Here is a 253,646-nt window from a genome sequence, read left to right on the forward strand (position 1 = left end):
GGTGGAATCTATCCAAGCTTCACCGGAACCTCTGTCTAATGGATGAGCTTTTGACTTCAGAGGGCCCAAAACTCCACCCGCTGAACCTGCTGACACTGCCATTCTCTGAAGAGTCCTGAAGTGCTTGATTGCACATGTGCAGACCGCTGACTGCTTCACTCTGTCTCACCCCCGGTTGTCTTCCCCATACCTCAGACCACTCTCTACTGTACCTTCTAATTCCTCTCAACTCTAGCTTGAGAAAGGCAGGCTTCAGGTTTGGAGAGCCTATTTCCTTACAGTTTGCCACTGCGGTTTTGTTGTTTTAAGTTTGTATTTTTTATTATTTTTAATTATGTGTGTGTCTGTGTCTCTGTGTGGGTATATGCAAATGGAGGCCAGAGATATCAGAACTTGCTAGAGCAGCTGGAGTTACAGGTGATTGGGCGTCCTGACATGACTGCTGGGAGCCAAACTCTGGTCCTTTTGCCCTTCAACTACTAAGCTGTCTCTCAAGCCCCCGTTGCTTTGTTTTATTTGAGATAGAGACTCAGTGTGTAGTCCTGGCTAGCTCAAACCCACAATCTTCTTGCCTCAAACTGTAGAGTGATGTAACTATAGGTCTCTCTCTGCTTCCTTCCCTCCCTCCTTTCTTTCTTTCTCTTTTTGGTTCATTGCTTAATTAATTTGAGCCAGGGTCTTATGTAGCCTAGGCTGGTCTAGAGCTCTTAATCCTCCTGCCTCTACCTCTCCAGTGCTGGGATTACAGGTAGGCATGTGCCACTAAGGCTGGCTTCAGGCTCCCACTTTTTGTTTTGCAAAACCTGTTGCTTTTTATTGTGATCCAGTAGAACGGTCCTGACTTAATAACATTTCCATTAGCCAACCGCCAGTCTGAAGCAAGAATCTTTAGAAGTCAGCTTCCAGGAACACAGAGCAGGGTGGGAGGGTAGGGGACGGAAGACACCTGTGTGAGGAATCCAGTTTTCATGGAAGTTTGGGTTTTCTTCAGGAAGGCTGTCCTATCAATTATACCCATGGATATGTGCTCTAATGGCCAAATTGTTCATGCTAGAGTCCAGCATATCATGTCCTCAGTTTCAAGGCTCAGAGCTCAAGTCTCTTTAATCTTAATACACGGGTGAGGGAGAGGCAGGTTTCTCCTTTGTGATATCTCTTAAGTTACATAAATCCTGGCTTCTCCTGGCAGTGGGCATTCTTATGTCTTTGTGTAACTATGTGATGGCGTGATGTGTGCTTAGATATGTGAGCGTGGGTATGCATGCATGTATGCCCATGTCAGAGAACAACCTTGGATGTCAATCACTGCTTTCCACCTTGTTTGAAGGGTCTTGCCTGTTCTCTCTTCCTTGTTCTCTGCTGCATGTTCTAATTGGCTGAAGCTTCCAGGGCTTCTTCTGTCTCTACCAGCCACCTCTCCTGTAGAAGTATGAGATTACAGAATTTTGCTAGAGCATCCAGCTTTTTTGGGAACTCAAATTCCCACTTACATAGATAGTGATTGCCTTAGCCACTGAGCCACCTTCCCAGCCTTAGCACCAGCCATTGTTAGTCAGGGATGGAGGCACCACCTTGTGTCTTTGGAATCCATATTTGACTCCTACCACTGGCACCCAAGGCCCTAACACATACTATCTCAATGTGAAGCTCTAGGCATAATTGGGTGCCTTCTCCTCTTATCCCATTGGGCTGAGCACCCACAAACACACATCTGTTCAGGTAGCATGCGGTCTTGCGCAGAGGCCTCGGAGCCACCCTCCAGCAACAGTTGCAACTCCAGGAAATCCTGTCTCTGAGGCTGAGGCCCAGAGAGGAGGGAACAGGGACCCAAATCAGCCCAGAATAACTGCCCCTTCTACCTCACCTCTTCCTGAAAAAACTCTCGTTGCTTAATAAATCACATGTCCTTCAAACTGAACTAAATGGCAGTTTCCAGCTGGGGGACACGTAAGGAAGTTTGGGGGTTTCCTGACACGCATCCCCCGTGTCTGGTTTTCCCTGCCTGTTTTTAGCAATTCCCATTTCTGCTATCAGCACCCTGGTTTCCTTTGGGAAACTGCCCTGCCCCCACTCTCAGCTCAAGGAGTTCCTGTATCGTTGACACCACTCTGTCAGCTCCAGCACTGGGGAAATAACCCAGTCATGAGACTGTGGGCTGCATTCCTCAGAACTATTGGGAAGGCACACTCTTTCCAAGAAGGCTGATGACATCAAAATGGAACTCTTGGGAGACATCTTGTTAGCACATGAGAAGAGTGAATGAGAGAGGGAGCAACCCAGAAAAGGCAGAGTGGTGAGGTGGGAGCAGAGACTGGATACACACACATGGATCTAGCCACTCTCCATGCCAGCCTCCTCCTGAGTCTCACACTGATGGTAATTAACAAGTCTATCCCACCTGCTTAGGCCTCCGGATTTTGTTTGTTTGGCAGGTTTCTTAGTTAGGTTTTTAATGCTGTGAACAGACACCATGACCAAGTCAAGTCTTATAAGTGATAACATTTAATTAAGGCTGGCTTATAGGTTCAGAGGTTCAGTCCATTATCCTCAAGGCGGGAACATGGCAGCATCCAGGCAGGCATGGTGCAAGAGTGGCTGAGAGTTGTTCTACATCTTCATCTGAAGGCTGCTAGCAGAATACTGACCTCTAGGCAGCTAGGACGAGGGTCTTAAAGCCCACACCCACAGTGACACACCTACTCCAACACACCTACTTAATAATGCCACTCCCTGAGCCAAACATATACAAACCATCACAGTGGGCTTAACCCACTGAAGATGAACTTCCATCCATTGCAGTCAAAGAAGTCCTAATTAGGAACTAGGATGAAGCTCGGTTGGTAGAGTGCTCACCTAGCTAGAATTCACAAGGCCATCATTGAATCCCTAGCACTGCATACAACCAGTGTTGGGAAAGTAGAAGCAGAAGGATCTAAAGTCCAAGGTTATCCTCAGCTGCACAGTGAGTCTGAGGCCAGCCTGCTACATGAAACCCTGTGACAACAATAATAATGGAATTCCAGTTAGACCAGAAAGTGGACCTCAGAGTTGAACCTTCTCCTAGCTTTATGATAAGGCTGCAAAGACATCACATTTGAAGGACACTTCACAGGAGAGAAGAGGAAGGTCCACATTCGGTTCTATATTTAGGATGTGATTGAATGCCAGACTCAGCTGAGAATTGAACTTTCCAGGTGGGCATGGTGGCACAAACCTTTGATCCCAGCACTTGGAAAATGGAGGCAGGAGGATCAGGCACTCTATCAAAATTCCTGGGTAAAGATCCCATGTGAAAGGACCTGGGTTCCATGCCTGATACTAGATCTGTGGGGGAACTGTTTTCCACAATAAATATCCTTCGAGCTGCCTAGCTTTGCCTTCCTTAAAAGGCTTGATAGATGTTGTTATATATGATCATATTTTCTTGATTTTTAAATCATTGAACATGACTAGAATATAAAGTTATGCTATGAATAATTATTTATGTACCACAAAAGAAAAAAACTGCCAACTTGAAGCTCTCTGAAGCAAAGGCCATGGAATGCTGCTTACTGGCTTGTTCCCTCCCCATGGCCCTTTCAGCTTCTTTTTTATATAGCCCCAGATTATTACCCAAGGGTGGTACTGTCTATAATGGTCTAGGTTCTCCCACATCCATCATCAATCAAGAAGATGCTCCATAGACTTATCTATAGGCCAATTTGACAGATGCATTTTCTTAACTGAGGTTTCTCCTTCCTAGATAACCTTAGCTTTTGTCAATTTGACAAAAAGAAAAACCATCCAAAAAAGAAATCCTAACCAGCACAGTGTTCACTGTGATGTTACACACACACACACATACATACATACATACATACATACACACACACACACACTACAGTGTTTACTATAGTCAAGCTAATTATCTGCCACCTACATAGTTACTTAAATTCTTGGAAACAAAAATTCTTGCCATGCATTGTATTTCTGGAGACTCAAACAGATAGCCAACTGGCAAATCATACTCTTGACTGAAGACTGCCAGTTCTCAAGTTCTTTTCTTTTCCTTCCTTCTTTCCTTCCTTCCTTCCTTCTTTTTCTTTTTTATAAGATTTAAATTTTTTATGTATATGTGTGCTTTGTCTGTATGATATATGTGTACCACATGTGTGTCTAGCGCTCTTGGAGACCAGAAGATAGTGTCAGGTCTCATGCAACTGGTGTTACAGTTGCTTGGGAGTTTCCTGTATAGGAGTTGGGAAGCAAACCTGAGTCCTCTGCAAAAGAATGCAGCAAGTCCTCTCACTGCTGAGCCACCGCTCTAGCTCCTCCCCATGGCCTTTTTACATTCAGTCTCACTCTGTAGCCAGAGTGGCTTGTTACTTTTTCTGTAGACCAGGATGGCCTTGATACATTTTATGTAGCCCAGGCTGGTCTTGATACATTTTATGTAGCCAAGGCTGGCCTGATACATTTTATATAGGCAAGGCTGGTCTTTCACTTGTAGCAATCTTCCTCAGCCTCCCTAGTGCTGTGCTTACAGGCCTGAGCCATGGTGCCTTACTGTTGAATCCTCTTAATAAATGATTTTTCTGTTTATATTGGTCAGTTTACTCTTAAATGACTTGTTCTCTCAATGCTGCTGACATAGATGGTCACCCTGTTCCTTGTCCCAGCCCAGGCTCTGCTTTCATATGGCCTCTATCAACTAACTAGTGGTAATTATATTAAGAAAAGAGTCTCCCTCCATGCTCTTTTCTAAGTTTTGTTTGGTTGTTTATTTGTTGTTTTGGTTTGATACAGAGTCCTGACTGTGTAACCTTGGTTGGCCTCAAACTCACAATACAGACCAGGCTGACCTCAAACTTGAAATTATTCTGCTTCTGCCTTTCAAGTGGTATAATTATAAACATGAAACATTTTGTCCAGCTAATATTCAAATGTTCTAAGTAACTGAACACCTGCATTTAACTTTAAATAAAGCCTGATCTGAGGGTCAGGAGATAGGTCAAGTTGGTAAAGTGTTTGCTATGCATGTATGAAGACCTGGGTTTGATCCTCAGAACCCACCTAAAGTGAAAACGAGAACCAATTCCACAAAATTGTCCTGTGACCACCACATAAATGATGAGAAAGAGAAAACAAACAGCTAGTCATCATGTCACATGCCTGTAAACCAACACTTCAGAAGTAAAGGCAGGAGGATCGAGAGTTCAAAACCAGCCTTGCCTTCAGAATGAGTTCAAGGTCACTCTGTTCCTGGATACCATCCCTACCCCCATTATACCCAGCTTCCTGTGTAATTTATTTATTTATGTTTTTCAAGATACACACACACACACACACACACACACACACATCTCCTTGGCTGTCCTAGAACTTACTCTGTAGACCAGGCTGGCCAGGAGTATTCAGAGATACTCCTCCTTCTGCCTCCTGTACGATGGGATAAAAGGTGTGTGCCACCACTACCACTGCCCAGTTCTGGATATCAGTTTTTTTTTTTTTAAAGCAAATGATTGAACAAATGAAGAAATCAGTTGCTCCATTAGATACACAGATATTACAGGAAGATGAGTGCATTTGCCGATTTGTTGCATGGTTGCATGGAGGCTGAGAGCAAGAAGGAATTGGTACATAGAAATGAGCATGCTGGCTGACTGAAGCTGTGATGGATAAGACTCAGACCCTGTTTCTGCTCTAGTCTCTTTTTCTACTCTTTTTTTCTTGTTTCTTTTCCTGTGTGTAGTCAAGGTTTTGTTTTTCAATACAAGGTCTTCTCACATAACCTAAGCTAGCCTGGAACTCCCAATTCAAACATTACTTTCTGCCTCAGCCTCCTGAGAAACTAAGTATGTGCACCACCATATTCCAACTTAACAATTTTTTGTGTGTGATGGTTATGGAAAAGACTGTAGGTTAAAGATTTTTTTGTTTACATAATTGAGCTTTTATTTTAAATGACCTGAATACCAGGCATGTGCTCACAGGGACAGTGGGAGAACCAGAACAGATGGGATACCTGAATTTAGCACCTTGGCCCAGGGAGTAGGACTTATGGTCACAGCCAGCACTGGGTTTGTCTGGCCCAGAGCCCACACCTATCTGAGCTCTGTCCTGGGTGGTGAGTAAGAAGAAGTAACTTAAAAAACTCCCTCTTCTCCCCAAAGTATCTTCTCAAGCATCTTTCTAAATTTCCCAAGTTCTACTAATAGAATCATGCTTTTTACACGCAGCTGAAAAACTCTTGAGCTGGGGAATTCCAACTTCTTCAGATTGTCTTGCATTTAAAGCAAGCACATTTCCTGGAAGAAGGCAACAGAAGTCAGAGGAGGTGCACCTATGCCACTCCAAGTAGACAGATTCATCACTGTCAGGCTATTGGCTCTGGGAGATACGAATTACAGAAGATGGCCAGGCAGTGGTGGCACATGCCTTTAATCCCAGCACCTGGGAGGCAGAGGCAGGCGGATTTCTGAGTTCCAGGCGAGCCTGGTCTACAGAGTGAGTTCTAGGACAGCCAGGGCTACACAGAGAAACCCTGTCTCGAACAACAACAACAACAACAACAACAAAAAAAAAAAAAAAAAAAAAAAGAATTACAGAAGACTTTGAAAATATTTTCATATTATTATTTTACGTGTGTGTGTGTGTGTGTGTGTGTGTGTGTGTGTGTGCATGTGAATGCAGTTCCCGTAGAGATCAGAAGAGGGTGTTGGATCCTGCAAAACAGGAGGTACAGGCAGCTTTGAGTCCTGAAGCAAGAGTTAGGAGCAGTTGTAAGTTGCCTGACAAGAATGTGTTTGATGGGGGGGGGGGGGGGGGGGCTGTTCAAACTCTGGTCCTCTGGAAAAGTAGGACAAGCTCTTAACAGATGAGCCATCTCTCTAGCCTCTCTCTGCCTTAAGAATGATTTGGATTTAGATTTTAGATTTTGGGTTCTTGCACCAGGCCAAAAAACAGGTTGTATATTTTCATGACTGTTCCAATCTACGTTTTCCTGAATTGCATTCCTAATTAGTCTCAAATAAGTGTAATTTTCTTTTTCAGTAGTTGGGATCATATTCAGAGCAGTGTGTGAAAATGCTAGGCATGTGCCCCACCACTGAGCTATACCAACAAACACTGATTTTCTTTGTTCTAGAGTAGGTTGATAAAAGCAAAACCTTCCAGGTGAATACTTTTAAACTCAGCACTTGTGAGGCAAAGGCAGGCAGATCTCTGTGAGTTCAAGGCCAACCTATCTACATAGAAAGTTCCAAGCCAGCCGGGACTACATAAAACACAAACAACAAACACCCAAACAAAACAAAAGGCCCTAAGCAGAGTGCAGTGGTTTTGAGCCTGCAATGCCAACACTTTTTCAGAAGCAGGAGGCTAGAGTCAGTGAGTACTGGCTATAAAAGGAGAACCTATGTCAAGAAAACAAAATACAAAACGTTTACAAAAATGGGGTGGTACTAAAAGTAAAACAAAACTAACTTGTAATCTGATCTGAGATGGAAGATAGCAGACTTACCGAGTTTGCCAATAGCAACTGAGCTTTCTGTATTTAACCCTAAACAAAAGAGGTAACTTAAAATAACTAACCAGTTATTTTTCTATTTGTTTCCTGTACCTACTTCAGAAGGAAAGTAACTTTGTATGTTTTCTTTCTGCTTATTTCAAGCCATTTCCTCTCTATAAAACTAGGCTAGGGCTGGGGCTGTAGCTCAGTGATAGTGCGCTTGCCTGGCACTTGGTTCAGCACTACTGAAAAACTAGACTAGACCGCTAACCTTTTCTATTAGGCTTATTGTATTTCTTGATTCTAAAATTTTAAAAAAAAATTAATATGTGTAAAAGTTGTTGTCATTAAAATTATTTGTACATTGTTTATTGTATGTGTGTGGGTCACATGTGAATTGGTCAGAGAAGAACTTGTAGTCAGTTCTCTCCTTCCACCTTCTTGTAAACTCAGGCCATCAGTCCTGGGAACAAACATCCTTACTGGGAGTGGCTTGGGCTTTTGAAACCTCAAAGTTTACCCCATCACCTCCTAATCCTTCCCAAACAATTCCATCAACTGGGGCTGGAGAAATGGCTCAGTGGTTAAGAGCACTTGTTCTTGCAGAGGTCCCAGGTTTGATTTCAGCACCCACCTGGCAGCTGACATCAATATATAATGGGATCCAATGCCCTCTTCTGGTGTGCAGACATATTTGTAGGCAACAAATAAATCTTAACAAAAAGGAATAAATACATGAGCCGATGGAGGCCATTCACATTCAAACCACCAGAGTCCCAGAGATGAACTCACTTTACCCACTTTGTCCTCTGGCTGGCCCCCACCGGATGGAGTTCTTTCGTGCTATCTTGTGCTGTGGCCATGGGGCCACATGTGGTTATGGTGGGATTCTGAAGAAGACAAGCAGAAGGAGACCTTGACAAATAGCTGAGGATTGCTGGGGACCTGGACTCCTTCCCTCTTTCCTCATGTTACCTTCCTGAGGACAGAAAGGGTAACAGACTCTGGTCTCCCTTGCTCACTTCCAGGAGCCACAGAAATGATGTATTTGAGAATTATAAGTTACAAGTATAGTCACTTCACTAGCTTAAGGTACAAATTATGGTCACATTCTCCACCCCTCCATTAATTGCTTGAGGTTCCAGAGATCTTATCAGCAGGTCAATCTGGCCCTCGGGAGGCTTTCTCTTCTACCCCAGAGGAATGTTCAAACCACCCAGGGGCTCTGCCATGCACCAGGTCTCCTCTTCAGGGCTCAGAGCACTAGTGGTCAGAACACATGATCTCCAAAATCCAAGTTCACAGGCTTATTTGTTTATTTGAGACAGATTCACCATGTAGCCTTGCTGGCATGGAACTAAATATTGTGGACTAAGCTGGTCTTGAATTTGTGGGACTCCTCTCGCCTAGCCTTCCCAAGTGAAGGGATCAGCAGGTGAGGCTCTCCACTGCCCACTTACTCACTTTCTTGAGCTCTAACAACTTGTTTTTGTGTTTTGCTTGTTTGTTTTATTTTTCAAGACAGAATGTTTCTCTGTGTAGCCCTGGCTGTCCTGATTCTCACTCTATAGAACAGGCTGGTCTCAAACTCAGAGATCTGCCTTCCAAGCACTGGGATTAAAGGTGTGAGCCTCCACTACCCTGTTGGCTTTGAGTCTTCAATCTAAAACGCATTCCTACCAGTGAGTTCTCCTTAGGTAACCAGGGACAATCTTTTCCTCTTGTCCTTCTTTTAGATTTGTTTATTCTATTTCATGTGCTTTGTCTGCATGTATGTAAGTGTATCATGTACATGCCTAGTGCCCATGGAAGCCAGAAAAGGTCACTGGATTGCCTGGAACTGGAGTTAAGAATTGTTTTGAATCACAGCATGGATGCTGGGAACCAAAACCTGGGTCCTCTTCAAGAGCAACAAGTGCTCTTAATGGCTGAGCCATCTCTCCAACCCCCAGGGACTCTTTTAAAAAAATATATTATTTATTTATTTTTATTTATATAAGTACACTGTAGCTATCTTCAGACACACCAGAAGAGGGCATTAGATTCCACTACAGATGGTTGTGAGCCACCATGTGGTTGCTGGGAATTGAACTCAGGACCTTTGGAAGAGCAGTCAGTGCTCTTAACAGCTGAGCCCATCTCTCCAGCCCCCAGGGACTCTTTCTTGGTGACCATTTAGGAAGGGGTCATCTTCTGATGGAGTCTAATAACTTGGAGGCTCCCAGGGATGAGGCTAGGCCTCTCTCACAAGCAGGAGAGGCGTCTGTGTCTCCTGCAAACACAGCACTAACCTTCCTCCATAGTTTCAGGGTTCCATCAGATGGTGGAGAGGCAACCTTTGCCAGGCCCATAGTGCTCTGTTTTGTTCTCTCGGGGCCTGTTTACACTTGATAATCTCAAGCAATTGCCAAAGCAGAGATTGCCTCCTCCAAGGTGACTTGTGTCCCCAAGGACAAAGGACAAGAAACTTTTTGCCCCTGTTATGGTTACCTTGCTCCAGGTTAATTATTCAGAAAAGAAGGGGCTTCAGAAACCATTTGAGGGGTTTCTACCTTGTGCCAAATTGCTTCAGAGGGTTTCAGGGACTTCTGTGTGATACAGGGAAAGGGAGGCCTAGCAAGTGTCCTTACAGATACATGTACTCCCTACTTGCACACCCCAGCCTCCAGACACCTTTCCAAGTTCCTTTGCCTGCAGTCAGCAGGAGGTTTTGGGTAGCATTGCCTCTGATAAAAAGATTTGGGTGCTAGCAAAATATATTTAAAAGCAAATCAAAACACACCTCAAAACAGACCAGGATATCTGTTATTTCAGGGCGGGGCAGGCTAAGGCAGGAGGGTTAAAACAAGTTTGAAGCCGGCCTGAGCTACACAGTAAGCTCCAGACTTGCTTGGACTACAGAAGAATAAGACCCTGTTTCAAACAAAACAAAACAAAAGGGACCAGCAAAATGGCTCTGTGAGTAAAAGTGCTTGCTGTCAAACTTGGCAATCTGAGTTCAATCTCTACAGCTAACACAGTGGAAGGAGAGAACTAGCTCCCTCCAGCAGTCTTCTGACCTCCACACTCTACACTCATGGTACTCCGTAGCAGGTACTTTACCCTGCCCCACCCACCCATACATAAAACAAAACAAAACCCTAAAACATAGTGAGGATAAACACAATGAGAAACTGCTTCCCACCCACTAAGATAACTTTTTTGTTTTATGGCGTGAAGTAACAAACACTGCCAAGACTTGAGAAATTAGACATTGTACCATTGGTGGGGAAGTGGAAGCGGGGCAGCCCCTGTGCAAAGCAACTCCGTGGCTCCTGGAAAAGCTGTACTTAGTCCACATCACCTGACGATTTCATCTCTAGGGATAAAGCCAAAAGAACTGCGGTTCAAAAGGACACTGGGACACCATTTGTAGCACTGCTACTCAGTAGCTGAAAGGTGTGAATACTTCCCTCCAGCTGCCAGCAGATGAATGGGTAAGCCACGTGATGTACAGACAAAGAGTAGAGGGCTTTCTAATTACTAACAGTGAATGAGACGGCTGACCAGACGGCTCAGCTGAGAAAGGTACTTGCCTCACAAGCCTAACAACCTGAGTTCACACACACACACACACACACACACACACACACACACACACACGCTCACTCTAAATGTAAAAGGATTAGTTTCTGATCAGTGCTACAGCACAAAAGACCCTTGAAAACACTACAGTAAGTGAAACAAACAAGGCATGAAAGGAAAATATGCTATGATCCCATTTATATGATGATAAATAAAAAATTACAGGGAACCATTGTTTAAATCTAAGTTTCTGTGCTAGGCCCCAAAAGACTGGAATGGAGCCACTTACTTATACTGAAGTCTTTGTCGCCAAAGCTCAGCTAAAGTCTTAAGTCACCGAAGCTGAAACTAAGCTGTTTATGTGACTTTCTGTTTATACAACAAATAAGGAACTTGAACTAACCAGATGGTAAACAATTTCTGCAAGGAAAGTTAACAGTCTCTTCTTGGTTTTGCCTCTACTCAACCTTTTTCTGTCTATAAAACCAACCTCATTTGCTTGACTGATTGGAACATTTTTTTTAAAGTGCTGCCTGATTCTAGAATCAACAAGAATCAACTAGTATTTTTATTTTCAATTAATTAATTAATTAATTAATTAACTCATGTATCCCAGGTTGGCCTCAAACTTCTGATCCCCTTGCTTCCGTGTCTTGAGTGCTGGGTCCCTTGGTATGAGTCATCATGCCTCTCTCTGTGTGGGTTACTTGGCCTTATTAAACTTCAGATGGAAGGTCTGCATTTTCTAGGGAAGTGTTCCAGCATTATGTCACATCTTAGTCTTAGTCTTACTTTTTATTTTGAGAAGAGTCTCACTAAGTTACCCAAGGTTGGTTTTTAACTAACTCTGTAGCCCTTGCAGATCATAAATTTATGATCTGCATTTCTAGAGTAGCTGGGATTACAGGCTGGCTCTATGAGGCACTATTTATTTATTTATTTATTTATTTATTTATATAAGGTCTCTCACACTGTAGCTAGGCTAGCCTGGAATTTTATTCTGTAGCTTAGACTGGCCTTGAACTCACAGCAATCTTCTTGCTTCCGCTTTTTAAGTACTGGGATTATAGGCATGTCTTAATAGGATCTTTAAATTAAATGTTGATTTCCTCCTTCGACAATGAGGTACTTAGAACAGGCAAATCACCAAAATAAAAAAATACAATAAGAGGATAGCAGGGACTAGGAAAGGAGACAGGGAGTTTGTAGTTAATGATTACAGAGTCTCTGTTTGGAAGTGGATCACAGTGACAGTTATATAACATTGCCAATATACTCAGTGCCCATAAATTCTGTATTTAAAATGTTCAGTTTTATGTCACATGTATTTTATCACATGCTTACAAAACACTGAGGCACTTCTCTTGGCAGAGATTTGGCAGCTGGATGGGGTGGGCAGGGGGAGCCTGTTCTATCAGCTTCTGTGGGCAGAGGGTTTACTTTTGATCTATGGCTATGAGATAAGACAGTGTGGGAAGTGTGTCGTATGCAGTCCCCACACACAGGGACAGCCTCTCCCATTTCATCCTGCCAGAGGCTTCCAGGGATTAGCGTCTTCACTTTACTCTAGTGTACAAATGGAGAAACTGAGGCCACTTCTTGCCCTGGAAGCAGGCCATATTAGACTGGGCAGAGTATCTCTAGGAGGAAGTGACCTATAAGTTCTTTGTTTTGAAGCTTCTTCAACTGGTTAAGGTGGAGACAGGTCACTGAAAGCTAGGATGGTTCCACACATATATAGATGAAATTGAAGCCACCTCCTCCTAGATTTGGTGGGGACAGTCACCTAACCCAAAGCATTTCCCTATACTCCATGCACATCCTAGCTTGTCCTTGTACTCAATATTATGATCACTGCCCCAGCCTGTGTCCTCGGGAGACTTTTAGGGACAGGATAATAAGATAACTGACAGGCCAGAACATAAGGTTCCCAGATTAGCTTATCTGGCCAGCAAACTGTCACATGGAGGCAAAGCTTTCAGCAGGCTCTGGTGAATATTGAGGTCGCGGGATCCAAAGTCTGGGGGCTCTGGGAAGAGAGAAACTTCCTCCTATCTCAGATAGGAGGCTTGAAATCCCCTGACCAAGCAACAGAGCTTCAAACTTTCCCAGAGAAAAGAGAGAAAGAGAGAGTTAATAGAACTCCATATCTAACCCCAAAGGCAAATAGCAAGTTTCCTCTCTGGCAGGTCATATGAAAAAGGCCCGAGGGCCAGAGTTAATGCTGGCAAACCTGACTTGAGGCTGTGCTCAGAACAGGACCGATTTCAAGGATTTGTTCAATCAAAGTCCAAGCATATCCTCTCTACACACTCTAAACTAGCAAGGGCATTAAGGAATCCAGGGAAAGAGCAGGAGGCCATGAAACAGTGACAATGGCTCAGTGGAAGGACAGACCAAGCTCATGAAAGGGTGGGTGGGTGGGGGAGCACTCTCATAGAAGCAGGGGGGGGGGGGGATTGGGATGGGGAGTTGTGGAAGGGAAACCAGGAAGGAGGAACAACATTTGAAATGTAAATAAATAAAATAACCAATAAAAAGAAAGAAAGAAACAAAGAAAGAAGGAAAGAAAGGCTGTCAATTGAGTAAAGGGCCTCTCCCTGCTTAGGATGGGAGATCTGGGAGAGCTTCTCAACAGAGGCACTCTTAATTTGAAGTCTAGGCCACCTTTGGGCATCAGGTAGGCCCCAGGGTGGGAGTGAAGAATGATGGGAATGAGGATGATGGCACTGCCAAAGTCTCCTGAGCTGTGAGCAACCAGCAATAACCAGGATAGAGACAGGAAGTGTAGCTTTGAGTCCTTGCCAGGGTTGAGTTGGTGTTGAATGTTTCATCAGTATACTTCATGCCGGGCGGTGGTGGCGCACGCCTTTAATCCCAGCACTTGGGAGGCAGAGGCAGGCGGATTTCTGAGTTCGAGGCTAGCCTGGTCTACAGAGTGAGTTCCAGGACAGCCAGAGCTACACAGAGAAACCCTGTCTCGAAAAACAAAAAACAAAAACAAAAACAACAACAACAAAAAACAAAACATCAGTATACTTCAGAGGGCAATGCTGGGCTTTGTCCTCCCAGGAGCTTAGGATGCTGAGTTGCATCAGCCCTGGAAGTGATCCTGAGCAGCTGGGGCTGGGTCTCTACTCACGATGGACAGCTCGGCAGCTTTCTTCCTGATGATCCTAACCTTCGAGCGGTTTCCTTCACACCTGACAAGCACCCTCTCCTGGAGACACCACTTTTCTGCCTTTAGTACCCACGACAGCACCCAGGTCAGCCAGGGGATCCAAGGAGCATGTGGATTACAATTTGTAATTCTAGTGTATTGGAACCAGAAGGGGCTATAGGTTTTGTCTAACTCATTTTCTATTTTACAGTGAAGAATCTCAGACCCAGACTGAGAGACTCAAAGGTTGTTCAGTGAGTTGGGAACAGACGTCATAGCAGGTCCTTGTAGGGAAAAAGCAATCAGTTTGGCTACAGCAGGAAGGCTCAAACTTGATAAGTTTCAATGTGAAATGCTGCTAGGCACTCACCTTAGGAGATGGCCCCAGCTTGCTGATAAGGCTGGACATGGGTGTTGACAAAGAAGAACCTTCTTGGTAAGACACTCTGCATTTAGCCAGAATGTTTTATTCATTTGCTTAGATCTTCATTATAGTACAAGTAGCACATTTAATAATTTAGGTAGAAAAGTCAAGATATCACAAATAAGGCAGGAAACTTCCGATAGTGAGACATTTAAAAGGTTCTAGGTAGGAAGGAGAGAGGAGACCCAGGCACGGTCCAGGTCTAAACTGAAGATGCAGTTGTGCTACAGAACTGTGGCAGGAGTGGGGTGGGGGATGTGCCCCTGCCCTTTGCCCACCCAACACCCCAGTCCTACCCCTTTGATACACAAGCCTGGAAGTATCCTTCCTGTACTTTTGATCACATAGGAACCTGCAGATTCCAGATAGCTCAGAGTCTGCCTGGGCTAGAGAAGCCCCTTATAGGACTTGGGTTCTTGTTTGTAGTATGATGGAGTGGACTTACCTGGAGGAGTTTGAGGGGATAAAATTAGGGGAAGGGTACAGGGACAACCATTCTTTCCAGTTACCACTGCAACCTTGTTGAGAACCTCACTAGTCCCACGTTCGGGCACCAAAAATGTCTCGGCCCGAGCAAAATGTTGAGGCCTGGGCTGCCCCGCGTTTGGGCGGCCACTGTATTCCGGCCCAAGCTGCCGCTCCAGTCCACTGGTCGGGGTTCAGCAAGAGAGAGAGTGAGGACAGACTCGAAGAATGGAGACCAGACAGAGTGCGTATCAGTCCCGTTTATTCTTCAGTCTCTCTTCTTAGTCCAACTCCCAAGTCTTGAGTTCCTAGTTCCTAGTTCCTTGTGCCTCCAAGTTCCAAGTTACTTCTTCCAAGTTCTCTCCCAAGTGCCTGCTACCTAATGCCTAATTCCTACTCCAAGTTGTACTCTCTGAAGTGTCTCCTAAAAGTGTATATTTCCTCTAAGTATCTGATTCTCTCCGTCTGCCTCTGCCTTTTATATGTCTCACTTCTAAGCCATGCCTTTTGGTCACACCTTTAATCATGCCCTTAGGTCTTGTCTCTAAATCTGATCTCTACACTTCTAAGTCACACTCTTAAATTACACACCTTTAATCTCACACACCTTTAATCTCACACACTCAAGGTATCTAAACCAAGATTATCAGAGTGTGCTCAGCTGTTGTAGGCTATTGTAATCCAAGTCTCATGTCAGGGTATATGGCTCAAGATGGCTGCAAAGCTGATAGCTGCTTTCTGCTAAAAGTCGTCCCCCAACACAACCTAGGCATGTTTTCTGGTAGATAAATGTGGAAAGGGGCCATGCTACCCTTAATTTCACTATTCGCTCCCCCTTCTCTTGATGCCTTCTTGAGACAGGGTCTCATTACGTTGCTTAGGTTTACCTTCAACTAACTCTGTAGCTCAGGCTAGCCTCGAACTTGATGTTCCTGCTTCAGCCTCCCAGGTGCTTAGATTACAGGCAAGTACTACCACTCTTGGCTACCCCACCTCTGAAATGTCCAGTTTCAGAAACAATACAAGAGAAAAAGGCTTGGGTCTGAAAAGGACTGAAAAGGACTCCACAGTTTTAGCCCAGGGGTTGCCCCTCAGCTGGAAGTCGGTATTTTCCCCTCTAGATTATTATCTGATTCTTGTGGAAGTCCTGAGAGTTCCTCCAAGTACAACTTCCTTCTCTAACACACTGACCTCAGGACATTGGCATTTTCATTTCACTATTACCCACAAATGATTGGAAGATAACTCCTTTCATTTATATGTCCCTGGGGTCTAGCAGTTCATCTGAACCAGAGAAGGTACCAAACAGCTGCCCAAGCAAATCAGTGAAGAGTAAGAACTGTGGACAGTCATAGTCTACACTTGAATACTCCCCAAAAAGCAGATCCAGTGAAAATCAAGGAGACAAGCTTACATACAGCAGGCCTGAGCCGGGGGCTTGGGAAAGGTTGGGCCAGCTGATCTCAGCGAAGAAAGCAGGTCTCGGGACACTTCTTTTGGTTTGCTTTCTGCTGTCCTCCTTGCCTTTCTGGCTCAGCAACGCCCAGGATTCTGGGCATGTCTGGCCTTCTAAAAATACCCAGGCTGCCCAGAGCCTCCCAGATGTCTGAGCGCTGAGTCTGTGATTTCCCTGCCTGTAATGGGTCAGCCTAGACAGACATGGGCAGCCTAGGGTGGCTCAAGCCACTTCCTCTGCCTCTCACCCACAAGCCCACCAGGAACTCAGCCCCACCTCCCTACCCTTGCAAAGCAAAGGAGGCCAGATCCCATATACTGCTGACTCCAGGTCTTCCTTGGGAAAGATGAGAAAACTAATGTCCAAAGACCTGTCCAAGGCCCTCCCTACCCACTCCCCAGCACCCAGGCCACACCTGCTGGTGCCTCTCTCTTGTATGGTGCCTGGAGACCTGGGTTTTGAGTCCAGTCTGATTGCCTAGTTTGCCAGTTGGAAGCTTCTAACGGCAGAGACCAGAGGAACCCTGAGTCTCCAAAGGCACTTGAAACCAGCCAGAGGTCACATCAGTGAGTGGAGATTAGTAGATAGGGCTCCACTGGGAGACAGAAGCTTTGCATTCCAGCCCTGGGTCAGCTGCCATGACACTGTACCTTTATCAATTCTTGCCATCCTGAATCAATGAGCTGGCACCCACTTTGCTGGGAGTTCTGTCCTCTTCTGCTCCATGGTGTGGGAGAAGGGCACACCCTCCTGATTGCATCCTGCTCTACGGTCTTACCTTTTCTTTCCTTTTTTGATTCTAAACATCCCTCTCCAGCAACATCCCTTTCCCAGTGTAGTTCTACAAATGATATCAGTTTTGCCTCTGGCTCCAGATGCCGGGGTGAACAACTGCTCCTAATTCACTACATGACCTTGAGTAAGGAAGGCATTGGCTTTTGGGGAGTTGCAGTTTCATTACCTCTAAATTGGAGAAATGAACCAGGCATTGTAGTACACATTTATGATGGCAGCACTGGGAAGGCTGAGGAAGGAGGTATGTGGTGAGTTTGAGGTTACCCTGGGCTACACAGCAGGTAACAGGTCAGCCAGTGTTATAGAACAAGACCCTGTTTCAAAAAAACAAGAATAAAAAAGCTGGGTATGGTGGCTCATGCCCTGAGCTCCAGCACTAAGGAGACAGAGGCAGGCAGATCTCTACAAGTTTGGGGACAGACTGGTTTACATTGTGATTGACAGGCCCACCAGGACTAAATAGTGAGACTCTGTCTCAAAACATAATTAATAAATCAATTAATTTTAAAGAGTGAATAATTGGTCTGGGGATGTAGCCCTGTGGTAGGACACTTGCCTAGCATGTTTGAGAGTTCCTAGGTTTAAGCTGCAATCCAAAAGCAACATTGTAAGGCAGAACAAAACAATAAAGTGTTAAAAATACAATGGCTCAGTGGTAGGACACTTGCCTAGCATGTGAAAGCCCTAGCATTTGCTACCCAACATGGCCAATAAATGAGTTAGTTGATGTAGTTGAAAGAAGATGTTGTATCTTAGGTCATGGACATCGCCTACAGAAAGACCTCCACAAAGCTGGTATGATGGCTCAGCCAGTAAAAGGCACTTGCTGTATAAAACTGAGGACCCAAGTTCAATCCCTTGAACCCACAAGAAAGTGGAAGAACAGAACCAACTCCTCGAAGCTGTTTCCTGAGCTGCACATGGGTGCCACAGTCGACACTGGATAGTCACTGTCTTTCTATGCATCCATCCTCTATCAGGAGAAAAGACGAAAGCCAAATAGCTTCAGGACCAACCTCAGGCTCTTCATAGAATACCCAGGAGAGTTTGTTGACTAACAAAGTTAGCCAAAGTTAGCTGGTAAAACCTGAGGGAAAGGCAAAGAATTGTGTAGAAATCAGGCTGCCTGAATCAAAACAGGTTGCATTAACTGGCAAGTTGGGATACTTCTTGCCCCTCCCCCACTTATCCACTTGGTGACTTAATGTTCCAAGATCCCAGGCATGGGTCTCATCTGCTTCCCCCAGAAATCTCACTTATCATATACACCTCTGTAGGTTTTATTTATTTTATTTATTTATTTTTATTCATTTATTTATTTTTTTTTTTGAGACAGGGTCTTACTTTGTAGTCCTGGCTGTCTTGAAACTCACTATGTAGACCAGGTTGGCCTGGAACTCACAGAGATAAGCCTGCACTACCTCCCAAGTGCTGGGAGGTGCCACTTAATTCTTTTGACAGGGTCTTACCCTGTAGTCAAAACTAGTTTAGAACTCATTATGTAGCTCTGGCTAGCTTTGAGCTCATGGAAATCCTAACCTCTTACAGGCACAACCTTGAGAGTACTGGGGTTATAAGCATGAACCACCATATCTGTCTCTGTAGGGTACTTTACAAATCTCTTTCTCTCCTTTGATGATGAGTTTTCCAAAGCTAAGAGCCGTTGGATTTCAGAAAGTAAATAAAGGATCTAGAGGAGGTGGGGCTGTACCCCCCACCCCGTGTGTGTGTGTGTGTGTGTGTGTGTGTGTGTGTACATATTGTATTTTGACAGGATCTTGAGCTGGTCCATCCAATTTGGTAGGTAGCCAAGGGATGAACTTGGACTTCTGATCCCCCTGATTCCATCTCCAGAGTACTGAGATTACAAAGTGCCTGTCCATGCCGGGAGGTGGTGGCACATGCCTTTAATCCCAGCACTTGGGAGGCAGAGGCAGGCAGATTTCTGAGTTCGAGGCCAGCCTGGTCTACACAGTGAGTTCCAGGACAGCCAGGGCTATACAGAGAAACCTTGTCTTGAAAAACCAAAAAAACAAAAATAAAAACAAAAACAAAAAACAAAACAAAACAAAACAAAAACCCAAAGTGCCTGTCCTTTCCTCATTTGTGCTGTGTTGGGGATTGAACCCAGAGCTTTGTGCATGTTAAGCAAGCATTCTGTCAACTGAGCCACATCCACTGTCGAGACTGCTTGATCTTTAATGCTTTCCCTATCCTTGGGGATGATAAGTTAGAAAGAAAAATGAGCTAGAGAAATGGATAAGTCAGCCACCATCCTCCTTCCAGAGGCACCTCACAGGTGTGTGTGTGTGTGTGTATTAACTGTGTGCTGGTGAAGAGAACTGGTCAAAAGTAATCCTTGTGTCTAGACTTTTCTGCTGAAGAACCCAGTCCCCAAGCACAAAAGGCTTCTAGATAACCCAGTCCCCAAGCACAAAAGGCTTCTAGATATCCCAACGATGTTCCTCAGCCTAGGTGGGAACCCACTCATGCTATGTTACATTTTCGTCTACTGTGGCAAAGCCTTGGTAATTAGTTTCAGAACATTTTAAAGGTTAATTGGTTTAACTGGCAGCCAGTGTCATGGGGCTGCTGCAGGGAGGCAGGTAGGTGTGCATCAGGGCAGCAGAGAAAAAGCTTCTGCCTCCCTGGTAAAAGGGAAATAGAAAAACAAAACAATTATGCTGTGTATGGGCCCATGAGTTTGAGACCAGTCTGTAAAAATAGTGAAACCCTGTCCAAAAACAATAAAAAATGTAGGCTGGTGCATCTTGGTGGTAGAGAGTTACTTTAACATTGCTGAGCATCTGTGAGAGCCCAGGTTTAACTCTAGCACTATAAAGACAACGAGAACACACACATCTTCTCTCTGAGTCTCTCTCTGTGTGTCTTAACATATGCAAAAGCACTTTCAGAGGATCGTTGTTTGAGATCATGTATTTAAGATCAGGCTTCCCTATAAATGTCCAGGGAACAACACTGCCTTTCCACCTGAGTCAACCCCTTTCTAAGCCAGGATCACTCCATCTTTAAAATAAACAGGTTCCATCAGGACTAGGGGGCTCATGATTTTCTGGGTGTTTCTTCTGTCCCCAACCATACAGGTGAACCAAAGTTTCATCAAGGTCAAGACCCTATTCTCCAGAGATCGAGGCAAATAGGCTTCCTGCCTCAAGCACACAAGGTTTTCTCTTGTCCTTAGGGAGTCCAAAACTGATGTTGACTGGCCCGAGCCTCCAGGAGGAACCAGACCATCTGGGAGCTGGCACACGCAGAGGCCCACAGCTTGCTTGCTGCCTAGAGAAGAGATGGAAAGGAAGCCTGGTTCAGAGTGCAATGGAAGTGCCTGAGCTCTGACAATTGCTCGTTCGTAGTCTCTGCAGCCAGGAGGGAAGTAAAACTGTCCCATCTGCAGCTTCGGCTCTGAATGTTCATGGGGCAGCAACAGGTGAGGTGAAGGCCTAGTGCAGGCTTGCTGTCTGCTCTCAGTCCTGGCCAGCGGCTATCTTTGGAAAGTAGGTTGGCTCAAGGATTCAGGAGGATGATAAAGGAAAAAGCTATGAAATAGGTTCATGACGGGCAAATCTCAATGCTTTGCTGAGCTCAGGCACTTCTATTTTAAGAAATGGGGCTTGGCTAAGTTCACCCCTGCAGTAAGGATTTCTGGAATTCGGGGGGAATGGGGATTCAAGAAGCAATTTGTTTATAAGGAGTCTGGTCCCTGTAACCTTGCTGGCAGTGGACTCAGCTCTGTGGAGGATCATTAGGAGGAGATGGGATAATCATGGTTTTTGATGTGAACTGGGAAGGGGTCCTTGCGGGGGTAGGTCCAGGGATGGTGCAGTGACTTGCCTAAGGTCACATAGTCTCTGAGTTTAAGGCCAGCCAGAGCTACATAGTAAAACTGCCTCAGAAACTAAAATAATAAGACTTTGTTAGCTTTTGTTTTTGTTGTATCTTGTTCTGTTTTGAGACAAATTCTCATTCTGAGGGTCACACTAACCTGGAACTCATACTGCAGCCCAGGCTGGCTTCCTAATCAGTTGCTCAGGTGGGACCTGAGTTTGAAAAGAAAGAGAAATTGAGAAGAGGATGCAGCCAAAGAGAAGCATATGCTTGGTGTTGCCACCAAGATCTGAATAAAGTTAGACCTGGGAGGACAAATTCTGAGTTAGGGAAAGGAAGACACTCTCACAGAAGCAGTGGCTTTGACAAGCCTGGTGGTGCACACCTGTAACCCAGCACCCACAGGGTTCAGGCAAAGGGTAGGTTGTGAGTGTGAAGTCAGCCTGGGCTGCAGTGTGAGTTCCAGGTTACTGTGCTCCTCAGAATGAGATCTTATCTCAAAAAAGAACAAAACACAACAAAAACAAAAAATTAACAAAGAAGTCTTATTATTTTAGTTTCTGAAAGTTTTACTATGTAGCTCTGGCTGGCCTTAAACTCAGAGATCTGCCTGCTTCTGTATTAGTGCTGGGATCTAAAGGTGGGCAACAGCACCTAGCTTTGAGCAAACTGTTCATTAATAAGGATGACTTTGAACTGGCATTTAAAGGGGAAATGGGAGCTTAGCCTACAGAGAAAAGGGGGAAAGGTGCTGAAGGCAAGGGGAACAGCATATGCAGAAGTCATTAAAAAGTGTAAAGTTGCTAAGGCAGCCTAGTGGGTTGTTGGACAATGGGTGCATATGGTGTGATCGGCGCAACAAATGTACTTGAGAGGTAAGGATGCCTAGGCTGGCTAGTGCCAGCCAGTAAGCTTGCCCTTAGCTGCCACTCTGGCACCCATGACAAAGCTTACAGTGAAGAGTGGTAGTAGAGTGGGCAGGCAGGAACACTCTAAAATTTATCCTTGACTGCATCTCTTCCTGTAGATGAGGGAATTATCTATCAATTTCAAGCCAATCCTTTAAGAGAGAATCAAAATAAATGGAAAATCCTGGCTCTTAGGTGGAAGCTTTTGCAGCCTTTGAAAAGTTGTAGCTAGATCATAGCAGGTGCCTTATTCTAAAAGACACTTGAAATATGCCACCAAAAACTATTTGAAGAATAGACTTCAAATATTCAAGGAAGGTTCAAAGTATAGGTGTGATGATCCCATACACACTTGGGAGGTGGAGGCAGGAGGATTAGGAGTTCAAAGTCATTTTTGGTTACATAGTGAGTTGGAAGCCAACCTGGGCTACATGAGTTCTTCTTGTAAAAAACCACAAAACAAATCCAAAACAAAATGAAAAAAAGAATAATCAGATTGGCTGCATATAGTTGATAATTATAGACAGTTACATGTTAATATTGCTTTCAAATAAATCAGGATAAATAAAAAAAAGATGAGAATTAACAGTTATTTATCTGGGATATTTTGAATGAGTTCTTGAAAAAAAAGTGGACAATAACAAAAAACAAAATCCCCAAAATGTTGGGCTTAATTTGGAAAAAATGGGGTGTATTTAAGCTGAGGAGCCCAAGCGTAGACAGTTTAATCTAAGCAGCTAGGAAGACAGAGGACAGAGTATGTGGTTGAGGTCAGGCAGAAGTAACTAACTGCAAAGAGGCCCTGACAAGAGAGCGAGGGTGTCAAGTCGCACCCCTGTAGAGAAAATGAAACACTGTAGAGAAAATGAAACACAAAGGTTCGGAGGAAATGAAAATTGAAATGTAGGCGCTCCCATGGCTTTGGTCTGGGCAGGTGTGGTTAGCAAGGGAAGTGAAAGGGGCTGAGTGACTGGCAGCCCAGCTTTGAGGGAGGATAGCTTGTGAGAGTGAAGGATAGCTTGTGAGGGTGTTAGAGGCCTGTCTCTGTCCCACAGCGGGGATATAGTGAGGGGCTATACTTTGAGGAAAGCCAGGGGGCAATGGGAAGCATCGTATCCTTGCCCTCAGTGTCCCGTTTCCTTCTGCCAAGCCTTTGCTCTTTCTTCTGATATGAGTGTCCCTTGCCACATTTCCAGCACCCTAGTGTTTCTGCCAGGCCCTACCAGGCCCTGGAGAGACTGCCTGAAGCTCCTGGTCCTTGGTTTCCTGCTGCTTCCTGCTCAGTTGCTTGAGCAGGTGAATGACGAGCTCTGCCTGGAGGCACACTTTGTTCTGTGCCTTGTGTCCCATCAGCAGCTGTCCCCTTGCCACAGTGCTTCAACTCATTGACTCTGCCCACAAGAGGTTTTTCAAGTGACAGATAAATCAGAATCAGACCCTGCGGTTCCCTAGAAATGCCAGCCCTTTGTATGATTGTCCCAAAGTAGGAATGGTGGCGGGCTGCTCACTTGGCTTAGCATTCTGAGGAAAATCTTGACATGGCTGATCTAAATGGCAGACTCAGGTGGAGACTCTTGGGTCTGCTAGCAAGAGACTTCAGTGAAGAAATAAGCATACTGAAGTGTGCATAGGCTAAAGGGATAGTCAAATGGGTAGCAAGTCATCCTCTAGAGACTGGCAACTGTAGAAAAAAAAAAAAATATATATATATATATATCACAGTCCAGTTGTTACCTCCCTCCTGGTCACTCCTCCCACAGTTCCACATCTCATTCCTCCTCCCCTCTGTCTCCAAGAAGATGCCCCTCCCCACCCCACACCCACCCTGGCCAGGCCTTCCTACTCCCTGGGGCCTCAAGTCTCTTCAGGGCTAGGTGAGTCTTCTTCTCTCACTGAGGCCAGACCAGGAAGTCCTCTGCTGTGTGTATGTGTGTGTGTGTGTGTGTGTGTGTGTGTGTGTGTGTGTGTGTGGTGGGGGAGGGGTTGTACCCGATAGTGTATGCTGCCTGGTTGGTGGCTCAGTGTTTGAGAAATCTCAGGGGTTCAGGTTAGCTGAGACTGCTGGTCTTCCTATGGGGTCACTCTCCTCCTCAGCTTCTTCTAGCCTTTCCTTAATTCAACCATAGTGGTCCCCAACTTCAGTCCATTGGTTGGGTCTAAGTATCTGCGGCTGTCACAGTCAGCTGCTTGTTGGGCCTCTCGGAGGACAGCCATGCTAGGCTCCTGTCTATAAGCACACCATAGCATCAGTAGTAGTGTCAGGCCTTGGAGCTTCCCTTTAAGCAACTGTGGAAACTCTTGCCTCAGCCTGGAAGGCCTCAGTAATCCTATTACTGGAACCTAGGAAGAGGCAGTTATGCCTAGTGGGATGGTGATCCAACAGGGAGCAGTGGGAAAACATGACAACCCCTCTCTGCTCTGATCCTCAAGCCCACTCATTGTTCCAACCAACCCAAATGGAAGCTGGCAAAGAGGCCTGGAGGCACGGCCTCCAGGGGGTGGCCTCCTGAGACATAGGATAGGGATAGACAGGAGTGTTGAGTAGAGAGAGTTACCTCCAAATATACCTGAAAGATTGTTGCTCAGGTGGAGTGCCCTGGGACCTTGACACAGTCACTTTCCTGGGATCAGCACCAACTTAGAGAAGATTTTTCTGCTGTCCCAGAGAAGAAAGTCTTAGGAAGCACAGTGGTCCTTGATGCCAAAGAACTCAAGACTAAGACTGGAGACACAGTTCAGTTATAGAGCACTTGCCTAACAAGCACAAGGCTCTGGGTTTGATCCCCAGCAATGAAAACAAAACAAACAAACAAACAAACAAACTAGAGTCTTGCAACAGCTATTTAGTTCTCTTGTCTATACCAACATCTACAGACACTGAGCTCTGAGGGCCAAACTCACACCAAGGGCCAGTCGGGTACAATAAACACGTTGGAGAAAGGGGCTGTGAGAGGGTGAAGAGGTTCCAGTATCTTGTGTGTATACTTACAGCCACAAAGCAAAAGAAGCAGGGGTCAAAAGTCAGACCAGCCAATCCGAAAACTCAGTTGACTTAAGCTCTAGCTAAGACCCCAAACAAAAATGCTCAGTGTGCAGACAGGAAGGGCATGGGTGTCAGTGTGACCCAGCCCCAGGTGTCTTGTGCTTTATCTTCTGTTTTAAAATAAAAGGACATTGTTTCTTTTTTTTTTTTTAACTGAAAATATATTTTTTCATATAATATATTCTAATCAAGGTTTACCTTCTCCCAACTCATTTCATAACCTCCCCATTTACCCAAATTCACACCCTTTCTTTCTCTCCATTAGAAAATAAACAGGTACCCAAAAAATAATAACGGCCAGGCAGTGGTGGCGCATGACTTTAATCCTAGCACTCAGGAGGCAGAGGCAGGCAGATCTCTGTGAGTTTGAGGTCAGCCTGATCTACAGAGGGAGTTTTAGACCAGCCAAGCCTACACAGAGAAATCCTGTTTTGAACCCATCCCTCAAAATAACAAACAAACAAACCAGAATAGGACAAAATAAAAATTCAAAGAAAAAGCACACGGAACACACATAGACTCAGGGATCCACATAGTTGCACACACAGCAATCCCAGAAAGTCATGAAGTTGGAAACCATGATATACAAACAAAAGACCTATAAGGTAAAAAAAATTGCCCAAAATATTATGAGCCAAAAACTTCCAAAAACACTATTGAGTATTTTGTGTTGGCCACCTACTGCTGGGCATGGGGCCGGCTATTAAGTGTGGCTTGTATACCTATGGAGAATCCATTGGAGAAAACTAATTTTTCTTTAGTGAGTGGTTATCACTCAGAGAGAATTTCTGGGTTATGGATGGAAACTGTGTTGATTTTCCCCTCTCAATTCTAGGACCCCATCCAGCTTAGATCTGTGCAGACCCTGTGCAGTTTATGAAAATATTTTATGTATGGGTGTTTTGCCTGCATGTGTGTTTGTACACTACTTGTGTGCTTAGTGTATGAGGTGGCCAGAAGAGGAAGTGGAGTTACAGATGGTTGTGAGCCACCATATGGATCTGGGAATTGAACCTAAGTCCTCTGGAAAAACAGCCAGTGCTCTTAATCACTGAGCCAACTCTCCAGCCCAGTGTCTTATCCTTCTGACCCACTCACAAGCTACTTCTGAGAGGAGTTATTGAAGGTCACAGTCCCTGTGCAGCAGACAAGGAGAAAAGGCTACATAGGAGTAAAGGACCTGGCTGTGTAGTCCGGCCACCAGGCACACCCTCCCTTTAGCCTGTTGAACTGGGCCTGTTTCTATGACTTGGGTGCCCATGTTTAGTGTTCTATCTGTTCCACCCTTGGTCAACTTCCAAGTGTCAGACTTTCTAATCTATCCATCCGGCATGCCTTCTAGGTACACTGTCATTGGTTTTATGGATAGAGACAAATGTTATAGAGGCTCCTGGGTTTGGGGAGGGGGACACACTGATAACACAGGGAAGGCAGCCAGAACATGTTCCTATAACATAGTGAATTAAGTACCATAAAGAGTCATTGCTTGTTCTGTTCTGTTTTGTTTGAGTTGGGTCTCCCTGTGTATCTCAGAATGGCTTTGACTTCAAGATCTGGAACCCACTATGTAGGTTAGACTGGCCTTGAACTTATGGTGAACCTCTTGCCCCTGCCTCTTGATGGCTGGAGTTACAGGCTTGTGCTATTACACAAGCCTGTAACAAATCCTGACAGAATCTTAATTAATTCAGGCTGGCCTCAAATTCACTACATAGCTGAGGATGACTTTGATTTCCTGATCTGTAGTGAGAATTCTGGAATTTGGTTTCCTTAAAAAGTACAAAAATATTATAAGAACATGTTTTTGTTTTAATCCCAGGTGTGGGATATGGGGCTGCTTCAGACTGTCCACAGCAGCTGACTATGATATGCCTAATGCTCTAGCCGAGGTGTGGTTTTGCCAGCTGCAGATAGTTTCTGTGATTGTGTGACACTTGTAATTATGGGCACTTTTTGGAGGGTATATAAATGCTAGCGCCCCAATAGCCAAGGGGGTTGGTTGTAGTTTTGTTAGTAGTTATGCTCAAAGAAGAAACAAAAGAAAGAAATTAGGTTCAGGAGCCCCCTCTTCTCTATCTTTTTTTCTCTACTATCTAGTGAATGGGGAGGGGGAGGATTGGCAGTGTGAATAAAGGGTGGGAAAAAAGCAGAACCCAAAGGTAGCAAAGATTAGCTATACTGGTCCTCTTCATTCACCTCCTAAGCCCTAGACAGGTATCTACTCCCATGTCTGGTTTCAAGAGGCAGTGCTTTTTAAGTTTTAGGCCAAACAGCCAAGAAGGAGACCTGTAAAGAGTTTACTAGTTAGGACTGTCCTACTGGCTCAGGCCCATCCAGCCTAGCATTTTGCTTCCACCACTCCTCTGTTTTGAGTACCAGGTTCTCAGGCATCAAGGCCTACTTTCAATGCAGCCTCTTGAGTCCCTTTCTTTACACAGTTAGTCTTTCCTCACTGGGAACTCACATAGCACTGTGCTTTGGAATTTCTCAGATTCAGACCTTGCCTGTCTGTCTACATTGGGACACTGGGGGCTCCTGAACACTACAGGTACAGTCCCCATTTGCTCAATTAAACTCTGTGCCTAGTTTCCATGAGGAGGAAGCTGGGTGCATCTAGCAACTCAGATGGAGTAGTTAACCCCAGAATATAGGAGCAGGGCCATCTGGCATCCCCACTTCTTACTAATTCTATGATCTCAGTCAAGTTACTTAACTCCATCCTTAACATCAAGATAATGGAAGTTGAGAGAATCAGTGGGTGAACACATCAAAGCCTTCAGAGTTGTGTCTGGTGCCCCCTAAGCATCCAGAAAACGTTAGCTATTATTATGACAGCTGTTGTTAGGAGCCAGCTGGGTGTGCTTATAAACAACTTCTTACACCCCAGCAAACTAGTACCGACACACACTGACCCAACACAGCCACATTTTTATATGGAGGAGGGTGGGTAACTGTAACCTATTTTAGAGATGGAAAGGACCCTAAGGGAGTCGTCAAGGGCATTCATTCACATAACAAGAGTTTTTTTTTTTTTTTTTTTTCCAGTGTCAGCCACTGCCTCTCTTCCCAAGTCAAATTACTGCACTGGATTGGAATGTAACTCATTATAGTAGGTAGGGTGCTTGCTTAGCATGCAGGAGATCCTGGGCTCAATCCCTATTATGGAATAAATTATGTATGCTGGTACGTGCATGTAATCCCAACAGCTGGGAAGTAGAGGTACAAGTACCAGAAGTTCAAGGTTATCTTTGGCTGAACATCGAGCTTGAGGATAGCCTGGAATACAGGAGACTTGTGTTTCAAAGGAAAAAAAAATTACTCCATCCTATGAGAGGGTTAAACAGTATTTCCTACATGGTTCTCATCCTCAGCAAATTTGTCTAAGTGTTTGGATTATGAGATACTAGATGTATTTTTGCCAGGTTCCAAGTGCAGATATGATGTTTTAGGGGGATACTATCATCCAGTGGCAGATTAACATAGCACACAATGGCCTTATTAACTGAGGACACATCCCAGTATGTCACTGAGGGACTGAGCCCTTAGGCAAATTACTTATCAATGCCTCATCTATAAAATGGGGCTAATGACAGTACCTACCTCAGAAATGTTGTGAGAATTAAATTAGGTATCTGGGTGAAGTGTTTGGAATAGAGTCTGCCACATGGTAGCTATTATGAGGCATGGGCTAGTATTAATATGCCTAGTGTAGACAAGCATCAGACAGAAGGTACGTGTGTGTGTATGTGTGTGTGTGTGATCAGATTCGATGCTTCTCATCCCAGGATTGGCTCTGCTTACATTGTGGGCGGCATCTGTCTTGTGGGGAGACTGCCACCTGCTCTTTCCCTCTGGAAGAGTTTTCCTCAGCTAGGGAATTCCCTCCCATGGCAACCGACAGCCACTCCAAGCATTCTGATGCCAGATGTTCTGCCCACAACAGCACAGCGAGAATTGAACCTGGACTTAGTGGCTCGAGCTGGCCTAGGAAGTCAGGCAGGCTAAGATATTGGGGGTATCTACCTAGAAAGGGTAGAAGTGGCGGGGAGCGTGGGCGTGGAGGGGCTTCGAAGGCTGAGGGTGGTGCTGTAGACAGGGGAAGGGCGGGTGCCCAGGGAGCATAGGCAGGATGCCAGGGTGTTTGCCAGCCTCCAGGACGCTCATTTTGGATCCCCACCCTCCAGCAGGCAGCAGGGAGCAGGAAAGCTTGTTTTGTTTAGGCGTTAACTGGGCAGGCTGTGGGAAAATAGGCAGGCAGTCAGGCTTCCTAAGCTGAAAGGGATCTACTTCCTTCACAAGGCAGCGCATATAGTTGAAAATGCTGCTGCTTGTCCATCTTGTTGCCCTTATCCCACAATTCCATCTTTCTCCTTAGGTCCCTGCCTGACTCTTCTCTTCAAGTTTCAAGTTCAGCCTGAGGGCTGCCCTCTTCACACAAGGGTCATATACTGGTACCATTCTACGCTTCTCAGGCTGGGCCTTGGAAAAGCTTCTTAGTGGAACCCTAGTGTAAGAGATGAAATTAGCTGAGGAAGAATCAGAGATTTCCCAGGGGCCCACAGTAAGAAAGAGGCAGGTCTACGCCTCTAGTGAGGCTTAACCTTCCCTCATGGGAATTTAAAAAAAAAAAAAAACCCTTAAAAAAAATTTGTTTCTTATTATTTTTAAGACTGGCTGTCCTGGAACTCATTCTGTAGACCAGGCTGGCCTCAAACTCAGAAATCCGCCTGCCTCTACCCACCAAGTGGTGGAATTAAAGGCGTGCACCACCACTGCCCGGCCGTTTGTTTGCTTTTGAGACAGGGTCTCTCTATATAGTCCTGGCTGTCCTGGAGCTCGATAAGGAGAACAGGCTGACTTCGAACTCACAGAGGTTCTCCTGTCTCTCACTCCCTAGTGCTGGGATTAAAGACACAAAGCACTAAACTGGTCTTAATTTTTTTTTTTTAACATGTTTTGATTATTTTGTATGCATGGCATGCATGTGGAAGTCAGAGGATAACTTGTAGAAGCTGGTTCTCTCCTTCTATTATCTGGGTTCTGGGGATCAACAGGCTCCTTCATTCACTGACCTATCTTGCCAGCCTGGCCTCTTCTGTTTCTCTGTTTTTTTGTCTGTCTCTATCTCTCGACAATATTACTAGAACACTTAGAAGCACTTGCATAAACAGTCCATTTAATTTTCACCACAACTCTAACATCCATTCTGCCTTCTGACAGAATAAGGGAAGCCATTAGAAAAGTGTCTTTAAGATTGTCAAGAAGCCAGAGCAAGGTGGAAGAGGGAAATGCACCACCTAACTCAAACGTTTTGCTGGATCATTGAACTAGCATGCTTCTACCCACCTGACTGTTCCACTCCTTGATACCTGGTTGTCAGAGCTGTAATCACAGAGCAGCTAGTGGTGGAAGCTCCATTCAGCATCCCACATAGACAGTTGCTCAGCCTTCTCAGTTGCATCCAGACTGGCAGTCCTTGGCTTACATGCCTACTCAGCCCTTTATATAGTCCATACACCTGACAGTTCATTTAGCCTGCACAGCAGTCCCCCTAAGAGGGAGACAGGAAAAAATTCTGTTATTATCATTCTGCAGAAATGGAAAACAGGCTGAAGTGACATGTCTGGAAGCAAGTACCTAACAAAGATAGGGTTAGGACATTAGTTCACCTGTCTGCCAGCTCTAACCATATCTCCGGGATTTATACCTCTGTCCTTATGCCCTAAGCTGTAATACTCATGGGCAGGAGCCCCAAATGACCAGGAAATTCCTTCTTCTATTGCCTGTACCTTAAGGACTTGCCTCTGGGCTTAAATCTCTGCTACTATGTGATAGGATCAGGCCTCTGACTTTCCTGGCCTTACATGTCCCAGTGTTGTGACTTGCACTGAGATTGGGAGCTCTTTGGGACAGAGCCCTGGTATCACCCCAGAGACCTACTTGTGACTAAGCCCAGAATAAAGACCTTTGTTGAGGAACAGTTGATGGAATCCAAGGCTTGGTTCTGCTACCATAGGGAAAGCCCCTGTCCTATTCTGGTGGCTGGATTGGGAGTCTGTCTTGAGAGCTCACTAGTGAAGACAGGCATAATCCCCTGGAGGGTTGTGGTGAGGGAATCCACTGAGAGAAGAACAAAAGGCAGTAGAGGAAAGGAAAGGTGACCAGAGTAGTGATGAGGTGAATGAGAGCCGGGTCCTCAAATCCAATCATCTTCAGCAGTGCCTGGATAGTTCATGAGTCTCTGGATTGTTTATGTTTGAGTTTCAGTCTGTAAAAATGGGGTCGTATGTACGATAAGAGGATGTTGTAAGAGTGAAAAACAATGTAAAAAGCATGCCTATTTCAACGTCGGAAGCATGGAGGCATAACAAATGCTTGCTCTTGATATCTTTCCAGAGTAAGAATTCCACAAGTGGTCTCTTTGATGGAAAGGAGCCAGTACCTGTTTCACAGCCTCAGGATGGAAATACTCCTTTCCTCCATGGACTGGTCTGCCTTGAAAACCTGCCTGAGACTGAAAAAAAATTTGCTAATTCTGTCTCTGAGGGCACAGAGCATGCCGCTCTGCCAATTTCCCTTCAATAATCTAAGAGATCTTTCTGGTAGCATTGTGCTTACTAATATTACAGAAGCAAAACTCTTCAAGTCCCCATACTTGTTGGGAGAGGGACATTTAAGTGAACTTTCTATAGATCACAGAAATCCCTTGCTCCATCCTGTATTTTATGGTTCCAAGTCTGCTTTATTCCTAGAGACATTAGTCACCATTTTGGTTTTGTGATGTAATATCTGATAGCAGCAACTTGAGCAAAGAAGGGTTTATTTTGGTTTATGATTTAAGGGGCTACAGATCATCATGGAAGTCATGTCAGTGGGAGCATAAGATGGTCAGTCACATTGTACCTTCAGTCAGTAAATGGAGAGATTAAAGATAGCCTCAGCCTGTTTCCTCCCTTTCCCCCTTTTCATTCACCCTGGGGCCCCAGTCCATGGGTCAGTGCTGATGACATGCAGGGTGAACTTGGAAGCATAAGAAGGGCAAGTAACTTATCTCTTGTGAGTCTTAGGGTTCTTACTGTAGAAATGAAGAAAATAATATGTCATAGGGTTATTATAAACATTAGTTCAAAGAAACCATAAGAAAGTTTAGGATTTGAAAATGTGCATTGCAAATTTAAAAATATTTATTAGTTTATGTGTACAAGTGTTTTGCTTCCATGTATGTGTGTGTACTAGATGCCTGCCTGGGGGCTTGCAGAGACCAGAAAATGGCATTGGATCCTCTAGGCCTAGAGTTACAGTCAGTTGTGAGTGGCTATGCTGGGAATTGAGTCTTAGTCCTTTGTAAGAGCATCAAGTGATCTTAACTACTGAGCCATTTCTCCAGCCCCACTTTCTTTCTGTTCTATCTATCTATCTATCTATCTATCTATCTATCGGGTCATTGTAGACAGACTGGGCTGCCTGAAACTCATGATCTTTCTGCTTCATCCTCCCAAGAGCTAGGATTACATTAATAGATGTTTGAGGCCATACACAGTATCATTTACCTCATGTTCTAGATGAACTCCAATATCCATTGAAATGCACAGCAGATCAGTGGTCTAGGCAAGATCCCAAATCTTCCAACATCCAGAAACTTTATATCCTCAGTGTTCACTTCCAAGGACATGAAGCAGGATAATCCCTGAGCCAGAGCAGCTGTGCCCAGGAGTAGAACTTGGAAGACCTTGGTCAGGCACCTGCTGCACGCAGGACATCTGGGCAGGTGCTGTTACCGTATCCTAAATAGTTAGGCTGGAACTCAGGGTGATTCTGTCTTGCTCACTTCCACATCCTAGTGTTTGGTGTAAGCTTCACATAAAGTAGGGTGGCAGCAAATATTTTATCAATGACCTAACCAATGAATGTTTATTGAGTATTGACCATGTGCCAGGTCTGGAGTAGGAGAAATTCCAATTTGTACAACACATCTGTAAAGATACTTTAAACCCCCATTTTGTAAGGAAGGAAACAAAAGCTGGAGGAGTATGACACTGCCCAGTGGTGAGGCTGAGACTGGGGCGAGCTCCCTACCTCTAGTGCTCCTGCCTCAGTGGAGGTCAGGACTCTGGGTTCCCATCCACTGTTCCCTTGCCCCAGGCCTTCCCTGATCTGAATGAGGACACAGGTGGCAAAAGGCTTCAAGGAAACCAGAACAAGTAAAGTAGGCTTTCTAGTTTATACATAGCTCCCAACTCTGACTCCGCTGTTAGGATGTGGGTTAACTCAGTGTAAAACACCTGGGTCTGAGTTCATCTTCTGGTCACAGAGCCAGTAGGTTATCTGGTAAGTCATCCTGGTCTAGTCTGGTCTCATTGACCTTCCTTTTTTGCCTCAACTGAGTTTCTGAGACCGGCTATCTGGGACTGCAAGTTCTGAATTAAGTGGGGGAGGGGAGAGATCCAGCTCACACTGTGGCTCAAAGCTAGTGCTGAGGAACGAGGAAGAGGGTTTTCTACTCTTCCAAGCAACCCAAAGAGAGCCTGATACTCCTTGGGTGGTCTGGACAGAGAAGAGGTGCCTGCTGAGAATGAGCATTGTCATTGTCAGATGAGGTAGTTTATCCAACTAGTTTAGGACAGGCAAAGTGGTTTGACCTAGAAGCCCTCCCTTCTAGACAAGTGCTTCCTTCAGAGGTTTCCTCCATGGCCCTTGTTGTCTCCCTACGGTTCTTAATCTCCACCTATTCCTTCTTCTCTGATGCTAGTGATGAACCCAGGGCCTCCCTGGCTGCTAGGCATGCGCTCTAACACCTAGCAAAGTACCCCTCCTCACACACAGCCCTTGCTTGTTTCTTATAACCCACATAACCCTTCCTGACTCAAGGATTCTAGTCATGCCATGTGACCTTGAGAACGTCTCCAATTCTCTGCGGATACTAGCCTTCCTATCTGTGATAAGGGAGTGACCGACTCAAGAGATTTTAATTTTTTTATCAGTCGACTCCACGTGGTCTGGCTAAGTACTCTGGACTAGAGGACCATTCATTCCTTTGCCTGGCAATTTTAGGTTATTTCCACCTGTCCTCCTCCAACGGCATAGGTCTGGCACCTGCGGCCAGTTGTATAAGGACTTATTCATGCTAAATTTCTCACTGCTCTTTTAGCTGACTAGGAGGGAGGGTACACTGAGGGATTGAGAGGAAGCAAACTCCCGAATTCTCTTAGCTACCTCCTTTCTTATTGCAAACAATCCCACTATGAACCTAGCCCCCTTCTACTCGTGCCAAATTCCCACACAAACTGTGCAGCCGCAGCCGCAGGCAGGAGGCGGGGGCGGCCTGTGCGCGTGCGTCGGAGCAGAGCCCTCTCCCTCCCACGTGCGCGCTCCCGGGAGGAGTCGCGCGCCTCAGCGGGCTGGCGGGAAGGCGCGCGGGAAGCCCCCAGCTGCCTTCTTGGCGTTGGGGGAGGGAGGACGGGAAGCGTCTGGAACGTTCCATCGTCTTAGAAAACTGGGGTATTTCTCAAGTCCCGTTCCCGTTCCCACCCTTCCCCTCTGCCGAACAATCCATTAAGTTCCCCCTTTCTCACACCAAGATCCGGAGCCCCGTGGCGCGGCCTGGCTACCCGCCCCCCACTCCCCGAAGCAGGCGGTGGCCAGAAGCGCGTCCCTCTGCAGCCGGAGCGGGGCGCTGTGGTGCGCGCCCGGGCCGGAAATTCCCGCGGCCTGAGTGGTTGGCGGAGCTCTAGCGGGGAGCGCGGCGCCGCCTTCCTCCTTCCCGGGCCGGGCGGGGGCGTTGGGCACCGCGAGGGCCGGGCTGCCCGAGTGGGTGGGGGGCCGCCGCGTCAGCCAGCTGCAGCCGGGCCGCGGCAGGCGGCGAGCGCGGACGACGCGGCTGCTCCTCCTCAGCCGCCCGGCAAGCCGCGAGCCCCCCAGCGCCCCCGCTCGCGGCCCCCGCCCCCTGGCCGTCTCCGCCTCCTTCCCTCACACACCCCCCGGGCTGCCCGGGCCGCAGGCCTTCCCGGCGCTCCTCCTTCTCTCCACACTCGCTGCGACCCGGGTGCTCCTGCCGCTCGCCTGCCTCGCAGCCTCCGGGCTGATTCCTCTTCCTTCTCCTCCTCAGGCTCTCCTTTCACACATACACACACGCGCGCGCGCCCTGGCTTGCTGGGCCGACCCCTGTTCTTCAACCTTCCTCACCCTCACAGTCCTTTAAACGCCGCCGTCGGGGTGGGCGGAGGATTGATGTCCCTTCAGCATCATGCAGCCGCCGCCGAGGAAGGTAAGGACGCAGCTGGCGGGGGACTTTGGAGGTTTGGGGGGTGGTGGTGCGTACAAAGAACGCGGCTGGGGCGACCGCTGCGCCCCCTCCCCCTTCCCGCAAGGGGCCGTGACCACGCTCGCCTGTTGGCTTGTCAGAGTTGCCGCCCGCTCCAGGCAGGGGGTCGCGTGTATGGGGTGTCTTTCTGATGGAGGGGCGGCCAGTGCTTCTCTGTGCTAGAGAAGACACCTCCCACCCCCCTAGACATTCGCTGGAGTTTTTTTCGGGCATGCATGTGTGTGTCTGTCTGCATGGCAGTGCTGCCCAGAGCAAAGTGCATTCTCAGAGCTGCACGGAGGAGAGGCGGGGGAGCCCCTGCAAATTTGCAGAGCCTTGTGCGTGACGGATTGTTTAGTCTGCGCCAGGTTCGAGCCCTCTAGTCTCTTGTCGGCACTCCACCCATTGGCAGATTCGCGAGGGGGGCCATTTATTTCAAAGTCTAGCCCCAAGATTTGGCCTGTTTTTTTTTTTTTTTTTTCCCACGGGGCTGCGGAAAAGAAGTTGGAACAGTCTCCACCCTCCCACCCCAAGGGAAAGCAAATTAAAGATTGACGGGTCCTGCTAAACAACCCCCCCCCCCCCCCCCGCGCACACATCCTTTTTGCCCCGCCTCGGGCTAGGGGGCCAGGGAAGCAGCAGAGCTTCCAGTAGGAAAACCAGAACCTGGCGATGCATGGCTTGAGCACTAAGGTTGGGGTTTGGATGGCCTGGGTGGCAGTGACGGTGCGCTGGGGCTTGCCAGCAGCTCCCCGGCTGCTCCGTTCTACACCTTTCCACACTGCTAAGGCTGTGTTTTGTCTTTTTAAATCTTTCAGATGGATACTAGGTATCTACTCTGAGCAGTGGGAAGAGACAGTTATATCCTTCCCTTGTGGGCAAACATTTGCCTTATGAGTAACTCATCATCTATGTTTCCTTTCTTTTCCCTTCTTAATCTGATTTTTTTCTAGTCACTGATCCTCCCCCTTTTCCCTGCACGTGTACCCTACCTCTCCATGTAGCTTTGCACTGGTGGTCAGGATTCCACCAGGATCACAAACCAATAGCAATCCCAGGGTCCGGCCTGTTCAGGATGGCTCCAGCCAGCTGGCTTTGGCGGTTCTCTCTGAAGTGGCCTGCCACCCGGCCTGCCTTACTGGGTTAGTTTAAAAGCCCTGCATATGCTGGAAGGTCACTTTTGCGTTCTCCTTTGTGAGAAAGAGATTGTGATATGATGCTCTGTCAGAATGGAGGGCATCATTCTGAGACTGTGTGCTTCTTGCAGCCATTATGGAATATTTTATGTAGCTTATTCAGGCATATTATTTCATGAATGTGTACATTTCAGTCGCTAGGTATTAGGTATAGGCTTTCATCTGAGCTTCCTCTTCCTCGTGGTTTATATCTGTATCTTTGGGAAGAAAGAGAAAGCAGAATCACAGTTTGCACCCCCTTTAAACTGCAATGTTTTTGTTTTTGTGAATTTTTATTCAGCCCCTGTTTTACTAAATTCTTTTCATTGAACTTAGTTAAGTAATAAAACTGGATGGCAAATATGAACTTTTTGATCTTTAGAGATAGGAAAACTAGAAGTATACATTCTAACAACTATTGTCTTCTTTAAGTAATTTTTTCTTTTTCCAATTTTAGTAAAAGCCTTCATAAATACATGCTGTGTTTTAGGTGAAAGTTACACAAGAGTTGAGAAACATTCAAGGTGAGCAGATGACAAAACTTCAAGCCAAACATCAGGCAGAATGTGATTTACTTGAAGATATGAGGTAAGATTACAGTAAAGAGTTGGAGAACTTCTGTATCTGCTGCCCAAAACTTTTAAGTTGCCAAGCTGATGTGGAATTTCCTTTTGGATTTCCTGCTTTCAGGCTGTAGAATTTTGACTCAGCTGGAAGTTAGAACTAGAACTAACAAGGTTTAAATAAAATGTACACACACTGTTGAAAAATGAGGGCCTTAAGAGTTTATCAGTCAGTTTTTAATCACTGGAAATTCTTACATCTTTTCACTGAGTTGTAAGTTATTTAGTGGCTTTAACAATTCTAACATTTTTAAGCTGACACTTGTGGTTAGTGGCTAATACCTGAGATGAGCCAGTCACCCCAGATGAACTTATACTAGCACTGTTTGTTAAAACCTGGCAAGTATTACTTTGTGTTTGAGTGTGCAATTTCATGAGAATGATCTGTCATGTTTCATTAAAGCTACTTATATTCATAACAAGGGAAACTCTGAATTTTAATAGATAAGACATTGCACTAACATTGTGAAAATGAATGTTGTAACTGAGAATAGTAAGGTGGACATTTTGGCATGTATCTGGTGGAATCCCAGTAATTCCAGCATTCTGGAGGCTGAGATAGGAGGAGGTTAAGTTCTGGGACAGCCTGGGCTACACAAGGAAACCCTGTTTCAGAAAACAAAACAAAACCAAAACCAAAAAAAAAAAAACCCTGTAAAAATGAGTAGAAAGTGGGAATTTCTTTGTGTGTGTGTGTGTGTGTGTGTATGTATGTATGTATGTATGTATGTATGCATTTTTTTTTTTGAGACAGTTTCTCTGTGTAGCCTTGATTGTCCTGGAACACAATCTGTAGACCATGTTGACCTTCAACTCTTATCTACCTGCCTCTGCCTCACAAGCTCACTGGGACTAAAAACATGAGTTGCCACTGCTCAGTTGGGATTATTTTCTTAAAGGAAGTGCCCTTTTCTTCCTTCCTCCCTCCTTTCCTTCCTCCTTCCTTCTCTCTCCTTTCTTCTTTTTCTCCCTTCTTTCTTTCCTTCCTTTCTTTTTTCTTTTTCTTTTTTTAATGGGACAGGGTCTCTCTGTTGTAGTCCTGGCTGTCCTGGAACTCACTGAGATTCTTCTCCCTCTACCTCCAAGTGTTGGGACTGAAGGTGAGCACCACCACACTTGGCCTGCCACTTATTTAACAATCCTGTAGAACAAACTGACAGTTCAACAAATATTTTTGTACAGGATAAAAGATGATTTGCATATTCAAATAGAGCAGGTCCACCCAATTCTTATTTTCATAATAGTTATCAAATTGGAATTAAATCTGTAAACCATCGGTTGGCTTTTTTCCCCCAGAGTGTTCCAGCATCATGTTTTATGAAAAACATTATTATATAGTGTTAGGGTAAAATTATGTATGTTTTGGATGACTAGGCATTTTAAAGAGTCCTCCCATACTTACTTACTTAGAGCCTCTTGTATTGAGCATCTCTTCCATGCATCTGTCTTTGTAGGATTTCTAAGGCATAGAAGTAAGTTCTCATTATTTTTGAATATACAAAGATTGCTTTTCTGACTAGAAAGTGTTCAATTTCAATTCTGATTCTGTTTCTCTTTTAAAATACTAATTTAGATTTTACGTGTGTGTGTGTGTGTGTGTGTGTGTGTGTGTATGTGTGTGTGTATCTTTGTGTGTGTATGCCATGTGTGTGTAGATACGTATGGAGACAAGAGAGGGTGTTGAGTTTTCTGGAGCTAGACTTGCAGGCAGTTGTAAGACTCTGGATATTTGTGCTGAGAACTGAGCTCGGGTCTTCTAGAAGATCAGGAAGTGTACTTAACCACGGAGCCATCTTTCTAGCTTCTTGTTTCTCCTGTGCCTTCCTTTTGTTTTCTTCCTATGGCCTCATGGTGAGGGTAGAGGTATTTGTTTTAAGTGGCACTTTACGTGGGGCATTGATCCCCAAGGCCTTGTATACACTAAGCATATGCTATGTCACTGGGATCCATTCATAGATGTCACAAGCAAGTTTTTGGATTAAAAAAAAAATTCTTCTGTCAGATACTAAAACTTGATTTGGGTAAAAATTCAGCTTTGGACATTTGTTAAGCCTACCTAGATATTTTAGAAGACATCTCTAGATGAAGGAAATAATAATTTTCAGAAGAATTTCAGGAAGGAAAAGTTAGTGGGTAGGTAAAGATCTTGCCTGGGGCTTATGGTCCTGAAGTTCCATTGATAGTGTGTTCTAAGGATTTTTTTTATTACAGCCTTTTCTCCTATTGTTTGAATATATAGTTGGAGATATAGTGGAAGAGTGTATGGTCAAGGGTCTGGACATTGGAGTCATTTAGTCTTGGATTTCTGTCCAAACTCTTTTACTTATTAGCCATACTCACTTTTGAAAACTGACTTAATCTTTCTAAACTTCAGTTTTCTCATTTATAAATTGGGTCAATAATGTCTTTCATTCATAAAGGTTATGCAGATCAGATGACAGTACATACAGATGTGACATACATTAAGCTAAGTTGATATTGATTGCTACTCCTGCTGTTGCTACTGCTTGAATTCTCCCTGATTCATCCATTCTGATTTGCATTATTATGGCAACATCTCATTATCACAGCAGTGTCTTCATGATTTCCTTTCTTCAATCTCTCTTTAGTAGTCTGTCTTCCATATTGTTATCAGTTCCTCTTTCTGTGGCCTTCTAGATAGTAGTATAATGGCTACAGACTTCTTTTCCTAGCTTAAATATTGCCATTTAATGAATTCATCTTTTCTCTTTGGCTACTTGGGAATCTGGTTATCTACAGTTACAGTTTTCCTCCTCTTCCTCTTCCATTTTGGCATTTTCATTCAGGTTTTTGCTGTGGAACCTGGGCTGGCCTTGGACTTACTCTGTAGACTAGTTTGGCCTTGAATTTGTGACCAATCCACCTGTTTCTGCTTCCTGAGGACTGGGGGTACAGGTGTGTTCCATTCCCTACTTTTTTTTTTTTTTTTTAACTTGCCAGTTCTAGTTCTGGTTACGATTACTGCTGCAAGTTAATTATTCTCTGAGCTCACAAAGAATTTTGATTTGCATGTTTTTGGTTACTTTATGCATGTGAATGCTTTTAAGTTAGAGGCTAAGTCTTTATTTGTATGTACACAATTTATATTATTTTTCATTCCTGCTTATACATATATGTATGTATATATGTGTGTGTTCTATTGCTGTGAAGAGACACCATAACCATGGGAACTCTTACTAAGGAAAGCATTTAACTTGGGCTTTCATAGTTTCAGAGGTTTAGTCCATTGTTGATCATGGTAGGGGATATGATGGGATGTAGGTAGACATGGTTCTGGATAAGTAACTCTCTCTCTTCTATATCTGGATCTATAGGCAGCAGGAAAAGAGAGACACTGAGCCTGGCTTAGTCTTTTGAAACCTCAAAGCCCACCTCCAGTGACACACTTACTCCATCAAGGCCAGACCTATTAATCTCTTCCAAGTAGTGCCATTCCCTGATGACCAAGCATTCAGATATGTGAACCTATAGGGGTCCATTCTTATTCAAATCACCACAATGTGCATGTATGTATGCACATGCATGTATATGGCTGTGCAGGTGAGAGATTGATGTTGGGTATTTTTCCATCTTATTTTGTATGATGTGTGGTGTGTGTATGTGTGTGTCTGTGGGTATGAGTATTGAAGGCTACAGGTTGTTGTCAGGTGTTATTCCCATTTTATTGACTGAGAAGTATGTTCTCTTGCTGAGCCTCAAGATTACCAGTTAGGGTAGCTAACATCATCTTGCCACAGGGATCTTCTGTCTCTAGAATTACAAACTGCCATGTCTGCTTGGCTTTTTTATGTGGGTTCTGGGGAACCTGAATTCTAGTCCTTATGCCTGGCAAGCACTTTATCCACAAAATCATCTCGTTAGCCCCTCTCTATCTTATTGCTTTATACAGGGTCTCTTAATTGAACCAGGAGCCCATTGATTTTTGCTAGACAGGCTGACCAACAACTCCCAGTGATCCTCTTGTCTGTCATTTTCTGGGCAAGCACTACCACATCCTGCTTTTACATATGTGCTGGAGATCTGAACTCTGATCCTCATCTTGTACAGCCCCATTATGCTATTTGACATAAATTATATCTCTATTATATTTAAGATGTATCTGGACATGGTGGTTTATGCCTGTAGTCTCAGCACTTGGGAGGCTGATGCAGGAGAATTGCCATGAGTTTGAGGCTACCCTAGGCTCATAGTGAGTATCAGACCAGATCAGGTTACTGATGATACCCTGTCTCAAAAAACCAAAACCTGAACCAACCAAATAAGTAAAAATATGTTGAAGAGTAGTATACCTGGCATTAGCAGAATATTTTAAAGAAATCAGTAGTCTTTTTCACACTCATATAACTGTAAGTAGCATATACTATTACCAAATAAAACATGCTTTTAGGCCTCTCTGTCTGTTATCTGTCTTGGTTCAAAGATGCCTTTGGTTTGACACATTTTATGAAAATAGATGATTATGTCATGTGTCATCAGATATTGCTACATAATTTATTATGAACTTCCTCCTACTTACACAGAATAAACAAGAATTTTCTATAGTTTAATACAATAGGAAAAGTTCTATATTCCCTCTGTGGAAACATTATGCCCTATCTAGTATGATAGCTCTGTCCATGAGAGTTCTTTTTTTTTTTTTTTTTTTTGGTTTTTCGAGACAGGGTTTCTCTGTGTAGCCCTGGCTGTCCTGGAATTCACTCTGTAGACCAGGCTGGCCTCGAACTCAGAAATCTGCCTGCCTCTGCCTCCCAAGTGCTGGGATCAAAGGTGTGTGCCACCACCACCCAGCTCATGAGAGTTCTTAAGAATACATTTTAAGCTGGGCATGGTAGTGCATTCCTTTAATCCAAGCACTTAGAGACAGAAAGGAGGCAGATCTCCATGAGCATGAGGCTGGCCTGGTAATATAGTGAGTTATAGGATAGCCAGGGCTATGTAGAGAGACCTTGTCTCAAAAACAAACAAGACTACATTTTATACATTTTAAGCCAGGCATGGTATATATCATGCCTCTAATCCTAGTACTTGAGAGGCAGAGACAGGAGGATTTCTGAATTTCAGGCCAGCTTGTCTACAGAGTAGTTCCAAGTCAGCTAGGACTACATAGTGAGGCGCTGTTTCAAATAAAATCAAACAAGAAAACTTAAACATTTTTAAGAGCTGGGCATGGTAGCACATATCTGTAATCTAAGCACTTGGGAGATTGAGGCAGGATTGCAGAAGTTTGAAGTCATCCTAGGCTACTTACTGTGTAGTTCAAAGCAAAAGCAAAAAAAAAAAAAAAAAAAAAAAAAAAAAAACCCAAGAGCTTTAAAATCCCAAACAAATTCACTTAGATGCTGCCTGGGCTACACTGTTAAAAAACTTTCAAAAAAGCAGAACCAGGGGCTGGAGATAGGGCTTAGTGGTTAAGAGCACTTGTTGTTCTTGCAGAGGACCTGTGTTCCATTCTCAGCACCAGCATGGTAGATTATAACCTTTGGTGGCTGTAGTTCCAGTGGATCTGATACTCTCTTTGGCCATTGTGGGCACTGCATGCATGTAATGTCCATATATTCAAGCAAAACACATACACACACACACACACATGTGTGCGTGTGTGTGTGTGTGTGTGTGTGTATATAAGTATACTTATATTTATATATATGTATATATAAGTATATATATATGTGTGTGTATGTGTGTATATATATTTATATATATGATTGTTTATATACATATTATATATGTGATTGTTTTTATGTTGCTCATAAACTCAGTAAATCCTATAAAACACTAAGATAAATGAGACAAGTTGTTTAGAAAAACAAATCAAGAGCTGGAGAGTAGACTCAGCTATTAAGAGTACTTGGCACTCTCCAGAGGATCTGGCGTTGGTTTCCAGCACCCACACAATGGCTTACAACAATCTGGGTCACAGGTTCAGGGAATCCAGTGAACTCTTCTGACCTCCATGGGCACTGCATACATGTTGTAAACATATATACAAGCAGGTAAAACACTTAATACATAAAGTAAATAAATCTCAAGGGAGAAAAAAGAAAATCCCACTTCACTATAGAGTTGTCAGTTGGCTTAGCAGGTAGAGTCACTTGCAGCTAAGCTTAACAGCCTGAGTTTGATTCCTAGGACCCATGCGGTGGAAATAACTGACTCCTGCAAGCTTTCCTGACTTCCACACATGCCTGCTGAGGCACATACAGGTGAAAGTAGATTGACTTCTAAGTTTATTTAGCATAAACAAGTAGCTATTTATGGGTTTAGAAATTATAGAAGTCAAGGTTTGTCTTGTGAGCTGGGCATGGTGGCTCATACCTTTAAACCCAGCACTTGGGAGTCTGAGGCAGGCAGATCTCTCTGAGTTCGATGCCAGCCTGGTTTATGGTCTACTAGGATGTTCTAGGCCATCTAGACAAGGCTACATAGTAAGATTCTGTCTCAAAAACCAAAATGAAACAAACAAAAATTTGTTTTGGGTAGAATTATGTTATACAGGGTCCTTTAAACTTGGTCTAACTAGGAGAGATGGCTTAGTCATTAAGAACACAGGCTACTCTCATAGAAGACCCACGTTTTATTCCCTGCACTCACATGGAGGCTCCTAACCATTTGTAACTTCTGTTCTAGGGTATCTGATGTCCTCTTAAGGCCTTTCCAGGCACAGCAAGAATGTGGCACACAGTCTTAACATTTTGGCGAAATATTCAAACACACAAATAAAATAAATATTTATAAAAACAAAACCTCGGTCTAACATATAACACATCTATCTCCATTCAAGCAGTGTTAGACTTGAAAATCTCTCAGTGCCGGGTGGTGGTGGCGCACGCCTTTAATCCCAGCACTTGGGAGGCAGAGACAGGCGGATTTCTGAGTTCGAGGCCAGCCTGGTCTACAGAGTGAGTTCCAGGACAGCCAGGGCTACACAGAGAAACCCTGTCTCGAAAAACCAAAAAAAAAAAAAAAATCTCTCAGAGCTCTATTTTTAAAAAAAACCTGTCTTTTGGGACTTCACTGTAGCAAAATTAGCGCATATATATATATATAAATTTAGTGACAATAACAAAGGCCAAATAACAAATAACAAAATATTTAGTGACAAATAACTAAATATGGAAGATATTTAAATGCCAACTGAACAGGTTTTTCTGCTTGCTTGCTTTTGCATCTTTGAGGCATGCTTTTTTACTGTGAAGCATAAAAAAGAAGTACATGATAAAGAGTTAAGATCTGTATTCCTATTATTGTATCCTTATTTTTGATTTGTTGGCAGGAAGTTGTATGAGTAACCAACCAGTAGTTACAAAGAAAGACCGTAAATATCAATTTACAAAGCATCATTTTTTTAAGCAAACAATACATAAAATCCAAACTTCTATAAATTCAGAATTGTGAGAACCCATTTAAAAGCATGGGCCTTTTCACTTTAAACCTTTAGAAAGTGTAAGATTATATATGGGCTTTTAATATGTCATGTTAGATGTACTATAGTCAATACATCAGTAGATATATATTATGTACTTCAGGTGTTGCATATCTATGAATTTATTTGGAGAAATTTCATTTGATTTTTCTTTTAATCTTGACTTACAGCTGTCATGATAACTGTATTTTTTTAGTGTGTCTACCTAAGCTAATAAAGAAGTAGCTTTGCATTAGTAGAAGGTGACTTTTGGTACATTGAAAGAGGGATTTCAAAGTAGTTACTTTACTCTCTATTAGTAGAATGAAATATTTCTTGCTAAAACACCAATTTAGGTTTCTGGTTACTTTCCTCCCTATTTCCCTCCAATGCAGCTTGAGTATTTAAGAACTTGTCTGCTTAACAGTTTTTGGATTTTGGAACATTTCAGTTTATTCAGATATTATAAAATTCCCAACTGGAAAAAAATTAAAATTGTTTTTGAAATAGGATCTTATTCTATAGCCCAGGCTGGTCTTGAACTCCTGGTAATCCTCCTGATTTTCCTCCCAATTGCTGGGATTCTGGGTATGTGTTATCATGTCTGGTGGCTTTTTTTTTTTTTTAATATAAAGTGAATGAATAGTAAGAATACTTGTTTTTTGAAAGGACCTTATTGAGCCTTTGAAGTAGCTCAGTGGGTAAAGGTGCTTCTTGTTGAGCCTAATGATTTGAGTTCCACTTAATTTTTTTTTTTTTTTTTTTTTTTTTTTTTTGGTTTTTCGAGACAGGGTTTCTCTGTGTAGCCCTGGCTGTCCTGGAACTCACTCTGTAGACCAGGCTGGCCTCGAACTCAGAAATCTGCCTGCCTCTGCCTCCCAAGTGCTGGGATTAAAGGCGAGGCCCACTTAATATTTAGAAGGAAAGACCAACTCCCAAGCCAGATTAGCCTAGGTACTCCTGTGGCAGAAGATGACCTTGATCTTCTCCTCCTGCTCTCTGCCTCGATAGTACTAATAGGCCGGCACACCATGCCCCATATATACAGATGAAGTTTTTATGATTCTAAAAGAAGCTAAAGGGCAAGCCTAAGATATAATGAGATGTAAACAGGAGGGTTTTATGCTACAAGCAGCGGGTCCCACCCTACTCCCTTCTTATCTTCTGGAATTTGAGAGGAGGAGGCAGTTAGTCCATCTTCCTCTGCTGTCCTCCCTCTTCTGCTCATTTCTTTCAGAGGTGGATTTGGAAACTCATGCGTTGGGAGTGAATTAAGAGAAGGAAAGAGAACTCACTGGTTGTTAATCAAGGACATTCCATTCTTTGGGGAGATTTCATACTGATGCATTTCCTGTTGAAATTTACTGTCAGCAGTGAACAAGCATACTTGACTTTTTGTTGTTGTTTTAAGACAGAGTCTCCCTACACAGTGCTGGCTGGCTTGGTACTTGGTATGTATGTTAGACCAGACCTGAAGTGATCTCCCACTTTTACCTCATGAATGCTGATACTACAGACATTTGCCACCATTCATAGACTGCTTTATTTATTTATTTGTTTTTGGTTCTTTGAAACAGGGTTTCTCTGTGTGACAGGTTTGGCTTTGTAGACCAGGCTGGCCTCAAACTCAGAGCCACAGAGATCTGCTTGCCTCTGCCTACCGGTGCTGGGATTAAGGACTTGTACCACTGCCCCGTGCCTATTTCACTTTTTAAAAGTTTATTGTTAGCTGGGCAGTGGTGGCGCACAGCTTTAATCCAGCACTTGGGAGGCAGAGGCAGGTGGATTTCTGAGTTCAAGGCCAGCCCGGTCTACAGAGTGAGTTCCAGGACAGCCAGGGCTACACAGAGAAACCCTGTCTCGAAAGTTTATTATTTACTTATTTTCCTCCCTATTCTCCAAGGCCTCAGACCAAGCAAATTTCTAAATACTAGAGACTATTGTTCTTTTTTTTAAAGAATGGTTTATCCATATGATGTTAGAGTAGACAGGGGTCCAAAATAAAAACTATTTATTTTTTAAAATAAATGTTCTTAGGAGGTCATCCTTATATGGAAAATGATTTTGGAATCATACTTGTTTCTTAATTAATTAATTGATTAATTACATGTTCCTTTTTCTTTTTTTTTTTTTAGTTTTTCGAGACAGGGTTTCTCTGTGCAGCTCTGGCTGTCTTTTTTTTTTTTTTTTTTTTTAAACAAACAAACAAAAAAACAGAGTTTCTCTGTGTATCCCTGGCTGTCCTGGAACTTAGTATGTAGACTAGACTGGCCTTAAACTCACAGAGATCCTCCTGCCTCTTGTCTCCTGAGTTCTGGGATTAAAAGTGCACACCACTACTGCCCAGCTGTTTACACTCATTTTACTTTTCAAAACTTTTATGTTTTAAGTTTATTTTTTTATTACTGTATGTGTGAGTATTTTGTTGACATGTATGTCTCTGTAACACATTTGTGCATGTGAAGATCAGAAGAGGGCTTTAGCTCCTCTGGAACTAGAATTACACATAGTTGCTAGACATTATGTGGGTTGGGGTTGAATCTGGGTCCTCTGAAAGAGTACCAAGTGCTCTTAACCACCAAGCCACATTTCCAGCCCTGCATTGTCTTTTTGTTTGTGTGTTTGTTTTTAGAGACTAAGGTTTGTCTGTATAGTCCTGACTGACTGCTCTGTAGACCCAGGCTGGCCTAAAGGTGTGCCTCTACTACCCAGCTCTGCATTGTCTTTTTTTTATCTGTGTTTCTCTTTTTTTTTTTTTTTTCTTTTGTTTTTTTTTTGAGACAGGGTTTCTCTGTGTAGTCCTGGCTGTCCTGGAACTCACTCTGTAGACCAGGTTGGCCTCGAACTCAGAAATCTTCGTATCTCTGCCTCCCAAGTGCTGGGATTAAAGGCATGCGCTACCACCTCCCCGCTCTGTGTTTCTCAAGCTTTAATGCAAGAAACTCTTCAGGTGTCCTCTCTGTTGAAGTACTTCTCTTGTCAGTTGTGCATTATTAACCCGGTTTCTTTCTTTCTTTTTTTTTTTTTTTTTTTCATCCACTGAGCTGTTTTGTTTTCCCCTGGAGATTGAATATGCTAGGCAAGTGCACTATGATAGGGCTATAAACCCCAGTGAGATTGTTTTTTGTGTATGTTACATTTTGTGAATGGCTGAAGTAATGCAAAGAATAAGCACATTGAAGGTAGAACAGAGTTTGTAGCTTAGCTCTGTCTCTTAATTGACTGGGTTATCTTGGACAAGTTTCAAAGCTTTCCCCAGCCTGTGCTTTATATATGTAAGGAAAGATCAACGTTTACCTTTTTTTTGCTGTAAATTAAATGAGATGTGAAACACCAAACAGATAATTCAGTTTTGGTAGCTCCCTTTGCAGGTGAAATTGAAGTCTGGGAAGAAAGTCTTAGGAGACAAAGGAAGTTGTATTTCATCAACTATAAGAAACACTTTTTGTTACATCTTCTTAAGATGTGTCCTTGTTGTAATATGGTTGTCTGTGCTGTAGTTGTCATTGTTAGTGTACATAATGGCATAACAGGTATCTATTGGTTTGAATGGAAATCCCAGATAATGCTCGGAATTGAAATGTTGGATCCAGTGGGCTTTTGATGGTGCATAATATCCGCGATGTGGGAAAATTTGAGATCATTAATATATAAGAAAGTGATTCAGATCTGGGTGTAGTGGCTTATGTCTTTAATCTCAGCGTTCAGGAGGCTGAGGCAAGAGGATCTTTGAGAGTTTAATCTCCAGAATCTAAAAAGCTAGGTGAGGTAGTATGTGCTTGTAATCTTAGCACTGAGCAATATAGGTAAATCAGACATAGGTAAATCTCTGGGGCTTCCTGACCAGCCAGTCTAGCCAAATTGGTAAGCCCCCAGGCCAGTGAGAGACCCTGTTCAAAAAGATAAAGTGGATAGGACCATTTTTTTTTCTTAATGGGAAATAAAATAACATGTTATACAAAGGATCCTCTAGAAGAACAGAACTTACAGAATGAATATGTATGTCTCTCTCTGTGTGTATAAATAAATAAAAGGGGTTTATTAAAATAGCTTACAGGCTGTGTCTAGCTACTCTAACATGGCTGTCTACTAATGGAAGGTTCAAGAATCCAGTAGTCTCTGATGCCAGTAAAGGAATATTTTTGCCAGAGAGGTTGGGTGGCATACACACAGTGGACTAAAGGCAAAGAGCTTTCTTCTTTCATGTCCTGTCACCAGGAAGCCCAGGTTAAAGGTGAATCTTCCCACCTCAAGTAATCTGGATAAAAGTAGGTTTTCCTACCTCAAATGATTATGAAAAATTATGAAAAATCCCTCATAGATTTACCTATTACTGCTTGGGTTTTAGTTGGTCCCAGATATACTGAAGTTGACAGCCAAGAATAGCCATCACATTAAATAAATTTAAATACATGCTTTCAAATTATGGTTAGTCATTTAGGGAGGAGACAGGTTCTTCCTATGCACTTGTTGTCTCCCCTGTCCTCCTTCCCATCCCAGGTCTTCCTTTTTTCTTGCCACTCAGGAAAACAGTTTTAACTAAAATATTCTATTGTTTGCATATCTCATTGGCCAAATTTGTTTCACATGCCCATTCTTGAGCTGTTGAAGTGGTGGCTGAGAATGTGATCCTCTTAGATTGGATTTCACCAAGAAATGAGTGATGGATGCAGTGACAGTGGTATCATTATATAACTGTTTGCCCTGATTACTGCTGGGCAGAATGGGTGACAGGGATCCATTTGCAATTTACAGTTACTGATTTCCTATGAAAGTATTAATGTATTGGGGTTAGAATATCAGGGGCATTGCTGGAATTCTAGTTGCCTCAAATAGGTTGGGAATCATGGATTCCATTATAAACTATTTGTATCTTTAACTCTTTGAATTCGGTATCTTAAGTTTGAGAAGGGTTTATGTTTGTCTTACATAGAATCTAGTGGGCTTGTACTGGCTGGTTTTGTGTCAACTTGACACAAGCTGGAGCTATCGCAGAGGAAGGAGCTTCAAGTGAGGAAATACATTCATGAGGTCCAACTGTAAGGCATTTTCTCAATTAGTGATCAAGGGGGGAGGGCCCCTTGTGGGTGGTACCATCCCTGGGCTGGTAGTCTTGGGTTCTATAAGAAAGCAAGCTGAGCAAGCCAGGGGAAGCAAGCCAGTAGGTAACATCCCTCCATGGCCTCTGCATCAGCTCCTGCTTCCTGACCTGCTTGAGTTTCAGTCCTGACTTCCTTTGGTCATCAGCAGCAATGTGGAAAGTATAAGCTAAATAAACCCTTTCCTCCCCAGCTTGCTTCTTGGTTATGATGTTTGTGCAGAAATAGAAACCCTAAGACAGGGCTCTTAGGAATTTCCTTTTAGGATTATAGGAGTGGTTAAAATTTTTGTCACTTCTGGACCTTTGATGGTTTACGGAAGTGTCGATCTAAGAGTCCTTTAGGCAAGTTTGTTTTTCTCACTTCCTTTTACTTCTTAGGTGAGAGGTTAGTGAAGTGGCTGGACAGAAAGTCAAGAAAGACAAATAACTAGACAGATCCCTGTCTGGATCATTTCCCCTTCATTAACAGGATTGGCAGTTCAATCTTGAAGGATGAATTGTGAGGGAGTATTTTACCTGAGGAGTTTTCCTTTGTAAATCCTTGAAGTAACCATTAGAGTTCCACAGTTGTCAGTCTTCAGGATGACTTGATGCATCAACAGCTGTGTGTTTTCAGCTAATGTATTGTTCTACTGCTGCAGACTGCCTGTCATAGGTAGGACAGGACTAACTTAGGCACTAATAGCTGATATTTTATTTTGCTTCAGTGTATTGTTTGAGCGTGCTTTATTTTAATGTCCATTTGATCTTCTTTTTGGTGTTCATGTATGAATCTCATTATCCAAATGTATTTTTGTTTTGTTTGTTTTGAAATAAGGAAATCAAAAGGAAATGCTATATTTGGTATTATGAAAAAGTACTACTATGTCTGTGGTCCCAAGGAACCAATTGGAGTATGTGTGTTGTCTGAATTATATTTTAGTGAGATTTGTTTTTCCTCTCTGGTGGCTAGATGAGGGCAATTGGCTGAGACACTTTTATATATCCTTTCTGTATATTTTGAATTTTGAACTGTGTGAATGTTACTTACTATCCAAATTAAAATTGAATGACCTAGTAAATGTTTTACTACAAATCTATTAAACATAATGTGCTTTAAATGTTTGTAGCAATTATTGCTGAAATTTAACTTTTGTCATCTAACTAGTATTAGTGAAGTTATTCTTCCTTTCTAGTGAACTAGCTCCTGTCCTTCCTTCTGTTCGTCCTTCCTTCCTTGATCCAACTGGCTTTGAATTCGTGGCAATCGTGAGCCTGCATCTCAAGTGTGGGGATTTCAATGTGTGTCACCATGCTGGGCTAATGGTTATCATTTACTTAATTCATTAAAATTTAAATTATATTTACTCATTTATTTTTTCCATTCTTTGTGTGCGGTATGTGTGTGTATGTATGTATATTTTTTGCATGTATATGAATTCATGTGTATTTAAGTATGAGTATGAGGATGCATGTACATGCACATGTGTGAGGATGCATGTGGAGGCCCAATGTTAATGATGGGAAGCATCCTTGGTTGCTTTGCCTTATTCTTTGAGGCAGAGTTTCTAAGTCAAACACAGAGCTGCCTGATGTGGCTTGTCCTGTAAGCCAGCATGCTTCAGGGATCCCTTCTCTCTGCATTTTGAATCTAGATTTCCAGTCCTCTTCTGTTTATGTGGTTTTCTGGAGATCTGAACTCTGGTTCTTACAGTTGCTCAGCAAGCACTGTAACTGCTGAACCATTGTCCAAGTTTCCGAATCTGTTTATTTATTTATCTATCTATTTATTTTGTGTGTGTCTGTGTGTGTGTTCATGAGGAAACACATGATGCATATAGAGGTCAGATGACAACTCATGGGAGTCAGTTCTTCATCTTAACCATGTGGAACTAGAGGATGCCAACTCTGCTTGTGAGGCATGGCTGCAAGTGCTCTATACTAGGTTATCTTGCTGGCCCCAAACTAATTTTTTGATGAAAAATAAATCAGAGCCATTTGTATTGGTACATATCTGTAATCCTAATTAGTAATACTCAGACTGAGGCAGAATTGTTGATTTGAGCCTAGCTTTCCATATTTGTGAAATCTTGCTCAAAAAGAATGTACTGTAGCTTTCTTTTTTCTTTTTTCTTTTTTCTTTTTTTTCTTTTTCTTTTTTTTTTTTTTCTTTTTTTTGATTTTTCAAGACAGGTTTTCTCTGTGTAGTCCTGGCTGTCCTGGAATTCACTTTGTAGACCACCACTGCCCGCTCTAGTGCTGCAGTCTTGAAGGAGAATTCCTTCTAGAAGTGTTCAGTTTTGCTCTAAGGCCTTTCAAGTGACTGAATAAGGCATACTTCATTAAGGGTAATCTCTTTACCTTAAGTAAACTGACTGTAAATGTCAACCACATCCACAAAATTTCTTCCTAGCAACACAGAGACTGATAATTGAAAAGTAACTGAGTACTTGCTATAGCCTTGCCAAGCAAAAACATAATCTAACCGCCACAGGGGGTTATATTTGTCTTTTCATGACCTTGATGAAAGGTCTTTTACACATCACCAATACATAAACATGTATCAACAGGCTTTTGTCTTCAGTACCCCGACTTATAATAATTATTCTCTTCCCATTACTTTTTTTGGTAAGCTGAGTTTTGTGTGTTTATTTTTGTTTTTTTGTTTTTTTTTTTTTTTTTGTTTTGTTTTTTTTAAATACAGTCTCCCTACATATCACAGTTGACCTGGAAATTTCAGTCTTCCTGCCTTAGTCTCCTACATGCTGAAACTGAAGACATGTGCTACCTCACCAGCTCTTATAACTTTTTTTTTAACACATATTCTGTTATGTTGGGTTTTTTTTCCTAATTTGTTGAGATGAACACTAAAGTCAACAAATTTTTAGTGTTTATCTCTTTTCTGACAAATTCATTAAGTCAGATAATGGTGAACACTTGTAATCCCAGAACTCAAAAAGCAGAAATCGTAGGGAGATAGTGAGTTTGAGGTCAGCTGAGTTGCAGTGACCTACAGCCTACAGTGGCTGTTTAGGCTATAAAGCAAGAGACTCAACCAGGCATGATGGTGCACATACACCTTTGATCCCAGCACTGGGGAGGCAGAGGCAGGTGGATCTCTATGAGTTCAAAGCAGCTTGGTCTACAGAGTAAGTTCCAGGATAGCTAGAGTTGTTACATAGAGAAACTGTCTCAAAAAATCAAAAACCAAAAACCTAAAACAAACAAATTTTAAAAAGCAAGAAACCCTGTCTCAAACAACAAGAACTCTACCATACATTGATATGGGGAAGTAGAAGGGAGGGGTGTGCACATTAGGATGTGAACTCAGGGTCTCATACACATTAGGTGTGTGTTGTAAGAGTGAGCTACACCTAGCTCTACTCCCCTTGTTACATACATATTTAGTAACTGTCAGTACTAATTTACTTTAATGTTTTACAGGTGATTTTGCTTCACTTTAGTTCCCAAACATAGCAGGATGGTAGAAGAAAGTCCCAGTAGTTAACTGTGAAAATTTTCAAACACAAAATAATTTTGCAGTTGACAACCATATTAGCTACTACCTAAGTTCTGCCATAACATTTCATAATATCTGCTTTAACATATATCTGTATCTCTCTAACCATCCATGCATACATTTTACTTTTGGTACAAACTGTTTATAACAAACTAGTGCAGCTGGCGCACGCCTTTAATCCCAGCACTTGGGAGGCAGAGGCAGGCGGATTTCTGAGTTCGAGGCCAGCCTGGTCTACACAGTGAGTTCCAGGACAGCCAGGGCTACACAGAGAAACCCTGTCTCGAAAAAAAAAAAACAAAACAAACAAACAAAAAAAGAAACTAATATTTTTCTATCTTGAATTTCACTACAGATTATTCTAGTTCTTGTGTTTTAAATTAATGATTTGTTTTTGAGACAGGGTTGAGACTGTCCTTGAACTTCCTTTGAAGCCAAGACTGGCTTTCCCCTCCCGATTCTCATGCCTCTGCCTCTGTAGCACTGGGATTATAGGCGTGTGCCACTATGCCTGACTGTTTTTGCCCTCTCCACCCTATCTTTTTCTTTTCAGTAGAAGCAAAGTAATATTATCTTGTGTGCTATTTAATTGCACCAGGTGTAAAGTGTACATGGTGTTTCTCACTAATGCCAAGCATTGAGCCAGGTGAGCTGGGCTGGAATTACACGGATAGCTACTAGCTTCTTTATTTCAACCTGTATTTAAGATGAATTCTCTGCGTGGTTGCAAAGTGTGACTATCAGATCTTTAGGAGCTGCTGTTTCTTGGTTTTGTATTTTTCACTTTTCAGTTTGCAGAAGTAGTATTTACTAGGACTGTAGTTATTTTGTTTTAGACACTGTAAAAAGGAAGGTTACATGGGTGCTTTTAAAAAATTAAAAGGCTAGCCAGTCATCGTGGTGCATACCTTTGTTCCTACAGGATGCAGAGGCAGATCTATGACTTCATGCCTACTCTGGTCTACATAGTGAGCTGCAGGGCAGTCAGGAAGACATAGACCCTGTCTCAAAAAACAAAATTCTGAACAAACAAAAAGGCCATCACAACCCTTTTCTGGAGAAGGATTTGCTTAGCTTGGGAACAGTTAGGAGAAGAACATGTCATGTAGCTTTTTATAATTAGATTTAGATTGAATGAATATCCCAAATAAATTTGTACAAATATAAAATGACATAAAAAGGGGCTAGAAAGATGACTCAGTGGTTAAGAGTGCCTGTTGCTCTTCCAATGGATTTTAATTACCTTCTCAGTATTCATGTAGGGCAGCTTACTTCCAGATGCAGGGGTAGTAATGTCCTTTTGGAGGGAGTTTGCACTTTTATGGCATACACACAGTTACTCATATGTATACATCAGTAAAAATGAGTCAACAATATGAAGGCTGTTGGTAATCCCTCTTTTAATATTTTGATACTTTTTAAAAAATGAAGTACAGTTTTTTCACTTGAAAGGGATAGTTTACGTTCCTTATGTACATTAATTTTAATTTAATTGAAAATTTTGTGTCAGTATAAAGCTTAATGCTCATGGATATAAAAACTGTATAAGAGAGATAAGTACTGAGTGTGGTGGTGTACACCTTTTAATCCCAGGATACAGGAAGCAGAGGCAGGCAGATCTCTGTGAGTTTGAGCCTGGTCTACATAATAAATTCTCTGACATCTAGGGGAGAGATGGGGAGAAGAAAAAGAATGGGGAGGCAGAAATGCAAGCATTTTCAGTGTAGTGTAGTAAGATGAACGGGAATTTTGGGAGTATAGAAACCAATACTTAGTCTAGACTTGTAGCAGTTCTCCATCCTCAGCCTCCCAAGTGCTAGGAATATAGGCATAAAGCCTTGTGTGGCTTTATTCTGTTTAAAATGAAACTATAACATTTTTCTATTTTGAATTTCACTACTGAGTATTCTAGTTTCTGAGCATTCCATTCTGGTTTCAGTTAGTTATTTCTGTAAGAGATGATACCAAAATTTAAACTGACTGGATCTCATAAAAATGAAGCTGGTCAAGAAATGATAACCTCTAGCTTTTGTGTGTATATTTTTAGTATTTGTGTGTATGTAGGTGGTTGTGTGTTTTCTCTCCCCCTCCCGTCTCCTTCCCCCTTCCCCTCCCCTCCCCTCCCCCTACTTCCCCTCTCCCCTCCCCCCTTCCCCTCTCCCCCTTTCCCTCTCCCTCTCCCCCTTCCCCTCCCTCTCTCTCTGTCCTGTCCTCTGCAGTACTTGTTACTTTTGAGACAGTATCTCTCATTTAATTTAGAGCTTACTGATTCAGCTAGACTAGCTGTTTAGCAAGACCCAGTGATTCTGTTTCCATCTCCCCAGCACTTGGATTTTTACAGGAATACTGGGAATCTGAGTTCAGTTCCTCATGTTTGTTTGGCAAGTTGAACCATCTCCCCACTCCCAACACATTAAGAAAAAGTTAGTGTTTTGGGGTTTTAGGTAGCAGGGACATTATTGAAAATTTTGTGTACACACAGTAAAATTCATCTCCCCACCCTTTTGTTTTTCAGACAATGACTCACTGCAGCCCTGGCTGGCTTTGAACTTGATATGTAGATCATGTTGACCTTGCACTTTCAGAGCTCTGTCTGCCTGTGCCTCCCAAGTGCTGGGAATAAAAGCATGTGTTTTAATTAACTGATTAATTAACTGATGAATTTTATGGTGCTGGGAGTTGGACCCAGGGGCTTGGATTTACTAGGCAATTGCTCTACCACTGGGTTCATGTATGCGGTTTGTTTGGTGTCCTGCTTGGTTTCTCAGTTGAAAAAATATCTTCATCAGATTACCTGTGAGAAAATCTGTGGGGCACTTTCCTGATTAATGATTTATGTGGGAGGGCCTGGTTCACTGTTGGTAGTGCCACTTCTAAGCCAGTGGTCTTGGGTGATATAAGAAAGCAGGCTCAGCAGATCCGGAGGAGCAGGCTAGTAATTAGTGTTGGGATTACAGATGTGCACCACTATGCAAAGCATTGAGCGTGTTTTCTGGTTCGCCCCTCTCCCTTTTTATTTAAAATGTTATATTTATTTTCCTTCCTCCTTTTTTGTTGTTTTTTTGAATATGGTGGTTTTTCTCCCAAAGCATTTCTTAAGATATCAGATATAGGTAGCCCACAGTGGTTACTGTTGTCCAATTGTATAGTAGTATTTTTTATGAGCAGGGTTGCATATATGAGTTTGAAAAAACATTTATTTCAGTGGGCATGCATGCATATCTTTAATCCTAGTTCTGGGAGGCCGAGTTAGGAAGATTGTGATTTCAAGGCCCACTAAGTAAGTTTCAGGATACCCCCACCCCCACCCCACCCCAAACACCCTTTCTCAGCCTGTCTGTCTCATAAGGCTGTTTGCAGTGCAGATTTGCATTCCTGTACTAGCAAGCCACTTGCTGCTAGCTTGCTTGTATAATTCCTAATTCAGTTCTGCCTCTGCTTCTTCAAAACACGGGAAAACCCTCTGCCAGCCTGTAGTCCCAGTTTTTCTTGTTGCAAATGGTGATTTTAAGTTTTATGGCTTAGGAACTGCTGTGAAGAAATGCAGTCCCTCCTTCTTCCCTCGGAGACTTGAAGCCCATGTCCTAACTTTTCCTATGTTATCCAGGCATTTTTCCTTTTAGCACATTTGTTTTTCTGTTTCTATGTTGTATATCTTTTGGTTTTTGCTGGAGATCATGTTGACATCTTTCTTTTTTAAAGACAGTATCTCACCATGTAGCCTGGGTTGGCCTTAAAATTGTCGAAGTGCTCTGTCTAAGGCTCCTGAGATCTGGGATTAGTATGAAACTACATGTCTGGCTTTACATTCATGATTTGCTTGTTTATTTTAAAATTTTTCTGTTATTTGGTGGTTTCTGAGAAGGGTAGTATTCTGACTTTTTTCTGTCATTTAAGACCATATATAGTACTAAAATACACATTTTTTTTTTAGCATTTTCTATATTCCACTAGTCAAAATGTTGAAACTAGATTATTTAATAGATAAATTTATAGTATTTACCATGTACTTTAAAAACATATACTAATTTAATTCTTATAATTCTATGAGGTACATTTCTCTCACAGTAGTGTACATTTGCCCTACTCCCCGACCCCCAATACCCAGTCTCTTTATATAACCTAGACAGACCTGGAAATCTCTTTGTAACATAGGTTAGCTTTAAACTTAAGATACTTTTGTAGTCTCCTCAATGCTGGGATTAAAGACATGAACCAACACACAGCTTTTTCTTCTCAATTTATTGATAAGAAACTGAAATATAGTCAGGAAAACTAAGGGGATCTCAGGCTAGTACCTCCTACTTGTCTGTACCATTTGTATTTGTAGGCCTTATGTTGGTGAATCCTTTCAAAGCAAGGTTCATAGCTCATTCTTTATGCTGGCATACATTATTGTTTTTCAGAGTATGTTGTTGTTTTTGTTTTGTTTATTTTACAAATTAAAACTTTGAGGTTCAATATAGTAATATATATCTATAGTCCCATCTACTTTGGGAAAGGCTGAGCCTATGAGTTTAATCCCAGTCTTGGCAGTGTAGTGAGAATTCATCCCTGCAAATAAAATAAGATACAATAAAGTAAATGTAAGTTAAATTTAATGAAAGGTTTTTGATAGCCTGCTATAAATAAATCAGTTGGTGCTATTTTTCCAGAGGCTTGTTACTTTGTGTCTCAAGGTCAGATTTTGATAATTCTTGAAATAATTAAAAGTTGCCTTAAAAGTTGTCAAATATTCTTGACAACTTTTCCATTATTGCTTGTATATTGCTCTGAAGTCAGTGACCCCCCTCATGTTACTATTATATTTGTTTTGAGATACCATGAACTGTACTCACATCAAATGGAGAATTTAATAACTATTATATTTGTTCTGACTGCTCTGCTGATCAGCTGATGCTGTACCTTTTCATTTTCTGGACCTTCCTACTCTGGACTATATGGAAACCAGCCAATTGAAGAGAGAGGTGCATTTGTTTCCCTTGAGGGCAAAAGCTAGAAATGATTAAGATTAGTGGAGAAGGCCTTTTGTGCCATATAGTTAACCAAGTTGTGACTACAAAGAAAAGGTTGAAAAAGAAATTTTAAATTGTTACTCTAGAGGACACAAATGATAGGACACAGGGAAAGCACAAAAAGCCTTTTGCTTTAGAGAAAGTTTCTGTTGTTTGCATAGATCACACCAGCCACTGCATTATTCAAAGCCTTATCCAGAGCCTACCCTACTTACTCCCTTCATGTCTATGAACACTGGGAGAGATGAAAAAACTGCAGAGGAAAGTTTGAAGCCAGCTAGTTGGCTGTTTTCATGACATTTAAGAAAAAAAAAAAAAAGCCATCTTTATGCTAGTAAAAGAAAAGCATCCAAGGAAATAGCAAATTCTCATGAAGAAGCTATTGTGTGTTATTCAGAAGCTAGAGCTAAGACCATTGAAGAAGGTAGTCACACTGAATGACAGATTTTTGAGGTGAACAAAAAGCCTTATATTAGAGGGAGCCTAGTACCTCCATAGCTATGTCTTTAAAGCTTCAGAGGAGGTTAGGCCGACTGCTGTGTAGGAGCTATTGCAGATGGTGACTTTAAGTTGGAGTGAATAATCACTTAACCATTCTAAAAGGCCTGGGGGCCTTTAAGAATTACATTATATCTGTTCTGCCTTTTGTGGAGAGCTATAAGTAGACCAACAAAAAGCATGTTTCATTGAGTATTTTAAGCTTCTGTTGGGGTACATTGCTTAGAAAAAAAAGTATTTCTTTGAAAACATTACTGCTCAGACCTAGGTGCGGGTGCCTATATGTATTTACAGCACTTGGCAGGTAGAGGCAGGAGTTGGAATTGGGGGTAGGGATGTTTGAGGTCAGTCTGGGCTACTTGACAAGACTTTAACAAACAAGCAAAAACCTGTATCTCTATCTAAACGCACATGTATGTGGATGGATAGATAAGTAGGTAGGATAGATAAGTAGGTAGGTAGGTTTGCTCTGCTTGTTCACAGTATTCCTGGTCATCCAAGAGCTCTGAGGAGTATAAACAACATTATACTTTTTCATAATGCTAACATAGCATTCACTCTGCAGCTTATGCACTATGCAATTTTTATTTTCAGGACTTCTGATTTAAGAAATGCATTTTGTAAGACCATATCTGTTATACCGCTGATAAATTTGAACAAGATAAAAGGAATACCTTCTGTGAAGGATTCATAATTCTAGGCTTTCATTTTTTCCATTTTTAAATGTATTTTTCCTCTCATATTATATGCCAATCACAGTTTCCCCTTTCTTCTCTCTTTCAGGTTCCCCCAATCCCCTAATCCACTCCCCCATTTCCCTTCAGAAAAGGGTAGGCCTACCAGGAATATCAACTAAACATGGCATATCAGATTGCAGTAAAACTAGGTAACTCCCCTCGTATTATGGTTGGACAAGGCAATCTAGTGGGAAGAAAAGGGTCCCAGAAGCAGATAAAAGAGTCAGAGACAGACCTTGCTTTCACTGTTAGGAGTCCTACCAGAAGGCTAAGCTATACAACCATAACATGCAGAGTTAGTTCAGTCCCATGAAAGCGCCCTAATTGTCAGTTCAGTCTCTGTGAGTCCCTATAAGTCTACATTAGTTGATTCTATGGGTTTTCTAATGATTAGAGATAATGCTGATGTGACGAATTCATTTTTTTAAAAGGAATTTTCAGTCAGCAACCACTACCCTGATCATACCTTCTCATGTGCTAAGTAAAGCTTCTACCTCTGAGCTATATGCCATTAAGAACATCTGTATGAGGCTGGAGAAGGCCCAGAGGTTAAGAGTGTTGATTTTTTTTTTTTTTGAGAACAGTGGTTCTCAATATGTGTGTTGTGACCCCTTTGAGGGTCACAGGAGTTGCCAAAGAACCTCAGAAAACTTGGAAAACACAAATGTTTACGTTATAATTCATAACAGTAGCAAAATTACTGTTATGAAGTAACAAACATAATTTTATGGTTGGGGGTCACCAAAACATGAGGAATTGTATTAAAGGGTCACAGCATTAAGGAAGGTTGAGAACCACTGTTTTAGAGGATTTAAATTCAATTCTCAGCACCCATATCAGGTGGCTCACAGCCTCCTGTAACTCCATCTCCATGGGGATTCAACACCTCTTTCCTCTAGGGGCAAGTGCATGTCTGCATGCTTATATGCCTCTCTCTCTCTCTCTCTCTCTCTCTCTCTCTCTCTCTCTCTCTCTTTCTCTCATAAATAAAAAGAAGATTTGTATCTGGGTATGGTGGCACATGCTTATAATCCTAACATTCAGGAAATTGAGGTAGGGAGGTTGGGAGTTTAAAGCCAGCATGGGCTACCCAGGGAGCCTCCATTCAAAACAAAAAAGCTTGAAGAACATTCGTGATGTAGGGAGGTCAACTCTCAGGGCATTGTAGAGTCTAGGCAAGCACTCTACTACTGTACTACATACATCCCTAGTCGTTTTCATTTTATTTTGAAACAAGGTCTTGCTAACCTGGCCAGGCTAAGCTCCTATTTGTGATCGTCCTTCCTCACCCTCCTAGGTAGCTGAGATTATAGGTATGTACTACCATACCCAGCTTATTTTGAAAGGTTGGGTTTTTTTAGTATTTAACTATTAAATTAAAAATATGCATGAGTACAGGATAGTATACTTGTTATTGAGATCATTCCAATAGTTCCTCAAAAGTTAAAGCAAAATTACCATATGATCTAGCTATTCTACTCATACATACACAAGATAATTTAAAATACACATCTCAGGCCAGCAGATGATTCAGTTGATAGATCTTGATGAACTGAGTCTAATAATCAGAATTTATGTGAAGATGGAAGTAGGGAGCCATGAGTGAATACAATGAAGTTGTTCTCTGACCGTTACGTTATATAGCATGTATGCAGCCATACATACACATTATGTACATAAAATAGTATGCCTGCATAATGTGTATGGATGTTATGGCAACATTGTTTTCAATAGCTAACGTGGGAATGAGTTAAATGCCTATCACTAGATCAAGGGATTAAAACATGTGGTATAATATGGTGGGATATTATTCAGCAGTTAGATAAAATTGATAACATGTTACTCTAATGAATCTTGTTTGTTTTTTTTTTTGTTTTTTTGTTTTTTTTTTGAGACAGGGTTTCTCTGTGTAGCCCTGGCTATCCTGAAACTCACTCTGTAGACCAGGCTGGCCTTGAACTCAGAAATCCACCTGCCTCTGCCTCTCAAGTGCTGGGATTAAAGGTGTGTGCCACCACTGCCCGACTTGAATGAATCTTAAATGTAAGCTAAATGTGGTTGGGAGGATGGCTCAGTAAAGTGCTCACAAGCATGAGGACCTGAGTTCCATCTCTAGAACTCTCTAGAACACATGTAAAATTGCTAGGTGTAGTGGTGCGTGTAATTCCAGCACTGGGGAAGTAGAGGCAGGAGGATCCCTGGGTCTTGCTGGCCAGCTATCATAATGAAATGGGTGAACTTCAGGTAAATGAGAGATCCTATGTCGAAATAGGTGGATACCTCAGTTTCCATTACTGTTTTAGTGTGTTCATATTATGTAATTATATATCCATATGTAATTTATGTTTTCTCACATATTTAAAGAATTTTATAAAGGTCTGGATCTCAGATGCTTAATAGTAATGGACAATATCACTGAGAATAAAGGTCTGCCTTACATACCACCCCCTACTTTTTTTCTGGTGGGGGAAATTGAATTTCATCATTTTTGATACTTTTCTTTTTTTTTCTTCTTTATTGAATATTTTATTTACATTTCAGATGTCATCCCCTTACCCCATTTCCCCCCACCCAGAAACCCCCTATCTCATCCCCTTCTCTTCCTGCTTCTATGAGGATGTGCCCCCACCCACCCTCCCACTCCCACTCCCACCCCCACTCCCACCCCCACCTCCCCACCCTCAAATTCCCCCACACTGGGGCATCCAACCTTCACAGGACCAAGGACCTCCTCTCCCACCTATGCCCGACAAGGCCATCCTCCCCTACATATACAGATGGAGCCATGGGTTCCTCCCTATGTGCTCCCAGGCTGATGGTTTAGACCCTGGGAGCTCTAGTTGGTTGTTATTGTTGCTCTCCCCATGGGGCCACAAACCCTTTCAGCTCCTTCAGTCTTCTCTCTAACTCCTTCTTTGGGAACCCCATGATCAGTTCAATGGTGAGCTGTGAGCATCCACCTCTGTATATATCAGGCTCTGGCAGACCTCTAAGGAGACAGCTATATCAGGCTCCTGTCAGCATGCACTTTCTGGCATCCACATCAGCATCTACCTTTGGTGACTGCACATGGGATGGATACCCAGGTGGACCAGTCTCTGGATGGCCCCTCCTTCAGTTTCTGTCCCATACTTTATCTCCATATTTGTTCCCATGAGTATTTTGTTACTCCTTCTAAGAAGGACCGAAGCACCCACACTTTGGTCTTCCTTCTTCATGAGCTTCATGTGGTCTGAGAGTTGTATCTTGTGTATTGTGAGCTTTTGGGCTAATATCTACTTAACAGTGAGTGCATACCATGTGTGTTCTTTTATGATTGGGTTAGCTCACTCAGGATGGTATTTTCTAGTTCCATCCATTTACCTAAGAATTTCATTGTTTTTAATAGCTGTACCACATTTTCTGTATCCATTTCTCTGTTGAAGGACATTTGGGTTCTTTCCAGCTACTGGCTATTATAAATAAGGCTGCTATGAACATAGTGGAACGTACGTCCTTGTTATATGTTGGAGCATCTTCTGGGTATATGCCTAGGAGTGGTATAGCTGGGTCCTCAGGTAATGTTATGTTCAATTTTCTGAGGAACTGCCAGACTGATTTCCAGAGTGGTTGTACCAGCAATCCCACCAACAATGGAGGAATGTTACTCTTTTTCCACATCCTTGCCAGCATCTACTATCACCTGAGTTTTTGATCTTAGCCATTCTGACTGGTGTGAGGTGGAATCTCAGGGTTGTTTTGATTTGCATTTCCCTGATGACTAAGGATGTTGACCATTTCTTTTTTCTTTCTTTCTTTCTTTCTTTTTTTTTTTTTTCTTCCGAGACAGGGTTTCGCTGTATAGCCTTGGCTGTCCTGGAACTCACTTGGTAGACCAGGCTGTCCTGGAACTCAGAAATCTGCCTGCCTCTGCCTCCCAAGTGCTGGGATTAAAGGCGTGCGCCACCACTGCCCGGTATCAAGTTGACCATTTCTTTAGGTGTTTCTCGGCCATTTGAGTTTCCTCAATTGAGAATTCTTTGTTTAGCTCTGTACCCCATTTTTAAATAAGGATATTTGATTGTCTGGATTCTAATTTCTTGAGTTCTTTGTATATATTGGATATTAGCCGTCTATCAGATGTAGAATTGGTAAAGATCTTTTCCCAATCTGTTGGTTGCCATTTTGTCCTGTCGACAGTGTCCTTTGCCTTATACAAGTTTTGCAATTTTAGTGGTCTTTGTGTTGATTTCCTTTGTGTTCATCGATCATGGTATGTAGAAATGTAACTGAATTTGTTTGTTAACTTTGTATTTCACTGTTTCCCTGAATTCATATTTTAGTTCTAGTAGATATTTTGTGTAATTGTTCAGACTTTCTCCATGTAAGATTATACTCCCTGGGCTGGAGAATTAGCTCCGTGGTTAACAGCATTGGTTCTCTTATTAGGGAACCAAATTTGATGCCCAGCACCCACATGCAGCTCACAGTCATCTATAACTTTAGTTCCAGTTGTTCCAAAACCCTCTTCTGACCTCCGCAAGTACCAGGTACAAATGGGGTACCCACATATACATGCAGGCAAAACACTCATACAAATAAAATAATCTAAAAAGTTTTTTCTTTTTTCATCTAACACTGCTAATCATGAAAGTATATAGAATTTTGTTAAATTGTCGAATATATTTTATGCATTAGTCTGTGTGTGCATGTGTGTGTGCGTGTGTGTGCGTGCGTGTGTGTGTGTGTGTCTGTGTGTGTGTTTAGGTACTTGCTAGGTATACTCCATTGTTTTTCCACCTTAATTTTTGTTATAGTGATTATTTTTATGTGCTAAAACAATTGGTGTTCTGCGAATTCTACTTGATCTTGATGAGAATTTTTATTTTACATTTATTTATGTGTATGGGTATTTTTGCCTGAATGTATGTATGTATACTACATACATGCCTGGTTCTCAAGGTTAGAAGAGGGTGTTGGATTCATTGGAATTGGTGGGAGTTACTGAAGGTTGTGAGCTACCACATGTGTGATGGGAATGGAATCCTCAGTCCTCTGCAAGAGGTACTCTGAACTGCTGAGCCATCTCTCCAGCCCCCTGTATATTTTATAATATGGTGCTGAACTTGGTTTGCTAGTTTTGTATTGAGAACATTTTTTATTTATGTTTATAAGGAAGAATTATTATTTTTTAACCCACAGAACCATATTTCTGACTGTCTTGTTTTAGCCTTGGTAGGCTTTATTTTTTTTCATTAATGTTACCTAATTTGTTGGCATATAATTTCTTAAAAAAGGTTTTGGTGTGTGTTGGGGGGGGGGGGGAGGGAGGGAGGGAGGAGGGAGGAGCGACAGAGACTGACAGACTGACTACAGAAGTTGGTTCTCTCCTACCATGTTGTCCCCAGGGACCAAACTCGGGTCATCAGGCTTGGTGAGAAGTGCCTTTATTCATTGAACCATCTTGCTAGTCCATTAATTTCTACAGAATTGTTCTTAGTATTTACTATCTTTTTTGTTTTGAATTTCTTTTTCTCTTTTTTGCATTGGTGAGGACTCACAGGTGTCCCCACTGCTTATAAATAACATGCCTTCAATTGACTCTATAGTTTCAAAGTTGTTGCATGAGACAGATTCTGCCAGTGTCATTGTTGTCTAGTTTGGTGACAAATTCCTGGCTGTTTCTAATATACCATCTTCTAGAATCATTCCCAGTTGTTTAAGTTTTGGATGTGTGTGTGTGGTATGTGTGTCTGTACTTTCCATCCATCCATCCATCCATCCATCCATTCATCCATTCATTCATCCATCCATCCATCCAGCCTTTTTATGGTGTGTATGTGTGTGTATCTCTGTCTGTCTGTCTGTCTGTCTGTCTGTCTCTGGCTGGATACATATGTGCCATTGTGTTTGTGTGAAAGTCAAATGACAACTTCAGGTCTTGGTTCACGTTTTCTACCTTACTTGACAATCTCTGGTTTGTTCACTGTTGTGTATACTAGGCTAGCTAGCCTTAAAACTTCCTGTGATTCTATTGTTTCTGCCTCTCATTTCCCAGTGTGGGTGTGCTCTGATTATAGATGCACATGTGTTATTGCACCCAGGTTATGTGTGTGGGTTCTAGGGATCTGAACTCAGGTCATTAGACAGAATGTTAAGTACTTTACCATTGAGCTGTCTTCTTAGCCTTTGAACTATTTATCACATAAATTTTTTTTCATTGTTATTGGCCATTTAGTTATAGTTTGTGTACTTCTTTGCTTTATAATAATAATAGTACATTATATATAAATTATATATAATATACATACTGTATAAATTAAACATATATTATATTTATATAATAATATATATATTAGTATAATAGAGACTGGGATTTTGCTATATTACTTAAGCTAATTCTAAACTTGTGGGCAGTTCTACTGCCTCTGTCTCTTGATTGGTTGTGACTGTGTGCATACACTTTTGTGCCCAGCCATAAGTATTAAAATATGAGCACATGAGCCATAGAATCTGAAATAATGCATGTACAGAAAGTATATTCTTACATCACAACTTCCAGTGGCCTTGGACTTGTTACTGTAACTGCTATGGAAAACTGCAGAGAATGTGCAGGTGTGGTTTCCTGAGCTCATAAAGAGGAATACATCCTCTCCCCCCCACCCCCCAATATATCTTACTAGGCAATATTTAAAGCTGTGTTGATAAACTTACATGAGGTTTTAAAGTTGTACTTTTGATGATTAATATTTGTTTGTATTTCTAGGACTTTCAGTCAGAAGAAGGCTGCTATTGAGAGAGAGTATGCACAGGTGAGTGTGGGATTGCAGTCTTTGTCTTAGTTATGTCTCTTCTTGGCTCAAGATCATATCTCCTGTCAAAGAGAACCTTGGAGTCTTCTTCAGCTGCCTGCCCACTTAAGACCATCTTCCTTTGGTTTCCTTTGAAAAAAAATTTTTTGGTTGTTCAGTACAATGTTTCTCTATGGCTTTGCTGCTCTGAAATTTGCTCTGTAGTCCAGGCTGGCCTAGAACTCAGAGATCTGTCTGCCTCTGCTTTCAGGGTTCTGGGATCAAAGATGTATGCTACCATACTGTCTGGTTCCTTTTTTAAAAAAGACAAAAAGACAAGCTGTAACTGAGTCATTCTGGCTGACCCTAAACTGTCTGTGTGGAACAGGCTGGCTTCAAACTCACAGAGATCTATCTGCTTGCCTCTGCCTTTTGAGTGCTGGTATTAAAGTTGTGTGCCATTAGCCTCTGCCAAAATTAGTTTTGTTTTATTTTATTTTTGAGACAAGGTCTCATTGTGTAGTTCTAGCTAATTTCCCTTTTTTGATCCATTTAAAATTTAAAGTAAGTTCCATTGCTACTTAAAATAAAGGAGATCGTAGGTGAGGTTTCTCCCTTGACCCAGGGCTGGCAGTTAGTTTAGCTAGACAGTTTGTTTAGGGATCCTCTGCAATCTCAGAGTGCTAAGACAGGTGGACACCATGCTGCTCCCATACTTATATGGGCACCAGGGATCTGAACTCTAGTACTCAGGATTATGCAGTGATAATAGATACATACATACATAGATGATGTTGAGCTTAATAAGATTTTATGATTTGTTTGGTGGCTGTGGTAGGTTAGAAATTTCCATAGGTATGGTTCAGTTTTTATGCTTGAATCTCCAATAATGATAATAGATTCTTACATTTTCCAAAATCATTTTCTCTACTATTTGTTATGACATATTTTGCTACTGTTCTGGAAATATGAAATTTTATGACACTGAAATATTTGGCAAAGCTTAGACAAATATCAAATAGAATTTGTCTTAATTTTAGCATTTATTTTTGGTTTACGCTATTAGATATTTTAAAAAGGCATATATGTTTATCTATTACATATATACATGTAAAAATTTAAATTATTTTTATTTTGTGCACTAGTGTTTTGCTATATCATAATTCTGTGTACTGTGTGTGTGCCTGGTGTCTATGGAAGCTGAGAGAGTATCAGATCCCCTAGGACTTGAGTTATAGACAGTTATAAACTGGAGTTATAGACAGTTATGGGTGCTGGAAATCAAACCTGGGTTCTCTGTAGGAGCATCCAGTGCTCTTAACCACTGAGCTATCTCTCCAGTGCCTACATGTAAACATTTAAAAATTAGTTGAAAATTTCAGCATTTGCCATTATTGTGGGACTTTCCTGTGATAATACCTCTTTCTGTCATTGTATTTCTAATGGTCTGTTTTGGGAGCTCCACGGTTTCAGATATTATTATTGGTATGTCCTCTAAATAGGAATATTGGGTTGAAAAGATGGTGCAGGGAGTAATTTCTTGTTGTATGAAAGTGATGATCTGAATTTGGATTCTCAGAACCAACATACAAGCCAGATGTGGTAGCATGCATCTGTAATTCCCAGTGGGATTGGAGTTGGATAAGAGAATTGCCAGACATACACTGCCAGCAATCCTAGCATACATGGTCACAACTAAGAAGAGACTGACAGTTGAGATAGTCCTCCGATCTCCATAGACACTCATACACACATGCACACCTACCTCCTTACAAACAAAAGATCAGTGAATAATTAAGCAAGCAAGACTGTCTTATATCCCCCCATGAAACAGTGGCTGCTAACATAGCTCAGAGTATTTGGCCAGTATGTGCAAGACTTTGATTTTGATCTGCACTGAAAGAAAAAGAAAAGATAGAAAAGAAGGAAAGAAAAAGGAAAAAGAGGAATTCTAATTTATGTTTTGAACTTTTTCTTTTTTATTACTTTACCTGTTCTTTACAAATTTATTTAAAAATTTTAGTTTAACATACAAAGTAAAGGGTTTCATGTTCATACATATTTGTTCCCTTTCCCCAATATATCAATTTTAATTTCTTTTCGTTCTTTCTTTGTGACAGAGTCTCCCAGTATATTCCTGGTTGGCTTGGACTTCTCATGTAGAATAGACTGGCTTTTGTTTAGAGATCTTTCTGCCTCTGCCTCCCAAATGCTGGGATTAAAGACACATGCTTGGCCCATTTCATTGTTTTTGGTATTATTCTGTTTCATTTTATTTAAGTTGTGGTACTGGAGATTGAACCCAGGGCCTAATACATGCTACGCAAATTCCATCACTTTGCTACATTCTTACGCTAATGATATACTATTTTAAAATTACATGTTTATTTAAAAATCTTTTCATATATTGACAAAACACCAAATACATTTCTAGATACTATGGATATAACAATGTTCACAAAGGGAGTTGGGTGGATATAGTTCTTGCACTTCTTTCTATGGGTATATGTAGTCTTCCAGTCAACTGTGCTAAATTTTTTTCTATTCAAAATCACTGACATGGCATCCTGGTTGAATGACCATTCTTTAATGTCACTTAGGGATTTTAAATAGTAATATTGGCATTCTCTATACAAAAGATGAGTGCCCAAAAGATTGAACATTTATGAGATTCAGAGGATATATAGAAGAGTCACTTTAACACTATAATATTTTAAAAAGCCAAGTTCTGCCTGGGAGAACAGGTGGGGTCTTTGGGCTTCACTGCTATTTGACTAATCTTTTGTGAAAATTATTTTATTTTTGCCTTATATTTTCAAGTGAAATGTAAATTTTTCATTAAGAGAAGAAGCAGCAGACAGTATGGCTCATGCTTGTAATTTCAGTACTTTGGAGGCTTGTGATGAGTTTCAGGGGAACATGTACTACAGAATGAGAATCTTTCCAATATCTGTTTGTGTGAATGTGAGTGTGAAATCATTTGAACTTGAGATAGATTGTTTGACAGCAACTTGAAAGATGTTCCTTCAAGCACATGCAATACTTGTAATATATCTTTAGAGCAGTGTTAGGAATTTAAAAAAAACAAAAAAGAAGAAGAAAAAGAGAAATGTTGCTGACTCCTGACTCTCATTTAATTTACACTTAATGGAATTTGGGAATTTGCATGATGAACTCTTTTGGGTTGTACATCAGTTTTGGCTTTCTACAGGAGTATTAATGTTTTATTTTTATTTTTGTTTGTTTATTTATTTATTTATTTATTTATTTTTGGTTTTGCGAGACATGGTTTCTAACGTTTTATTTTTAAGCATGGTTTGTGAAGTTCACTTTGTAATTCTTCAGAAATAATAGATGACTCGCATGTGTGTTTATACTAACATAACAAATTGATCTCTGCAAATGAAGTAGCCCTAGAAGATGGCCAACTAGCACTAAATCTTAAGGTAAAATCAAGTCTGGCTTGAAGATGGCTAGTCACTAAAGTGTTTGTAAATTTATTTGCAGCACTCTAGCTGAAATTGCTGCAGGCAACTTCTGTGTATTAATGTACTTCCTGTAGTCTTTGGCAGAATGTTGCTAGTGAAGGAAGGATACAAAAGGTTATTGTGGTTGGAGAGAAAGAACAGGAAAAGATTGTGGACTTTTAAGGGCGGCTCCTTACTGAAGGACAAGCAGAATAAACATACTCATGCTGGCAGTTACCCTGTAATATCACCCTCCGACACCTAGAGCTTTTTTTTTTTTTTTTTTTTTTTTTTAAACTGTTTTTATTTTTTTAAGAAATAAATTTACAACAATTGAGCATGGTACTTGAGAATTAGGATTTTGTGTGTGTGTGTGTGTGTGTGTGTGTGTGTGTGTGTGTATGGCAAAGTCCATCTGTAGAGAGGCTTAAAGTGTAATCAGTTCGGCTTTATTGAGTTAGCTTTTCTGTGCTATTAGAGAAACTATACTTGAAGCCTTTTTTTCTTCCATCTCATTTTGTGAATAAGGAGACAGGGCAACTACTATGATAGAAAACCCATCAGAACAAAATTGAGGAAGTTACTTTTATATTCATGTTGATGCTTTTAAAATGACTATCGTATTATCCTTTTTTTTTTTTTTTTGGCTTAAATAGGTGTTAGAAAATACAATTGGAAGGAACAGGCTAACTTTGTCTAAGTAAGATTGTCTAATTTTATATAGTTTAATTTTTAAAGTTGTAATCTGTGTTAAAAGAAGAAATTGTAGATGTGAGTAAATTTGCTCTTTCTGGGTAAATAGATTTGCTAGTCTTTCATCTTTCCATGGCTGTTCTATAGCACATTTTTAAAAGAAATGAGTAAAAAATAATTGCTTATTCTGCTCCTATTCCTTTTTTTCCCCAGAATCTGTTTCTAATAATGAATTTAGTGGTTAGTCGGGCATAACATAGGAGTAGAAAAAGGGAAGCACTTAGGCCAGAACTCTTGTAGATAGTGTTCCCTCCCTCCTCTGTTCCCTCCCCTCCTATTTGTTTTAAATATAGGCTCTCGATATGTAGACCAGGCTAACTCATACTCCTCCTGCCTTAACCTCTGACTGTTAGGACTAACAGTGTGTGCGATGTTTATTTTAATTTTTATGCTTTTAATTTCTTGCTCCTTTTTCCCCCAGAAAAATCTAATAGGTTTATTTATAATTGTCATAAATTGAAACTGTTGAAATGCCTTCACTGAAACATTTTGACTTGCATTACTATGTTGCATTTACATCTCGCATTTGTATTAAAAAAAATCACACACAAATGAGAACAGAAAAACTGTCATTACTTGATTTTTGTCCCGTTTTTTTCCATTTACAGTCATATAGTTAGGTACTTTTAATCCCATGAAAAAAGTAACTAACATTCAGAACTACTGAAAACAGAAAGAAGAGGAAAAACTTTTTTTTTTGAGAATGAAATGTTTCCTTTCATAGTGGGACTCTTATGTAAGTTCTCTGTGTATGCAGCCTGCTAGCTGGATATACATATTATTGTATACAATTTTGGCATATTAGGTTGGTATCTTTAAAAAGTCCAGCTAGGTAGGCTTCACTTGCCTCCTTACAAAGGACTGATAGCTGTACTCTGGAAGCACAGATTTGTTTTGAAGTCCTGAGCAATTTCTCACAGCAGATGTTGGAAGGGAGCTTATGACTCAAGCTCAGTGGGCTTCTGATAGCACTGAATCCAGGGAGTGCCACAGTACTCGGGCTGTGGTGATGAGGTTTCTTCACCCTGCAGTAGAGGGGGCACTCCTGTGAATGTTTTTTATAGCCAGTTTGTGTGTGTGTGTGTGTGTGTGTTTTATCACCAGTGGATTTGCTGGCAATACACTTTATACAAGCCAGGCTATGAGCACCTCGTTACTGGTCGCCCTTCTTGGGCTGGAGCTTGGTGAGAGGCAGCATGGTGTCAGCGGCTCTCTTCTTTTTTATTAGGTATATTAGTCTACCTATGTTTTCATTCATTTGTTATTTGATTCTATGAATTGAGTTTGAGTCTTTTTCTCTAATTGATCAAAACTTCTTTCTTTGTTTTAATTTCTTTAATCTCACCTCTGTACATAGACTTCAGTTGTGTAATTGTCTCTCTAATATAATTAACTAAGATAGATTAAGGCTGGCATCCAACTCACTGTATAGCCAAGGATGACCTTGAACTTCTGAGCCTCCTCCCTCCATCTTAGACTGGGATTGCAGGTGTGTACCACCATACCTGTCTTAAGCCCTGTTGAGGATTGTAGCCACAGGGCTTGGTGCATGTTAGCCAAGCACTCTACCAACTCAACTACACCCGTAGCCCTACAAACCTTTTTTTTCTGGTATATTTTTATACTCTTGGTTTTAATTTTTTGGAAATGACAAAGGATGTCTTAGCTAAATTATAAGTTCTTAGGAAATCAGGTTTGAATTTACTAGAGACAGACAAGTCACCAGAAAATACTACAATGGTGAGAAAAAAGCAGAAATGACAATATGAATAGTATTATCAGTTAGGTGGTATAATTAAACACATTTAAAACCACTTCCTCGAATGGTATTATTTTTATTCAGGCTAGCCTTTGAACCAGTGGTAACATTTGCATTCATTTAAAAAAAAAAAAAAAAACCTATGAATGACTCTTGTAGGAACACAGAACAGGAGCTTGGCCTCTAGAGGTATTTGATCTTGGTGGAAATGAGGTAGAATTGACTTTAGGATAGGATTTCTGATAATATAAGCAAGGTTTAATATAATAGCTGGTTAATATATTAAGCATTCTGTTAGTCAGGATTATTTGGGAGAGAAGTAAACATATCTGTTCTGTATTCATGAGTTTTTGTCATTGTGGACAAATCGTCATTGTTTTTAGATTGCCAGAATTTTTAAAGTGTTAACAGTTAACAACAGTTAATTAAAAAAAAAAAAGAGTACAACCAGGAAACTTCACTTATTTTATTTATTTTTGAGACAGGACCTCTTAGTGTAGCTCAGGCTGGCCCAATTCACTGTGTACCCCAGCCTGTCCTCTTATTCCCAGTAAGTAGTCTGTCTGTTTCCTCAAAAGTGGGATAATAGGTCTGAGTCATCAGACCTATCAACCCTAGTGATGGATAGTGTAAGGTCTATGGAAATGGAGTAGAAATTACTCTTCTGGCTGGTAGGTAATCTGAAAAATAAGATATAAGTGATTATTCTACTTGAAAATGAGACAAGAACAGCTGTTATCATGGAAGAATTATGTAACTAACAAATTTTGTTAAAAATATTTTTTCTAAGATTTATTTATTTTTATTTTATGTGTATGGATGTTTTTCCTGTGTACCATATATGTGCCCTGTGCCTGATGCCTGTGTACGCCACAAAGGGGTATCAGATCCTCTGGATATGGAGCTAATGATAGTTGTAGGCTGCTTTGTGGGTTTAGGGTACCAAATCCAAGTTCTCTCTGGAAAAGCAACAAATGTTCTTAACCACTGAGCTGTGTCTCCAGCTCCTTAAATACAAATCTTGAAGGCTACTGAAGCTATCCCCCAATTTTTCTGCTGGAAAACATTTTTATTAGATATTCTACTAGTTATGTTCACACATTTTTAGTTAATGTGTTTTATATATATTTTAAGAATACTTATATTGAGGTATGGTGGTACACACCTTTAATCATTGCACTTGGGAGGCATAGGTAGGAGGATCTCTTGAGTTACAAGCTGGCCTGGTCTATGTGTTGACTTGCAGTATGGCCAGGACTATTTAGTAAGACCCTGTCTCTATTTTTTAGTTATGTTCATTTGTTTTGTGTGTGTGTGTGTGTGTGTGTGTGTGTGTGTGTGTGTGTGTTACAAAGACCATTCTGCATTTCCCTGAGTGGTTTCATTGTGCCATTCAAGATGCAGATCCAATGTCATCCTACCTTAGGATGTCCTCTGCTGCTCTGGATTTGAGAATTCTCTAATGTGTCCCTGTCATAGCTTACTGTATATATCATCTCATTTACTGTTCTATTACACTGTTAAATGTTTGCTGAATGTTTATTCAGTGAATGAAAATATAGTTTCAGGTTTTAAAAATTATTAATTTCTAGTAATGGCAATAAAATAGGGTAAAACTAAATTGTTTTATCATGTTATAATTAGCACTCTGAGCTCTAAAGTGCTAAATTGGTTCATTCAAACAAAGTTGAAGAAACAAATTTGCCATAGTCATGTTTTTTTTCCCCTTTCATTATTGATTATAGATGAACTTGAGAATCTTGGGAGACACAAAATAATTTTTGAAAAGATTACATTTAGGGATATAGAGACAGAGAGAGACAGAGATAGACACACCAGTTATAAAATTTCTGTCTGTCCCTGTGTCTCTGTCTGTCTGTCTGTCTCTCTCTCTCTCTGAGATATGCCTGCCTCTGCCTTCCAAGTGTTGGGATTAAAGACTTTTGCCACCATGTCCAGCAGGAATCCATCTCTTTATGTAATGTCTGAGAGTACTGATATTTAAGATTTTGAGTCCAGAAACTCAAATTTATCATTTTATTTGGAGGAGATGTCTCAGTAAAATGAAGGGACACACAATCTATTCATGTAACTTGGTAATATAATAATTAGCTGCCTCAAGTTACTCTGTAAACATGCTCATGAATCAGACTGTTTAAAAGGCATATAATATGAATTGACAAGTGAATTTGATGAGGGTTATTTGGGAAGGAAGATCTTATGACCTAAATTTTAAAATAATGGTGAAATGAATATGTGACAAAATTTCCTATTTGGGCCATTTTAAGTGCATTGTTCAGTAAATTGTACAGTGTTGTAAAACCACCATTATCATTTTCAGAATATCAATATTACTTCAAACAGAATCTATATGTGTTAGATAATTCCCCACTGTTTCTTTTCCTTGCCCTTGATATATCTCATCATACTTTATGCCTATAAAATATCCCCACTCTGGATATTTTACATAAGTTGAATCACAGTATTTGCCCTTTATGTGTTCAGAGTTCATTGTTTTTAATAGATATTTCTTCCTGTCTTGTAGGATTATCTGAGTAAGGATTGACTTCTCCCCACTTTGTTCCCCCCCCATCACCCATCAACTCCTTTTTCTTCTTCCTCCTCTTCATTCTCTTTCTCTTCCTCTTTCTCCTCTTCCTCCTCTTCCTTTTGTTGGTTTTGGGAATTAAACTCAGCCTTGCATGTGCAGGGCAATTACTGTGCTTCGGAGCTGTATACTTCCAATACCCATATTTTGATTGTATATTTTGTCAGTGAAGATTTTAAAATGATAGAAACATTTTTATTTCTAAGTTATATATATTTCCTATATACTAATATATTGTAAATATTATAATCTATATATGAAGCTTAAGAAAAAAATCTTTATAAAGAATGAAATATATTTTCTCCATCTTTTAATGGCTTCCTGTTATAATCCTTTTATATTTTAAATATGAATACTTAGTTTTCTTTGTCAGATTTTATCAGATGTCATTAGGTCTACTTTATGTTGCTGCTGTAAGCTGTTTGTAGCAAAGTAACAGATTTGCTATTTGCTTTTATTTGGATTATTAATATTTACTTTAGTCAGTGTTTCTTTTGGACTCTTTTAAAGCCACTTATCTATCTTGTCAGGGTTCAATTAAAGTGCTATTTAATCCACAAATGAGCCAACAGATCCATTAAAAAGCTACTGTATAACTGAACTGAACACTTGGAAAGTGAATGCGTAAATGAGAATGCCCTGTGTCCCGAGCCCAGCCTATGCTCTTGAGCACCTCTTCTTCCTCAGAATACCATGTGAGTGCAGGAGTGATTACAGTGGCGGGGCTGTGCTTCAGTAGTTTAACTGCGTTCTTATACAGCTAGTTCAGATGGGGTTTTCGGGTTTTGCCCTTTTAAAAATTATTTCTTTACACTCCAGATTTTTATCCCCCCCCCCCCGCCCACCCTCCAACTGTTCCACATCCCATACCTCCAACCCACCCCTTGTCTCCAAGAGGCTATCCCCACTCCTCCTCCCCACCCCCAATCAGACCTCTAAACTCTCTGGGGCCTCCAGTCTCTTGAGGGTTAGGTGCACCATCTCTGATTGAACACAGACCCTGCAGTCCTCTGCTGTGTGTGTGTTGGGGGCCTCATATCAGCTGGTGTATGTTGTCTTTTTGGTGGTCCAGTGTTTGAGAGATCTCGGGGGTCCAGATTAACTGAGACTGCTGGTCCACCTACAGGGTTGACCCCTCCTCAGCTTCTTCCAGCTTTCCCCCAATTCAACCACAGGGGTCAGTAGCTTCTGTCCATTGGTTGGGTGCAAATATCTGCATCTGACTCTTTCAGCTGCTTGTTGGGTCTTTTGGAGGACAGTCATGATAGGTCCCTTTTTGTGATTGCTCCATAGCCTCAGTAATAGTGTTTGGCCTTGGAACCTCCCTTTGAGCTGGATCCCACTTTGGGCCTGTCCCTGGACCTTCTTTTCCTCAGGCCTCTCTCCATTTCCATCCCTGTAGTTCTTTCAAACAGGAACAATTATGGGTCAGTTTTGACTGTGGGATGGCAACGCCACCCCTCATTTGATGCCCCTGTCTTCCTGCTGGAGGTGGGCTCTAAGTTCCCTCTCCCTACTGTCTAGCATTTTATTTAAGGTCCCTTCCTTTGAGTCCTTAAACAACTTCAGCAAAGTGGCCGAATATAAAATTAACTCAAATAAATCAGTAGCCTTCCTTTATACAAGTGATAAACAGGCTAAGAAAGAAATTAGGGAAACAACTCCCTTCACAATAGCCACAAATAATATAAAATATCTTGGGGTAACTCTAACCAAACAAGTGAAAGACCTGTATGACAGTAACTTCAAGTCTCTCAAGAAAGAAATTGAAGAATATCTCAGAAAATGGAGAGATCGCCCATGCTCATGGATTGGCAGAATTAATATAGTAAAAATGGCCATCCTACCAAAGGTAATCTACAGATTCAATGCAATCCCCATCAAAATCCCAACACAATTTTTCAAAGACATGGAAAGACAATTGTCAAATTCATCTGGAAAGACAAAAAACCCAGACTAGTGAAAACAATTCCTAATAATAAAAGAATGGCTGGGAGAATCACCATCCCTGACCTCAAGCTTTACTACAGAGCAATAGTGATAAAAACTGCATGGTATTGGTACAGAGACAGACAGGTTAATCAATGGAATAGAATTGAAGACCCAGAAATAAAACCACACACTTATGGACACTTGATCTTTGACAAAGACGCCACGAATATACAATGGAAAAAAAAACATCTTCAATAAATGGTGCTGGTCTAACTGGCTGTCTATATGTAGAAAAATGAAAATAGACCCATATTTGTCACCTTGCACAAAGCTCAAGTCTATGTGCATCAAGGACCTCAACATAAAATCAGATACACTGAATCTAATAGAAGAGAATGTGGGACAGAGCCTTGAACTCATTGGCACAGAGGGAAATTCCTAAACAGAACTCCAATGGCTCATGCTCTAAAATCAAGAATTGATAAATGAGACCTCATTAAACTGGAAAACGTCTGTAAGGCAAAGGACATGGTCAATAAGACAAATTGGCAACCTACAGATTGGGAAAAAAATCTTCACTAACCCTGATTCACTAATCTGATAGAGGGCTAATATCTAAAATATATAAAGAACTCAGATTTTTTTTTTCGCTTCTTTGCTTATGTTTTTTTTTTTTTGTTATTTTTTTCTTTTTTTATTCAGATGTTTTCTATTGTTTTGTTTTTTCAAGACGGAGCATCTCTGTAATAGTCCAGGTTGTCATATAATTCTATTTGTAGATCAGGCTGGCCTTGAACTCTTAGAGCCTATGTGCTGGGATTTAAGACATGCGCCACCATGCTGGGCTTCAGATGTTTTCTTAATCAATTATTTTCTTTGTATATTTGCCTATGGATTTCTATGGAACAGTGTATCTCAGTCACATTGTCCTAAGGTCATGCTCTGATAGGCTAACACCTTTTTTACTTACAGCGTCTTTCTTAATCATTTTGATTATTTTATAATTTCATTTAAGACATAGAAGCAATTCAGCTTTAGCATAGTAAGTAGTAATCAGTATCTTTATGTGTACACTTCATGTTTTCTTGCTATAGTTACAAGTTAGACAACTTATTGTACAGTAGCTTCAGTAATAGGAATCAAAGTGTACAGTGAGATAAGTAAAGACCTCAAGTCATATAGTCATTTTAAAATGCTTTAGTTTAGGGGTGACTTAATTTTAAATTATTTTATGCATTCTTGAAAGCAAGTTAAGTTTTGTAGTGGGTTGGTAGTGGGACTCTAAACTCTGTCTAGCAGAACATGTGAATGTGACCTTATCTGGAAGGATAACTTTACAGATGGGTGAGAGTAGGCTGACCATAATCCAGTGACTGGTGTCCTAAGTGGGGACATTCATACATAGAGAATCACAGAATGAAGAAAGGCATGTGAAGATAGAGACAGAAGCTGGAGTGAGGAGTCTTGTGAATCAGGAATGTCAAGGGCAACTGGCTATCCCCATGTAACAATAAAGATGCCCAAACAGATTCTCTCATTCTGCAAAGAATGCTGCAGTTTCAGACTTCTAACTTCTGGAACTAGGAAAGCACACATTTTTCTTGTCTTGAAAACACCCGTTATTGGAGTTTTCTTTTAGCAGCTCTGTGGAACCATATATATAGCTCAGTATGATTTTCCTAGCAGTTTGAACTTCTTAGTGTAACTACCTGTACAATGTAATTGAAAACATGCTAACTACTAAGTTAATAGTGATGATCCAGTTATTGGAGTAGATGAACATACCACTATTTTATCTATTTTTGTTCATTTTTATTATTTTGTATTTTTTTTTAATTTAGGGTTTTTTATATCTCTGTTACAGTTTACCCTTTCTATTCTCCTTCTAGTCCCTCTCCTAAATATTTGTTTTTAAAAGATTTATATTATTTTATTTTTTGAGATGGAGTCTCGCTACATATCTCTGACTGCACTGAAGCTATGTAGATTAGATTGGCCTTAAACTCACAGAGATCTGCCTGTCTCTGTTTCCTGAATGCTGGGATTAAAGGCGTGTGCACCATACCCAGCAAGATTTATTTTGTTTTATGTATAAGAGTGTTTTGCCTGCACATACGTTTGTGCACCACGTGTTTGCCTGGTAACCAAGGAGGTTCCAGTGCCCTGGAACTGGAGTTACAGATGATTGTGGGCAACTGTATAGATGCTGAAAATCAAACCTGAGACCTTTATAAGAGCACCAAGTGTTTTTAACCTCTGAATACACTCTCCAGCCCCAAGACTATTTTTTATGTTTTAGTTTTAATTATGTGTGTAGGTGTCCCTGGGTGCAATTGAGTTCACTGGAGCTGAAGTTACAGGCAGTTATGAATTCTCTGATACAGGTGTTGGGAACGGAACTCATGTCTTCTATAAGAGGAGTATGTATTCTTAACCTCAGAGGCAGCTTTTCACCATTATTGTATTTAAAATCATTACACTGTCACTATTAGATCTGGAATATTATCTCACTTAAAAATTGAAGATGTAGGTTCAGAAAAGTGGCCCTGGTACAGTTTGAGCCTTAGTTTCTGGTTAAAAACATACATTCTGGTGGTGCACGCCTTTAATCCCAGCACTTGGGAGGCAGAGGCAGGTGGATTTCTGAGTTAGAGGCCAGCCTGGTCTACAGACTGAGTTCCAGGACAGCCAGGACTACACAGAGGAACTCTGCCTCGAAAAACCAACCAACCAACCAAACAAACAAACAAAAACAATGTACACTCTTTTTTTCTCTGTCACTGTCTGTAGACTACAGGAGTCAGTTTCTAATGAGTCAATCTTTCATATTCATAGTTTTTCTTTTTCCTTTCACAGTTTAACTTTGTAAATTCTGAGTAAGTAAAAACTAGTTAAACCTTAAGTATCTATCTACCTTTTCTAAATCCTAAATTCTATATAATTTTGATGTTTGTTTGTATTTCTTATTTTAATCAGAGATTGGAATCTAAACTAAACTGTGTCATTTATTCCTCTGAGATTGCTTAATAGCTGAAAGCACCAGGAAGCACCAGAAATTTCTCATGGATGTTTCAGGGACTTTAGAATTTTATCTAGAGATTCAGAATGATGAGAACACCCATTCCTGTCTATTAATAGCTTCAAGCAGATTAAACAAACAAAGCCACTAAATTATTACAACTTTAAAGCCCTCCCAGTAAATAAGATTATTGCCAATAGAGACTAGCATCCTATTTATCCTATTTGTCCATCTATCCATTTATTGGTTTGCTGCTGCTGCTGCTGCTGCTGCTGCTGCTGCTGCTGCTGCTGCTGCTGCTGCTGCTGCTGCTGCTACTACTACTACTACTACTAATGACAGGACCAGGAGCTGTAGAGATGTCCCAGTGATTAAGAGGACCTAGATTTGTTTCCCAGCACCCACACGGCAGCTTATAACCATCTGTAAAGCCAGTCCCAGGTGATCTGATGCCCTCTTCTGACTGTCACATGGTACACATACATGCAGACAAAACATCTATACATAAAATAAAAATAATTCCTCAGCAATAGAATGTGACCTGAGAGTTATAAGTAGAAATAAACCCTATCCTCTCCAAATTGTTTTTGGTCACAGTGTTTTGTCACAGCAGTAGAAACTCTAACTCGGGCACATGGGCTCTATGGATCAAACTCAGGTTGTCAGGTTTGTGCAGCCAAATGCTTTTACCTGGTAAACCATCTTGATTTAAGTAGTTTGTAAATCTTTTTTGTTTTAGGATCCAGTTTTCTTATCCATATAATGGCTTACCTTTCATCATTTAAAAAAATATTTCATACAATTTAATAGAATTATGCTCTTAATTTTTATAAAACTAATAAAAATTCATCAAACATTGACTCAAGACACTTGTTTTTAATTAAGTATTAACAAATGTTATTTATCCAAGCAAATGGTGAACATTACAATTCAGTGAGTGTTTAATAAATATGAGCACATGGTTTCTTAAGTTAATATTTAAGTAGATAAAAATTTATCTTCAAAGGGCTTGTAATCAAGTAGTATCTCTAAATGACTATAGTATGAGAGAAAATACAGTTGCTTGTTCATAAATTTATGCTGGCAACCTGACAAGTCATGAGGAACAATTTGTACTAGTAATGATGAGGGCAGAAAGACCCTGTGCCTGTGACACTCAGGGTTCATTACTGTGGAACATGATTGTACACTTGATCATATACATTGAAGTCCTCTGGGCTGTTTGGTTCAATTCCTTACCTGAAACTTATCTTAGATATTTTTAGATTTTATGCATTAGAAAATTTAGCTGTTAAAGTGGAATTCTGGATGGGCAATGATGGCATATCTCTTTAATCTCAGCACTAGGAGGCAGAGGCAGAGGCAGAGGCAGAGGCAGAGGCAGGTGGGTCTCTGAGGTCAAGGCCAGTCATGGTTACACAGAGACTTGCTGTCTCAAAAAACCAAAAAGAACAAAAAGTGGAATTCTGAAGAATAAAAGTTTTCTAAGTTGAGAATATAGCCTGATAAAGACTATGGGGTTTGATTATTAGCTGTGTTAGTGGCTTTGTAACCTCAGGCCTTAACTACCTTATGCTTCATGTTACCAGCCTATTTTTTTTAATGCTTTTTAAAAAAATTGGATATTTTATTTACATTTCAGATTTTATCCTCTTACCCCATTCCCCCTCTGCCCAGGAACCCCTTATCTCATCCCCCTCCTCCTGCTTCTATGAGGATGTGCCCCCACCCACCTCCCACTTTCACCTCCCCACCTTCAAATTCCCCAACACTGGGTGTCCAGCCTTCATGGGACCAAGGATTTCCTCTCCCACCTATGCTCTACAAGGCCATCCTCCTCTACATATACAGCTGGAGCCATGGGTCCCTCCCTATGTGCTCCCAGGCTGGTGATTTAGACCCTGGGAGCTCTGTTTGGTTGGTATTGTTGCTTTCCCCATGGGGCCACAAACCCTTTCAGCTCCTTCAGTCTTCTCTCTAACTCCTTCTTTGGGAACTCAGTGATCAGTTCAATGGCATGAAGAAGGCAGACCAAAGTGTGGGTACTTCAGTCCTTCTTAGAAGGAGTAACAAAATACTCATGGGAGCAAATATGGAGACAAAGTGTGGTACAGAAACTGAAGGAGGAGCCGTCTGGAGACCATTCCACCTGGGTATCCATCCCATGTGCAGTCACCAAAGGTAGATGCTGATGTGGATGTCAGGAAGTGCATGCTGACAGGAGCCTGATACAGCTGTCTCCTTAGAGGTCTGCCAGAGCCTCATATATACAGAGGCAGATGCTCACAGATCACCATTGAACTGATCATGTTACCAGTCTATAAGATAGGATAATAGGGAGATGGAGAGATGGCTTAGCAGTCAGTTAAGAGCACTGACTGCTCTAACAGAGGTCCTGAGTTCAATTCCCAGCAACCACATGATGGTTCACAACCATCTGTAATGGGATCCAATGCCCTCTTCTAGCATGTAGGCTCTATATGCGGATAGAACACTCCTGATTAAAATTAAAAAAAATAAAATCTTTAAAAAAATAGGGTATTAGTAAATGCTTGGAAACTCTTAAGATGTACCAAGACATTGCTATGCCTGTGGGTGTATATATAAAAACTTAGTTTGTGGAGAAATGAACAGAATGATTTTGTAAACGGTAGCAGGGATGACTGGGAATTTTTTTTTAACTCAGCCCTTCCCCGCTCCCCTCAGGGAACTTTTTTAAAAGTAGGTTTAAATTTATTTTATTATCTTTTAAAATTTAATTTAATTTTTTATTTATTCACTTTACATCCTGCTCACTGCCCTCCCCTTTGGTCACCCCCTCCCACATTCCTTCTCCTATTCTTTTTTTTTTTTTTTGAGACAAGATTTTACTTATATCTCAGGCTGGCCTTGAACTCAGGATTCTCAACACCTTAGCCCCTTGTGTACTGGAATTACAGTTGTACATCTACCTAGGTAGAACAGATTTTAAATTGGGGATTTAAATCTGTGTTCAGGGTTCTAGATAACTGGGTCTTTGCTTTCAAAGCCCCCCAACTCCACCCCAAGAATACTGTGTTTCTTTGTTTTTATTTTGTATTATTCTTTGCTGTTGGTGACTTCTTTGTATCTTTGTGTTGATAATTCAGAGCATTTGAATATTCTGAATTAAATTTGGCACATTTCAGATTTTTTTTTATATATTTAAGTATTTTGTATTCTATTCTTCAACTGATATACTGTAGATGATAAAGTGTAAATATGCTTTGTTGTTTTTTGAATATTTTTATCTAGCAAAGTTGGAAGAATATTACAATTACAATTAATGCTCTGATACCCTTCATTTGAATCCTGACATTTAGTATGTTTGCTTTATTCTGCATTTAGCCATCTGTTAATTCTTCTACCATCAATTAACTCACCTTGCTTTTGGTCAATGTCAAACTAAATTTTGGAGATCTGGACACGTATGTCCAGGTATGCTCCTTGCCCATTCCTATCTCACTGTGTTGCTCAGGCTGGCCATCATCGATTCCTGGACTCAAGGAATTCTCATCTGTCAGCCTCCCAGGTAATTGGGACTAGAGGCTCATCCCACTGTGCCAAGCCACCTTTTTTATTTCATCCATTTGGTGTTCCAGTACTTTTTCTTTCTCTTTGAATATTTTTTTAAATTTCAAGCTGAGTCTGCCAGGACTAGTTCTATGACTATACCTTCTCATTACTTAGATTTGTGTTTTTCTCTGGGTTTATTTTATTTTTTTGAAAGGTGCTTTGTCATGGGATGGGAGATGGGTCAGCTAGTAAAGGCACCCACTGTCACCATACCTGGTAACCTATTTTATCCCTGTACTCCACATCGTAGGAGAGAACTCTCACTTCACATGTGTGTCATGGTGCACACGCATGCACATATAATTAAAAAAATAATTTGGACTGGAGAGATGGCTCAGTGGTTAAGGACTCTTGCTCTTTGTTTTTTTCAGAGGACCCAGGTTCAATCCCCAGCATTTGCATAGAGGCTAACAACTATCTACAACTCCAGTTCCAGGAGATCTGACATCACCTTCTGGTCTCTATAAGGCACCAGGCACATACATGGTACACAGACAAACATGCAGGCAAAGCACTCATATGTAAAAGAATAAAAAGTATTTAAAAAGAGTGATTAAAGATACTTTAGCTAGGGTAGAAACTCACTGTGGAGAGATGTCATGTTTCCCTTCTTACAGATCATAGTTTGTGAAGAGCAGAACACAAGTACTTGTTAATACATCAATAAGTGCTTAAAATATTTTAGCACTATTGTCCTACAGTTGAAAACTTAAAAACAAATTGCAGCTTATGCTTGTTAACAATTTTTAAGAATTTGTATTCATTCTGTATATTGCAAAGGAATTTTAAAAAATCATAGGAAATTATTTAAGAGGTATTTAACAGTAAGGGATTGTTCTCAGAATGGCAGGATATCCTTCTATTTTCTAGGTTTTGCATTTATAATTCATAAAGGACTATAATGACATACTCTGATATACTTTTTCAGAAAAGGATTTTATTTTAAAATAATTGAATTAGGTAACAATGGATGAATTTAATGTATTAAGATTAGATTATGAGTAACAAGTAAAATCCAAAGTATAACAGTATTTTCTGTACCATTCTATTGTTGATGCTTTTCCTTCTTTTGTGAAGGAGTCAGTTTTATTCAGGAGCTTGAGATTGGGGAGGGGCTGAAGAGGGCCATATGATCTGATGTCCTCAGTAAGATAGATCATCCTGACTTCTTCATTACTCTTTTGTTTCTATGGTTTTTTTTTTTGGGGGGGGTGGGGTGGGGACTGTCCACATTTGTTACGTATATTAGCCCACATTTTGAAGCAGTTTGTGATCAGCATTGTGCTTTGGGTTTTTTGTCTTATTTTTGGTTTCCAGTAAATGAAAGCATTTCTTTAAAAGGCACATTTTTGTTAAATAGGCAGGAAAGTTCCCCAGCTGCCTCTTTTTGTCCTTGGAAATAGAGCAGCCCCATTGCAGACCTGTAATGTACCCTAGAAGCATTCCGCAAAACAGCCCTCAGCCTAACCCCTCTCCCTCCTCCCCAGCAGTTGAGATGAGGGCTGCACTCCTCACAGCTTATTTGATCTTCAGGTCCTTCAAGGCTGACTCCAAGCTCTTCACATCCCAGATGCTCATGCTACCATCCATACCTGTAGTGCAGAACTGTGAGCACTTGGCCTTGCCTCTGCTTAGCACTGAGATTTGACTGACACTGTTCTTGTGCAGTGAATCCAGGCTGGCCCCTGTGGCTGCACCCACCTCAGAGCTGGCCTTCTTCTCAAGGTTCTGGAAGCGCTCTCGGGCTGTCATGCCACGCTGGGAGCTCTGCTTGGGCACATCTAGCTGGCCACCAAAGCTCAATGTCCCTGAAGCATTGTCATAGGTAAACAGCACCGGGAAGCAGCCGTGGCCCACTGCTACTAGACTATTTTCTTCAATGAAGGTGATAGCCAGAAGTGGTAAGGTCTCAGAGGCCAGAGTTGCCATGGCCATCTTGTCAGCATCTGCCAGGCACAGAGTGCTGTCATTGCTGACCCAAGCTACTCGGCTCCCACTGGCCGAGAAGCAGACACCATGCACCCAGCCACAGCTGCTGCTCGATTCAAACATCAGCTCCCCAAAGGGCATCTTGTAGCCCCACAGTGTAGGGGCTGGTCATTCCTCCACCTCCTTGATATAGGCAGAGAAGATCCTGCACTTGAAGTCACAGGAGCCTGCAGCCAGGAGCACGTTGTTGGGATGCCAGTCCAGGCTGAGGACAGTGGAGCAGATGGGCTTTTTGATGTTTGCACACCCACCAGTCATTTTCCTGCTCAAAATAACAGATGGAAATGACATGGGAGCCACTGCCCACAGTGAACTTGTCTCATTGGGGGCCCAGTACACACAGTGGGCAGCTCGATTGATCCGAAGGATGACCATTGTGGGCTTCCACATGCGGCCCTTCAGTGTCCATACATAGGTATTGCTGTCTGTGCTGCAGGTCACAGTTTCGTTGCTCTCAGGGGCCTAGTTGATGCCTGTCACCTGCTCGTTGTGCTCCTTGAGCCTATGCACCTTGTTTTACTTGGAGCTGCTCTTCTCATAGATGTGCACCTCATGGTGGTTGGGGCAGATGGGCCCATCTGTGTTCGGTCCTTGTTCCAGGCATGGCAGCTGATGGGTTCCACCAGGAAGCTGTGTAGTCACTTGTCTCCTGGACCTCCCCAGAGTCAGGATGTTTCGAGAATATGGAGAGACATCATGGCACTGTCTGCCAGTTGTGTGCGCCAAAGCATCACCTGTTGTCTCTCTATGGGGATGTTTATTTGTGATTTTATGAGAATAGAGTCTTGCTGTGGAGCCCTGGTTGACACTGAACTTACTCTGTAGCCCAAGCTGCCCTCATAGGCACTATAATCACGAGCTTCTAGACTGCTAAGACTGCAGGTATGTGTCACCACACCCAGCTAATTATTGTGTCTTAATATAAATGTATCATTTTAAAAACTGTTGAATAAAGATGGTGTGGTGGATCATACATGTAATCCCAGCCCTCAGCAGGCTGAGTCAGGAGTGTGAGGCAGCAGTGTGAGGGCAGAGTATTTAAATTACCTCTGTCTTAACTTCAATGAGTAATTGGAGGAAGGAAAAGAATGAGAGGTCATTCGGATGGGCTATGTTTTAGCCATCCAGAGCAGAGCTTGGCCAACTCCCTCTCTCACCCCCAAAAGACAAAACAGTAAATATTTCATACTTTGAGTAACATATGATCTCTGCCAAATTAACTGTCTTCCCTAATGGAGAATGAAAACAGCCATAGGCAGTTGGGAAACAAATGCCTGTAACAGTACTTCAAACTTTCCTTAATAAAATAGTCAAAGGCTGTACTTTGTTACCCTGTGTGCATTACAGCTGTTTGTTTTAAAGGACTATTCTCCTTCTCTGTGTCTCTCTGTGTGTCTATGTATCTGTCTGTCTGTCTGACTATCTGTACCTCTCTCTCTCTCTTTCTCTCTGGGTGTGTCTCTGTCTCTGTGTCACTAATTTATGAATGGATAATTTAGAAAACCTGGTAAGATGAATTATTGGGAAGTTGCATTAAAAGTTGTAACTATGATCTTAAAAAATTTTTAATTTATAGACAAGTTATATTTCAATAAATAAATGTAGGGAAAAAAGACAAGAATTGGGCAAAATGTTTAATGTTGTTACTGAAACTGTCTTCTTGCCTGTTGTATTAGTTTTCTTGCTCCTGTAATAAATGTTTGACAAAAGCAACTTAAGGAAGAAAGACTGTATTTGGGCTCATGGTTTGTTGCAGGGAAGGCTGGTGATGGGAATTTAAGGCATCTTGTCACATTGTGTCTTGTTGGCAACATAAAGATGAATACTGATGCCCAGCCTTCTTTTATTGAGTCCAGGATCCAGTTGGATAGGATGGTGCTGCCCTCATTTAGAGTTGGTTTTCTTGCCTCAGTTAAACTTCTCTAGAAATACTCTCAAGCACAGACCCAAAAGATTGTCTTCGGGGTAACTGTAACTCCAAGATGTTGGTAATCGGGGCTAACCAGAACACCTGATAATATGGGAAGTCAAAGGACTTCTACAGTTGCTATTTTATAGTATTAAACAGAAAGCAAATGAAATTGCAGCTTTTTATTTAGAAATGCTTCTAAACCACACTAAAGTGAAACTGTATACATCAGTATTTAAAATTTTTAACACCATAAATTAGTTCTTGATACTAATTTAATCTAGGTTAGATTGATAACAGTGCTACCCTCAGAGGTGATGTGTACTTTTGTTCTAATTTCTGGTTTTGTTGTTGTTTATTTTGCTTTTTTCAGACAGGATTTCTGATAGTGTAACACCATCTGTGTAGCCCTGGCTGTCCTGGAACTTACTTTGTAGGCCAGGCTGACCTCGATTTAGAGATCTGCCTACCTCTGTATTGCTGGGATTGAAGGTGTGTGCTACCACCACCTGGCTTCTAGTTCTGTTTTTCAGTCATTCCTGTTTTTCCCTGAAAGAGGCCTGTTTAAGAGCATTCTGTATTTAATAGTAATCTCAAGTCTATTTTAATGAGAGTGACCTATTCCATATATGCTTACAGAAACTTTATTTTTGTATTTTTAAAAAATGTGTGTGTGTGTCTGTGTGTATGCACACATGTGCGTGTGTGCCAATGACAGAATCAGGATGAAGAAACTTAAAGAACTGTCATAATGAATTAAGCTTAATACAATGGAATCTCACAGGAGTAAATGTCTTGCAGTAGGCTCAGGATAAAATGAGGTGACTTAAGAGCAAGATAGGTGAGAGGCATAGTGGTTTCAGTTTGATCTCAATAAGAGCTGCTAATGTAAAAATGCCTGATAGTGTAACACCATTTGTATTACCAATAATAACATAGCTGAGTGCCTAGTCTACATGAAAGCCAAAGTAAAATTTGAAAGGAAAAAATAACATGAATTTTATTTGAAGAATTTAAACCAATCACCCACAAGAAAACATTGGCTCTGACCTATGTATCAGTATCTGAGGAATAATGACTGGAAACAAAATATGTAAAAGGTTTTAAACTAGTTTTCATAGGAGAGTGATAATGAATAATATGTAAAAAGTTTTAAACTAGTTTTCATAGGAGAGTGATATGAATAAACTACTGATTCTGGGGATTGGGGAGAATAGGGTATAGATCAGAAAAAAGAAAAGACAAACATAATAGTCTTCAAATTCCCTAAAATGCCTTGATAGTTGCTAAATTTTTTTTTTTTTTTTTTTTTTTTTTTTGAGACAGGGTTTCTCTGTGTAGCCCTGGCTGTCCTGGAACTCACTCTGTAGACCAGGCTGGCCTCTAACTCAGAAATCCACCTGCCTCTGCCTCCCAAGTGCTGGGATTAAAGGCGTGCGCCACCACCGCCCGGCAATAGTTGCTAAAATATTAAATGAATTGTGTTAGATATTACCATACCTCTATTTGGCTGTTGGTAACTTTTCTGCAGAGCTAGACAGTAAAGATTTTTGGCTTTACAGGTCATAGGGTCTCTGTAGCAACTACTCCATAAACAAACAAACAAATAACTATAAATAACATGTAGGTAAATGGGTGTGGTTGACATACAATAAAATTTTATTCACAAAAGCAGGTGTTATGCCAGATGTCGATAGCTTGTCAAAATCTTTTCTGTGGTGAAAAAGAGAATGGATGCAAACAAGGTTAGACTATATCATCTTTGTACCATTTCTTGCTCCAGTGTAGCCCAGGATGCCCTTCAGTGGGCTGTCTGATGCCTGCTTCACCACCTTCTTGATGTCATTATACTTGGCAGGTTTCTCCAGGCAGCATGTCAGATCTACAACTGATACATTGGGGGTAGGAACACAGAAGGCCATGCCAGTGAGCTTCCTGTCCAGTTCTGGAATGACCTTGCCCACAGCTTTGGCAGCACCAGTGGATGCAGGGATGATGTTCTGGGTAGCCCCATGGCCATCACGCCACAGCTTTCCAGAGGGGCTATCCACAGTTTTCTGAGTTGCAGTGATGGCATGGACCATGGTCATGAGCCCTTCCACGATGCTAAACTTGTTATGGATGACCTTGGTGCGGAGTGCGGGGGGGGGGGGGGTGCTAAGCAATTGGTGATGAAGGATGCATTGCTGACAATCTTGAGTGAGTCATATTTCTCATGGTTTACACCCATCACAAACATGGGGGCATCAGCAGAGGGGGCAGAGATGATGACCCATTTGACCCCACCCTTCAATTGGGCCCCGACCTTCTCCATGGTTGTGAAGACACCAGTAGACTCCATAACATACTCAGCACCAGCATCACCCCATTTGATGTTAGCAAGATCTTGCTTCTGGAAGATGGTGATGGGCTTCCTGTTGATGACAAGCTTCCCATTCTCAGCCTTGACTGTGCCATTGAATTTGCCATGTGTGGAGTCATACTGGAACATGTAGATCATGCATGAGGTCAGTAAAGGGGCTGTTGATGGCAAGCATCTCCACTTTGCCAAGTGCAGAGCTGAAGAGGCAGCCCTGCTAACCAGGTGCCCAATATGGCCAAATCCTTTCACACCGACATTCACCATTTTGTCTACGGGACGAGGCTGTCACTGCACAAGAAGGTGCAGCTGTCTCTAGAACTGGGAGGAGCAGAGAGCCCATGTACAAGTTTTTAAATGGACATATGTTTTTAGTTTTCTTGGGTTTATAGCTAACTTAATTCCTGGTATTTTCAGGATCTTCCTAAACTGAAGTAGTTCCACCATTTTGCATATTCAGTAGTAACATAAAAGGCTTCAAGTTTCTCTGCATCTTTGTTCTTTTAAATTTTTAGCCATCTTTTGTATGTTAAAAAAATATTTTTGAACAGGAAATAGAATGTAATACTATGTTAGAATATACCAACCCTCCCTTTTTTAAAAATCAAAACAAAACAAAACAAAAAAAGCCCTAAATACTTTTCTTACCAGGGTGTGTACTCTTTTTAAACTGTGATTGTGACTCACACATTTGTTTGCATTTAGGACTAACAAATGAATGTATGAATAACATTAAACACACTGTAGTGCAATAAGAGACACAATTAAAGTTCTTTGTTCCCATAAGGAACAATCATTTCAAAGCAGGCGAACTTTCAAGTTATAATGTCTTGTTTTAAAGTAATATATTTATATATTATATGAATTAAATATGTTTAAGATTATATCTATGATGAATATCATACTTTCAGCTTATAAATATTTAATTAAGATCCTTCCTTAAATATACTTTAGCAGAACTTTGTAACATTTTGCAGCATAAGAGTTGTGGAAACCTTTGAGTTCCATCACAGTAACAAAAGAAATTACATCTTAGTAACCTAGTCAAAATAAGCAGTGTCCCTGTCTAATACAGAAGAGAGAGCTGAGGGTTGAGTAGGATGGGGTAGGAAATAAATGCATGTTATATGCTTTTTGAATGTTGTATAATCAGAAATCACACCATAAGAAAATGTGATGCTCGCGCCTCCCTCCCTCCCCCCCCCTCTCTCTCTCTCTCTCTCTGTCTCTGTCTCTGTCTCTGTCTCTCTCTCTGTCTCTCCTCTGTAGTCTCAGGATGGAAGTCTTCCTTCTACCAAGTGAGTTCTGGAGTTGAAACTCAGGTTGTTGGTCTAGAGCTGTCTTTGTAGATTAGGCTGGCCTTCAACTCACAGAGATCTACTATCTCTGCCTTCCCACCCCTGAGATTAAAGGCATATGCTACCAAGCCCAGTCCTTTTAATTCTAGAGAGAATCATAAAACGAGATGTTAGAAGCTTGAAAACTATGCCATTTAGAAACTGATGACTTTACATCAAAATATTAATAGCATGCAGTTAAGCAATAGTGTTGGCTTGTCAGTGTTATATTTCTTATGGGTTTCACCTGTTACATTGTGTCCCTAATGAGAAAGGAAATGAAGTCTTAAAAGTAAAACAAGGTGTAAAGCAAAGTGTTAAAAGTTTGTTTCCAAATTTCTGTTTGTCTTATTAGCAAGGGAACAGGTACCTAACAGATGAGTGAGTGCTGGCATTGAAAAGAAGGGAGAATGTTCAGCCTAGGGACCTTGGGATGAGAGTGGGATAAACTGCTCATGGTTTTTGAGAAACATACATCTAATAAATACACATGTGTGTATGTGTAAGTGTTTATATATCTCATACATTCTGAAGTAGTTCCCTTAATGAAAACACTTTGCCTCCAGCAATTAAGGGAGAGAGAAAAAAAATCCCCAACACAACTCTGCTTGTTTTTCCACATGATTGCTGAACAATTGCTGCTTCTACTAGGAACCCTTCTCCTGTTCCTGGGAAAATACTCAGTAGCTGGCATTTGCATAATCATCTTTAGGGCTATTGTGGGTGGGTTTTGGCTGCTAACACAGAGCTCTAGACTAGCCACCTGTCTGAATCAAATGAACTCAGCTTTGTTTACCATTATCTGGTTCTTCGAAGTGTTATTTCTGAGTAATAAATGATTTGGTCAAAATACTATGAAATTGTGATTTAGGAAACATTTTCACTGAACCTATTTTCTCCTTTTTAAGAAAAGAGAAATTTCCTTTTTCTTCCACTGGCATAACTATATATAGCCATGTTCCTCTGCCTTCGTTTTGTAACTGCTTTTGTGAAATTATCCTCATAAATATTAACTAGGGATGTGATAATTTAAAAAGAAACTTTGAAAATTATTTATGTCCATCCTCTAAATTGTAAGTGTTGATTAATGTTTTCTAACAGCCTATTGCACTTATGTGAGAAACTTAAACACCTAAGTAAGGAAGGAGGGAAGAAATGTCTAAGGTTTTGAAATGGCAACCTGTTCATTTACCTTGGTAAAATATAAGAATTTTGGAGGTTTTTGACTTACATATTACTATTAAGAAGTTTCTGTTACTCATCTACATTTAGTTTGTGATAATTATAAACATGCACACAGAGTTTTGCTTTACTTTTGTGTCTGTGATCCTATGTATGCAGTATAAATACATGTATATGAAGGCCATATACATGGTATCTTCTCAAGTGTTTGCCACTGTACTGTTTGATGTAATCTATTTGACCCAAGATCTCACTGACTGACTAGACTGGTGATAAGGTCCATAGATACACCTGTACAGCCTCTTCCCTTCCCATTGCTGGGGTTATAGATGTTTACCACCATGCCCTGCTTTTATACGGGTGCCCGGGATCTGTGTGGGTACAAGTCATCATTCTTATGTGATAGGTACTTTATAGACTTCACATCTTCCCAGCCTCCCATTCATTTTATTAGTATATGTGACAAACTCTTGTGTTTGTTTTATATAATGAACACTGAATTTAATTTATTGTTAAAATCAACTTGTAATTGATAGACTCTTTAATCATATATGACAAGTCTCATTTTGAAATAAACAATGGTTAATAACGTTTTAAAAACCACTTACCAAGTATTTTGCCTGGTCAGGTTAGTAATCATTTCTCCTATTTTTTATTAAGTATTTATTGGATGAATGAAAGATTGGATACTTCTCTGACATTATCAGTCTTTAGTAGAATGTACATTAGTCACTTTCACTTGAGAATTAATATAGCTTTTGAACATGTATAATTTTTTAAGATTTATTTTTCTTTTTCTTATGTGTATGTCTGTCATGTGTATGTAAATACCCAAGGAGGCCAGAAGAGGGTGTCACATATTTCAGAGCTGGAGTCATGGTCCATTGTGATCCACCAGGTGAACTCCAGTCTTTTGGAAGAGCAGCAAGTGTTTCTAGCCACTGAGCTGTCTCTCCAGCTCCATTTTATTTATTTTTCTAGTAGACTTAAGTTGTTGAGAAATTTAGGATCATAGTCAAATGGAGCAGATGTATAGAAGTGTTCTCATATATCCCTTGTCTCACCTGTACAGCTCTTCCTCCTGTTAATGTCCTGCCCCTGAGTGGTACATTTGCCACCTACATGAAGCTGTCACATCATTACTGCTCAGTTTGTGATACACTAGGGTTTACTCTTGGTATTGTATATTCTGTGGATTTTGATAAATGTATAAAGGCATGCATCTTACAGTATAGTGATAATATGTATAATCATAACAATACTTTTGCTGTTCTTAAAATATTCCATACTATTTGTCATTTTCTACTCCCTTTCATTATTGAACATTTTATTGTCACTATAGTTTCCCATTTTCCAGAATGTCATATGGTTGGAATAATATAATATATATAGCCATTTCTTCATTTTGCATTTAATGATCTTCTGTCTCATTTAATGACTTGTTAGCACATTTCTTTTTCATACCAGATATTTTATATACCATAGCTTACCCATCAGCCAACTGAAAATATTATCCTTATTTTGTGTGTGTGTGTAATCATTTATGAATGAGTTTTAGTGGCACCCATGCTTTTGTATGTTGCAATGTACAGCTGTTTTCTTGTGACCAAGTTAAGTGGATTTACAAATGATACTAAGTTCTCTTGCAAACTTAACAATTTAAAATTATAATTGGGAATATAATTCATATTGAAAGTAATTCTAATAATGCATGCTCAGTGAATACAAAGAAGTAATTGATTTTTTAAAAAGTTGTTCATCACCTTAATTTTCATGTGAAGATGATGATTTCTGATGTGTTTTTCCCTCTTCTCTCTCTTCTTCATTCCCCTCTTTCCCTTTCTGGAACTCACTGTTTGGTCTACATTGGGTTTGAAATGGTTATCCTGCCCACATAATAGGCAGATCTTCCACCACTAAGGAATATTTTTGGCTTTGATACGGGGTCTTGCTTTTTTTAAGCTCATGCTACCCTTCAGCTAGCTCTGTAGTCCACACTGGCCTTGAATTTGGGATGCTGTTGCTTCAGCCTCCAAATGCTGGGATTACAAATGTGCACAGAATATGCTGAGCATGTTTCTGAATTGCTGATGGAGGCTTAGGTAATGTTGGAAAGAAGTAAGGAAGTGCTTTGGGGTTTGGTAAATTAACATTACTTGATAGAAATTATGTATGCTGGGCTAGTCAGAGAAATTCACACACACACACACACACACACACACACACACGAAACACTAAAGAAGACTTGCACACTGCCATTGTATGAAGGATCTTTTTTTTTTTTACTTAAGGGAGTTAAACTAGTTAAATTCTGAAGCTTCTTAGAATTTGTTAATGGTTGGTGGTATTTCGTATATATATGTATGTCAGCTAGAAAGCATTTTTTTTTTAATTTAGCAGATTTGTGTGAAAAATATTAGTTTGGTGAATCTTTGTTAGAGTAATTTCTATTTTTGGAATGGCCATTTTACATTAAAATAGAATAAATTATATTTCTTACTCTTTAGTATAAAATTTGGTGAAGAATTGGATACAAATTCTATATTGAAAAAAAAATGCTGTATTGTGGTGCTCCAGAGAGCTCTTATTGTCTGAATTATAAAAAGCTATTCCTTTTATAGAAGGAAATAAGAACTTATGTATGGAATGCAAAATCTAATTGACAAAATGAAACAGCTATGCATAAAAAGTTATAAGATACATAGTACAGCTACAACTAAGTCAGATTTACGTGATTACATGTCAACTCATGGGCTGGAAAGCGTTTCTTATGAAATTTGCAAGAACATAAGTTTGATACCTAGGATTCACATTTTAATAAAGGCATGGTATATGCTGTATTTTGAAATTTGCCATTGTGGTGGTTTGAATAAGAATGACCCCCATAGGCTTACGTATTTCACTTGGGAGTGAAACTGTTTGAAAAAATGATAAAGATGAGAAGGTGTGGCCTTGTTGAGTAGATGTGGCCAGTTGGAGGAAATGTTGAAGTTTCAAAAGTCCATACCAGGCGGAGTCTCTTTCTCTCTATCTATGGATCATGATGTAGAATTCTCAGCTGCTTCTCCAGTGCCATGTCTGCTTGAGTGCTGCCATACTTCTCGCCTTGATGATAATGGACTAAGCCTCAGAAACTGTAAACCAGCCCCAATTAAATATTTTCTTTTATGAGAGTTAACCTTGATCATGGTGTCTATTCATAGCAACAAAATAGTGACTAATGCAGCATTTCAGAGTGTGGGGTTTTCTGTTTTGTTTTGCTTTTTATCTTTTAAAAATGTTTTATTCTTTTGAAATTACAGTATCATTTTCTTTCCTTTTTTCCTTCTAACACTTCCCATTTACCTTCATACTTTCCTGTCTCTCAAATTCATGGCGTTTATTTCTTTTTTATTTTGTATTTAATAATAATACCGAGTTTTCAGTCACATTAATTATAATCACCACTTGTTAGGCAATTTTCTGTATTCTAGGAATTGTTCTGATGATTAGACTTAGGCTTCTTTATTGTACACATTTTCCAATTGTGTAAACTGAGGCTTAGAGTTGTCAATTACATTATCTTGTCATTTATAAGTAGTAGGGCTGAAATTTGACCCCACATTTGTTTAACTTTACATCATAAATACCTGGGCTAGCAAGACATTTCATTAGGTATAGGTACTCTTTGTTCCAATCTGTCATCCTAAATTTGATTCCCATACCCATGTGAAGTTGGAAGGAGAGAATTGATTCTACAAAATTGTCCCCTGATTGCAATATGTGCCCCTTCCCCCACATTCTGTGTGTGTGTCTACATACTTACTTGTATGCACTAATAAAAACTTAAAAGACCATGTACAACATTGGGAAATACTGTTAGTTTCTGTTACAAGTTATCATTATCTGAGAAGGAACCACAATTGAAAATATGCTTCCATAAGATTGGCTTGTAGACAAGACTCGGGGATATTTTCACAATTATTGATGGATGTGGGAGAGCCCAGCCTGTTGTAGGTGGTGCCACCCCTGAGCTGGTGGTCCTGGATTGTATAAGAAAGCAAGTTGAGCAAGACACGGAGAGCTAGCCAGTAAGCAGCACTCTTCTGCATCAGTTCCCTTCCTCCAGGTTTCTGCCCTGACTTCTAAAATAAGTCCTTTCCTCCTCAAGTTGCTGTTGGTCCTGGTTTTTTATCACGCTAATAAAAACCATAACTAAGACATATTAGGGTAGACATTACAATGTCTGCTCTTTAAGAGATTTTACTGTTTTTTTATGTTTGTTGTTTCTTGCCTTTAAAACAACTCAAAATTATTATTTTGGCTCTAATACTGTGTCTGTAGTTGCGTTAATTTCTCCTTTAAATCCTTCTCTTCCAGGAAGCTTTGATGACCCTGTGATTTCATTTCTAGCACTGGCTGCCTTTCCTCAAGCTGGTTTACTGTTAGTTTTTAGTCTCTTTATCTAAACGTGAATATTAGTTTAAATATTTGACTCTTCTCATTTTAACAAAGTCTTTTTTTTAAAGAATAGCAATCATTTCAACTGTGTCCAGTACTTGGAGTAACATTAGCATAGAGTTGAAAATGCCCAGGCAATACTTAAGTGAAAGCCTTGAGCACGTACATGCCTGCTATGCTTTGCCTCCCTCCCTCACAAAAACTCATTTAATTATCTCATCATCATTGAAGTTGATCTATTACTGCTTTTATTTTTGAAATAAGAAAATGCAAGGTCAAGACAAGTAGATGATAGCTATTCAAGGAAACCACTTGTGAACTTTGTAAATTGTTAGTATCTTATCCCTATTGCAATAGTCTAATCAACTTGTAACAGTTATTCTATAGTACTTCAGGTGCTATGGAAGAATCTTGTATATTTTGCTTTAAAATTTTTGGTGGTACTTTGCACCCAGCACTGGTTCTGTGGCAACAGAAGGATCTTAAGTTTGAGGCCTCCTTGTCTCTAAAATTTAAGGGTTGTTCAGGCGAGATGGCTTAGAGGCTAAGGGCATTTTGCTACTAAGCCCAACAACCTGAGTATGATCCTTAGGACCCACACAATAGGAGGAGAGAACCAATTATTTATTATACCTCCATATCTGCACTGTGGTGTGCACACACACATGCAAACATACTCCCATACCAAGCTAATAATACATTTTTAAAAACTAAAAAAGAGTTAGTAATGATGCAATTACAACTTAAAAAAAAGAGTGACTTTCATTTGTTATTCAGTACTACCTAGTTTATGTCAGAATCTACCTGATCGTCAATAAATAAAATACATGTTTTCTAATTCATTCTATTGAAGTTGAAAAGCAATCAAAAGCTTGAGTGTTATAGGGTATACAGTTTGAGTAGAGTTGATGCTTTGGTAACTTTCTCCACTCCGAGGTTTGAGATGTTTTGCTTTATTGATGTGATTATTTTTGTAAATACATTCTATTGCTGATGTAAATTATTTGTTAACTTGAGATATTTTTATGAAAATAGAAACTGTCTTTGTTCGTATAAGCTTAGGCTTTGGCACCTGCTTTTAGTATTAGAGACATCTTTTGTGAGTAATTATTTATGTTGTATGTTGCAAGCTTAAACAGCTAGAAATTGCAGAATAATCCAATTAGATATTCTACTTGACAGTTTTAGTATCTCTGGATGGCTTGGAACATGATATTTAGACTAGGTTGGCTGCACAGAGATTCACCTGCCTCTGCTTATTGAGTGCTGGGATTTAAAGTAGTTAGTTTGTTTGAATTTTGTTTTTGAGACAAGAGTCTGTACATAGCCATGGCCATCCTAGAACTCACTATGTGGACTAGACTGGCCCTGAAATCACAGAGACCCACCTGCATCTGCCTCTAAGCTCTGGGACTTAAAAGTCATGTGCCATCATGCCTGGCTAAAGTATTTTTATCAGAAAGATTTAAAAAATTCAGCTTTTACTCTTAAGTTTAAATTTTGTGCGAAAAATGGAATTTTAAAAAGGGATTTTAAATTTTATTTACTAATTTGTCTCAGAAACTCCCATTTCTAGTTGCAGTAGTTACATGATAATTTTTTTTTTTTTAAAAAGTAATACTAAAGTGTTTCTGTGTCATATAACATTTTTATTATCTTAGATTAATTTGATTTTGGGGTGTGTGTGTTTCAGGAATCTGATTCCTAAAGACCCCTTCACTAGTTAGTAAGAACTCAGTGTTAAAAATAGACAGTATGTGACAGCTGTTCTGCAAGTGACATTGTTAAAAGAAAAACCATAGAACTGGGAGAAAATAATTGCCAAGAAATTATTCGTGTCAATAATATAGGAAGAACTCTTAAAAGTGACTAATAAATGCCAAAAATTTGCAAAACTATGTAGATAGTACAGATCAGTGATTGGAAGAGATTATGGGGGTGAGGTGGGAAGGGAGGCATCAGAAGGGTATGAAACTATAGATACACAATATTGTTAATTTGTCAAAATTGATAAATAGTAAACAGTAATACAAGCCATGAACTTTAGTTAATATGGTAATAATTTTATTAATTGTAAGAAATGCATTATACTAAGAAAGATTTTAATAATAACTGGTATAGACAACTAAGTAGTAACCCTGTACTTCCTATTCAATTTCTTTCCTAGGAAAAATAAAGGTTGTTATTTTTACAGTGTATGTGTATAATCATTCACCGAAGTGAGGGATGATTTAGTTAAACAGTTATTTACTGAACAAAGTTTGTGAACTATGCTAGGTTTTTATAGTTCTATTCTCTAAAGAACTTATTTACAACTGTCAGTTAAAATGTATAGTGATTTGAAATAGTATGCATGATTTTATCTGAATTGAGTAGTCCAGAAGTATTTTTTTTTTTTTTTTTTTTTTTTTTTTGGTTTTTTGAGACAGGGTTTCTCTGTGTAGCCCTGGCTGTCCTGGAACTCACTCTGTAGACCAGGCTGGCCTCGAACTCAGAAATCCGCCTGCCTCTGCCTCCCGAGTGCTGGGATTAAAGGCGTGCGCCACCACCGCCCGGCTGTCCAGAAGTATTTTTAATTTTGAAAAATGATCTGGATCTGAGACTCCGCTTAACTAGCTGGGTTATCTTATGTAAATTACTTAACTTTTAAAATCTTTCTGTTGTTTGTCTACTGCATATGATGATGGTTATAAAAGTTCACAGAGGGGCTGGAAAGATGGCTCAGCATTTAAGAGCACTCACCGCTCTCCCAGAGGTCCTGAGTTCAATTCCCAGCAACCACATGGTGGCTCACAACCATCTGTAATGGGATCCAATGCCCTCTTCTGGTGTGTCTGAGGACAGCTAGAGTATACTCATATACATTAAACAAACAAACAAACAAATAAATCTTTAAAAAATAAGTAAAAGCAAAAAAAAAAAAACAAAGGCAAATGAAAAGTTCACAGAGAAGTTGGACATCTTGTACACAGTAAACTCTCAGATACTAGCTTGAGTTATTAGTTGTGCATTTGTCCATTTACTAAGGAAAATGAAAGAAGAGTGTCTCTCCTCTGCTTTGAATGTTCAGATACATTTGAGCTATTTCTCCTGAATTTCCACCTCTGTGCCCAGATGGTTGTTGTCAAGCACGAGATACCATTTACTTGCTGATTAAATACATTCCAGCTTCTGCTTTTGAGAAAGAACTGCTTTTACAGCTGTCTTTGACATCAGTGGGTAGCCCAGTCATGCTGACTAGTGTAACACTTTTTAAGGTTGAAAACAACAGAAACCAAATTATTCCTACCTAGTAAAAATCTTGTGATGAAGGCTTTCAAATAGGTACTAGCTACTTTTCACCCTGAAAACAGGACCTAAAATTTGGAAGACATTTTAGATGGTATAGTGTTAAGAATGTTTGCTGACTTATTAATATTTTGACAAAGCTAAAATTTTAGACATTCTTTTCTAAAAGTCCAGAAGCTATAATTTGTGTTTTTCCAGATGCCAAGAACAGAACCTAGGATTTAAAGCATTCTAGGCAAGGGATATTCCCAGTCTTGGAAATGCTTTAATAAACTGGGCCAAATTTAAATTTTAACCAATTACCAAATTAAGTCATTATTGGGAGGTGACAACAACTATAAAAATATTGCAAACCCCTTTCCTGACATCCACAGTGCTTTGGGGAAAAAAATATTTACCAAATATAAGAAGAGGGAGGCAAAAACCAAAATACTCAGAGAACCATGACTATATAGATATCATCCTTAGATAAGAATTCTATTGAAAAATGGAAGACAGAGTAAAAGCTAATGAAATTTTATGTTTATTTATTTGAGTCATGATCTCACTATGTAACCCTAACTAGCTTGGAACTCACTTTGTAGATCATGCTAGCCTAGAATTTACAGAGACTTTGCTTTTGCCTCTAAGTGCTAAGATTGAAATTCTCCACTACCATGCCATGAAGCCATTGGAATTTTAGAAGAAAGCTAAATTAGAGTGTTCTGTTCTATAGACTTTTTCCTAATTAAAGTTTGAATAGTATTTCTGTTGCAGTTTTTTTTTTTTTCCTTACAGGAAAAAAAATCAAAGGACAAGGTTGAAGAAAATTTAAATAATTAAATAACTGGTACTTAATATTCACCATTGGGTAGATTTAGCTATGTGCCTCTTTTCAAAAGAGGATGCCTTTTATTAAATAGCTGCTAAGTTATATACTCATGTTGTCAGTAGCATTGTATAAACCAGATACCTAGCACATTCTAAGTACTTATGTATGTGCTTTCTGTTGTAGAATTGACGCAATACCAGTATTCAGTGGAGAACTAAATATATTTTAGACAGATAAGCTGTCTGTCCTAAGGTAGTACTGAATTTTGTATAAACAGGGTGATTTAAAGATAACACATCTCAGTTACTAGACCTTCTAAGAAAACATCTAAAAAATGTTTTTATACAATTCTGTTTTAAGCATTGTAATAGTAATGTTGCTTTTACTCAGAATTAAATAAGAGATAGGAGAGGGGCTTTTGCTATTGTTTGGGTTTGATTTGTGGGCATTTTACTACGTGTAGCCTATACTAGCCTCAGATTTGCAGTGTAGTTGGCTGACCTCATCCTTCCAAATGCAGTAATTACAGGTGTGAATACCAACCATGTTATGTTGTGGATTGCCCTGGCCTTGTATTTTGATACTAATTACCCTTTCCTGTGAAGGGCTGAAGAGGAGGTGTGAATCATTACACAGGTGAATTCTAGTGAACCTTCTGCCCATCTTAATTTGTAAAATAAAGGCTGGAGCCAGTGATTGGACAGAAGAAGGGAAGGTGGAGAAATAAAGGTTGGTAGAAGAGAGCTGAGGGGAGGACTGGAGGAAGACAATGGAAGAGGAAGACTGGGAAGCCTGGGAAGCCGGAAGTAGAAGGACAGATGCAGGGTCTGGAAAATCCTCAAGTTATAAGGGTCTCATAGCTGGGGAACAGAGTAGGGGTATCTGCCCAATCTAGGCTTACAGAATATATTCATAATTACTGAGTTGTGTTTTCATTGACTGGTCATACTTGGTTGAAGATTTAAATATCTCCCACTACAATGTTAGAATATATTTATCTGTATAATTTTTTAGTCAAAAATGATATATCAAGTGTGTGTGTGTTAGGCTTCTTCCCCTTTGCTATTCTCTACTTTGTGGAAACAGATCACTCTCTTAGTACAGCCCACTTTTAAGTAGTGGAAACTTTATATATATATATATATATATATATATATATATTCCTTTTTATTGGTTATTTTATTTATTTACATTTCAAATGTTATCCTCCATTTTTCCTTCACTCCATCACATTCCCTTCCCCCCCCTGCTTCCGAGGGTGCTCCCCCACTCACCCACTCCCACCTCACTGTCCTAGTATTCCCTTACACTAGGGCATCAAGCCTCCACAGGACCAAGAGCATTTCCTTTAGATAGGAGCAATTCTGGGTTAATATTTTTGAGATGAGATATATTTGGCCCCATCCCTCAACCAGATACTGTGCCTAACCACTGCATATGGTCTCTACAGGTTCTGTCTCCCGTTTGTTGGATATTTCAGCTAATGTCATCCCCATTGGGTCCTGGGAACCTCCTGCTTCCCTGACATCTGGGACTTTCTAGTGTGTACCTCCAGTTTTCCATCCCCCACTTCTACACACCTCTGTTCAATTTCCTGACCCTCTGTATTTCTCCTGTCTCCTCCCACACTTGATCCTGCCCCTCCCCGTTTTTCCTCTCCCTCCTTTCTCCCTCCGAGGTCTCTAGCTCCAACTTTTTCAGTGTCCCAGTAGCTGTGTAAGTTAGTTGAAACTCCTTGTGGAAGATTTGTGTCATTTATTTATTTATTTATTTATTTATTTATTTATTTATTTATTTATTTTGACCATGTTGATCCAAAATTCACAGAGATCCATCTGCCTTTGCTTCCTGAGTGCTGGGATTAAAATGTGTGCCATCATTCCAGACTCTGCTCTTTATTTATATCAGAGTAGATTATATGTCTTCGACTACTATCTTGTTTTGTAACTGAAATTATTTTTATTCTTTTTCATTTTACTTTATTTTATTTATTTTAAACTCAAATTTCCCTCCCAGTCACCCTCCAACTGTTCCACATCCCATACCTCCTCCCTGAGCCCATCTCCACGAGGATGTCCCCACCCCCACCCAACCAGACCTCTAAACTCCCTGGGACCTCTAGTCTCTTGAGAGTTAGGTGCATCTTCTCTGACTAAACTCATCCCTGGCAGTCCTCGGCTGTATATGTGTTGTGGGGGAAGGGGGGAGAGGCTTATATCAGGTGGTGTATGCTGCCTGGTTGGTGGTCCAGTGTCTGAGAGATTTCAGGGGTCTAGGTTAATTGAGACTGCTAGTCCTCCTACATGGTCGACCCCTCCTCAGCTTCTTCCAGCTTTCCCCTAATTCAATCACAGGGATCAGCAGCTTCTGTCCATTGGTTGGGTGCAAATATCTGCATCTGACTCTTTCAGCTGCTTGTTGGGTCTTTTGGAGGGCAGTCATGATAGGTTTCTTTTTGTGAGCACTCCATAGCCTCAGTGATAGTGTCAGGTCTTGGGGCCTCCCCTTGATCCCACTTTGGGCCTGTCACTGGACCTTTTTTTTTTCAAGCTCCTCTCCATTTCCATCCCTGCAGTTCTTTCAGACAGGAACACATATGGGTCAGAGTTTTGACTGTGGGATGGCAACCCCATCCCTCACTTGATGCCCTGTCTTTCTGCTGGAGGTGGGCTCTACAAGTTTCCTCTCCCTGTTTTGGGCATTTCATCTAAGGTCTCTCCCTTTGGGTCCTGAGAATCTCTCACTTCCCAGGTTTCTGATATATTCTGGAAGGTCCCCCCCAGCCTCCTACCTCCCAAAGTTGCCTGTTTACATTTTTTCTGCTGGCCCTCAGGGCTTCAGTCCTTTTTCCCCACACAATACCAGATCATGTTCCCTCTTTGCCCCCCATTCTCGTTTCTCTCCCTCCCTCCCTATCCCCTTATGGTTCCTTTCTTCTCCCTCCCCAAGTGGAACTGAGGCATCCTCACTTGGGCCCTTCAGCTTGTTGACCTTTTTGAGTTCTGTGGACTGTATCTTGGTTATTCTGTATTTTTTTTTTTTTTTTGACTAATACTCACTTATTAGTGAGTACATACCATGCATGTACTTTTGGGTCTGAGTTACCTCACTCAGGAATGATATTTTCTAGTTCCATCCATTTATCTGCAAAACTCAGGATGTCCTCATTCTTAATAACTGAGTAGTGTTCCATTGTGTAAATGAACCACATATTTTGTATCTATTCTTCTGTTGTGGGACTTCTGGTTATCACAAACAAGGCCGCTATGAACATAGTGGAACACATGAAATTCCATTTTATGTCTGGATATTTAGCCTGCTTGTATGTTTATGCACCACTTGCTTGCCTGGTACTTGTGGAGGAAAGAAAAGTGCATTGGATTATCTGGAACTGGAGTTACAGAAGGTTGTAAGCTACTATGTTGGTTCTGGGATCGAACCTGGGTCTTCTGGAAGGCCAGTCAGTACTCTTAACCATTGTGCCATGTCTTTAGTCCCAAATTAATGCATCCTTGGCTAATGGAAGGCTTGTTGTTGACTCCTGGACCCTGTTGACATGATTCCTCCATCGTGTGTTTGTGTGTGTGTGTGTGTGTGTCTTTACCTTCTGACACTGTAATGTGATTCAGGAGCACCTAGTGCATTTCCTACCCTAGCTCTGGAAATCAGCTTTTTTGTAAGGAATTCTTATTGGAAGAATGTATTGGAAGCCAAGATCTTGACACTGTGTGCATATAGTGACTCCTTGGGTGTCATTGCTTCCAGGATTTTGAATGGAAGAGCTAGATGCTTTTTACTACTCACATATGTACATCTATGTAATTATTTTATGCATATTTTTTATTTAGATGCCTCCTGTTCTAATTTACCCATGAAGTTACTTGTTCTAGTTTCTCCATCTTGCTTATTATAACTTCCTCTTTCCGACATTGAGTAACATAGCTTCTATCATCTGTGTTCTATGTGTTTATTTGTTTAATTCTAGTATCTGTATACCACATTGCAGAATTGTTAAAATATAACTATTGATCAAAACCTTTATCAAATAGGATAGTGTATGTGTATCTACTTCCTTTTGTCTTTTGTTGTATAATTTCTAGTTAGAATATTACTCTCTAATATCATTTGGATTGGTTTGTAAAAGTATTGTTTTAAAGACTTACAGTTTTTTACCTTTTAATTCTCTATACTTACCATCATGTCAATTTTAGTGTTGTACTTCAATTCAGTTGTTACTGTCTTTAAGCAAACAAATAAACAAACATTAAAACAAGCATTTCAAACCTTTCTTGAGAAGGGTGGAATTAAGGCTGCTGTCATGGTACCCCCTTTAATCCCAGCACTCAGGAGGCAGAGAGAGAAGCAGCTTGGTCTGCAGATAGTTCTAGGCTAGCCAGTGTTACACAGTGAGACCCTGTTTATCAAAACAAGAAATTGAAAAAAAAAAAAAAACTGGTCCTTGAATGGATGGCTTAATAGTTAAGAGCATCTGCTTCTCTTATAGAGAGAGGGTCTGGGTTCAGTTCCCAGCATATACAAAAATGAATAAGTTTAAAAGAGAATTAATTATAAAGCTTATGTTACTATGAAATTGATGTGGGAGTATGGTAAGGTTGTTATCACACCTTCTATCTACTTTATGCAGTGTACTTACTTTTAAAATACCATTTATATAACATTGAGAATTTTGTGATACAGAGGTATAGCATATACAGAATGTTGTTTCCTAATATTTAAAAAAGCCACCCAATATCAATATTAGTGAAATTCAAGTTTTAATTTCATCATTTGCTGTGGAAAGAATGGCTGCATACAGAATGGCTTTCAGAGAGCCAGGAGCACACTCCTGCTCAGTTTGCTGTCGTGAATGGGCCAAAGGTTAAACCATCAGTCCATTTCCCAGTGTCTACTTAACAGTGCCTTTCTTTGTATTTCTTTACTTGTTAGGGAAATACAGCAAGTGTTATTGAATGGTAAAACAAAGCAAGTCTTATATTAGACACTAACAGCTTCTTAAAAAGTTGGAATAGGATGCCATTGGATGTTCCAAAAGCTGTCTGATAGTACTACATTTTTATGGAAGTCACTGCTTCAGTGGGAATTAATTGCTAGTCAAAGGAACTTTTTGTATGTGGTGTTCAAATCAACATAAATAAATATATGCCTAGTGGACCAGTTTTAGAGAATATACTACTCCCATGGGTCAGGGGAGTGACTGAAGAAAAAGTCTTTTAGAGATGTCCAGTCATAACTTTATTTTCCTTAGCAAATTAATTAGTGTGGATAATTTTCTTTGTAACAGATCATTCATCTATACGATGTAGCTTTAAGCATAATTTAGAAGGTGAACTAGTTAATTTAAGTATATAAAATGCCCTCAGAGGTATGAAATGTTATTTAGGACCTTACTGATAATGGTCATGGAATATTTCTGAGCATCTATGCAGATTAGATCTTGAACAGCTGCATAGAGCACATAGAAATCATGATTCCTGTCTCTGTAAACTAACTTGAATCAAGTCTTTCATCTAGAGTTCTCACTGTTTGTCCAGTTTATGAATCCCTCAACTCATCTCTGAAAGGTTCATTCAGTTTAATACAGTCTAGCTTTGTGGTTTAGAGCTCTAGAAACGGCTTTTGTGGTTTAGAATGCACAAAAAGTTAGCAAATTAATCCATTGATTTTTTTTTTTTTTAAGAATTAGATAAAATCTACTTTAAGTGATGTCTGTTTATAAAAACTTTTGAGAACTTGAGATTCTAGCTCAAGCTTAACTTGTCATTTTGATACAGGCCTGGAACTTGCTGTGCAGACTAGGCTGCCCTTAAACTTATTCTATTTCCCAAGATTATAGGCCTGGGTAGAATTTAACTATTTATGAACATATTACCTTAAGTAATATCTGAATATTACAAAGTATCCTATTTCCTTGTGGTTTTAACAGTTAGGTCTCTGTCTCACACACAGAGTTAAGAGAAAATGTGCTATCCTTTCCCTCTTCTTTCTCCCTCTTTCCTGCCTCCCTGCTACCCACCCATTGGTTTTTCAAGACAGGGTTTCTTTATGTAGCCTTGACTAACCAGGTACTTGCTCAGTAGGCCAGGCTGGCCTCGAACTCACAGAGCCTCTGCCTCTGGGGTACCAGGATTAAAGGCATGCACCACCACTGCTCCCAGCTCCTTTCCCTTCTAAGAGGCTCATTTCTTAGACCTTGTTTTGTGTGAAATATTCTGCAAACACTTTAGAGTTAATTAAGCTGAAAATTACTGTATCATTTATATGTGATTTTTTTTTAAAAAAAAGTTATATCATCTGTTCCTTATTTGGACATTTATATATTTATTTTTGGAAGCTGCATGTTGCTTGATGTTTTATGTTTTATACTGCTTATTTCTCTCTGTAGAGTTCTTTTAATTCAGAGATCTTGAATTAGTTAACTTTTTCAAATATTAATGTGCAGTATGAAATAGGTATTGAATTAAACTCCAGGTTATCTTTTTCATTGCTTTGAGACATATAATCTCTTTCAATCATAAGGGTAGCCAAATTTGACAATAATTGAAGAATTTATTTGTAGTCAAAAAGGACCACAGAAATTTTGATCCAAACATTTCAAACCTACAATGACAAAATCACAAAAGATTGATATACATTAGGAACAGTAGTATAAGTGAAATTTATTCATGTAGTCAGTGGATATTTTAGTAACATCTAACTGCTAGCCATTCTGTTATAGCCTTGGAATATATTACTTTATTTATAAAAATATATAAATAAACATAATCCCTACCTAACGGAATTTATAGTTAATAAACAGAAAAATTAAACAAGATAGTAACAGGATATGAGGATTATGAATAAATAGTATTGTATGATAGAGTAACTGAAGGTATAGATTTTGGTTTAAAAGATAGAAAAAGATAAGGACATACATAGCTGGTGCTACTAAGTTTCTCAGGAGTCCATGGAAAACTTATTGTGGGTCACAGTTAGGAACTGGCAAAGAAAGCAACAAGTAAGCCAAAGCCTATTGAGGTCATGATAATGGAACCAGATTGGAGGGCCTCCTATAGATTACAGGTATGTGACTACAGTTGATTAAAACACATCCTATTTAAAATATGAGTCTATAATGTTCTAAAACTGTATTATCAAATATTTATCCTGCTTCTCCTTTAAGAACTATATTTCAGGGAAACTAAGTAGTTCATAAAGATAGTTCATTCATATAGAATTTCAACCTATAAATAAAGTATAATAAATTATTTTAATAGAATGAAATGAAATGTGCATTGAAACTGTTCTTTTCTTTTGCTTATACTTATGAGTGCATGGTTAGGAAAACTAAGAGTCAATAAAAGAAAAGAGGTAAGAATATGACAGTTACGATTGAGAAGGTAGAAAGATATTTATGTAATAGAAACAACATGAGCAAGGTTCAGAAGTGAGAAAGATACTGTTATGAAGCTAAGGAAGACTTACCAATTGGATTCCCTAGAGTATAAGAGATGTTAAGTGGAAGTGCTGGAAATTGTAGTTAAGATGAATTCTCAGATTAAGATGAGTTCTCAGAATACATCATATCTGGAAAGTGAGACCCAGCTATTGCCAAGTTCAAGAAGAACTTAAGATTCAAAGGAGCTTTAGTTCTTGCTGTGCTTTGGAAGGAAGAAATGCTATTTCAACACAGGCATTTGATGACTTAGGCTTAATTGATTTGGCAGTAGATCTTATAAGAAAGGTATTGTGTATAGAATGAAGCATTGATTTTACCTGAGCTACCCTTTCTTTAAACTGATTGTTCAGCATGGTATTCTTTTTACGGGTATAAATAAAGAAATAAAAATCTATTACGTAGAGCCTGTTAATCTTGTTATTGGACCACATTTATGTTTATCTAAAAGGAATATATAATAGGATGAATAATTTGACCTTTCTTCCCAACAAATGTTCTTTCTTCTAATCCTAAATCCTCAATATATATATACAGATAAATATCCTGTTTTGTTGACATTCATATTTATGGATTATAGTGAGTATATTTTTAGTAAAATTTTTTTTCTATTTTAAGTGACTTTTGCTGCGTGTATGTTTTAGTAAAAAAATACTTAAAATATGGAACATTATCAAAGTTTGCTCTTGAATTCAAGAAACCAATGTATATCTGTCTGTTCCACAGTGAATACTCCTGTTCCTCTCCTGGTATATGAGAGTTTGGTTGCTGGAATTTAGAAATGTGTCCCATGCTTCAGCCAAGTAATAGTAAGAACCTGAGATGACAACAGTGTGTTCAGACAAGTAGTTTAGTTACATGAAGTGAGTATTACATAAGTCCCATTTTTCTCATCCCTGTTATATATTTTAACAGGGTATCCAGAAGTTGGCTAGTCAATACCTGAAGAGAGATTGGCCTGGAATAAAAACTGATGATCGGAATGATTACAGGTAACTTACTAAATGGCTTTGCTTGGTGTCTCTCTCTCTCTCTCTCTCTCTCTCTCTCTCTCTCTCTCTCTCTCTCTCTCTCTCTCTGTGTGTGTGTGTGTGTGTGTGTTCAGTCAACCTCAGATATCATTGCTCTGGTACCATCAACTTGTTTTATGGGCTCTGGGGATTGCCAGTAAAGCTGGGGTGATTGGCCCTCAAGCCCTAGGGAACCTCTTTTTTCCTTCCCCAGATTGTAAGCACATGTGACTACACCAAATTTTTTGTCTGTGTTCTGGTAATTCTATGTCCCCGTGCTTGTATGGCATATACTTTGTATTAAGTCTTAACCCCAATTCCTATCTTGTTTTTTAAAGTGGGTTTATTTAGAGGCCTATCACAGTTAGATAATGTAACACTTTTTTTTTTTTTTTTAAGAATTGCTTCTTTCTTTGCCTCTGTTTTAAAGACATAATTATTTAAAAAATTAATTCCATAACATACATAAATAAGCTTTGTGAATTAGATTGTTTCAACATATCTTAAGCCAAAATTATATATTAATCAATGCCCATATATGGAATTGAAAGAACAGAAACACAGATTGTTTTCTTAGGAACTTATGATCATAGAACACTGCTGTAATAGTAATGAAAAAAGATTACACTGCTGTCATGCTTATTGATTCATCGAAAGTAAATCTTAAATTTTGAAAGTTGAGGTTTTTGTGAGCTTTTAAATGAGTGAGTAGTTCATATAATACTGAAACATTCAGGTATAAGAGGGTGTCCATTCATGTTCCACATGCAACTTTTAAATATGGCCACTGACAACAGAATGCAAATTTTATATCCAGTGACCTACCATTATCTTGTGATTTTGTTTAGACTTTGATGCCTTTTGGGGCATCAAAATTTAGAAATATTTATTGGCTTTTATATTCAGGGGTGTCTTTAGTTTGTAAGATAGAGAAGTCAAAGAACTCAGAATTTACCATCTTTTGGGAATTAAGATCAATTCCAATGAACAACAGTTAAAAAATTAGGATAGTTAAGACCTAGGTATGAAGTATTTAAAACATGAGTCAGAAAGCATGCTACAGAAATGTTGATAAAGACTGACATCGTCAGAGAATTTCTTAAGAATGGGTCTAGAAGGCAGAATGATACTAGAAGAAATCCCAAAAGTTGTTTACACTGGCACACTTCAACTTCCATAGCCAAAAAAAAATAGATGGCATAACTTTAATATTAAAGTAAAATGAGAAATAAAAATAAAAATCTTCTTATGAACTTACCAGTATGCCAACAATTCAGCTGAGGGGAAAGAGATGGGGGACCAAGTTCTAAATAAAAGAAATAGATAAAATAAAGCCTGTAGTTACCATGCAGGCTCTGTATTGCTGATGTGAATTAGCCTTCATGAGAGACTATTGCTGATACAGGATTGCAACTGATGATGGATGGATGAGGTATATTTTAGTTTGTTTAGATTACTAAAGAAGGAAGGGTAGTGACTGTGCTCCCAGCACACTTATAAAACCTTATTGTAAGAGGTGTTTTAAGCGAACAGTTACTGAATATTTACTAAATGCCAAACACCTTGCAAGAGCTTTATTCACATTCAGTATTATTAAAACAACCTAGTGAGAGAAATATAATTATCTTTGTTTTATATAGTAAGTCAGCTCTTAAAGAACTTTAGGATTAGAGACCTTGAAAGTTTGTCTTTCAGGAACTCACAGAAGGTAACCACTATGAACAGTTGTTGAATTGGGAAGTTATAGGGATATGTATAACAGAACAATCTCAGCTTACAGCATTTTGTCTTAAGGAATGTGCAAGACTTTGCCAGGTAGACAGCTTTGTGAAAAGGAATCTGAGAAGTAGCATATTGAAGGTGTGGAGCACAGGAAAATACAGTATTGGGTAACAGTAAAAAGTTCAGAATGGCTAGTGTGAAATCCGTAGGTTGCAGGGTAAACCTAGCAATGGGTGTGGAGAATACATAAATAAGCATCATAAAGGGCTTTGAATATCATGCTTAGGGGTTATATTTTTATTCAGAAAGTAACAGAGACATTGAAGAATGTCAGTAGAGAAGGTAATGATTAACTTCATGATCATATAAGGTATAGTATAAGGTAGAATAGCAAAAGGTGCCCAAAGTATAGAGCTTCAGAGTTCCTCATTTATCTTCATTTGAATCATGAAAGTTATAGTAAAAAATGAGGTTGTGGGGGACATTTCAGAGGTTTCTGAGAGTGTGAAGCCAGAGGACTTACAGTTGGTTTGGTTTTGGGGTTTGCCAGTTGTATTTTCCAGCAAAGTATAGACAGCTTCCTTTGTATCTAAAATAGTTCTTGGCACAGAAGGCACTTGATAAATATTTACTGACTGACTAAAAATAGTTGGAGGGGAGGAAAATTATACAATGACTCCCAGGACTTTTCAGTCTTTCATATTATTTTCTTACTTTAACATTGTAATATGATATCTATTTTCCCCCTGTAACCAGTAGGTCTGTCTGTAACACAGACTTATTCATCCAGCTTACAGACAAAGCTGATGCTGCTTCTAGAAGCAGTCCCTGTGGTCAAGTCACCCCCCTTGCCTGATTTTATTTTCTGTGTGACCACTTCACTGAATCTCTTTCCAGACTTTACCTTTTCCACAGCTTCTACGATTTCACATTTTCCTTATAGAATGTTCCTGACGTTACTGCATCAGCAGCACGTTAGGGGCTCTGAGCCTTGTCAGCACCATCACTTCCTGGAAGGAGAACCTCTCTTCCTTTCTTTTCCAGAACTGCTTTTTTCATCAGCAGCATTTTCTAAGCTAGCTCTTGAACTTGCAACTGTTCTGATGGTAGTATAAGGTCTACTTGTAGAAATTTTTTAATTTTTTTCTTAGAAGTTTTAATTTAGGTAATTTGAGAGGATGGTGAAGGTACTTTGTAAAAGACAGTAGAGAGATCAGAACTGAAGGTGAGAATGGCAATTTCCAGTTTAAGAAATTTAATTTTGAGGAAACTGTACCCCCTCCAGGGAAGATTGTCTTTCCTGCCTCAGCATGCCTTAATTGCACAAAATTCTTTGTAGGGTTGAGGTTTGGGCTTTCCTTCTGTCCACTTGTCTATTGGTATATCCTTGTTAAGCTCATGTTTAAACACTTTATGTTGGGTGTAGCTTCTGACATTCCTAGGAGACACACTCTCATGGGAGACTTTGTGATCCTCTATTTTTTAAAATCTTCTGCCCCTTCTTTTGAGTCTTAGGTACTGAGTGTTTTATAGAGGTATTTATTGGAAATGGAATTGCCAGTTTTTATTTGTTTATTTGAAGCCTATTTGGTTTTAGTAATTTCAGTTTCCTGTTCAATTTTGTTAATTGATAGTTGGGTTTAGTTTAAAAATTCTTATCAAAGTAATGTATGATTATCATTAGTTAAATATTATAGAAGAGTACAAACAATACAGAGTCTAGCCTCTTTTTTCTAAGTTATTGTCCTCATTCTATCCCTGGAGTAATTGCTATAAGAGACATGTGGGCTTTCTGCTTTTACATCTTTTCTTGTGCAGTTTATTCATGATTTATTTATACAGTTTTATTTTTTTTAACAGGGCTAGAGTTACTATATGCATATGTTTCTGTAGACATCTCTCTGCTAGAAAATGTGCATATGTCTGCACACATGCACAAAATTTACTTTAAACACCCTTTCACGGGACTCTTTGTTTTTTCTAATGGCTGCTTTACTATTTCAGTAAGGATGAGCTGTGTCATTCATTTCCATGTTGGTAATTAATGACTTTTGTAAATAATGCTTTAGTGAATAAGTCTTCTTGCTTATAAATGCATCTTTGTACACTCTGAAAGTATGACTATGTCTGTGGGGCAAATTATTGAGAAGGAAATTCTGGGTAAAGGTTTAATCTTTGTAGGTAGGTTTTCACTGTTAGTGCTGGCTTTCTAGAGATTTCCCTCACCAATCCTGGCATTAAATATTGTCTGTAGAGGCTGGAGAGATAGCTCAATGATCAGAGCACTAGCTGCCCTTCCGAAGGTCCTGGATTCAATTTCCAGCACCCACATGTCAGCTCTAACCAAAGTCCCATAGAATCTAATTCCCTCTTCTAATGTGCTCCAGACATGCAGACAAAACATGCACATAAATTAAATAAGTAAATATTGTCTGTAAGTTGACACTAGCACCTTTATTAGAAAATATATTTCAGCTTAGAAAATAAAACGTCAGCTGTCTTCCCCTTCTTTAGGTTTCATCTTGTCTTTTCTGGAATGTTAAGTAGCTGCTTCTCTCGGTCCATGATTGCTCCCTTTTACATTCCCATTTGCTACAGTGCAATGAAATATCTTCACCTTTCATCAGGACTGTCTTCATGTCTCTGTAAAATAGACCTTCTACTACCCAGCTGCTTGAACATCTTTTGTTTTTATCCTTGCCAATAAAAGGAATTTAAATTTCTATTTATGATATTCAAAGCCATGAAGAGGCCTAGCTGCAAATTACCTGTGTCTTCTCATCTGCATCAGCTTTTCCTTTTGTCTTTGGTTCTCTAACCCTGGAGGGCCTCCACTGCATTTTGCTAAGTTTTTGTCACAGCTCAGCCAGGCTGCAAGTTGTTCTTCTCCCTTGACTTACAATAGTCTCCTTTCCTCCTGCTAGGAACAGTAAGTAATACATGGAGATTTATATGTTACAACGCTCCCTACTCCTTATTATCCCTTACTGTAAGTTAATCTTCTGAACTTAACCATGTGCTTAGAGATTATATTTCTAGGCCTAGAGAAGGTCAGTGGCTTTGTTGATTGTTTTTATTAATTAGTTAATTATTTTTCTTTTATTGAAAAGTTTATTTTCTCATACAATATATCCTGATCAATATTTTCTGATACAATATATTCCTCTCCTACTCGCCCTAGATTTTCCCCACTTCTCCCCTCTGGATCCACTTCCATTCTGTCTTTCATTAGAAAAGAACAGGCTTCTAAGAGATACAGCCAAACATGACAAAATAAACTATAATAAGATGAAGCAGAAACTTTTATATTGAAATTGGACATGGCAGCCCAACAGGAGGAGAAGAGCCCCGAGAGCAGGCACAGCAGTCAGAGATTCACTTGTTCTCACAGTCAGGAGTCCCATAAAAATACTAAGCTAATAGCTCTAATATATACACTTAGGACTTGATGTAGATCTCTGTAGGCTTTCTGCTTTCTGCCTTAGTTTCTCTGAGCTCATATGCACCTTGCTTAGTTGATTCAGAAGACCTTGTTCTGGTGTCCTTATCACCTCTGGCTCTTAAAATCTTTCTGCCTCCTCTTCCAAGTTATTCTTTGAGTTCTGAGGGAAGGATTTGATAGAGACCTCCAATTTAGACTCCACATAATGTCTGGCTGTGTGTCTCTGTATCTGTTCCTATCTGCTGCCAGAGGAAGCCTCCCTGATGATTGAATAAGGAAGGCACTGATCTATGAATATTAGATCATCATTAGGAATTATTGTATTTATTATTATTATATTTTAGACCACTAGTGTTTGGTTTTACTTGAAGTCTCTGGGCTGTTTAGTCTCTGGTTCTTAGTTACTCAAACAGTGTTGGATATGGGTTTCTTCTTGTGGAGTAGGCCTTAAGTCAAATCAGACATTGGTTGGCTACTCCCATAAATTCTATGCCATTATTACCCTAACATACTTTTCATGCAGGACAGATGTAGTCCAAAGGTTTTGTGGCTGGGTTGGTGTCCATGTTTCTCTTTTGGTAGCCTGCAGAGTACCTTTCCACACCAAAGAGACTAGAATGTAGAGGTGAAGGCTCCAGGTCTGCTCCAGTTTGACTTTTCCATCTTCAGTGAGTAATGTGGATATTATCCTCAGCAATGGTGCCCTGCTATCTGTTTCTAGAGAACAATCTTTTGTCTTGGCAACAGTTTGAATTATTTGAGAATTTCCATAGGATCTTCTTGGCCAACAACTCAGTTGAATACAACATAATTCTGTCACTGGAAGCCTTGCCTTACCACAAGAGATGGCCAGTTGAAACTCTGTATTCTCCTTTACTAGGAGACCTTATTGGGATCACCTTTGTAGATTCAAGGAAGTTTCCACTGCACTAGGTTTTCACACCATCCCAAAATAACCCCCAATTTCAGCCATTTTTCCTTGTACTCTGTCTCTCTGCTCCAACTCTTCCCTCCTTAGTCCCCTTCCCATATCCACCCATTGCAGTCCACCTGTAAGATGTATTCTATATCCCCCTCCTAGAGAGATCTCTGTGCCTACCCCCCGAACCTTCCTCTTTGGGTCTACAGATTGTAGTTTGGTTATCATTTACTTATATCTGGTTAATATCCCTTTTAAGTGAATACATATTCTCTTTCTAGGTTTGAGTTACCTCACTTGGGATGTTTTTTTTTCTAATTTCATCCATTTGCCTGCAAATTTCATGAATTTCTTTAACAGCTGATTAATATTCAATTGTAGAAATGTAATTTAGCTGCCCTCCTCCCAATAACATACAAAACATTCTTACATTCTTTACTCGGGTCTCTTAGTGCCAGTATCTTACGTATCTATTGTATAGTAAGTATCATAACAAGGAAGTTAATACTGGCTGGTAGTATTAAATTTTGCTCAGTTTTAAGATATTTAGATTGAAGTAGTCACTTTGGATTGTTGGGACAGGGCAGAGGCAGGGGTCAGTTAGGAAACTTACATTAGTCCAGGCAAAAGATGATAGTGGCTTACAACAGATGGGGGCAATGAGGAGATTGTTAGTAATCAGATTCTGTTATGTTTGATAAGTTCAAGCAAACAAGATTCCTTGATAAAACATTTGTGGGATTTGAGAGGAAAAAAAGAATCAGTGTTTCTGTAGCCGTCCATGAGATTATTAAATATATTGCCGGAACAAAGTCTAGGAAAATCAAGAACTTGTTCTTGGCCATGTTATGTATCCAAGGCCTATAAATATTTAATGTATGTTCAATAAGCAGTTGAAGGTTAGGGAAGCTGTCAGGAAAGGACTTAAAAGTTCAAGAATTGTCAGTGTAGTGATAGTATTTAATGCATGAACCTGGATCAGTGAATATGAAGAAAAACTGGATGGACTTTGAGACACTTCAGCATTGATTGGTCTGGAAGAAAAAAAGAATCAACAAAAGAGAATGAAGAGTAAGTAACTAGTGTAATAAAATGAACCAAAGAGAGCAATTCCATGGAATCTTGCTATTTTTACCTGGGGCAAGAAAGTGTGAGGTGTGCTATGTAAAGTAATTTGGGAGGCTTTTCTATTGCCCCTTATATCTCCTAGGTAAGTGACAGATAACTAGTTTATTTTTTAAAAAGCTTCAGGCACTAAGCTGGACAGGTTCTGAATTATTCTAACCTGATTATGCTGGCCTGGCCTACTTCCCAACAAACTCTGCAGCCACCTATCCTGTTACCTGCCATCTTGATCTCTCCCAGCTTTCTCCTTCATCCTCATGGTAACTCCTGAACCCACTGGAGACCCATTCTCTCTCCCTTAAGGCATGGAAGTTCTGCCTTCTACTCTTCTGTCTAGCTGATAGGCTGCTCAGCTTTTTATTGGCCAATTAGAAGATGATGGAGAGCAATATTTTACAAAATACTGAGTCAGGAAATCCTTTATAATCATGACAATAAAATATGTACCATACCCAGAATGTTGGAAAAACATTCTCCAACAATGTTACATGATTACTTGAGCCAGGCATGGTGATACATCCTTATAATTCCCAACACTCTTTGAGAAGCTGAGGCCAGAGTACTGTGGCAAGTATGAGGTTGGATTGAGCATCATAGTGAATTTTGGGCTAGCCAGGGCTATAGAATGAGACCCTGTCTCAAATTATCAAACAAACAAACAGATTTAAAACTTAAGCCAAAGTGTCTGGCTAGTATCTGAATTCTATGCCTTTCATAATAGAGACCTCATTGTTTAGGATATGTTTGCTGCTAGAAATCTAGTAATTTCAAAGCATGTTTTTTAGTGAAAAGACTTGTTTTTATTGTGTATTTCATATGACATGTGTATATATTCATTAATTCCTTTTTTAAAAATCTAATACACACTATTCTCTTTTGCAACATAGTTGTCCACAAGCACATCACCCTGCTATGGAGTTTTCACTTTATAGGGAAATTAATTTTTCTATAATTAAGCAGTTTTATAAAAGTGCTTGTTTTTAGCTGGTGGTGCACACCTTTAGTCCCAGCACTTGGGAGGCAATGACCGGTGGATCTCTGAGTTTAAGGCCAGCCTCGTCTCCAGAAAGTTCTAGGACAGCCAGAGGTATACAGAGAAACCCTAAAGTTTTTTTTTTTTTTTTTTCTCAGTGCTGAGGAACAATATCTGTTATTTGACTGCATGATAGTTTCAGTCCTATCAATTGTCAGGCCATGGAAGATACCAGTTTTACTGTATTAAATCCACCCATGATTTTATGCTTATGCAATACAGTGAATCTTACAAAGAAGCAAGTAGTGTATTTCTACCTAAATATATGCTTATATCTAAACCAGGTGAGTATACTATATGGAATAATACCTAAAACTCACTGGTTGAAGATCATAGTTTATCAAGTTTTTTGTTTTTTGGTTTGTTTTAGATTAGCTAGCTTTTTGAGACAATCTCTTATGTGGCTGTAGGTGACCAGGAACTTGTCTAGACTAGGCTGACCTCAAACTATCTTGGGTTTTTCTTTTACTATCTCAATACTATCATCTGTTTATATTTTATATACTATATAATCCTGTCATTGTCATAGAAAAAGTATTTTAAATATGAGAGAAATTCGGAAAATAAAATTAAATACCAGTTTTAGTGTATGTCATTTAAAAATGAAGTGCCATTTATTCTTATAAGTTATAAAATATGCTTATAATGGAAGAAAATTCAAGAACTAACTAAAGCTTTTGGTAAGTTAGGAAAAAAATGTTTTGAAAAGGAAGTTGACTAGAAAAAGTAAGAGATGACTAATTGTTTGGCTTTGCCAAGAGGTTCTCAGCACAGCATCAGGCAAGGTGTGAGGTTTGCTTGGAGCAACTCCAGAGCATAGTATGATGCTGGCTAGGCATGTTACAGCAGAAACAGATGTAGAGCACCACCACTGGTTTCTTTCTGAGACAAAATAGGTGTCTCAGGCACATAGTGGTTTTGTTCTTGATACAATTTTGCCAGCTTAATAGGCTTACATAAGGTAGTGTAGTTGAAGGAGAATGTGTTTTACAGGTGTCTAGTCTTCAGCTTCATTTCAATGCTGTCACATCCTTGAGTGACCTAGTTATTCTCTAAGTCTGAGCCTTATTTACCTGTAAAAGAGGAAATTATCATAATGAAGGAATACCATTTGTTCATAACATTGAAAATCCACATCACTCACTCATTTCATAGTTTCATTTTGTCTCAAACTATAATGTTGATGTACCTTCTATTCCATTATTAATAACAGACAACTAAAATCCCTTACTCTTCCCTGCCTAATACTTGTCTATCCCTCTTTGAATTTAGGAGTATGTATCCTGTTTGGAAATCTTTTCTCGAGGGAACAATGCAGGTAGCCCAGTCTCGGATCAATATATGTGAAAACTATAAAAACTTCATTTCTGAACCTGCAAGAACAGTAAGAAGCTTAAAAGAACAGCAACTAAAACGGGTATTGTTTTTATTTTCTTTCTTCTCTTACATGTGTTTTAATATTTATAATCAGTAAGATTATATTAAATTGCATTTAAAACTTAGGACTTTTAAAAAACATATTCACAAATGTTCCTGGGTAGCATTTACAGGATTTTTCAACATGTGTGTTTTTTGTTTTATTTTGGTTTTTTTTCCAGACAAGGTTTCTCTGCTTAGCCCTGGCCATTCTGGAAATCCACTTGCCTCTGCTTACTGAGTGCTGGGACTAAAGGTGTTTGCCACCACTGCCCAGCTCCATGTGCTTTTTAATGAAATGTTTTGTTAGCTGATAAAGTTGAGTATAATGTAAATTTGTAGAAATTGGGAATGTTCAATAAATACTTCCTAGGACTAACATTTATGCCAAGCACCACTTATGCCAGGGTTGGTGGTACACACTTTCAATTCCATCACTTTGGAAAGAGACAAAACAGATCATTGTGAGTTCAAGACTAACCGGGTCTACATAGCAAGTTCTAGGCCAGATAGGCCTATAGAGTAAGAACATTTAAATAGCTCAAGTAAATATAGATATATAGTTTTACAATATTGGTTTGATGTGTGTTAAAGTATTTACATTCTTATCCCAGTAAGTCTTGAAAAAGTTTTCATTATCAGTCTTAATTTCAAGTTGGGCCATTTTAGGAAACTTAAAAGAAAGAAATTAACAAATTTTGCCAAATATACTAGTAAGTCGAATTTTTTAAAGCGTAGTATATCAGGAATGGTGGTACACACCTTTAAATACAGTACTTGGGATACATTGGTTCATAGATCTTTATGAGTTTGAGACCAGCCTGGTATACATAATGAGTTCCAGGCCAGCCGAAGCTACTTATTAAGATTCTGTCTCACATGTTGCCTCTAAAAAAGATCAGTGATTAGTTTAAGAATAGCTGGATATGTGATACATACCTGCTATTCAAGAAGCAGGAACATTGCAAATTTGAGGCCTGCCTAGGCTACAAAGCTATTTGAAGACAGACCTATCAAATATGAAAAATACTTTTCTCCCAAAAAAGATTATATATGCATAATTAAATAATTTTTAAAAACTTGTTTCTTTGATTCCATTAAAAATTGATAAGAAAAGTCATTGTTGAATGCAATTTTTATGAAAGTTTTCTGTTAAATGAAGTGTTTAATATATAACTACTATGTGTCAGAGTGGTGCTTTGTTGCTCTTACCTTGGTTTGTAAATGTTATCTGTTGAGGGCAGTTATATTATTTTAATCTCTGTATTAATAATGAGAAACTAAGATTAATGGGAATAAAAGCCCTGAAGTCATGTAACTAACATCTGGAAATACAGATGTAGCCCAGCTTGCATTCCCACAAAGCCCAAGTCCTTGATACACTGTAGCAACTTAGGTCCACTTTCCATGAGATATGGAAGCCTCTCACATTTATCATTCTGGTTAGTTTAATTGCTTGTCTGAAGTAAAACTGTATTTGATTCTAGGGGGAGAAATTAGATGTTTAAAGTGTGTCCTTTTTTTGTAAATTAAGTTACCATAATATTTGATAACATTAACTACATCAAAAATAAGTAATTACTTAAGGAGATAGCATTTCAGGAATCATAGTGTTTGATCTCAATTTTATTTAAATTTTCAGAAATTTTAAAAAACCTCATATTCTGTATGCCAAAAATGATTTCAGTAGTTCATGGTCAATATTAAATATTTATGTGTCCATATAAAGTTTTAATTTTTCTAAAACACTCATCTAATATTATTTGGCTACAATTAAATACATTTTTGTAAGAATGTCTGTGGCTTGTCTTTGCCATAGATGATTAATTTTAAAGGACACATGGTGAACAAAGTCTATTACTACTACCAATTATTCTAATTAGAGGAAAATGTGGTGTATGTGTTTGTATGTGATTAGGGGTTGGGGGAAGGAAGGTATGTGATTCTATAGAAGGAGGACTTGAAGGCAAAAGCAGAGAATTTATTCTAATGTCCTAAATGAGAAAATACTGCATTTTCGGTTGCCCATATATTAGCCAAGTCTAACTCAGTTACCAACAAGTTCCATCTTTTCTCAATAGTATAATGTTTTAAAAGAATATAATTACTTTTGTTATTTTCTCTTCCATTATTGGAATAGTCTCAGACCTGAATCTAAACAACATTCCTGGGCAAGGAATATTTGATGAGATTTGACAAATCCCTGTCCTGTGAATTACCTTGTTTTGTATTATAGTTGATATATGTTTATGTCCCATCTAGAAAATTAATGACCACTATGTACTTATTGGCGTACTTCTCAAAACTTTGAGATTGATAATAACTAATATCTCCTTTAAACTGCCTTAAACACAGAAGAGAATGTCAGTTTATATGTCTAAAGTCTGTAGCATTTCAAGTACAGACAGATCTTGGTTTTCAGATGCTTATATGTAGAATTCACGTTTAAAAAAATCATCAGCTCTACTTTTACCAATGCCTTCCTTTTAAAAATATTATTTAATAACAGTGTTATTAGAGTGTATGATGTGCAAGGGTAAATGCAAGTGTGCACATACAGAGGTCAGAGGACAACTTTCAGGAGTTTGTTCCCTCTTCACAGTGTGATTTGGGCATCTGACTGAGCTACTCAAGCCTTTGCAGCAAGCATTTTTACCTGATGAGCCAACTTGCTGGCTCAATGACCTTTTAAATTATGTTGTTGTTGTTATTATTATTATTACCTCTTTATTATCATCATCATCATCAATTGTTTTATTCATTTGCATTTCAAATGATATCCCCCTTTCTGGTTACCCTTCCACCAACTTCCCCATTCCATCCCCACTTCCCCTTTTTCCTCTATGAGGGTGCTCCTCCACCCACTCACCCAGTCCTGCCACATCCCCCTCCGCAGGGGCATTAAACTTCCACAGGACTAAGGGCCTCCTCTCCTATTGATGTCAGATAAGGCCATCTTCTGCTACATATGTATCTGGAGTCCTGGCTCCCTCTTTGATTGGTAGTTTAGTCCCTGGGAGCTCTGAGTAGTCTAGTTAGTTGATATTGTTCTTCTTGTGGGGTTGTAATCCCCTTCAGCTCCTTTAGTCTTTCCCCTAGCTCTTCCATTAGGGCCCCCAGGCTCAGTCTGACAGTTGGCTGTGAGTATCTGCATCTGTGTTGGTCAGGTTATGGTAGAACCTCTCAGGGAAAAGCTGTATCAATGGTCTCTTACTTTATGTTTTAGCAGTTCTTCTCTCACTAGGTTATAGGTAGGCACACTTAGATTTTTCTTCTTTCCCAAAAGGCTTAGTAAACCTACCAGATTTGATTTCCATACTATAGTATCTTTTTGTTGGTATTTAAATAAATCTTAATAATAGTTTTTCAGTTCTAGAATTTTGGGCTCACTTAAAAAATGGATCCCATATTTCAGGTGCAATTTTCTTTCTTTTTTTCATTCATACATACATACATACATACATACATACATATGAAAATATATATTTATATATATGAAAAATATATATTTAAATATATATATGAAAAAATATATATCTTTCCCCTTTTGCAGTATTACAGATTGAACACAGGGCATTGTGTGTGCTAGGAAATCTATCTACTATTAAGCCATATCCAATTTTGTTTTATTTTATTAAATATGTTACTCATAATTTGACTATGTGAACATTCTGGTCACTTTTTATTATTGAACATCTCTTCTTGGTTTTCATCATGTGAGTCCCAGGAGTCAAGCTCAGTAATTTGGGCCTACTGTATACTGGGTATTATGGATAAAACTTTGGAGGCTCTGGGATGTCTCCACCAAAGAGAATGGAGTTTGACAGGCAGACAAAATTCTATTCCTTGTCCCATTGGGCTCTGGGTTGGGACTTTTTCAGGCTTGGTTTGTTTCATTAATTCCTGTGGATGCTTTCTGCCTTTCTCTGCTGGCAAAATTTGAATTGTACCCTATGTCCTTTCAGAGCATGTGGCTGCTCTGTGACCCTATCGTCTCACTGAACATTTGGTCCTCAGCTACTCTTCACTAGATTTCTTGGTGTTTCAGAAGTCAACTAATGACCCATAGGGAAATTGCATTTGTTTGGACTTGCTTATTCCTCCACAGTACCTTTCTTTCTAGGTCTTTGCTTTATTAGATTCTGCTCTTTAAGCAAGCTTTCTCTGCAGAGTAGAAGATTAATACCAATTTGTGTTTATACCCTTTTAAAAAATATGAACTACATATGATGTGTGAAATACAATGTGTGTGTGGGTGTGTGTGTCCCCACATACAAAAGTACATTCTCTCCTTCTGTCATGTGTGTCTTGGGAATCAAACTCGGGTTATAAGCTTGGCTTACCCACTGAGCTACCTCACTACCCCTACTTAGAGTCTTTGTGCCATGACTCAGTAAGTACTCTAAATGGAGAGAAAAAGCAGGTGGAAAGCTCATCTGGGTATGCATCTTTTCTCCCAGTTCTCCTAGTCCCATGGTCTGTAAGCACTCTGCCAAGTTACATACATACCTGACTGTGGGAAGGTTAACTGACCCAAGTTATTTTCTCACTATCAGAACTACATTTTAATCAAAATGCTTTTTCTGCAACATGTTAAAATTTGTTTATTTTTTGGTTTGAGACAACATCTCACTGTATACCTCTAGCTGGCTTGGAACTTAGTATTGACCAAGCTGGCCTTGATTTTGTGGCATTTGTCTGTCTCATCCTCCACTTGTAGAGATTACAGGCATGCAGTATGCCCCAGCTTATCTATGGCATTTTAAAGTTCATATTCTGAGGTCTGGAGAATTTGTTCAGTGTACAAGGTGCACATATATGTAGACATGCATAAAATAAAATGAATAGATCTAATAAAAAACTTAAGTTTATGTTCTTATTAAATTCTTCTCTGTTTTGTCTGGTTTAAAAAATAATAGTGATAAACAAGATATAACTGCAATTATTAAGTTTCTGTGAAAAAAATATATATACACACACATACATATACAGAAATATATATACAGATATATGCATAATAATAAGGTATATACAGAAATTATAGCCAGGCAGGATGCAGAGGCAGACGGCTCTCTTGAGTTTAAGGACAGCCTGGTCTAAAGCATGAGTTCTAAGATAGATAGGGATACACAGTAGTCAGAATGGCTAAGATCAAAAACTCAGGTGATAGTAGATGCTGGCAAGGATGTGGAGAAAGAGGAACACTCCTCCATTGTTAGTGGGATTGCAAGCTGGTACAACCACTCTGGAAATCAGTCTGGCAGTTCCTCAGAAAATTGAACATAGCATTACCTGAGGACCCAGCTATACCACTCCTGGGCATATACCCAGAAGATGCTCCAACATATAACAAGGACATATGCTCCACTACGTCCATAGCAGCCTTATTTATAATAGCCAGAAGCTGGAAAGAACCCAGATGTCTTTCAACAGAGGAATGGATACAAAAAATGTGATACATTTGCACAATGGAGTACTACTCAGCTATTAAAAACAATGAATTCAAGAAATTCTTAGGTAAATGGATGGAACTAGAAAATACCATCCTGAGTGAGGTCACCCAATCACAAAAGAACACACATGGTATTTACTGATAATTGGATATTAGCCCAGAATCTTGAAACAACCAAGATTCAACTCACAGACCACATGAAGCTCATGAAGAGGAAGACCAAATGTGGATGCTTCAGTCCTTCTTAGAAGGAGTAACAATACTCAAGGGAGCAAATATGGAGTCAAAGTATGGGACAGAAACTGAAGGAGGGGCCATCTGGAGACCATTCTACCTGGGTATCCATCCCATGTGCAGTCACCAAAGGTAGACGCTGATGTGGATGTCAGGAAGTGCATGCTGACAGGACCCTGATATAGCTGTCTCCTTAGAGGTCTGCAAGAGTCTGACATATTCAGAGGTGGATGCTCACAACTAATCATTGAACTGATCAAGGGATTCCCAATGGAGGAGTTAGACAGAAGACTGAAGGGGCTGAAAGGGTTTGTGGCCCCATGAGGAGAACAACAATACCAACCAACCAGACCTCCCCCAGGGTCTAAACCACCAGGCTGGGAGCACATAGGGATGGACCTATGACTCCAGCTGTATATGTATAAGGGGAGGATGGCCTTGTCAGGCATAGGTGGGAGAAGAGATCCTTGGTCCCATGAAGGCTAGATGCCGAGTATGGGAGAATTTGAGGGTTTGGAGGTGGGAGTTGGGGGATAGGTGAGGGCACATCCTGATAGAAGCAGGAGGAGGGGGATGGGATAGGGGATTCCTGGGTAGGGGGTTGGCGGGAAATGGGATAAGAGGATAACATCTGAAATGTAAATAAAATATCCAATAAAAAAAAAGAAAAAAAGAGAAAAACAAAAAAGATATTATCTTGACAACAAAACTGTACCCTCTTTTTGTTACTGTTGTTGCTGCTGTTTTGTTGAGACAGTCCAGGCTCACCTGAAACTCAGAATGTAGCTAAAGCTGAATTTGAACTCTTGACCCTTATTCTTTCTGCTGGGATTATAGGCATGTGCCACCACATCCCACCCAGATCTTTTTTTGTTGTTGTTTTTATTTTTTGTTTGTTTGTTTTCACGACAGGGCTTCTCTATATAGCTTTGACTGTCCTGGAACTCACTTTGTAGACCAGGCTTACCTCAAACTCACAAGAGATCTACCTGTTTCTGCCTCTTAAGTGCTGGGATGAAGGACATGCACCACTACACTTGGTTATTTTTTATTGCATGCTGACATTTGCTTATAAATCAAAACAAGAATAATAGTAACCTAAAGAGTTTTGCTATTCTTTTTACCTACCCATATCTTTTTTCTTTATAGTAGGATATACTTACCATCCTTGAAATAGTTGTAAAAGTAGCTCCGTGGTAAAGTATGTGAATAGTTTACAAGGCCTTCAGTTTGGACTCCTCTAGCACCACGCAGACATAAAGAAGCAGGTGGTAGCTGGAGTCACAGTGTGCAGTTCAGGTGCTGGAAACAAAGTGGGGATCCTGTACAAAAAAAGTATACAGCATCTCTGCTGCCCTCATAGTAGACTTTCTAGTTATCTTACCCCTTCAATCTTCTTAATACTTAAAACAGACTGTATATTAAAATTATGAAGAAATACAAAATTGATTGGTTCTTTTGTTTTTATTGTCAAGATATTTATTTGCAATAGCATGCGTCTTTTCATAGTTGCTCTTCCTAGCCTTTCCTTAATGTCAGCAACAGCATTGGGGTTATTTCCAAAGAATGATGGGTAGGCAAACTGTAACACTGTTGGTACAGAACTTGAAATGGAAGTACCAGCTGTTCACCAGATTTTAATTTGCAACTGAAGGACAACAAACTGCTGATTTTTCTCCTGATTTTCGATCCTGAAGGCATATTGCACAGTAGTCCTAAGGATGAACTCATTTTCTGTAAGCCTAAGAACTAAAATTTTAATAATTGCATTTTTTGTATTTTACAGTGTGTTGATCAGTTGACAAAGATCCAAACAGAATTACAAGAAACTGTGAAAGATTTAGTGAAAGGCAAAAAGAAGTACTTTGAGACTGAACAGATGGCTCATGCAGTAAGAGAGAAAGCTGACATCGAAGCAAAGTAGGTATTTTAGCATTTCTAAGAATGGCTGTGTGAATTAATGTTATCTTTGTTAATGCTTTGTTCTCTCTCTCTCTCTCTCTCTCTCTCTCTCTCTCTCTCTCAAGACAGGGTTTCTCTGTATAGCCCTGACTGTCCTGGAACTCACTCTGTAGACCAGGCTGGCCTCGAACTCAGAAATCTGCCTGCCTCTGCCTCTGCCTACCAAGTGCTGGGATTAAAGGCGTACGCTACCAATGCCCAGTGCTGCTTTGTTCTCTCTTAATGGAAAGTCTAGATTTGTTCTTAGGTTGTACTGCATTTTTTTGATCGCCATCTATTTTGTGCTGCTGATCACATTTTTTTCCTCTTTTGTCTGGTTTCATCTATTTTAATGTGGCAGAGTAGGGATATTTGATAATTAAATTGAGTTTTGAAAAGGAAACAAGAAATAAACATTGGATTTACAGACTTGAGAGCTATTGACAGCTTAAAGTTGCTATGCTGTCTGAAAATCAGGGCTTAAGAGGCCCATATTGATCATTTTGGCTCTAATTGTTGAAACCTCTACGTAGGAGTCTCATATGTTATTGAAGGATTATGGATACATAAATAAGCAAGGACCAGATTTATGTAAAAAACTTTTCTGAAAGTACTGGTTGTTTTTTTTTTAACGTGAAATTTAGTATAGATATATACATACATCTATGTTTTAGCAGCTGGTTGATTTTACTTTAAGAAATATGTATTTTGTTCTTTATTTTGACAAGGAAAAGAATTTACTACAATTAGTTATAGGAGATGTAAATCACATGAAACAGATTTTTCCAGTGACAACTTGACAGCATCTGTGTGTGGAAGAGCAAACACATCAAGACAAGTAGTGCGTTTGGTTTTTAGTCTAACTCGGTGGTGGCTGTGTCTTTTTCCCAGTGGCTGGGGTCCAGCCTTGTGATCATGTTCAGGTGGTTAGTCTGAAAAGAACTGGTGCACAGGAAATGAAGGAAGTAGAGAGGAGTCCCTGCTCCAAAGAGAAAAGACTACTAGGCCTTCAGATACTTAGAATAGAGCAGTAGGCCTGTGTGTAAACAGAAATTTTACTGGGTGGGGAGAATTAAAATATTTGCATAAAGTCTTACAAGGTGAGAGAGAGAAAAGGATTTTAATTCCTTGTTCTAAATACAAGTTTTATAATATTTGATATTCCTTACACTGGTGAGAAAAGCCCACCTGTTCTAGTACCACCTGTGTTACAGAGCTGAATCCTGAAGAGTTCTGTGAGCAGGAGAGCAAAGACTCATGTTCACTGTGCTGACCTGTACAAAATCTAGGACTCTGAATTCCTTGGCATGAAAGCAAAATAGCCTTCCATTCTTCCCGTACATCTTGGCACAGGGAATGGTACCTAGGATTTTTTATATGCAAGACATTCTTACCGTAATATCTTTATTAATTTTTTAAGAATTTTATACACATTACAGTGTATTTTGATTCTATTCATTCCCTCCTTTCCTCCTAACTCTTCCCACATCCATGTCAACCTCCCATCTCTCCACAACTTCATGTCCTTTGTGCTGCTGTTGATAATCCACTGAACCCATGTATAGTTATTGGGTATTCACTGGAGTACTGTCAACCTGTCAGGAACCACACTCATAAAGAAAAAGCTCATCATCTAGATGTTGAGGCTCTTGAGCCTCTTCTCCCCCCCCCACTAGAATTTTGGCTTGCTTTCATGTAGGTCTTCTGCAGCCAACCACAGTTTCTCTGAGTTCATGCATGTAGTTGCCCTACCTGTCATGTCCTGAAGTTTGTTTCACTCCAGTACTTTATCTACAAGAAATTTAAACAGCTTCATAAACGTTTTGTAAACGTTGGTGAATTCCTAAAATTTAATTTAGCCCAAAATAATGGTAGATACATGTTCATACATGTTACAGGGAAACACTTAATGTTTACCTAATTCTATTTTTCCTTTTATCATTTAAATTTTTTGAGTATAGTTATTTCATGTACTTCACTGAGTTTGTCTTCTCACTGAGAGCTGAAAGGGTTTTTATTCAATTTACTATTATTATCACTTTGTGTGTAGGTAAGGATGTAAGAGAAACTCTCAGAGAGTTACAAATAGTTGTCAGATGTCATGTGGGTAATGGGAACTGAATCCAGGTTCTCTTCAAGTACAAATGCTCTTGACTGTTGAGCCATCTCTCTAGCCCCGACCTGAAAGTTTTAAATTGGGAAAATCTACTCAGTCATAGTAGGCTTCATGGACTTATTTGATGATCTTCCTTTGAGGGTCATTTGCTCATCAGATGGCAATTATAAGGATGCAGTTATATATGTGATTAGGTGTGAAGTTGAGTTTGGAAAACTAAAGAATGTGAACATTTGAAAGATAGATGGTAAAGAGTATTAAACAGCATAATTTTTTTATATAGTGTATAATTTGTAAAAATCCTGTCTACCTCTTTGTAATACCTATCTTTAAGGATAGGTACTGTCTTTTCTTTATATGCACTTATACATGTGTATGCAAGTGCCCATGCATATGTGTATATGTCTGTGTGGAGACCAGAAGTAGGTATCAGGTGTCTTCCTTACTTGCTCTCTACCTTATTTTTCAGACAGAGCCTTTCACTGAATTTGAATCTCACTGATTTCAGCTAGGCTGTCTGGTCAGCAAAACCTAGAGATCCTCCTGTCTTTGCTTCCCCAGGATTGACATTTGAACTCAAATCCTCATACTGTATGGAAACTATTTAACCAACTATGCCATTGCTGCAGCCCTAGACAATGCTTTTAAAAATTACATATTTGTATTCAATTATTTTTGTGTGTAGGCATGTGTGTGTACATGTGTTTGGACACAGGCATGCCACACTGTGCATGTGGAGGTCAGAGTACAACTCACAGGAGTCTGTTCTCTCTATTTACTATATGGGTTCTGGGGATTGAGTATCAGACATAGCAGCAAGCACTTTTTCCTACTGAGTCATCTGAATAGTATCCTGCCATGAACTGTCTTATTTTGTCACTAGTATTTTCAGTACTATTCAAGGAATATGTGCAGATTAGCAAATAAACCAGAAGCCAAGAACTGAAAACCTTGAATTGGAAAGTTTAGGTGCATTACAGTCTGTTTGGATAATGACTACAGAAAACAGAGAACTGAGAATACTTTAAACAGACTCTTCTTACCTATCCTAAATAGATACTTTCTTATCTTAAATTCTTTGGCTTTTGCTTCTGAATTAAAATTAATGGAAATCTGATTAATAAAAAACAAACCCCCCATGAAATATAAATATAACAAGGTAGGAAATAACTAGAGTCTGGAATATTTTTTTTCTTCTTTCATTAGAGTCTGGAATATCTTTAGTTTTGTTTGTTTGTTTGTTTGTTTGTTTGATGCTGTTTGATTGAGCCTAGAGCTTTTGTACTACTAGGCAAGTGGTCTAGCCACAAACTTAAATCACCTGCAGGAAAACCACACCTATCTTATTTTAAACAGTAAAGAACAGTTAGGGATAATGCATGTTTGTCTCTGGTTGTCTTCTCTTTTGTTAGAAATAAGAGTCCGCTTTTGCTACTCTTCAGAGACTGACTGCTTTGTTTCTAATCCCAAGTGGTCTGAGGCTGTACTTAATATTAAGACGTAGCTGCCAGCACATGTGTTGAATTCTCCCATGGCAATCACCATGACACTGCAGTCAAGACAAACCTTGCAGCTTGAGAAAAATCACTGGTCACAGAGTCTTCCAGTTCACTTAGCATTTGCCTGTTGACTTTTCTCTGTGCTGTTATCTCTAGTCTTAAAATATATATTAAAAAACAACACATTTTTTACTACTTATGGTCACATATGGTTCCTTTCACAAAATTAGTGTACCAATACTGAGTGGAAAATGACTAAATAGAACAATCAGAATCAGGACAGAGTTCAGGGGCCTTCTTAGTAACTACAGAATACCTTTACAAGTTGAGGGGAACACAGGTTGGTCAACAAACATGAATAACTTATTGCAGGGGTTGTGGTCTCCAGAGCCTGTGGATTGCATTCTAATATTGTTCCAGCTTGATAAATACAGATAAAGACAATAAGCATCACTCTTGGTTTTTCAGTTTTAACTTAGTTTTAGAACAGTGTCTTGAAAGGATCATTTAAAATTAAGTAATTATGATAGAAGATAATTTCACTGTATAGTCTACAATCTTTTTAAACATGCTTTTGTATTTTTATTATAGGTCTAAACTTAGTCTTTTTCAATCAAGAATCAGTTTACAGAAAGCAAGTGTGAAGGTAAGTTTTGAACAGTGTATATTGCAAGTAAGAAGCCTATGGGCTTATACTCAGTTGACTCTATCAAGGATAAAGGTGGGTTACTGCTAAGTTGGAAAACCACTTTAATGTCAATAACCCAAGCAAGAGCTTTTATCCCAGTATGTGGATTTTCCACATAGCTGTTGACACTTCGGGCACACCTTGCTTTTCAAGACTGTTTTAAGGATAGGTTTCTTATCTTTACTTGTTTTTATATATCCTTATCTTTATTTCTTAGTTCAGAGATACAGTGCAGGAATTTTAGGAAGTGCTTGTTCAAAATCTATTTCTCTCACACATAACTCTTAGCCAGATATGGGCCTTTGAATTGTAGAATGTCTGTTAATCATACTGGAGAGTTGGCTTTCCTGTGAAGCTCCCCAACAGAAGGCAGGTATTTTGGGCACAGTTTTTGGAGAGTGAGTTGGCTCAGCAGGTAAAAGCACCTTCAGCCAGGCCTTATGACCTGAGTTCAAGTCCCAGATTCTACATAATGGAAAGAAAAAAACCTACTTCCTGTGTGTTCTCCTTTAACAAGCATGCATGGCAAGTGCTCATGCCAACCCTCTTCCCAATAAATAAATCAGTGTTACTAAAAAGTTAATTTAAATAAACTGTTTTCTAACTAGATTTACCAATGTTTTGGAAGGCAATATATTTAATTTCAAACCCTTTATTTTCACACCTGAATAAAATGAGCAAAATATTTTGAGTTTCTATAGAAAGTTTCAGAAATATCTTAAATACAATTAATATACTTTAACTGTTATATAGTGTTCCCTAGATGTGACTGGGAATATGTACCCCTGAGTTTTCAACTGTATGATTGCCAGAACAAGACCAGCACATAATGACAGCACAGTTGACATGTCAACAGAGACAAAGAAAATTTCACTTGGTCTCACCCTTAGATAAAGAGCTAGCTACGGGTCTTTAATGCTTCTAAGAGAGGGAGAATCCATTTCTTCTAGGGTTAAGCTTTCATGTAGGTTGTCCAATCTCAAGTGTTTAACCAGTAACTTACAAGTAAATCTAGATGTATTTACTTGATTATATATACATGTGTGGTATGTGTATGTGTGTATGTTTTACACATATATACATATAACATGCATACATGTACATATGTATGTGTGTGTATACATACACACACACACATGTAATTTGGGAGGGGACATGGTGGGGAGGGGCATGCAGGAATAATACAGATCCCATCCCATGCTTATGTATGGAAATTTTTAAAAATTACAAAAATGATTAAAAATACTCTTATATAGTTATGTTTCATTTTTTTAGTAATAATGAATACTTTTTATATTCATAAGATTTTTCTTCTACTTGGTTCTTTTGGTGAGACGACATTCATTACCAGTACTCCCCACCTCATTCATTCTTGTCAAGGTCTTGTTTATGTGGTTCATTCTAGTCTCAAACTTAAGATCTTTCTGCCTCAGCCTGCCAAGTGCTGTGTTTACAAACATGTCCCACCATCCTAAGAATAGTAGTCATCACATGCTTTGCAGTGTAATGTCAGTTGCATTAATATTTTGTTTTTGTTTATTGTGTTGTAGTTAAAAGCCCGGCGATCTGAATGTAATACCAAAGCTACCCACGCAAGGAATGATTATCTTCTTACATTAGCAGCAGCAAATGCACATCAGGACCGCTACTATCAAACAGATTTAGTTAACATTATGAAGGTAATGCAGTTAATATTTGTGGATATTTTGCTTCATTAAGAACAAAGCTTGTGAACTGGGTATTAAGCATGAGAAATTGAGTTCTAGTATTGTGGTTATTTTTTATTTTATTGGAATGTACTTGCTATTATTTGGTTGATTTAGTAACCTTGAACTGATTTTTAGTGTAAGAAAATGTTTAGTACTGGCATTAAAGCTTAGCAGTTACCTATTGTATGTGTAAGGCCTAAGGTTGATCCACAACACCACAGAAAGAAAGAAAAAGAAAATGTTTAAACCCAGATCACAGTAAATAATTGTATTATATTTAGCAATTATCGATTCACAAGGTAGAAGATGGGTATATAAGATATGCGGTAATAACTCTTGGTTTGGGGAATGCTTTTGAACGATTTCTTAAGATAAGAGTCAGTGAAATCAAAATGCTGAAGCTTTGTGTGTATGTAGAACTTCTGAGTTTTTCTGAGCCACCAGAAAAAGGCTGAGGTTTTTGTTTGATTGATTGCATTCTTATTTTCTGAAAATATTTTTATAAAAAATAAATTTTATAAAAATATACTTTTATAAATAATTGTTTTATGAGAAGATATATTTTTATAGTCTATGTGTTAAATAAACTGAGTTTCTTTCTTTTTGGTTTTTGGTTTGTTTTTTTGAGGCAGGGTCTTGCTGCATAGCCCAGGCTGTCCTGAAACTTACTGTGTAGACCAGGCTGTCCTTGGACTCATAGAGCCACCTCCCTTTGCTTCCCAAGTGTTGTGATTAAAGGCGTGCACCACCATGCCCAGCAAGCAGAATTCTTTATTAATCATAATTTTAACTATCAACTATGTTTTCTATTATTTTTATTTAGATTTAAAGTTTAATAATGTTATCTTAAAATTATTTATTAATATGTGATTTGAGGTATCTATTGGACAAACAAAAAAATATCTAGTAGTTATATGAAGATGTTTCTACTCTTGAGTATTCCTATGAAATGTAGCTTGTTGGGGACTACACTTGTGTCCCAAACCCATTTCGGTTGTTCTCCAGCTGTGCTACCTATATTTTTCTCTTTTACTGTAAAGGAAAGGGAACAGAAGAGGAGAAAAGCATTTAAGCTAATGCCCACTTTGAGTTACATTTCATTTTCTTCTTTTCTTACCTCAGGAACCCAAATATTAAATTATTTTTCTTTTGTATTTTAAACATAACCTTTTCAGATGTATAATTCTAATGATGTTGTTTGTTTGTTTGTTTGTTTATATTTTGCTTTGTTTAGAGACAGGGTTTTTCTGTGTAGTCCTGGTTGTTCTGGAACTCACTCTGTAGACCAGTCTGGCCTAGTTCTCAGAGATCTTCCTGCTTCTACCTCCTGAGTGCTAGAATTAAAGGTGTGTGCCACCACCATCTGGCCTCAGTTGAAGGATTCTTATGACTGTGCAGCAAACCCTGCTTGTTATTGCTTAAATTGTTTGCTAAGAGATCAGCAATTAAAAGTGGGGCTGTAGCTGAAAAGTGGGGCTGTAGCTGGCACAGGCATTTTTCCTCTCGCTCTGGGCAAGAGACCAACTCTGTTTAGAAACAGCAAGTTCATTGCTTGAAAGTAGAGGCAAGGCATTTCCTGGGACCTTCAGGGAAAAACAAATGGAGGAAGTAACTGAACTAAAAAATAACATACTGCAAATTTTTTCTTGTTTGTTTATTGCTCTGAAATCCCTTTCTATCCCAACTATCTTCTTGTGATTGTTGGTGATCAGAATGCAAGTTATAATGAGAGCAGCCTGATGAGAATTCTGCTTACCCCCCAAACGCATGGGAGCCAGACTTTCAGCTGTTTTAGGTCCTACTGGGTGTTACATAATGTTACAAGCTTACAAGGGCCAGCTGCAAACTCCTATTGTAACATCTTTTCTCTAAAGAATACTATTTGCAATTTCAGACAATGTGTTTGTTGAGGATAAGTCTTTAGTATAGGTTGTAATTAAAAGTAGTGACTCCTATATGTGTCTACTGTTAGATCAGACCTGATAACTACAAATTGAATATTTTTTATCTGAAATGCTTGAGATCAGAAGTACTTCAGAATTTGGAGTATTTTGGAGTTCAGCTATTTGAATCTGGCATTTTTACACTCAACCTGAATATATCTTCCCCTGTATATATTTTTTAAATTGATATTATATTAGTTTACGCAGTAACAAAAATCCCAGGTTAGCACAATGGTAAAGCATGTACCTAGCATGCACAAGACCCTGACTTCAGTCCTTAACAAAACATGATCTTAATGAACCATGGAAAGTACATTATTTGGGGGAGGGGGGGACTTTGTTCTGTCACAAACAAAACAGGAGTTAACTGGCTTGATCAGCCATCTGATGATTAGGTATTCTTGAGCTTAACTTCGAAGTCTCCGTATGAATTTATCAACATTAAGTAGATTGTTTACTCAGGCACCAAGTTGCTTCAAATGAAGATGGGATTCTTTTTTTGTTCTTTCTAAATGCTATATGTATAAATTCATTTTGCCAGGTGTGGTAGTGTATGTCTTTAATCCCAGCCTGATCTATATAACAAGTTCTAGGATAGCTTGGCTTATATAGGTAAACCCACTTGTCTCAATAAAAAAAAAAAAAATAATAATAATAATAATAAACAAACAAAACCTCTTTTTCTTCCTCATGCTAATTCTGTGACTTGCTGCATTGGAAAACTCAAACTAATCATATTTTTAGCTACCTAATAAATTTCTGTCACTGAATTCACAGTAGTACTTATGCACTGTTTTGGAGGGGAAATGTCTCTTTTTGTAAACATGATTATATGGTCCCAGTTAGGATCTGGAGTGTATGTTTTGGGGTGTGTGTGTGTGTGTGTGTGTGTGTGTGTGTGTTAAGGCAGGGATGATATTATATAACTATAATTCCAGCACTTGAGAGGCAGAGTCAGGAGGATCCCAAGTTTGAGGCCATCCTTGTATATATAGTGAGTTCTGGGCCAACCTTAGCTACATACTGAATCTACAAAATCATAACTAAACAAGCACACATGTGTGAATGGGTGCCTTAGAAGCAGGAAATTTATGCATTTACTTAGTCTTATGTAATCAATAGTCATAGTGTGGTAGCTAATGAGCTAAATTGTGGAAGAAGGAAAGGCAAATGGGACACTTTTCATTCAGCCTTATAGATCTTAATCCTCAGGCTAGAAGAAGGGCTTAACAGTTAAGGGCACTTGCTTCTCTTCTGGGTTTGGTTACCTACAATGTCTCACAGCTACTTACAACTCCAATTCCAGAGTATCCTGTGCGCTCTTCTGGTACTTGCAAGCCCCTCCATCCAGTTTGTACATGTACGGGCAAACAGAGCATGTATACATAAACATAAATAAAATGTTTTTTTTTAAGATCTTAATTAGCAGACACCACTACAGTGAGCAGATATGTGATGGGGAAATGGGAAATAGGGAGTACCAGTGGAAAGATGGAAGAGAAAGCAAAGCCAAGCATCGTGTGCACTATGGAGAGGGGTGGAACTGAGTATGGGTCATGGTGAACAGCAGGCAGATAAAAGGAGTGAGGCCATTGGAGAGGTCCAGCCAGGCTGTTGCCATGTGTGTATCTATGCCCCTATGATAGCCACAGTCTGTGCTGATAGATATCAGCCTGTGTTGCCACCAAAGGCCGTCTGGATGTCAGTGGTCTGGGCTGCTGCCTGAGACCATGTTGATAGGACAACACTGATCTGAGTGCCTGCCACCTGAGGCCATGGTGACATCCTGGCCCAGGCTGCCACTGAGGTCTGTGTCTGGGTCTATGTTGATGTGCATGGTCTGAGTTACCACCAGAGGCCATGCAGATGTCAGTGGTCTGGGCTGCCACCTGAGATGACATGGATGTCTGATACCTGTGTTGCTGCCAGGAAACATACTGATCTGAGTGGCCTGTGCTGCCATCTGAGGCCATGATGACATCTGGGCCCATGTCACTACTGGAGATCATGTGATCCTGATGCAGATGGGAACTGTGTTGATATCTGAGGCCCATGTTACCACCAAAGGCAATGCAAATGTCCCTGGTCTGAGGTGCCGCTTAAGGTCATGTTGTTTGAGCACTATGCTGAGCTGGCCCTAACCCTCGCTATCACCATGCTCAGGAGACCTGGCCCCACTCCTCATTTGGGCAGCATGGGAGAGCTGGCTCTGGTGGCATTTGGTGTAGGAGAACTGCTCCCCAACACTCACCTGGGCATCACAGTATCCTGGTGTCTGGGTGTAGATGAGCCAGCCAACTGTGTGAACACATGAAAGAGCTGACTTCCCCTCTTACCTGAACAAAATAGAGCTGGCCCTGGTGGCACAGGTGCAGGAGAGTGGATAAGCTGAACCAGCTTCTACCCAGACCCAGATCCTGGGCTCTGAATTGGCCCACTCCAATATCTATCTCATCTATGAACTGCTGGAGTGCATGAAGGGTTGGTTCTGCAGATCCAAAGCTGCAGCACTTCCATGACACAGGGCAACAATAGGATAACCGAGAGGAGTTCTGATGAGGATCCAGTATTGATAATGTAGCAGAAACCAGAGTCCTCAATCCAGACCAAAGACTTATTGCAATGATCATTTGCAAAAAAAGCTGTTTGGACAAAAGAATATACTGTGTGACACATGACACACCAAAGCTTCCATGGAGAGACTTTTTCCTTCTATTTTTATTTTTTCCTTTTTGGTGGAAGTTGCAAGGGTGATAGGCAGATGAGTGGGATTGTGGTATGCATGATGTAAAATTCACTAAAGAATAAAAAAAGGTTTTTTAAGGCTTTAATTTCTATAATATTTTTCTTAATATTGATACACTTGTTTAATTGATCTGATATAAGAAGTTCAGTGAGGTATGGTTAATATACAGCAAGGAAGTAAATCAAAGTCTCTGATATCATAGCATGCATTATTGTCTAGTAACCTTTTGTGTTTTCCCCCATGCTTTAGAATCTCCTTAATAGTAAAAGTTACTATAATAAATAGTTTTACTGTTATAAACAGTAGCATGCTGTGAATGTCCTGAGCAAATTGTCAACTAAAATTATCAAACATCCATCTTAATTACTCTGTACAATAGGGTCATGTTGATATGTAAATATTTAATGTGTTCTTGGGGAATCCCTTTCATTCCTTACGCCAGTACTGATTAGAGCAGCTTCTGCACATCTCACTCTGGATCTGTATAACATTGTATAGGGTGGTTGTTTGGTTGTTTTTAAACTTCAATTAAACTAAATAAAGCCAAAAAAAAAAAAAAAAAAAAAAAAAAAAACTATTGATAGACTCTGGAAATTAGATCACTGATCTCATCCATAGAAAGCAGTTCGGCTGGCTGAGAGGTAAGACAGCTTGCCCTTTTATGTTCTTTTTTTATAGCATGTTTTTATGCAATATACATGCTCATTTTTTTTCTTTTTAGAAGCTTGAGGAATATTTTCTTTGTGGTTTGGGTGAAGAGGGAAGTGGGTCAGAGTAGAAAGTATAACAGATATTGATCTAGTGAAAGACTTTAAAAGTTTTTTTTTTTGTTTTTTTGTTTTTTTTGTGTGTTTTTTGTTTTGTTTTGGGTTTTTTTTTTTTTTTTTTTTTTGGTTTTTTTGGGTTTTTTGGTTTTTTGGTTTTTTTAGACAGGGTTTCTCTGTGTAGTCCTGGCTGTCCTGGAACTCACTCTGTAGACCAGGCTGGCCTCGAACTCAGAAATCTGCCTGCTTCTGCCTCCAGAGTGCTGGGATTAAAGGTGTGAGCCACCACTGCCCAGCAAATCTAATAATCTTGAGGTTTTATTTTTAAAACATGTTGGTCTCCAGGAAAAGTTAAATAGTTGTGTCCTGGTTGGTAATTGAGCAAAAGAATAAAAGATAAGCAACTTTTAAAAAAAAAGATTTTTTTATAAATAAAATAAATGGTCTTCAAACACACCAGAAGAGGGCATTGGATCTCATTACAGATAGTTGTGAGTCACCATGTGGTTGCTGGGAATTGAATTTGGGACCTCTGGAAGAGCAGTCAGTGCTTTTAACTACTGAGCCATCTCTCCAGCCCCAACATTTTATTTTGTGAGACAAGTTCTCATGTAGTACAAACTGGCCTCATACTCACTATGTAACGAAGTCTTGCATTTACTCCTCCTCCCAAGAGCTGGGATTACAGGTCTCTACTACCACATCCTGCTGCATGCTGCTTTGCTGCTTATTGTTTGTCAGATGAAGAGCGAAAGCATTGGTGTTCACTCCCTTTTCTTGCTCACCATAAACCCAGAACACTTTCTCATTTATTTTAGTTATAGTTCTGATATCTGTGCTGTAACTAGCTGTTACACTTTTGTTGCCTACTTATATTAGTTAGCTTCATGAATTAGCATGAAAATCATGTTTGTTCACTGAGGACTTAGCATGAAACCCTCCAGATCTCAACCTGGCTCTCTGCCTCTCCTGCCTTAGATCTTCTTTCTTGAAAGATGAAACAGTTGGCCCAGTTTCTTACTTTTTTTTATTATTCTCAAATCTGCAGCCTTGCCCTTATTCTTCTCCACATGTTTCTTTCTCTTTGGTGAAAATTTTCCAAAGTGGAAGCAACTCCCCAGCCCCATAATTCTCTTTCAACAATCCATTTTAGATTTCATGTGACAAGGTTTGTTAGTGTGGATTGTAAGGTTCTAAAACTACATCCTCAGTATGATAGTCCTTAGGTGTATGTGACTGTTTGATAAGAAATAAATGTGAATGTTCTTATCAGTCACCATAGCCACATTTCAAGCACTCAGAAGCCACACGTGGCTACTGTGTTGGATAGTATAGACATAGTGCTTGTCCATCATCTTAATGTTCAGTTTAAAGCTTGGTTCTAATTTTCTTCCCATTGGCACCTGATCTGTCTTTGTTGCTCTGGTTCCATTCTCTTGCTGTGTTAACACACTGTAACCAAAATCAAGGAGGGAAAGGTTTATTAGGTTTATATTTCCAGGTCATTATTGAGGAAAATTGGGCAGAAACCCAAAGTAGAACCCATGGGAGGAGTACTTAATGCCTTGGTCTCTGACTCCCCATACAGGCTAGCCTAGCCTAGTGTAGACAGTCTCTCAATTGAGGCCCCTTTAGATGACTCTAGGCTGTGTCAAGTTGACAACTGAAGCTAATTAGGACGGTCATCAACCTTGCTGACCATTTTTCTACAACTACATACATGATTATATTCAGTTACTTATTAGTTCACTATGTCTTTTTTTGTATTCTAGAGTTTTAGTTGGACTTTACAATAAAATGGCTTTCTTGTTTTGGAATAGCCATTGACAAATCATAAACAGATGACTGTTACAGTGGTACCGAAAATATTTATTACCAGAAATACATGTTGGATTGGATTTGGCACACAGGCCTTAGTTTGCAAGCTTTGGTATAGAATTTTTAAAATATGATGTAATATTCTAACTCTAGGAATGATCTCAAAGAATAATACACATGCATTTTAATGGCTTCAAAAATGAAATACTGCTAGTACAATAGAATAATGTATGATTCCTCCAGAACATCTCCTTCTTCTCTATTTTACTATTCTGACAACAGAGTGTGATCTTTGATCGTTATTATCTATCAACCGATCTGTCTGTCTGTCTGTCTATCTATTTATCTATCTATCTATCTATCTATCTATCTATCTATCTGAAACAGAATCTGACTGTATAGCCCTGGCTGGTCTGGAACTTGCTATGTAGACTGTTGGCCTGTAACTCAAAAAATTTTTGCCTACCCATGCCTCCTAAATGTATTAAAGGGATGTGTTACTACCCCAGATTTTTTTTTTTAAATATCACTTTAAATGCAAATCAGAACATGTACTCTGGTCATATCCTCTAGGAATTGAATGAGAGCACAGAGCAGAGAATGCATAAAACTGTTAAGAGTAGTGTGCAGAGTGGTAGGAGTGTAGGAGTATAGCTTCCAGGCTGGGATTTGATTCCCAGCTCCCCAAACCCAAGGCAGAAAAGCAAAACATTAGGAGTGAACCTTAAAGAAATCAGTTCTTTTTAAGATCAATTTTTAAATGTACAGGTAACACACCAAAAATGAATCTATTTTAAGTATACAGGGGCCTTGTTTTAGCAGCTATGTATTACTACATAATAACCATCACAATCACAACAAATAATTGAATATTTTTGTCTTCTTTTGTTATTATATTTGGTTCCTATTAGAATGTAGTACATTTCTACACTCCATCATTATCATTTCATAGTTTCATAGGTCAGAAGTCCAGGTGGACTTAGACTACCTCATTAATAAACCAGCAGTAGCAGGTTTGATTCCATTTATGAGTTCCTGTTGTGTGTCTCTGACTTCTTGTTTTGGCTTCTCTTGCTCTAACATCACATTCATCAGCCTCATCTATGCTCACAAGTGCTTGAGCCAGTTGTATAATCGTTGCATGATTCTGCCTACATTGGCAATCTGGCACATATTTTGTTAAATTTATTCCCAAGTAATAATATTCACTGTTACAACAGCTGTTATGTTTTAATCTTTTCTTTCAATATTTTTTTGCTAATGTATGGAAATAAAATTAATGTTTTTGGTTATTGATCTGTACTATGCTGCTCTGTGACTGTAACAAAACACTGCAGTTTAATGGCCTGAAACAATAGCACCATCTATTTTGCTGACATATCTGCACTTTGGTTACCATCCAATAGGTAGAACTAATCTCAAGCCAGGCAGTGGTTGCATACGCCTTTAATCCCAGCACTTGGGAGGCAGAGGCAGGTGGATTTCTGAGTTCGAGGCCAGCCTGGTCTACAGAGTGAGTTCCAGGACAGCCAGGACTACACAGAGAAACACTGTCTTGGAAGAGGGAAAAAAAAGGAAAAAAAAAGAAGGAAAAAATAAGAAGGAACTAATCTCTGCACCACCCCATATCAGCTAGTTTGCTTCAGAGACTAACAGCTGAACCTGAGGGCTTGCTTTCATACATACTTGATGGTTGGTGCTGCCTTGCTTAGCTTAGGGATAAAACTTCCATGGCTGTCAAGTAAAGCCTCTGCTCACGGCTTCCTTTTGTCTCTTAGGGTTTCTCAATATTATGGTTGGTTTCCAGGGATGAATTAGGGTTGGATCACCTTTTATGAGAATCTCAGGGTTCATGCAGTCTCTCTGATACATTGCTCTTATTGAAACAGTTACAAGGTTTGGCCCAGTATCCAGTAGTGTTAAGGGAATACATTTTACTTCAGTGTAGTCTGGTGATGCTAGTGAAGTACACATGGAACAGAAATTTGGCTGCGGCCGTTTTTGACAAATGTAGTCAGCTATATGATCTTGTATCCTGTACTCTTTCTTTTCTTTCTTTTTCTGTTGACTTTCTAATGGTGTTTATATGTTTAGTAACTTTTGTGTGGGCTCTACAGTTTTCAATGATCATGTTCATGTTGAATTAAATAAAAATAATTTTATATTAAAGAATTTTTTCCTAACTTACATTTTTTTCTTGTTTTATTATACTGGTTAGGATGCTCAGTATAATGGTAAATACCAAATACTGAATAGACATGTTAATAGTAGATGTTTTATGAAATCAAGAAAACTAACTTTTTAAAACTTGTAGTAAAATATACATAACATAAAACTTCCTGTTTAAGCCTGTTAAGATTGTGTTCATTATTATGAAACTATTTGACCCATCTAACCCCAGAACTTTTTTGTCTTCCCTAATCTAAACTCTAGCCATTGGACAGTAACTCCTAATTTCTCTTTCACTAGACTCTGCTGATTATTATTTTGTCTGGATAAATTTGACTATTCTAATAAGCTTGTGTAAGTGAAAGTGTGTGTGTGTGTGTGTGTGTGTGTGTGTGTGTGTGTGTGTGAGAGAGAGAGAGAGAGAGAGAGAGAGAGAGAGAGAGAGAGAGAGAGAATGAATATGAATGTGTGTGTGTGTGGCTTATTTTACTTAGTATAGTATCTTCAATTTAGCCATTGGCCCTAGGGCATTGCTCTGTCTTCAAATACTTGTCCAGCATGCTTGAGACCCTGGGGTTAATCCTCTCACTACCTCATAAAAAAGACAGAGGTTCCCTCATGCTGTAGTTGTCTCAGTTTCTTTCTTTTTTAAAGCTAAATGATTTCTGTTGCATATACATACCACATTCTGTGTCACCTCTTCACTCTCTAATGGGTGGCACTTAACATTTTTTTTTTAACCTTTTGGCTATTATGTCTAATTATTTGAGAAACAACCATACTGTTTTTGCTCAAGGGCTGTATCATTTTTTCATGTATATCAATAAGTAAAGATGTTTTCTGCATCTTTTATAGCACCTATTATTTTATCTTTATCTTTCTTCCCTCCTCTCTCTTCCTCAGGAAGAGGATAGAGAAAACTTCTTATGAGACAGTTATTTTATTTATTCTGTCCAAAATCAGTGTAGGATGTGTGAGGTGGTGCTGGTTGCAGTGTTCTTTCTTTATGGAGAATTTGTCTTCATAAAGGAGTTAGCCTGTCAGCTTGGCTTTGTATGGTGTGTTAGATGTCAGCTGATGAACAAGGATGGGGCCTCAGAGAATTGGAGTCTTATGAGTAAGGGAGTGAAAGTATACCAAGAGTGTATTTGCTGACAGTGTTAATGATAGCTTGTTAATTAATTGTAGGGGCTGAGGTGAGAATTCATTGTGAAATGTGCTTGGTATGCAAGCATGAGGATCTGAGTTTGGATCCCCAGCACCCACTTAAAAATTTGTGTCTGGCAGCCCACTGCTGGTTGTCCAATGTTGAGCAGCCAAGATAGGCAGCCCCTGAGAACCTGCTAATTAGCTACACAAACCAACTAGTGAGCTATGGTGAGCTCCAGGTTCAATTAGAGACCCTATCAGAAATATGGTGGAGAGTGATAGAAAATATCCAGTCAGCATCAACCTCTAGCTACCATGCATGCATGCTCACTCATGCACACACTCACACACACATACACAAGTTGAAGAAATTGACTTTAAAGAACAAATTTGTTTGTTTTTTGAGATGGTTTTTCTGTATAGCCCTGGCTATTTTGGAACTCACTCTGTAGACCAAGCTAGTTTCGAACTCAGAGATTTGCCTGCCTCTTCATCATGCGTACTAGGATTAAAGGGCACATGTACCACCAACACACAGCTAATAGTAACAACTTTAAACAAAGGAAGAGTCAGTACAAAGGCAAGAATTGGTATGAGTGTGTGTCCTTAGTTGACAATAGTAGGGGGAAAAAAAAAAGATAGGGTTTTTCAAGACAGGCTTTCTCTGTGTAACCCTGTCTGTCCTGGAACTTAGTGTAGACCAGGCTGACCTCAAACTCAGAAATCTCCCTACCTCTGCCTTTGAAGTCCAGAGATTAAAGGTGTGAGGCACTATATTGACTCTCCACAGCTTATACCAGTGGTTCTCAAATGTTTTTTTATTTGTTCAGAACTATTTTTTGCTCTTAAAAATTATTGGAACATACAGTTTTTGTTAATATGGGCTATAATTACTGTATTAGAAATTCAAACTAAGAGACTTTAAGACAACAGAATGTCCAAGAACAGATTTCTCTGACTACCAGAGCCATCGAGTCATCCATATTATCCTCCTCTGAAAACTTTTACATGCTTCTGGAGGAATGAGAGTTGAAAAGCCTAATAATGTTGTAGTGCTTCTAGAAAAATAATTGAGACCTCAAAAATGCCTTAAAAGGGCCTTCAATGTCTTTCCTGTATTCTCTTGAGTCCTTCCTTGAGAACATCTGCCATCTACTAATTATTGCTACCTTCAGGTGGAAGAATTCCAAGAATAAAACTGAAGACCTCATTGATTATTTGAGTGGAGTTCTAGAGTTTTAGGAACATTAGTAGTCCATTGACCTTGTCAGAGCTACAGCTTCTTCCCATAGAGCATAGTCTTGTTAATGAGGAAACCACTCTTACAAATGGAGTAGAGACAGAGAGTAGAAAAGGACAAATGACACACTGTTCATTTCACCCAATAAACTGATTTGATTGCCACTGAACCAACGTTTATAATTTATAACCTAAGTTGCATACTTATACAATATGCTTGACTGCTTATGACACATAATTAACTATAAACAAAAATGATGTAATTTAGAGAGTTATACTTAGTGTATTGGATTTAATAACTTGTTTGGAAAGGTTTGAGTAAATGGAATTATTGCCTTCAAGTCACTTGATTCAGTTCTCAAAAGTGTTTATTTCTCAACTACACATACTTTTAAATTTATTTAAAACAGCACCCAGTCAAGACCACAGAATTAGCCGGAAACACCTGCATTCACTATGCCTATAGAGTAAGCAAAAAATGGAAGAACAAAGATCATACTTTAAAAATACACATGAAAGTCCAGGCTCTAACACTGTAGTGTTGGTGATGGAAAGCACTAGGTATGAGTAAGGGATAAGCAGATTCATAGGCATGGTGTCTTCCTGTTCCCAGGTTACCATGTATCTATTTACTCCAAGGTGAAACCAACTCAGAAGTACTTTAAATCAGAGATGGGAAAGAATGATGAGTGACAGATATGTGTGCCTGCCCTGTCTGTTCATTCATTCTCAGATTTCTGGTTAGCCTTCTGTAGCTTCTGAAATTTTATCAAAACTTTTTCTATATGCATCTGTATCAGAGTAAATTTCAGCCCCTCAAGTTTCTTCATTATTGTGTACCGTGTGCCAATCCTCCATGTCTACCACCAAATTTATCAAGGCAGAGAGAACTTTTGAGTAGCTTACAAAATGAATGCTATAGTACTGAGAGTTGTAACTTAAAAAAAGGGGGGGGGGGATGGCAAATAGGTTTCATTTAAGGACCAGATGTAATAAGTGAATACTGTCTGGTTAGAGTGTGAAGTGTTCTGAAACCTGCTATATCAAATCCCCTAAGACTGTTAGAGACATGCATCAAAACATTGAGTAGTACTCCGTTAATATTTATAATTTTGTATAGTTAAAATTATAAATGAGAAATTTTTGCTTCAAGTTTGGTAAGTTAATTAGGATGAAATTTATTTGGTGATGTGGTAGCATTACTTTATTCTTATAGTATATAGCATGATAGATTTCACAGTGACATTTTCACATGCACACACACATACTGACACTCTTATACTTAGTTATTGCCTTTCACCAACCTCTTTCAGTGTAGATCCTTTTTTTCTCCTTTTATAATTCTCTTTCTACTTTTATGTTATGTGTGTGTGGTCAGGGGTACATCTGCACCCATGTAAATTTAATCTAGATTCTACAGATGAAAAATTCAGTGTTTGTTACTCTGAGTCTGGTTTATTTTACTTAACACTGATTCCATCCATTTTCATGCAAAAGTCATCATTACAGTCTTTTTACAGCTTAGTAAAGTCTCATTGTTCATGTTAAGTATTCGGTTTTTTGGTCCTTTTATTCATTCAGCCTTTTAGTCTGGTTCCATATTAGGCTCCATTTTGAATTGATTTTTGGTCAGACTGTGGATCTAGTTTTGCTCTTACACATGGGCGCCTAGTTTTCAAAGAAACATTTGTTAAATATTCCTTCTTTTTCCAATGAGTATTTGTGATAATTTGTCAAAGGTGGGGTCCTTTAAATGTGTGGGTTTATTTCTGGGTTCTCCTTTCTGTTCCATTGTTTTATGTCCGTTTTCCCAGTACCACGCTGGCTTTGTTATAGCATATTGTCTTTCACATAGCTATAAATGAGATGTTTTTCTCAGCTACAAGAAGATTTAGTATCACATAAGCTCAAAGCTGATGTTATTGATGTTATTGAGAGGGGTTAAGTTTCCAAGTTCAAATTCAATTTTTGAAGCATCTGAGACATGATGCAGAGAAGACCTAACACACACCAGAAACTAGGGCAGCAAGCAAACCCCAGGTCTTAGTGTTCCACATACTTCTCAATTCCGTTAATAGCTTGTGTTAAGATCTCTTATCTCAAATTCAATTTTATTTTAAGACAGGGTCTCTCTGTTTAACCCTTGGCTGTCCTAGAACTCACTATATTGACCAGGCTAGCCTGGAACTAACAGAAATCAGCCTGCCTCTGCCTTCCAGAGTGCTGGGATCAAAGCTGTACAACTTCTTTCTCTCTCTTTCTTTCTCTCTTTCTCTCTCTTTCTTTCTCTCTTTCTTTCTCTCTTTCTTTCTCTCTTTCTTTCTTTCTTTCTTTCTTTCTTTCTTTCTTTCTTTCTTTCTTTCTTTCTTTCTTTCTTTTTAAAGGTTTTTCGAGACAGGGTTTCTCTGTGTAGCCCTAGCTATCCTGGAACTCACTCTGTAGACCAGGCTGGCTTCAAACTCAGAAATCTTCCTGCCTCTGCCTCCCAAGTGCTGGGATTAAAGGCATGTGCCACCAATGCCCGGCATTAATTTTCTTAATATATGGTGTCTCCTTTGTTTCAACTTCTATTGAAACACCATAAGTTCATAAGTTCCTCTTGCCCTTTCCACTTTTAGTAACCCAAGTTTTGAAATTTCATTTAAAACAAATAGAAAAGTAGTTGTGTTTGCATCAGGGCATCTAACGCTTTAGAGAAGGTGAACTCTTGACCATAAGAGGTAAGTCACGCCAGGTGTAGCAGTTCAACCTTGCAGTCTAAGCACATGGACTTTAAGGGGTGACTAAGACAAGAATCACTATGGTTTCAGTGCCAGCCTGCATTACAGTATGAGACCTTGTTTCAAAATCAAAATTGAAAGAAATAAGCATGTAAGCCCTCCTCCAAAGCACACTGATTGCTTCACTCTGCTTGTTAACTGGTGAGATCTTCTTTACCTATCTACAGAACTGTGGCTAGCAATGTGCATAAATTGCAAAAGAAGGGTTCTTCAAATGTTCATTTTTTTTTTATCTTTGATCATCGTATTAATATAACTCAGTGTCTTAGAAGTAAGCTCTTATATGTCTTAATTAATATCTTATTTCAAAGTAAAGATGAGGGTATAAGTAAGGAACAAGAGAGGGCTAAAGAAATGGCTCATCAGGTAAAAGCTTTGTTCTTGCAGAGAACCAGGTTCAATTCCCAACACCTATATGGTACCTCACAACCATCTGTAACTCCAGTTATAGAGGATCTGATACCTTCTTGTGATCTCCACAGGCACCAGGCATATATGCATGATGCATAGGCATACATGTGAGCAAAACACTCATACAACATATAAAATGGCATAAATAAATCTTAAGAAAAAAAGAACAAGATTACAATAGTTTCTATTCTAAACCAATGAAGACTAATATTAGCTTTCCCCTTAGAGACCTTATTTATCTTTCTAGAATTAAAATAGAGAGTATTTACTTTGTCTGAGTGACCAAGCAGGACCAAATACAGTTGTGGTTCATGGGGAGTTTCCAGAAGGTACTTTTGGTGCTCTTTTTCCTCCTAGCCTTTGGTAAAACATGCAAATGTACCAGGAAACTGGGGAGGTTTTTGTTGTTGTTCTTACCTCAAATAGAACTCTTCTATTCTACAGTATAAACTATCTGTTGAGGGTGTGAATTCAGAAAGTTGTCTTTTAAGTGAAAGAAGCATTTATGTGTGTGTGTGTGTGTGTGTGTGTGTGTGTGTGTGATTTTTGTCAACTAGGATTTTTTCCTTCAGCCACATGGAAAATGGAATTTTATCTGCTATACTGACTTTGCCTCATTTCTTTTGTTTTTTTTCGAGACAGGGTTTCTCTGTGTAGTTCTGGCTGTCCTGGAACTTACTCTGTAGACCAGGCTGGCCTCGAACTCAGAAATTCGCCTGCCTCTGCCTCCCAAGTGCTGGGATTACAGGCATGCGCCACCACTGCCCGGCACCTCATTTCTTCTTAAGCTATGGTTAATTACAGCTAGATATTTAGAACTTATAAGACTGAAAAAAAATAGACTTCAAATCAGTGAGAAAGTAACAGATAATGAAATATAGGATGTATAGTCTCTTAAAAGTTCTTTTTACAGCATACCAACCTATAGTTGATGGTATATTTGTGAAAGATAGACAGTTTAGTGAGTGTTAGGGTGTGATTTTACAGTATTCGAACAAAGACAAGTATTACATGGAAAAATAGTAATAGATTTGACAATTCCACATTTTAACACCTTCCTTCAAGTACACACACACACACACACACACACACACACACACACACACACAGACCCCTATATGAATTTATGTGCATCATGTATATGTCGGTGTCCATAAAGACTAGAGAGAATTAGATTCCCTGGGAACTAGAGTCACAAGAAGTTGTGAATTGCCTGCCTAATGTAGATGCTGGGAACCTAACTTTGGTTCTCTGCAGGAGCAGCAAGCACTCAACCTTTGAGCCATTTCTTAACCACAGCAATCTCAGTTTTTAAAATGTGTGACAATAACAATAGGAGACATTTATTGAGGTAAGTGTTAAGCCTTGTGCTTTACATCTAGGTGAGAGATTATTAAACACCTAGCAGATGAGAGGGTTAGAGATGCTGCCCTAAAGCCACGGTCTATAATCCTGGCCTGCTTCCCAGTCTTGTAGCACATCTCCTCATTGCTTTCTGCACTACCATTAGGCAGATACTACTTCTGTTAGTCTTCTGTTACAGCAGTATTCTACTGCAACATACTAAATTTATAATAATTAGGGTAAAAACTAAATGACTAAACTGGAGAGACTCAAAATTATGATGGTTTCTGTAAGATGATACTTGTCATGCAGTAGTTAAGAGTCAGTAAGTAGGCTTTACCTTCTGAAGTTATTCAAGGATCCAGGTACCATGATGGCTCCATTATTTAACCCTCATCATTGACCTGACCAACAGTAAGGTACTGACTTACTTGGATTCTAGTCAGTGAGTAAGAGAATGAGATCATGGAAAAGACACACTTATTCTTCTGAGATCTAGTCAGCAAAGTCGCATGCATTAATTACTTCACTCATGTTATAAAAGAGAAAGCTTAGTGACATGGCCTAGCAATAGTAGAGAAGTCTAGGAAGTACAGTCTCATCATATACCCAGGAGGAAAAGAAGAACAGTTTCTGCCACAACTACCACTTCTGAATACCTGATAAGTCACTAGTCACATGATAACATAGAAGTTAATATGAAAAACAAAAGTACCCTTGCTCAAAGTAAAGAAAGAGGTCCCACTGAGATTTGAACTCAGTATCAAGATGATGTTATAATTTCTTAAATGATACAAAATTTACTTTGATTTCAAATTTAAGGTTTTCATTGGTACGAGCTTCTTATTGATATAAAAGTGAGATGAATATTGTTACTCTCATAGGCATTGTGCCTGTATAACACATTTAGGAAAACAAGGCTTAGACCCAGTCCTTCTTTAACTTTTTTAACTGACTTGAGATGGTTAGTCTGTGAGTTAAGGGCCTATAGCAAATTCATGGCTTTGAGTTTATTGTTAGGTGTTTTCTGTATTTTATTTAGAAATAGCTGAAAGGAGTTAACAGACAACAGTCCAGATTACCTTACATGGATAGTTGGTTTTCAAAACGTCAGAAATCCATAGAATTGACGTTACAAACATTTCTGTATTAATGATCATTTTGATTAGAGACCTGTCTGCTCCTGACAGCTTCCTGTCTTGGATTCTAAGAAGAAATTGAGCATCTTTGGAGTTACTCCAGTTGTGGTGAGACAGCCACTAGACAAGAATTGCCTCTTTCCATCTACAGACAAATTACTGTCCGGAAAAGGACACACTTGCAGAATAGTCGACTGATTATATCTGCCTAGACAGAGTAATCAGCCCTTAATAATTCTGCATCACTAAAGTCTGTCAGATGATCCTGGGCCAGAAGGCTGAAGATCAGATGCTCCAACGTTTTGTAGTATAGGGACTGTCCAGGTGTTCAGCGGAAATTGGCTAAGTTTTAGAAGCTATGCTTTGTGCTTCCCATAATTTCAGTTAACTCAGTCATTCTGGATTTCTGACGGGGTTGAAAACTTATAGTCTCATAGCCAATCCTGGCTATTTACTTTGAGAGAAAAGATTTGAGAGGATGGTTTTCAGCTGACATTCATTCTAAAGCCAAGAAAAAAGCCAGGTTCAGAACTAAGTGTTTTAGTTAGGAGAGATAACAGAGGTTCTGGTTAGTCAACAAAATGATGGACTGGGTATTAGGACTATCTTGTACCTCACTGGTACAAATTGGTATAATTATGCTCTAATTGTTTTTTGAGAGAAAAGTTTTATTTTAACAGGAAGGGTGATATGTAGGAGGAGCTAAGGTGGGAGGAGTACCAAGAGGAAGAGAAGGAGTAAGAAGAGGAGGAGAAGGAGAGGAGAAGCTAGGTGATGAGAGAGAGTAAGTGGGGGGGGGGGGACATGGAGGCAGATGTTCACGTGTCTCCACCAGTCAAAGATAGTTGATATATCTAGGTTGGGTATTGGGTTACACTTCTGATTGATCATTACCAAACTTATAAAGCCTTTGATTAACATTTTTTAAAAAAAATTGTATAAAAGCAAAAAGGAAAAGGGGACATGGGATAGGGGTTTTCTAGGGAGGGGAAATGGAGAAAGGGAATGGCATCTGATATGTAAATTAAATATCCAATAAAAAATAAATTAAAAAAATAAAATGGTATCTAAAATATACTATATAAAATCTCTATGAAAGACTCTCTAAGTATCTTCCTGTAATGGTTGTGTTTTCCATGTTGCATGAATAAATATTTCATTTATTTTCATCTCCACTTGAATTTAACCTTAAAATGTACATCCTGTATGCCAAATTAAAAATGGATAGCTTGCTGAAAAACATCAATAAGTTTATAAAGTTGGATTCCATAAAAGAAAATGAGCCGGGCAGTGGTGGCGCACGCCTTTAATCCCAGCACTTGGGAGGCAGAGGCAGGCAGATTTCTGAGTTCGAGGCCAGCCTGGTCTACAGAGTGAGTTCCAGGACAGCCAGGGTTATACAGAGAAACCCTGTCTCGAAAAACCAAAAAAAAAAAAAAGAAAGAAAGAAAGAAAGAAAAGAAAAGAAAGAAAAGAAAGAAAGAAAATGAAATAAAATCCTTTCCAAATAAAGTATCCAATAGCCCCCCCCCCAAAAAAAAAAAGAAAAGAAAAAGAAAAGTACCTAAGAGTAAAAAATAGAAGTTTATTTTTAAAAAGAGACGTGTAAAAGAGTAATTGATAGTAGATTTTGACAGAATACTAAAACCATTCAGAGGGAGAAAGAATGTCTTTGAGCATGTGGTACTGGTCACAGCTGAATGTCCACATGCACAGAAAATTATTAAACCACTACTGCCTTGTGTAGAAATTAATTTAAAATGAACTAGAAACTTAAAGGTCAATGCTAAAACTGCAAATTTCTTAGGGAGTAAAGTATTAGTCCATATGACCATAGGTAGTGCTTTCCTAAATATCACCAAAACCATAATCAAATGAGGGAGAGGAGTGTTGCTAAATTTAAAGCTATGAAGAAAATGAAAAGACAACTACAAAATGGGGGAGGATCCAAAAATATGAATCTGAAGCTGTATGTTGGTGCATTTCAGAAGTAGTATCAGGAAGCTCAAGAGTTGAGCTGAAAGAGAGAGAAAGCGCTAGCTCTGTTTGGGTAAGAATCTAATATCCACCATATAGAAAAAACCTTATACCTAGATAATCTTTGACAGGAGCCTTGTATACTATTTCTGGTCTTCATAAAGCCCTGTGAGGTAGGTAATATTTTCATTTTACTGAGCAGGAAATTGAATCTCAAACATAATACTGAAGAAGAATTTTTTAGGCTCATTTAATCAACTAAACATTCATACACACAAGACTAGTAAGCTACCACCGTTCATCATCAGCACTAGTCTACCAAAATGTGCAGAACTAAAGTCATAGTCTACCAGCAGGGCAGCAGCCAGGAGTCCTCTGTGTGGAAGCAGTCTCCTACTGTAGCAGTCTCTGCAAGAGCTCATGAAGCTACTGAGAGCTACCCCACCCCATTCTAGCTCATTCCCCACAGAGTCCCAGGTCAGATTCATGTCCAACAAAATGAGGTCAGTTTGGGGCTTTGTTTTTTATTCTTTTAGATACAATTTATTTTTAATATAGAAAATGCTTAAAACAAAAAATGCTTAAGAATCAAATCCACCAGCTGAGGACGGTCTCACTTTCATCAGTAATCTTTTTCTTCTCGCCCAACCCTCATCTGTCACTTTCTTCATGTCTTCCCTTTTCATTAAAACTGTTAATCACTAATCCAGGGTGGTGTGAATTTCACCTCTACTGTCTTCCCATACTCAAAGGTGAATCCCTTAATGATTGGTGAACTCATAGGAAGGGAGTTTTTCTGAACTCCAAAGTCATGAACACGTGACTCATGGTCATTTCCTACAGAATTGCCTCTCTCCCAGGAGGTGAACCCTCCTGATGGTCTCTGCTGCCCAACTAAGGTTATTCCTAAATCTTGTTCCAAGTATATCTGTCTTCTGAAATTAGGTATCTTAGAGTAATATTCAGTAATAAGCTTATTTGCTACTTACTTTTTTAGCCTTAAGAATATAGAAATGATGAGGGAAACAGGCTAAACCAAGAGTCCTCTGTATTTTAACTTGATTGATGATATATTTATTCATGTTTATAGGTTATATGTGCTTTATAAAACTTGACAGTTCTTTTGCCTCAGCCTCCTGTGTAGTTGGACGACTACTCAGCCTGAGTAGGCTTACACTTAAGTCCTTCCATTGGTGTTCAGTATGTCATCCCTATACTGGAAAATAACATTTTCCCCTTCTTTTGTTGATTTTGTTGGGTTTGAATATTTCCTTGCATTATATCTTATTTGTTGATATTGGTTATAAATACTATCAATATGGTATTAATATTTTTAAAGCAGCTTTCTTAATCTTTTTTTAAAGATTTGTTTACTTGATGTAGGTGCTAGGAATGTGGGTTCTGAGTCTTCTGTTATAACAAGTGTTTGTAACCACTGAGGTATCTCTCTAGCTCCAGCTTTTTTGATCTTGATATTATGGAACTCACCCTTTATGAGTACAAAATTCAGTGATTTTTCTTACAAAATAAATGTTTATATAGCCTTCATAACTCATTGCATTTCTGTCCCCTCCAACTGTTTCCTTTTAGCTGTGTGCAGTTAGGCCTTGCTCCTCCCTTCTGCGCCACTCTGCCTTTTGTTTATAGATTCACCTTCTCTGGACATTTTATATGAATGGAATCCTATACTGTGGTTGTTTATATCTGACTTCATTCAGTTAGCATAGCTTTTAAACTTCTCCACATCACCTTTGGTTGTTGGATTGTACTGTAATTATTTTTGCAATGCCATATTTTTATTTGTTAGGACCTCCTCAGTTGAAAGACATAGTTTTTTTTCCCCCTGGGGGTTTGGCTGTTATGAATGATTTTCTACTAATACTCGTATATGTTGTGGATAAATACATAATATATAGGAAAGAGATTTCTAAATCATGGTGTATTTTTGTGCAACTTTTTTGAGAAACTGCACGTTATTTTTCAGCTTACTAACATTTGCTTTTTGATGCCACATAGGTATTCCCGCTATGATGTTTCATTATGGTTTGCTTTCCTTGTTTTGTTTTTACATTTTATTTAGTGTGTATGTGTTGGGGGACTGAGGGGCTGTGGAAGCCAAAAGACAACCTGTGGGAATAGGTTCTCTTCTTTCACTCTGTGAGTCCCAAGTGTCCATCTCAGGACACCAGGCTTGGCAGCAGGTGGCTTTACCTACTGAGCCATCTCTTAGGCACTTGTTCTTTGCCTTTAAAAGAAAAAAAAAAATGCTTGGAATAAAATCTTGGGCCCTGTGCATATGAAGCAGAAGCACTGCCCGACTATGTTCTCTCCCCAGCCTGCGCTTCAGCATGCATTCTTTTAAAGATTAATGGTGTTGGGCTTCCTTTCAGGGGCTTAGTAGTTATTTGTATGTCATATTGGTGAAATATTTACTTAGAGCTTTCATTAGTCTTTAAAATTAGGTTGTATTTTTTACTGAATTATGAGCTTTTATGTTCTATTTTTCTTTCCTTTTATTTTTTTATTTCTTATTTACTTATTCTCAGCCCCATATATTTATTTCTCTGTGTAGCCCTGGCTGTCCTGGAATTTACTTTGTAGACCACACTACTAGCCTCAGCTCAGATCTGCCTGCCTCTGCCTCTGCCTCCTAAGTGCTAGGATTAAAAGTGTTGCCAACATGCCCAGCTATGATCTTATATATTCTAAGTAAAAGTTCTTTATTGGAAACCCAGTTTGCAAACATTTTCTCCCAAGCTGTAGATTCTTATTGTTAGGGTTTTATATACACAAGTATCTCGCCAGCATGTGTCACGTGCACCATGTGCTTGCAGTGACCTGGGAGGCCAGAAGAGGGCATCCAATCCCCTGAGACTAGAATTAGACATGTTTGTAACCCACATGTAGGTGCTGGGATACAAACCTGGGTCCTCTGCAAAAATCAGCCATGGTTTTAATCACTGAGCCGTCTTTCCAGGTGCCAGCCTCTATTTATTTATTTATTTATTTATTTATTTAGTCGAGACAGGGTTTCTCTTTGTAGAGCTGTCTGTCCTGGAATTCACTTTGTAGACTAGGCTAGCATGAACTCACAGAGATCAGACTTCCTCTGCCTCCTGAGTACTGGGATTAAAGGTGTGCACTATTTCAATTTTCTTGTGTCTGTCAAGGCTTGCTTTGTGATCAACTATCTGGTCAATTTTGGAGAAGGGTCCATGAGGAGCTGAGAAGAAGGTATATTGTTTTGTGTTTGGATAAAAGGTTCTGTAGACATCTGTTAGATCCATCTGATTCATAATGTCAGTTTCGTTATTTCTCTGTTTAGTTATTGCCTGGATGATGTGTTGATTGGTGAGAGTGTGGTATTACAGTCTCCCACTATTGGCATTTGTTGTGTGATATAAGCTTTTTTAATATTTCTTTTGCAGATGTGGATGCCCTTGTATTTGAGGCATAGATGTTCAGAATTAAGGTGTCTTCTTGTTGGATTTTTCTTTCCTTTGATGAGTAGGAAGTGTCCTTCTCCATCTCTTTTGATTAGTAACTAAATAGTTTTGAGACATATAAAGAAGCAAGAATGGGTGCTCCATGCACAAGAAAAAAGGAGTCAATAAACAATGTTGGGCTAGTGAGATGGCTCAATTGGCAATGGTACTTGCAGCCAAGTTGATGACCTGAACTCAGGCCTCAGAACCCACATGATGAAAAAACCAACTTGTACAAGTTGCTTATTAACTTCCATATGTACATTATCGCATGTGCATGAGAGAGAGAGAGAGAGAGAGAGAGAGAGAGAGAGAGAGAGAGAGAGAGAGAGAGAGAGATGTGAAAATGTTCCTAGGGAACTTTATTCTGAAATCTACTAGACACTGATTTTAAATTGCTTATTTTAATGTGTTCAAAGAACCAAAATTAATTATGTCTAAAGAGCAGAGGAGAATATAAAATTCAGGCTCACCAAATTAAAAAAAATCAATAAGGAGATTGAAATGATTAAGATGAATCAAAAAGTAAAAAGTAAAATAACTGGCCAGGAGACAGAGGTAGGCAGACCTCTTTGAGTTTAAGACCAGCCTAGTCTAACGAGTGAGTTCCAGGACAGCCAGGGCCACACATAGAATCATGTCTTGGAAAAGAAAAAAAAAAGTAAAATAACTGTGCTGGAGTTTAGTTTAGTGCTAGGGCATGTCTCTAATATGTTAGGGCATTAGGTTGGGTCCCTCAGCTCTGCCCAAATAAATAAAAACGGAGAGGATTTGGCAACAAAGCCGAGCTAGTAGAAGAGTCTGTGAACTCAAAGGTAAATGTGTTGCAATTATCCTGTCCAAGGATGATTGGCTCATGCTGGTCTGCTTTGAAAGACAATGCATAAGGTTTGGTGTGAGATATATGTCTCTTACCTAGCACACAAGAGGTAGGGACAGGAGAATTAAGAATTCAAGTCCATGGCCTGGCCTGGTGGCACACACCTTTAATCCTAGCCCTCAGGAAGCAAAGGCAGGTGGATCTTTGTGAGTTAGAAACTAGCCTGCTCTACATAGCAAGTTTCAAGACAGCCAGGACTGCATAGAAAGACTTTGACTCAGGGCAGGAAAAAGAAGAGAAATTCAAGTTGCATAAGAAGTTTAAGACCGGCCTTGACTACATGAAACTTGTTGAGAGAGAGAGATGGGGGAGGGGTGTCACTGCATAAAACAATAATTATAAAGAATTGGGATGGTTTAGAATGTAGACATATGTTTTGCACAGTAGTAATAGCCAGAGAGGAGAGGAAAATGGAGCAATATAAGAACAAATTTGCCATATGCTGCTAATATCGTGCTATATTAATCCAAACCAGATTGTTTTGAAATAAAATGCTACTTGTAATTTCCAGACACATGCTACAAACATCTTTACTAAAAACATGGTGAAAAAAATAAGATAATTAAAATAGCACATAAAATACCTCTTAACAGACTCCATGAGAAACGATGTTTTCATTTTATAGGTGAGGAAATAGAATGAAAGATTACTTTACACAAACTCGTGACAGAATCAGACCCAGAAACCAAGTCTGTCACTAAAATCCTTTGCTAAGGTAAAAAAGTTTTCTGGTTAAAATAGTTCTGTTTTATTATTTTAATAACCATCTCTTTTATAAGTAACATTCTCTTGATTTCATTTGATCTGGAAAGTTGAAGAAGCTTGAATGTTTTCTAGAGTGACATTGCTAAGTGGTGGAACTAGGATTTTAATGCATGTGTGGGCGATAGGAGACTTGCTCTTGGCCCATGCTCCAGTGGCCTTGCAGCCTATGAATTCCAGGATTGCAGCACACTGCAGATGGCTGTAATAGTTGGGCAAACCTCACAGCCTAACTTCTTATTCTGCCAGTGGCTACTCAGTAAAGGGCACACATTTTAGAAAAGCAGTAGTAGACCTGTTCCTTGTCTTGCTTTGTAATTCAGATAAAAATATCTTATTTGCTTCCTTTTCACAGAACCTAAAGTAACTAAGAGCTTTTAAGTAAAATGACCAAGTATAAAACTAGATAAGGTATTCTAATTTTACTTCATATTGCTTGACAGATTGAGTCATGGGTTAAGATATTTACACTTAAGAAATGCAGCTCAGGACTTGCTTTGATTTCTTTAGATTTATAAAAAGTTATTTTTTTAATTTACTGCTACAATTTGGGGACTTCTGGGGAAAAAAAAAAGATAAACAAACGCAAGTTAGCCATCAGTGTTTTTCTTCCAGCATCAGCAGAGGCGGACTGAAGGATTTTATGATTTAATTTTACGCCAGCTCACATTTATCATCTTGATATTTATTTCCTTGACTTTTGCCCAGCACTATTTTAGAAATGCTCATTGGTCTCAGAAAAAGAAGAGCTTGTTTTTCTAGTCAGCTTGAAGGAAGATCTCAGTATAATGCTGAGTACAGAATCTGACCTTCCTGAATCTAAATAAGGAGGCCACTGTTTAAAGTTCTCTCTTAAGGGGAAATTACATCAAATGCTTAGAAAAATGACATGTTTTTTTCTCCTAATTCCTAGCTCATCATAATTTTTCTCTTTGAGCAAGTTCCAGGAAATTTATAATTTTCCTGTAAAGTAGATGTTGAGTAGATGACACTAGAATTCCACGTTTCTGAATTTGTCTTTATAATGCCCCCCCTTCCCTTCCTATTTGAATACTTGCCTTTATGAATTTATATTCCATACTCAATAGATGTTAGGGACCGTGCAAATAGAATGAGTAAAGAAACCAGAAAAAAATATGTAGAAAAACATTTCCATTTAGTCTGTAGCTAAGCACAAAGAAACATGGCTGCCTAGACATTAAAATTTAGTGTTTTTTTTTTTTTTTCAATGCTCTTGAACCATTCATATGTGCTAACTTAAGGCCTATGGTTTCTCAATTTTGGTATTAAAGAATTCTTTTCCTAAATATTTGTATTAAGGGCCTGAAGAGTTGGTTCAGAAGTTAGGAGCACTTGTTGATTTTACAGAGGACTGGAATGATTCCCAACACCTACTTGGTGGCACATAACCATCTGTAATTTCAGTCTCAGGAGTTCCATTGCCACCTGATCTCCATGGGCACAAGGCTTGCACATGGTGCACATACATACATACAGCCAAAACACTCATACACATAAAATAATTTTAAAAGCCTTTGAAAATTCATGTTAAATAGTCAAAAGTTTTGAAAGCTATATTTGGATGACTTGCCTACTAAAGTTTTAAGTATTAGAGACAATCCAGGAACTCACCCAGAGCTTATAAATTACTATTCATATGCACCATTGCCATATATGCCTATGCCACACCTTTATAGTTGTGCTTCTCCTGTCATTTACCATTTAAATAGTTCTTATTTTAAGGGGATGGGGTGGTAGCACAGTAGTTAAGGGTGTATACTGCTCATGCAGAGGACCTGAATACAAACCCCAGCACCTGCATTAGACTGTTTACAATTGCCTGCTCCAAGCAGGAGGTCTGATACCTCTAGTCTCCATGAGCATCCGCAGATACAGATAATTAAAAATAAATCTTTAGATTTTTAAATATTTATTTATTTATTTATTTATTTATTTATTTATTTATTGGGTTTTTGAGACAGGGTTTCTCTGTGTAGCCCTGGCTGTCCTGGAACTCACTCTGTAGACCAGGCTGGCCTCGAACTCAGAAATCCACCTGCTTCTGCCTCCCAAGTCCTGGGGTTAAAGGCGTGTGCCACCACTACCGGGCTAAAAATAAATCTTAAGAATAGTTTTTACTTTAAAATTTTAAGAACCATAATACCGTTTGGATTTGCGTAATTGATTTTAAAATAAAAATTGTCTACTATAGAAAGCAGGGTAAGCCCTGAGTGTGTGTGGTCCTGAGTGAATGTATTGCTAACTTGGGCACAGCCATGCCAAGGACTCCAAGACCTTGTGCCCGTGGGAAATTGGCAACGCCATTACCATATGGGCTGGCAAAGAGGGATGGCAAAGCTTGCATGTAAGGAAATGGCCTCTGCAACCAGGAACTGAAGTTTCCTCCTCCCAGATGTTTACTGCCTGCAGCTGACTGCAGCTTACAAGACTAGCTAGCCCCTCCCACATCCAGTCCCTAATAAACACACTGAGGTTCGGAGTTGCCCACAGTAATAAGTAGTAGAACCCTATCTGACCGTAGCTTTACTGTGCATTGTCTGTGTGTCCTTTCTTCATTCCCTCACCATCTCTAGTCAGAGTTACAGGACCCACGACAGGAAGGTCTCTGTCTACTATAAGGTTTTTGATCTGTTGAGTTGAAGAGGAACAAAAATATAGGATGGCAAAGTATAAATTATTTATAATCAATTATCAATGCAAATCAGGGTTTTCTTATAGTGTAACCAAAAGGCACAGTTTGGAATATGGCTGATGTAAACTATAGTTATTTTGTAATAATAGAAGACAATGTCTTATTTGCTACACACACACTTTTTTTTTTTAAAGTTTGGGAACTTCCACATCATACAGTTTGTGAACTCAATTGCTTCTCTTTTGCTAATACCATCAAGATTTTCAGTCATGGAGGTTAATGTGTATTCACCCATATTTTTAAACCTGTAGGTTCTGATCCAGTACATTATTTATCAATCAGTTATTTGCTGAACATCGTTAGTATTTCTTTTTTGTTGTTGTTGTTGGTTTTTCAAGACAGGGTTTCTCAGTGGAGCCCTGGCTGTCCTGGAACTCACTCTGTAGACCAGGCTGGCCTTGAACTCAGAAATCCGCCTGCCTCTGCCTCCCAAGTGCTGGGATTAAAGGCGTGTGCCACCACCGCCTGGCGTATTTCAGGCTTCATACTTGGCCCTTAATGCTAAACAGACTGACATGGACCTTCCTATTCATAGGGTTCAAGAACCAAAAGAAAGACAGGCAGGTGTCAGAAGCACAAGGTAATGCCGTAAGGTAAAATGACAAGAAGCATCCAGAATTCATAGTGATCAAGAGAACCTCTTGAGGATGAATAATAATGAGCAAGGCCAGGAGAGAGGATGAAGAAAGGGCATGTGTGACAGCTCAGAGGCGAGAGAGAAGTGCTGGTAGAGCTCAGAGATGCTTAATGCAGGGAAAGTGTTGCAGGGAAGGGAAATGGCAAACAGGTGAGTGAAAGGGGCCGACAGAAGCCATATCCAAATCATGCAGTCAGTGGTAAAGTTCAAAACAAACAAAACTTTCTCCTGAACATAATGCCTGACCAGGGAAGAATGTTGAATAGTCACGTAAAGTATAAGTCAGAGGTATCCTCCCAGCCACAGTGTGAACTGGGATGTCAGGACCAAGCATGGTTATATATACCTTTAATCTGAGCACTCCAGAGACAGTCAGGAAGATCTCTGAATTTGGGGCCAGTGTGGTGTTCATAGTGAGATTCAGACCATGCAGGGCTACATATCTTGTTGAAAGAAAGAAAGGAAGGGAGGGGGGAAATGTGTTGGCAGAAATAACTGAAATAGGAAATTGATGAGAAATAACAAAAGTACTTTGAAGGTTAGCAATGTAACTGTGTTAGAGTGTATGCTTCACATGTGTGAAGTGTAAAGCTTTGATCACTAGCACTGCTAAAGTTAATTGTTAAAGGCTCTGATTTCTTTCCTTACTTCCCTGTTTCCTGGTACTCAGACTCAGATAGCTAGCATAATGTCTAAGTATGGTTGACACTCAATATCATTCTGACTACATAGGAATTTAGTTCACCTTAAAATGTATCCTTTGTTCATGATACCTATATTGTCATGTCTTATATATAGGTAAAAATGAGCAATTTCTTCCAAACAAGATATGGTGAGCTACTGAGAATATTTCTAAGTCACAAAATTCATATAAGAAAATGTATGTCTCTTTTTAAAAACAAGTTCATGAAAATCCTGGTTTAAGGTAGAAATTTTTATTCCATCTCAATACACCACAGTGTCTGAAAATGTTCATAACTGTGAAGATTATATTTAAGACATTTGTACCGTGTTGTTTTATAGTGCTCGATGGTGTCATCTAGTGGTGAAGGAAGATTCAGCACTATTACTCTGCTCCAGGGACAAGTTTTGTGTTGTTTCGAGCCAATTTTATATTAAAAGCTTGATATAGAAGCCAGTCACAAAATCCAAAAATAATTATTGTAAAATTATTATAGAGATGATTCTTATAAATAATACTAACATACAAGTAATAAAAGAAAAAAGAACAATGTTAGATGACAACATAATTTAGCCCTGGCTGTCCTGGAACTTACTCTGTTGGCTAAGCTGGCCTCAAACTCAGAGAATGCCTTTCTCTACCTGAGATTAAAGTGATGGAATTAAAGATGTATCCCACCACCACCTGGTTTCAGACACATTTTTCAAAAGATACTTGAGAAAGTAAAAAGAATAGCCCATAAAATGAGAGGAAATATTTCCAAATTATGTATCTTGCAAAACTCTAGTATATACAATATATAAAAAACTATTGCCACTTGAAATCAGAAATAGACCCCAACTAAGAAATGTGAAACAGAGGCTGGAAATGTAGCTCAGTTGGTGGACTACTTGTCCAGCATGGAAAAAACTCTGGGTTCAATTTCTGTTACTGTATAAACCAGGTGTGGCAGCTGTGGAATCTCAGGTGGAAACAGAAGGTTCAAAAGCTAAGGGTGGGCCAGTGAGATGGCTCAGTGGGTAGAAGCACTTGTGTGCAGGCCTAACAACCCGAGTTTGATCCCCAGATTCTGCAACATAGCAGGAAAAAAAATCAGAATTGCACTGACTGCCACATAGGCACCACAACACATATGTGTTTTCTATAAATAAATATTTTTTCTTTAGAAGTTGAAAGTACTTTTAGTTGTATAACAAGTTCAAGTTGTACTACAGGAAACCCCGTCTCAAAAAAAGTCAAAGGTTTAAGTTAGATAATTCTCCAAAGAAAATTGATCAGTATATAGCAAAACATGTAAGGAGCTCACAAATATCTGTAACTTCAGTCTAAGGAGATCTAATGTTCTCTTCTGACTGCTATGAACACTATATGTGTGTATAGACATATATTCAGGCGAATACTCATACACATAAAATAATAAAACATCAACAACAGTGTTGATAAAAAGCACAAAGAATCACACACACACACACACACACACACACATACACACACACACACGTAAATGATGGCAATTCACAGAGAATCTTCATGAATTGTTCATTGATAAGGTGCAGTGTTATGGAAAACAAAGTTGCCATATGGCTAAAGGCAGTTCTACTCTGGTGTGTCTCCCTAGGGAACTAGAAGCAGGTGCCAAAGCTAAAATAAAGGTAGAAACTCCAAAACAAAAACATTTTATTTGGAAGTGATAAAAAATAATATTGCAATCCAGAACACATGCACACATGCCGAAATGACCTCTAGAATGTAGGAAACAAAGGGAAGGTTGGCAGCTTTTTTGGGACAAAAGAAATGTACTCAAGCCATTATGAAAGAAAGCTCATTGGCACTTGGTGTGTTTGAGAGAACTAGGGAGCTGTCATTGGAAAGCAGCAACAGTCACTATGCAGAGCTAACTCTGTGACAGTTTGTTAATTGATGAGGAGAAAAAATATAGATTTTTTTTTTTTTAAGACAAGGCTACTTTAGGTTGGAATGGCAGGAAAGTTCTTAGAATGGTTATTAAGACCTGAGTTTTTTTCCCTTTGACCTCTCTGTTTAAGATGTGCGTGACAGGAATATTTGCTATGTAGATAAACTCGTGGGCATAAATGCTCATGACATTTTATGTTTTCTCTCAGATTGCTCTGTAGCAAATATATACTAAACCCTAATTCTACCACTAATGAAGGAGATTTGTGTTTATTGTATATGTGTTCCAGGCACTGTGCCTGGATTCTTTCTGATAGTCCCTGTAAAATTCCTATACCTAATTGTCATGAAGTGTCTACAGAAGCAGATAAGCAATGATCAGAACCCAGATGTTTTTGTCTCCAGAATATTCTGGTTTTTTCCTAAGCTTTAGCAATATTAGATTTTTCCTTTGTTGGTTGCTATTCATTAGAAATTCTGCACTTCCCTAGTAACTGCTCACTGTTCACATACTCTTATGTAATGCTCTATGCCTTTTGTCAGTTTATTAATAGATTTTTGAAATTGAACATTTCTACATTTTTAAAGACAAAGGGATTATGTGCCAAAGCTCTATTATAATTTTGGCTTCTATAATATTCCTCTCTTTTAGGCTCTTGATGGAAATGTGTATGACCACCTCAAGGATTATTTAATAGCCTTCAGCCGGACTGAGCTAGAAACTTGCCAAGCTATACAGAATACATTCCAGTTTTTACTAGAAAACTCCAGCAAGGTAATGTGTCTTTAACGCATTGAGTAGTGTTGCCATTTTATTATAATCTAAAGTTATTTCATACATTCAAAATGAAGATAATAATGATAGTAGAAACAAGTTTTAAAGGACATAGTTCTGAAAAAATTCTCCTTAAGAAAGTGGGAGAATGTTCTGATCACTTTCTGGGTGAGTTGAATGAAAGGGGGATATGATGCGCAGGACAGCTTAGACAGCAGTTTGTTGCCATACACTTTTCCTTTGAGAATCAGTGAAGGACGGCCTGCTCACAGGAACTTCAAATCCATTCAACTCAGTCATTTGAGAGAACAACAAGGTCATCTATCAATGCAGACAGCAAGAAAAGTGAACACAGGGAATGTAGCGTGTGATAGCTGATGTAAAGATAAATTCTACAAGGCCTTGGAGTTTATGTTTTACAATTTAAACTCAATTTCTATATGCTATCAGTCTTTGGTAATGGTCTTTTTATTTAAAATATTGATTTATTAACTTTGCCAACATGCCACACTGAATATACAAAGAAAATAAATAAGATTGTTTTTCCTCAGAATCAGATAAATTATGTTTATTTTTAAAGGTCATGGTGAGTCTTGGTTTTAAAAGATAAATTATGCCTGTAAATGTTACTTTCTTTCTGTAAAGTGCAATGAATATTTCCTGACTGTATGCATTTTAAAATGTATACATTCTATCTAGATCTAGTACTTATAAGACCTAGCTTAATTCTTCCTTCCTTCCCTCCCTCCCTCCTACCTTCTCTCCTCCCCTCCCTCTCTTCTCCTCTCTCTCTCTCTCTCTCTCTCTCTCTCTCTCTCTCTCTCTCTCTCTCTCTCTCTCTCTCTCTCTCTCCCCTTCTATCAAGGAGAATGATAACCGAGTAGTGTCTTTACAAACTGATTAGGAGTCAGGATATCCATCTTCACAAGACAGGAATGAGAAAAGCACACGTTCTTTATTCTAAGCACCTCCCAAGGCAGACATTTCTGTTTCGGTGTTTCCTAGAACTTCTGATTCTATGTGTAGAAAACAATGAAAGGGGTCTGGAGAGGAACTCAGCAGGTAAGAGTACTTGCTGCTCTTTCAAGGGGTCCAGGTTCAGATCCAGCACCCATGTCATGGATTGTTCATAGCCAACTGTAACTGCAGGTCTAAGGGGCCTGACACCCTCTTCTGACCTCCAGGGCACCAGGCGTGCACATGTTGCACATAACACATACATACAGGCAAAACACTCATCCACATAAAATCAGTCTATTTAAAAATTTAAAGAAGGAAGAGCATTTAAGATGCCAAGTTCCTATATCTCTCTACTCAGAACCCAAAAAGCATTGATGTGTTGAAAGAAGAATAAATAAATGGATGAGTATGTTTTTGAAAGAAAAATAAAATTTTAATTTTGTAATTGTGGTAATAAGTATACAGGTGTTCATTGTGGAAATCTTTTTAGTCTATTCATTCATTCATTCATTCATTGACAGAGTCTCACAGTGTAGCTCTGACAGGCCTAGGACTCAATATATAAACCAAGCTGGCCTTGAACTCACAGATATCTACCTGCTTCTTCCTTCAGAGTACTAGGATTAAAGGTGTGTTCCACTACACCTGGCCAATTCTTTTTATTTTAATTTATGTGTTTGAATCATAAGATAATATTGAAAGAAAATGTCTATAAATGCTTACTGATTCTGTTCCTTCCACATGATAATGGTTTTTAACTACTGTAAAAAAAATGTTTAGTAGTCAATTCCGGTTTTCTGAAATTTTTTCTGATTTTTAAAATTGCATTTTAGTACATTATGGCAGTTTTCATTTTCCTGTATAGTTGTCCACTTACCATATCTGGTGTTACATATCTTTTAAGAGCTTGTCTGTCTCTGAGGCCATCTTCCTTATTGTTTCTGTGTTTGCACTTTATTTTTGGAGACACTTACCAGTCAGTTTTATTAATTTTGCCAGAAATACTTTTTGTTTTGTTTTTCAGTGATGTGTTTCCTCAATTATTACCTTATCTAAAGTATTTCTTTTTATATTCTTTATTTAGTGTTCTTGCTATTTCTCGAAAAGTTTATTTTTCTTGATTTCAATCAATTAAATACACACACACACCCTACTCCTGCTATAGTCTGATATGAAGCGCTTTTATTCTTATTTTTCCATCTTCTCATTAGTCCATGAATTTTCATTTAGTGGGAATGTGACAGGATGATGTTATTCATTTCCAGCTTTACTGGAAAGTGTAATCTATTTTTATTCTAATTTTGTCAGGTTATCTTTTGGCAGAATTCTTTGAAATTTCTTGTTTTTTTTTCCAAAAAATCTCACTATTTTTAGTTTTAAAAATATGTAGGCATTCAGAATGAGGGCAATGACTACACTGTAAAAAAATAAAAGTAATAAAATAAACATACAGGCATGAGGACTGGGAAAAATTGTGCATGTATTTAATTTTCAGGGTATTCTTGATGTTTCTTTTACATTGTGAATCCCATATTTGTTTTATGGAAAAGAAGATAGACTGATCCTGAGATTGTACCTCTCCTTCTCTCTCTGTCACACACAATGCCTCCATTACTGTACTGTTACTCTACTGTGATATTTTATCTCTTTTTTCATATTATTGTTATTGAAAATGAATTAAGAATTTATGAACTACTTTGGATACAAAGGGATAAGCTTTTATTTTTTTGCTTTCACTCATGAGTGTCTCTCTCCCTGGGGGTGAGGTGTAAATGAGATGTTCTTATGTCAAGACTGGAAGTGGTAGGAATAAAAATTCAATATGAGTGATGTAGCTTGGAGATGTGCCTGTTGTAAGTGAGAAGAGCTCACACCTACGAGATTTATACCATGTGTTTTTCTGTTACAAACAGCTCATTATGCTGTTCTGTAAGGGTTCAAAAAGCAACCCAGAGATTGCTAACTGAATGGAATGTTTTAAAATCTTGACTTTTTTATTCTATACTGTTATTTGCTTGGGTAAAAAAAAAATCTGTTTTCTCCACTTGCTTACAATATAACATAGTCCCAGTTTGTTGTAAGGGTAATTCATGCAGACACTACATATATAAATGTTAAAGTGCTCTCTATAGCTTTCATCCCATAAATGGAAACAACTGGCCCTAGGATCTTCTATTAAATTTTAATTATTTATGAAACTTGCTCTTCTCCTTAATATTTTATGAATTGCTTTGTATATGTAACTGAAGCAGATGTTGGCAGGGATATTTTTTCTAGAATGGTAGCTCCAAAAGCAGCTCTACTGTCCTGTATAGTGTGTTTCTGTTTCCTGCTCTCAGCCTTCAAAAGATACCTCTACCAATTAGTAGTGTAGCTCCTTGAACAAACAGTTCATAACTTGACAATTTTATTCTGTATTTCTTTGAAAACTGACCAATGATATATATAACATCTTGAAAACTAGCCAGAAAAGTGAATTTAATATATTAAAGAACAAAATTATGATCATTGCCTGGCAGTGGTGGCACACGCCTTTAATCCCAGGACTTGGGGGGGCAGAGGCAGGCAGATTTCTGAGTTCAAGGCCAGCCTGGTCTACAGAATACGTTCCAGGACAGCCAGAGCTATACAGAGAAACCCTGTCTCGAACCCCCCCCCCAAAAAAAAAATTATGATCATTACTGTGGATATGAAAAGCTGGCTGTGGTGGCACACATCTTTTATTCCAGGACTCAAGAGATAGACAGGCAGGCAGGCAGAGGCAAGTGGAGCCCTGTGAGATTGAGCCTAACCTGGCTTACATAGCTAGTTCCACAATAGCCAGAGCTACATAACAGTAAGACTCTGTCTCAAAACAAACAAACAAAAACCAGTGGATATGAAAAAGGACATTTTACAAATTTTAATTCTATTGTAGTCAAAACAAGAACTCAGCAAACTAGAAATTGATGGGAATTTGTGGAACACAATACCATTTGTGAACAGCCAATAGCTAATACCATGCTCAATAGTGAAATATTGTATATTTACCAAGATCAAGAACTACCCTCATGACTATACTGCACTGCTATACTCAAGGTCCTAACGTAAACAGTTAGGTTAGAAAGAGAAAAATAAAAATTATTGCTAGTTAGAAATGGCATGATTCTCTATAATAAGCCATAAAACCAATATAAAAACTATTGAAGTAATCCAGATAAAAAAGCAATTTGGCAAAGTTACTCTAGAAACAAAATCAAACCATAGTAACCAGTTGTATGTCTGTACTCTTAACAATTAATGATTTGAAAATAAAATTAAATCAGTTCCAAGTACAGTAGTATCTAGAGAATAAAATACCTGAGAATAAATTTAACCAAAGAATTACATACTGAAAATTTCAAAATACTGCAAAAGAGGATCTAAATAAATAGAAATAATAAACATTCATAAATTAGAGGGTTTCATATTGTTGACTTTATAGTACCACCTAAAGTGATCTACAGATTTAATATTCCTATCAAAACTCCAATAGCCATTTCTGTTATAGACGTGAAAAAGACAAACCTCATTTATATGGAACTGTGAGAAACCCTAAATAGCTGAAGTAATATTGAAAAGGAAAAGCCAACCTCATAATTCCAGCTTATGAAGCTTACTTTAAAGTCACAGAAATCAATACAGTATGGTGTGGACATTAAGAGAGACATAAGTCACCAGTGAAATAAAGTTTGAGTCTTGAAATAAACCTGTGCTTGCATAGGCAACTGATTTAAACAGAGGTCCTCTTACTAATAAAAGGAAAGGATTTGATCTTCAAAAAAGACACTGAGATAAATGTATAACCATATGCCAAAGAGCAGAGTTGCACGTCTGCCCAGTTTTCAATGATCTCTGATGCAGAGCAAATAAAGGGTGAGTAAAGGGCACATAGTGGCTAAGTAGAACTCAGAATGTTTTCAGTTAAATACTGCTCACAACTAGCCTTTCTCAAGATATATCATGCAGGAAATTGGCTTTCAGTTTTAAGAGGCCTATGAACCATATATATATAATGAAAATAAATCTTTTCTTAAAATAAGAAGATGAGCTAGGAGAAACCAAGAGGGACTATGTGCTTCCAACTCTACCATCCCCTGCATCACTGCCCCCAGTAAGTTTTTATATAGTAGCTATCTTCTTATCATCCTAAAATATTGCATAGTATTTGTCTGGTCTCCTAATCCAGAATAGTGTCTAAACTAGTACATTCCAAATTTAGAATTATCTTCTTGAGAAAAATCAGACACATAAGAAGGAACTCAATTAAACAAAAAGTAAGATGTGTATCATTTTTATTTATTTTTTGATTATATAGTATTGGAAGATTTCTTGTTTGTTTAGAAAATAACAGAAGGGATAGAGGGATGACTCAGTGGTTAGGAGTAAGTAATGATCTTGTAGAGGACCTAAGTTGGGTTCTTAGTACTCACCTCAGGCTGACTGTTAATGCCAGTTCTAGGGTGTCTGACACCTTCTAGCCTCCATGGGGACATGCATTCACAGGTACACAAACCCATACAGAGACATTCACATATACATATAATTAAAAATAAAATAAATTATTGTTTGTTTGATTTAAAGAAAATAATTCCAGGTATGGTGATACATGGCTTTAATTCCAGCACTTGGAAGACAGACACAGGTGAATCTCTGTGAGTTCAAGGTCAGCCTGGTCTACATAGTGCATTCCAGGCCAGCCAAAGCACCATAGTAAGACTCTGTATCAAAATAAGTAAATCAAAAAATAGATGAATAAATATACTTTAAACATTTTAAACTTTATCATTATTTGGTGTGCTGTGTGTGTTTGTGTGTACACATGCATATGAGAAGACGCATGCTATAACATACTTGTAGAGGTCAGAGGACCTCTACAACCTTGTGGGGTTGGCTCTCCTTGTCCTTTACCTGGGTTCTGGTGACTGGATATAGGCCATCAGGCTTGTGCCACAAGTAATCTTTACATGATGTGCCATCTGGCCAACCCCTAAACTTTAAACTTTAGAATATAATTACTGAACATTTTAACTTTACTTAAGACTTACAGGTTCCTGTTTTGTCTTTAGGTGGTACGGGACTATAACCTTCAACTGTTTCTACAAGAGAATGCTGTATTTCACAAGCCTCAGCCCTTCCAGTTCCAGCCTTGTGACAGTGATACTGTAAGGGAATTCTCATCTTCATTTTACTTGTTGTTTGTGCTTGAATAAGCAGCAGAAGCTGAGTGTGTCTCATTAATTTATAACAACTGTGAAGGCACAGAGAAACCACACTGGTCCTTTCTTAGTGTGGCTTGTACACCCAGTGTCTTTGTGCTAACAACTCTCCACTCTGTAAGTTACTGGAAATCTGAAAACAACCAGAAAAGAAATTGTATTCAGTGGATTTTTTTCAAGAATAAATTGTGTTCTCTGGGCATGAAATTCTTTATACTATATCCTTCAAACCAACCAGTGGCTAAATTTTAACCAGAGTAGAATTAATAAATAGAATGATAAATATGTGTGTGAAAATATTTTGGCTGGTTTTATATAAATTATAGATCTTTGTCAACTTCCTTCATATTTTAAATTGTTAAAACTATCAGTGTAGTTTTAAAATAGCAGTCATATTTTTCTAAGTTTATTAGAAATGTTTATAATTATTTGACTTTTGAAAAGAAACAAAATATTGTTTGACAATAAAACTACAAAATTTAATAGTACAAAAGGATAAGACATGTATGAATATATCTAGCATATTTTCTTAAAGTAAGCAAGCTAAGACAAAAAAGCGAAGTATATTTATAAGTCTTAAATGAAGAGTCAGTGCCTAGAGAACTTGTATATAGTTCAAGAGTTTAATAGATATATGTTTGACTCTTCATTTTCTTCTAAAGTAAGGTCTTAGCTTTGTAGCACTGACTGTCCTCAAATTCACAGAAATCTTTGCCTCTGCCTTTCAAGTTCTGGGATTACAGTGTGAGCCATCAAACCCAGTTCCCACCCCCACCCCCTTACATTCTAAATAGCTTGGTGTTGCAGCCTATATGGAAGAAATTGAGGAAATCCTTATTTTTCTCTTATTTTTCTTTATATAATAATCTTTTTCGTTACAGCAATTCCTCTCCTTTTAAATTTTTATTCATTTTTATTTTTTGTCAGTGTTGGGGATAAAGCCTAGGGATGCATGCTAGGCAGGTGCTCTGTTGCTAAGCTACCTACCTAGTTTTTCCTTCTTTTAAAAGCATTCAACTTTGCTTAATGACTCAATGACATTTTCTTAGAGTTTGACTTTTCTGAATCCTGGAATGAATAAGCAGAACATTAGAAGATATGGGATATGATTCTATGTGGTGGCTCATTTCTGTAATTTCATCAGTCAGGAGGCTGAGGCAGGAGAATGACCTCAGAGTTTAAGAGTCTAAGGTAACATGAGCTACAAAACAAGATGTTGCTTTTAAAAGAAAAAGAAGACACATAGTATAAACAAGTTTATCACGTTTGTTAAACTTAAAATTCTGGCCAATTTGAGACATTTTTTTCTTTGACCATTTACCATCAGAAAGTTAGAATAATAGTGACTCTTACCTCACTTTTCCAAAGCTCCACCATTGCTCTGAGACCTCTCTTCGATTCTAGGCACTGTGCTAATGTTCTTAGCTGTTATGTCCCTGTTTGCCTTAAAATTCTAACTCTCTGCTGTTTTCTGTCCTTGTGCAATCTTTACTGGGCAGAGTTTAAAAGCTGCCCAACTGGTGGATATTGAGCTCTCCCCTGTCAGTGCTCTGAGAATGACGATAGCTGAGGTATATGGGGCTATGGGACAGGGTGGAAGGGTGGAATGTGTGGGCTTGCATGTCACTGAAAGATGGGACCTGATGTTGGAGTAAAAGTCATGTGTATGGCTAAGGGGCCCTTTAGTAAACCAGCCATAGCTTTCAGGTTTTACCTTATAAATTAGAAAGTTTTCTTTATTGTTACCAAGATAGTGAGGTGCTCATTCTTCATCTTCTCTAGAGCACCTTAACTTTCCTCAGTGTGGGGACATTGAGCTCATCCTGCCTTTATTAAAAGAAGACTAGAGCCTAAGAAATAAAAGAAACATGACCAGTGTCCTGTTGTGAATGAATAGAGCATAGCTGTTGTGATGGCAGTATTTATATTCTTTCTGATACACATTTTTCTTTTTGGAAAGGAATGTTCAGTGCTTGTGGAACAATATTTTTCATGATGAAAGAAGTTAAATACAATTTTACAAAAATCATTCTAGATTGTTAACTATAAAATATATGTGAGCTGTTACCTTCACACGTCTATGCACTTTGTATATGCCTAGTCGCTACAGAAGCCAGAGGAGGAAGCTGAAACCCCTGGATCTAGAGTTACAGATGTCTATAGAACAGTATGTTTGAGTGCTGGGAACTGAACTCAGATCCTCTGTAAGAGCAGCCAGTACTCCTAACCACTGACACATCTCTTCAGCCTTTGGGTACAATTTTTTTCTCTTCAGAAAGAATAACCCCTGCCTCAGTATTTTTTCCTCTCCATATAGTCTAGTGTTTTTGCAAGGGTGGAGTCAACTATTTAACTTCTTCCTTTTAGAGTTGGTAGCCCTAAACCTATTGTGGAGCAGAGTCCAGGTTAGATCTGTTAACTCACTCGTCCTATGAGGTAAACTTTGGCCATGCAAGAAAGACTAATAACCTCTGTATTCTGTCTATATAGCATCTAAAAGCATTCTTGTTCTCATCTTGTTTTGAAGCATATGACACTTCAGCAAACACTGAATTCCTATTTAATAATTTCTGTGTGTTTACAGAGTTATTTAAGCATCATTGTAAGTAAATCATAGAACACTTACATGACCATGAGACAAGAGCCCCTCATTTTTATTCCTATCCCCTGCCACAGGCAACTTATACTTTTTGTCTCTGTAATTTGCCTTTTCTAGGCATTTTTCTAAATTAAATCATGTAATATGTATAGTCTGTTGTATCTTGTTTCTTTCATTTAACATGTCTTTCAGATTTATCCATGTTGTTGAATGTACCTGTATTTTTTTAATTTCTGATTAATATTTCATTGTGTGAATATTCCACATGTTGTTTATCATTTGGTCGACATTTAGTTTCTTTTTCACTCTAGCTCTTACCTGGCTTAGAAGCTAGCTAAGTCAGTAAACTTCTTGTCTTATAAATGTGATGGTCTGAGTTTAATACCAGTTCCCACGGTTTTGTTTGTTTGTTTGTTTAAAAAAATCAGGCTTGATGGTATGCTTAATAATTCCCAAGGAAGAGCATATCAGTTCATTGTCTGGTGCCAAATGGTGAGTCCTAAAAACATACTTATAAGTAACATACAGACTGAGCAGGTAACATTTAGGAATCTGTATATATATATATGTGTGCAGTAACAATCGAAGATTGATGAACTTGACTGGGAGCAAGATGGGTATATGGGAAAGTGTGGAGGAAGAAAAGAGAAAGGAGAAATGCTGTAATTATAATTTGAAAAAAAATCCCACTGCTGTGGCTTATGAGTCTCTATAACTTGAACTCTAGTCAGCCTAGCCTGCTTGGTGAGCTCCAGACTAGTGAGAGACTATACCTCAAAAACAGGTGGACAGCACCTGAGGAATGATGCTCAACGTTGTTTCTGGCCTACAGATACATACATGCACACGGAGGGGGGAGGGTAATGAGGAGATAATGCTACCACAATTATTTCTTTGTATTAGTATGCCTAAGGTTATCGAGTCATAAAAAGTTGATGTTTAAATCATTTTTAGAAAAATGCTAAACTGTTTGTCAAAGTATCTGCACTGTTTTTTGTTTCCACCAGTTTTATATGAAGGTTCCTGTTTTTCCATATCACTACAGATATCTGTGTTGTTTCTTTTTTGTTTGTTTGTTTATTTCACAAATCTAGAGGTCAAACCAAAGGCTTTATGTATACTAGGGAAGCATTCTGCTGCTGAGCTACACACTAACCCACCTCTTTGATTTTAACCATCCTTGTGGTTATAAAATAGTATTTTATGGCACTTTTGGTTTATGTTTATGTGATGACTAGCTGTTAAATGTTTTCATGAGCTTACCAGACCTTCATATATCTACTTTGGTTATATATATATATATATATATATATATATATATATATATATATATATACACACACACACACACACACACACACACACACACACACACATATATATATATATCTTTTATTCATTATAAATTCTTATTTTGTTCTTAGGTTGTCTGTCTTCTTGTTATATGTTTTTTGTTTTAAGCAAATCTTTTTTTTTCTTTTATACCATTTTAATTACATGCAAGTATTAAAGTCAGTTCTAGTTTGAGGAACTAGCAACACAATAGATGCAAATAATCAAGGAACAAGCAAGACAATAAACACAAATAGTCAATAAACAAACAAGGCAATAAACAAAGTCCCATGATCACTGTTTCTAAGTGCTTATTAGGATGACCAAAATGTCTGAGCCTACTTTTCTGTCTTAACTCAATATCATTTTCATGCCTGAAGCCTACTTCTTTGTTTTAGCCTAAGATTTAGAGCCTGAAATTACTTCTTTGTTCTAGCCTAATGTCAGATTTCTACCTGAAGCCCATTTCCTTGTCTTTAGCTAATGTCAGATTTCTGCCAAGCAGCCCCAAAATCTCTCCACATATCCCCCTCTTTTATTTCAGAAACAAGACTGAGCCTGTCTTAGCTCATTCTGACAAGAATGCCTTCCTTACCTGTCATAGAATATGCATTATCAAAAGCAATGCATTTCTGTCTTAGGTTGGTAAGGCTCTGTGCAGAATCTTACCTGTCCTTGGCTTGACAGCCTATTAAATTAATAACTCTGTCTGAGGGTCCATTTTCAGTTTCAAATCATGTACTTTGGCTGCCAACATGTTGATGTTATTAAACACAAGCTTTAACACAATGGGCAGTAATAAAAGTATTCCCAGGACAAAAAGGGTAGCATGATCAAGCTATATATGCCATTCTTGAAGCTTGACCATAATGGAAATACTGACCTCAAGCCATGGATAATTTTATCAGCAGTATCTTCAGCATCAAAGCTCAGCAGAGCAGCATTCTTTAAATTCATAATCTCACTATGCAAAGTTAAAAGATCCAGAGAGGTTTTAGACTTAGGCCAGATATCCTGCAAGTGTCTTTAAACTTTTTCCTAATTATAATGACTATCACTGTAAAAATTAGAAGTAACACAACTTCATTGGCATTTGGCATGACACTCGATAGCTCCTTACTCTTAAACTCTGAACCTCCTTCTAATAATTTGAATAGGATAAAGAGCATCAATCCCTTTTTCCAAATGCCTATCTAAATCCTCATGTATACTCAACACATTAGTAACATTTTTTGCTAAATGATTAACAAAAGTAGCCTTGTGTCGAAGCAATTGCAGAAGCAGTGGTGCTAGCAATTAATATAGTTAAAGCTATTATGCCAGCAATAATCAAGCCCACTACCCTCTTGCTTCTGCTTAAAACCTGACTCACTTCTTCCAGTACTTGCAAGCTTTTTTCAGAAAACCAAGGTTATCTAATATTCAGGGCAATAAAACAAAAGCTGGTTGATAGACCCTGTTTCAGACATGCTAGGTTTCAACACACTAACACAACTGGAAATTATACAGTCAATGCAACTTACATTAAAACTGTAGAAGAAACAAACATAATTTTAACTTGACAATTAAAAGAGCCTTAACACATGCACTAACACTTGTTTGAAATCCAGATCCTGTCCCAACTTTATCTCTTGCTAACATAACATCATAGAGAACTGCAGCAAACTTCCAAATATGTCTCTGAAAATGTCCAGATCCAGCCTTCCAAATGAAGACTGTTATTTCCAATATTGAATTGATTTCTAGACCAGTACATGATTGAGTTTGAATAACTGGTCACATTTAAGAAAAATACAAGAGTCATTATAACCTCTCATTTTGATTCTCTGTCCCACAAGGTCTAAAAACTTGAGGCAAGGCAGCTTGTCCCATCTGGGATATAGGAAAGCAAAGGTGGGTCAGTAACATATGTCCAATACAGCTTCCCAGTCACCATTGTCAGGGCACTCAGCAAACTAACAAATCAACATCATTTTTTTGTCCCAGCATCAGCATGTCTCACCAATCACTCTGGCAGCCACCATGCTTTTTCACCATCCTACAGAAAAAAACACAAACATGCCCTCTTCCCCATATTAGATACCTGATTGGGTTCATGCCACATGCCAGTAAGTGGATCCTTCCTTTTCACCTAGGTGTAAGTATGCCTAGTTGTAGGGGGCTATAGACACTCAGCAGAAAGTTCCTTGGCATCCAAATTTTTTAAATATTTAAAATAAAAAGAACATGATTTAAAAAAAATTTGTGGTGTATGGGGAGAAACCTCCTTCTTTTTTATTTTATAAAGATATTGTTTTAAAGTTCTATGGGTCCCTTCCACAGTACCCTGTTCTTGAGGATTATAAGGAGTCCCAGCAATATGGGTAATATTAAGTTGTTGACAAAGCATCTCAAATGCTCAACTACAATAGCCAGTTGTTTATTGTTTATTATTATTATTATTATTATTATTATTATTATTATTATTATGTTTTATTTATTTACATTTCAGATGTTATCCACTTTCCCCATTCCCCCCCCCCAGAAATCCCTTATTCATTCTCCCTCCTCCTACTTCTATGAGGATGTGCCCCCACCCATGCACCCACTCCCACCTTCCTGCCCTTGAATTCCCCCACACTGGGGCATCCAGCTTGCAAATCTTTTTTTTTAATGGTTATTTACTAATATAGAGGTCAAAGGACAAGATGTGAGTTAACTCTCTCCTTCTCTGTGGGTCCCAAGAATGAAACTCAGCTCATCAAACTTGATAACAAGCTCCCTTACCCCTGAGCCGTCACACAGGCCCTAGTTATGGATTAAATCTTGATGATGAACTAAAGTTCATCAGATATCAAGAAACAATATAACCAGAATTGAAAGATAATAAAAATTAATGGCTGACATTCTTTGAACATTACTTCACGCTAAACATTTTTCTAGTTGTATAACTTATTATTAACTTATTTAATCTTTATGACAACTCTATTTAGATGTAATTTTGAATCCTTGCTTTAAAGTTGAGGAAGTAAGTCACTCAGCAAGTGCTGGAGCTGACAGAGTTTGAAAGTGAGTGATTTAGTCTTAAAATGGCAAGTAGCCCTTCAGTGATAAGAGTGAATTTAAGAAATGCCTTTTTATAAGCAGGTTTTTTGTTGGGTGTTTTATGTATTATAATAAATGGAGAACTATAGGATTTGTTCAGATATGACAGTAATATAATATTCATTACAGAAGCAGGATACTTTGCTGGATTCACTCAAGGGAGAAAACAATATGTGTGTAATGTTCTGATCCTTGACTCAGATCAGAATGCCTATCTCCACCCTGGCCAGGAGAGATTCCATTCTTTTGACAAGGAAACTTTACAGTGATTCTCAGCCTGTGTGTTGCGCTGACTCCCTGGAGGCTTGAATGATCTTTTCACAGGTGTTGCCTAAGTCCATCAGAAAACAGATTTACAATTCATAATAGTAGCAAAACTCACTGTTATGAAGTAGCAGTGAAAATAATTTTATGGTTAGGTGTCATAACAACTTGAGGAACTGTACTAAAGGGTCATTGAGAACCACTGATGAGGAGTGGCAAAATTGGTACTTTTCCAGTGTTACCAGAGAAAAAGAAGGTGGGGCCCAAAGCAGACTGTAAGGGAGAGGTCTATCCTCAGTGGCCTCCAAGGGAACTAATCTCTTTGTAGCTATCTAACACTGATTTTCTATGAAGTGAGACATTGCTTCCCACAGTAGTAGGGCATGTCTTGAATTGTCAGTGCTGATTAAGGAAAGACCCCCTGGTCCAGCTACAGATTGGTAAAAGTTATAGTGGAGATAACAGTCCTTCTCTTTCTGTTCTCTCTCATGTTGTAGAGTCGACAGTTAGAGTCAGAAACTGGTACCACAGAGGAGCACAGTCTAAATAAGGAGGCTCGGAAATGGGCCACACGTGTGGCGCGTGAGCACAAAAACATTGTTCATCAGCAGCGGGTAAGTATGGTAGAGTGTGCTGGCTTTGTGCAGTTGAAATCAGATAGATTTTTTTCCAACCTAATCTTTTTATTGTTTATTTGGGAGCTTCACCTAATGCATCCTGATCACATTCACATCTCAGTCTTCTCAGGTCCACCTCCCCCAAAGAAAAGAATGAAAAAAAAAAAAAAAGTCCAATTTGCATTACCTTTATACTCTTTGAAGAATGGTCAAACTCCCAGTGGCTAGGTTCTTAAAACAAACTGTATCCTCCCTCCTCCTGCCACCCTGCCAGAAGCCATCTACACTTCAGCTCTTTAAAAACCTCAGTTTTTAAGAGTTCTCTTCAGTGGCTTTTGTCTACACTGTTTGTTTGGTGGGGTGGGATGAGGAGTGAAGGTGGGAGAGAGAGGTTTTCACAGAAGCCTTCTATGAGATTTCAGATAGAGTTAAAGAGTTGAATTTTATTTTTATTTGTGTTTGCATGTGCACCATGTTTGTGCCTAACACCTACAGAGGTCAGAAGAGGGCATTGGGTGGTGTTGGATCCACTAGAACTAGAGTTATAGACAGTTGTGAGTGTCCACATGTGTGCTGGAAAATGAACCTGAATTCTCTGGAAGAGCAACCTGTGCTCCTAACCAAATAGTTGAATTCTACTAATGTGAAAAATCTTATGTATATTTTCCCTGTCTCAACAGTCAGCATTATGCTCTTAACTCTTACCTGCTTTGAAAATCTAATAAGCTTTTTTTTTTTTTTTTTAAAGACTTGTGTGTCTCCTCTGTACACATCCCTAGCTATCCTGGTATATGCTATGCAGACCAGGCTGGAGTCCACTAACATCAGCCTCTGGCCTCCACACACACCTTCATGGGCAAGTGCACTCACCCATGTGTATACACACATGCATATGCAGTGAAATAGAAATACAAGTGGACAGCAACACATGAAACTATGTTTTCTGTAAAGTCACAAAAATAAAATCACATTTTCAAAATTTTGTATTAGCATAAATTTAAAGTTTGGCAGTATCCCTGTGGTCAGGATATAGGGAACGGTAGGTACAACCTTTTGGGGATATATATTAATACTAAAATATAGAATTATTAATAGGACTAAATATATCAGTAAGATGATTATGTATTATATATGTTAATAATATATTGATATAGAATTAAAATATAACACTGATATTAAAGAATAGAATATATAAATTTGGCAATGTCTACTAATACTAAAATATAGAAGTCCAGGTAAGGCTCACTAATAGAACACCTGCTTACTTGTGCTAGGCAGTTGGCTTAATCACCAGTGCTCCAAAACAGTGAACAAACAACATGTACAATTTTCACTTTAGTAACTAAGGGCTTTTCCACCAACACATAAGTTCCCCGAAATAACAACTCTGAGACTTAATTATATTTATGAATAAATGCTTAGGCCATAAGTTTGGGCCTGTTCCCTGACTAGCTCATAACTTAATTATCCCATTTATCCTATTTTAAGTCCTGCCATGTGGCTGGTTACCTGGTCCTCAGTTTCATGCAGTCACCTTCCTCTGTGTCTGGGTAAATCTCCACGCCTGACTCAATCCCAGAAATCCTCTTTTTCTCTGCTTGATGTCTCACCTTCTAATCCTGCCTGTTTATTGGCCAATCAGCTTTTTATTGACCGGCAAATGCTGTTTGCTGTTTTAAAAGAAGTTTAAAAGTCCCAGTAGCAGTACTCTTAGTTAAAGTGCACTATTGCTAAACTGTAGGGTGAGTGCTTTAAACAGAATGAGGTCAGTTTCTGCAAACATGACAAGGTTTGGTAGAAACATTGAGGGAATGATATGTCACTGTTTTTTTCTCCCCATAAAAAAGATTTTCTTAAATACGGTTTAGAAAAATACAAATTGATGGGGTAGTAGTATCTTGGTGTAAAGAGTATGTGATGGATTCATTGTGCAATAGTGAGGTCTTTTTGTTTCTTTACAAGTATTGTTTTGCAAGAATACTCCATAGTCAGGCAGTGTGATGGTACAAATCTGTAATCCTAGAGATAGAAGCTGGAAAATCAGAATAAAAATCCAGCAACCTAGTGAATTTGAAAATAGCCTAAACTTCATTAGACCCTATTCTTAAAAAAATAAAAACAAACAAAACCAAAAAAGTCAACATCCATTTTTAAAGTCAAAGCTATATATATATGTCTCAAATATACAATGAAAATAAGGTGTATATCTATCAATTTCTTGGTTTTCACCCTACATCTCCTGTTGCCTTAGGTCCAAAATATTAAATGGAAAATGGATAAGCAAACAATGAGTGTTTAAATACCCACTGTTCTATAGCACAACAAAGTCCCACTTGGAGTTGTGGACTACTTTATCCAGCATTTCCACACTGTCAGCTCTCCTCTCCTGTGGGTTTTGTCATGGCCATCTCTGTTATCAGAGCTGTCATAGCATCACAGTGCTAGTGTTCAAGTAATCTTAATTGTGGCCTTACTGCGCAAGACCAGCACTGGGGAGGCACCAGCTTATAAACCTCGGAAAGGCAGGTCAACCCTGATGCCATGTGCAGTACTGCAGGACACAGGAAACCATAGTAAACTTAAGGTTTCATACTGCTGTGATTTAAGGGCACTAGAGACCTTGAGATGCATCTCCAGAGGAGGGCGCTGTTATGCATGCTTTTATAAGTCATTACCATCGGGGAAAGCTAAGACAAGGACTCTTACTTGTTTGGCAACTTTCAATTTTTAAAAATTAATTAAATAAATGTTTTAAATTAATTATTGCTTTAGCTCCGAACCCTCTGGAATTGTGTAAATGCTCAAGGAAAGAAATGAGAACAAAAATCTTTATTTTCTTTGATAGGTTCTAAATGAACTAGAATGTCATGGAGTTGCTGTATCAGAACAAAGCCGAGCAGAGCTGGAACAGAAAATAGATGAAGCTAGAGAAAATATCCGTAAAGCAGAGGTAAGACAGTAGGATAGCTGTCAATTGTAGTGTGTCACTAGTTCTAGGTGGAATGTTAAGTGTGAAATGCACCTTTGAAATTGAGTTTCTGCATGGGTATTAAATTGAAAACAAGGAACCATCTTTGTGTCCACAGTTGTATTTTTGTGTACCTGTAGCACTTACAACAAAAACTCTGAACCTACTCTGAAGATCCCACAGTCATGAAACATTAAATAGCAAAAGGAATGCAGATGTTAATTTTAAAGTTTTCACATAGTGTTAAATAAGTCAATCAAATTAATGTTCTAGAAATTGACACATGTATGTTTAAATTCCAGGAGAATAAGCAAAGATTTGGTTAAGAAAAAAAGGAGCAAAAAACCCCAAACCACCTAATTATGAATTTTAATCTTTTTTGGAGTCATAGGAATAGGGCTGGAGAGATGGCTCAGCAGTCTTTGCACTGACAGCTCTTCCAGAGGTCCTGAGTTCAATTCCCAGCAACTACACGGTGTGGCTCACAACATCTGTAATAGGATCTGATGCCCTCTTCTGGTGTGTCTGAAGACAGCTACAGTGTACTCATAAATTAAATAAATAAATAAATCTTTTTAAAGAACAATAAAAATATAATATTGTAGAGATAAATTAAGAATGATACCCAACATTGATGTCTGGCCTCCACATGTATACATTCATATAACACATGCACACAAACGTATATAATGTCACACACAGATTTGGGGCCAACATCTATTAGGGCGTTCAAATAAGCAGTTCTTGTACTAGCTGAATGTTCATCTACACTAGTGACTTTCAAATACCCCTTTAAAAGTTAACAAAGTGCTTCCATGGTTTAGCAAGCACAGAGAATGTAAGCATGTTTTGAGCATAGTCCAATGGAGGTGATCTGAGTCAGAATAGATTTGCCATTTGTCTCTGTACCCACCTCCACATTTTACTTGGCACAATCTGACCCTCAAGCTTCCATACAGAAGAGAGCAAAGTGTCCAATGAATAGCCTTTTTCCTCTCTAGACCTGAGGTCTAGAACCTCTACATTAAGGTGCTGGCCAAATACTGTTGGTAGGCAGTTGCTGAGAGGTAAACACTGGCTTGTGAACAAGAGTTGTGCTTGTTGCTTTTACACTGTGGATAAAACATTAATAAAACAGGAATGACTATTTTGAGACAAGTCTCAAAGTGTTTCTGAAGGTATGTCTTTATATTTTCATTTCCAGACTCCACCATGGTACCACTGGCTAGTGGTACTTTAACTCCACCAGACTGTTCCACCTCGCCCTTAGTGTAGCAGTAGAAGGTCACACACTCTCCATTTATAGGGAATGACCTATTACTCCTATTAGTATGCCAAAAACATTAAGTGGGATTTCCACAACACAGTGTCTTACCTCTCTGACACAAGCAGTTAAATCTTTATTCTCAAAGATAATGTTCTTACTAAAAATATAGAACCATGGGCTGGAGAGATGGCTCAGTGGTTAAGAGCACTGACTGCTCTTCCAGAGGTCTTGAGTTCAATTCCCAGCAACCACATGGTGGCTCACAACCATCAGTAATGGGATCTCATGCCCCCTTCTGGTATGTCTGAAGACAGCAACAGTGTACTCACTTACATTAAATAAATAATATTAAAAATATATATATAGAACCATGATATTATATCCATTATCTTAGTTTTAAATATCTGTAAAATTGTCTTCAAATGAGCTCTCACTTAGTTTCCATTTATTGGATAATCAAAAATAGCCATGCTAAATTATTTTTTGTTTATTTTATTATAAATACTTCACCAAAAAATGTTATCATACCCTTTGTACTTTCTTTGTATTTCCTGCCAACATAAATGGTTCCCTCCCTTGTTTATTAATCTGCTTTGTCAAGTCTATGTATGGTTCCATTCATTTTTATTGCTAACTGGAGTAAGCACTGCTGTAGTCCTCTGTCATTGATGAAGAAATTTTTTCAGTGAGCAGAAATTTAAAAATGTAAATACAGAGACTAAGGATTCTATAGTCATTAATTCTTGGCTGGTTAAATTGAGGCAAAGTCATATCAATTAATTTAGCAATTTAATGAGTGCTTCCTATGTACCAGATTCTTAGAAAAAGAATCTCACAATAGACTGTTATTACACTGTTAGGATTTCTGAAATTCTCACAAGAACATTAGCAGTGGTACTCTCTTCAGTCTAATTAAAAATTAGAATGAGCCAGGCTTGGTGATGCTCACCTTTAATCCCAGCACTCAGGAGGCAGAGGCAGGGGGATCTCTGTGAGTTTGAGACAACCATGGCTACATAAAGAAAATCTGTCTTGAAAAACAAAAACAAATTAGAATGAGACAATTGTTTAGTAAAACACTAGTAATCATTTTTTATCCTGTTGTCGTTTTGTTATTTGGTTGTTTGTAATTTTTTGTTTGTTTAGTTGGTTTTTTTTTTTTTTTGAAAACAAGGTTTCTCTCTGTAGTCCTGGCTGTCTTGGTAACTGCTCTGTAGACCAGACTGGCCTCAGACTAAGAGATCCACCTGCCTGTGCCTCCCAAGTACTTAAAGTGATTAAAGATAAGTACTACTAAGCCCAGCTTACCCTGATTTCTAAGTATTTGAATTTTTTGAAATGCTTTTTGTAACCCACATACACATGTACACACATGAACAAACATTAATCATCTGATGTTTATCATTACAAATTAATAATTGAGTGTTACAGATTAAGATGTTAGATATAATTTCCTATAAATATATACATGAAATATACATAATGTACACATACTTGTAAAGAAAAAGAGAAAGGAATCAAAACATCTTACTACAAAAATTAAAACCAAATTTGGGCTAGAGAGATGGCTCAGCAGTTAAGAGTGCTTACCTTTCTTGCAGAGGACTGGATTTGGCTTCCACCTCTCCCACATGGTGGCTCAAATCACCTGTAACTCTGTTTCTAGGCAATCTGCTCTCTTCTGGCCTGCATGCCTGTGGTGCACATAAACTCATAAAGACACAACACACATTATTATAATAGATAAAGCTTTTAAAAAAACTAAACTCAAAAGAAAACAGCACATCAGGGAGGGAAGACTAAAAAGCTATCAGCATATACAACACAAGTAGCAAGCTGGTAGAAGTAACCCTTCTGTATGTGACTTTAAATGTAAGTGTATTAAATTCTCTAACCAAAAGACAAATCAGCAGAATGGATTTTTAAAAGTTATATAGGGCCCAGAGTTAGGAGCACTTGCTGCTTTTGTAAAGAACTTGAATTGGGTTCACAGCACCCACATGGTAGCTTACAACTCTGTAACTCCAGATCCAGGAAATCCAGTGCCCTCTTCTAATGTCTGTGAACACTAGACATACATGTGTTACACACACATACTTGCAGGCAAAACATTCATACACATAAAATAAAAATAAATATTTGCATTTCCCTGATGACTAAGGATATTGAACATTTCTTTAGGTGCTTCTCCGCCATTTGAGTCTCCTCAGTTGAGAATTCTTTGTTTAGCTCTGTACCCCATTTTTAATACAGTTATTTGGTTGTGTGGGGTCTAATTTCTTGAGTTCTTTGTATATATTGGATATTAGCCCTCTATCGGATGTAGGATTGGTAAAGATCTTTTTCCAATCTGTTGGTTGCCGTTTTGTCCTATTGACAATGTCCTTTGCCTTACAGAAGCTTTGCAATTTTATGAGGTCCCGTTTGTCAATTCTTGATCTTAGAGCATAAGCCATTGGTGTTCTGTTCAGGAACTTTTCCCCTGTGCCTAGGTATTCAAGGGTCTTCCCCACCTTCTCTTCTATTAGTTTCAGTGTATCTGGTTTTATGTGAAGGTCCTTTATCCACTTGGACTTGAGCTTTGTACAAGGGGATAAGAATGCATTCTTCTACATGCTGACCTCCAGTTAAACCAGCACCACTTGTTGATCTTCCTGCCTGTCTCTGTATCAGTACCATGCCGTTTTTACCACTATTGCTCTGTAGTACAGTTTGAGGTCAGGGGTGGTGATTCCCCCCAGAAGTTCTTTTATTGTTGAGAATAGTTCTTGCTATCCTGGGCTTTTTGTTATTCCAAATGAATTTGCAAATTGTTCTTTCTATCTCTATGAAGAATTGATTTGGAATTTTGATGGGGATTGCATTGAATCTGTAGATTTCTTTTGGCAAGATGGTCATTTTTACTATATTTATCCTGCCAATCCACAGATTCCATCTCACACCAGTCAGAATGGCTAAGATCAAAAACTCAGGTGATAGTAGATGTTGGCAAGGATGTGGAGAAAGGGGAACACTCCTACATTGTTGGTGGGATTGCAAGCTAGTACAACCACCCTGGAAATCAGTCTGGCGGTTCCTCAGAAAATAGCATTACCTGAAGACCCAGCTATACCACTCCTGGGCATATACCCAGAAGATGCTCCAACCTATAACAAGGACATATGCTCCACTATGTTCATAGCAGCCATATTTTTTTTTCTGTTTTTTTTTTTTTTTTATCAAATCATAGTTTTTACTTTTTAACACAGGAATTATAAACACAAAAATGCAGGATGTAGGGAAGGGGATGACACAGGAGCATAGGTGTTCAGGGGGAATACAGATATCTTTCAGAACAGGGTATCAGCTGGGTAAAGGTTCAGGGGACAGGTCACTGACTCTGCCTATGATTCACTTGTCCTTATCTAAGTTGGTACTATCCACCAAAGTTGCCCATTTACAAGGTCTATGACTATTCATGCTGGTAAATTTCCACAAAAACTGCCTGTTTACAATAGCTTATAGCCATCTGTTTCAGTGTTTTTCCACAGAGACCCAAGACTTTGTGTTAGCAGGCATGTATGTCAGGTCTATTGCTGATTTTAGGCTTATGAGCAGCTGTATTTATAATAGGCAGAAGCTGGAAAGAACCCAGATGTCCTTCAACAGAGGAATGGATACAAAAAATGTGGTACATTTACACAATGGAGTATTACTCAGCTATTAAAAACAATGAATTCGAGAAATTCTTAGGTAAATGGATGGAACTAGAAAATAATCATCCTGAGTGAGCTAACTCAATCACAAAAGAACACACCTGGTATTCACTCACTGATAATTGGATATTAGCCCAGAATCTTGAAACACCCAAGATTCAACTCATGAAGCTCATGAAGAAGGAAGACCAAGTGTGGGTGCTTTAGTCCTTCTTAGAAGGAGTAACAAAATACTCAAGGGAGCAAATATGGACTCAAAGTATGGGGCAGAAACTGAAGGAGGGGCTATCTGGAGACCATTCCACCTGAGTATCCATCACATGTGCAGTCACCAAAGGTAGACGCTGATGTGGATGTCAGGAAGTGCATGCTGACAGGACCCTGATATAGCTGTCTCCTTAGAGGTCTGCCAGAGTCTGACATATTCAGAGGCGGATGCTCACAGCTAACCATTGAACTGATCAAGGGGTTCCCAATGGAGAAGTTAGAGAGAAGACTGAAGGAGCTGAAAGGGTTTGTGGCCTCATGAGGAGAGCAACAATATGAACCAACCAGAGCTCCCAGAGTCTAGATCACCAGGCTGGGAGCACATAGGGAGGGACCCATGGCTCCGTCTGTATATGTAGGGGAGAATAGCCTTATCGGGCATAGATGGGAGAGGAGATCCTTGATCCCATCAAAGGATCTGGACGCTGAGTGTGGGGGAATTCGAAGGTGGAGAAGTGGGAGTGGGAGGGTGGGTGGGGGCACATCCTCATAGAAGCAGGAGGAGGGGGTATGGGATAGGGAGTTCCTGGGTGGGGGGATTGGGGGAAAATGGGGTAAGGGGATAACATCTGAAATGTAAATAAAGTATCCAATAAAAAATAAAAATAAATAAAATCTTTAAAAAATATGACTCAACCATATGTTGTCTTTTGGAAACATTTTAAATCCACAAGACACTAATAGATTAAAAATAAATAGATGGAAGAAGATATTTCAAACAATAATCGGAGGATGACAGTCATGGACAAATACTGTGTGGTTGTACCTGGAAAAGAAAGAGACAGAAAATCAGATAGGAGAATGAGAAGCTGTTATTTAGTGCATTGAATTTTGAATTTGGGGTTTTTTAAAATATTTTTTAAAGATTTATTGTTATATGGGTGTGTTTTTTCAACATATATATCTGCATACTCAGAAGAGGGCATTAATTCCCATTATAGAAGGTTGTAAGCCACTTGCAGAATAGTTGACTGATTATATCTGCCAAGACAGAGTAATCAGCCCTTAATAATTCTGCATCACTAAGGTCTGTCAGATGATCCTGGGACAGAAGGCTGAAGATCAGATGCTCCAACGTTTTGTAGTATAGGGACTGTCCAGGTGTTCAGCGGTCTCTATAATTTGGCTAAGTTTTAGAAGCTATGCTTTGTGCTTCCCATAATTTTAGTTAACTCAGTCATTCTGGATTTCTGACGGGGTTGAAAATTTATAGTCTCATAGCCAATCCTGGCTATTTACTTTGAGAGAAAAGATTTGAGAGGATGGTTTTCAGCTGATGTTCATTCTAAAGCCAAGAAAAAAAGCCAGGTTTAGAACTAAGTCCTTTAGTTAGGAGAGATAACAGAAGTTCTGGTTAGTCAACAAAATGAAGGACTGGGTATTAGGTCTATCTTGTACCTTACTAACATAAATTGGTATAGTTATGCTCTAATGGTATTGTACTTGGGGAAAGCAAAAGGATAAGAAGTTCAAGGCCATCTTCAAGTTTGAGGCCAGATTGGACTATATGAGACCCTATATCAGTCAATCAATAAATAAATCTTAATGCAAACTAGACTACTTAATGTTGAGAAAATAAAATATACTGAATATGTCTTGTTTTTTCTTAGCGGTTAGGTGACTTACATGTATGATTTCCATGAGTGCGTGTGTGTGTGTGTCTGTATGTACCTGCGCACACACACTCATGTGAATACACAAGTGTATGGTTGTGCTTCTGTCATTTAATGGATACTTGCCTATGGTTTAGGAACACAGTCCAGAAAATAGGCAGTTACTGTCTGTCTTAAATTTAGTGAAGAGCAACTCTATTCTCAATTTCAAATGTTTCTGGCAGCTTCATCATGATTTAATTTAAAATCAAAAGAATTGTTAATTAACAATCATTCATGGCAGCCAAGTCAAAAACTAAGTTCTTAAAGCCTGTGCTGGAAAGTGTTGATGTTATTAAAAAGAAATGTTATTAGCATTATTATTTAAAAAAAAAAAAGAAAGAAAATACTTTATGTCCATGTCATTGGATGACAGCCTTTCAAGATTAATTTCAACTAAAGTTCAAAGTAAAAATTTCTCCTTGGAAGAGCAGTAGAAGTGCTTTCATGTAAGATTTCATTCAAAGATTACTAAACACATGTTAGGAGAATAGCTCGGTGCTAAAGGAAGCTCAATTGTGTCAAAAAAAAGTAAATACCTGAACAGCTAGGTGTTTAATGCCTTTCTCATTCTGACTGGATCTGTACAGAGTATTTCATAAACAGAGGGAAGAGTGTGATTAGCTGTCCAAGAAAGGAAAAATCATTAGAAAACCATAGAAAGGATGTTTGACCCTCAAAAGATAAGGGGCATCATAAAGCATGAAGCATTGTGCATCAGTGACTGGCATCAACCCAGCATGAGAGCATGTGGTGTGTTGGAGTGTGTAGTCCTGTGGGAGCATGTGGGGACTATGGAGGATAGGAAAGACTATTTCAAAGTGTAAATCTGTCATACTCCAGATTATTATTCAGAATCCAGTTAGAGCTGGAGAAGTGGTTCAGTTGTACTCGGTGCTTACTTCCCTTGTAGAGGATCCAGGTTCAATCCCAGCACTCATATGTTGTCCCACAACTATCTGTACCTAGTTACAGGGGATTGAATGTTCTCTTCTTCCTTCTTCATGCTCCAGTCATGTAGTGCACATACATATACTCAAACACAAATTTATACTAAATTAATAAGTGTGTTGTTTTAAGAATAAAACATAGTCCTACTCCAGAGTCATAGCATTTAAAACAAGAGGATAACTTGGTTAAGTTGTGCACAGACCATTAACAATGGATTATGAAGAAAAAGAAAAATCCCAGGATTAGCTTAGAAGGCTACTGAAGATGCTAGACTTCAAGATATTCTAAGCCACACTCTTAACAGCAAAAGGAAATTTTTGTGGTAGTCTCATCTCTTCCTAGTCTAGTTGTGATTTATGTGTCAACAGTACTGTGGTCTTGTTGCAATACAAGGTACAGCAGGTGCAGCTGAGTGGTAGAACATCACATACATCACATGCATCACATGCACTGGACCTGAGTTCAATCTCCAGCAACACCCAAATCAATAAGATACAAGTATGCCATTTGCCTTATATGCTTATGTTCATGTTCTCTCTTTTCTGTAGATGAAAATTTAACATACAGCAATTGCTGATAAATATCAAAATTGTTACAGTGTGAGGGAAAATCGCCTTGAGTTACAACCTTGTTTGTTTTGCTGTTTTCTTAGATCATTAAATTGAAAGCTGAGGCCCGGCTAGAGCTACTGAAACAGATTGGGGTTTCTGTCGATACGTGGTTAAAGAGTGCCATGAACCAAGTGATGGAGGAACTGGAAAATGAGCGGTGGGCCCGCCCTCCGGCTGTGACCAGCAACGGCACTCTACACTCGGTACAGTTTCTTTTCTTGGATTTCATTGGCTGACTGACCTTCACTGTTACTTGCTCTGAGGCCAAACTTGATAAAACTTTAAAATAAAAATAGTGAGAGGTTGTTACCTTCTGTCTGTCACTTCATTTAAACTTAATACAGAAAAGAGAAGAGGGAGAAGAGAACAAGATTTTTAGTGTTTTATTTTGTTTTTAATACAGTAAAGAATACTTTGCCACTAATTGGGCTATTGGTGCCTATCCCCCAAACGTAGTATTCCATTTATAAGGTAAATATGCATTTTAGTGGAAAGTGGTAGAAGAGAAAAATTAGTATTTCTGTAATTCTCAGAGATCTTCTCTAGGGAAATAAACATTTAGAAAGTTGAAAAATATCTTTTCAAATGTAGGGTCTGAGCTAGAGAAATATCTCAGTAAAGTGCTTATCATGCAAGCATGAGGACTTGAGTTCAAGCTCCAGCACCTGTGTATCATAGCCAGACTTGGTGATTCATGCTTGTGATTCTTTCCATGCTGGGAAAGAAGAGACTGAAGATCCCTGGGGCTCACTAGCCAGCCAGTGTAGCAAGCCAAATTGGCATGTTCCTGGCCAACAAGAGACCTTGTCTCAAAAAGCAAGGTAGATGGTACCTAAGGAATAATATCCAAGGCTCAGCTCTGGCCTCCACACACACATGAACACACATGTACACGCACATATATATAAAATACACAGGCTTAGTATAAAGGTGAATTCAGTTACAAGGGACAGAGCAAGAGCCCAATGCAGGGAGGGTTTGACGATAATAACCAGTACACAGCTTGTTTTCTTCCTTCAAGTCCAGGGTTCATCCTGCTTGTTTCTTGGTGGAATTTACCAATGTTTATTTCTCTTTGTTTTCTTTTGTTTATCATCTTCCTTTGTGGAATATAGTGTCCATGTCTTCTGACTCTGCTCCACACAGCAAAATGCAGTGGTACAAAATAGATACTTAGTGTTTATGGCAGGAAGAACTGAGTGGATAAATGAAAGGATACAATAATAGTAAACAAAGCCAAGGTGGTTCCAGCTGCTAATGTTTGGGCCCTGCAGATGTTAGGCATCCTTGTCACATAAATTGGCCAGCGTTTTAGGAACACTCCTGGAAGTTTCATCACATGTTTCACATAGCACTCTGGTTTTTCTAATGGGAATACATTTATACACTTAAAAAGACTGTGTGGAGGTATACATTATAAGGGAAAACAATCTATTGGAGTGTTTAGCTGGGTGGTGGTAGCCTATACCTTTAATCTCAGCACTCAAGAGGCAGAGGCAGTCGGATCTCTGTGAGTATGAAGCCACTCTGGTCTACAGAAGTAGTTCTTAGACAGCCAGGGCTACATGGGGAAACCCTATCTCAGAAAAAAAAAAAAGAGAGCGAGAGAAAAAGAAAGTTTTATTTAATTATTAGTGGCAATCTGGCTTGTGGGGTTGGAAATGATGCACATATACTTGACTTTGGGGATAGAAGAGCTTGTCCTGTTGTCATAGGAACAGAGTTGCTCCATGTCATAGAATATCTTCCTATCAAATCTTTACATTTCCTATCGACCTCAGATTGTTCTGCTTATAGTTTATGGCAACAACAAGCTCCAAGCACAAGTTTCTTTGTGTTCTGTAGCAGCTTGCTTCCAACCAGCAAAAGTGACTGCTTGAGCTAGCACCTTTTTGGGGTGAATTTTGATGAGCGGGCATGTATAACCTCAATTTTTGCTTCATTCCTAGACATATCAAAGGTGAATGGGACTTGGTCTTTCTTCAGTGCTTAGTAGCTGGGAGAAGTGGCAGACCTTTATAGATCTTAGGAGTATGTGACAGTATGTGACTAGGTCCCTGTGTGGCAAACTTCAAGTCCTTTACATCAAATTCATCAGCACACTTTGCAAAAGGTCACACCCCTCTGTAGATTTCTTAGGAAATTTTAGGTTAACCAACACTTAAGATCTCCTCTAACCCCAGAATCTTTGATTCTGTGACATACTATCAGAAAACATCAGTGCCAGCTCAGCATGTATTTGCCCATAAAGAAATGCTGTCTGAAGTAGCCCTTGATGGACTTACGTAAGACCTAAATAGAAACTATGCTTCTGAGTCTAAAGGAAGAAGGTAATAAGATGTGCTTAGGGGCTTCTAGACATCAGCTCATCAGGAATTGTCAGCCTCTGGGAAACAGTGCCATCTTTTTTTAAATTATCTTTAATCCTTTTTTTTTTTTTTAACAGTCCAATTGTTATCCCCCTCTTGGTCTGCCCTCCCACAGTTCCTTATTCCGTTCCTCCTCCACCTGTTTCCAAAAGGATGTCCACACCCCACCAGGCCTCCCCACTCCCTGGGGTCTCAAGTCACTTGAGGGTTAAGTACATCTCTTACTGAGGCCAGACCAGGCAGTCCTCTGCTGTATATATAAGTGCCTGGGGCCTCATATCATGGTGTATGCTGCCTGGTTGGTTGGTCAATGTCTGAAAGATCTCGGGGTCCAGGTTAGTTGAGACTGCTGGTCTTCCTATGGGGTCGCTCTCCTCAACTTCCTCCAACCTTTCCCTAATTCAACCACAGGGATCCCTGACTTCAATCCATTGGTTGGCTGTAAGTATCTGCAGCTGTCTCAGTTAGCTGCTTGTTGGGCCTCTCAGAGGGCAGCCATACTAGGCTCCTATCTGTAAGCACACCATAGCATCAGTAACAGTGTCAGGCCTTAGAGCCTCCTCTTAAGACTGATCCCAAGTTGGGCCTGTCACTGGACCTCCTTTCCCTCAGTTTCTTCTCCATTTTTCTCCCTGCAGTTATTTTAGACAGGAACAATTCTGGGTCAGAGTTTTTGACTGTGGGATGGCAACCCCGTCCCTCCACTTGATGCCCTGTCTTTCTACTGGAGGTAGATTCTCTAAGTTCCCTCTCTCCACTGTTGAGCATTTCATCTAAGGTTCACCCCTTTAGGTACTGAGAGTCTCTCACCTCACAGGTCTCTGGTACATTCTAGAGGGTTCTCCCACCTCCAGAGGTTCCATATTTCTATTCATTCTGCTGGCCCTCAAGGCTTCACTCTTGCCCTTCCTCCATACCTGATCATGTTCCCTTTTCCCCTCCCGCTCCCCTCTCTTACCCATGTCCCTCCCTCCCTCCCTCTGCCCCTCATGATTGCTTTCTTTTCCTCCCAAGTGGAACTGAAGCATCTTTATTTGGGCCCTTCGGCTTGTTAACCTTCATGAGTTCTGTAGATTGTATCCTAAGTACTCTGTACTTTTTGCCTAATATCCACTTATTAGTGAGTACATACCATTCATGTTCTTTTGGGTCTGAGTTACCTCACTCAGGATGGTTCTATCCATTTGCCTGCAAACTCATGATGTCCTCGTTTTTAGTAGCTGAATAGTATTCCATTATGTAAATGAACCACATCTTCTGTATCTATTCCTTTGTGTATCTGTATCTATTCCATTGTGGGGGATCTGGGTTCTTTCCAGCTTCTGGCTATCACAAATAAGACCACTATGAACAGCCAGTCTTACAGAGCCTGTATATTCCCTCTTTCAACTTAGAGGTTATATTTTATGGAAGATTGACCAGTTATGCTACTGAAGGAAATAATAGCTTAATGAGGCCCCAGTATTTATTTAACCTTTTTCTTAAGTAACATTGAAATAATTCAGAGAATTCTGTATCCCTTCAAACTGACAGCTAGCTGGCCAGGGAACATGAGGCTGAAATACACATTCTGGCAACCAAATAGTTTCTTCCATTGTTGATGCCACCAAAGCATTAGTCATCTGGGGATCATGGTGGCTATCATAGACACTAACAATATAGCTAAAGAATGTCTCATGGAAGGTAAATGTTATTAAACTACATAGTCTGTCTTGAAGAACCATACATGATAATCCTTCCTCCTGTCTCATGCTGTCATGTAGGATGGGGTGGGAAAAAAAAAAAAAAAAAAGGAGTCCTAGAATGTGTCAACACATTTAAAAGGAGAGTTGTGGGGGAAGGGGGATGGTGCTGCATGTCTTTGATTCCAGCCCTCAGGTGGCAGATGCAGGTGAAACGCCTGAGTTCAAGGCCAGCCTCTAGCTTGGACTACATAGAGAGTTACAGGCCATCCAGGACTACGTAATCAGACCCAATCTGAGAGAGGGGAAGTAGGAATAACGTGAGATACTTAGTTCCTCAGTAATTGGAGGCTGCATATAGCACCTGAGGATGGATTACTGCCAGTGACCCCATGAGCCACTAAATCACTCTTCTTTCCTTCCTCTTACTTTCCTGCCTTCTCTTGCTTAAATCCATTCCCAGTTTATAACCTAACCTTTAAAATTATTTAAACATAATAAGGAATATTAATTTTGCATAATCTTTTCAGTCTAACTTTTCTTGTCCCTGGCTAATCTTCATAATCATTCTTTTAGAGTCCCTATAGTCATTTTATGTAACAGTTACATATATGCAATTGGTCATTCATATTCCTAGATTTTATGTGGATTCAACAAGCCACAAATCTGAAAGTTGGGTTTTTAAATTGCATAGAAACTTTTCTCTTAAGTGTGTATATATAACACAGCAATTATTTCTATAGCATTCATAGTCTGTTAGATATGTTATATAGGTTATATTTAAATATTATACCATTTTATATAAAGGACCTAAGTATCCCTGGAATTTGGTATCCACAAGGGATCCTGGATTCAATCCTCCTTGAATACTAAGAAACAACTAAATTTCTTTTTTCAGTTTTGGAGCTGATTTCCAGAATGAGAGCAAACGGAATCTGTAGGCCTTTGTCTGAAATTAGGTTTATTTTTATTCTTTCTAGTCTCCTTTTTCCTTAGAGTTTCTGATCATAACTGGCACTATTTTCATGACTTCCCTCAACAGTTGCACTAAGGCAGTCTGACAGTCTGCTTTGTTGTGCAGACTCCCTAGGGATCTGACATTTGCAGAATTACATAAAAATAAATCCTGATCCAGTCATCTTGAAGACGGTGCTGAATAATGTGGCTGAAAGGCAAGGATGAATGTGCTTACCCTTTACTCTTTAATGTGCTTCATAGTCCTTGTAGTGCAGTGGAATTTGTTTTTAAATTATGAGAACCTGTTTGTGAGCTTAAGCTAATCTAAAGTAAAAGAAAGAGTGAATTTCTATAATGAAACAAATAGAAACTATTAAAAGACTACCCTTGCCCAAAAAAAAAAAAAAAACCAACCAAACAAAAAAACTTCAATTGCTTTTATATTTATAGTCTTTCAAATGGGCCGAAGGTTATTTTCATTGGTCTAAGCTCTATGCTCTAAAAGCCTACGCTTCTGATGAAATTGTTATTTTAAATTCTAGTTAGATCAGGTTAATTCACTGATTTAAGTGTGCTTTCAGCCAGCCCTTCTCATAAGACCCTTTGCTGGGTGTTGACTATGCCTGTGTTAATGTCTACAGATTGAGAGATCTTGTCTCACTTGCCAGTAGCCAAGACCAAGAAGAGGGTGGGACTGAAAAATTTCACCACTGAGAGAAGTGTAACCAGCCATAGTACACTACTAATCCCACTAATAGGTATATAGACAGAGGAAAGTGCTTGCCACCAAGCTTGATGACCTCAGTTTGATACCTGGGACCCTAGCTCCAGGAAAATCTGACACTTCTGACCTCTGGGCACTTGCATTCATGTTCATATTACCCCCCCACCCACACACACACACATAATAAAATAATAAAATATATCTTTTTTAAAAATCACTATACTTACTAGTGGGGATGTTTATTGTATTTTTGCAACACTAAGAGAGATACTGCTAATGTTTGTTATCATATTCTTAAAAAAATAGTAAGGAAAATGGCTGCTATGTGATCCCACCACAGAAATGTGTGGTCAAGTACAGTGTGTATATACATTTGAAATCACTAGAATATCCCAACAAAAAAGAAAATGAGCTAGATGCAGTGGTACACATAGTCTCAGCTACTTAAGAGGCTAAGAGAGAAGGAGGAGTTTTAGTCTAGCCTGGGCAGCTAAAAAAAAATAAAGTAAAAAGGTAGTAATTATTTTTAAAATAATGAAATAGTATGTTATTGTTATCAACTTTATGTGTAATAAGAGTTTTTAGGAAATTACTAATTCACATTTGGAAAACATGTTTTGTTTTGTTTTGTTTTGTTTTGTTTTGTTTTGTTTTTCCGTTTTGTTTTTGATACATGGTTTCTTTATATAGCCTTAGCTATCCTGGAAATAGCCCTGTAGACCAGTCTGGCCTCAAACTCACAAAGATCCTTCTGCCTCTGTGATAAAAAGCATGCTCCACCACCGCCTAGCTAAAACGTAATGTTTTATTCATTTTGATTTCTATGGAATATGAATATTAGTTTCTTCTTTTTAAAAGTATGCTGGAAATGTAGCTGGGTGGTTAGAGCCTTTTGCTTAACATGCATATGAACTCCTGGGTTCAGTCCTCAGCACCACCTAAACCAGATGTGGGGGGCCATACCCTATAATCCCAATACTTGGCAGATAGAGGCAAGAGAATCAGAAGTTCTAGGTCATTCTCAGCTACATAGTAAATTTGGGGCCAACCTGGACTACACGAGACCCTGTCTCAAAAATGTAATAGTGATCATGCTAAAGTTCCTGTGACAGTTTCTTACCCATGACGCATGTCGAAGAATACTCATCTCATCTTCAAGATGAACATTTTCCTCTAGTTTTATCAGCTAAGCTTAAATTGTTCCGAAAAGAAAAGAGTGGGCCTCAGGTGTACATTTGTACATTATCTGTGTGAGAAGAATTAGTTAATAAGCATAGTTACTCTGAGTGTATTTGCTGATAGGCTGATGGGACTTGGGAGACTAAGTCTCTCCTTAAGCTCGTGAGGAGGGATGACCTTTGAACCCAGAGGTGTCTGCCTCTGCAGCCCCCAGACCACCTGCCCTTGCTCTGTGGGGTTTCTCTGTGTTCTTCTAATCTTTGTCAGTTTACTTACTGTGTAGGTGTTTTTCAATCATCATTGGATGTTTTATTTCTAGTCCCATTAGTGGTTGTTAAATCTTTGTGTGCTGTGTGACCAGTTGACATTCAAATTCCCAAGCTTTTGATATTTCAGCAGCTTTATTAAAGGTTGAAAACATACATTCAACCTTTAATGTACACATTCTGATAGGATTTGACATATGTGTACACTAGTGAAAGCATTGGAGTTACGATAATAAACGTATTTATTACTCTCAAACTTTCCTCATTCTCTTTCATAGTCATGTTCATTTTCTGTTCCTCAGTTAACCACTGTACTTTCTGGGCATTACGTTACTGCATTTTCTAGAATTTAAAGAGAATCATATCAACGCTTTGTGTGGACTTTGAAAACTCAGTGTGATGATTTTGAGGATCACACATGTTGTATGTTGACTGTTTATTTTCAGTGCTGAACAGTAGTGTGCTGTGTAGCTGTAGATGTTTGCTATCCTCCTTCCCATTGGTGGACATGTGGGTTGTTCTGGACTATTACTGTAATTTTGTAAGTCTTGAATTTGGGTAGGATATGTACTACCAACATACGATTTTGAATAGGCTACGTAGTGGGTATATAGTTAATGTTTTGAGAAACTAACCCTGCTGACACAGGTCTGTAATTTAGCTACTTGCAGGGCTGAGGCAGGAAGATCACAAGATCTGGAATAGCCAATAGGCTCAAGGCCAGACTGGACAATTTAGTGAAACCCTGCCTCAAAATTAAAAGTGTAAAAAGTGCTGGGCAAAGGCTGACTTTCTGAGACAGGATCTCCATTTATAGCCCTTACTGGCCTAGAACTCACTATGTAAACTAGGCTGACCTTGACTGTTCTTCCTTCCTCTGCCGGGTTTGCAGATAATCCCCACCAAGGCTGTTCTCCTTTGAATAGACTTTGATAATTTGATTTGGCGTTTGTTGTTGTAGTTAAAAAAAATGTTCTATCCAAATTACCAAAGTTACAGGCATAAAGTTGTTTATATATTCTTGATTATTTGTTGAGTATCTAGAGTGTCTGTAGTGATGTCAGTTACCACTTGTTCCTGTATGGTTTTGTCTCCTTATTTTTTTCCTGGTCATTCTGATCTAATGGAGGTTCATCAAATAGAGGGCTCTCCCCAATGAGCAAACTTTTGGTTTCATTGGCTTTGTTTTCCTGATTTATTAATCTATGCTTAGATTTTAATTATTTCCTTTCTCCCATTTAGTTTGGATTTAATTTGCTCCTTTTTTTTTTTCCAGGTAAAAGCTGGGGACATTGATTTTAGACTTTGTCCTTTCTTGTGGAGGCATTTGGTAGTTGGCCCTGCTGCATACACCTTTCGGTTCTTTGCTGAGACTTCTTTTGTGACCCAGTGTGTGATATATAAAGAGTATACATTCTGCTGCTTTTGAGTGCTATCTATGTTCTACAAATGCAGTTACATCTAGTTGGCTGATAGCACTGCCTGAGTCTTCCATATTCTTACTGCTCTGTGAGCCCCACCTGATGTGCTATGACTTAGGGAAAATGAGTCATTTCCCAAACCTGTGTGAGTTGTAGAAATAAGTTTCTCTAATCCTTCTAGATGGTTCTGTTTCTGGTTCAGCTACTCTGTTCATATACATATACTACTCAGCTGAAGACTTCAGACTTCTGCAAATTTCTCCAAGATCTCTTTCTGCTCTCTTTGTTACTACAGTCTTAACCATAGCCACCTTGGCCTTCATGAGTTCCCTGTTCCACTCAATTTGGAGGGCACATTGTGCTCAGCCTGGAAACTTTTTCTGAGAATAAATTGAGCAGATTGTTTTCATTCCCCAGACACTACTGTCTTTCACTGTTTGGTAGCCTAGGTCTTGAAAACTTTCATATATTTTGACCATATTTTTATGTTATTACATTATTTATGGGTCTAGGGCATGCCATGTTGATCAAATAAAGAGCAAAGGACAACTTGGCAGGGGTCTTCAGTTCATCCCTTCCACCATGAGGATCCCAGAGATTAAGCTGAGCTCATCAAGCTTGGTGGCAAGCACCTTCACCCGTGGAGCCATTTTACAGGCCCACAACCAATTTTTAAAATTGTTTCTGGCATGAAATTCAAATCTGGTCTCTAGTATTCCATCTTGCTTTGAACAGAAGTCTATATATTATCTACTTAGACAGTACTTAGAGTAAGGTCCTCTGCTCTGCAGTCACTTCTTCATCCAAGTAGAGTTCAGAGGTTCTGCTAACCAATTTTCTGCAAGTAGCTTCTTTCCTCTGTGTTGAATGTCAGAAAATTCTTCATCTGATTCTCTGTGCTTCATAAAACCAGCAAAAGATAATGACGTACTAAGTACCTCCCATCTGCCAAGTGAGTGTTCAGGGTTTAAAATGCATTCCCTCCTTCTATCCTTATGAGATAGCCCTGTGAAAAAGAACTTGTCTTTATTAGAAAAAATAGTTGTCTTCATAAGAGAGTTGACTCACTGAAGTTTAGAAACCAGGTGACTTGCCCAGGGTCACGTACAGCAAGTAAGTGATACAGTCAGTATTCATATCCAACCCTTCAGTCACTGCTTCCTGTCTGAAAGCACCCCAAAGCTGAACTTGCCAAATACCATAAGATGGCCACTACAGAAACTCCCACAGTGGTTTTACTGCCCTCGCAGGAAGAGTAAGCTTTTTACAACATTTAAGAAAGGAGAATATAAGTATGGCTAAGAATTGTTTTGATTGAAGAAAGAAGGGTTGAGAGTGTAGTCCTTATGATAAGAGAGTAAGGAAGAGTGGGGTTTTAGATAGGCTGGGTCAAGAAACCATGAGAACAATGAAGAGGGAAAAGGAAGAGATTAGTCTAAGATACTGTGCTTTAAAAATCCACCACACAAAGCATCTGACAGTTGCCCCTGTTGTCACCAAAGCTGTAGTCCTTTTCGTGAGAATCAAACATGAACTAAAAACAGGAGGTAAAAGGAATGTTTAGTATCAGTCCATGCTGGCAAGAGAAAGTGCTCTGGACTTATTCCCAGTACCAAAGCACAGTACATGTTAACATTCCATATGTATTTTTGGAAACTTGTTCTACTCATTTTTATAAATGTCTGAGTGTTTTGTGTAATACAGTAAAATGTCTGTAACTTTCCCTAGAGTATGAAAGACGGATGTTTGAATATATAAAATATGTTTAAGGGACCAGAGAGATGGCTCAGTGGTTAAAATGTTTGTCCAGCTCTTACAGAGGACCCATTTCCCACCACCACAACAGGTAGCTAGCGTCTACCTGTAACTCAATACCTCTGGTCTCTGCGCAAGCACATATACACATACACAATTAAAAATAAAATACATTTTTTTAAAAAAGAAAAGTTTCACTGGCCATGGTGACCTTGCCTGTAATCTGAGTACTCAAAAGGAAGAAGCAAAGAACTCTTAAGTTGAGACCAGCCTGAGATACATGCATTTCAGGCCAGTCTAGGATATATAGTGATACTCTGTCTGAAATAAACAACCAGGTGAAAACTGTAAAACTCTGTACCTTGTAAACTATAACTCCTGTGAGCCACCTTAAGTCCCAACAAATGCTGTGCTGCTATGACTTTGGCTACTCTTCACACTTCTTAGAAATGGAGTTGGTGTTTATCTTTTCATAATGGCTTACTTTACTTAGCATAATGTCTTTATAAAGTAAATCCATGTAGTAGCTTGTGTAAGCGAGCACTCCTTCCTTTTTAAGACTGAGTAATATTCCATTATCTGTGTGTATTCCTATTCTTCTACTAGTGGAACTTTGGCTGTTATAGTATTGCTACTGTGAACATTAGTTTGCAAACATCTATTCTAGTTTTTGCTTTCATTTTTTAGGTGTATACCCAGGAAAATTTTATATATTTCTATGTTTAATTAATTAAGGAAATGTCCCATTTTTCACAGCAGATGTGCATTTACAGTCCCACTACTGGCATATAAGGTTCCACCTTTGCTATATCCTTAGCAATACATGCTTTTTTCCTTGCTAATGAATATGGAGTAGTATCTCATCGGGTGGGTTTTCATTGGTTGTTTCTTGTTGTTTTATGTTTGTTTGGAGGGTTGTGTTTTGATTGAGTGAGTGAGTGAGTGAGTGAGTGAGTGAGTGAGTGAGTGAATGATACAGGGGTTCATGTAGCCCAGACTGGCCTAAATTCAACTATATAGCCAAGGATACTCCTCCTGCCTCCTTTGCCTCCAACATGCTGAGATTATAGCCATATGCTACCAAGTGTCACCCTGTAGCCTAGACTGAAATCACACTTAAAGCAGTTCTTCTGACTCAACCTCCTGAGTGCTGCTGGTATTACAGACATGATCCATCATTGACTTCATTGTAGGGGTCAATGGGTCTCTTGTAGCTCATGCTGGCTTCAGACTTGCTATGTGGCCAAAGATGACCTTGAATTTCTGATCTTCTTGCTTCTGTTTCCTGAGTGCTGAAATTTCATGCATGCACCTCCACCACACCTGATTTGGGAGATGTAGAGGGTGAAACCCAGGTCTGAATGCATGCTAGCCAAGTACTCTTATAAACTGGGCTGCATCTCTAGCTCCTTCATTGTGGTTCTGATAATATCTTTCAGTAACAGAGCACTTTGTCATATTTAATTCTGCTACTGGTCATGATTTAAGCTATGTGTTGGGCAGTATATTTTCTAAAAACAATGTATAAAGCATTTCTACTTGCAATAGTTACAAGACTGTTTCTCCACATTTTTTGTAACATATAGCAATCTTCAATATTTCCTCATGTTAGTAATTAAAAATGTTAAGAGGACTTTGTTTGCCAGCATCTAACAGCAAAATGTTAAAGGATACTGATAAATTACTTCTTGTACATTTGAGGTTTATTTGTGACAGGGTCTCATTTAGCCCAGAATCCACTACCTAGCTAAAGCCAGCCTTGAATTTCAACCTCCATTTCCCAAATGCTTGAATTACAAGTGTGCATCACTGAAGTATTTTACTTTATTTGTGTGTGTGTGTGTGTGTGTGTGTGTGTGTGTGTGTGTGTGTGTGTATACCATGATGTGCCCTTGGGAGTTGCCTTTTCCTTCCACCATGGGATCTGCCTATGGAACTCAGGTCATCAAGGTTGGCATGGCAAGTACTTTTACAAAACCACTAGCCTCACAGTCTGATGTTTTACTTTTTTTTTTTTAAAGACACAGTCTACTATGTAGCCCCCAAATCGTCTGAAACTTTGTAAACCATTCTGGCCACAAATTCACAAAGATTTGCCTGCCTCTGCCTTCTGTGTGCGGGAATTAAAGACATGTATACTACACCCGACACAGCATTTTACTTTTGATTTTTAAAATTCTCTAGTCTTTTATAATATGTGAGGTTGAATAGATAAACTAATATTTTGAAACAATCTGATTTCAATTTTTTGTTTGTTTTCTACCATTTTCATGAAATAAGCAAAGTAGCCAATGGCTTCTAATTTTTCCTAGCTTAATGCAGATGCTGAAAGAGAAGAAGGAGAAGAGTTTGAAGACAACATGGATGTTTTTGATGACAGCAGCTCCAGCCCTTCTGGCACCTTAAGAAATTATCCACTCACCTGCAAAGTTGTTTATTCCTATAAGGTTTGTATCTCCCGCATATTTCGCCGATAGTAAATGGTGGCAACTCTGAGGATTCATGGAACTTCATCTGCTTACACTGTGCTGGCTAGCATAAAGCTGCCATCTGTTAATATCAACAGGACGTCGTGGTGAAATACTGGGTCTCTGCTGTCAGACTTTTCTGCTTAAATCCCTGTCTTTGCTGATCTGAGCTACCTAACCATACACTGGGTCTCTGTTAACCTGTTTTTTAGGGTGGTTGTTTGTTTGTTTTTATGTATCATAAGAACAGTATTTACTGTGAAGACTAAGTAACACTTCCATAGCAAAACACTGAGCATAGTACCTACATCCCATAAACTTTCAGTTCATAACCCAACTTGGCATAGATCCTCTATTAGGAAGCCCCTCAAAACTAAGGCCAGAGGAAAAATGTCTTATAGAGCAGTTGTGGAAAAATCCAGTACAGTAGCCAGTGGCTGCAGTTCAAACCCCAGGAGCACCCAGCTCCTGCCCCCACAACATCTTTGTACTGGTCACGTCTTCTGCCTAGAACTCTCATTTCCTCAAGTCTCAGCTGTCTACTTCTCTCACTTGGAGTTCAGCTCAAAAAGCACCTCCCTTGCAGGAGAGATGGCTCAGCAGCTAAAGCTCTTTTTACCCTTACAAAGGACACAAGTTAAGTTTCCAGCATCCACAAACAGCAGTTTACAACCACTTGTAAGTCCCACTCCTGATCTCTGGCCTCCAAGGGCCACTTACACCCACATAATTGAAATAAATTATCTTTAAAAAAAAAAAAAAAAAAAGAAGAAGAAGAAGAAAAGAAACTTTTTCCTTTAGAAAAGAATAAAAGTACCTCATAAAGTCACTTCTGAAAGTAATCTGACCCATTGCCCTCTGTCTCATATTCTGAACAAGCATACATTACTTAACAATGGTTATACATTCTGAAGAATACAGCATTAAGTGATTTCAGTGTTGTGCAAACATCATAGACATGTCTTCCACAGCCTAATAGTAAAGCCGCTACTCACTGAGATGTCTGCTCTGTATGCTTTACTGCTGTTATTCAGGCCATAACAAACAAAGCAAATGATGCTAAATCTCTGGAGTCAGCTCTGTGGTAAAGGTTTTGTTTTAAGTAGGAGGTGTATATCCTCATACATCACTCAGCACCTGTGATGATGCCTGGGCACAGTAAATGATCGAAGAATGAGAAAATGAGTGATGCCAGGGAGGCATGAGCAAATGAGTCCTCTGACCCCCACTGTAATAAAACACAGTAGAAGAGGACAGTGCCAAAGATGACAGGGGACAGTACAGAGAGAAACTTCAACTGTTGTACACTGATTCCCCCAACTCACCGATATGTTCTGAAAGTTGGCCCCATCTACTACTCAATAGCAGTCATTCCTGGGGTTTTTTGAGTTTGACATCCATTTGTTAAATTTAAAGTCCTGATACTTCTTGTTTCCTAAAGGGTTAGGGCTTTTACCAATGTAACTTGTTTCAATAATCTTCTGAAAATTTGGAATCATCTTCTAAGACACTTGGAAAAGTCTTTTAAAGTATAAAGCTAAAGCTCAAAGTATTTCCAGATGTTATTTCTTATTGTTATACTTATTTGAAAATTCTAAAAATAAGATTTTTTTATAAGTTTTAAATTTTTTTATATTTCTTTTTTTATTGGATATTTTCTTTGTTTACATTTCAAATATTACCTCCTTTCCCTATCTTCCCCAAAACTCCCTATCCCATCCCTCCTCTTCCTATTTCTATGAGGGTGCTCCCCTCCCCACCCACTCCCGCCTCCCCACCCTGGCGTTCCCCTACACTGGGGGCATCGAGCCTTCACAAGACCAAGGGCCTCTCCTCCCATTGATATCCGACAAGGCCATCCTCTGCTACATATGCGGCTGGAGCCACATGTCCCTCCATGTGTACTCTTTAGTTGGTGGTTTAGTCCCCGGGAGCTCTGGGGGGTCCGGTTGGTTGAGTGTAGTCTTAAGTCTCTACCTGATTTTAAACAGCTCACATTCTCTCCTATCTTTTCTGCTGATATATCTTGTCATTTTCCTATGGTAAACCAGACTTTAAAAAACCTGTCTAGGGATCAGAAGTTTAGCTCCGTAACAGAATGTTTCACTAATATGCAAGACTCTGGGTTCATATCCCCAACCCTGGGGCCAGTGCTTGATCCCCAGAGTCATGCACATTATAGAAAAAGAGACTTGATTACCAAAAATGCACAGACATACATGTAGACAAAACTCACAATTTTTTAAAGGACCAAATATGTTGGTTCACATCTGTAATGCTCAACACTCTGAAGACAGAAGCAAGCAGACCTTTGTGAGTTCCAGGCCTACCAGAGCTACATAGTGAGACCCTACCTCAAAGGAGCAAAACAAAACAAAACTTATTAATGTCAAATACCAAGGAAGAATACCAAATTGTATGTGCATCTCAACAATCTCTGTGCACATTCTTCCATTTCTACAGTGAATAAGTATGACTTTTTAAACCAGGAAAGCAAAAATACAGAAATGTAAAGATAAGTGGGAATGGATTTCCAACTTACTGACTATTCAGACTGAAAGGACACAGGTTTAAGACTGTTTATTTAGTAGGCATTTAGTAACTATTTGCTGTCTACAGTTGGGATGAGAGAAGAGAGAAACGTAGCCCTGCTTTAAGTCTAAAAGGAAACCCACAGGGCTGAACTACTAGCTGGAGTGCCACACATGGAAGTCTGTATCTAAGAGATACAGAGGTCTTACGGAAGTAAAAGGGAAGAAGCAAGAAACTTATGACGGCCATTCTGGGAAAGCATGAGCTGTGCCACAAGTCACAAGTGACAGTAAGAGCTGCTGTTTATTGCTCATTCCTAACCTCTTTAGTAACCCTACAAGGAAAAGATTATCAAATGTCCCTTTCATTTAACAAATTTTATGTGAACACCTCCATATACCTCCATCTACAGTGCTTTTTTTTCTATATATATAGGAATGTGACCAAAAAGACCCTTAATGGACCTTATACACTAGTTGGGGGTAAGGTAGGGTGGGAAGATCAAACTAAAGATCAAATATGTCTCTTTAAAAAAAAAAGATTTTTCTAAACTTTTTGAATATGCATTGACTTTTTGCCTACATGTGTGGCTGTGTGAAAGTGTCAAAACTCCTGGAGCTGGAATTACAAACAGTTGTAAGCTGCCCTGTAGGTACTGGAAAATAAACCCAGTTCTCTGCAAGAGCAACCAGTGCTCTAACAGCTGAGTCATCTCTTCAGTCTGTCAATGACATCCTATATTTATTGTCCATAGAACTAGACTGAAGCTGGACTTAACACTCACAGCAATCAGACCTACTCATGTGAAAGACAGAGGAGTGCTGGCAGACAGAGAACAAAGGGAGGAAACAGAAGCAAGGAAGAGCACTGTGTATTCAGAGAACAGGAAAGAGTATGTCAGCTCAAGGCTTTGAGAGGCCCACAGGGCCCATTCCCTGTAGATCTTACACAATCACTATAGTACTTGCTTCTGTTGGCCCACCACTGCAGAGCTACAAATGGACCTCCATAGATTGGCACAGGACAACAGTATGTTTAAAGGTGCCCTGAGCCTCATGGCGGTGGTGCACACCTTTAATCCCAGAACTCAGGAGGTAGAGGCAGGTGGATCTCTGAGTTCAAGACCAGCCTGGTCTATAGAGCAAGTTACAGAACATCCAGGGATACACATAGAGAAACCCTGTGTCAAAAATATCAACAGATAAAAAAAATCAGTAAAAGTTATAACAAAGGTTCTCATCCCCCACCCCCACCTTTCCTTTACACACAAGCCTGGTTGTATTGATACTAAGTCTTGCCATGTACTTAGGAAAGTGACTTCATTACAGAGGTGCCTTTTGCTAGTGTATGTACTAGTGATTTTGTTTGGTTGTATTTTTGTGTATGGTTTTGTGTTCCTTTGGAAAGGATGTCTCTTTGTAGCCCAGGCTAACCTAGAACTCCTCTTTTTGTCTCAGCCTGGGATTAAGGCATGTGTCACCCTGTCTGGCACACAATGTAGTTTCAGAGTAACAAGAAAAATCCACTGAAAAAAATATGAAGAGTAAATAGTTTTCTTTATGTTTGAAGTCAGTGTTAATGTACTTAAAATCTGTCGTTGGAGTATTATAAATGGTCATTCATCATCAGTCCTGTTTTGTGTCAGAAAACTATGACATTATCCATAAACTGAGTGTTAATGAAATGGGAAATACATCTCAGGAAGTGACTCACTTTCAACACCAGTTGTGGTGCAGCAGACCAGTGATCCTGACACTCAGTAAGTGGATGCAAGAAGATCAAAAATTCAGGCTCTTCAAGGTCCTCAGCTACATAGCAAGATTGAGGTCAGCTTGAGCAACATGAGACCATATATCAAAAAAAAAAAAAGTGACTCACTTTATTACTTTCTTTTGTTTGCATAATTTAGAGATATTTTATACTTAAGATTTGAAGAATGATAAGGCCTTATGTGGTAGTGAGATTGGGAAATGCTTTGAAGGCTTTTTACTAGAGAACCAGAAGATAAATGTCATGGGTCAGACAAGATTCTTTAGGAAGCCTTGGTGGAGGCTCTCTGTGTGGAGTTCCCTCTGGAGCATCTGAGTTTCCTCCAGGTTTTGTATCTCAAAAGAAGACATGATAGTGGATGGCAACCGAGAAAGAAAAGCAACTATAGCTAATAGAGAACCATCCATGTGGATCAGCCCAGTCTCCACATCAAGGTGGAGCAAGACCCAGCCGCAATCATTGGCTTGCTCATAACTTTCTTCTTTTGGCCATGACTTTTCTGTGGTTCCAGAAGAGTCCTGGGCATTGTTCAAGCTACATGCAATCCATGTACATAGTGTCCACGTTCCACTGCATGCACGTCCATTCAAGTGCCTTCTCTGTTACTCATGCCTCCCAGGTCATCTTGGTTCCGTGCTTATCCTTGCCACATTGACCACCATTCTTCAGAGAATGGCAAGGTTGGCATTTGGAGTAATGGAGGCATTATGCTGACTGACTTACAGCAGATAAGCAAGCTGGAGCCAACATCCAGGCCCTCTGCTTCCAGCACGGCAGGAACTCTGCTCACTGAACCTGATTACCTCTTGAGGATCCAGTTCTGTTGCAGTTTTATTTTGTTTCTCAGAATCATTCCGATATTTTGACCCTGGCTTTTGTTATGACCAGCTCACACCTGCTCTTTATCTAACCGTTTTGATTTTGTTCATGGCCATCCTACATTGCAGGCTTCTCAACCAGATGAGTTGACCATTGAGGAACATGAGGTGTTAGAAGTGATTGAAGATGGAGATATGGAAGACTGGGTAAAGGTATAATTCCTTTGCTCATATCACCCCTTCTTGTGATGTTTTAGGCATTTGTTTTGGTTCTTGGTATGCTCTGTCCAAATTTTGTATACAAACCTTTTTTTCCCTCGTCTTTTTACCTAGGCTCGAAATAAAGTTGGCCAAGTGGGTTATGTGCCAGAAAAGTACCTACAATTTCCCACCTCGAACAGCCTACTGAGCATGCTACAGTCTTTGGCTGCTTTGGACAGTCGGTCACACACGTCCAGCAATTCCACAGAAGCAGAATTTGTTTCAGGCAGCCTGAATGGAGATGCCAGTGGTAAAGACTAAAATAAAACACTCAATCTGGTCATGTTTTTTATCTAAACTAGTACCTGAAAATTAGCCTTCAATAGGTTTAAAAGCACTTTATGTCCTATGTCTTCCTATACTTGATAGCACTTGTCCTGATCAGCAGAAGCATAAAGATACTTTTAGTGAATAGTAACTTACACCTTACCCTGTCTTGTGTGGTGCTCACTAGTTGTCATGAAGCCAGAGTGGTTGTGAAATCAGTCCATCTTGCTAGACACGTTGTATGTACACCTGCTATTCTAGTAGTCAGGAGTTTGAAGCAGAAGGATTATTGCAAGTTTGAGACCAGCCCAGGCTACAGAAAAGACCTTCTCTCAAAACAATGACAAAAGCAGTGCATCTGTCTGTCTCTTACCAGTTTTTCTTTCTCTTGCTTCCAGTCTGTTTTGTGAAAGCACTTTATGATTATGAAGGCCAGACAGATGATGAGTTGTCCTTTCCCGAGGGAGCAATTATCCGAATCTTGAACAAAGAAAACCAAGATGATGATGGCTTCTGGGAAGGGGAGTTCAGTGGTCGAGTTGGCGTTTTCCCATCGGTGCTAGTGGAAGAGCTCTCGGCCTCCGAGAATGGTGACACACCGTGGACAAGAGAGACTCAGGTACGTCAGAAGGAGCAAGATTGATAAGCCTCACCTTTACTCCACTCCTTAGTAGTCAAGTGTTTACACAACTGAGTTTAGAAAGCTAGAAGCTTGTCAGAACCTTGCAGAAAATGGCCATCTTACATCTCATTCTCTTTGCCACACTGTTTTCTCTGAATTCATTAGATCACTAAGTTTCATAGTACACTTGAAAGATGAGCAGTGGTGGTGCATGCCTTTAATCCCAGCACTTGGGAGGCAGAGGCAGGCAGACTTCTGAGTTCGAGGCCAGCCTGGTCTATAGAGTGAGTTCCAGTACAGCCAGGGCTACACAGAGAAACCCTGTCTCAAAAAAAAAAAAAAAAAAAAAAAAAAAAAAAAAAAAAAAAAGATGATTTTCCTGGAGAGAATGTATTGTCTTCAGCTAGCTTCCACAGTATAGCCCTTAACCAGGCTGTCTTATCTCATGAGAACCTCTGTCTCTCCCAGGTTCTACCAAGAGCTCTAGGGAGCTCAGTTTCCCTACCACAGCTAAGTGTGGGTTTACAGGAAATTGTTGGTTTTCTCTGTCCTCTTATTCTAGCAGGCCTAGCAGATGGAAGGGTAAGACATGTGATTGTGACTGCTTAGTCTGACATGTAGAAAACCTATAGAAGTCAGAAACACACAGACATCATTTGTTCTTCACAAATTTAACTGAATTGCCTAATAGAGAACCCCAGAGAATGGTTGATTTGGAAATGGTTTAAGATAGAGTCAGTAGAATAATGTAATGCAACACAAAACTGAAGCTTCAGGATTTATTTTAGCTCCAGTTGCTCCTGTGAAGCTGACAACCCTTAACAGTTAGTTATAAGTGAGCTCCAAAGAAAGGGAAGGCATACTGAGCAGCAAAGGAGCCAAGCTCTGCTTCCTGAGGAGATCACCTATTAACTCTGCCTCCTTTGCCACAGATCTCTCCATCCCCCAAGCCTCACACATCCCTGCCTCCACTGCCTCTGTATGACCAGCCTCCCAGCAGCCCTTATCCCAGTCCAGATAAGAGGAGCTCCCAGCTCTTCCCCCGGTCTCCTTCAGCCAATGGTAAGAGTTCTGGGCATCTGCCCCTCACCACTTATATCTACACTAGCATCTTTACTGTTCAGTCATCAACTCTTGGATTTTCTTCCTCAGAAAACAGCCTTCATGCTGAATCACCAGGATTCTCACAGGCCTCAAGACAGACTCCTGACACCTCATATGGCAAGCTTCGGCCTGTAAGTCTCCTATCTTGAAGGGTTATAGATTGCATACTTCCAAATTGAAAATGATAATTTCTTTTTCCCTCATGGTCCATTTGTTACTGATCTGCCATGCAATACTTTGGGAAAGTAAAAAGAACTATAAGAAAGGCTATATTTTTGGTTGTAAGCCTAGCCTTTAATGGCTGAGCCATGCCCCCGCCCCCTCCCCCAGCACATATGCAGCTGAGGGCTACCTTTTCTGGCCTTAATGGTCCTAGAGAGACCTGATGCACCAAGGTGAGGGGAGCATGGGAGGGGCACCCTCTCAGAGGTAAGGTGGAAGGGGGAGGATCCCTGTAAGGAGTGACCAGGAGAGGAGGGCAGCATTTGGGATGTATATACATAAATAAATTATTAAAAGGAAAGAAAGAAGCTGGGCAGTGGTGGCGCACACCTTTAATCCCAGCACTTAGGAGGCAGAGGCAGGTGGATTTCTGAGTTCAAGGCCAGCCTGGTCTACAGAGTAAGTTCCAGGACAGCCAGGACTATACAGAGAAACCCTGACTTGAAAAATCAAAAAAGAAAAAGAGGAAGGAAGGAAGAAAGGAAGGAAGGAGGAAGGGGGAAAAGGGAAAAGAAAGGCTGTAAAATGAGCTGATATGGTGGTACATGCCTTTAATCCCAGCAGTCAGGAGGTGGGTAATCTCAGTGAGTTTTAGGCTAGTCTTGTCTATATAGCACATTCTAGGCCAGACCCTGTCTTTAAAAAAATAAAAAAAGAGGTGTTGGAGAGATGGCTTAGCAGTTAAGAGCACTTGCTGCTATTGCAGAGTGTCTGAGTTTGATTTACAGCGCCAACATACAGGGTGGCTCAGAACTATCTGCAACTCCAATTCCAGGAAGTCCAGAAGACCCTCTTCTGCCCTCTCAGGATCCAGGGATGCACATTATACATGGGTGCATACAGACAAATGTTCATATACATAAAGTAAAAATCATTTTTTATAACTCAGTTTACATCCCTGTCACAGCCCCCACTCCTTCCTCTCTTCTCAGTCCCACCCTTATAAGTCCCTTGCCCCTTGCCCCAAGAAGGGGAAGTCTCCCCCCTTGTGTACCACCCCACCGTAGGACATCTGGTCCCAGCAGGACTAGACATATCCTCCCCTACTGAGGCCCAACCAGGCAGTCCAGGTAGTGGGAAGGGAATCCAATGGGAACAGAAACCAAGACAGCTTATTAGGGGATCCACACGAAGACCAAGTTGTACATTTGCCATGAATGTGTAGGGGGGTCTAAGTCCAGCTCCTGCATGCTTCCTGGTTGGTAGCCCAGGCTCTGTGAGCTGCCATGGTCCCAGGTTAGTTGACTCTGTGGGTCTTCTTGAGGTGTCCTTGACTCCTCTCCAGCTTGCTCACTTGTGACTCCCACTCTTCCACAAAACTCCCAAGCTCCGCCTGATGTTTGGTTCTGGACCTCTGCATCTGCCTCCATCCAGTGTTGGATGCAGCCTCTCAGGAGACTGTTGTGCTCGGTTCCTGTCTGCAACTAGAGCAGAGTGTAACAATATCAGGTTGGCTCTCTCCTTTGGGATGTGTCTCAAGTTGGGGCAGTCATTGCTTAGCTGTTCCCTCAGCCTCTGCTCCATATTTATCTCTGCAAATCTTGTAAATAGGAAAAATTTGGGGTTGGAGGTTTTGTGGGTGAATTGATGTCTCCCTTCCTCCTCTGGAAGTCCTGCCTGGCTACAGGATGTACCCACTTCATTTTCTATGTCACCCTCAGGTAGGAATTTCAACTAGTGTCACCCCCTTAGACTCTTGTATCCTCTCCTGTCCCAGGCCTCCAGCTAGTCACCAGAGATGTTCCTGATGGATTTCTGTTCTCACTCCCAGCCTTCTTCTACCTCCCTCTCTCCCCATACCTGATCACCATCACCATTCCCCTCCTCACCTCTTCCACCCATCCCCCTTTCCCATCCATCTCCAATGACTATTTAGTTTCCCCTTTTGAGAAGATTCATGCATCCTCCCTTGGGACCTCCTGATTACTCAGTTTCTTTGGGTCTGTGGATTGTAGCATGCTTATCCTGCATTTTATGGCTGATGTCTTTTTATAAGTGAGTACATACCATACATGTCTTTCTGGCTCTGGGTTACCTCACTCAGGATGATATTCTCAAGTTCCATCCATTTGCCTGTAGAATTCATGATGTCTTTGTTTTTAATAACTGAATTGTATTCCATTGTGTAGATATACCACATTTTCTTTATCCAGTCTTCAGTTGAGGTACATCTAGGTTGTTTCCAGTTTCTGACTATTACAAATAAAGCTGCTATGAACATAGTTGAACAAGTGTACCTGTGGCATAGTAGGGCATCTTTTGGGTATATGCCAGGAGTGGTATAGCTGGGTCTTGAGGTAGATCTATTCCCAGTTTTCTGAGAAACCATCAAATTGCTTTCCAAAATGGTTATACAAGTTTTCACTCCCACCAGCAATTGAGGAGTATTCCCCATGCCCCACATCCTTGCCAGCATGTGCTGTCAGTTGAAATTTTTAGCCATTCAAATGGGTGTAAGATGGAATCTCAAAGTCATTTTGATTTGCATTTCCCTGATGACCAAGGATGCTGAACAGTGCTTCTTAGCCATTCAAGATTTCCCTATTGAGAATTCTGTTTAGCTCTGTACCCCATTTTATAATTGGGTTGTTTGGTTTGTTGGTGCCTAATTTCTGGAGTTCTTTATATAATTTTTGGATATTATCCCTATGCTGGATACAGGGTTGGTGAAGATCTTTTCCCAATCTGTAGGCTGCCATTTTGTCCTATTAACAGTGTCCTTTGCCTTATAGAAGCTTTTCAGTCTCATGAGGTCCCTTTTATGAATTGTTAATGTTAGAACCTAGTGTTTTAATCAGGGAGTTGTCTCCTGTACCAATGTGTTCAAGGCTATTGCCCACTTTCTTTTCAATTAGATTTTATGTTTAGGTCTTTCATCCACTTGGACTTGAGTTTTCTCAGGGTGATAAATATAGATCTATTTTCATTCTTCTACATGGAGACATCCAGTTAGGCAGCAGCAGCACCATTTGTTGAAGATGCTTTCTTTTTTCCATTGTATAGTTCTGCCTTTGTCCAAAAGTCCTGTCCTTAGGTGTGTGGATTTGTTTCAGGGTCTCTGACTGGATTCCATTTGTCAACCTGTCTGTTCCTATACCAATACCATGTAGGTTTTTTTTTTTTTTGGGGGGGGGGGTGTTGTTGTTGTTTTGTTTGTTTGTTTGCTTTTGGGTTTTTTTTTTTTTGGTTTGTTTTTTTTTTTTTGGTTTGTTTTGTTTTTGTTTTTTGGGTTTTTTTTTTTTTTTTTTTTTTTTTTTGGTTTTTCGAGACAGGGTTTCTCTGTGTAGCCCTGGCTGTCCTGGAACTCACTCTGTAGACCAGGCTGGCCTTGAACTCAGAAATCTGCCTGCCTCTTACTCCCAAGTGCTGGGATTAAAGGTGTGTACCACCACCACCACCCCTCCCCCGGCTTTTTTTTTTTTTAAAGATTGATTGATTGATTGATTGATTTAATGTATATGAGTACACTTTCACTGTCTCTTAGACACACCGAAAGAGGGCATTAAATCCCAATGGCAGGTGGTTGGGAGCCACCATGTGGTTGCTGGGAACTGAACTCAGGATCTCTGGAAAAGCAGTCAGTGCTCTTAACCACTGAGCCATCTCTCCAGCAGCTAGGTTAGATATTATTATTATTATTATTATTATTATTATTATTATTATTATTACTGCTGCTGCTGCTGCTCTGTAATACAGTTTTAAAATCAGGGATGGCGATACCTTCAGAAGTTTTTCTTTTTCAGGATTGTTTTAACCATCTTGGGTTTTTTGTCTTTCCAAGTTGAGAATTGCTCTTATTGCTCGCTCTCTCTCTCTCTCTCTCTCTCTCTCTCTCTCTCTCTCTCTCTTTTTGTTTTTGTTTTTGTTTTTTGAGACAGGGTTTCTCTGTGTAGCCCTGGCTGTCCTGGAACTCACTCTGTAGACCAGGCTGGCCTCAGAAACTCAGAAATCCACCTGCCTCTGCCTCCCAAGTGCTGGGATTAAAGGCGTGTGCCACCACCGCCCAGCGAGAATTGCTCTTTCAAGGTATGTAAAGAATTGTGTTGGAATTTTTATGGTAATTGCATTGAATCTGTAGATTGCTTTTGTTAAGATAGCCATTTTCACTATATCAATTCTACTGATCCATGAGCATGAAAGATCTTCCCATCTTCTCATATCTTCCTCAACTTCTCTCTTCAGGGACTTGAAGTTCTTGTCATACAGGTCTTTCATTTGCTTGGCTAGAATTACACCAAGATATTTTATATTATTTGTGGCTATTGTAAAGGATGTTGTTTCTCTAATTTCTTTCTCTTTATCATTTGTATAAAGGAGGGTTACTTTTTTTTTTTTTTTTTAGTTCACTTTATATCCAACCACTTTGCTAAAGGTGTTCTCTGGTAGAATTTTTAGAGTCACTTATGTATATTATCATATCATCTGCAAATATCAATACTTTCACTTCTTCATTTCCAATTTGTATCCCCTTGATCTCCTTTAGTTGTCTTAATGTTCTAGCTAGAACTTCCAAGTACTATATTGGAGACATAGGGAGAGAGTAGGTGAATAGATAGGGAGAGAGCCTTATATTGTCCCTGATTTTAATGGAGTTGGTTTAAGTTTCTCTCCATTTAATTTGATATTGGCTGTTGGCTTGCTGTGTATTGCTTTTATTATGTTTAGGTATATGCCATGAATTCCTGATCTCCCCAAGACTTTTAACATGAAATGGTATTGCATTTTGTCAAAAGCTTTTTGAGCATCTAATGAGATAATCCGGGGCTTTTTCTTTTCTTTCAGTTTGTTTATATGGTGGATTATATTGATGGCTTTTTGTATATTGAATCACCCCTGCATCCCTGGGATGAAGCCTACTTGATCATTAATGTGTTCTTGGATTTGGTTTGCAAGTATTTTATTAGGTATTGTTGTATCTATGTTCATAAGAGAAATTGGTTTAAAATTCTCACTTTGTTGAGTCTTTTCGTGGTTTCGGTGTCACAGTGACTGTGGCCCCATAGAATTATTTTGGTAATGTTCCTTCAGTTTCTGTTTTGTGGAATAGTTTGAGGAATATTGGTATTAGCTCTTCTTTGAAAGTCTGGTAGAATTCTATGCTAAAACCATTTGGCCCTGGGTTGTTTTTGTTGTTGTTGTTTGGTTTGGTTGGGTTTTTTTGTTGTTGTTGTTTTTTGTTTTTTGTTTTTGCACAGGGGAGGGGGACTTTTAATGGTGACTGCTGTTCCTTTAGGGGTTATGGGATTATTTAAATAGTTATCCTGATCTTAGTTTAGTTTAACTTTGGTAAGTTATATCTCTCTAGAAAATCATCCATTTCTTTTAGATTTTCCAGTTTTGGAGAATGCAGGCTTTTGAAGTATGACCTAATGGTTCTTTGAATTTCCTCATTGTCTCTTGTTATGTCTCCCTTTTTATTTCTGATTTTGTTAATTTAGATACTGTCTCTCTGCCTTTTAGTTAGTTTGACTAAGGGTTTGTCTATCTTGTTGATTTTTCTCAAAGAACCAGCTCTTGATTTTATTGACTCTGAATTGTTTTCTTTGAGTATAATTGATTGATATCAGTCCTGATTTTGACTATTTCTTACAGTCTATTACTCTTGGGTGTGTTTGCTTCTTTTTTTTCCCCAGAGCTTTCAGATATAATTTTAAATTGTTGGTTTGAGATCTCTCTGATTTCTTTACGGAGGCTCTTAGTGCTGTGAACTTTCCTCTTAACAGTACTTTCATTATGTTCCCTAAGTGTGGGTGTGTTGTGCCTTCATTTTCATTGAATTCTAGAATGTCTTTAATTTCTTTATTTATTTCTTCTCTGATCCAGAAGATTATTGAGTAGAAAGTTGTTCAGTTTCCATGAGTTTGTAGGCTTTCTGTTTTTTCTGTTGTTGTTGAAATCCAGCTTTAATCCATGGTGGTCTGATAAGATACAAGGCATTATTTCTTGTATCTGCTGAGGTTTGCTTCGTGACCAACTGTTCGGTCAATTTTGGAGATGGTTTCATGAGGTGCTGAGAAGAAGGTATATTCTTTTGTGTTTGGCTGAAAGGTTCTGTAGGTATTTGTTAAGTCCATTTGATTCATAACATCAGTTAGTTTCATTATTTCTCTGTTTAGTTTTTGTCTGGATGACCTGTTGATTGGTGGGAATGGGGTATTGAAGTCCCCCACTATTATTGTGTGGGGTTTGGTGTACAAATTAAGCTTTAGCAATGTTTCTTTTATAGATATGGGTGCCCTTGCATTTGGGGCATAGATGTTCACAATTCATCATCTTGGTGAATTTTTCCTTTGATGAATATGAAGTGTCCTTCCTCATCTCTTTTGCTTAATTTTGGATGAAAGTCTATTTTATTAGACATTAAAATGGCTACTCAAACTTGCTTCTTGGGTCTATTTACTTGGAAGGCTAAAAATCATTTTTCTTAAAACAAAGGAAGGTTATAAAATAACTCATCCAGTCTACATTGGAACTTTCCTCATTGAGCCAAGGTAAGATCAGAAAGGGTAGCTGTTCGATACTTAAACACAAACAATTATGAAATGAAGCAATATCTTAGCAGATATTTATTATTAAGAATCTATTTTTTTAGCCAGGCGGTGGTGACTCTAACCTTTAATTCCAGTTCTTGCTTCAGGTGGATATCTGAGTTCAAGGCCAGCCTGGTCTACGAAGCCAGGGCTACAAAGATAAACTATCTTGAGCTCCCTAATCTCCCTGATCCCACCAAAATGAGAACCAATTTTTCTGGGTCTGACAAGATGTCTCAACAGTTAAGAGCACTGGCTACTCTTCCAGAGGATCTGGGTTCGATTCCCAGAACCCCCATGACAACGCATAGCTATCTGTAACTCCAGTTTCAGGGATCTACCACCCTCTTCTGGCCTTCAAGGACACTGCATGCATGTGGTACACAGACATGCATGCAGGCAAAACACTCATGTATATTAATTACAGTATGCTTTTTTAAAAAGATTTTTTTTTTCTGTGTTTGCATCTTTGAAGGACTTTGAAATAAAATACACTTCATGACCTCAGAGAACTTGTGCTCTGAAGGATGCATGCTGACACGAGTGACCGATGCAGTTAGTAGTTTGTTACCCCGCACTCTGCTATCACACCTTATCACCACTACACTCCCAGGCATAGCCTAAAAACTGGAAGATATGAGGCAGTTTTATTTTATTCAAATTATATTCCTTGAGCCACTGGCTTAATTCATTCGACTGATGTGCATTGAGAACCTTGTTGAAGTTACGGGTCTCTATTATCATGGGAAGGCTTTGTAAGGTTAAGAGCAGGAGAGCATTTTGGCTTCTTCTACTTTTTTAAAACCTTGCTACTGGCTGGGCATGGTGGCACATGCCTGTAATTCCCAACATTTGGGAAGCTGAGGTAGAAGGATCATGGGTTCAAAACCAGCCTTGGCTATAATAAGAAGAAGACCTTGTCTCAAAAAGAAAAAAAAATTCTCTGGCAGCTTAATAGAGAGTGTGGAAGGAAGCAGAACAGATGCAGGGAGCTGCTAGGATGCTGGAGGGGACAGTGGCAGCAAGGCTGCCAGGCTCTCCAGAGGGCAGGGAGTAAAGAGGACTCATCTGTCCATCTCTGTAGATACACTTCATTGTTCTGTCTCAGCTGCATCAGTTGAAGCCATTGAACTCACCCTTCCCACATGATCCCATCTCTTCCCATGACCATGAAAGTCATTCCCACACCAACAACTCCTACATTCATGTCCCTTATAAGCTTTGGGTTTGTGGGATCATATCTCAGATTTCCCAAACCTGCAAACTCAGCAAAATGGAGTTACATCTCTTCCCTTCTGGACTTGTTCCCTCTCCATCTTGCCTGTGTGGGTGAGTGGAAGCCACTCCTTCCTCCCTGTCCTGGAATCATTTCTGCTGCCTTACTGGTCCCAGCTTCCTATCCCTCAACCCAAGGACAGTGACAGGTCCTGCTTGGTTTACTCTCAGAGCCTTCCACTGCTCTGCACTATCCAGGTGACCAGAGTATTTGGTAAGTCATCTTCCTTCCAAAGAACTCTAGCCCCCTACAGTCTCTTCCTACGAAGCCGAGTCATGCTTTCCCACCCAAATCTGACACTCCATACAACCAACCAAAATAAGAAAATAAAAGTTTCTTTTTTTTTTCCCCCCTTTCTCCTTCAACTTCTTTTTTCAGTGCTGGGAATTGAATCCAGAGCTTTGAGCCTGCTAAGCAAGCACTCTCCCACTGGGTTACATTTCCAGCCCCATGTTACTTGGTTTGGTTTAATTTTTGAAACGAAACCTTACTGTGTAGCCCAGGCTGGCCTCCATCTTTCTAAAGTTCTTCTGCTTCCTGAATGCTGGGATTACAAGCATGTGCCACCCTGCCTGACTATCCAAATTTCTTACTATAACTTAATAAGGCCCTTCACTACTTGCCCCGGCCTACCTCTCCAGCCTTGTTCCCCGTGGTTCTCCTCAGAGACATGATAGAGCAGTTCCAGTCCTTACTGCTGTGTCTTCTTTTTGTCACTCCCAGCTTTACTTTGGAGAAGTGTTTTAGGACTATAGCAACTTGCATGCCTTGGTACTTCCAGCATAACAAGCAGTCTGACCTGACATTTCATGCAGAATGGAGCCTGCTGTTGAGGGCACGGAACACATGGGAAGCTGAGAGCATTCCCAGGCCCTCGGGTGTCAGTGTACGTCAAGAGGAACATTGGAGGTTTCTTCGTGCTAGCCTCTGAAGCAGGAGGCTGATAACCCTGTAATTGTCTCTTGCTCAGGTTCGGGCAGCACCCCCACCGCCCACACAGAACCACCGACGGACAGCTGAGAAGATGGAGGATGTGGAGATCACACTGGTGTGACCGTGGATTTACCTTCTGTTACTGCTACAATCAAGGCCGGGCTTGGAGTTTGGCCAGTCTTGTTTTTAGGCACCTTTGCATGATGATGACTCTTGAACAGAGCAAAACCAAGGAGGATTTGATGGGACTGGTTGGCCTGATTGTGCCTTTTTTGTTGTCATTTTCTATGTCATCTGTCCTACCATAGCACAAATCATAGCGGGTCCTAGAAGCAGAGGGGAGCAGCTCTCATGCCTTATGGTGGCCCATTTTTATATGAGACTCAAGGCCAGGCCTAGATCCAGGGCACAGACCCAGAATTACCAAGTGTGTGAACTCGTACAGTATATTACTGTGGCCACAAGGCTGTGGCAAAGATCTCATCTTTCCTCAAGTGGATTTTGCTCTTCTGATTGTTATTCAAATCAAGTTGACTGTGTAGGAAACTAGAGGGATCCAGGAGAGGCTGGCTCCTCCCCAGGTTCATTCCCATATTGAAAATGCAACCTTACTGGGAAGAAAGTGGACTGCCTAAGCTTAGCGCCAATTGCATTAATGCACATCTCTTCCTCAACTAACAGATTTAAAGTAACAGTGTCCTTTGTATTAATATTTATGCCATTCATTTAGTATTAGTGGGCTAACCTGGAGGGGCTGAGGCCACATCTTTCCCATCACATAGAAGGGAGGCTACGGAAGAAGCAGAAATGGAGCTTCCACATCTGAAATGAGCCACTTTAACGTTCCTTTTTGTCTTTGGGTATTTTCCCTCTTGGTTTTTACAGTGTATACCCTTCTGACCAGTATCCTTTGAATCCAAGTGTCTGGCTGCATTGAGGACAAAGGCCTACATTGCTCAGCTTCTCTACTGTGGAGGCCCTTGTATTATTTTATTCCCAAGCCAGAGTACTGGCCTAGACATCTGGGTTGTGATTGGTGCAGACTAGCTGTCACCTTCTGAAAGTACAGCTTCAGGTCCCACTCCCCTGACATTTGTCCAGGGTGAAGAATCTAAGGGCCCTGGAGGAAACCTGCTTTCTGTGGAAAGGATAAAGGACTGCACACCTGCCCAGGTGAGACCAAGCAGGCTAGCACCTCCTGCAGGTCATGGAAGAGCCTCATGGTTCTCCCCTTGGCCTCAGCCTAAAAGAGCCAAGCACTCTGTGGACTGTAGATCTTGTCCTAGGGAACAAAGCAGTGCTTACCAATCCTTTTTTACCTTGGCTGGGAAAAGAAATTCACAGATTTAAAGTTGTATAATGCTTTGAAATTTCCATTCCTCCTGAGAATCTCTAAAAACTTGAAATGGTCACATGTCCCCGTGGGATTTTTGACTGATATCGGAGCTGAAGGGATTTTCAGTCATTCAATCACTTTAGCAATGATACTCTGATGAATCTTCTCCATGAATTTGGATTTTTGGTTTTTACATTTATCTGTTGATCTATTTGAGGTCTTTTTATGTTTATCAAACTTATTCTTAAGTTTAAAAAATTAAAAGGGTATTTTAAGATTTTCCAATTTGCTGATCTTCAAACTGTTTATAATAGAGCAGTTCCTGCTACCCAGTCTTGTATTCTGTTTAGCTAACCAAATTGTCCTTGGATTTGAGTTTCCCATAACCTCAGAGTTATTTGAACTCTTTTGTTATATTTTAAAATATTTTTTGGAAGAGCTGCTAATTTTATTTTAAGAAACAAAGTTGTAAAAATATGCTTCCTTTTTAAAAAAATTTTAAAAAAATTACCCTTCTCTCCAGGCCGAATAACCCGCCATCACCATGCACAGGTCAGGGCTCAGAGGGAGCCTCCGTGCAGATGCGCTTTCTTTACAGTGGCTGTAAAAAGTTTGTATTTATTATGTATAAAATGTTGAATAATAAAAAATGAAATTAAATTTTCCAAGTGTTCTGATAAAAAGAGTTGATTAAGCTAGCTTTGAGAGAGAGGATGCTTCTTGTGGGCTGTCCTTAAAGTACTTATGAGCTGAGAGCAGGAGCTGAGTCCACCCAGGCAACACAGATCCTGATAGTATTCTTGTCCAGCAAGAGGGAAGAAAAACAGGTCATGTATTTGAGGCCAGGACCATAAAACAAGGCCTGTTGTGATCTAGTTACAAACTCAGTCTCTCTGGCTTCCAAACAACCATAAATCAAGGTAGAACCCATAGGTGTTTCCCTGTGGGTTCTGGGGATTTAATTCAGTGGCCAAGCTTGTGCAATGAAAACTGTAACTGGAGCGGAGGAACTCACAGATGCAGTGCTTACCTGGAGCAGGGTTAATACCTTTCCCAGCATTGTCCTGGGCATGTGTTTACTCTGATTATTTAGAGCAGTGTTAGCTGATACTCTGGAGTTTATGTCATCTTTTTATTTACTTTTTATCTTTGTTTTTGTCATTGTCTTTTTGGTTATGGGTATGATACGTGAGTGCAAGCATGTGTGTGGTTGTGCCACAGCACATATTTGGGAGTCAGGACAAATTTTGAGATGGTGCTCTCTGCACTTTGCTGAGGCCAGTTTTGTTTTGTTTTGTTTTGTTTAATTTTTTTCTGTGCTATCAGTCCAACCTAGGTGGCCCTCATGTTCCTGCACCACCCTTCTTATAGAAGCACTAGGTTACAAATGTGCAACACTGTAACCTGCTTTTTGTTGGTTTGTTGATTTGTGTTCCCCTATGGGTTCTGGGGATTGAACTCAGGTGGCCAAGCTCCTGCAGCAAAAGCTTTTACTCATTGAGCCATCTCACCAGCCATGTTTTCATCATTCTTTTTGATGGCTGCATACTCAATTGTTTGGCTATATAATTATTTAATTGTTCCTTTAGTGGCAGGTATTTAGTATCTAGCCATTTGTTTTTAGAAAATTGAAGCTAACATCACTGTATATACTTCTTTATAATTTTGTTAACAGTGTAAATATTGGACAAATTCCTAAATGTAGAATTTGACAGAAAGGGTTAAATGTTTGCCAAATTGGCCTCCAAAAGAATTGCATGAGTTTGCATTTCCACCAACAGTACATGGAGCAATGTGGACATGGGAAGTCAGGTATGCGTTAGTAAATCGTGGCTCAGCCACTTGGGGCAGCTACAAGGAATGATCCTGTGTCCTGCAGCTGAGGAGAAGCCTAGATTCAGGAAGGAAACAAAGTATGTAGCAGAGGGTGACATAAACAACCATCTGCTCTATAATCTCTCTCAGCCTTAAAGTCTTCAAGACAAGGGGTCCTTCCATCCCCTAGCCACTTCTTAATAACCCACAGGAAGAATGGGTTTCAAGCGCCACAGCTCTAGAAGACTGTAAGGACACATTTTCTGCAGTGAAAGCTCACTCTCAAGTCTGACACTAGTCTTGGAAGCTTAGTCTTTAATTTAGGCCAGAGTTTAGCTAGTTGTCCCACCCCGGTGTCACTCATGTTGACTTCTTTTGTCACAGGAACTGACCAAGCTGTCAAGTCATAGATTCACTGTTAACTACCTGACCCTGACCTCTCCTAGGCCCCTAAGTCAAGAGTTAAAGCACGATGTTAACCTGGCTTTAGCCCTGCCACTACCTAATAGAATATCTTTTCCTCCTAGCTGCCACTACCCCATCTTTAGAAATGATAAAGTGAAGTAATGAAGCAATGAAGTGACTTTGATGGGCTTATCCAATTCTCCCCCTAGATCAGTTGAGTTATTCTAGATGCAGGAGAAAATTACACAAAATCTCAGTGCTTGAAAACAGACATGGATTTCTTGGGGTGACAATGAAATGAAAATTCAGGTCCCTGGACTCATCCCCAGAGACAAAGCAGCCATTATGGTCTGTATTATGATGCCTGGGCCAAGCCAGTCAGACTGTCCTCTGAGGAGTCCAGCCACAGCTTCAGGATTTGGTTCTAATTACTGCCCATCTCTGAGTGGCCTTAGGACAGTATCTGCCTGCAATGAATTTCTGCATTTATTTAGTTTGAGTTGTGTGTGTGTGTGTGTGTGTGTGTGTGTGTGTGTGTGTGTGTTTGTGTGTGTATACCTGCCTGCAATGAATTTCTGCATTTATTTAGTTTAAGTTGGGTGTGTGTGTGTGTACCTGCCTGCAATGAATTTCTGCATTTATTTAGTTTAAGTTGTGTGTGTGTGTGTGTGTGTGTGTGTGTGTGTGTGTGTGTGTACATATGTGTCAGAAATAAAACCAAATTACAGAAATTTTAGGTCAAGAGGAAAATAAACATTTTTTCCCTGAAAGCCTGCAACTTGACATAACCAGTTTTGTTTCCTCCTGGGATTTTGCTGGGTTTGCTTTATAAAAGCATGAGCTGCTAAGAATTATGAGAACACCAAAGAGTTTCTTGTTCCTAGACTGTTTTCCTTTGGACCAGTGGCCAAGAAAACACATAGGATTCCTTTATGTCTTTTCCTGAGAGTGTTGTTCAAGGAACATGGTTTTAGAATGTTATCCTTCTGAAGCATTAATAAAAACCTGTGAGCAGGGTCCACAGGTTTATATGCCAGACACACCAGTAAAGGGCAGGAAAAGAACTGGGTGAAGACCCATGGACAACAAACTCTGCCATGCATAGATTTGCCTGCCATAATCTTAAGTCTCAGCCCTCAATTTTCTCATCTTTAACTTGGGAGTAAGGATAATATAAACTTGCCTCAGATCCAGGAGGATTAAATAAGATGATGTACAGATGAACTAAAGATGGTTACTAGTGGATATGCTTCAGCAGACATGGTACCCATGATATATCTCAATCTCACAAGTGGGCCTACACCTGGTGTCAGGATTCTTCCAGAGACTGCCTACAGGGCACTGAAGAGGGTCACATCTTGGGCAAGAGACTTGAGAACAGGCTTGAGCTAGGACTGACAATAAGATCCCTAAATCAACACTTGTCTCTTCTCCCTGGGGTCTCAGGATCAGTAAGGCTTGAGCCTAGCCTATTCAAGCAGCAGGCCTCCCATCTGTATATCAGCCCCTGAAGGAAGTTCTATAGTGGGGAGGGGTACATAACACAGCCTGGAAGACACTATGACTTCCCTGAGATTTATAAGATAGGAGTGGCAGCAGAAGCTAAACTGGTTTCCACAAGACTAGGCCAGTCCCCTCTACTGAACCTGAATCTAGTTTTTGCCAAAGAGAATCAGAAAGTTCACCAATATTTTGCTGTTTTGGCTTCTCTAAAAATTTTTTGAACAGCCTTATGTAGCCCAGGCTGGTCTCCAAGTCATAATGGCCTTGGGTTTCTGATCCTCTTTCCTTCTAAGTGCTGAGATTCTAGGCATAATATGTAATACTGAGTTTTCTGTGATGTAGGAGGTTGCGTGCTCAGCATGCATCCTGCCAACTAAGCCTAAACCCTTTCACATAGTTCTGCTTTGTGATGGCAGGTAAGCTCAGGCCACTCCAGTTTTTATTAGGGACCCTAGCAATTTCTCCTTTGCTGGCCTTGGTTCTTCCTCAGAGGTTCACATGAGCTTCCTCAGGAGAACTGGAGGGGTAGATGAGTCCCTGTACCCAGGAGTGATTCACATTTCCTGGGTAACTCTTATTGGTCATTAAAATAGAGTTCACTGCTACCTGAGGTATAAAGAAAACATCTGGAGGGATTTTTGCCCAGATGCTGTGGCTGGAGCAGCTGTCTCCGAGGACTCACTCTTACATCTCAGCACCTGCCTCCAGAGGTAATCTTCAACTCAGAGTTCAAGGTGGAAGAGCATTTGGGAGAGTCAGGTTAGGCACAGCTCTGTGTACCCCTGGTGGAAAAAGCCCTGGCCAGTTGAGAGCCTCTGTCTCCTGAAATTTTGGTTTTGTGGTGACGGGCTGGGGAAATGACTCATCAGTTAAGAGCACTGGCTGCTCTTGCAGAGGACCTGGGTTCAGTTCCCAGCAGCCACATGACAGCTCCTAACCATCCATAAGTTCAGTTTAAGATATCTTCTATGGGCGCCATGCACTTACATGCAGACAAAATATTCAAACACACAAAAATAATTGTATAAAAAGAGAGGATGTGGGCTGAAGAAGTAGCATGTAGATTGCTTTCCTGACCCACGCAAAGCCCCAAGGTTCCAGTCTCCAACACCATATGGGATGCGGATACACATCTGTAATGGCAGCACTTGGGAGGTGGAGGCACAGGCACTCAGCCATACAAATGAGGACTTTTGAGGCTAGGTTTCAAAATAAGAGGCTGCAAGGTGTGAGGCAGAACCATTCAGCTGTGTGACCTTGAATGACAACCTTCAAGCCTCTCTTTTCTCGCTTGTAGAACATTATCCTTCACCAGTGCTTAGGAGGAACAAAGGGTGATCCTCAGTAATGGTGCTCACTGGATGTTAGTCTTTCCCAGAAGGCAGAAAGAGTAAAAAACAACAAAAACCCTACTGACCAGGAAACTAGTGACCCCTGGTGGCCACTGAGAGCTACGCCAAGGGGATGAGCCAAGGCTGAGGGGTTGAGTTTGAACTGCTGGAATGTCCCATTCCTGGACCCTTCAACTGGTGAACTTGGAAAGGAAGAGAATATGACCACTCAGGAAGTATTTCCTGTGTCTTCTGAGCCAGGACTGGAGGCAGGAAATACTGTTTCTACTCTTACAGTTGCTCCCAGTTTTAAGAAGGGAGACAAACTGGAAGTAGGGAACCAAGGCCTCTTACTGAGCCTGACAGGTGAGGATAAGCTGTCAATATAGGGATCCCAAAAGATAACCTGAATTGTCACTGGGAGAGACAAGGACATTGAAGGCAGAGGAAGAAGCCTGTGTAGGAGACCCAAGTGCTGAACTTCTCTGAAGGCAGAAAGGGGACTTCTGATCATGCTGATCATGACACCTTAGATGCTGAGGACCGGCACAATCAATGCCTGCCATCCCAGCACTGAGGCTAAGGCTAGATTTCCACAAGTTCTGAGCCTACTCTGAGCTATTACATGTGTACCTGACTAGACAGGGTTACACATAAGATGACCCTGTCCAAACAACAACAAAAGCTAAGAAGATGGTGTGAGGAGATGACTAGGGGAGTGAAGGCACCTTTAGAGAGGAACACTAAACACAGTAGCTGCACAGACTGGTGCTATGGCTTCGAGGGGTAGAGGTAACAGACAAGGGAGGGATACAGTGGCAGGAGAAGGCCACCCATCATCCAGAGATAGGATTACACAGCTCAGGCCACTGTTCCAGGGTCCAGGCAAGCCACTACCAACTATTCCGATGTCACTTTAGTTTATTCACCCTTTCTATCAGGACCACTCCCTGGCTGAAAAGCTGTTCTTTGCTGCCCCTGCATGGGCCTTTCTTCATGTTATCTCATGGTTAGACTGGAACAGCTCATCTCCCAGGCAGAAGCTCTACTACAAGGCCCTAGCTCTATGGAAAAAGAAGAGGCCAGGTCTTAAGTGTCTCTGTACCCCCAAATGCTTCAAAGAGGTAAGGCATGTCTTATATACAGTTTTTAACGTTGAGGAGAGTAAACAAATAGATTTTTTAAAATTGTAGTTCCTAGCTCACACTTTGATTTTAAACAAACAAGCCAGGTCCTGCCTGGCCCTCACATGAATCATACAGTAGACCCCCAACTCCGTCTCTGGAGTCCTGAGCATGGGGAAGCTGTCCTCTGGCTTCTGACTTCTGAACAGAGTCCAACCCATACAGGGAACTTGTGCCACTAGTGCCAGAGCACCGCCTTCCTGCCTTGGTCCACACTCACAACATGGTTCCCGGAGAAGCACCAAGCCACGGCATTGACAGCAGAGCTGAAGAGAGGGAAGACAGACCTCAGGAGGGCAGCAGAAACAGGCAGGCAGCCTGATTCTGACCCTGGACATCCAACCAATGGGCACTTTGAGAAGCTTCTATAAGCCTAAGACAATTTCCTTATCTATAAAATGGTCTCCCAGGATGGTGGCAATGGGCCCAAATGCATATGAAAGGTCTAGGGACATATCAGAACATGGAAGGTTTGCATGTGGAAGTTTCAGTAGACTGCTCACCAGTGGGGTCCCTGTAGGCTGGTCTCCAGTTTCCCAGTATTCACATCCCAGATGTACAGGGTGCCATTTGAGGAGCCTGCCAGTGCATAGCTTCTGTCAGGGCTGTACAGGTCACAGCAGAACAAGAGAAGATCAGAAGTATAAACACACAGACACAGGCCTATGTATAGGCATGACCGCCCAGACGCACCTGAACACAGCTTTAGTCCAATCAGAACTGCACTTGAAGCCATCTGCCCTGAGGACAGAATAGGACTGCAGTCAGAAAAGTTGCTACCAGTGTGCCAAGTCTTCCTCCAGATGTGAAAAGGGACCAGTACTTTAGCAGGGTCTAGTCTGGAGGAGGCTATCAGGGAATGCCTCCCAGGACTTTCCTTGCACAGGAGAGGCCCAACTGGCCCAGGTCAGTACCTGAACACCTGTCGGATATTGCTGATTCGCAGGTCAATAACCTTGAGTGTATTGTCTCGGGAACAGCTAAGCAGATGCAGCTGGTCATGGCTGAGGTTCAGGGAGGTAACCCGGCCCTGCACAGGGATGACCTGGATGCAATGAGGGCCCCTGCAAGGTTAGGGACAGACACAGATGAGGAAGAGACATCTTGGGACACTTTTGACAGGCTGCATGTGGCCACATTCCCAGGTAGCATATATTCCAGAGGCACCCCAGGGCTTGAATCCCTGGGACTGAGGCTGACAAGACTACTGTCCCTTTCCACTATGGATTTGAGAGTTAGATCCTTTAGAAGGCTTAGGTCACTGAGGAGTAACAATGGCAGCGAGATACGGTGGCACTGGCAGGTAATCACAGCTGAGGCAGGAGAATTATAAAATCATAAGTTCAAGACCACCCTGGGAAACTTAATTGAGATTCCATCTCAAAATAAGAATGTAAAAGGTCTGGGATCATTCTCCTAGCCAACACAAAGCGCTGGGTTCAACTCCTAGCAAAGGAGCAATCTCAAAAAGAGGCTGCAGAGACCTACGAAACTCTAGCTCGGCCTCTGTCAGCCATTCATGCCTAATGATGGGCTCATTACTTTAAAAAGCAGCTATTCTTTTGTTGCTGGTTTTTTACTAAACAGTGGTGATAATATTTAAAAAGGTACTTGTTTGTGTTGGCTGTGAGGCCTGGGAAGGAGTTCAGTGCCGACTAGGGGCCACTAAAAAGGTGGCACGGCTCCTCAGACATGCTGAACCCTCAGAAACCATGCCCAGCAGAAGCCACCCACTGGGAGTGCCAGTCTGACAGCCATACTTCCATAACCCTTCCCGCCACATCCAGAGAAAGAAAGGAAACCTCAAGGAGCCTCCGCCTCACACAGTCTGTGCCTATATCACCTGCTGTCCCAGAACCGGATCTTCTGGTCATTGTGGCCACTGATGATGATGTGGTCCCCACACACCACGTCATTGCAGTAGGAAAGTACATCGATGGTCCTGGAACCTGAGGACCAATGGGAAGATCCCAGAGTCTCAGTGAGTCACCAGGAGCCACCAATGCGATGGCTATAAGGTCAAATAGGGAAGTCTCCTTCCAATAAAACCAGCCTAGGGCTCAAGCTACCTCTAATTCACCTACCAGAGTCACCAAGAAGGCAGGAAGTGAGCAGCAGTGACAGAGAAGGAAATCATTAGAGGTTTGAGCCCACATGAATATGAATCCTGCAACTACCACAACAGAGCAAGGTAAGGGCCCTGATAACTGAGAGTTGGGGCAAATGGGATTGGGCCTCACAGTAGGCGCGGCCCAGGTCCCACTCCTTCACTGTCCGGTCTCGGCTCCCAGTCACTGCCTGATGCCTCGTTAGCTTGAATTTGGCAGCTGTCACTTTGTCCTTGTGTCCAGACAATGTTTCCTGTCCCCATAGAAAGCACCCATTAAGCTAAGCCCCTGAAATGACTACTCCACAAATCATAGGGCATGACCCTTTAACCCTTAGGCAGCCTCCCCAGCTGGGCCTCACCTTGGACTGTGTCTCTCCCACCTTCCAGAGCTGGGCAGCCTGGTTGTAAGTAGCTGCCAAAACCTGGGAGCCCTACAGAGAGGGAGAAGGAAAGGTCCTGGGCCACACTGGGTCTGGCAAAGGCATTGGCCCTCAGGCCAGAGAACCAGGGTAAATGCTGCTCCAAGCTTCCCAGTCACTGAGGCAAGCCATGGCTCCAAGGGGAGGTTCTAAGCCGCCCACAATATGCCCTCAGGCCCCAGAGCCCTCTGCCTAATGTGAAGACTGAGGTGACATCCGTGCCATGGGGCAAAGTCTCCTTACTGAGGGGTCAAAATCCACACTGGTGATGCTGCCGCCAGCTCCTTCGAGGGTCTGGTTGGCCTCCAGGCGACCTGACAGGGTAGGGGAAAGGACAGTGGAATAAGATTATTAGCCTTACAAAGTAGAGGAACTCAGACACAGAGTAGGATGCAGAAGACAGAATGGCTGGTCTGGCCTGGGCTCTGAGGTGGAGGCAGTACCTCTAACTGCTGCTATAGTCCTAGGGACAACTAATTAGTTCACAATGCTAGAGAAGACCAGAGCAGAGGGACTGTCCTTAGGTCATACTGCCAGGTGAAGCCAGTCAAGCTGGAGACCCACTACTAGGAAGACTTCCAGAATTGGTGGTGAGTCCCTTTCTGTAGAGAGCACAGGTAGATAGTGTTGGTCACCTCACTGATTTCTGGTAGTGTAAGTGATACTACAACAGGATGTAGCTATTTGAGGCATATTGGCACAGTTTATACCAGCACCGGAGAGGCAAAGACATATAGATTTCTGTTTGAGGCCAGCCTAGACTATGCAGTGAGTTCTGAGCCAGCAAGGGCTACACAGAGAAACCCTATCTAAAAATTAAAATGTGTCTTGGTAGACCCTGGACTTGCCCAACACCTGGCTCTGTATGCCTTCAGGATGGAAGCAGAGGTCCCTCTACCCACTCCAGCAGCAGATATCTGGGCTTAGCCCTCCTTGTCCTGCAGGTCTGAACCCAGAGTGTGTCCTTCAGAGCAGTAAGCTTAGCACCCATCTTCTCCCAGGAGTCCTCTAGCCAATGTTCACAGGATCATTCCAGCAGGGGAGGATAGAGGACAGGTCTAAGACCCTTACCTCCCACGACATTCCAGAGATGGATAAGCCGGTCAGCCCCTCCAGTGGCCAGAAGACTGCTGTTGGGGCCAAAACAAACCGCATTGACCTCAGAGAGATGGGCATCCTGTAGAAAAAGAAAACAAAAAGTGGGAGGGGTTGGCACCCGGTCTTCCCCATGCATGGCTCTTTGTGCCCACTCACAGGACTTTTCACATCTATTCTTAGATTGGCAGTTCTCTTTGAGGGTCTCTGCAAGCCTGAGTTTCAAACCTGTCCCCAGAAAGTCTTTTCAACTATGCCTAGACCCCTGCTGCCCCAAGCCCTGTGCTGGGTGTCTGTTTCCTTTCTCACTCTATCTAGTCTGTGTTCCACTGTAAAATGCTGTGTGGCTCCCACCACAGGCTGAGGGCAAACTCCTCCAGCCTTGCTTTCCCAGCCCACTTGGCCCACCCTGGAACATTCCTATCAGCACCTCAGGCATATATGGCCCAGCTCCTTGCTTACCAAGACATCCTGAGCCTGGGAAGGAATGTGGGCACACACACACACAGGGATGCTCTGGTATCGCTGCTCAGGTGCACCCCCAACTGAGTGACCTCTTCTTTTCTTGAAGCTACAGAGGTGGAGATAGAAAAGCATTCAGCAAAGCCTGCTGCCGTGAAGACTTTAAGCTCTCCTAAGGCAGCAACAAGAAGCAGACATGGCAAGCAGCAGGACATTACCCATGGCACAGTAAACAAGGTCCACAACCCAGCCTGACCACTGTGGGGATGTGGGCACTGTATACTGAGACAAGCAGACATAAGACAGAATATTAGTCATGGCATTACCACTGCTAGGCTAAGTAACTCTGAACAAATCTTAGACATTTTTGAGCTTCAGTTTCCCAACCGATCAATCAACCTCAGGCCAGCGTTCAGTCCCCTATGAGGACACTGAACAAGGACAGAGCATTATGAACCTGGAAAATACTTATAAAGAGTTGGTCTTGAGCTATCCACCCAGATCCTGCCTGTGGAGCCCAAGATACACATACTGACAGTGACCAAAGGATAGACAGACCAAGGCTATGCTTACACATACTGACAGTGACCAAAGGATAGACAGACCAAGGCTATGCTCAAGAAGCCTTACAGGGCGTGCCAGTCCCTTCACACATGTACACACACACACTTACTCCAGCAGCCCCTTCACCACATCCACACAGCGGGACAGTGTCAGGGAGGTGGCCGAGGCAGACCTGGGGCAGAATGGAGAGACATACTGAGAGCCTGGCTCACGGTTGTGCCAACGGCAATCATTGATCCCTGTATTTTGCTAGGGACCTTTGAAAAGGCTCCTGCTTGCTCAAGGCAGGAATTAGAACTTGACTCCTTGAAGATGAGGAGAGGATGACATAGATAGCCCAGAAGGGTGGTGGGAAGGAGAACCTTGGCAATGAACACCTCCCCAAGTCTCCACCAAGATGGTACAAAGAGTCTCATTCCCTAAGTGGTCAGCAAGTAAAGGTCCTGGGAGACCAAGCCCCAGCCTGTGGAGAGGGCTAAGGAAGAGAATGGTGCTCCCAGGCTGAGACAGAGAGCAGGGAAACCCCCCAGCTTGCTGAGCTGTTCCCCAAAATATCAAAGAAAGTGTTTACGCTAGGCTATCTAGATTCATTAGGATTGCCAAGAATTTGGGGAAGCAGCGTTACATGATGCTCCTGTTTATTCACTGTCCCAGGGACATGGGTGCCTGAAGGAAAGTCTTCTGGAAAAGAGCCCAAACGTAGGAAAGGAGGGGCAGCCCAATGACAGGCCAATCAAGATGCAGTGGAAGCCAGATATGCTGACACATGCCTATAATTCCAGCTATTGGGAGGTAAAGGCAGGAAGATCACAAGTTCAAGGTCAGCCTTGACTATACATTGTGTTTGAGGCCAGCAGAGAGGCACCGGAAGATTCAAGCTCCCATCTGATCTCAAGTGTGAACATACTTTGACACAGGCTCACACTCAGGCATGCTCATTAACCTTGCATACGTACTCATGCCCCTGTGTGGACACACACATACACTCCAGTGCTCACACACACAAACTTAGGACACCTGAGTGGCCCAGGGTCTTGTCTACTTCCCTACCAGTGATACCTTTTATAAGCCTCATAGCTCACCCTCAAGGGCACTGGTTCTTCGAAGTAGAGAATGAGGTAACACTGCCTCGTGACACTGGAGGTCGGACTGGTACTGGGATGTACACAGGCCTCTCCAAAAAGTTGGTCCTGGAAGATGTGGCCAGCCTCCTGGGTGGGGGCCAGCTCAGGTGGGAATAATGGAATGCTCACCTGAAAGGCCTCTTCCATTTTTCACAAGTCTCACTCTCCAAGAACTCAGGCATAGGGGCAGGAGCTGGAGCCACAGTTTCCTCTTTGGTCCCATCTTCTAGAGTGTTTGGGATCCTGGGAGAGAAAAGAAACTCAAGAAGACCAAAGGGGAAGCCCCTCCCTGCCGCAGCACCAAAGAACAGGTGATAATCGCTGGCTGCTAAGTATTGGCTTTTGTGACCACACATTATCTCCACAAGTGTCTAGTGACCTGACCTGTGCACATACATAGGCACCTGGTGTACCTGTAGCCAGCAGGAGTTAGGTGTGAGTAGTCTGTGGGTCATGCACACATCCTAGGTCAGCTCCCCAATATTAGAGTCATCCCTGTCCCCTCCCCATTCTTACTCGCTGATGCTCACAGTCCGCTTAGCCGCTTTCTTCAGCTCCTGGGACACCCGAGCCTGGTTGGCCCTGGTAGAGAGAAAAGCATCCTAAAGGCTAAAGGAGGTGCTTTGCAGAAGGGGCACCACAGCCTAAGCAGATCCTTCTGATCAGTGGGAGACACTGACCACCCCCCACATTAGCCCCCCCACCCCACACCTTTTAACCAGGCTGAGTCTAGATTGCCTCCCCAGGGGCATACCCCAGAGTTTTCACCTCTCTCTACGCTCAATACGTAGATTGCGCTCGGCGGCGGCGCGCGCCTTACGCTGCACAAGCTGCTCCAGCAAGTCGCGTGCCTCTTCCTGGAGCCTGCGCAGTGCGGCCTCTTGGTGCGCAGCTTGCTTGAGCAGCGTCTCGTAGGCTTCTCTCTGCGCCGCGTTCTCTGCTTCCCGTTCCTCCAGCTGCCGGGACTGCTGAGCCCGCGCCTCCTGTAGCTGCACCACGCAGGCCTGCAGGGCTTCCAGCCTGCAGAGTAAACATCAGCCGGTGTCTTCGTGGGTCCTCTAACCCCAACCACACACAGGTCTAAGGATTGCTTGGGGACTAGAGGAAAGCTCTAGGGCCCCTTCCCACCCCCTTTCCTGGGGTAGAGACCAAGCCCGACCCTCAACTCACCTGCCCTGCCGCTCCTCCAGCTGTGACTGCAGGGTGTTTAGGGCTGCGCTCTTCTTCACCACCTGATAGGCCATCTGGGAAGGGCAAGTAGCATGGGCACTTTTGCGGGGTGAACCTAGCCAGCCACCACCCGTTGCCCAGTTCCAGACAAGGAAGCCCGGGCTGAGCTAAGTTTGGATCTTACATAAGGATGCCCTGCAGCTTCATGGGATAATTCTCAGACCCGGAGCTCTAGAGTCTGACCCCTAAGTGTCAGTACTATCGATGTCCTTTATTTTCTTGGTGACTCTGCGGTAGATATTTAATCTGAAGCAGGAGGAATCTGGCAGGAGGAATCTGCCCCATTTCCGGACCTGTGAAATGTCAGGGTAGTGCTTTCCTAATCACAAGGTAACCCAGAACTACTATTAGGAACCTACAAGAATGGCAGACTATTAGCTGGCACTTGTCATGCCTTGCCCCAAGCACTCTACACACACTGACTCAGACTCCATAGCACCAAAGGAAACACTTCCATTTTTATTTTCATTTGGCACACACCAGGTAGCCAACAACCATTAAGTGACTCACCCAAAGTTACACAGCTAAGTGGCAGACCTGATTACTTGAACCCAAGCCACCTAACTACTTTAGGCTCCGAGTAAAGTAATAGTGTACTTAGGGGTGCAAGAGATGTGAGTTCTGTTTCCCATTTCCTGACATCTGGCTTCCTAGCCCATCCCCTACCACTAGCCTACGCAGGTAGCCCTCAGCAGAGAAGCACATAAGACTAAAAACAAGAACACAGGAGAGCAGGAGCCAGACGCAGTCCCGGAGCCCTGGGTTGAGGATATCTCAGCATTCCTTCAGCTGAGAGCTAAGAACTGAGAAGGCTACAGGATGCAGCCCCATCAGTGGGGGCAGCCTTGCCTAGTGAGGAACAAATCCCAGGCAAAGCTGTGCCCACCAGTGTTGAGAAGATCAGGATAAACACCGGTAACTTAGGGACTGATGACAGCTGGGGTGGGGGGTGGAGAACTCTTCTTACTAACTTGTTCCTAATTCTTCCACCCCAGAGCCTGAGGAGCGAGCGAGGACTGCCCATTTGCCTTGACACAACTCCTCATGTGAGAGTCGAGGCCTGGAGAGGGACCCTGTGCAGGTAGGTGGAGCACCCATTCCTTCATAACCCAATTATAGCATTGTTTGTCTTTGTTATGTTGTTTTTTGGTTTTTTGAGACAGGGTTTCTCTGTGTAGCCTTGGCTGTCCTGGAACTCACTTTGTAGACCAGGCTGGCCTCGAACTCACAGACATCTGCCTCTACACTCCAGCTCATTTATCATGTTCAACACTGAGAAAGCCAATTGCCATCTCCATCCCCTCACCAGTCACTTGCTTTCAAAGTTCAAATGATAGGTAGAGGTAGAAACAGATTTAGTGGTTGCCAGGGATTAGAGATGTTCCAGTGTGACGAAAAAGAGGATGAAGAAAGAGATCTTGTAAACAAACACTGCGATATCATGATGGCTACAAAAATCTGTTCATGATAATGTCACGCCACTGTCAAATTATACCCACATAGCACACTGGGGAGAGGCCCTTGGATGTCTTCATAACCTGCTCCCACCTTGTATTGGGCAGGTGAGGAGGCTATAATGACTTGTGATTTACTGGCTCATCACAGTCTCCATGGAAACCCACAGGACCAGGTCTCGTTTATGGCCACACTCCCTGTTCTTTGGATTGTCAATAGTTGTTGAAAGAGTGAATGAAGAATCCAGGAAAGTAGATCTGTGTGGGTAAAGGTTCAAGTCCAGGGTCCACATCTTTAAGCCCCAATACACACCTCTACAACTATAAAGTCACAGAGGACTGACTGAGATAATGCAGCAAAAACAGTACCACTCACTGTCTGCCTTCTGTGGACCATCTCTCCCTACCCCAACATTCTCAGACCCCATCCTGCTTACCTCACCACAGACCAGCTGCAGCTCCTTCTTCTCCTGCTGCCACGTCACCCTCAGAGAGTCTGGTGATGAGACTTGGTCAAGGCCTGTCCCTAAGACCTCCTCCCTGACAACCAATAAGAGGAATTCATGGCCCCTCCTCTCACCCCAGTGCCCAAAGTATACCCTAAGAGTCCCCCATAAAAAGCTTGAGGAGCCATTCGCTTTCTCTTGGGGTAGGTAAAAGCCAATCAGAGAACAAGCAGTCTCAGAACTAATAAGCTATCCATGACCTCTCTGCTCTAGAATGGTCCAGACCTCGGACCTCTGCCACTGTCACTCAAGAAGTGCCTGCTACACAATGGCACTTGTTTGCTTTCCCAGAACTCGGGAAGCTAAAACAGTATTCTTTGATCAAGGACAGCCTGGGCTACATAATGAGAACCTGTTAAAAAGAGCTTAGGGTTGGAAAGATGGTTCCCTCGATAGATACACTGCTTGCCACCCAAGAGTAGGGACCTGAGTTTGGACCCCAGCACCTACATTAAAGAACCTGGCACACTTTACCAAGAGCTGAGAAAATTGAATCTGCTAGCTATAGGTTCAGTGTAAGACCTTGTCTTAAAAACTAAGGTGAAACATAATTAAGGAAGACACAGGTCAACCTCTGGTCTCTACAGATGCACATACAAATAGCACATAAACACACAAGAGCCTACTGTGATGAGCTGGCACATACCTGCAATCCTAAGTGGAGAGGTAGAGGCAGGAAAACCAGGAATTCAAGGTAATTTCCAGCCTACCTAGGCTACATCCTCTTATCGTGTCTCCAACCCATTCCCTGTTCTTTGGAATAGGTAGCAAGCCTCTTTTTGAAGGTATCAGGTAAGCAACAGGAAGAGGGACAAGACTCAGAAGGGGAATCAGAAGAATAGGACTGGACAGGAGACAAATGATAAGAGATAAGAGTCAGGGGAAACGATATTAAGCAGCCAGCATGTGGAGGACTCAAGAGGCTTTCTACCACTGCTCCCTCTCACATCCCCAATAGCAACAGGCTGTTGAGGTGCCAGGGCTGAGCACCGCAAAGAGGCAGGCACAAGCAACTCTGATCACTCACAGACAGCTCACCTTGAGTCCTCATGTGGGGTGGAGATGACATCCTTTGGTTCTGACTTCAACTTTTCTGAGAACTTGGCTAGCAGTTCAGCCTTCTCTAGGAGATGGTTATCTGGGGATGCAAAAGGGTGAGCCTGTGGCAAAGGCAGATGCTTGCCAGCAAACTCCTGACATACAAGTTACCTCATGCTGGGATGGCTGAAGGAGCCCAGGGGTCCTGGGAATACCTGGGAAGCACCTGGAGGCTGGGCTCTGCCCCTTCCTCCGGGATATCTGTGTCTGGCAAAGCGTTTTCACAGCATAGGCCCACAAGCCCACCCAGGAGACAAGGACAGAAAGCCTACCAATGCTGGGGACAAACATGGCTAGGTAGCACTTGAAGAGAGACAGAAGGAAAGCAAGGGGCTGGGATTAATTCACCTCTGTCAGAGGCAAAGTCTGATCCAGAGCGTGTTGAAACAGACAAAACCACCTGTGTATGGCCTCCAGCAAGTCACTTCCCCTCTGAGGCTCAAGGTTTACAATGAAGTAATTCCCACTTCCACCCAACAGCTTCCCCAGGTCAATACTGAAGGTCCTTGAGCAATTATCTAATGAATCTTCCCAAGTTAGGTGGTTGGACCTTGGACCCCCTTATCCACATCCCTTCCTGCTTTTTTTTTTTTTTTTTTTTTTTTTTTTTTTTTTTTTTTTTTTGTTAAACCAGTTCCAGGCAAACTGGGGCTGCTAAACTCAGGCCAGATCCTCATCTCCCTTACTTCACTGTTACCATGGAGACAGGTTCCAGGACCCTGACTAATTCTCCAAACTCTACCCTAAACCCCAAGGCATTGCAAGCACCCCTACCCCAGCATACAATATCACAATGTGCCTCGTTTGTAAGCAAGAAATCTGAGATAAAGGACTTGAATTACCCAAAACCACAGACCTGGGTCTCTCTAGGTCCCCAGCCTTGCTGCTCCCATACAGTTCTGGTCCCTCCCTTAAATCGATAGCCCCACTGCCCATCAGAGAAGTTGGAAAAGTGAGGCTGTCTGGAGGTATACAATTCCAAGAGAGAGCCAGCCCTTACAAAGTTCCAAGGAAAACAAGTTTGATTATGTGGGTGTATCAAAATTAGCACCAAGTGAGGAAGCAGTAGGGAGTATGGTTAGACTTTCAACCTCAAACACACAGTCACAGTCAACCAAAAGGCAGTAAATACAGATGCACTACAGTGTTCCTCGGCTGGAGTGCACACACCCCATCCTGGCCAAACTGCCCAGAAATAACCACATGAAAGTTTAGTTTCCGCTGGCATGTCAAGCACCCTAAAGGAACCCGGGGCCCCATTTGAGCTATGATCTGCTAGGCACTGAGGTGCTCCACGAACATATGCCAGGATAATTTATCCGTAGCAGAACCTACCAGACTTTCGCTCTTTCCTTTCAGCTACCATGGCTGCTCTTGCCATGCCTGCCTTCCTTAACTTAACTCTGGGAACAAACGGACTGACCAGGCCCTTTCCTAGGGCCCACCTGAAAGGGGCACTCAGCAAAAAACGAGCACTGAGACAAAGCTCGTGTCTAGGATGCTCAAGGGAAGCAGAGCTGAGTCTTGAGGGCTAAGCAGCACCCGGGCTGGAAACCGCAGGCAGGGAGTCTGCCTGTCCAGAAAGGGGAGTAACAGGTTCCAAGATGCAAGGCCCTCGAAAACCGAGCCGGCTCCACTGCCCTGAGTCACAAGTCGAGCGGCGGGACAAGCCCTCTCCCCGAACCCTCTCCCGGAACCCCACCTCCTCAAAGCCTGTCATCCCTGAGGCCCCGGGGACGCACTCACAAGCCGGCACTAGCTCCAGGAAGAGCGCCTTTTGCGTGCGGTCCCGATGCCGCAGCTGCCGCACGATGTGGCGCTTCCAGACGGCGGCGGGCGCGCAGGGATCGCAGGGGGCGCCAGGCCCCGCCATGGCCGCCGAGTGCCTAGCGGCCGCGCACAACTCAAGCCAGAGCAGGAGGGGCGGGCCCTCCCGGGGACTCCATGACGTCAGGGCGGCAGCGGCGGGGAATCCCCGGGCTGTACCAAGCCTGTTTCTCGGGGAGATCTGAACACCTCAAAGCAGGTGCTGCTGCGGCCCAGCCAAAACCTTCAGCCCCAAAGGAGCGAGTTTCTGTCCTGGGGTAAGCAGCGGGGATCGCAGCCTCCCTGACGCCTGTGGGCGCGTCCAGGGCGGGGCCTCGGGGTTGCCTTCCTTAACCTCCCCGAGCCTGGACCAGTGTCAGAAGCTGAGGATGCAGGACGCACTCGAGTTCCCGGAAGGAGTGACCCTGCCACCACCCCTGGGCTGTACAGGAACAAGCACCAGGCACAGACAGTCTAACAGAAAAGACTGCCTGAAGGAGCCCCACTGTCATGGCGACAGTTGTGTGGGGTTTATGAGGGATCAACTAAGACCCGGTACCCAGAGGGAGAGGAGACAAAAGGACTCTTAAGCCCCGGGAAGAACAAGTGAACAGGTCTGATGACTGAAAATTACCAGTGCAGGTGGGCTGTGGGAGTACCTCAGCGATAGGGTTCTTGCTAAACCTACGTGAGAGCCTAGATTCAAGGTCCAGAGCTTCAGAGTTGTTAGGACAGGAAGCAGAACTGTCTGTAGGAAGAGCAAGATTTAGCAGTCTAGTCGGTAGCAAAATTTAGGGCTTTAAGAAAGGGCTCTGTTTGTCTGGAAAACCCCAGGCTCAGAGGAGAGAAGGGGCTCTGCAGCTGTATGTAGTAGGTATCTGAGGTAGCCAGCAACCCAGTGTTCTGACTCTGGGCCTATCTGCTCCCTCTCTTGGGCAGCACAGACCTCTTGTGAGTACATTTGACAGTGAATCTGGGCTCACAGGGAATTTTAATGAAATTATCTATACCAAATTGTGTACAAAGCCGGTACCTATTCTGCAGATATAGGCTGTGGTAAAGAATGACAGGAGAGATTCAGTGGGCCCAGCCTACAATGTGACATACTGAAGAAGGTTCAGGAGGCTCTATCCTCAGTTAGTGAAGGCAGACCTGGTTATCCCTAGGAAATAAACCGGGGATGGAGGTGGGGGCAATACCAGGCAGCACTCTAGTCCCTCCCTGGAGGTTACAAGTCTTGAGATATTGATGGGGTCTGTTACAGGACTTGGAAAACAGTAAAGGCAGGTGACAGCCCAGAGGAGTGTATCTGTTGTACTTTGAAGCCACAGTGAAGCTGAACATGATGGCCCATACCAGTAATCCTGGCACTAATGCCAGCCTGGGGTACATAGTGAGTTCCAAGCTGGCTTGGGTTCATAACAAGACCCTGTCTCAAAACACTATGAACTGGCTTTAGTCTCCCATGTGTCTGTCTTGGATACTCCCTGCCTTTGCAATGTACTGTGCCCAGTATTTCTTCTGGAAGTCTGGCTCTGCTCACACATCATATTCAGGAGCACTTCCTGGGCCCTGCACAGAGCTAAAGCTTCTGTGATGACAGCCTGCCCGTCCCCCAGTTTTACACAGTGTGCTGTATCTTTAAGTAAGAAGTCATATTGGGGACAGGTTTCCTAATAATTTTTAAAGATTTATTTTTGAGTGTGTGTGTGTGTGTGTGTGTGTGTACACGAGTGCAGGTACCTACGAAGTCCAGAGGCATCAGAACCCCTGGAATTAAAATTACAGGCAGTCTTACAACTAATGTGGGTTCCAGGACATTATCTGCTCTTAACCACTGAGCCATCTTTTCAGCAAGCCCAATGCCTTTTAGGCTCACGAAATGCTACTCGAAATTTTAAAATAGTTTTTTCATCTTTGAATGGCAGAGGATTCAGAGTATGGTACATACTTCCAGCTTTCTTAAGTTTTTATTTATTTATTTAGAAAAGACGTTTAGCCCACTGCATCTCGTTAGTGCTCCCTCTATGTGAATGGCTGTGCAGTCATCTGCCGGGGCATGGGGAAGCCAACTAATGGGCTACACCCTTAAATTTTTATTTCAAAGATGGGTGGTAGTGTCACATGTCTTTAATCCCTGTACTCTACACTAAGTTATATTCCTGACCACCCACCTTTTTACCCTCAGAGATAAATAAGCTGGTCTCATATTGACTATACCTCCCCAGTGCTGGGATGACATATGCCACACAGTCTGGCCTCAAATCCCTCATACAATGGCACTAGTTCCACAACAAGGCTGGAGCCCACATGACTTACTTTCTAAATGTCGCCAGCTCTTAATACTCTTGTTGGGTAATAGACTTCAGCATAACTTTAGGGTGATGTCTACAGTCACACCCTAGAACAGTGTGTGTACCCAGGACCAACTAGTCCTTTAAAGGGAAGACTGTTCAAGATGGGATGAACAGAAACTTCTTGTCTCTTCCCTCCAGGGAGAGAAACTTGACATTTCAGCATCATTCCATAGGGCCAATACTATAAAATGGGTGAGGAAGAGGAAGGTGATGTCATATTACTGTAGAAACTGGGTCAAGGCTATAATAGATACGAGAAATACAGATCTGCTCTAATGAAATATAGTAGCAGTGGAGTGAGATGAAGTGGCAAAAGGGTGCTTGACAAGTAAGTCAAACTCTTAAGTTGTTTGAGTGTATTTGGTTTAAAGAAGTGTCAGAGAGAGCTGGAGGTGCGGAGAGCTAGGGCAGAGCACCTGCCTAGCATGCACAAGACCCTGGCTTTGATCAGAAGCAAGAGAAAAAAACAGGGAGAGTCAAAACAAAGCTTCCTCTCCCCCAGCTAAACACAGGCCACTCTTTGCCACACTACAGAGCTTTCAAAATGGCCCCTGAGGAAAGCCTCTAGGCTCCATGAAGGCAGATGTCTGTATAACTTCCAAAGTACCTGAAGGGTAGGGAGTGAGGTGTGGAATATAGCTCAGAGGTAGAATGTGAGCCTGGAATGCCCAATGTCCTGGGTCAGATTCCCAGATACACACGCACTGCACAGAACTTTTGGGGATGGGATAAGGTAGAGACACTGAATGGACTTCAAGGGAGACTCCACAGGAGATCAAAGTAGGAAGAGAGATGTGAGACCTTCACTTTGAAACTCAACCCTCTGTGGAAGGGATGGAGTGGAGACAAGAAACACATCAAAGCTTTTCCACCTTCCCTACCCCAGTCTTGGCAACTTTCTAAATCTTACATTGATCAGATACCTGAATACTACAGTTTGAATATGCCTGTGAAAAGCTACCTGTTATTGGTGAGGGGTGTGTGCCACCCATCCCATAGCCAGAGGTGGTCACTACCAGAACACAGCAGTGAGTATCGGTCTTCCTCCAACCAAAGACAAGGTCAGCCAAAGAGAGAGTTTTGAATACATAGAGGAACTTGTGGGTAGACCTGAAGAATATGTCCTCAGTATTGGGGTCTGAGAGTCCTACGCAGATGGAGGGAAGTAAATGAGGTCATCCAAAGAGAATGTGCCGAAGAATGATGAACCGAGACAGAACCTAATGGATGTCAATGTTTTAGGCTGTCCTAGCCCAGACAAATCTAAGCCCCTTGTGATGGCACTTGCCTATAATCCCAGCACTTACACAGCAGAAGTAAGAGAATTATCACAAGATTGAGTCTAGTCTAGTCTACAAAGTTAAAGGCCAGCCTGAGCTACACAGCAAGATCCCATTTCAAAGCAAAAACCATTGTCTAATGAAGTTGACTGCTAGACATGGTATTACACACAATTCTGTTCTTGAAGTCCTTGGGAGGCGGAGGGCTCACAAATTCAAGAGCATCCAGGGCCACATAATGAAACCATTTTTCTAATATTAAAAAAAAAAAAGTGGGGATGGGATTAGGGCCAAGGTTTGATTCCCAGCACTCAGATGCTGGTTCATGATGCCTATAACTCCAGTTCCAGGGGATCTGACACCCTCTTCTTGCTTCCTCAAGCACATTCATGGTACACCCACACACCTATAATAAAAATAAGTAAGTTTTTAAGTTGAGATGCTTGGCATTGTAACATATGCCCTTAATTCCAGTCTGAGGCAGGTGGGTATGCTCTCAGTGTGGCCTATGACTTCACTAGTAGAAGAGTCCAGGAGAAAGTACAAACCCACAATAGACAAAAGGACAATGCTTGTGTCCATTGTGAAAGACAATGCATCAATTACTATCTCTACTTTTCTGGAGGGTCTCTGAGTTTGAGACCAGGTTGGTCTATATAATGAGTTCCAGTCAACTAGGGCTGCACAGTGAGACTCTGTCTCAAAACAAAACAAAATAAAACAAAATAAAAAAAAGCCAAGCTGTGGGTACTGACACATGCCTGTAAGTATATACTACTTGAGAGGTAGAGGCAAGAAGATCACAAATTCAAGGTCAGCCTCAGCTACATCATAAATTCCAGGCCAGAGTGAGACTGTCTTCAAAAACCAGACAAAACATCAGATTCTTGATGAAGAATTAATACTTTTTCAGGCCACCCTCCTAGGAACAAGTGTACATTTTTAATATAGCCAACTTTTATTTTTTCTGTTGCTTCTGGGTTTCAAAATATTTGCATTATAATACTTTATAGTGTTCTGAGTAAAATACTTTCATTTTCTACCATAAAAGATGCAGATTCTTAGAAAAAAGAAGAAGAAAACCTTGTCTTTCAGAATCCATTCAGGCTGTCAACATCATCCCCACAGCAAGAGAAGCTACATAGAACCATTAAAATACTGCACAGCTCTTGGATCAGTCTTATCGCACATACCTATCAGCTCGCTATGTGCATCTCCAGGGAAGTACAAACGGAGCCACATGTTCCCTGGGGTAAACTGACGATTTATCATGAATGCTAACTTGATGAGATTTAGAATGAAAACAAATCCCTGGGTGTGATTTTAGAGATGATCTAGATTAGGTTAATTGAGGTAGGAAGAGCCTCCCTAACAAGAGCAGTACTTTTCCCCCCGGGCTGAGGGCACCAGCTGATTAAAAAGAAGGTGAACTAGACACAAACAGTCATCACTCTCTTCGTCCAGCCTCACACTTCTTCCTGCATGACTTCCCTGCCATCATGGACCATATCCTCAAACTATAAGTCAAAATAAGCACTTTCTCCTATTTGTTGCTCTTTGAGGTGTTTAATCAAGGCAATGGGAAAAGTAATTGATGGTGCACAGTGTGTATCAGACATGCATGCCTTGTCTTTTCGTTTACTGTGGGTTTGTGCCTTCTGGAGGAGACCACAGCTGAGGTCATAGATCACACTGAGAGAAGGCTGTGTCGCATCCTGTCTGTCTGTCCATTCCTACTCTTGACGTCTATCTAGCATATGCCTATGGGTGATTTTGTAAAATAGTGGCAGTCTTCATCTAAGCAGGAATAAATTGTGGAGTTGACAGTGTTGCGTTGGCATGTGACAAGAGAATGGCTATGATCATTGCCCACCACATTTATCCTTAGCCTGAACTGGCTGAAAAGGAGGAGGGGGTTGGATAAAACTGATGGCATTCACTAGTACCTAGCATAGAACATGAGTCCACAGTCACCCCCAATGACAACCCCACAGATCTTCACCTAAAGAGCAGCTCTTGCCTGGTTATTAGTTTGGTGTGCTGAAGCTACCTGTGGACCATCAGAAAGATCTTGATGTAGACCAACAGCACGGTACGTATACTCAAACCAAAATATGTAGTATTGCTTATGGGGACCACATTTGAGAAGAGACACATCATGAAATGGAGTTTTCATCACAGGCTTTGGTCATTTTCACTTTTCACTTTTCACCCCAGGGATAAAATCAATCAGAAGCCAAAGACAGAGACCCAGAGGACAGCAATGAGCTTTTGGAAGAGCTCAGGACCCAGGGACCAGTTACATAATGGAGTGGGCTGCTACAGTCGTTCTGCCAAGAACACCAGAAAGCCGCTGACAGGTGTCTGCAGCACCCTGCACATGCCCACTGCCGTGTACCTCAGCATGTTGGCCACCACCAGCAGGATTTCAACTCAGAAACACAGATCTCACCTCACAGTGACTAAGAGAGAGTTTATTCTGGAGCCAGATATGAGTCTAATGGCCCAGAGAACACAGAGAAGGTTACCACAAATACCATGCTCCAAAGTAGTAACAGTACAGAGTTTTTATAGTAGCAGAATAAAATGACAAACCAAGACACTGTTCAGATGTATTAGTAGAAACATCAGGTGGGCAGGTTACATCAAAGTAGAGCAATGCCTGCTACAGGTCTCAGGCTACCTGATGGCAGTTCTTGGCTGATGGTGAAAGCTAGGCATATGTTTATACATTCCAAAGAGGACTTTACCTGATAGCCACAAGGATATCAGGTCAAATGCAAATGTGGGCAATAAATGGCTATTTTTTTTTTTTAAAGATTTATTTTATTTATATGAGTACACTGTAGCTGTTTTCAGACACACCAGAAGAGGGCATCAGATCCTATTACAGATGGTTGTGAGCCACCATGTGGTTGCTGGGAATAGAACTCAGGAGCTCTGGAAAAGCAGTCAGTGTGAGTCAGTGAGTGCTCTTAACCACTGAGCCATCTCTCCAGCCCAATAAATGGCTATTTAAAGGGTTAAAGATAGTTCAAGAAAAGCTAGCTCTAGCCCTGCAGCATTCTACCTATCCAAGATCGTTTGAGTTCTTATCAGGTACTCAGCTAGTTAGAATGTTTAACATAGCTTTGGCTTTTTTTTTTTTTTTTAATTTCTGAAATTTTGGTTTAAAGTAGCAGGCAGCCCCGGCACAATGGATAGCACACCCCATGCTTTTGGCTGCACAGCCCAGTAACCCCAGTCACCTATCCCCAGCCTCAGCTAACTGAGTCTTGTGGTCCAGTGCTATTTAAGCAACACAGTTTGAAAGGCGTATCAAGTCTGCACTGCCAAGTGGACCCTGAATCCGGCTTCCTTGAAAACAATAAAATTAAGAGAGAGGTAACATAGTGGTTTTCAACCTGTGGGTTGCAACTTCTTTAGGGAGTCACACAACCCTTTCACAGGGGTCACCTAAGACCATCAGAAAACATACATATGTACATTACAGTTCATAACAGTAGCAAAATTATAGTTACAAAGTAGCAATGAAAATAATTTTTGGTTGGGGGGTCATTTTGAGACGCCAGTTGATCTCGCCCTAAGATGGCGCTGGCTGCCAGAACAGCCAAGTTGTAAACAAGCCCTAATTTGGCATGAGGTTGTTGCATGATATGGGCCGATCTGACGTAAGCCATTGTAGAGACGCCACATGGACGTGGCCGGAGTGCATTGGCTGGCTACAGGGATTTAAAGCGGACACGGGGAAGGCTCGGGGCCACTTGTCAGAATCTTGCTGAGAACCTGAGTAAACTGCTTTGGGAAGGACTCCATTGTGTTGTGTCTTTCTGCTGGTCAGATAGCGGTGCGCGACAGGTCATCACAACGTGTATTAAGGGGTTGCAGCATTAGGAAGGTTGAGGACTACTGATGTACCATGTTCAGAAGCCATTTATGTGGATCTCTGTACCAGAGTCTGCTCAGTGGCTCAGATCCCCTGGGGAAGACTCTCCATTTTGTTCATATTATTTCCAATAGCAAAGCTCCAGATAGCCTACGATTTCAGAAAACAAGCCTGCTGGGTTGGTAAGAAATAAATTGTTACTCAAAGCAGGAGGTCATTATAACATTTTTATAGCTACAGTATGTCCTTGGGAAAATATTATTTCCTGTTAATTTTACAGCTGGCTTTTTTTTTGCGCCTGTTATTCCAGCCTAATGAACAGTAGGGAAATTTTTTACAATCCAACCTAATTTTTAGGTTGCAAGGGACAAACAATGGAGCAAGAAGGAAGTGAGTAGGCTGGAAGAAACTGAAAGGTGAGCCTCTCAAGTAAGGTGAGACCATTATGTTGAAGCCGGCAACAGATTTAATTTATGGAACTGTTCAACAAAGGAGCCCTAGACACAAAGTAGCCATTTGCATTAATTAAAACTAGTTTCGTTTAAAATGTCATTCAATTAGGGTGGTATGTGTCATTTGTATCAAACCCAGGGCCTCCTGTCTGCTAGGCAAATGATTTGCCTGCCACTGAGGTTCCACTATGGAGCCCAGTCTGACCTCAGACTGATGTCCCTCCCATCTTGAACTCCTGGGACATCAAGGCCGCCTAAAATTTTTAATTCTTGCATGGCATTTAGCCATATGTCAAATAGTCACAAATTTGTGGCAAAGATATTGGACTGTGGAGGTAGTGAACATTTTTATCATTGCACAAAGCTCTTCTTCATTAAGCTGGGCATATTGGCACAGACTTGTAATCGCCGCACTTGGGACGGACGGACACACACACACACGGTTGGGATTTGCCAGCAGGACAGAAGAGTCCAAGCCAATGGTGATCAGTGCTGACCAGCGGTGGGACAATTGCAGACAACTTAGTGTTCTTTCTAAGATACAAGCTAGCTACTGTGTAATTTCTGCGTCCTTAGAACCCACAAGCCCTGGTGTAGAGTTCAGGCTCCACCTCCTCACTGCCTTGACCCCTGCAGAGGACCTCCATTGTCTCCAAACTCCAACTCCCAATTTGCTCTTCTGCGACCTCACCACTTTCCGGAAACGTAGTTTTTACTAGGGCGAAGCACAGCACCCAAGCCTCTGCCCTCTGCCCGTCTGGCGCTTGGTCCGGCCACTGTAAGTGGTCGAATAGGCTTCACGGGGCGGCGGCCTCCCCGCGCCTCGCTGCTCGAGGGCTGTGGAGACGGCGACACTTAAGGGAAACCCCAGGGGTCCGCAGGGCCGCTGCGTGTCCTTCGGGAGAGCAGGGCGTGCTCGCTAGAAGGCGCATGCGCAGATGCGGGCCTCACAACCTCAATTAAACACTAAAAAAGGCGCCTGCGCTATGAGGTCCTCATGTTGGACGCGCGGGGGCGCCTGAGCAAAGAACTGTACTGTGTAGTAACAGAGCTGGAGCTGTCCACTCTTCTTTCTATGAACCTTTTATTGTTTGCAAAACACAGCCCCCTCGTTGCTTTGATCCTCACAACGGACTTTACAATGAAACTTAAAGGTCCAGAGTAGGATTTCAGAGCTATAGCCTAGCCTCCACTTTTGACTTGCTGTGTGGCGTGTAAATTGCTTCCTTGGGAACCTAAGCTTTCTCATTTATAAATGGAATCAGCTTGTTGGGAGGATCAAATGAGATCCAAGGATGAAAATGAAACTCCCAAGCAGTCGGTAAAAGCAGAAGATTATTACAGTCAGTTGATTGCAGGCTGAGAAACCCATTTCCTCTTTTTGCAAATTGCAAACCCGAAGGCACCTACAGGCCCTGGGGCTAGCCCAAGTCACTATGAGGTGGGGCTAGAGCCCAGCCTTTTTACCTTTGGGCCTGGAGCTCTTCACCTCACAAAGACTAGCTTTGTTGGATGCAAATTTACCAAGCTCACTTGTTTGAGAAAAGTGAGTCACAGTTCTGCTTCTGACCCAACTAGGCATAAAGATGAAGGCCCAGCTACTCAGAGTTGACCAACAGTCTCAGAAAGCAAAAAAGGATCTGAACATCCAGGAGAAAAAGAACAGTGTAGATTGGCGGTACTCAACAGCCCCGTTGAAGTTGCATATCAGATATCCTGCATATCAGATACTTATATTATGATTCATAACAGTAACAAAAATATAGTTCTCAAGTAGCAATGGAGTCATTTTATGGTTGGGGTTTACCACAATATGAGGAACTGTATTAAAGGGACGTAGCATTAGGAAGTTTGAGAACCACTGGTGTAGCTGGAGCTGTGTAAACTCTGCTTTCAAAATAGTATCCCAAGTGTGTCAGATGAGGGGCATCACTAAGGGAAACGGACTCTGAGTGGACAGGAAAGGGAAGGAGCCCTGAGCTGGATACTGGTGCTCTGATCACTTTAGTTGGGGCCAGCAGCAATGAGAGGTGGTAGTGGAGCTCGCCTGCATGATGAGAGGAAATGCTACACATTGAAATGAGGCTTTGCGAGCCTCTGGAACATGTAGAGGAATAAGGTGGCACCATGGACACACATGACACACATGACCAAGCAGCTGTCCACTAGGGAAGTGCACGTTTCTATGTTTCTCTGCCTTGCAGCAGTAAGCTTTATGCATCTGTTTCTGGAGCATTCTCAGAGGCTCTGCGGGTAGACGGATGAGGGAAAAGGCTGGGAGTCACTGAGGTCCGGGTGCTTATGGGGCCTCCTTGGGTAACTAGGGAAAGGTGGATACATGTAGAGATCCAAGATCTGTCCCAGCTCCAAGGATCTAATCCTTTGGCCCCCACTTATTGTTTTGTTTTCCAGCCAAGAAACTAAAGCTAAAGGAAACAGAAGACTGGGAATGCAGCTCAATTAGTAGAATACTTGCCTAATGTGTACAAAGTCCTGAGTTCAATTCCCAGCACTGCATAAACTGAATATGGTGGCATATTTTCATAATCCCAGTACTCAGGAGGTAGAGACAGGAGGGTCAGAAGTCCAAGGTCATCCTTAGCTACACAGCAAGTTTGAGGACTGCCTGGTATATGATATATAAGACCCCCTCAAAAAAGCATGAGGGGGTTGGAAATTATCCTCCCCTCTCTCTCTCCCACTGGCCTTCCCACCCTCCCTCCTCTCCCGCCCCAAGGTATTTCCTCTTCCTCCTTCTTCTTCTTGGCATTTTCTTTTTTTCTTTTTTTTTCTTTTTCTTTTTCTTTCTTTCTTTCTTTCTTTCTTTTTTTTTTTTTTTTGGTTTCTCGAGACAGGGTTTCTCTGTATAGCCCTGGCTGTCCTGGAACTCACTCTGTAGACCAGGCTGGCCTCGAACTCAGAAATCCGCCTGCCTCCCAAGTGCTGGGATCAAAGGTGTGCGCCACCACCGCCAGGCCTCTTTTTGGCAGTTTCTCTGTGTACTGTGGGTTTGTCTGGCTGTCCTGGAACTCATTCTGTTGACCAGGCTGGTCTTGAACTCAGATCTGACTGCCTCTGCTTCCCACGTGCTGGGATCAAAGGCATGTTGCTACCACCACCCCTGGATTTCTTTTTTTAGACAGCATATTATTATGTAGCCCAGGCTGGCTTCAGACCTGAAGTATTTCTTTCTTCCTCAGCTCCAGAGTTCTGTGTAAGCATGTGCTACCACATCAGCCTTAGGAAGGGTCGCACTTAAGGACACACATGAGCTGGGACAGAATTGGACTAGGATGTAGATCTTTCCATTACATAGCAGTGACCTAACATCTTCATCAATCATTTATGGAGTATCTAATATATACTCTGAGAAGAGCTTTCTTAGAACCAATGGGAGCCAGGCATGCAGTCAGTCCTGGGTTTTCATTAACTCTCACAGTGTCAATACTGTGACCCTGGATAAGTCATTGCCCCCCTTTCATGTCTCCAGTCATCTCTAAAGTGGAGGTGGCAAGCATTATCCAGGGCTGTCTGGGGGGTGAACTATAAATTAAATGAGTTATAACCTGTCTAGTACAAAGAACAGCACCAGGCATGTGGTAAGTAGTAAGTGCTGGTTATTACTGTTTCCAGGGATGGCAGGTTGTGGCAGGATACAGATGGTGTTCTTCTCCAGCCAGACAGCAGCCCTGGGTTTATTTATCTCCTCCAAACTTTTACAACATGCCTCCAGGGTGCCAACATTTCTGAAAGTTAAATGGGGACTCGGGCTCTTGTGTCCTCTTCTGTCCCAGGGAAAGCGATGTCTGGAGTGTTGACACCAAAGAATGTACACGCTCTGCCCACATCCCAAGGCCCAGAGTTAAGGGAATTCTTGTCTCATGTTGAATATTATATTTCTGACAATACAGGATCCAGACCCTGGGCCCTTCTAGGTCCTTCTAAGTATAGAGATAGTGAGGGGTCTTCCTCCCTGCAGGACAGAAGTATCCATTCTTGGCCCATGTTTTCTGTGAACGGAGCAGGTTTTGGGGCCAGAGGAGGATAGAGGAGGCAGGCAGGCAGGAGCCACCGCAAGACATTAGAAACTACATCCCTGGCTCACCCTGCTTGAAGGTGGGTAGAGGCCTGGCCCAGTGGTAATTTCAACTTTGCTCTAAGCCTTTATAAGTAATGATGTGGTTCAAACTCCTTATTTAGAGGCAGGGAGGGAAAGTGCAGTAAGTCCAACAGGAGGGAGTCTGGTGAAGAAACAGATCTCCTGCCTTCAGGTGTGGGCTGACTAGAAGCCAGATGGGAGGGGGCAGGACTTGGTTCCACCCTTTCTCCCCTGAGAGACAGCCTCAAAGATGGCCACACAGCCAGATCAGTGGCTGTGGTTGGGCCTAGAGAAAGCTGGGAAGACAAAAGTGGGGCTGGAGTATAGGATCTGGCCAGAGAGGCACCCAGAGCAATGCAGGCAAATGAGAGCAGGGAACCCTTCTTAGTCTGGGGTTTCTGTGGGATTTGGGGCCTCTATTCTTCAGTTTGCGCCAGTGGAGGATAAAAATACCATGGGAGCATACTCCTGGAGGAGGGAGCCAAGCAGACTCAGAAATGAGTCACAGAACCAAGTCCTAAATTTAGAAGGTGCTGAAGGAGGCAGCCTCCTCCAGGGAAGCCGTGGAGATGCCCACTGACCCAGGACTCCCCAGACTTGGGGCAGGAAGAGCCCCTCAGGCAACAATGTGCCACAGCAGCTGAAGCTACTATAGGGCTGTTCCAGGACTAGATGTATGATCCCAGAATGAAGCTGGACCTAGAACATCATTCTCATGGCAGAGGCCCTGAAGAGGCTCACCCACACCAGCCCTTCACTCAGCCTGAGAAATAGCTTTCTCTGCCCTGGAGTAGGTAGGGCTGGGCTCCCTGTGCCCTGCTGGCAGGTGCTGTGTGAACATAAGGACGGAGGTAGGTGGACAGTATGTCATCATCCAATGTGCACTAAGTGAGAATTCACTGTGGTCAGGGCACTAAGCTCAGCACTCCCTGCTCAGCGACTCGCTCCCCTGTAATAATGTAAACCTCATCAGTCTACATTCTTAGAGACAAGGCTGTCTAGACAGACTGAAGTCAAGTAAACTGTTTTAGATCCTAGCACGGAGTATTGAGGCCCTTACCCAGACAGACTGGCTTCCTTGCCCAAGCCACTTTCTTGAACTGCTAATCTGGGTACTTCTGTCTGCAGGTCATTCCCAATCTGTCCTCTAGTTTCTGTGCCCTGGATTCTGAGGCCTTCCCTTCTGAGCTTTGTAGGTTTCTGCTGCCCAAGGCATCCCCAGGCTCTAAGGAGAGAGAAATCTACCCCCTCAATGAAGGACTTCACAGTGGACAGGTCCCTCTCTCGGCTCTCCTGCCTCAGTCTTTGGGAACTGTCTTAAGATAAGAGGATAAGAGGTGTAGCCAGGACTCTAACAGAACCAAGGCAGTGCTTCCCTCACCCTCCCACCTCAAAAAGGATCCCAGAGCCTGGATGGCCACCACACCCGGTGGTGCTGGGGCCCTGCTGACAAGGTCCTGACGGCTGCAGAAGCTCAGTTTGATTGATAGTTGGGTCAGTGTAGCCTTCCAGAAGCCCTTAAATTTCCTATTAGAGGTACCGGATCCATCTGCTGACTCTGCTCCCCCCCCCCTTCCCTGGGCTTTGTACTAAGGCTGGGTGGTGAGGGATATCAAGGAGAAGATTGTCTAGGCCTTCTTCTGCTAGGGTGGGCAATAACTCCTGGGGTTTCTGTGAATGTGGGCCTCCTCTTACAACCCACCAACTCCTTTTTTTTTTTTTTATCTCAAAGCTGAGTGGACTCTGAGGGCCCTGAGCAGGACAGTCATCACCCTGTAGAACTAGGGGGTGGTCAGGGTGATATTATGGACATGACTGTAGCCTGACTTCCCATATCCAGGGGAATCAAGTGGAGGCACCAATTGTAGATTCTGATTCTTATTGGTTTATCTTCTTGCTGTCAAAGGGTCCTAGGTCCCTGCCTAACCATAGGCCTAGGTTGTTGTGGAGCTAAGACAAGATGAATCTAGTCCTGCCCTGGGCCTGGTGCCTCCTCACATGTGCCTGTGCACACTGTTACTTATGCATATGTATATATAACTGACATAGTAGGTGCCTGACGTCTGTAGAAATTGCTGTGTGTTGATGTGGCACACATCGTAAGGTTGTGCAATGAGGGTGGCAGTTCCTTAGATGCAAGCTTTTCAGATTTAGCAAATATCTGGGATATATTTGTAGTAAATATTATTTGGTGTGTGTGTGTGTGTGTGTGTGTGTGTGTGTATGTGTGTGTGTGTGTGTGTTCTCAACATAGAATCTCACTACATAGCTCTGGCTGACCTGGAACTTACCATGGAGATAGTCTGGCCTCAAATTCACACAGAGATTCTCCTGCCTCTGCCTCTGGGGAGCTGAGGTCAAAGGCACGAGCCATCACACACCTACCGGGATTTGGTGTGTGTCTGAAGCTCACATTTCACTAGGCACCTTGCATATGCACTTTTCATCTGACAACTTCACTCTGATGGTGTGTATAATCATGTATGTACATGGCCTTTTATCAAGCTGGCCATTTTTGTGACTGAGATATGTGTCTACGTGGGACTCAGATAGGACAGCAAGTGACAACATATAGCTGTGACAGTGTCACCACAAATGAGGATGTCGGTGACCTTGGGTGACTGGCTTTGTGGCTGTGGCTCCCTCAGGGCAGCTTTGGGCTGTTTGCTCAGCAAGGGCATGAGACCCACCTTGAGTAAACAGTTAGATCCGGACCTTGTAGGGCTTGGATACAGCTCCTATCATCACTGTAATAGGACGTGGCCCTCAAGTCCCGGCCCACCTTGGAGGCCTGAGAGTATTTTGACCTGAGGTCCTAGGTATGGAACTACCTCCCCACTCTGTTTCCCAGTGATGTCACACAAGTCACTGTCTGGTCTTCTAGAACAGTGATCTCAAGGCAGACTGTGTTGCCGTAGACAACTTCTTGACATTTACTCCATCCTTCACGGCAGACAGGGCTACCCCAGGAGAAAGGTGGGGAGAAGGGGCCCGTGGGGGTAATTTATCATCCAAAGACCTCCGTCTGTCTGTCTGTCTAGATGGTGAGTAGGAGTGAGCACTCAAGACTTGAGTATGCTGAGCGTGGGTAACTGACTCATCTCTGTAATCCACTGGAGGCTGAGGCAGGACTGACTCAAATTCTAAACCAGCCTGCTAGATAGATTACAGAGTTAGACCATTACAGAGTTAGACCATGTCTCACAAAAACAAAGCAGAGTGGCAGGCACTGAGTGTGTGGAGGGTTTTCAAGTTGTCAGGGTTCCCACAAGTAGAAAAGATGGTATGCAATGGGAGTAGGGGCTATCCCAGACTGGGAGAACTGGGTCTTTTTTTCTTTGTTTTGTGTAGCCCAGGCTAGCTTCAAATTTCCTATAGGTAAAGATGACTTTGAATTCCTCCTGAACCTCCTGCCTCTGCCTGGAAAGTGCTAGGATTACAGACATACTCCACCATACCCAGCTTCTGGGTTTTTATTTCCAATTCTTCTGATTTGTAGGCCTTGGTGTCTCGACTTGTCAGGGTGGGTCCAGATGACATCAGCCTGGAGGTCTTTAGAGCTGGTGCAGGGAGTGGAGGGCTTTAAGGGGCAGGTTCTGCATGACCCCTGTACCAACTGTCTGGTATAAATCTCAGGGACCTCTGC

The 253,646-nt window shown here is 40.4% G+C and overlaps 2 protein-coding genes, 1 long non-coding RNA gene and 1 pseudogene across 7 annotated transcripts; 1 reads left to right on the forward strand and 3 right to left on the reverse strand.

Moving 5' to 3' along the window:
* Positions 1–20,285: 20,285 nt before the first annotated feature.
* Positions 20,286–32,954, reverse strand: LOC143443237 (uncharacterized). The gene is made up of 3 exons (XR_013112021.1): positions 32,701–32,954; positions 30,497–30,701; positions 20,286–20,650 (listed from the first exon to the last, which is right to left on the reverse strand). It is a non-coding gene; the product is annotated as an uncharacterized LOC143443237 (long non-coding RNA).
* A 1,940-nt stretch (positions 32,955–34,894) lies between these two features.
* On the forward strand, positions 34,895–220,480 carry Fchsd2 (FCH and double SH3 domains 2). 2 transcript variants are annotated; one of them, XM_034508835.2, is made up of 21 exons: positions 34,895–35,414; positions 37,116–37,213; positions 66,267–66,312; positions 109,107–109,183; positions 118,715–118,859; positions 126,331–126,464; positions 130,692–130,746; positions 132,339–132,467; positions 163,702–163,824; positions 169,872–169,967; positions 171,521–171,592; positions 177,798–177,914; positions 180,763–180,867; positions 189,370–189,531; positions 201,994–202,128; positions 207,399–207,482; positions 207,603–207,780; positions 208,196–208,416; positions 209,352–209,481; positions 209,572–209,654; positions 218,522–220,480. In XM_034508835.2, exons 1-21 carry the CDS (start codon positions 35,394–35,396, stop codon positions 218,603–218,605), a joined length of 2,295 nt encoding a protein of 764 aa, XP_034364726.1. In that variant the 5' UTR covers positions 34,895–35,393; the 3' UTR covers positions 218,606–220,480. The 2 variants fall into 2 exon arrangements, with proteins under 2 accessions (XP_034364726.1, XP_034364737.1); XM_034508846.2 differs by lacking the exon at positions 171,521–171,592 and having other exon boundaries at positions 34,896–35,414.
* On the reverse strand, positions 84,773–86,047 carry LOC117712462 (actin-related protein 2/3 complex subunit 1B pseudogene; annotated as a pseudogene).
* Positions 220,481–225,777: 5,297 nt separating the features above from the next.
* Positions 225,778–238,170, reverse strand: Atg16l2 (autophagy related 16 like 2). 4 transcript variants are annotated; one of them, XM_034488345.2, is made up of 18 exons: positions 237,867–238,170; positions 236,061–236,160; positions 234,954–235,056; positions 233,003–233,076; positions 232,601–232,852; positions 232,349–232,414; positions 231,962–232,075; positions 230,818–230,880; positions 230,145–230,253; positions 229,659–229,764; positions 228,831–228,901; positions 228,528–228,599; positions 228,299–228,419; positions 227,902–228,007; positions 226,973–227,122; positions 226,752–226,799; positions 226,562–226,663; positions 225,778–226,324 (listed from the first exon to the last, which is right to left on the reverse strand). In XM_034488345.2, the coding sequence occupies exons 1-18, from the start codon at positions 237,991–237,993 to the stop codon at positions 226,237–226,239; spliced, it is 1,872 nt and encodes a 623-aa protein (XP_034344236.1). In that variant the 5' UTR covers positions 237,994–238,170; the 3' UTR covers positions 225,778–226,236. The 4 variants fall into 4 exon arrangements, 3 of the variants coding, with proteins under 3 accessions (XP_034344236.1, XP_076794998.1, XP_034344245.1); XM_076938883.1 differs by lacking the exon at positions 237,867–238,170 and adding an exon at positions 237,823–237,840; XR_013112009.1 differs by having other exon boundaries at positions 226,286–226,324; positions 226,752–226,794.
* Between the last annotated feature and the right edge of the window lie 15,476 nt (positions 238,171–253,646).

This window comes from Arvicanthis niloticus, chromosome 1 (assembly GCF_011762505.2).
Source record: "Arvicanthis niloticus isolate mArvNil1 chromosome 1, mArvNil1.pat.X, whole genome shotgun sequence".
NCBI lineage: Eukaryota > Metazoa > Chordata > Mammalia > Rodentia > Muridae > Arvicanthis > Arvicanthis niloticus.

Coding starts and splice junctions, on each gene's coding strand:
- Fchsd2 (XM_034508835.2), top strand. CDS start 35,394: ATGCAGCCGCCGCCGAGGAAG. Junction 35,415..37,115: donor TGCAGCCGCCGCCGAGGAAG/GTAAGGACGCAG, acceptor GCTGTGTTTTAG/GTGAAAGTTACACAAGAGTT. Junction 163,825..169,871: donor TACTAGAAAACTCCAGCAAG/GTAATGTGTCTT, acceptor TTTTGTCTTTAG/GTGGTACGGGACTATAACCT.
- Atg16l2 (XM_034488345.2), bottom strand. CDS start 237,993: ATGGCGGGGCCTGGCGCCCCCTGCGATCCCTGCGCGCCCGCCGCCGTC. Junction 228,902..229,658: donor TCTCTGGAATGTCGTGGGAG/GTAAGGGTCTTA, acceptor CTACCCTGTCAG/GTCGCCTGGAGGCCAACCAG. Junction 226,800..226,972: donor AATATCCGACAGGTGTTCAG/GTACTGACCTGG, acceptor TTCTGTCCTCAG/GGCAGATGGCTTCAAGTGCA.